This window comes from Jaculus jaculus, chromosome 14 (genome assembly GCF_020740685.1).
Source record: "Jaculus jaculus isolate mJacJac1 chromosome 14, mJacJac1.mat.Y.cur, whole genome shotgun sequence".
Classification (NCBI taxonomy): domain Eukaryota; kingdom Metazoa; phylum Chordata; class Mammalia; order Rodentia; family Dipodidae; genus Jaculus; species Jaculus jaculus.
Genome location: NC_059115.1, coordinates 63,559,061 through 63,847,418, shown reverse-complemented (window position 1 = coordinate 63,847,418; position 288,358 = coordinate 63,559,061). Strand labels below are relative to the sequence as shown.

Below are 288,358 nucleotides of genomic sequence, written 5' to 3'. Positions count from 1 at the left end.
TGATTTGTACCAGGGTGAATGGGTAGATGATTCATAGATTGAGAATAAATGAAAAATAAATGAATATATGTTTCTCTGTTTCAAGGTTTGATTATCAACTTAATTTATATTATTCCTTTTCTGGAGGATAAAATGAAAGGTTGCCTAATAATTACAATTTGTAGAAAAATTGTTCTAAGGAGTTGGTTACTATATTGTATTGAATTGGCTATTTGCCCTAAAATATTTAATTTCAATATTTTATCTAGGCCTTAAGAAATTAAAAAGTAATCCTACCATCTGTTTTGAATCCTTAGCATTAGTGAGCTAGCTACAAGTACATTTAATTTAGGGGATATCAGAATTGTACCTAATCACTTATGACCCTTTGAGAGTTGACACCTTACCTTTAAAATGCTTCGCATAGTTTGTTATACCAAAGACCAGCAGAATTGGGTCAGTAGATTTCAGAGGTAAATATTAAATTAAACCTAAAATCAAGTTCCATGGCATAACTAAGCTTATGGGAAAAAAAGAGTAATAAAACAGTAACAGGGTCTTTAGTTTTTTTTTTCTTCTAAATTACACATAATTCTGTAACAAACTATGGTGGTTTGGACCAGATGTCTCCCTAAACTCATGTGTTTTGTGCACTTGTTCCTCGTCTGGTAGCAATTTGTGGGGGTTTAGGGTTGCTGGATGAGGTATGTATTTGGGCCAGATTTAAGGGTCTTACTGCCAGTTTCCCCTTGCCAGAGATCAGCTCGCTCCCCTGCTGCTTTATTCCACCTGCTGTGACAGATATGATGCCAAGCTTCTGCTCATGCCATGCTTTCCCCTGTCATCATTTTTTTTGTTTATTTTTATGCATTTATTTGATAACGACAGACAGCTAGAGAAAGAGGCAGGGAGAGAGAGAGAATGGGTGTGCCAGGGCCTCCAACCACTGCAAACGAACTCCAGATGCGTGCACCCCCTTGTGCATCTGGCTAACGTGGGTCCTGGGGAATCGAGCCTCGAACTGGGGTCCTTAGGCTTCACAGGCAAGTGCTTAACCGCTAAGCCATCTCTCCAGCCCGCCTGTCATCATTTTTGACACTGTAAGCCAAAATAAAATATTTTGCAGCTGGGCGTGGTGGCGCACGCCTTTAATCCCAGCACTCGGGAGGCAGAGGTAGGAGGATCACTGGGAGTTCAAGGCCAACCTGAGACTACATAGTGAATTCCAGGTCAGCCTAGGCTAGACTGAGACCCTACTTCAAAAACAAAACAGAATTTTGCTACCATTATCTGCTTTCAGTTGGATGGTTTGTCCAAGCAAGGCATGGGTCACTGCCACAGAAACCAGCATGCAAAGTACAGGCTTTTGCTCTTAGTTCAATTTCATTGTATATAAAATAAAGATTCTTTGTTTATTTCCTTAAATATTAGGAAAGATTGGGGCAATGATTGCTTAGATTGTTCCTTTGTAAGCAAGCTTCTCCTTAGGTCAGTGAGCATAGGGAGGAGAAGGGTGCAGTCATTTATTCATTTTTCGTAGAGACCCACTGGAGACCTCTACACATGAGCCATGCCAGGTGCTACCAGGAATGTAGAAAGCAGAGAATCGGCTGTCATGCTTTGCAAGCAACAACCTTTAACTGATGAGCCATTCTTATGTCAGATCTTTTTTTTTTTTTTTTTTTTTTTACTTGCACCAATCTGAAGATTTGTTTGAAGTTTATTTTATTTAAACTCCTAGGCAGAATACCTAACACGGGGCCCTTAAGTAGGTGCACAGTTTATTCACGTTATAACTATTTGAGACTTTGTAAATTTGTTAGAAATGCACTTCTACTTTCACTTTTAATGTTCTTTGGCTTGGATTTTCAAGTTCTTGCTCTGCCATTTACTAGATGTGGCACATTCCAGCTCCCGTAAGTTCTCTGAGCCGCCCTTCTTCAACTTGAAAGGGGAAACTTTGATAGTAACTTACGAAGTAACAGGCAGTCTACTAAAACATGGGGATGCAGTGATGTTTTGTGTTCTGCTAAGTGCAGTACCTATTATATCTATTGATCCTGAGAGAAGGGAAATCTACATCTCACCATGGATTATAACCTCGTGCCATCCATTCCTACTTATATCAGTGAATCCAGCGGCTACATCTGGTGGGTAGGTGAAATGAACAAACAAGACATCTTAGGAACCCACAGTGAGAGAAGTGGCTCTGGCTTTCTTGGCCCCCCTCCCCCCCCCCCCCAGGGAGTAGCACCATTGAAAAGCTGATTCACAGGAGAAGAGCTGCCTCAGCTCTCTTAGCACCGCCTGGCATCAGTTTCTGGCACCCTCTCCACTCTTCCTGCTGCTGGCTCTTCGTACAGGCTGTCCAGGCATTTTTTAGTTTGGCAACTAGTGCAATGAATTGTTTCTTCTTAAAATAACTCAAATCACTGGATTTGGCTTACCCCTAAGCCTTTTCTCCCTGGATTCATCCTGCTGGAAGAGGAGAAAAGATAAATGTCCACATGGACTAAGCCTTGTTCCCTCTTCCCCTGTCCTGTACAGCCCCCCATATGGTCAACAACTCAAGTGCTGCCCTTTTCCAGAACAACTGACCCTGCCCAAAATTCTTAGCACTAATGCCTAAAGCCTTCTAAGGACTGAATGGAACCCCTGGAAAATTTATATTTGTGGAGGCATGAAAACTATGCTCATGCGAATTCCTGTAGGGGCTAAGCCCTAATGATTGAGGAAGATATAAAATGGAAAAAATCAGACATAACTGGAGATGACTGCTCTTGAAACTATTTCCTAGCAACCACCCAGTTTTCCAGGCAATGTTTATTTTATGTGGTACTTTTCAAAACGATGCCTTTAATGTTATTGCTATGTAGCATAGCTAATTTTCTAAGTAACATATGTAGCCCACGGAAGATCTATGCTAGGGCTGGAAAACACAACTTGTCAGTAATTGCAAAGGTCCTGGTTAAGCTAGAATTTTAAGCTAGAAATGTGTTTTTCCTTCATTTTCTGTACTGCTATTATATTTATAAGCTACCCTGCCTCTCTGGAGTCTTGTTTTGATTTCTGTAGAAAAAAAAAAAAAAAACGGATGTGAACATGAGTTTCTATATTATTTTCCTCTGTTCCTTTACCTTTCACTGACGATGGTCCCATTGATTTAGCTTCGTCATTCAAACATGTATTCTAAATGTCAGTGGAATCTTCATTTCTCCTGCCAGGCCCATTGAATGTCATTACTTTGTAGAAAACTAGATCGTCCTAAAGCCAGGCATGTTTGTGCATACCTTTAATCTCAGCGCTCAGAAGGCAGAGAGGTAGGAGGATTGCCATGAGTTCGAGGCTAGCCTGAGACTACATTGTAAATCCAGGTCATCCTGGACTATAATGCGACCATACCTTAAAAACCAAAATGAAAAAAAAAAAAAAACAAGAGAGAGGGAAAGAAAAACTAGGTCTTTCTATTCACAAGGGAACCTTTCCAAGGCCTTCAAGCATTCTAAGATGATTAGCGTCAAGGAAATTTACCTCTCTCCAAACGAGTTAACAATAGCTGCACAAATTCACTGAATTCTCCAGACTCCTAATAATCCTATAAACATAAGTTCATCACATATATATATGTATATATATATATAATCATATATATATATATATATGTTCATTATATATAGATATATGTTATATTATATATATATATATGATGAGCTTAAGTCATTTGTATGCATATAACTTTAAAAATCCACCACTAAGCTAAGATCAAGCCTATATTTCATTGTATGCTTTTGTTTGGAGTTTAAATCAGCAAAAGTGCTACAGTGAGGATCAAGTAGGCCAACATGAAGAAAAAGACAAAGATGATGATGGAATGTTCGCCAACAGAAACACAAAGTTCAGACTAAGCACGTCTGACCCTAAGATTTGGACCTGCCTGTGAGGGAATCACAGGACATGGCCTGCCTTCTGCCTCTTGGGATTCTAAATCTGTTTCCTTCTGGAACATGCCCAAATGCAAAGCATCTTTCTTTAATCTCACTATTCCCTCTCTTCAGCCCTGAACACAGCTTGTACAGCTCCTCTCTTAATGTCACACGTATTTCTTCAAATATTTCCTAATTTACCCATAAAAGGTTGTTCCAATAGTCTCACTTGTTGCTTCATGGAAATTAATGATGTGGGATTTTAGAGTCCATGGGGTTCTCCAAAGCCTATGTACCCCAACTTTGAGGTTCTTATGCATTAGAACGAAGAATTGAGAAAACAGACTTGGGGAAGGGTAAAGTATGAAGTATGAAGTTTATTTAGGGAAAATTGGTATCCAGTGGAAGGCCAAAAGACTCAAGCCAGAAGGGAATTCCCCTCCTTGCTTGGTTGGAAAAGGAGACAGGAGAATGGGGAGACAGGGACATCTACAGGGGAAAAGCCCATGGAAAGGATAGGGAAGGAAAAACATGGGAGCCTAGGCCAAAAGATTCAGAAGAGCTGAAGAGATAGCTCAGCAGTTAAAGCACTTGCCTATGAGGACTGAGGACCCAGGTTCAATTCTCCAGTACTCACATAGGCCAGATATACAAGGTGGCGCATGTGTCTGGAGTTCATTTCAGTGCCTAGAGGCCATGATCCCTGATGCACCCATTCTGTCTCTCTCTCTCAAATAAATAAATAAAATACAAGAAGTTTATAAAAAGATTCTGAAGAAACACACCTAGTAAAGCATGAAAGCACAAGTTCTTCACCTTTACGTAGAAGAAAGCTAAGAGATTGCTCAGTGAAGTGCCCAGGGTTTAGAGGAAAATCACACATGTGTCGAAACACAGAAGCATCTGGAAACAAAATACATGTTAAAAACATGCAGAAATGAGGATTCCCCTGCCTCTTTTCCAGGCCAGGCTGGGAAGCAGGAGAGGGTCTTACATACTGGTGTTCAGGGGACAAACCATTGGACAGAGCAAGCCAAGATGGGAGAAGGGGGACCATACACATGTGGTAAGCCCTTTTATGTGGAACAGATATCTAATTAGGATGAGCCTAGTCACCAGATTCAGGAGTGTGAGGGAGAAACCTGAGGAATTGTTTGTTTACATCTTTGGTGAGACTGGCTCAGATGTGAGTGATGGTTTTGCCAGAGCAGGTGAGATGGCATCTTGTTTTCCCATGGCCCTGTCCCTGGCAGATGGCCTACAAAAAGCTATATTGCTCCTGGTTCTCTTCCAACATGAGTACAGCTTCTTCCAAAGTTGCCTTTGAGTTGAATGGTGTTGTTTTTCAGATGACCATGGGTGATAGTATTGTCAACTTGACACAATCTAGGATCACCAAGGAGACAAATCACTGGGCATGTCTCTGAGGGAGGTTCTAACTTAGGTTATCATAATTAGATATTGCAATATTCTGTCTGTGCTTTATGGACATGAACAATGTGAGGAAACTCCCTCCTAATTATGCTTTACAAATTTTTTTTTTAAATTTTTATTTATTTGAGAGCGACAGACACAGAGAGAAAGACAGATAGTGGGAGAGAGAGAGAATGGGCGTGCCAGGGCTTCCAGCCTCTGCAAACGAACTCCAGACGCGTGTGCCCCCTTGTGCATCTGGCTAACGTGGGACCTGGGGAACTGAGCCTCGAACCGGCGTCCTTAGGCTTCACAGGCAAGCGCTTAACCGCTAAGCCATCTCTCCAGCCCTGCTTTACAAAATTTGATAAACTTTACTTCTAAACAGTTTTAGGGTTATAGGGGGAAAAAAAGATAGGTAGGAAATGCAAAGTTCCTTTACAGCCATTTGCCTTCTGCAAACATTCTCTTTTGAACATCCTGCACAGGTGTGAAACCTTTGTTGAAGTGATGAACCAATACTGCTACATTGTTAAGCAGAGTCCGTAATACACATTAGAATTCTCCAGGTGTTGTGCCCCTCAGTGTCTGTTGAGAAGCACATGCTGTTATAGACACACGATTACAGTGTCACCAAGAAGAGTTCGCTGCTCCCAAAGTGCTATGCACTTCTCTTACTCATCTTTCCCTTCATACTTCCTTCTCCTGGGCCTCTGGAAACAATTTATCTTTTTGCTCTCTCTGTAATTTAGCCATTTTTAATAGAAATGTTCACTCTCCCAACTTTTATTTTTTTACTCTTTAGCTAAGACTCAAACCTCTGACATGTTATTTTCTCTTCATTTTCAGCGCTGAACTAGGAGATTTTCTTTTGAAGAATATGATCTTTTCCACCAGAGTTATTATTGTTCAGGCAGCCAAAGCATAGAACAATAATAGCTGCTCTAAAGTGTAGGTGTTCAGAGACAGCCTAGGCCCACTCACTTGCTAAGTGACTCCCTCTTGCTTTGAAGCATAAGATTCAAAATTATTCCTTTACAAAAGGATAAATTGCTACAAGGCCTGGACTTTCAGGCACTTTTGGAGATCCTCAAAGCTATTAGCATTAAATCCACAAGGGCCAAAAATGAACTGAAGTCAGTGCATTTAAGCATGAAACTGAGGCAGGTTTTCCAGCAAGACCAGGAAGCTTTGATAGCTGTCCTGCTCATTCACAACATTGACAGGGTGCTACAATCAATAGAATTGAAAGGGACCAGCTACTCCAACATGACTATCTTAAAATAGAAGCAAATAAGAATCACTATCTTTATAATAATGTCTCATAGTTCCAAATCATCCTTGCTCCAAGAAGACTTGAACACCCCACATTCTCCTGACCTTCTGTTTGTTGTGTTGTATGCTGCAGTTAATTCAAGCAAATCTTACTAGTTGCTGGCACCAAGGTTTAGGTTCAAATGTAGGGTGATATTTATGTTAGGGTTATCAAAAAGACATGTTGAGCACATACCACAAAATACTACTGATATAGGTAGCTTAATACTGTATTACCCATGGAGGAAGACACAATATTTTCTTTTCTTTACATGTCACCTGTGTGTTTGGAATAGGATAGGGACATTTTCATTACTTGTTATTCATATTCATGTTTCTTTGTTGTTTTTAATGCCTAGTGGCCTTTATAAACTAGAATATTTTATGTTATTTTCACCTCTCATGAAATAAACAATATTGTATAAACATAGACTGCAATATTTATTACCCCCATCACTGTACATTCAGAACAAGATTTTATTTTCTATATTTTGTTTGCTTAACATTAGTGAGATATTGACTGCTGAGAAGATGTGTTCTTGAAATAAAGTAATGTTCACATACTTATTAAGTTTAAATCTAGGAAGATGTAATTGAAACATATGAGGAACATCTAGGAATTCCCTGGACCCTTGATAGCAACTTTCTAGGGAGTCACTGTTAGCACATTCAAATCCTGGAAACAAATTATCTATGACTCAGGTACATAGCATAAGAAAGCTCGTATGAATTGAATCGGGTATTATGCTAAAGGTAAAAGTTAAGGTAAAAGATGGGCCAGACTTTATAGTTAGGAAACTGGGAGGCTCTGGCAGTGCTAAAAGATGCTCTGATGCTCCGCAAACTCCTCCAACAGCTTGGCGCCTTTAGTAATCCATTTCAGCATCACTTCAGCCTGCCACAAGCCCCCACAGTGGAGCTACCTAAGAGATCATAAGACACATATCAAGTATAGCGAATGCCATGCAGAATTTTAGGTCTGGATTATTATTATTTATTTATATAAGTCAAATTATATATACGTGACACAAAGAGGCAAAGCTACTCCTTTAGAATCAGACGTCACACGAGCCTCTTCCTACCTGCTAAAGAGGTACATAAGATACCGCTGAGGGAACATGTGATGTCATGAAACAAGATTTATAAACTACTAGGCTATTTAATACCTTTGATTCACAGATTCCAAATCCAGGTCCAGAGAGGCCAGGCAATGACTCACGATTGTCCTGCTGGGAGCACTACGCCTATAAATCTGCCATTGAGCCTGTTTCCAGTGGGAAGCATGACTTGGATGGTTCTTGTTCTCTTGCTATCCATATGGAACCCTGAACTCCTCAGGAAGTTTACTGTGTGTTATGTTTGCATGAATTAGAAATATATCTCTAAATATATCATGTTAAAAAGCATCTGTTTAAATACCCGATACATGTCATTCTATACTCCACACATTTAGAACACACTACAATGAAGTTGGAATATTAAGGCATATGTGTGTGGCTCACACATGAGTGTGTGTGGTTACAGCCCAGCCACACACTACCCCCACCCACACACACACATGAAGGGAAGGAGCAGTTCAAGGCATGCTTTGAAACACTGCAGCAATCTAGTAAATTTTCATGAAATAAAGGACAGATTTTGAACTCATCATGAAATCCTTTGACACGGGGTGATATCTTTTGAATGTCTTTTCACATTTTTCCCCCCACTTTCCCTGAATTTCTTCATCTCTTTTCTTCATGAACCTTGGTCTGTCCTTTGCTGCTCACATAACTTCCTGGTTTTTAGCCATAGGCCTTGAGATCTTGCAGAACTATAAGAAAATAGACTGTAGAAATCTGGACGTTTATTGATTTGACATTTCCCTCTTGGAAGCTATCTGTACTGTATCTCAATGCTATCTTAAATGATGCACATTTTACAAAGTTCACATCATCTGGCCTCTGGTTCTTATTAGGAGGTATTTTTCAATGCATTTTCAGTTATGCAATCACACTTCAAGGTAATTCTGGCTTCGGAGACTGCAGATCCTTAAAATCTTTGAAATAGCTCCTGTTGTTTCTAATATTCCTTATTTGCAATATGCAACAGTAGCCAAAATCACTCAGGGCTGTGGAGCTCAACTCTGTTGTTTTTGTTAAGCTTTTGAGCATACAATAGTGAGTATCATGGCAACATTTTTATACATACATATCATTTTACAGATCTGCCTACACATTAGCATTGCTCCCTTGCAACACTCTACTGGTCTTCCTTCCCTCAAATGGTTCCTCTTCTGACTTCACATCTGTGTATATATGAATGTTGATTTAATTGTATAAATACATAGACAATGGAGGTAAAAAGGCTATTACATATTTTCTCATGTAGCATCTAGATTTAACTATTATCCTCTCTAATCCTCCCTTACCTCTCACTAGAGACTTTCTCCTACAAAATCCCCTTTCTACTTTTATGTCATATGTATAAATATTTAAAGCTGTATTTCATATATGAGGGAAAATGTGTTGTTTCTCTTTAGGATTCTATTTATTTTATTTTGCTTAATATAATGACCTTCATGTCCACCCACTTTCCCATAAATTACAGTTTATTTCTTTATTATGGATGAATGAAACATGTATCACTTTTTTTTTCATCCATTCACTTGTCACCTGTGTATACCTCAGGTGGTTCCATGTCATGGCTATTGTGAATAGCTCCTCAGTAAACATGGATGGGCAAGTATCTCTGTGACATGCTGATTTGGATTCCTTTAGGTATAAACCCATGAGTGGTTTATCTGCATCATATGGTAGTACTAATTTTAGTTGTTTTTTTTTTTTTTTTTTTTTTTTTTTTTTGGTTTTAAAAGGTAGGGTCTCACTCTGGTCCAGGCTGACCTGGAATTAAACTATGTAGTCTCAGGGTGGCCTCAAACTCATGGCGATCCTCCTACCTCTGCCTCCCAACCTAGTGCTGGGATTAAAGGCATGCGCCACCACCCCTGGCTTTAATTTTAGTTTTTTTGAGAACCTCCATACTGTTTCCATAGAGACTGCACTGGTTTACATTCACCCTCAGTGTAGAAGACTTCTTTCTCATCATATCCTCAGTAGGATTTGTTGTCATTTGTGTTCTTGATGATCCATTCTTACTCGGGTGAAAAGAAGTCTCAAAATAGCTGTAGCTTTAATTTGTACTTCCTTGATGCCTGAAGATGTTAAGCACTTTTTTGTGCGTCTATTGACATTTTTTAACTTATTCTTTTGAGAACTGTCTATACAAATTATTTGCTCATTCATTGGTCAGATGGTTTGACATGTTGGTGTTTGAATATTTTTAGTGCTTTATAGGCTATAGGTTTGCCATATCTAGCCTTTACTATATTGAAACTGGTTTTTCTATTTCTAGTTTCTTTAAGGTTTTTTTTTTTCAGTAATTCAATAATTTATTCCTCTAAAAAAGTGTGTAAAAGTATATAGCTCTCATCCACAAGGTAAATATGAATGACATTTAAAATGGAGGCCTTTCCTTATTGTTTCTTTTTATCAAAGTCTTTAGTGCACTGTTCCAGCGCTATACTGTAGTTTTGAATGAACCTCACATACTTTTGTATTCTTTCAAATTGTTTGCTATATATAAAAGAAGCTCACTGCAAAATGCTTGAAGGAAAAAGAAACAAAAGAAATTCAGAACTTCCCAGAAATGTACAGCTTTTACATTTAAAAAAGGTTCTGAAATATACATACAAGCATGCCGGACAATCCCTCCTTCTCCCCTCCCCGCCTCTCCCTTTTAGTTCAAACCATGGTTAAGAGTTCTGATTTCTGCAGAATTTCCAAAATTAAAAATTAAAAAAAAAATAAAATAACTTCTCACTCTGTAGCAAATCCAGGGCTTGTACATTTCAGATTAATTCTGTAAAAAACTCACAAGTAAAATAATGCATATTTAAGGGAAATATCATACGGGCTTTTCACACAGAAGTACATAATGGGATTTTTTAAAAATCTATTGCCATTCATTTTCTTTAAGGTTTTTAACAAAAGGGGATGTTACTCTTTGTCATGTGCCTTTACTGCATCTATTTAGATGATCGTGTGATTTCTGTCCCTGAGCTTATTCATGTGTGCTATATTAAATATTGATAGATGTACGTTAAACTATCCTGGTATCCCTGGAATGAAACTGACTTGACCATGGTATATGCACTATTAAATGCGCTGTAAGAATATTATTGAGAATGTTTGCATCTATGTTCATCACATACATTTGTCTAGAGTTTTCTTTGATATTATTGTGTCTTTGATTTTTTTTTGTATCAAGGTAATATTGGTTTTACTGAATGCCTTTGGTAGTCTTCCTTCCTGTTCTGTTTTATGGAGTAGTTCAAGGAGCATTGACTCTTTCCTTTCATTAATTTTTTTAGGTTAGCATACATACAATTGGTTTCATCCTGGTATCTTCATACTTATATATTATTATACTTTGTTATCATTCTTCTTTAAAGATCTGATAAAAGTTGGCATTGAATTTGTTCTCTTGTGAGCTCTTTTGGGGATCTGGAAGAGAGAGACTGTCAATACAGTTCCAATTTTATTGAATATTATAGATGTGTTTGTTGTTTTTATTCTATAGATTGTTATTGTAAGCCTTTTGTATTTAATAATTTATTCATTTCTTTGAGACTTTCCATATTTGGGGATATAGGTTTTATTGTTATCTGTTATCATATCCCCATGTTAATTTGGATTTTCTCTTTTGTGGTTTCTGTTGCTTAGTTTGTCTAACTTAGTTGTCGCTTCAAAATTATTTCAAAGAACCAACTCTTTGTCTCTATTTTATTAATTTCTGCCCTGGTCTCTATCCATCTAAGGACTTTGGGTTTGGTTTATTCTTGTTTTATTAAGGCTTTTCAGTCCAAAAGTAAGTTAAAATTGAAGATTATTGTCTTTAGGCTGTTGCTGAACTCGGGTTTGTCAAATGTCAGATTTTTTCAGGGCTGTCTTTCCAGAAGCCTTTGCTGGTTTCACTTAACTGTGCAGTATGTGAGTTGGACGCATTCTCCCATGCTCCTGAGACTCCACAGATGTTACTACTGGAGTGGAAAATGTTCCAGCCAGTGAGTGTTTCCTGAGTGCACTGGGAGCAGAGGAAGCCAACATAGCACTGAGACCTGTAGATGCAGATCATTCTGCATGCTTTCAAATCTTGTCCAGAATTGAACACCCCATTCGAGGGATGAAGCTATAGTGTCAAGTATTCCTCTCTAGCATGGGAGGTCTTTCCAGCTTCATCAGTCCCCCTTGATTTCTTTCTTGAGTTTTTTTTTTTGTTTGTTTTGTTTTGTTTTCATAGTATAGGTCTTTCACATCCTTGGTTAGTGTTATTCCAAAGTGTTTAACTTTTTGTTGCTGTTGCTATTGAAAATGGGACAGCTTCACTGATTTCTGTATAGGTAACCTTTGCATATAGAAAACTACTGATTTTTGTGCATTGGTTTTGTAACCTTTAACTTTGCAGAAGGAATTTATTACCTTTAGAAGTTTTGAGATAGAGACTTTTGGGTCACTTACATATAGGATCATGCCATCTGCAAATAGGGCTAACTTGACTACTTTCTTTCCCATTTGAATTTCTTTAATTTCTTTCTCCTGTCTTATTGCTTGGGCTAGTACTTCTAGTATTATGTTGAAGAGCAGTGGTGAGAGTGGGCACCCCTCACTTGTTCCTGATCTCAGTGGGCACTCATCGAGTTTTTCCCCATTAAATATTATTTGGGCTTTAGGATATTTATATATAGCCTTTGTTGTGTTGAGGTATAAACCCTCCATGCTTATTCTTCCCAGTGTTTTGATCAGAAAATGGTGTTGTGCTTTGTCAAAGTCCTTCTCTGCATCAATTGAGATGATTATGTGGTTCTTATGGTCAAGTTTATTTATATGGTGAATTATGTTGACCGATTTCCATATGTTAAACCATCCCTGCATCCCTGGGATGAAGCCTACTTGTTCAAGGTAGATAATGCTTTTGACGTGTTATTGAATTCAGTTTGCAAGAATTTTGTTCAGGATCTTTGCATCTAAGTTCATTAGGGAGATAGGCCTTTAGTTTCTTTCCTTTTTGCATCTCTGTCTGGTTTTGGTATTAGGGTGATTCTTGTTTTGGTATTAGGATGATGCTAGCTTCATAAAAGGAGTCAGAGATGATTCCCTGGTTTCCAATTATGCAAAAAAAAAATAGAGAAAAATTGGTTTTAGATCTTCAATGAAGGCTTGGTAGAATTCAGCTGAGAAGCCATGTAGTCCTGGACTTTTCTTTTTTGGGGAAGTTTTTGATTACCTTTTCAATCTCCATGGATGTGATTTTAGGAGATTAACCTGCTCTGAGTTTAGTTTTGGTAGGTGGTATATGTCTAGGAATTCATCCATTTCTTCCAGATTATTCAGTTTTGTGGGGTAGAAGTTTTGGAAGTTTGTCCTGATTATTCCTACAATTTCATTGGTGTCTATTGTGATCTCTCCCTTTTCACTTCTGATTTTGTTAATTTGACTTTTTTTTTTTTTTGCTTGATCAAATTGGCCAAGGGTTTGTCAGTTTTGTTTACTTTTTCAAAGAACCACCTCTTTGTTTCATTGATTTTTAAAATTGTTTTCTTAGTTTCCAGTTCATTAATTTCTGCTGTACTCTTGATTATTTCTTTCCATCTGGAGCTCTTTGGGTTGAATTCTTCCTGTTTTTTCCAATGCCATTAGATGGACAGTCAGGTGATTAATTTGGCATCTCTCTGTATTTTTAATGAAGGCATTTAGAACTGCTTTCATTGTGTCCCATAAGTTTTGGTAGGCCATGTTTTATTATCATTCAATTCTAGGAATTTTACATTTTTCTTTTTTTATTTCTTCCATGACACATTTGTTGTTTAAAAGTGTGTTGTTTAGTCTCCAGGAGGTGGAGTTCTTGATGTGTCTTTGGTTGTTAATTTCTAGCTTTAAAGAATTGTGATCTGACATGATGCAGGATGTTACTTCAATTTTCCTAACTTTATGAAGGAATATTTTATAGCCTAATATGTGTGCATACATGTGGAGGCCAGAAAACAACCTAACGTTGAACATTGTTCCTCATGTATGCTTTCTAGTTCTTCTTGAGACTGGGTCTCTCATTGGCCTGGAGGTCACCAGCCATGGCTATCAGTGAGCCCCAGAGATCTTTCTTTCTCTGTGGCCCCAGCACAGGGATTACAGGTACATGCCATTACACTGGTCTTCATGCCAGTTAAGCTGTCTCTCCAGCCCCCTCCAGCCCTTTCACCATTCTCTTTCCCTTATTGCATCTGGATGTTATCTTAAGCAGATCCTTATTTTTTTTTAACCCAGTACTATTGAGCATTACATTATCAAGTGTTAAAAATAATTCAGTCCAATTTATATAGGATGTTATAAAACATCAGTCAATCCCATGCTTCCTCCTTTTCCACATTTGCCCAGCTACGGACTTCTTAGCTAGGGTTGGAGATGGTGTGGTGTATGGTATGCTCATCTCCATCCTGCTGTACTTCCTTTTCCACTTAGAAAAGAAAGAAAAGAGCTACTTTGGACTTTTATGTTTTGCTGGTGTTCTTTCTCATCTCTCTTAACTGTCAAGTAGTCTCTGTCATACATGTCATGTAGAGCACTGAAATACTAACTCTATGCACACACACACACACACACACACACACCACATATACACAGCACACATTCTATTTACATATGCATGTATTTATTTCTGTCTGTGTTAGTATGGGCACACCAGTACCTCTTGCCACTGCAAATTTATACCAGATGATTCTACCACCTTTTGTGTTCAGCTTGCATAATGTGGCTTAGAAATTGAACCTAGGCAGGTAGAATTTGCAAGCAAATGCCTTTAACTGTTTAGCCATCTTCCCAGTTCTAAAACATTAGCACTTAGTAAAGCTTACCATATGGTATACCCCAACTACAATGACCCCACATCACCAATTTTCTAGTGGGATAAGACTGGCTCTGGACAGGCTTTGAATGATCCTGCCCAGCTCCTCTTGTCCCAGTTTGTGTGTCTTTCTGTTGTCCCAGAGAGAGGTGCTTTCAGTGTGGTTTAAACATAGATGCCCTCTTAGCCTTGAGTTGACTGCTGAAAAGTTCTGGCTTTTCTAAATTATGGAAGTGCAATTTGCTACTCTTGTCTTACTTCCTCATTTTATACCAGAATTTTTTTTTTTCTGAACGTTTCCTGCCAAGACCTTTATTATTTTCATCTTCCCTGTAGTAGCATAAGATAAGTCTTCTTATTTCTCTAGCTTGGAACTGATGAATATGGTATGGGAGTGAATGAAGTCTGGTCTTCCTCTTGTAGGAAGATTTCTGCTGTCTATGAGTAACTTTCCTGGGCCCTCATCCCCTTGACTTGGTGGCAGGAAACTGGAAGCATAGGAAGGAAAGGTAGATGTTACAGTAATTATAACAATGAAACTTCCTCAGTGAAGTTTCCTCTCTATACTGGATCTTTTGTCTTCTCTTATGTTACTTAGGTATAATGGTCACTGGACATTTTATAAAAACCTGTGGAGAGGTATTTAATTTCTTTCTTCATGCAGCCAGGCATGGTGGTACACTCTTCTCAGTGCTTGGGAGGATCACCATGAGTTCAAGGCCAACCTGGGCTACATAGTTTCAGGTCTGCCTGGGCTAGAGTAAGATCCTGCCTCAAAAGAAAAAAACAAAAAAGCACACAAGTAATTACTCCCTTACATCACTTATCAATTAACATAACTGGAAGCTAATGATATAGAGTTGCTTAAACAAAGACAGATACAGAGAGAGAAAGAGAGAGAGAGAGAGGGAGACCGATTGTCTTGGTATCATTTTTAATTTTAATGGTCTTTCAACTAAAACCCAGGAATTTTCTGAATATGGTTTTCAAATTCTTAGAAGTTTGATGCTAGAACCAGATAGAGATCAAAATTTCATATAGCCATATCAAGTAGTTTTACAAACGAAGATATCGGTTATAGTTCAAAGGCTATAAACAGAGTATTGGTGTGTGTAGGCGCTCTTTTCATTAAGCTTGCGGGTATGCTGTGCTCCTGGACACGGTTCCAGGACAGCCGAGTACTTTTATAGACACTGTAGAAAAGCGTGTGCCAAGGAGTAGGAGTAGAGAGCCTGCTCTGCAGAAAGTGTTGTTAGTTGTTTGAGAGGCTGAATATAACTTTGCATTTGATGGTATTATGCTTAAACACAGGACTGCTTCTCTAAAGCAAATCAATGCTTAGAGTAGGCAATGAACTCCCTTCTCCGCTTACATTAGGATTACTCAATTACAAAGCTAACACCAACAGAAAGATATTCCTTAGGAAGCTGTAAAGCAAGGGAGTTAAGAACATGGATTGTGGAGTCATATGTACTGGTTTTGAATTTGTCTCTGAGAAATAAATAAATAAAAATATTCTTAAAAAAGTAAATGAGATGCAGGGTACAGCAAACAAAATCCGACATAGAAAATATCAAAAGAATTGAGAACTTACTTTAGTGGAAATATGAATGTTAAAGACGTCGTTGTGGATAGCTCACAGAAATGAGAAACTTGTTATTCTAAACTGAAGAGAAAGGGATCCTTGGTAAATGTAGCAGAAAACGGAATTGTGCATTACTATAATGTGGAACACAGATGTGCTATATGATAAAGTCACTTAATTGAAGTCTACGGAGTCTTGAAGGCCCAGACTGGCTTCTTAACTACCGACAGTAAGATGCCAGAAGAAAGAAAATGAAACCAAGATGTGATGACTCTGGAAATTCTCGGTGTTAGAAGAATAGCTTTGTTTCTTCTCACTTATAATAAACATAAGAAGAGAGCTAAAAGTTGAAGGAATACAAAGTACCAGAAGTGATACAGGATATTTTCGGTCTGCCAGATTATAAAAGACATTAAAATTCCGAAGCTCTCCATAAAATTTGTGTTCTATAGAAAAAGTTGAGGGTTTGGATGTTCAACAATGTGCTGGTATTTCAGAAAATATTCAGAGTAAGAATGTTCACTCATATAAAAGGGCTCCTGGAAGGCATGGTCATTAGGATAACGAGAGCAGCATTATCTAGGAGGCTTAAGAGCCTGGACCTTCGGCCATTTTTTCAAATGCCGAAAAATGGCCTAAGAAAGGCTGGTGGGAGAGCTTCTCATCTAACTGAGTGAGCCCCTGTGACACAGGCAGTCTTGGGCCATCTGCTAGGATTCCATCTTGTTTTGAAAGAGCTAGATAGAAAGCAGGGCTCGTGGAGTTCTAGATGTGTGCATTGGAATCCCTAACTTGTTCTGTACTTGCAGGAGAGAGGGCATATAGAAACTCTCAGGAGCCTAGCATGACGGTGCACACCAGTAATTTCAGTGCTTGAGAGGTGGAGATAGGAGGATAGGTTGTTCATCTATCTACTTGGTGACTTCAGGGCCACCCTGGGCTACACGGCACTCTGTATCAACAAAGAAAGAGAAGAGAAGAATGGAGCAGAGGGACGTTTCAGCAGTTAACGGCTCTTGCTTGCAAAGCCTGCTGGCCTGGGTTTGATGTCCCAGTATCCATGTAAAGCCAGATACCATGCACCTGGAGTTCATTTGCAGTGGTAAGAGGCTCTGCTGTGCCACTCCTTTCTTTCCTCTCTCCAGTATCTATGTCTCTCTCTCTCTCTCTCTCTCTCTCTCTCTCTCTCTCTCTCTCTCTCTCTCTCTTCCCACTCCTTGCAAGTAAATAAAGAAAAAGAAGGAAGAAAGATTTAAGGAGACTTGTGGTTCCTGACATCTGTCAGGTCTTGAGAGTACAGTGGATTCTGACTTGGGACAGAGAGAAGGTGCTGGTTAAGGCTAAAAGGAATGTGAGGCAGGCAAGAGGTCCTCTCCTGCTCCATCTGGCACCTCCTATCACATGCTTTCAAAAGGTTCAAGAAGTTCTTTCTCTCTCTAACACACAGACTTGAGGTAGGCCGAAAGTATATTTTACTACTAATATCTCACATTTTCCTTGAGCCCAAGAGAAAATAATTCTTAGCTTTGACAGTGTTGAGAAGTAGATACATGGTTTCAGGGTTTACCCTGTAGAAGAAATTGAAACAATGTTTTGGTGGGTATCCAAACATCACTGGTTTTAGTGTCCCTCATTTGCTTTGCCTGAAGTAGATGTTTAAGCATTGATTTTATTCAGGTGGGTGTATTCGAGAGCAGAGGGCCACAGTTTTCCAGAAGCAAGGTGGCCATCACTTCATAATGGGATTTGGGAAAACACTTCATTGCAATGTCTTTGGGTGTGTTAGCAAAGACATTAGAATTGCAATACTTCAAAGCCTGGATAGAATTACAGTCTGTCATGAAAACTCTTTGGGTTGTTTTTCACTGTTGTAAAAGTTGAGGAATAGCTTGTCTTCACAGGACACATGAGACTCAGAAATCTAAGATTATGTAAAATAATAAAATCTAGATGAAACTGAATTTGAGAATCAAATAGGCCTGGGTTACTACCACTGCTATTGAGGTGTCTCCGTTTCTTCAGCCTTACAGTGCTGGCTTTCATTGTCATGACATTAGAATTTCTAAAATGCAATATACAGAAGGTCAGAATTGCATTCAATAAAGTTTATGAGGGCTGGAGAGATGGCTCAACAGTTAAGGCGCTTGCCTGCAAAGCCAAAGGGCTCAGGTTTGATTCCCCAGAACCCATGTGAGCCAGGTGCCTAAGGTGCCACACATGTCTGAAGTTTGTTAGCAGTGGCTAGAGGCCCTGTCATGCCTATTCTCTCTCTCTTTCTCTCTCTCTGTCTGTCTCTCATTATCTTCCCCCCTCTCTCAGATAAATCAATAAAAATAAAAATAAAAATGCTTTTTAAAAGTTTTAAAAAAGAGGTAGTTTTCTGTTATCGGTGGTAAGTCCTTCATCATTGTCATTCAAGTCATTTCTATCTGTGTTTCTGTTCTGGTGTTACATCACATTTTGGACCAAGGATGAGGCAGAACTTAGGCTAAGACATCTTTTCTATTCACTTCCACATAGAGTATTCACCTAGTGTGGCTTACTAAATATTAGAGATAATATAAAAATGTAATAAAGACATGGCAAGCCACCAATATTCAGTATTAATTCTAAAAGAATTCTCTTTTAGAAATATTAGTACCTGAGACAGCCAATATATTTGCAGATTTCTGGCCCCACTTCACCAGAAAACCTATTAATTGAAGAGGAAAATGACATTTAATATAGATATAGATCTTGAGGACTAAGGGCACATTAAGAAATACAGTGTACTCTATCAAGGCTCATTCTGATTTCTGCGGGAACACTTGGAACCTTTTAGTCTACACAACTGTCAATGTAACAGCCCATTTGTGGGTGGCTTTTAGCCTTTTGGTGAGTCCCTGGTCTAACCCCAGTCTAATCATGCGGTATACCATTACTACAATTTATGTGCCAAGTACTGATGAATCAATCCCTGTGACTACTCTGGGTCATGCTGGGTAGGTCTTTTAATGGCTATCATCTGTCATACTCCAGAGTTTAACACAGATTTTATAGCAGCCACACATACCATGAGAATAGACTTTGTGGAGGATGGGAGCAGCCAGGAAACTCATGAAGCCATGAAGTCGTGAGAAAAGAGAAGGTGTAGGTAGAACTCTGCCCTTTCCACCTTCCCTGTCCTTCCATCTACACTTTCATTCCCATTGCTATGGGCAGACATGTGTGCAACTTTGTCAGTGAGAGAGAAAATATCTTAGTAACAAGAACTCAGTTTGAATGACAAATTTTTTTAATTATTTTATTTTTGAGAGAGAGAGAAAGAAAGAATGTGTGCACCAGGGCTTTTCAGCCAGTGTGAACAAACCCTAGATGCCTGTGCCCCCCCCACCCAAGTGCGACATTGTGCACTTATGACACTGTGCATCTGGTTACACGGGACCTGGGGATTTGAACGAGTTCTTGGGCTTTGCAGGCAAGCACCTTAACCACTGAGCAATCTCTCCAGCCCTCAGGAATGACTTTTTACAGGTATCTTCTAGGAGCCCACTTGCCCAGTGCCTGCTCATTGTGAGGCTCAGGGGACAGACACTGCATCTGTCCTCTGTAAGGAAGAGTCCACTTACTTTTCTTATAAGCAACCAGCTTTGAAGCACCCCTTCCTAGAAAGAGAAACTTACCTCCCATGACTCAGCTCAGTTTGATCATTTAGGCAACTGCAAATGAAAATCAAGGGTCACTTTCAGAAAGTGCCCATCGCTGCTCTCACACAGCTGGTCCTAGGATAGTGTGTACCTAAACACATTAGTTAATGTTTCTTCCAGCTGGCAAAAAAGGAGTGCATGTTTCTGCCTTATACGATCCTTACTTATGTTCCTGCTACCCTCTTGGCAGTCATGGTTGCCCTCGTCATTCCTTTCTTAGAGTGTTGTAATAGCCTCACAATCCTCCTACCTGTATTTTCTTTCCTATATTACCAACTCATTTACAGTTTTGCTACAGCCCAAATTCCACTCATGACTGTCCTCTTTGGTGGATACAAATATCATCCTTGAATGACCATGGCACATCAACTTCCAGCCCCCTGCCAAGTCCAGCACCTTCAGGCATTGTTAATTTCCATTTCTCCTCCTTATACTCTTCTCTCTTGGCCCCTGTGTACTACACTTTACTTGCTGAGCACAGTGGGTCCTGCTGCTGCTGCAGTGGCGTCAGCGTCGTTGGCGTCGGCGTCCAGTCTTAGGGTTGCTACCATTCTGTCACTGCTCTGCTGGGCCCAGTCCTCTGCAGGCCACAACCCTGAACCCCCAGTGTGAGCACCATCTTCTGCTGTGGATTGCAGCTGAGAAGAAACAGATGTTTTCCCCAAGGTTATGTTCTACTCTCTTGAGTGCCAAGGCAGCAGAATGTTACAATGTTTTGAAATAGTCCATTAGATCCAAGTGAGAGTATTCCTTCTTCTACGACTATCTGGCTTGCATTTAGCACCCTGGAAGAGAACTGAATTTTAGTCTGAGCTATAATGCTAATGATGCACTCAGAATCCTCTCCAACTAAGTGTTTGTTGTTGTAAGCCTATTGTGTCTGTATCACAACGTTTCTGGGATGAGTACTATCACTCATAACATACACACACGTGTGTGCATGTAGCCACACACGGAAAATCCCATAAATCCACACTTTTTCAATTTATGCCTCATTCCCAAATCCTGCTTTGAATTCCCAACAATGCCCAGGGTTAACCTAGATGTCCATTACATTTCTCAAAGCTAAACTGTGTGAACTTCCTAAGGCTTTTTTTAAAAATATATATTGCAGTGCACAGGCCCTAGAATGGAGCTGTGATCCTATATAAAATTCTTTTTTGCTTCATTTCCTTCTACCATTCATTCAGTACCCTAGAAAATAGTCTTATTCACAGGAGTGTCCAACCTATGAACCTACACTCACCATTCCTTATTTAGAAAGTTCCAACAGTTTCATAAACAATCTTTGCATCTATATCTCCTCTATATTACCAGCATGAAGTCAAGAATAGCTATGAATGCTGCTCAACACAAAATCATAAACTTTCTGTTGGAGTTTGAATATAACATGCCCTCCATATTCTAATACTTGCATACTTAATTCCAGTTGGTGCTGCTGTTTGGGAAAGTTGCTTTGCTAGAGGATGTGTGTCATTGAAGGCAGGCCTTAAGGTTTTAAAGTCCAGCCCTGCTTGCTGTGCTCTCTCTCTCTCTCTCTCTCTCTCTCTCTCTCTCTCTCTCTCTCTCTCTCTCCTTTCTCATTACTAGCATGCTGGAGTGACATGGGGTTTCTCTTCCTTCATATTTTCCCAACCATGATGGGCTTTACCATCTGGAACTATAAGCCAAAATAAACTCTTTCCTAAATCTCTTCCAACTGTGTAATTTGTCTCAGCAATACAAAAGTAGCTGATACACTTATTTAAAATATTAGGAGACATTTTTTACAATTATTTTTAATATTACTTGAATATGCAGTTCTGGAATGGAAACTTTGTAGATCATAACCCTCATGTCTCAATACCAAAAAGTTGAACATTCCTAGATAGACAACTTTGTCATTTTATTTCTCCTTACATCGTTAGTCCTCTACAAAAGTGGCCCTCTTTTCTGGGGCACACCTCCCTGAATCTATTTAACAAATTCTGTCTCAACCCCTAGAGTGTAGCTCAAAAGCCACTTTACAAAAGGTTCTTCAGAGCCTGCAGTTTCTTCCTCCTCTTGCTCCTGAGGTCAGTAGAGGACTTAGTACTTCTCCCTATGTGGTGATTATCTGCGAGCAGAACCTTTCTCATTAAACTACAGCTCCCTGCCAAATAGCATGACCTTGGTTTACTCGATTTTCTATCTCAGTTGAATGCAGACAGTATTAACTTGTGTTCAGTTTTCATCAAGCGAGTGGCAAAGTGTGAAGACTATGAATGCACTCGCATCTTCATCTTCACCGGAATAACTCCTCACTACGTTCCTGATACTCCGCTGGCATTCTGTCAGTAGTGGAAGTGCCACAGAGCCCAGAGGAAGCTTAGTAACTCTTCCGCTGGGCCTGAAGGACTAGTCATCTCTAGACATAAACAAATCATAAGCAAGGTAGAATTCTGAGTCATGGAGAACAACCAAAGGTAAATATGGAGGAAAAAAAAAATTAAAAGTGAATGAAGAAAACATTTAAGAGAAACAAAGAGTCAGAAACTCAGTTTGGAAGCATTAAGAAGAAAGATTAGTGGGTGAGGTAGAAGGGGAAGCCACGGGAAAGTGATGGGAACTGAGCCACTTCATTAACGCAGTGATCTCCCCTAGTATTGTAGAGAAGGCAGTGAGTCACGGGGTAAGGCCACATGACGTCCACAGAATCATGTTGGCATTTTATTATCAAGACTTTAGAGAATAAGCTTCAACAACGTGACTTCCACTAATATAAAAATTTGTGCTAGTACAAGGAAATGTGATAAAATGCGACTTTATGCTCGAGGCAGAATTTACTATGAAAATTCATAGTACACATAATTATTCCACTTAAGAAAACCAATTGCTTTCAAGTATCCTCAAGTACTTTTGGAGGACTGATTACATAAAAACAATGGTTAGTTATCTACTTTAACAAGTGACCAAGCAGCCGGTTGTGATAGCTCATGCCTGCAATCCTAGCGCTTAATAGGTGGAGGCAGAAGGCCATCCTTGGTTACATAACAAGTTTGAGTCCAGTGTGAGATAAATGAGACACTGTCTCAAAATAACAAAATACATAGTGACCAAATTTATTCCCTAAAAATATCTATCAGTGTATTTCTGGTCAACTTACTTTAAATTATAAATGTATCTGTAAATAACAGCATTGAAGTTCTTAACAAATATTTATTTTTCCCTTAAATGCAGAATGGCCTATTTGGATAACACCCACTGGCAAATTTAGCTTTTCATATATCTTGAGATTGAGTACCTGCTCAACTGAAAGATACGTGTTTCTAGCCAGAGTTATCAGGAAAAGGTGAAATTCTTTCCTCAAGTTGCTAAAAATTATCTGAAAGTTTTAATATATGCAATGATATTGAGTAACTACCAAGAAGGGGATATGAGCTGTTTCAGAGTACAAAGGAAACACATTACACTAATTTATTTATTATTTTAATTCTGAGATTTAATTTTATGTGCAATATATTTTCTGTCCCCCCAAAAGTTTCTAATCAGGGGCAGCGTTGAGAAGAGACTGAGCGGGATAACAGAGACAGACTGGGAAGCTTCGTGGAGTAGGAGACACTGCATGTGTGTGTGTGTATGTGTGTGTGTGTGTGTGTGTGTGAAAGAGAAAGAGAGAGAGAAAGAGAGAGAGAGGGAGAGAGAGAGAGAGAGAAAGAGAGAGAGAGAGAGAGAGAGAGAGAGAGACTGGTACTAACACAGAATGCTGATGTCTTGCTGTCTCTACAGCATGGGCCAATCTTCCCAGTAGCAACCTGCCATGACTGGGGAGATACGTAACTGGTCAGATAAAGAAGTACACTTTTTTTTCTTATTTAAAAAGTTCACTTTTTTCTTATTTTAAAAATATTTTATTTATTTATTAGAGAGAGAGAATGTATTGGCATGCCAGGACCTGCAGCACTGCAAGTGAACTCCAGACTCATGTGCCATTTTGTACATCTACATCTGGCTTTATGTGTGTACTGGGGAATAGAAACTGGGTCCTTAGGCTTTGCATGCAAGCACCTTAACTGCTAAAGCACCTCTCCAGCCCCTACTTTGTGTTATTTTTTCCAATCAAGTCTGAGAAAGCCAAGACATTGAGGGGCTTCTGCCCAACTACTTGAGGTATAGAACTATTTGGTGGTATTGGTAACCAGTCAGAGTCTCAGGTTTTTGGAGACTTAGATAATTGAAGATCCAGGCACAAGCAGTTGACAAGAAAAGTTTAAATTCAAAGAAGAAACAACCCCCCCAAGCCATCAACAGGCAGGTTACACTGCCAGCTAGCAGCTTGCTCACAAGCCCTGACTTCGGTTCCTTTTAGGAGTCTAGAAGGAAGGAGTCAATTGCCAGGAGAGGAGAGTTGGGTGTATTCTCACCCTCACTGTAGATTGGCTGTTCTGTAACTTTGCAAGATCTGCACATGTGTGGGATTGTATGCCCCATAAATTTAAGAGTATGTACAAACCTCATCATCATACATACACACAAAGTGGTAAATACAGGACTCTTCCTGACAGATCACGTCAAGAATAGAATGCCCTTCAGGATACTTATGCCCAGTACCAATCTAAGCTGGCCTTTCTAATTCTCCTGAGATGTAGCTATATAAATTACACACAGGAGGGGAGGTGCTGAGTGTTGCCTTGCTAGGAAACAGTAGTAAATATTTTGTCAAGGGGAGGTGCTCCAGATCCTGGAGCTGACCCTATCTTACCTGCTTTCACCAGTTTTTCTTGTTACCAAAGTTGTTGGTTGCTTCTATAGTCTTTGTTGTGAGTTTGGGGGTCAAGGACATCGTCTGAGAATGGAGATGGGCAGCTAATGCCAGTTTTAGCTGCCATTATATACTGAAGTAAAATCCACAGACCCATGGATCCATTCACTTCTACCTTTCTTTTTTTAAAATTTGGTTTAATCATTTTTATTTATTTATTTGAGAGTGACAGACAGAGAAAGAGGCAGATAGAAAGAAAGAGAGAGAATGGGTACACCAGGGCCTCCAGCCACTGCAAACAAATTCCAGGCATGAGTGCTGCCTTGTGCATCTGGCTAACGTGGGTCCTGGGGAATCGAGCCTTGAACCCCAGTCCTTAGGCTTCACAGGCAAGCACTTAACCACTAAGCCGTCTCTCCAGCCCTCTTCTACATTTCTTTTTGCACAGTTGGTTGTTACTCCTGACTGCCTGTTCTCACTGGGGTTTACATCAAATATGAATTAAGAAAAAGAGTTTTCCATGTCAGCTAACTCCTCCTTGGGGAAATTCCATTCCTTCATGCTTGGACTTTTATGAAACGCCTAGTCCTATGTTGCAGGGAAGAACACCTTGTTAACTTTAGTGGATACTTTCATACCTATAAAAGTCCTGTTTATTTGGCAAAATGTAGTGAATCATGCCCTCTACAGTTTATAGTCTAAAAGTAAAAAAAAAAAAAAAAAAAAAAAAAAAAAATGCTGATTTGACTAAGAATACAGAAAACACCTGAAGAAATCGTAATTTTTTGTGTACTTGCTTGCTTCAAACTCAGTAGGGGTAAGGGAAAAGAATGGGAGAGGAAGAGGAAGCTAAGAGCATAAAAGAAAAATCTGGCAAAACTGCCACTGAAGGCAAGCAAGAATATTAAAAAGTTCAGAGAGATCAGGATTGACGCTAACATTAAGGGTCTTCTTTTATTTTTTTTAAAAACTTTTGTTTATTTAATTTATTTATTTGAGAGTGACAGAGAGAGAAAGAGGCAGATAGAGAAAGAGAGAGAATGGGTGCGCCAGGGCCTCCAGCTATTGCAAACGAACTCCAGACTCATGCGTCCCCTTGCGCATCTGGCTAACGTGGGTCCTAGGGAATCAAGCCTCGAACCAGGGTCCTTAGGCTTCACAGGCAAGCACTTCACTGCTAATCCATCTCTCCAGCCCATTAAGGGGCTTTCTTATTGTTTTGTTTCTGCTTTGAATTCTATTCTGAAATGTTCTGTCTTGTTTATATTGAAGGTTGTCATCAACCAATATTTCCTTTTCAAAATAACATTCCTTGTCAACATGAAAAACATAAGTATCCTTTTTTTAAATTCTGATCAGTCTATCATGCATAAGCAGAGTCCATTTAGCTCTGTTGTCATGGGGCTGGATGTCAGGAGAAAAGGGGGTGCTGGCTTCTAAGAATTTGAATCTACTAAAAATTAAATAGTCTCATGAAAGCAACTGTTCTGATTTTGTAGAGTATATTTAGATTTATGTTTACAAATACTTATCACTGTAAGGGCTTTAAGGAAAACGACATTAAAATTATAGCTTAAGTAAATCAATATAATTTTAAATTCAAAAAACTATTTTTTCTGTACCTGAACAGTTCCCTTGCATATGATTCATGCGCTTAGCCTCAGGATCTTACCCAGCACTGCTCCAACTCTCTCTCTCTCTCTCTCTCTCTCTCTCTCTCTCTCTCTCTCTCTCATTCTGTCTCTCTCAAGCTGACCATACTTGTTCCCTCCAAAAGCTTGTTCCCCTTCCTATTTTTTCAAAGATGACCCTAATTTTATAAATTGGATTTCTAATTGATGTCACTCATCCTCTTTCAGATGGGCTGTCAATGGGCTACTCGACTTTTCTTTAAATGTTTTGTGGATTCATTTCTTTCCACTTCTCAAAGTTTGTCATATTTAAAAAGAAAATAAAACTTTTCACTACTTAATTTACACCTTAATTAGGAAGTGATCTGCTAATGCTGATTGTCCTCTTCCTAGCCCATGATAGATTAGTTACTATGTTATAATTTCCTTCTTGAACTGAGAAATTTCACCTTCTGACCCACTGTACAAAATCTAATCCATGCTGTCTGTGTATCATGACTTTCATCTTAACATCAGAAGTCTAATTGACTCCAGTTTAACCTTGGTTTCATGGTTAATCTGTAGGTTTTTCTAATAGTGCTAATTTTTTTTTACATGTTACAAGCTTTAACAAAAATCAAGTAGAGAAGTTTTCATGACCTTCACACTGAAGTACTAATACTGCACACTTGATAAGTATATTAACATAATTCTAAATGTTATCAAATGGGTAAAAATCCACCTACATATTTAAGAATAATTTAACTTGTGAATGACATAAGGTTGATGTAGTAGCTTCCTGAGATGGGAATTTTGATTGCTTCATGAGCCTTGTAAGTTTCATTTGTTTCCTGACCCATGTATGTTTAATTTACTTCCCAAATGTGAAGAACTCCATACCCCCTCTGGGAAAAAATGTTTCACTGCAGGTAAATAACTGCAACACCTTCGAAATTCTTTATCTTTTTTTTCTGTATCTTTCCTGACGGCTTTAGCCTCCAATTAGTGCCATCTTCTGGGTTGTGCGTTCTCCATGTGCCACTGTCTGAACCAGCCATCTCAAGATTGCACACAGTCCTGTCCTGGTGTGGCTGACACGTGCCCACTGGGTGCTAATGAGATCAGAAGAGGAAGATCGCTTGAACTGAGGAGTTCGAAGCCAGGCACAACAACCCAGTGAGACTTCATCAAAAAAGAAGTACAACACTGCAAGCCGGGCGTGGTGGCACACACCTTTAACCCAACACTGGGAGGCAGAGGTAGGAGGCTTGCCATGAGTTCAAGGCCAACCTGAGACTCAATAGTGAATTCATGGTCAGCCTGGGCTAGAGTGAGACCCTACCTTGAAAAATTAAAAAAAAAAAAAAAAAAAAAAAGTACAGCACTGAAAAAAAAAAAAAAAGTTCTGAGACAGGTGTGGTCTCCATGCTATGGAGATGAAGCTTTTTTCCATGGAAAGTAATGACTGTAGAAATGAAGAGAGGAGATAGCAGAGCATCGACTGTTGCCAAAGTTAAGGGGTGAAGAGAAGAAGGTAAAAAGAAGAATTAGGAAACGTGTCAAGGTCCAGCGCTGTGGCCAGCACTGCTGGATTCGGGTTCTAGAAGCAATGCATAGGAAAAGAAACTCACAACACTCAATTCGACAGAGAGAAGTGGGGAAGTCAGGGTGCTTCCTGTCCCAGCTGGGATCAGAGGCGTTGAATTGTGGCCCATGGTGTTTTTATTCTTAGGCTTATGCATATATCACAAATAGTTTACTTAGGCATCACATATAATGACTTTGATATCATACTTACTGCTGTGAGAGAAGTTCCTTGATTTTTGCAGCACACGGTTTTAGCGTGACGGTCTTGTCTGCTAGGCCGGTGTCTGGCTATGGCACACGGAGAGCATGGGGCCCTGTGGCTTGCATTTAACTTATTTTATCTACGTTGAGGTGGGAACAGCCATACTCTTCAACTGACACCGGCATGCAGGTTTACTTCTGTTCAGTTATGCCGTGAGCAACATTCAGACATGACAGTGATCTCCAACAGTCCAGACTCTCACAGAATCAGGACAACCAAGAAGGAAAAGATCTGCAAGAAACGGAGGATGGTTGCTTCTCAGCCTTTTGGCTAAGATCAAATGAAGAAATGGAGGAAGACAAATTGTGGGGAAATCATGGGAAACAACGAATAAGTCTTTAAAACTGAACCCAGCTGAGCACTTGTCTTCATACAGGACACATTCATAGTACTATTGTTAGATATTCTCTTAAAAACTAAATAACTGAAAGGTGACCTACTGAAGACACTTTAAAGTAATCAATTGATATTGTTTAAGGATGAAGGATGGTCATAGTAGTCTGTGAACATATACACAAAATGATCAGCTGTTTACCCTAGTATGCATGAGGAAAGTAAATTTCTAAAGCATACTTACATAAAATAATCATTAACTACAAAGATTAAAATCCTGAGATCAGGTGAAATATTTGACTATATATATATATATATATATATATATATATATATATATATATATATGTATATATATACATATATATATGTATGTATGTATGTATATATATATATATACATATATATATGTATGTATGTGTATATATATATATAATTTTAAAAACTTTTTGTGTATTACTTATTTATTTGCGAGTGACAGAGAGAGAAAGAGGCAGAGGGGGGAGCAAGAGATAGATAGATAGAGAGAGAGAATGGGCACCAGGGCCTCCAGCCACTGCAAATGAACTCCAGATGCATGCACCCCGTTGTGCATCTGGCTAACATGGGTCCTGGAGAATTTTGCCTCAAGTGATTCCCCAGGCTTCACAGGCAAGTGCTTAACTGCTAAGCCATCTCTCCAGCTCAACTTTAGATATTTTTAATAAGATCATAGGACACATTATATATATATATTATATATAATGTATCCTATGATCTTATTATATATTTATATTATATATGTGTGTGTGTGTGTGTGTGTGTGTGTATATATATACTCGAAATCTACTTAGGATTGATTATTTTAAAAAGATCTTGTTATGGATTCTTACTTATAAAGGAATTGTATAATGAACTTAGGTGCCAACTAGACTTCCCAGAAAATGAAGCATACTCAGTTAATTTTAGCCATCTTTCTTTAATATTAGCCACTGCCAGGCATGGTGGCGCACACATTTAATCCCAGCACTCTGGAGGCAGAAGTAGGAGGATCACCATGAGTTCGAGGCCACCTGAGACTACATAGTGAATTCCTGGTCAATCTGAGCTAGAGTGAAGCCCTACCTCGAAAACCCAAATAATAATAATAATATTAGCCATTACCTCTAGATGTCCAATCATTCATTACAAAGTTTGTATGTGCACACTATATCTAGTAGTAAGGGTGAATCATTGGTGAAACAATTTACCAACACTCATAAACATTCTTGGCTTAGAGAGACATGAAAATCATACATATTAATAATATGATTGTTCTTTATTAATTGTCATAAAGAAAACAAGTAAGGAAAAATGGTGTACAGCACCTGAATGGAGACAGTTGTTGCTTCAATCAGGTCTCTAAGAATGCCTTCTGTTACTTTTTAATTAAAAAAAAAAGAGAGAGAGAGGGAGAGAGAGAGAGAGAGGCACACTAGGGCCTCCAACCACTGCAATTGAACTACAGACACATGTGCCACCTTGTGTGCACGTGTGACCTTGTGTGCTTGCATCACCTTGTGCATCTGGCTTGTATGGGATCTGAAGAGTTGAACATGAGTCTTTGCAGTCAAGCACCTTAACCACTAAGCCATTTCTCTAGGCCTAAGAATGTCTTTTTTGAGAATGCGACATAAAAATCAAGATTAAGAAGAGATGAAGTAGATGCCACTTTTTTTTTTTTTTGAAGAAATGCTGTTGGTAAAAAGGAAACCACCTGCTCAAGGATCCTGAGTCTAGCACAAAACTGAAATGTTAAGGCGCCACTGCTGTGAATTGTTCTAGGGCCATAGGAAGAGACTCAGGGGCCAGAGTATGGAGGATTTTTTTTTTTTTTTTGAGCCATGTTGTGGATTTTGGGACTTCTAAAGCATTCTAAGAGTTCTGAGATAGGAAGCCGTGGAAAGGCTTTAGATAATAGACTGACAGGATCTGATTGTTGGTGTTTTCAAAGAGCACTTGCCTTCTACACAGGGAATGCATTGAAGAAGGGCATGAATGGAAGCATGAAACTTAATTAAGAAGCTATTGGTGTGATCAAGAGGAGACAGAATGGACTTTGGGTCAAAGATGGCACTTGAGAAAGAGCTTTATGCCAGAGGCAACTAGTTATCTTAATCAGACAAAGGAAATTCAGGAGATAGTTCAAGTCTTAAGTGAGGTAGTACTTGAACTTACTAAGGTTGAGGTACTTAGAAGATATTGCAGGGGGGATATCAAAACAATTTTGTCCTGTGAAATTAGAAAGCATTTACTTGTACTACTAATACAACCCCCAATTACTTGTAGTAAACAACTGCCATAAAATCCTGGACATTGTGTAGTTAATCATTGGCAGGATACATAGTGGCTCCTTTGAACAAAAATCAAAGGTAATCATCTGGCCAGTGGTCTTGCTGTCATGAAGTTAACTGATTTGTAAAGGTTTCAAGCTGCTATTATTGAATGACCACAGTTAACAGTGCTTTCACTGAAGTGGGGGAAAAAAAAAGCCACACGACTTGTGTTACATACATTACTTTAGCCCAAATGGACTTTTCTTTCTGGGACAAATAATTCACCTATTAATTTTTTTAACCTTTGGCTTGGCTTTACTCATTAGACAGAAAAATTAAGTCTACATGTCTGAACTGCACCTTTGATTAATCCAGTCACAAGGAATAAAAGATTGAATGCATTAAATTTGCCACAGCTAGAAAGGCTGGCTATGTTTTCATTTTTTTCAAAAGCTTTAAAGTCATTTTCTTAAACAAAATCAGTCAGCTATGTGCAATGCGTACCTTTCATAGTACCTTTTTATAGGTAGTTTTTAAAGGTCCATTAAGCCAGCTTTGTGCTTTTACATCTTTACCTTATATTGTGCTTTTTTTATTTTTATGAACAATTTGCCAAGTTTTCACAAATCACTCCAATGCTTCTTCCATCTTAACTGTTTTTTTTGTTTTGTTTTTTTGAGGTAGGGTCTTACTCTAGCCCAGGCTGGCCTGGAATTCACTATGGAGTCTCAGGGTGGCCTAGAACTCATGGCAATCCTCCTACCTCTGCCTCCCAAGTGCTGGGATTAAAGGCGTGCGCCACCACGCCCGGCTTCATCTTAACTCTTAATGCTGAAAACTTGTGGGAAATTAAGGGACTTTTGTGAATTAGTAAGTAAGCACAAGGAGAGAGGATAAAGTTGATATAAAACTCCCAGTGAAATCTTCTATGTATGCATGCATACTTAGGGACAAGGAAACACAATATTCTTGTATTTATAAGAGGATTTGAATAGTTCAAGCCATGTCTACCTTGTCGTTTAATGGTTCTTGTATTACCACTTAGCACATAGCAAATGTGAGTCATTCACATGACACCCAAAGAAGCAGACCTATCTTCATGTTCTAGATAAAAATATTGAGACTATGAACGACTAAATAACCTTCCCTGAAACTGGAGCAGCATTTCAATCCAGAGTCCGTAGAGAAGGCAAATGATGGGAAGGTTGAGGAACAGTATTACAATTACTAATTTGGGAGATCTACTAGTATTCTTGGGTATAGGATTTCTCTGTGGGAATAATAGCTGGCAAAAGTACAACAGAAAATGTGAATTCCAGGAGATAAAGAAGGTCTCAATGGCTTTGAAACATTAAAGAACACTTGGACTTTTGTGGCCAAGTTTTGATGGCACGCTCTACTGTTGATGCATGCTTAAGATCTTTGGTCACTAAGAGAGTTTCACTTCCACCGGTGGGTGGTTCTCTGTCAGAGCCAATGAAGGGGTTTCATAAATGTCTGCCCCCCACCACAGAAATGCAATTCTTGCTATGGTTCCTGGTGGTCACCCAGACAGCCAAGTCGTGATACAGTCTTACCACACTTTAGTATTGTTTTTGTAAAACAACCAATACCTCCATTTCCAAACCTGAAAACCTGTTGCCTACCTTCTGGATAAGACTGAGTTTGACATACAATCCTACATTCCTCTTGCAGGGAGAAAGAAAACAGCTTAAAAATTAATGTCTCCTGCATCTGTCATGTACAGTAGGAAAACCTTAATTAGAAAAGATGAAAAGCTTGCTTGTGAATAGGTGACTTCAGGATTTGAATCCTGAAGTCCAAATGATTTCCATTACACACTGAAAAAATTGTGTTATGAAATGAAATGGAAATCAACATGTTTTTTTTTCAAAAAGTGTCTTATTGATTCTATCACTCAGTAGTTTTCACATATGAAAAAAATTCAGATGATCATTTGCTAAAAGTTGAACAAAGTATCATTGTTTAATTGTAGTTTATTTAAACTTACCCAATCAATTACAATATATTTAAAAATATTTGAATTGTACAGCCAGTTATATACCAAATAACCATGATTAAGAGATTTCCATGTATATCTGATAAGTTTTGCCCTATGGTTAATTTGCTTTCTTAAGCAGCAGTTACATTTTATTAAACTGGCCAAATATACACACTGAAATAAAAACTGAATACATTTAAAGTATATAACATGAATTCATATAGATATACATACTGTGAAATAGTTAATACAATCATGCTACCTATTTTTTACTTTTTATTTGAAAAAGAGAGAGAGAAAGAGGCAGATAGAGAATGTTGTGCTAGGGCCTTTGGCCACTGCAAACAAACTCCATATGCATGCACCCCCTTGTGCATCTGACTTACATGGGTCCTGGGGAATTGAACTAGGGTCCTTTGGTTTTGCCGGCAAGTGCCTTAACCACTAAACCATCACTCCAATCCTTTTCCCAGATATCATCCTTATCCCCTGTCTTGGGCAGAAGACTCTGTCCTGTTAGGTTGCCCAGTGACTTTGTGGTACCAACCCCTTGCAGGGCATGTGCAGCCTAGCATCTCTGTTCAGGACCCTGGTGGCCCTGGCATGCTGGTCTTCCATGCTTGGCCTTCTCAACCATGCAATGTAGCTTCTTCTGAGAGCAAATTGCTGTTCTGCTGCTTTGCACCAGCTGTATCTCATGGGCATGGTGACCATTCGTCAGACCAAAACATTGCCTGTGTGTTTTCCCAGAGGCTGGAGGACAAACGTAAGATCAGGATAGTTCTGGAAAATCTAGGATGTCTGATCCTAGAGTAGTGTCAGGGGAATGAGATTTAGACCAAAAGCACCACTGCAGTAGGGGTCACTGTGGGCTTGCGTAACCTGCTCCAGGGACATCGGGATTTTACTGAACTTGACTGTCAAGGTCATGGCTAGCTGTCCCACCTGACCAGGACTGCCTCAGAGAAGGCCTAGTGATGTCCAGCTTGATGGGAGGAGCACATTCCCTTTTGACCCTCAAAAAGAAAAAAGAAAGAAAGAAAGAAAAAGAAAAGAAAAAGAAAGCCCGTGGGCTTTCTGACCTTTGTGACCATGCAAATTCCTGCAGAGACCAGCAGTGACCAGAGGCTCTCTGAATGCTGCTGGGACAATGGCAGGGAGGGGCTTCTTGCAAAGCCTGTTCCCTGGAGTGGTGGATCTACCTGGAGCACTGGACGCCCACGTCTTCAGTTCAGCCTGGCTGTTTCACTCAAAACGCAGGCTGGTTCCCCAGCTTGCTTGGCTTTGCCTCTGTGTTCGCAGAGCTTGCTGTGTAGTGAGTGGTACACAGTCTGCTTTAAGATTGGAAACCTGCAGCCCTCATGGCATATGCCTTTAATCCTGACATTCTGGAGGCAGAGGTGAAAGGATCGCCATGAGTTTGAGGCCACCCTGAGACTACAGAGTGAATTCCAGTTCAGCCTGGGCTAGAGTGAAACCCTACCTCCCAAAAACAATGGAAAGTTTTGAAACTTAATCCTGACTTCCTCTCCCACCTTCCATAAATGCTGATTTATGGCTTGATGTTGCTGCTCAGTTCATGACTTGTTGTTGCTCAGTTTGGGCCCTGAGCAGCCCTGCCTGGTCCCTGTATCAGTTTTATTTCACTTCGCACAGTGTCCTTCAATTTCACCCATGTTATTGTTGTTGAGAAGATTACCTTTCATTTCAAGATTGGATAATATTTCCTGTTCTATAGGTGTCTACTCCATTTTCTTTATTTATTCAACAACAGAGACATTGTTACTAAATATTATTCTATTGGAATAGTGGCTCGTTAAGTATGGAAGAAAATCTTTGTGGTTAAAGAAAGAATAAGGGTGATGCATACTAGTATAATAAAAGTTAACTATAAATATCTAACTTGTGGAATGTTATCCATATAGATATAAAAGTTGTGTGCTATCCATAAGGGAAACTATTACATAGATGCTAGTTTGATGTAGGAAGATGAATGTGCCTCTAGGGTTCAGTTTTGCAAGTAAATGTGGAGTTATAAAAAGGACTACAAAGAAAGTATGTAGGAGATAAAAATAAAATGAGGATGAATGGGTATGAATGCTGGATATGGAATTATAAATTAAATTTTGCTGCTGTTGGATTACTTGCTTAGTATATCACAACCAGATCTTCACTAATCCCTGGTTTTGTATCATTGTAATTGGCATAGAAGTCTAGCATAGTTCAGAAAGATATTTACTCCAAAATCAAAACTTCAGGATGTGACCTCAGCATCTCAGAGCAATTAGAAAAGAAAATATCCCTGGTTATAACATAAAATGCTATTGAAATTTTTTTCAATAATTTCTCTAAAATTATGTCATTAGTCATAGAGATTTTACTCATAAGATAATAATGATAAGATTTATACTTTCCTATTCTTAGATCCAGTTTTATGGCCAAATTAAGGAAGCCTTAGGAACTTTTAATCTATTCAATTTTAGCTGATAATGACGCAAACCTGCTGTTCATTAAAAAGGGGTACGAAGCAGAAACTGAAAAGTTTTCCTAATATTTTATTAAAATGATATGACCAGAATTTTGTTTTTCAAGTCCTCTTGCTCACGTCTTCTTGGCCGTGGCGCTGTGAGAGGCGTGGAAAGCAAGTTCAGCAGAGGCACTCCTTATGGTATCCGCTGAGCGTCAATAGCAATGGTGCCCCACACGAAAACGCTATGTCTCACGCCACTTGTCTGAGCTCTCATGACAGCGGCCACAGGTGGGTGATGATCATTTGTGGAATGGAGAGCAGAGATCGCCTCCAGACAGATTTCTTCACAGACCTTAGGTCACCAACATAAGTGGCCTGAAAGTCCCATCTCCACAGAAAGCCCTAACAAACTCAACAACGACAAATGCTTGGACTTCTACAATTACTAATAGAAATATCTGAATTGTGAGAATAAACTTATGACCACAGGATTTTTGTTTGAATATTTGTGAAGGTAATACTCTTAAAATGTGCCATATACACGTTTTCTTTATTAAATAGACGTAATTTAAAATATTTTTTCTTTCTTAATTCTTACTTTTTTTTTTTTTTTCCAAATAGAGTTTCACAATGTAGCCCTGGCTGCTCTGGAACTTACTATGCAGCTCAAGCTGACCCTCAAACTTATGACAACCCTCTTGCCTTAATCTCCTAAGGATTTATAGATATGAGTCACACATCTGGCTAATTTAAGGTTTTCTTGGTTACTCATGATTACCATGGAAACATGCGTTACCTTCATCATGAACTCAGGTATGGCACTGGAGTCTAATCAGGTGTGAAAGACCATTTGCCTCCAATTGCATTCTGAGTTCTGATGTTGCATAAATCTGAATTTTATTTACAAATGCAGTTAGTTTCTCAGGTAATCATATCTCCGTTTCTCACTGTTTTTCCTTTATCAGTCTCAGTAAATCTTTCTTCTTGGTTTTGTTTTAAGCCTTTGATATATGGTGGGTCAGAAAATCAATCAGGATTACTGAAAGTCTATGGCTCATTTAGGAACAACTACAGCCTTCTTGACATTGATTTAGACTCCTAAGGGTTATAGTTTATTCTTAGTATTTGGCTAAATTCTAGAAATATAAGTTATTTATAAGAGAGTGCTATCTCACTGAATTCTTGGGTGGCCTTGGTTACTGAAATACAACATTACCCCAGTTATAATAAACATTAAAGCATAAGTGTGCCTAGGTAGAAATGAATAAGAGACAGTTTATAACCTAAATGCATATTTCAACAGGGAGGCAGCTAAAACAATATATGCAGCGTTTGAAGGGGCTCTCATACTTAAGAAGATACTGGATTTTCATAGGGGAGAGTAGGTGTACTGTTTCATGGTCTACTCACTTACTGGTTAAAAGTTGAGAGAGGGCTGGGGGGATGAAGGAACTGGCATGAGTAACATAGATTCTCCTACCTCATGGGAGAATCTAAGGGATTAGAGGGCCCCTTGCAGGAGCCAGGGGAGAAAGGACAGACCCTTCATTGGACATAGTAGTTGTATTTTTTTTTTTTTTTTTTTTTTGGTTTGTTGAAGTAGGGTCTTACTAGCTCAGGCTGACCTGGAAGTCACTATGTATTCTCAGGGTAGCCTCCAACTCATGCTGATCCTCATACCTCTGCCTCCCAAGTGCTGGGATTAAAGACATGCACTACCACACCTGGCCAAAATCAGTATTTTTTTAAACTACCCATGAAGGAACCCATATTATGAATTGCCAAAGAGATTTGATTAATTTAGGAAGGAAAGTAAAGATAATCAGTTAGGACACATAGCACTTATTTAGGTAGAACCAGTCAAGGAGAGACAGCATATGCAAGCAGGAGAGAATGGGAATGGATTCTGAATCCTCAAATGCTATAACAGAGATGTCCAAATTTTCAGTTTCTCTGGATCACATGAGACAAAGAATTGTCATAAGCCACACAACCTATGTGCAAGCAGTATTGGTGGTAGTTACTTATATTACTTAGTTAAAGCTTTTTCTTAGTCCTCCTTAATCTTAAAAAATAAAGCTCTCTTCACTAATATTTATTTTAAACTTGTAACTCCATTTTGACATTCAGTGGTATTAAAAATTTTTTTTTGCTTAGTTTTAAGTTAACACTCTTAATATAAACTTCTATATCATATAACCAATCCATTTAGTGTAAAGATCAGACGTTTTTGGTATATCTACATATATGTGGTACAATAAATTTAAAAATATTTTCACCAAACCCCAAAGAAACACTGCCTATAAGTAATGACTGATTTGGAGCCTCTCTCTCCTAGCCCTCAATATTATGCTTTTGCCTATTCTAGACATTTCCTATAGAGGGAGCCATATAGCATGCAGTCTTTTGACTTGTTTCATACATTTTCAAGGTTCAGCCATGTGTACCACATATTGGCACTGTTTTTCTTTTTCTTTTCTTTTCTTTTGCTGATGAATAAGATTCTATATTACATATTGTTATTATACATTTGATAACTAATGGATAAGTCAAATGTTTCCACTTTGGGCTATGATAAATTATGTAGCTATGAACATTTATTTAAAAGTTTTATATATGTATATATTTTATTTTGAGTGCATACCTTTTATTGGAATATCTGAGTAATATAGTAATTTTGTTTAATATTTTGAGAAACTTCTGAACCATTTCTCAAAGCACCTGCACTATTTTACTTTTTTTTCCCAGCAGCATTTGGTAATGGCTCATATTTCACCATATCCTCATAACATCTGTTTTTACTTAACCTTTGTGATCAAAAGCTGCTTCTGGATATGGAGTGGCATCTAGTGGTGGTCAGGATCTGTATTCCCTAGTGACCAATAAAGCCATGCCTTCTTTCTCACATGATCCTTGGCCATTCTTAAATCTTCTTTGACAAAATGTCTTTTAGGGACTTTGAATTGGGATTATTTCTTATTATTGCTGATTTTTTAAGAGTTATTTTACATTTTTAAAAATTATTTATTTATTATTTATTTATGAGAGGGGGTTAGCAGGGAGAGAATGGGCACATCAGATCCTCTAGCCACTGCAGATGAACTCCAGATGCATGAGTTGCCATGTGCATTTGGCTTACCAGGGTTCTGGGGAGATTTGAACCTGGGTCCTTAAGCTTCACAGGTAACAGCCTTAATTGCTAAGTCATCTCTCCAACCCAAGTCATTTATGTGGTCTTGATACACGTCTTTTTGATACCTATGACTTGCAAATATTTTCTGCCATTCTACTAGTAATCTTTTTACTTTTCTGATGGTATTCCTTGCAGTTCAAAGGTTTTAGATTTTGCTAAAGTCCATTGCCCATTTTTCTTTATTTTAAAATATTTTATTAATTTATTTTGAGAGAAAGAGGCAGATAGAGAAAGAGAATGGGCATGCCGGGACCTCTAGCCACTGCAAACAAACCCCAGCCACATGCACCACCTTTTTCTTCTGGCATTATGTGGGTACTAGGGAATCAAACCTGGGTCATTATGTTTTGCAGGCAAGCACCTTAACCAGTATGCAATCTCTCCACCCCCTTCTTTTTATTTTCCCCCTGAAGCAAGCCCAACAGACTGATTTCTTTTATGTGAGAGAGTGAGAGAGAGAATTGGTATACCAGGGCCTCCAGCCAATGTAACTGAACTCCAGACATGAGCGCCCCTTGTGTGCTTGTGTAACTGTGTGCCTGGCTTATGTTGGACCTGGAGAGTAGAACACGAGTCCTTAGGCTTTGCAGGCAAGCGCTATAACCACTGAGCAATCTCTCCATACCCCCTTCTTTTTTATTTTATGTTTTTAGTGTTATGCTCAGAAACTCAACACAAGATCACAGTAACTCACTCATGCTTTTTTCTTTTTTTCTTTTTTGTTTAGTTTTTTTATTTATTTGAAAGCAAGAGACAGTGAGAAAGAGGCAGATAGAGAGAGAGAGACAGAATGGGCATGCCAGGGCCTCCAGCCACTGCAAACGAACTCCAGAAGCGGGCGCCCCCTTGTGCATCTGGCTAACGTGGGTCCTGGAGAATTGAGCCGCGAACTGGGATCCTTAGGTTTCACAGGCAAGCGCTTAACTGCTAAGCCATCTCTCCAGCCTTTTTTTTTGGGGGGGGGGGGAGAGAAAGAGACAGAGAGGAAGAGGCAGAGAGAGACACACACACAGAAAGAGAGATAATGGGCGCCAGAGCCTTTCGGCAGCTCTGAAGGAACTCCGGACACATGCATCCCCTTGTGGGCATGCAACAAGGCATTGTTGCATCACTGGTGCATCTAGCTACCTGCGATCTAGAGGATTCAAACAGGAGTTCATAGGCTTCACAGGCAAGTGCCTTAATCACGAAGCCATCTTGCCAGCCCACATTCATGCTTTTGTTGAAAGTTTTAGTATTTTGTTATTACACTTAAGCGTTTCATTTTTAATTTTTCTTAAATAATATAAGTAAGGAAGGGGGTGCTTGCTCATGTTCTTATAATAGAGTGGTTATTTTCCTGGCACCAATTGTCAAAATGACTAACATGAGGGGGTTGGGGAGATGGCTCAATGGCTTAAAGTCCTTGCTTACAAAGCTTGCCACCCCAAGTTTGATTCCCAAGTCACCCATGAAAAGCTGGAACCAAAGAATGGTGCAAGTATCTGGCATTCATTTGTAGGGGCAAGAGACTTTGATGTGACTACACACACGTGTGTGTGCATGCACACAAATAAATAGAAATAAATAAAGCCAAACAAAATGACTGTCATATCATCTCCATTAAATTATACTGACCCACTTATCAAAACTCAGTTGACCGTAAGTGTAAAGGTTTATTTCTAGATCCCCAGTTCTGTCCTGTTGATCTCTGTACCTATGCTTAAGCCAGCACTCTCTTGTCTTGATTACTGTCACCTTATAACAAATTTCCGTTTAGCAAGTGCCATCTTCACATTTCATTATTTTAAAAGATGCTTTGCCTGTTCTGGGCTTTTATCATTTTCATATGACTTTTAAGATTAACTTTTCAGTGTCAGATGTCAACTACAATGTGTGTGTGTGTGTGTGTGTGTGTGTGCACGCACACACACGTGGTATGTGTGGTGTGATTGGTGGTGTGTGTGTGTGGAGGTGTGTGCATAGGAAGGTATGTGCTAATGTGGTGCTCTCACTTATGGCATCTGGTGGGTTTGTCCCACTGTTAGGTATCCTCCTTGATCATTTCCCTGCCTGTTTTCACTTTTCCTTGTGACAAAGTCTCTTGCTGATTCCAGAGCTTTCCCTTTCCAAGTCCCAGCAATTCTCCAGTCTCCACTCCCCATAAGACTGGGGTTACTGATGTTTATGGCCACACAGAGCTGTTTGTGTGGATACTGGAAATTCAAGGAAATAAGTCTTTTAAAAAAGATTTTATTTATTTATTTATTTATTTGACACAGAGAGGGAGAGAATGTGTGTGCCAGGGCCTCCAGCCCCTGCAAAGGAACTCCAGATGCATGTGCCACCTTATGCATCTGGCTTACATGGGTACTGGGGAATCAAACATGGGTCCATAGGTTTTACAGGCAAGCACCTTAACCACTAAGCGATCTCCCCAGCCCCAGATTCTGGAAATTCAAACTCAGACAGTCTCATCCCTCATCATACTCCTATGTTTGCACAGGAAATGAGCTTGACTACTGAGCCATCTCTCTAACCCTCAGCGGGGATTTTGATGGAGAGTTGATGTGCTCTATAGGTGAATTTAAGAAGTATTACCATTTTGTAAACATTGCTTTCTTCTTTGGAAGAATGGACTGTTTCTTCATTAATTTATGTTCTTAATGCCTTTCTCATGTTTTAAGCTTTATTGTGCAAGTTGTATGACTTTTGCTGTTACATAAATAATGATTTTACTCTTTCTGATATTGCACTTGGAATTCCTTTTCAATTTGGTTTTTAAATTGTTCCTTGCTAGAGTATATAAATACAATTGATTTTTACATATTGACCTAGTAATGTACAAATCTTCTAAGCCTATATTTTAGATCAAGCACAATTTTAGTAAAATCTTTAGGATTTTCTATAAATACCATTATGTTAAGGCTCAGAGGTTAAAGGTTTTCCCTTAAACTAATGTTTCATGTGTCAAATAAGCCTCACTTGGTCATAATAAATTGCAAATAGTTCTGTATTTGGATCAATTCCATTTTTGGAAGATTTTTTTGCATCTACATTCATATGTGATATCCATCTGTACTTTTCTTGTAATATCTTTAGTTTTAGATTCAGTATTTGTTTCATTAAATGACTTGGGGAAGTATTATTTTTTAGAAGATTTTATGGGGAATTATGTTAACTGCTTTTAAAAAAAAAAAAACTTCTTTATGAGGTAAAAGAGAGAGCATGAGTGAGCCAGAGAAATGAGAGAGCCAGGGCCTTCTGCTGTTGCAAATGATCTCCAGATGTGTGTGCCACTCTGCATCTGGCTTTAAGTGGAAACTGGGAAATCAAACCTGAGCCTTTAGGCTTTTCAAGCAAGTGCCTTAACCTTTGAGCCATCTCGCTAGCCCTTAACTACTATTTATTCATTTATTTAACAGAGAGAAGGGGGGGGGGTTGAGAGAGACAGAATGGGTGTGCCAGGGCCTCCAGCCATGGCAAGTGAACTCCAGATGCATGTGCCACTGTGTACATCTGGCTAACGTGGGTCTTGGGAAATCAAACCTGGGTTCTTTGGCTTTGCAGGCAAATGCCTTAACTGCTAAGCTATCCTTCCAGCCCTTAACTATTTTTTAAACATACTGGGCATTTATAGTTAAAGCTATCTGGACCTGGTCCTTGCCTCACAGGAAGATTTAAAATGACTAATCCCATCTTTTTACTTTTCACAGGCCCATTCAAGTTTTTATCTAATTTTGAGTCAGTTTTAGTACTTTGTGACTTTTTAGGACCTGTTTATTTCATCTAAGTTATCAGATTGTTGGCATATATCTATAGAAGTCTTCTATAATCCTTCTGGTTTCTGTAAGGTCACTATCTGTAATGTCCTCAATCTATTTTTTACTATTTTTCTTTTCCTGGTTAGCCTACATAAACATATGTTAATTTTATTGATGCTTTAAAAGAACTGTGGTTTCATTGCCTGTTTATTTCTGTTCTCTGTTCCATGAATTATTCCTCTCATACCTTCCTTTTACTGTGGGATGTGGTACATACACGGATATGAGTGTAGATGTGTGTGTGTGTGTGTGTGTGTGTGTGTGTAGGCCTACAAGGGTCATTTGTGCTGCTAAAAGACAAGTTACCTTGAGGATTGAGACAGTAGTACATAAACAGGAGGATTATGTTCTAAAAAAAATCCGTGGAATATGAATCACTTGTTAGTAGAATTTGATTTGTGATAGAAAGCATACAACAGTTTTAACTAATTAGAACATTTTTGTTACTTTTGCCCTAAGAAACAAGGGCCAACACCATGTTAAATAATGAAATTTTAAATTATACTTATCTATCATCTATCTTTCTTCCCTGATGTACAATATGATACTTTGCACCAAATAGGAAATTATTTACATTAATAACTAAGAAAGAACAAAAGACAAATGGATATTCAGCTGTAAAACTGTAGCAACACTCAATAAGAGTCATTTCTAAGAAAACATGGCTCCATAGAGATATTAGTGACTTTTCTCATTGCTATGACAAAACACCTGATGAAAAGTCCTTGAGGGAGGATATAGTTTGCCTTAGCATTCCAGGGACGCAATTCATTCTGGTGTGGGAAGCATAGCAGGGAGAAGGTGGCTGGTTAAATAGGACTATTGCTAAACATGTATAAGGCTATAATCAAAAGGCTGATTCAGGCTACTTCATAATCATAATAAAGAAACATAATGGTCATGAGAGATGGCTTAGTGATTAAGGCATTTGCCTGCAAAGCCTAACAACCCAAGTTCCATTCACCAGTACCTATGTAAAGCCAGGTGCACAAAGTGCCACACACGTCTGGAGTTCATTTGCAGAAGCCGGAGGCTCTAGTGAACCCATTCTCTGTCTCTCTTCTATCTCTCTCTGCTTGTAAATAAATAAATTTACAAAGAAGTATAAATACATATAATCATTGTTTAATGTCTTTTTCAAATATAGTATATTTATATGACATCAGGAAAATATATGATTTATAGGTAATGGTGTTTGAGGGGAAGACTTTGAATTGTTATGTTTCAGAAAGTGTGGTATAATTATTGCAGTGCTAAGGAAACAATTGATATGGTCCTGCTTCTCCTCTTGGATTTAGTGCTAAGGAAAATAAATGCAAAGAGGCAGTATCTTTTTTTTTTTAATTTATTTATTTGAGAGTGACAGACACAGAGAGAAAGACAGATAGAGGGAGAGAGAGAGAATGGGCGAGCCAGGGCTTCCAGCCTCTGCAAACGAACTCCAGACGCTTGCGCCCCCTTGTGCATTTGGCTAACGTGGGACCTGGGGAACCGAGCCTCGAACTGGGGTCCTTAGGCTTCACAGGCAAGTACTTAACCGCTAAGCCATCTTTCCAGCCCCAAGAGGCAGTATCTTATCACAACCTATAGGTTCAGTACCATCAAATAAGGAAAACACACACACACACACACACACAGACATCTCAGAAATACATTTATTTTCTAGGTCAGAGTTTTTCTCAGACCACTCAATGTGGGAAACAAATGCCATGAACCCAAGGTTTGACTGTCTTGGAAATAATCCCAATATATCAAGTTCAAGAAAGTTTTGTCCTTGAAGGCACAATGAGTGAGGGGGGGGGGGAGGGAGAGAGAGGTGGTGGGGAGAGGCGAGAAATCATACAATTCCTATATTATAAACATTTCCATGATATTAGTCTGAATAAAAGAGTTTGGAGTACAAACAACCCAAAGCTTTCCATTTTATTTTTATATTTTAGTTATTTATTTGAACAAGAGGGAGCGAGAGGGAGAGGGAGAGAGAGAGAGAGAAAGAGAATTGGTGCACTAGCCACTGCAAAGGAACTCCAGATACATAGGCCACCTTGTGCATGTGGTTTTCAGGGGTACAGAGTCCTTACGCTTCACAGGCTAGCGCCTTAAATGCTAAGCCATCTTTCCAGGCCCCTTTTAGGACCTTGTCCCCCATGGTTGTGAAACCTACCGTAAGATAGTATGTATGTATTTAGGGGTTGTTTGTATGTATGTGTGTACATACTTGACATACACTAAAATTTGAGAAAGCCACTGTTGTGAGCATTAAGAAAAAAATGGAAAGTTTTAGAAAAAAATCATGTTGAAAATAGAACAATTTAATTTATTAGATTTCAGATGCATTTTATGGATGACTATGACCTCTGGTGTTAATCTAGGGAAATTTCAGCACTTACATTCCTTAATGGAAGAAAGAGAGGGAAATGTAATTTTCTGAAAGCTTATCTGTGGAAATCAGGGATCTTTGTTTTCATGCTTTTTCTTTCTCTTCTCTGCCCTTTCCTACTCACTCACACACTTACAAGTATCTGTTATATGCAAAACACTATCTACATTGAAAAATAATGTCTTTGTTGCTGTAATTGCTATATTTTATGTTAGTCAAAGGGCTGAGAAGTGATCTAATTGCTAACTTGACTTAATATGTATGCACATATATTAATCAGAGTGATTACTTTAATGATCCTACAAAGTGACATTATCCATACTTTAAAATTTGGCATATAATTTTAAATATCTGTTGATTTTTTTTTTATATATAAAGAGAGAGAGAGAGATGTTGAAAATAAGAACTGGAGAGATGGCTTAGCAGTTAAGGCACTTGCCTGTAAGGCCAAAGGACCTCGGTTCAATTCCCCAGGACCTATGAAAGCCACATGCACAAGGTGGTACATGCATCTGGAGCTTGTTTGCAGTGGCTGGAGGCCCTGGTGTACGCATTCTCTCCCTCCCTCCCTCCCTTTCTCTCTGCCTCTCTTTCTCAAATAAATAAATAAAAATAAAATATATTTTAAAAAAGAAATTAAGAACTTATTTTTTTGGTTTTTCAAGGTAGGGTCTCACTCTGGCCCAGGCTGACCTGGAATTCACTATGGAGTCTCAGGGTGGCCTCAAACTCACGGCGATCTTCCTACCTCTGCCTCCCAGTGCTGGGATTAATGGTGTGTGCCACCATGCCCAGCGAAAATAAGAACATTTGACATGTTCCTTCATGACCTACGGCATAGTCTAAAATGCCTCAGACAAATAGTTGATTCATACAGAGAGTGTTTTAGTCTGAAATCTAGTTTTTCATCAGCATTGTTATAGATGTTAATCATAGTCTTAAAACATCAAAAGATGTTAGCAAGGTGATGTATTCAAGGTGTGACAGTTGACTAATGAAAAGGCAGTAAATAACTGACTCGCTCCTTCTCTAGTCCCAGTGAGTCTCACATTATTATTTTGTGTGAACTCTTTCAAGATACTGGCTATGCTGGCATATCACGATCTTAGTTTGGGTGTTCTGACAGTTCCTAATGTTATGGACCAGATTCCAATTTGTTTCCCTAACTTGTGCGCCGTCCTTGAGAGGCCCTATAGCTTTTCCTTAAACCTCAGTGAGTACTCTGTTTCTACAAAATTTATACTGTAACCCAAAATAAGGTAATTTCCCCCCCTATTTCACTTGTGGAGTATAGTTTGAAGTTGGAAGCTGGTATTTGAGAAATTCAGTTTAATGCAAGGGGATGTAACTTTTGTTTTCCTTATGGCATTTTAGTAATTCTAGCACCTTACATAATTATGTAATGCTGGTAACAACTTTTAATATTTGCGGGAAGTATGTGTAGTTTCCATCCAAATTTATAATAGGCGATGAACAGTCATTTACCATACATGTCTTTGAAGTAATTTGACTTATAAGGCTTAGTCAAAACTTTCACTCAGTCAGTTATGAAGAGTAACTAAGAAGGCTATGTGATTTGTTGATAAGAGTTCTAATAAATATTTGATGGATTTGGTGCTTGAATTACTTTTTCTTTTATCACATAAGAAGATGAATAGCTTGTCATTTGGAAGTCTTTATTTTTAAGTTCTATGTACTCATTTGAATCAATTATTATTTTTATTTATTTGAGAGTGACAAAGAGAGAAAGGCAGATAGACAGAGAATGGGCGCACCAGGGCCTAAGGCCGCTGAAAACGAACTCCAGACACGTGCGTCTCCTTGTGCATCTGGCTAAGGTGGGTCCTGGGGAGTCAAGCCTCGAACCAGGGTCCTTAGGCTTCACAGGCAAGCGCTTTACTGCTAAGTCATTTCTCCAGCCCTGAATCAATTATTTTTAAGACAGGATCATACTGAATAGTATTGGCTAACTTGAAACCTGCTATGTAGACTGGGCTGGCATTGAACTTGTGGGAACTTTTGTCTCCTGAACTCTGCAATTAGAAGGCATGTGCCACCATGCCCGCCCCCACCTTTTTTTTTTTTTTTCTTTGCCTTTTGAGACAGGGTTCCAGGTAGCCCATTCTGACTTCAAACTCACTAGGAAACTGAGGATGACTTTAAACTCCAAGGCATCAGGCCTCTTCTCCCAGTGTATGATTATGGGTGTCCACCTTCAGGCCTGTCTTTCATCCAAACTATATTTTTCAATTTTTATTGTTTATTTAATAGATCAAACTCTCCCTACCTCCAAGTGGAATTTCATCTTATTGCCATGTTGAGTTGTGAACTCGAATTATTCTAAGAGTCCTGCTCCTCAGGCATTCTATGCTGATCAGCTGCCCCCCAAACTTCGATAAATTTCATTATCACAAATATTTTATTTCTTTCCACTCTGGAGATTAAAAATATTGTAATAGATTATAGGAATACTGTGTCCTATTTTTTTCACCACTAAAATTCTATTCTTTACCAAGGTCATGAAGAAATTCAAGCCCTGACAGTATTTGTTATCTCACATCGTGGACTGCGGTTCTAAAGGCAGCCCCTTTTGCTTGCTGAATCTATTTACTTGCATGTACGAAAATTTAAAATTGTTGAACACATATTCAAGGAACATCCTGAAATAAATTATTCACTCAGCGGCATCTAGCACACGCTGGCACACACGCTTTTACAAGCAGATACCAGGTAAGCAACGTTAGGGCAGCTGCTGAGTAGCATATCGAGAAATCGGATCCAGCCGAGAATTCCAATTACCTAATGAGAGTGATCAGCTTTCAGTCTTAATTTCTTGGTTTAATTTGTTATATTGCAGTCTCTATCATAAAAAATTATGCTTTGAAATCATGATGTCAAATTGAAACACACTCAACTGGCCAGTTTATTATTATTTTTTTTCTTTTTAGTAAGATGAGATTTTTTTTTTTTCAATTCAAAAGAAATACAGGCTTAAGGTGGGGCAATGACAACTCTCAAAAGCACGCCTGCCTTTTCGTGACTGTGTGTCTTAAGAGAACAACACATCACCACACGTTTCAAAGTCTTTCAAAAAAAATTGTTTTTATTGGCTTGTTAGAGAGTAAATTATCATTATACCCAAGCCCAGCGAAACTCGCTGTCCAAGGCGGCCATTAATCATCCCAAGTCATCATTACAGTGTCCATCGTTCCCAGTCCCGCTGTCACTGGGCACACGCTAGGCCCCTCTCTTCATTCAGGCCGGGCACCGAGGAATGCTCTGTTCGCTTATCGGTGACCCGCCTTTGCTTTGCGTCTGTGCTGCAGGTGTGGAGGCCGAGGAAGCTGGAGGCGCTGGAGGCGCTGGAGGGCATCGGTGGCTGGGCGTCCCCCAGACCCTGGCGCGAGCCGAGCAGCCTGGAGCGGCGCACGAGTAGCCCTCGGACACCTCCCCACCCCGGCTGCAGAAGGGCCTGAGCTCCGCAGCGCAGCACCCGGCGGCCGGGGCGCCAGCCCCTCATGTTCCGGAGAACGCGCAAATGTGAGCGGGCGGGAGTGGGGGAAGCCCTCCGCCCCCGCCAGGGGGACCCGGGAAGCCCGAGCGAGCTCCACCCGCGGACGGCGGGGATCCCCTCCTCCGGCCCCGCCCCCCGTCCCCTCCCCGGGCCCCCGGCGACGCGCGCTTGGTTAACCCTTCCCGCGCCGCAGCGCACTCGGCAGAGCGAGAGCGAGAACCGCAGAATCCGAGTCTTGACGCCGGGACTCTGGACCTAAGGCAGACAGGGACAAGATCCTCCCCCGCCCCCCAGCTCGGGGTCGGTGGTGATCCCACACAGGAGCTGCTGGGGTTCTAGAGGCTCCCAGTCCCGGAATGTGCCCCAAAACATTCATACCCTGGCCAAGCTAGTCACTAAACTGGTTTCTCTCCAAAGCCCATGCCACCTACGGTTGCCCGGCCGGTAGCCCTGCAGCATCCCACACTGTCCGCGAGACGATGGGGGCAGAGGTGGGCGTGGGGGCGAGCGGGTGCTGCCTTGACACCCTAGGCTGCCCAAGGGCAGGTGAGCGGCTGGGATTTCCAACTGTCCCAGCGCCTGCCCCGTGATCCCGGGTGGCCCCGACGGGCTGCAGTGCCACAGACAGGTCATTCGGGCACTACGTCCCGCGCCAGTCGGGGGAGGTGGGGGAGGGAGCGGCGGCCCAGGAGGGAAAGGCGCCCTCCTTTTAGCCCCCCCCCTACCCCAGGCCCGCTACGGGGGTCATGGGGGAGCTCTGCATCCTGGCAGTGCCCCGGGGCGCGCGCGGAAGCAGCAGGTGGTGTCCCCCGCCACCGAATGCCCAGGTCCTGGCCCTAGCTGGACCTGGTCCGCGCCCTCCCACCGGAGGGGCTTCATTCTGCAGATTTCCCCTCCCCATCTTTCTCTCTCTCTCTCACACACACACTGCTCCCCTGAGCCGCGCGCGCCGCAAACTCCGTCTCGGTCCCCGCAGGTGATGTCATGCCCATTGCTTTGGTGCACCCAACCAATCGGACTCGTCGCCTGGATTCTACCGGAGCCGGCATGGGCCCTTCCTCGCACCAGCAGCAGGAGTCCCCGCTCCCGACCATAACGCATTGCGCAGGGTGCACCACCGCCTGGTCTCCCTGCAGCTTTAACAACCCTGACATGGAAACCCCATTGCAGTTCCAGCGCGGCTTCTTCCCGGAGCAGCCGCCGCCGCCGCAGCCGCCGCCGCCGCCGCCGCCGCTGGCGCGCTCCTCGCACCTGCATTGCCAGCCGCCGCCGCCGCCGAGCCAGGACAAGCCCTGCCCGCCCTTCGCGCCCCTCCCGCACCCTCACCCTCACCCTCATCCTCATCACCCGCACCTCGCTCACCAGCAGCCCGGCAGCGGCGGCAGCAGCCCATGCCTCCGGTGCAACAGCTGCGCCTCCTCCGGTGCCCCGGCGGCGGGGGCGGGGGCGGGGGATAACCTGTCCCTGCTGCTCCGCACCTCCTCGCCCGGCGGCGCCTTCCGGACCCGCACCTCCTCTCCTCTGTCTGGCTCTTCGTGCTGCTGCTGCTGCTGCTGCTGCTCGTCGCGCCGGGGCAGCCAGCTCAATGTGAGCGAGCTGACGCCGTCCAGCCATGCCAGTGCGCTCCGGCAGCAGTACGCGCAGCAGCCCGCGTCCGCCTCCCAGTACCACCAGTGCCACAGCCTGCAACCGGCCGCCAGTCCCACGGGGAGCCTGGGCAGCCTGGGCTCGGGGCCTCCGCTCTCGCATCAACAACAGCAGCAGCAGCACCATCACCACCACCACCCGCACCACCAGCACCACCAGCCGCCCCAGGCGCGCCGCGAGAGCAACCCCTTCACCGAAATAGCCATGAGCAGCTGCAGGTACAACGGGGGCGTCATGCGCCCGCTCAGCAACTTGAGCGCGTCCCGCCGGAACCTGCACGAGATGGACTCGGAGGCTCAGCCCCTGCAGCCCCCCGCGTCCCTGGTGGGAGGTGGCGGCGGCGGCGGCGCGTCCTCCCCGTCGGCCACCGCTGCCGCCGCCTCGTCCTCGGCTCCGGAGATCGTGGTGTCCAAGCCCGAGCACAACAATTCCAACAACCTGGCGCTCTATGGAACCGGCGGCGGAGGCAGCACCGGTGGCGGCGGAGGTGGCGGCGGCGGCGGCAGCGGGCACGGCAGCAGCAGCGGTACCAAGTCCAGCAAGAAGAAGAATCAGAACATCGGCTACAAGCTGGGCCACCGGCGCGCCCTGTTCGAGAAGCGCAAGCGGCTCAGCGACTACGCGCTCATCTTCGGCATGTTCGGCATCGTGGTCATGGTCATCGAGACCGAGCTGTCTTGGGGCGCCTACGACAAGGTACAGGCTCCCCTAGATTTCGCCCACCCTCGGGGGTGGGGGGAGAGGTTGGGATGGGCTCTGGCTCGGGGAATCCCCTACCGTACAGGAGCTCGCAGCCTCTCCGGGGGCATTCTGGAGTGCCTGGGAGCGAAGGGCGCTGCCAGGGCGCGCGCCGCTAGGCAACTCGGAGAGGAAAGCGAGGAGCGTGCATCCAAAGTTCTCCGGGCACCTAGAGACCGACTGGGCGCTCTCTCCGGCACCACCGGGTTCCCGGGGAACCAATGGGGAAAGCATGCGGATTTTATCCCCTGGTGCTCGGGGATGGGAGGCACGTTCCCACCGGCAGCGCTGAAACTCGGGAGGAACTTCCCCTCGGGGTCGGCGAGTCACACGCTGCAGTCCACTGGTGGAGCGGACCCGACAGCCGAGCCAAGAGCCATCCCTTCCGTGGCTCCTCTCACTTGATGTTGAGGCTCAGCAATTTACATCCTAGGGCCAGGATAGGTTGTCCCCCCGCCCCCAACCCGCATCCAGTGTCTAGAGTTCAGGTCCATTGGAGCGAGTCTGACTTTACCTTGGGGTCCAGAAAGTGGGTAAAGGTGCTTGTTTCTTAAGTCTCCCGTCTGACTGTGTTTGCAGGCATCGCTGTATTCTTTAGCTCTGAAATGCCTTATCAGTCTCTCCACGATCATCCTGCTGGGTCTGATCATCGTGTACCACGCCAGGGAAATACAGGTAACTTTTATGAATGATCCAAAGCCATGCAGACAGCCTGGGGGGTGGGGGGTAGAGGAAGCAAGGCAACAGGGGGCTTTTCCCAAGCTCGTGTGTCCTTGCTTGAGGTTACAGAAGACACGGAGTGTTTTCTCATATCAACCCCTGACCTGTCCTTTCAGGAAGTTAAGAAAATAAGTGCAGTGCCTGTGTAAACATGCAGCCACTTCGAGATTTAGATTTAGATTTAGATTCTCCCTGTCTGCTTTAGGTAGACCCATTCTCCAGTCAATCATGTATTCCATACACTAGCTTGAATTCACACAGTAAACCTGCATTCTTAGAGACACCTTTCCTTAAATCATTATGGGAGGCCTTGCCCATACCTGTACTGTCTTCTGCAATACCGCAAAAGGAGAAAGTTGAGTTCATGAGGTAGCTAGTTAACTTACATCAACATGAGAAAAGTACTGCCCCTTTCCTATAACACCAACATTTTAAAATGTTTATTAGCATTAGTATTATTATTAGTATGGATACATCATGTATTGGTACCCTCTTTTCCCTAGTCCCTGGTCCCATTCCGAATGCCAACATTGTTTTTTTTTTTAACCACAGTTCATTTAGCTTACACATTTTGGATATTTACTAGTTGTATGGATTTATTGGCTCCAGTCATTAACGTGTTTTTAAAATATCATTTGAAAGTTGAGGCTGCTGCCCTCATGAGCTGCCTTGACAGGAAAACAGTTGTTTTGTTCAGATGCGGCCCTGCTGTTGACTTGGCTGCTACCGACAATATCAGCTACTCTAAAAGGTTCCTGGGTCATCAGTCCGTTGGTGGCTTTGCGGTAGCCCACAGTCATGTATGAGTTATAGTCTGAGAGCTAAAATCACTAGAGTTTTTCAAAGATTAGATTTGGATTATTTTCAAGTTTAGAAATTACACAGATAAGTGTTTCCTTGTTAGGCATTTGATGGGATTAGGAAATTTAAGACTTAGACTGTTTTTTTTTTAATTTAAAATATTGTATGGGTTTGTCATACAATGTCCTAACAATTTAAGTTAAATTAATGATTAGCCAGGACACACTAAAGAGAGAAGAAACTAATGTTAGTGATTGCCCAAAGTACATAAAGATGCAAATAACTGCAAATTGGGGGAGGGGGGAGAGAAATTGCCTCACTTTACTTGTATGCTTGCTAGAACATTGAGAAATGTGATTTGAAGGGCTGAGGTTAGAGTATGGGAATTGGAAAAACTGAAAGTATTTGAAATCAGTAACAACACCACAAGCACATTTAAATATTTTCACTTTAAGAAACTTCCACACATTCTGTGTCCTTGTGATGCTCGGTTTTTTGAGAACTTCAAGTGGTTTAAAGCAATCCTCTGGGGTGACTTAAATGTCAGTCGCTTTGACCTGAGGAATAGACACTGATAGTTGGAAGATACAAAATGGTTCCTCGACTCAGTTTATAGACAGGAACAGTCAAAGGAGGTGAAGAGCTGTGCGGTGTTCGCAGTAGATGGTGCAAGGTGAGAACAGGCCCGGCGTTCCCAGCCTCCAGGGTCCAGTGTCCAGTGCTTCCTGCTGCTCTCTCCACTGTTTATCCAAAGCCTGACACACAGAAACTGAAGTTTCTCTTTAGAAAGTTTCATATATGAATAGGGTTAAGCTCATAATATTACTCTAGAATGTTTTATATGACTAAGAATTGAGTAACCTTAAAGCTGTTTTGTAAGGAAACTAGAGTGGTTTTATTTAATCCACCCCGGAATGAGAGTCTTTGTCAACTTTATTTTTTGTTGTTATTAAACAACATAAACTTTCCTAGTATTGACTGTTCTTTCTAAAGAACACACAGCTTAACAGGCATTCATATGTATTATCTTCAGAAATAAAGTGTCTTCTTGAAAACATGGACTTTTAAGGAATTACAGGGAGATTTTGTTTTAAAATAACAACCCAGGAACTGACAAATGTTATTTGTCCTAAAAAATTAATATGGTATTAGAATTAGAAGGGATGATTAAGAATAATAAGTGTACAGAAAAAACATTCTTTGTTGGTTATTTTAAGTTTGAAAACATTACAAACTTGTGTTATTTCTGTCCTTCAAATGCCTGGATATGTGCTGCCTGGGTGAGACAGTGAGAAGACTGGGGATCTTTGGTCAGTAAACACAGTGAGCTTCTCCACCGTTGCCTAATGTAGACCTCACAGAAGACCAGGTTCCCCAAGGAGGTTTATTTGTGGGGTCCATGCCTCTGTTACACCCGTCATACTCAGAATTTCAATTTGAGGTTTGCATATTAATTAGCATTTAGGTATTCCAGATGTAGCTTTTACACTCAATATATCTAGAGGGATTTCTCCCCTAAGATGAAACTCCAGACTGTCATCTGAGATGCTTGCTAAAAAGAAATAAAATAGCCAGACGTGATGGCACATGCCTTTAATCCCAGCATTTAGGAGGCATGGGTAGGAGGGTCTCTGTGAGTTCAAGGCCAGCCTGAGACTACATAGTGAATTCCAGGTCAACCCTGGGCCGGAGCAAGACACTACCTCAGAAAAATAATAATAAGAAGAAAGGACCAAATGTGAAGACCTGATTTGGAAGTCAAGAACTGGAAACAAGTAGGAATGTTCTCATGTGTCCAAAGAAGTGATCAAAGCAGCCATAACCCCTTGATCTGAAGGCCAGGCCTGTAGATATTCATGGAAATTCATGTTATTGATGCCACTGTGGAGGATGTAAGTTTCTTCATAAAACTGAACAGCTAATATGAACTTCTCAGTTCACTATCAAAAATCCCAAATATATTGACTTAGCTCTAAGATAAGAAAGCAGATTCAAGAGCCATGATGCCTTCAGAGAATGTCTTTGGATGTAGAATAAATCTCACATGACAGCTTTTATGTTTATTTTTAGCATAGCAGCATGGTGATTGGGTAGTGACAGATAGTAGGATGAGTTTGGGGTACATGATACAATTTCCCACTCCATTCAGGTGAAGTAAGTGCGTTATCTTCTCTTCTGACTTTCTTTCCACTGGAATCGCTTAACCAAGCTGAGGATGCCTTGACATTGCCACAGGGCACCTTGGAAAGCAAGTCAGTGTGACCTTTTATAGGATTTTTATACACAGTGTGGCAAAATAAAATGGTTCAGGTGAGTCATGGGTGGAAGCGCTTGGATTAGAAGAGTGTGGTGAGGAGACTTTATAAAGAGTGTGGCTCAGTAAATTTCAGCTTTGGTTTCATTTTTTCAGTACCACAGACAGCTCAATGCACAGATTTTATATAGATTTTTATTTCACTGATTACTCCTCCTCAACCAAAAATGAGGTGATTTCTTTTTGTCAGCATGCTTATATAAAATCCAATGCAGCATATTTTGAGCTAAGTGAAAATTAGGCTTTTTCAAATATGTATTTGGCCTTGCTTTCTTTCTCATCAATAAAGCACCCCCATCAAAAAAGAGAAAGTAGGGCTGGAGAGATGGTTTAGATTAAGGTGTTTGCCTGCAAAGCCAAAGGACCCAGGTTTGACTCTCCAGGACCCACATAAACCAGATGCGCAAGGGGGTGCATACGTCTGGAGTTCGTTTGCAGTGGCTTGAAGCCCTGGCACACCCATTCTCTCCCTCTCCTCAAATAAATAAATACAATAAAATGGAGAAAGAAATGAGAGGAGGAATGAATGCATGTATAAACAAAATTTAGTGCCTATGTATCACTATCGCCTGCTGTCAAGGGCAAAATACCATAGGACTTTTTTTATACTTGATAATAAATACCTTCCCACTTTATTTCTCAAGGTCAAATAATAGGAGAAACAGAAGCACAGTTTCCACTTGCTTTTCTTTCTGTCTGGGGCTGGAGACATTTCTCTGGCAGAATAAGTATATAGAGTTTGGATACTCCTTAAGGAGGTTTGAGTGTAGATTTCATTTTACCTTTTCAACTTTATTGCACAACTATTTTTTTTATTATGGCAGCAATTTAAAAAAAATTAGTATTTCTAAATTTGCAAAAGATTTCGAAGTGGGAACAAATTCACCTGGGACTGGTCACTGATCACTCTGGTTCTTGTAGAACTCAGAAAAATAACAGGTAGTATACGTGAAGTTGGAAAGGATTTCTGTTTGTTCTTGTTTTAGTAATATAATTCTATGATAAATAGCATTAGGGAAAACACTGATAATTTTTTGGTGGTTTTTTTTTTTTTTGTAATGGAATTCTTGTGTGTTTCTTTTAATTTAGTTTTTCAGAGATGGACTGCATAGATCTTTAGCTAGAAGAATAGAAATTAAGATTTCTTTTCAATTGTGCATCAAGACCACACTGGAGGAAGCAGTGAGTGAGGGTAGGGGCTCTAGCTGCCTTTTACATCTCCTCAGTAGTTAGTGTGACCTGTGGTTTGCCCTGAAGAGTCTAGAAACAGTGTTTGCTTTCCTGGCATAGGTAGCAAGCCAGTGCTTTTAGAACATGCAGCAAATTCCGCATGTAACCATTAGTCTCTTTTAAAAATAACAAGTTTACATGGTAAAAGTAATTCAAGCAGGACAGAAGAGTGTAAAATAGTGTAAGTCACATTCTGCATACTCTCAATTCTATTTCTTATGCATGTATCCCAGAATTTCTACAATAAATATTTAGAAGCATTTATATACATACACACCTTGTTCTTCTTCCTTAATGTCTCCTGGAGGTTCTCCCTTATCAGCACTGACAGACTTGGCTCATTCCTGTCCACCAGCTACGTTTTATCCTGTCTTATGGATATGCTGTGGATTGATTTGTCAGCCGTATGATGAGAGTAGGTAGACAATCTGGAGTGTTCTAGTCTTTTGCTACTGCAAGCCACACTAAAATAAGCATTATGGACTGATGCTAATCTACAAACCATATGATACATGTGATAAATTTCCAAGACTGTCGGATCAATATGAGGTGCAGGGGTGCGGCTCAGTGCTAGAGCACTTACCTGCACAGCATAGGGAAGACTGAGTCGGAGCTGCAGCACCAAACACCCTTCAGGAAGATCAGCATTTCTATTCTTGCCTTTCCACCCTCTTGGACAGTCCAAGAAGAAATTTTCATTTTTTCCCTGGCTTCTCAAAGTCTAAAAAGGTAATAATCTTTCTGTTAAACGTGGGTTTTTTTTTTTTTGAGAAAATGTATCTAACACATATTTGTTTTAAAAGTTTTAAAGGAGGTTAGGAAAGATGAAGAAAGCTGAAAATTAGAAGAAAGTATCTTAGATGGGCCATCATTCTCTGCTGTATCTGTGAAGTAGGTAAACGATACAGCTCCAGGGTGACTGTCAGATTCTACCAGATGGTGGATGGGAAGCTCACGTGTACCGTTTTATCATGTGGTGGTGGGCTCAATTGCTTGCAACCCCAACAGGAGCAGGAGTGAGACTCTTAAGCCTTTTGAGTTTGGGCATACACTGTCGTAACAAAATCACTCAGGACTAATTTTCTCCACTGCCGTTGCGTGTAAAGATCCCTGCATTATTCATGGTGTGACACTAAATAAAGTGATCCCAGGGTGTTTACAGCACAGCCTCACAAGTGAATGAAGAGTGGAACTTTATGCTTGGTTACTGCAAGTGGCCTTGCTTGAGCTTCCATCCCATTTCTGGGCCCCATTTTGTGCAGCTGGAAAACAAGGACACATCCCAGACCACACTTGGTAGGGTAGATGGAGGAAACCTGCATTGATTTAGTGGTAGGGAAGTTTACATTTGGTCAAGATATAACGGAATTTGGTAGTTTTGTTTTAGAAATGACTTTACCTCGTTAGGAAATAATTTGATAATTTGTTACTTTGAAAATGAATTGCAACCTGAAATTCCTTAAGAGTTCTCTGTATAAGTCTAGAAATTGCACAGAAGGGACTTAATCATCTTTTGGTCTACTGTCTCACCCAGCTTAAGAACACCCTTCATGTCATCTTAGATAAAGGCTGCTTGACCCTCTTCCTGTAAGGCTGTCTGTTCCATTATAATAAGTTTGGAGGAGGTTGGGAGGATTTTCTTTATAATGAGGAGAGGTGAAGTCTGGCTTTACTCATTGCGTCATCAAAATTTTAAAGGTTTTTCCACTGGGCATGGTGGTGCACGTCTATTTAATATCAGTACTCAGGCTACTGGGATATGAGAATTGCTGTTAAATTTGAAGCCAGCTTGGGGGCGGTGAAAGGATTCATGGTGAATTCAAGGCCAATCTGGGGTATATAGTGATACCCTGTATCAAGAAACCAAACAAACCAAACATCTCAAAAATGATGACAAGAAAACATGAGGAACAAGATGGCAAGGTCATTTTCACTCTTAGTACTGACACTCCAAGGATGTGAGTTAAGGAGAAAAACCAATACTAAATAAAGAAATGAAGTCTTTGGAAGTATGATAAATGCCATGCTGGGTATAAGGGAGTGAGATAAGAAAACTGGAGATTAAGGGTTGGACATAATAAGCAGGAAGATCAGGGAAGAACTCTCTAAGAAGTGTCATTTAAACTGATACACAAAAGAAAGACATAGCCAGAATCCCCAGGCTGTGAGAGCAACCTGTGCAAAGGCCTGGTGACTAGATGGAGTTTCCTATGCTTAAACACACTACAAAGATGAGGGCAAGTCAGTGTGGTCCAAGCAGCAGTAAAATGGTACAGTACAGAGGTGAAGGTGAAGGGAGGCAGGGGCCTAGGAAGGAACCCTCACCAGACCATGGTAAGGGTTTTCAGAGCAGCTGGGAAGTCACTGAAGAGTTTAAAGTAGGGGGGAGAGAGAGAGAGAGTGTGAGGAAGAGAGAGATCTAGTGATCCAACTCAAAGAAATTAAGCACACAGGAACTGTTCAAATCTGTGAGAGAGAACAGTAATATGAGAAGGCTGAGAGTTGATTAGATCATCATCTGACATCTGGAGGTTAAGTAAAGGAGGAATTAGGAAAAAAAAAAAAAGTAGAGAAGGAATTAGAACCAGTTGCCCCTGGGGTGGAGGCGAGCGGCATGGGAGTGCTTTAAGGAAGAGAGCATTGCACTCTGTATCGAATGTCGCCCAGGTCTGTTAATTGGGGCGCAGAAGTGCTTTTTGGATTTGGCAAGTTGAAGGTCACTGCTGACCTTGCTGAGCAGTTACCATGGAAGGGTATAGAAGGAAGACAAACTGTAATTTTCAGTATAACACAATAAATTGATTCTTTCACAGGCTCATGGGGTACACATTTAAACATCGGTGAGGTCCCTTTAAATGCCCTCATAGTTAAGTATCCTTCACTTGATTCTTGGAGCATCCCTGATGAGACTCTGAATGTCCTTGAACACGTTCTTCTGGATCATCTTTCAAAGAGAAGATCTGAAAGGAAGCAGTGCATTCAGACAGGATCTGCCTGTGGGGTTATTTCCCTTCATCCAAAACTGCTTTCTTCAGATTGGCTCCTGTTGATCTGAAGTGGTCTTGGCTTCGCAGGAACTGATACTTACAATCATTACTGAACTAAATAGATGGCTGCACATTTACAGATCCCATTTAGTAGCATTTTGGTTTCAGTCCAGTGTCTCAACCTGTCAGAATTGTTTGAATCATAATTCTGACGCTTCTTTGATCCATGCTTTCTCAGGTCTGGAAAGTCCTGTGTGTGGACAGTGTATGGAACTGGCAAGGTCCCAGTGTTTATATCAGTGCTCTGTTCTGTCCTTAGAAATAGGGTCTGTCTCACTTTTCTTGACCAGATCTCACACCTGCCACTGACACATGTGACTCTGTTTCCTTAGTTCTATGTTGGTTGTACGCTTATAAATTGTGCTTCAGAACTCATGCCCATGGCATGAGCCCGGCAGAGTTAGAGCTTTGAATTTAAACCTGTTTTTTTTTTTTTTTTTTCTGTTCAACATCTGCTCATCAGGGATGTTTGGTACAGTTTTTCAAGTAGTAATGACTATGAGCTCTGATTATTAATCAGCCTTCCCAGGACTGTCTGTTCTTATAATACCATATATTTTCAGTGAGTTGCAATGTCATGATCTCCTAGACTACTAGTGATGCCCAAGGACATGGGCTGACTTACTCATAATTCTAAGCATTACCATCTGGGTGTCTTTTCTCTTAAAATTTTTGATTTCTTCCTCCAGGTTATAAAATTAATTATACATGTTAGAAAATTTAGAAATCTCAGGGAAGTAGACAAACAGGCGACAAATCTAATCTCAGTCACCCAGAAGGAATGATGTTTGTGTTACAGTGTGCTTATTTGGAATAAGTAGACATACATTGGCTATGTATCTATAAAGAGATTTTGAGGCTGGAGAGATGACTTAGCTGTTAAGGTATTTGCCTGTGAAGCCAAAGGACACAGGTTCAATTCCCCAGCACTCACGTAAGCCAGATGCATATGGTGGCACATCTGTCTGGAGTTGCTAAAGGCCCTGACACACCCACTCTCTCTCTCTCCCTCTGCCTCTTTCCATGTCTTTGTCAAATAAATAAAATAAAATAATACAAAAATTTTAAAAAGAAATTAAAAGAAGAAACTTTGTATCCTTTTCATGAATTTTCAGTTGCTTTTCCTAAGCCACTATATGATATTAACAGCCAAGATTTCCTATCATATAGATCATCCACAACTGAATTCTTTGCCTTAGTTTTGCATATTAAAGACAAATTAGAAATAATTTTGCCTTTTTTTAATAGAACACCTGAGACAAACTTGTTCTGAGTATCCCTAGTGATTCTTAAGGATAAACTACCAAGAGAGAAATTATTGAGTTAAAAGATATTATTGAAAACAATTGCAGTTTGTACAATTAGCCACTCAAAAGTTGATATCCCTCCTTTCATTACTAGTTATCACTTTCTTAAACAGTGATATATTATTTTTCTGTAGTGTCTAGGTCCAATGTACCAGCTAGAGAGGGTCTTGAGTATTGTTCTGTGCTAATCTGAGGAATTGCTTTTCTGCAGTATAGAAACTACCATTTATCCATGATCTTGCATATTGAGTGACAATTTGGGAAAAAGGTATCACTGTTTAATAATTGTCTTTCACACAGAAACAATACAAAAGCGCCAGGTGTGGTGATGCATGACTTTAATCCCAACCCTCATGAGGTCAAGGTAGGTGGATGGCCATGAGTTTGAGGCTGTAGCCTCGGCTATAGAGTAAGTTCTGGGTAAGTCTGAGCTAGAGTGAGACCCTGCTGCAAAAACAAAACAAAACAACAAAGTCGGGTGTGGTGGTGCATGCCTTTAATCCCGGCACTCGGGAGGCAGAGGTAGGAGGATCACCATGAGTTTGAGGCCACCCTGAGACTACATAGTGAATTCCAGGTCAGCCTGGGCTAGAGTGTGACCCTACCTCGAAAAACAGAGAAAACAAAACAAAACAAAACAAAAAAACTAAAGGATATGAACATATTGAAGATATGCCTGGCCCAAATTAAAATTATAATTTCTGAACTTTATAACCTTTGCTGCTTCACAGAGTGATCAGATTCTCCTTTGGTTGTTTGCTGTTTTTGCAACATTATCTTGTGGCTTTGGGCGCTGTCTCTGGAGCCAGTTTGTCTGGACTCCTTCCCAGTTCTGTCACTAATTAGCTGTGTGACCTTGGACAGTTACTTAATCTCTCTGAATTTGAGTGTCCTTGTCTGTGAAATGGGCGTAGAGTACCTGTCTCTGTGGGCTCTGATGAACACTAACTGACTACTTGTGATGACCTTTCAACGCTACCTGACCTGTCAGCTGCTGGTGGTGGTGTGCTGTTTTAGCTTTGTTGGGTTGGAGACAGTAGAATTGGAACCCATTAATTCTTGGCTATTTGGGAGATATTTTTTTTTTCTTACTCAGTTTAGTAGAAGGTACAGAAAAAGAAAAGGGCACTTAAACAGTACTCATTAGTTTATCTAAATGCAAGCTCTTAATGTCTGTTAAAGACTTGTCTGTTTAAGCAGAATTCATTCAGATTCTGTCTGTGAAGAAACTGTCTATCTTAGGAAGCGAGCAGCACCTTGTTTTTGTGTCGGAGTTTCTGATGCATAAATGAATGTTCAAGTTCTGAGATTTCCTGGCAAAAAGTTTTCACCCACCTCTGGCCTGGCTTTCTGCTGGAAGCTCAGCTTTTTCTGAGTGAGTTAACTCCTTCAGGCCGCACAGCTGCCTGCATCTCCTCACCACTAATTAGGACCCTAGTGACTTAAAGGAGTTAAGCAGGCACTTTGAAAACAAGCATAGGGAATAATTTGGATTATGGAAAATTCTGGCGTGAAACGCCTGCTGGAAAGAGAGAGGTAGAAAACAGCCCAAGGCAAACATGTAAACTAGTATGGCAATTGGCAACACTTTGCCTGTGTTTACTGTAGGTTTACAGGTTATTTAAATACTTTCCCCCACCCCACGTCCTTCCACCCTATTTTTTTCTTAATTTTATTTATTTATTTGCAAGCAGAGAGTTAGACAGAGAGAAAGAGAGAGAGAAAGAATTGGTATCAAGGGCTTCTAGCCACTGCATACAAACTCCAGATGCTTGCACCCAATTTGTGCATCTGGCTTTACATGAGTACTGGGGAATCAAACTTGTGTCATTAGACTTTGCAGGCAAACACCTTATCCTCTGAGCCATCACTCTAACCCTCCACCTTATTTTTTGAGACCAAGTTTCAATCTGAACCTACAGTTTACAGATTCAGTTCAGCTAGACCACTGAGCCAGTGAAACTCAGGTCTTCCTTGGCTGGGCCTCTCCTTATCACTGGAGTTATAGGCACGCATTACTACCTCAGGTGTTGTACTTAGGTCCTGGGGATCCAAACCCAGGTTCTTGTGCTTCAGTGACAAGCTACCCACCCACTGGGCCATTTCCCCAGCCCATTTGTGTTTTTATGCAATATATTACTGTTGGTTGATTTTTTTTCATTTTGCCTGTGTGTATGGTAAAGTAGGTGTGATGTATGCATGTGTATTGTCCTTGAAGCACCTCATGGACTTGCATGGGGAAGGGGGTGCCTGCCTGCAGTAGTGGCTGGAGCTGAATGTCAGATGTCCCCTTCTACTCATTCTTACTTGAGCCATGGTTTCTTTGCTGACACCAGAGTTTCCTGTTTCTCAGTAAGCCCAGGGGGTTCCCTGGTCTCTGCTCTCTTTGGTTGGATTAGGGTTACAGGGGTGCTTGGCCAGCTGTTTGTGTGGGATGTGGACATTCCAGGGCCGACATTCTAGGGTCTTCATGCCCCCCTTGGGCTCTCTTGCTTATTTAGGACATGCACATAACCACTGAGCCATCTCTCCAGCCCTGCTGGTTAAATTTTGGACTTTATTTTTGAAGTCATGGGACACATTTGGGAGTTAGACATTAAAAATTTTGAACTTTATCATGTAGACAAGTTCAGTAACTTTTCCTTTTCTTCCTTGAATGGGCCGAGAATTTTTTACTCAATTTGTATCTTTTTCTGTAATAACTGTTCTACACTAAGATGAGGTTGTTTTTTAATAATTTGAGTATTCTGGGTACGTGCCTTTGATTGTTTGGCTAAGACATTCATCTTCTCTCAGGAAGCTTTCAAGCCCCAACAAAATTCTAGCAGAGCCGGGCATGGTGCCGTGTGCCTTTAATCCTGGCAGTCGGGAGGCAGAGGTAGGAGGATCGCCATGAGGTCAAGGCCACCCTGACACTACATAGTGAATTCCTGGTCAGCCTGGGCTAGAGTGAAACCCTATCTCGAAAACCCAAATAAAAAAATTTCTAGCATATCTTTGTATAATAGTTTTAATTCAAGTTTGTGGAACTTCTAGAAGAAAGCATAAAGCCATATAATATGTTTATCATGGTTTTGACCATGAAAAGTGTCTATTGTCATGTTGGTTAAAAACTACTTGAATACTAATCCTTAAGCTATTTAGTTCTTTACTGAGTGAGTGAAGGACATTACATTGAAGGACATTACAATAAATCCCAACATTGGGTTTATTTCTTTTAGAACTTATTTATTTTAAAATATTTATATATTTGAGAGAGAGAGAGAGAGAGAATGGGCACACAAGGACCTCCAGCCACTGCATACAAACTCCAGATGCATGTATTACTTTGTGCATCTGGATTTATACGGTGGTGTAATCAGCTGGGACAAACATCTAACCAGACACAGTTTATGAGAGGAATGAGTTTATTTCAGCTTGCACATCCAGAGGAAGTTCCTATAGCCAGCAAATACCAAAAGCAAGCAAGCACAGATTTCCAGAACTCACAACTTCGCTTTCCACAACTTTGGGCTGGAATCAGATCTATTCCCAGTGACACACCCTCTCCAGCAGGCTGCTAGAGACTTTAGCAGGGAGTTTAACCTTAATTAAAAATACCTGAGGCTATGATGGACATACATTTGCATTTAAATCACCATACACAGATAGTGGGGAATCAAACGCAGGCAACCAGGCTTTGTAAGCAAGCACCTTTAACAGTTGAGCCATCTCTCCAGCCCTTCCTGGATATATTTTTAATAGTCATAGATTATTTCAGATGTTTGAAAATAGTTATTAGGTTATTTATTGAAGTTGTAGGTACAAGTAGAAAATGCAGAAGTCATGACCAAGGGATTTGTAATAAATATATTTTAGTTGTCAGTGTACAGTACTGCTAGTTATGTACCTAAGCAAAGCTGCTGATGGAAAAGTTACTTTCATTTCATGCGAAATTAGCTATAAATTTTTGAGAGTGAAGTGTTTTACAGCTTGCCATAGGATGGATACTTCCTATATAGGAAAGGCACCCCATAACTTAACAGAAGTTCTTATACCAAAGGATAAGAATTACTGCCTTTTGAGAAAGGAAAATCTGAATATATGCCTATTATACATATATCTATTGAATTAGATATGTCATTGGTTTAAACTTTACCAAAATGCTTGAGTAAATTGTGGATTTTAATGCTGTAGTTGAAAATGTTTTTGAATTAAGATTTTATTTCCTTCTCAGTATTTTAGTCAAGAACTTAACTGTTTATCTTCATAGCAGCATCAAAGAGGATATTTTAATGAATATGTGATTGAGCAGACTATCAAAATTTCAACAGGAGTGATATAAAGAGAAGTATCTGATAAGCTTTTTTTTTTTTTTTTTTTTTTTTTGAGGTAGGGTCTCACTCTAGCCCAGGCTGACCTGGAATTCATTATGCAGTCTCAGGCTGGCCTTGAAGTCATGGTGATCCTCCTATCTCTGCCTCCCAAGTGCTGGGATGAAAGCCATGGGCCCTCTTGCCTGGCTTTTAGCTCATTTTCTTTTACAAAACACACACACACACACACACACACACACACACACACACACACACAAAACATTGTATTCATGGATGAAATGTACTTTTTTCATTTTTATTGAACTGATCTCTATGTGTTTGGCTAGAAATTTTATACCATTTTAAAGAGGCAGTCTTCTGCATTTGTTTCTTATTTTCCTTCAAGATATTTGTTTGACAATCTCTTTCATCCTTTTGTTTTGTCCATTTTAGCTGTTGAGTTTTGGTCACCTTCTGCCTAACATCCAGGGAAGTGGCCCTTGGGTGTTTCTTGCACTGGAGACCAGCTGTCATGTTCATCGTCTTACTTACTATGATGTGGGGTACATGCACTGCTTCCGTAGAAGCTTTTTAGAAGTAATTTATCTGTCAAGTGCTTCTCATTATGGTTTTATAGAACTAACCACAGAGGGAAAATGGACGTGGATTTCAGATTTGGACCCTGGCGTCCCCTCCATGTTCCATCAGCCAGTACAGGGGGTCACAGGAAGCCATTAATAGACTAGCCTGTGCTCTGCAGCTTTCATTCAGCAGCAAGCAGCCTTGTTTGAAAGGCCCACTAGATACAGAGATGTACTTTACTGAAGGAGAGAGAAGAAGCCCATCTTTTAGGATCTGCGCTATAACCTGATACCACGTGGGAACAAAGCTCAGCAAATGAGAAGCAGTAGGATGAGGATGCTGGTGGGATTAAAATGGTGGGTGTGGATTCCGGTGTGATATACACTCTGGCTTCATTGACATAACTGAATGTTCATTGTCCCCATCTCATCTCTTGTTGGCATGAATTATGACCTGTGCATTTCCAGTTGATGATTTTTTTTAATCCTTTTCATTAAATACAGTGAAATGCTACAAATCTAGTCCTTGTGACCAAAAACACAAAAAGAAACCGGTTTAAGATGGGGCCAGCTGATACAATCCTGTAATCCCCTCAGCCACTTGGAAGGCTGAGGCAGGAAGTTTGGAGACTCAAAAATCTGCCTTGGGTACATAGTGAATTCAAAGCCCATCTCGGAAATTTAGTAATCTCTGTGTCAAATAAAAAAGGGGGAAAAAAAGAGAGAACAGAGGACATAGTTCAGTAGTATTGCACTTTTCTAGAATGTGAGAGGCCCTAGAATCAACCCCAGTAACACACACACACACACACACACACACACACACACACACACACACACACGTTTTTCGGGTGTTTGTAAACAGCATCCCTGCTCTGCAGCCTCAGCTTGGTATGTTCACATAACATAACCCAATTGCTTGTGTTCAGTCTCCAGCCTTGTTTTCATTTGGGAATATTCTGGGGAAACACATGTTGTGTTTTGAGACTACCAGCCACGTCAGGATTCCCCATCTGCCTTTGGTTCTCAGTGGACTTGTTGAGGACGTGTGGCAATCTGTGATCTCAAATACTCCTGAGTATGTCACCAGCATTGCAGGGTAGGAAAAGAGGAATACACATAGCATTTTCCAGTCATAGTGGATCATATATCACTTGTACTGTGACTGTTAAAAGTTCCTGGGACCCATGGCTTGCAAGTGATAGATGGTACCTGCCTGGCTTGTCACTGTCCACTAAGGGGTGAGTAGCAACACTAAAAGTAGAGACTCCCAGGGGACCGCTGGATGAGGAGACCAGATAGATAGCTCTACAAAGATGGTCACATGTGTTTCTTGGCAGGGATGATGGGGAATTCAGCCCAGGCCACAGGGAGGACTATGGCTCTGAGTCCACACGTTTGGCTTAGAACTTTGCTTCACTCTGTGTGACTAGGAAAAGGAAATGTTCACCTCATTTTCTTTATCCATAGAGTGGAAATGATTATAGTTCTTATTACATTGTGTTGAGGATTTAGAGAGACACTGATTATAAAGAAAATTAGCATGACACCCAGAATATTCATTATATTCTTCCATAATTTTTATTACTAAGCAAAGACTTTAGCCCTGTTAGAGAAGCAGAACCAAGAGTCCAGTTCTCACAGGGGTGCGGCTAGGGGTAATAATGTGATATGTTTTAAGGGCAAGGACAACTTCTGAGAGACAAGGACATTGAGCAGAAAAGGCATAATGCTTGATTAATTGGCAGGCTACACTCAATGCAGACAAATTCTGGCTTTCCTGTGTTTACAAATAAAGTTTTATTCATATAGTCCTGAAACATTTGAGGAGTATTATATAATGCTGCTTTTTTTTTTTTTTTTTTTTTTGCTTTGATAGAAGAGTACAATAACAACCACATGACAAACAAAATAAAAAGCCTTTACTCTCTCTGGTCCTTTGCAAAACAACAACAAAAACAAAACCACACACACACATACACACACACACACAAACCCACGTTTGCCAACCCCCAAGATAGAGAAGAGAATGGCTGATCAAAAGCAAGGAGAAACATGATCGTGTTTCTTTCGCCTTTGCACACAGCTGTTTACTCGCTGCTCTGGTCTTGCTCACTAGAATGTGTAGTGGATAGGATTCCAAGTGGAGGCAGCCTACGAAGTGCAGATCCCTAGATATAATAAAGCCTCTGTAGATTGTCATCATGACATGTGGGTAGAATGACTGTGGTAGAGGCTTCTGGAACTTTGGAGTCTTTCTCAGGGAGACCTGTGTGGAGAGACCAGTCTGGTCCTGTCCTTTCCTTCACAGTATATATAACTCCATCTCAGAAAACAGGAGTGTTTCAGGCTGTGTTTATTGTTTCCTGACTCTGTTGGTGTAAGTGATTATCATTTGCTTCTATTTTGAGGAAAATATTTTATAGCTGTCTGTTTTCTAACAGTACAGTACTTTATTGTTAAAATTATTAATTAAGTTGAGAAGTAGTAAAGTGTGTTTTGTTTATTTCCTTAAGGCCTGGAACTCTGCCAGCATATGTAATTGATTAGTATGCTTGCTGATTTCCATTCTCGTGATTAAAGGTCTTTTCTATGTAGATAATCTCTTCTGTCATCTGTCTGCTGAACAACTCCCCTTGGGGTCCCCTGGGTCCCAGCTCACCACATCCTAGCTAGCCTCTTCATTCCCCCAGGTTTCCTTCTTTTTTTTTTTTTTTTTTAATTTGATTTATTAGTTTTCTTTTCATCAAATACAGGCAGTTTGGTACCATTGTTTAGGCTCATCTATGATCTACCCCCTCCCATTAGACCCTCCTTGTTGATGTAAATGTGTCGTGCATTGTGGAGTTAGTCCCCAGTTATTGGTATGCTAAATGTCTCTGCAAATCATGACCCAACATGTGACTCTGACATTCTTTCCACCCCCTCTTCTGAAAAATTTCCCTGAGCTATGTTGGGTTCATTTTTGGTCTGCTTCAGTGCTGAGGTGTTGGGGGCCTCTGAGGCTCTGGCTCTCTGATTTGGTAGGAGTTGATTTTTCACTGCGTTGGTCTCCTTCCCCTTTGTGCTGGTATCCGGTTCACAGGAAAACATCACCCTTGCTTGTTTCACCAATTGTCCTTAGTTTCAGTTGGGCCCCTTTTGAGGTATGTTGGTGCAGCTCTCTCCATAGGATCTGCATCTGTCTTTTTCTCCCTGGTATCTGGAGTGCAGCTAGGCGGTCGCCATCTTGGCCGGAAGTGGTCCCAGGTTTCGTTCTTGCAGCATCTCTCTCAAGGAGGGCCTCAGGGAGAATGTTGCTTTTCTTCTCTCCCACTGAGTCATCTCCCTGCCCTCCATTCCCACCCTTCGTCACATTGCTGACTTTTATGGCTCATCATGCCACTGGTGGTGTCCTTGTCATTCCCTCTGCTTTGTGCAAACATGCAACACTTCTGTTCTGACTTCCCAACTTTGATTTCTTCAATTCTCTCACAGTCTCTACTATATTTAATGTGTTTATATTTGTACTAGTTATATGGCATACTATATATGTATTTTATAATGCATAGTATATAACATATATAATATATAAAATATCCATAATATATTATACATAATATGAAAACTATATGTATATGTAATATAAAAAAGATAGCATGTATTATATGTCATATATTTTAGTGTTCATCTATCTCTAGCTTTTTTTTGTTTGGTTTTGAGGTAGGTTCTCACTCTATCTCAGACTGACCTGAAATTCACTATGTAGTTTCAGGGAGGCCTCAAACTCACAGCAATCCTCCTACCTCTGCCTCCTGAGTGCTGGAATTGAAGCTATGGACCACCATGCCTGGCTCATCTATCATTTTTATAGTAGCCTAGTATTTTTCTTTTTTAATATTTTTTGTTTATTTATTTATTTGAGAGTGACAGACAGAGAGAAAGAGACAGAGAGAGAGAGAGAGACAGAGAGAGAGAGAATGGGTGTGCCGGGGCCTCCAGCCACCACAGATCAACTCCATATGCATGCACCCCCTTGTACATCTGGCTAATGTGGGTACTGGGGAATTGAGCCTCAAACTGGGGTCCTTAGGCTTCACAGGCAAGCATTTAACTGCTAAGCCAACCCTCCAGCCCTAGTATTTTTCTTTAAACCAACTTTGTGTGTGTGTGTGTGTATGTGTATATGTGTGTGTTTGTATAGTATAAGTGGTGTCTGTGATGTGATATGTGCATGGTAAACACACATATGTGTACAGCTACATATGCCCAACGTATGTAATATGTGTGGTGTGTGCACATGCATGTACAGATGCATACACCCTGGGCACATGTGCGGAGGTCTGAGAACATCAGGCGTTATCTTCTTTTGTTTGTGCCTCATCATTTCCTTGAGATGGACTTTTTCAACCTGGAACTGCAGTTTTCATGATCCCACTGGTTCTCCAGTCTCCACACCCCACATGACTAGGGTTCCCAACATGTGTGGCCACACTCAGATGTTCACATGGACACTGAAGAATCAAACTTAGGTCCTCTCAGGCCGTCATTATTGCAGCAAGTGCTGTTAACTGATAAGCTGTCTCCCCAGCCCCCCCCCCCAACTTTCTTCTTTTAGCCTCATCATAAGTAATTACACCATGTGATGATAAATTATAGTGTAAATACTTGTGTTTTCTAACACGTAACGTAATAAACCTATCCAGGAACAACATACAGGCTGGCCTCATTTCAAAGGAGTATGTACAACTTCTGGGAGCTTTGTTTTGATTGTCGCTCTCAGTTTTCACCTGGATTATCATAGTCTCTGCACGTGAACGCTCTGGTCTTTACTCCCCTGCTTCACTACTGCTGCTGCTGGGAAGTATGTGCCCCAGACATGATGTCGCAACTGTTAATAGTGACTTCATGGATCTCTTGTTTCTTGGTAACAGGTTATAATGTAGATTCCTCTCAAGACCTTATACAATGACCTCTGTCATCCCTGTTCTTCTCTCCCAGACACACCACTGAATTGTAATACTAAATTGCTTACAGTTCCCAAAGGGTGTCACACCATTCCCTGCTCTCTAACTCTGGAAGGCATCTCTTCCTTGATTTCCTCAAGTCTTGCTGCTGAATAAAAGTTTATCTCAAGGACTATTCCTCTCATGAAACCGTCTCTGCCTAACCCTGCGACTCAGTGGTTTAGCTCTCCTCAAGACAGCCATAAAAGCATAAAACAGCTGCTCCTACCATTTATACACAGGTTCCAAAGTGCAGTGGAACATAATTCAAGCACACATTTTCCTGACTTTGCATCAATGATTTCTGATAGCCTGTTAACACATTTCAGCTTCAGTTTCAACTCTGTGAAGTAGGGGTGCATATGGCTTAACTCACAGAGCTCTCAAACAACTTGGGAATCTGTATTCCACTTCACCTAGGGCTGGGCTCAGCATCTGCTCAAGGTGCCACATTTGTATAGTCTTCAGCATTGTTGATCACAATCATTGTCATCTTTGTTTCTTTCTTAGATGTGACTGAGGATAAGGCATTGCGGGTTGTGGGCATGAATGCCTGGTGGATTTGGGGGGCAATCAGCATGGGAGAGAGGAATGAAGTAGCTGGTACAACAGGTGGCCATCAGGTTCTACTAATGGAGGCTGCTATTATAACAGCACTTCCCAGATTCTGTCCCACCACAGCTGTCAGCTCCCTGAAGACAGGTGTTACCTTCGATTCTGCTGAGCATTCTCAGGGCTACTTCCCTGTTCCCTGCACATTGCTACATAGTAGCTATACACAGGGTCTCTGTGGCTTCATCTGTGAAGAAGAGGCAGCTGTCTCATCCCTGATTCTCCTTCTCAGTGCACCAAAGGCTGGTTGAGGATGTGTGGTCAGTACATTATTTCAGAGGTGATATGACAATCTAACTTACTAGTAATAGCTTAATGAATGCGCCCTTTCTTTTTCTTTCTTTCTTTTTTTTTTTTTTTTGGTTTTTCGAGGCAGGGTCTTGCTCTAGCTCAGGCTGACCTGGAATTCACTATGTAGTCTCAGGGTGGCCTTGAACTCATGGCGATCCTCCTACCTCTGCTGGGAGTGCTGGGATTAAAGGCGTGAACCACCACACCCAGCGAATGTGCCCTTTCTTAGCCATGTTCTCCTGCCTGTAATGACCTATTTGAAGTTTAGTTTGAATTGAAATTTTTAAGATGAATGGAATTAGAGTTAGATATTATTGATTGAAATTGCAGCTATGCATTTGTTTTTATTCTTTATTTCTTTATCAAAAGAGACAAATTTTGTAGCTTGGATATAAGACTTGGCTGAAAGCAAAATGAAATAGATTTTTCTGCATGCAGTAATGCTGTGCTTATGATGAATACAAACTGGATAGATGCTGCCTCTGAACCTTGGATAGATGTCCACCTCTGAAAACTGGATAGATAAAAAATGACATATGACCACCTCTGAACACTGGATACATGTCCACCTCTGAACACTGGATAGATGTTCACAATTGGACGCTGGATAGATGTTCACCATTGCACATTGGATAGATGTCCACCTCTGAACACTGAATAGATGTCCACCTCTGAACATTGGATAGATGTTCACCACTGAACACTGGTCAGATGTTCACCTCTGAACACTGGATAGAGGTCCACCTCTGAACACTGGATAGATGTTCACCACTGGACACTGGATAGATGGTCACCATTGGACACTGAATAGATGTTCAACTTTGGAGACTGAATAGATGTCCACCTCTGAACACTGGATAGATGTCCACCACTGAACGCTGGTCCTATGTTCACCACTGAACACTGGATAGATGTCCACCTCTGAACACTGGATAGATGTCCACCTGTGAACACTGGGTAGACGTCCACCTGTGAATACTGGATAGATGGCCACCACTGAACACTGGATAGATGTCCATCATTGAACACTGGATAGAATTCCACCACTGAACGCTGGATAGATGCCTAACTGTGAACACTGGATTGATGTCCACCTATGAACACTGGATAGTTGTCCACCTTTGAACACTGTATAGATGTCCACTTCTGAACACTGGGTGGATGTCCACCTTTGAACACTGTACAGATGTCCACCTCTGAAAACTGTATTATGTTCACCTCTGAAAACTGAGTAGATGGGGCCAGGTGTGGTGGTTTATGCCTTTAATCCCAGCACTTGGGAGGCAGAGATAGGAGGATCACTGTGAGGTTGAGGCCTGCCTTGAGCTATAGAGTGAGTTCCTGGTCAGCCTAGGCTAGAGTGAGACCATACCTCTAAAAGAAAAGAAACAACAGTGGATAGATGTCCACCTCTGAACACTGGATATATGTCTACCTCTGACAGCTGGCCTCTCCAAAACTTAGCTCACTTTGTTATGTCCATGTAATTAGGCTTTCACATCTCAGAGTTTCACCCTGAACAATTGTGTTTAATACCATAAACTTATTTTATAAAACAGTTTCAGCAAACTTATTGTTCATGTGTGAACCTTCTTGAGTATAGTCAGTGAGTATAGAGTAAATGGGGTCTTAGCATGTACTTTCCAATTTTTTTCAGGTGCAAAGCTTTAACACTTTAGCTGTGTCCTTTAGCAGAGGAACAATTTGGATAGATTTTTGCAGCTGTTTGAAGGGGTCACATACATTTTTCTTAGTCTCTCTTTTCTTTCAATATGACCCTTTTTCCTGAAATGCAGTCTATACATGTGGATGCTATTTCCTTTACTAATTAATACTTTAAGTAAACATATAAAATAGTGAGTTACTTCATGAGGTTTTGATATACATATATTATTGTATTTTGTGCATATTTTCACCCCATCACCCTCCTTGTGCCCTTATCTAGCCCCTCCACTCTTGATGGTTTTATTTCTCCCCACAAATAATCCCCTTTCTGCTTTCATGTGTATGTGTGTATAGTGTATATAGATGCCCTAAATCTAGGTTCCTCAATAGTCTACTAGTTTACATTCCCATCAGCAATGAATAAGGGTTTCTGTTTCCATACATATGCGCCAGCATTTGCTGTGAGTTCTTTCCTTAATGATAGCCATTCTTATTGGGATAAGATAGAATCACAGTGTAATTTTAATCTGGGGGTAGTGGTGATATATTTTAGTTTAATAGAGTCTGAATCTTTTCCATACTAGATGTTTAGTTAAATATTTTCTCCCGGTTTGTAGGCTGTTTCTTCACTCTGATAATTGTCTCCTTTTATGGGAAAAAGATTTTTAATTTTATGTAATCCTAATTTTTTTCGATTCTTGCAGTTACTTTCTGCACTATTGGATCATTTTCAGGAATTCTTGTTACATGCCCGTATCTTGAAGTGCTTTCCCTTACAAGCTTCTGATCCTACCTTAAAGTCTTTGATCACTTTAGATTGATGTCTGAGTAGGCTGACAAGTGTGGGTTTGGCTCCATTCTTCCACAGTTGAATATCCAGCTTTCACGGCACCATGTTGAAGAGGCTCTTTTCTTCGCTCTGTGTTTTCAGCACCCTTGTTGAAAATCCGCTGGTTATACGATTATTCTTGGGTCTTTTATTCTATTCCATTGGCCTACGTGTCTATTTTGTGCCAGCCATATTGTTACTGTTTTTTTTTTTTTAAGTTGAAATAGTATTATATTTACAGCATCACTTTTTTCTGTTGAGGATTGCTTTGGATATTCAAGGTCTTTTGTGCTGCCATATGAATTTTAGGATATTTTAAAATGTCTTTGCAGAATGTCATTGGAATCTTGAAGAACAATGCACTGAAACTGTAGCTCACCTTCAATAAAATAGCCACTTCACAATTTTATATATATATATATAATTATATATAATATATTATATATTATGTATGTAATATATATATAATTACTTATATATATTATAGAATTATATGTAATTCTATATATTATAATTAGGTATAATTATATAATATATTATATATTATAATTATATAATATGTATATCATATATGTATATTATATATGTATAATTATATATAATATATATAAAATATCACTATATATGTATGTATATGTATATAGTGATATTTTAATGTTGATTATTTTTCTAGTGGAAATTTATGTCTTGCAAGCATAGGATCATGTCATATGCATGTAATAATAACTTGATTTATTTCTTTCCTGTTTATATATATTTTTATATATATTTTATGTCTTTGTGTTGCCTTATTGTTCTAGCTCAGACTGCAAGAACTATATTGAATAAGAGTGTAGAGTGGACACTCCTGTGTCATTCCTGACTTTAGGATAAGTGCTTTCAATTTTTTACTATTTAAAGTAATGTTGGGTATAGATCTGTTGTGAATAACTTTAAAGTGTTCCTTTGATATTTAGTTTCCTCAGGACTTTTATAATGAAAGGATATTGAACTTCACAAAGGCTTTTCCTGAATCTAATGACTCTGTTCCTGAGTCAATTTATGTGATATATTGTACTTACTGATTTGTTTGGGGAGAACCATTCTTGCATACCTGGGATTAAAGGTGTTTGCCCTCATGCCTGGCTCATATCTTTCAAATGGGTTACTAGTTTTGTTTGCAAGAATGTTATTGAGAATTTGTGTGTCTATGTTCATCAGAAATCTTGGTCTGTACACTCTTGTTGCAACCTAAATGGCTCTGGTATCAGGGTAATACTAGCTTGCACTTAATGAATTTGGTAGCAGAGATGGTTTATTCTCCCCTTCCTAAATGATAGACTTCAGCAGTGAACCAGGGACTTTTCTTCTTAGAAGACCCATGACCCATGTTTTTTAAAAACTGTTTCAGTCTTATATGTCGATTAGGCTGTCGATAGTCTATGGATTTAATTGTGTTAGGTCCTAAATGTCTAGTGATGTATCAGTTTCTTCTAGATTTTCTGTGTTTTTGAATATATACTTTCAGATTTCCCAAATGATTCGCCAGACTTTATTGTTTGTTGAAGCATCTCCTTTGTAATCTCAAATTTTATCCTCTCATTCTTTTGGTTGATTTTTCTAAGGGATGATCTGTTTTGCCACCTAGGAGTCTCTTACACCCAACAGGATTTAGACCCTACATGTTCTTATTGCTTTCTCATTTGTACAGCATTTGGTGAGTCTTGCAAATGTTATATGTGGTCCCAATAATGATAAAAAGAGAATGATACTACTTTAAAAATATGTTAAAGCACTGACTATGTGAGGGAGACATATGAACTGAAATGGGAAAGTGAAGCAAGAGAGAATGTTGGAAGACTCACCTCTGCCCTATTAATGCTTTTCAGTTGATGTATTGTAGGGACAGTTAACCACCAACGTGACTAATGTAGAAAATCAATGATCAAGATTTGTTGTCTCTAGGTTTTATTAGTGAAGTAATTGACACATATCATAATAATTAATATGTAATGTGCCTTCTGTGAACATGCACCATGTTAGGTATATTACACTATTTCATTTGATCTAAATTGTAATTCTGTTTAGCTGGATAGTAGCACAGCTGCAAATAATCAAATTCAGATCTTCAGATCTGTAACTTCAAAGGTTACCTTTTGCAACATGGTTATATATAATTTTCAATTGGATACAATTTTATCTGGAACATAAAAGAATTATTATACCATCTTAATTTTGGTTATTACCATTAAAATGAAGTACTCCTCTCTTGGAAACTTACATGTGTTAAAATAGCAGTTTATTTTAAGATAGATGAAGGAAACAGTTTCCTTTAAATTTTATGTTACCTTCAGCTCACCACAGTTGATTCAAGGAGACTGTGGTAGAATAATCTTTATCCATAATTAATTGTTCCATAAAATATGTCTTATTTAGTCTCTTTCATCTGTCTCTAGGGATGAGCCACAGTGATGGGATGGAAGCCAACACTCAATTATCCATGAAAGTGAAGTAGAGGATAGGAAAGAATTCTGATGACTGTCATAAAATCTGGGTGAATATAAGTCCATGTTGTTGTAATGGTGCTCCACTCTGGAATGCCCATCCTACTTTCCTAGTTCAGTTCTGACAGCTTTTCCTTTGTCATCCTTGCCTAATGTAGCCATATCCCCACCTGAATTAAGTGGGATAATGGTCCAGTGAAAAACATTTATAACATTAAATGCATTGTTCTAGTTGAAAATGGCTAGTAAGCTTTCTCTCACCCATCACTTGATATCTATCCTCTCATTGTACCTGTGTGGACTGAAATGATTCATAGGCCACAGAAGGGATGAACTAGTAAGGATTTGATTGATTAATAATGTCTGCCATGACTGTAGATGGGAGCAGAAAGAAGCAATTTGTGCCTCTGCCATCCCTTTTCTGCTATTCCCCCACATCTGCTGAGGAGCAAAGTTCAGGGTCTTGTACATGCAAGGGAAGTTCTATATCACTATGCTACATCCTATATATTTATTTATTTATGAGAGAGAGGAAGAAGCAGAGAGAATGGGTATGCCAGGGCCTCCAGCCACTGCAAATGAACTCCAGACGCTTGCACCCTCTTGTGCATCTGGCTTACGTGGATCCTGGAGAATCCAACCAGGGTCCTGAGGTTTTGCAGGCAAACACCTTAATCACTAAGCCATTTCCCCAGCCCAGCCCTTGGTTTCCTGAGATGTGCACTTCATTATCTACTTCAGGGTAGCTTCAAAGTTGCTCTGCTGTACACATAGTCCTCAAGCTTGTGAATCATCTGCCTCTGCCTCCCAAGTGTTAATTACAGGCACTTATAGCCATGCTGAATCCCTTTCTGCTGTCTGAAATGTGCAACTTGTGTCCACTACTCTGCAGAAAATTCATAAATCCTTACATGAAGAGACTCACTTTCAAAAATAATCATGACCGAAATGATCTTAAATATGTTCTTCTACCTACAGATCTGCTGTTATCACAGTTTATTTTAATAAATAATGAAAATTTGGTGTGGTGAAATGTTTTGTCTTATAGCATCAAAGGTGTGCAAATGTGTTACCCCATGTTGTTGTTATTAAAATTGGTACATCTGAAGTTTTAATGAGCCATCAGGTCATCTTCTCTCCTTCCTGCCTATAGACGCTTTCTTCTTTCATTTTCTTCCATCTTCTTTTCACTGTTCTTTCTTCCTTCTCTCAGTTTTAATTTCTTCCCTTCCCTTGAATCCTTCCTTTATAACACTGAACAGAAGTTAGTATTTGATCACTGAAATCTTAATGTTTTATTCTACAGTTACATATTTGGCATTTGCAAATACACATTTCATGTGATTTGTGTCATTGATTTCAACCATGGGGGTCATTGTTAATGCCTAGAGCAATGAATATGGAAGGTCAGCCAACTTACATCCTGTGTCCTAGGTGGTTCTCTTTGATCTCAGTTCTCTCCTTCCTTTGGCCTTAGTGTTCATAGACAGCATGTGTAGGTGTATGCATGTTTTTGGAGTTATATTTAAGGGTCTAGAGATTAAAATACATTCCATACTTCGAGCTTTTTGTCCCTTTGTGCAGGCTGTATCTTGAACCTGAAATATACTGCTATTCCCCATTAGCTTTTACTCTCAGCTCAAGTCTGTCCTTGGCAAGCCTTTCCTGACCCCTTGCAGTACATTTATATTAGACCAGTTGACAATCCTGCAATACTTCCTGGATATCTCATCCCTTATAATGTGAGGATAGAAAAATGGAACCTAATGTATGCTCTAAAGAAAACTAAACTTCTTTGTGACCACTCCAAACGTCTCTTTAATGAAGCACTGAAAAACAGCATTTTTTAATCTAAAAAATATAAATTAGTAACACTTATTAAAGATCCTCAACATCAGCCCTGACTGGTCCTTCTACCATGTGAGTATTCAGAACTAGTTCCAAGGCTTGGATGTAATTACAAATTTTTGAAAGAATATTAACATTAACAGTCATAGCAGTCATTAAAGAATGAAGTATAATGTTTTTAAATGGAAGTTTTGGGAAATAAATATTAACTAAAATTGAGTGTATTTTGCTAATACCAAACAGGGGTTAACTGCTGCATAATGTTTTATTCTAATGAATTTCAATGGCTTAGCTTTGGGGGGGGGGAATTAAAAAACAGCAAAAATTTTCTTGGTTTGCTCTCAGAACTTTGGGCCCTTGGATTCCATACTTTTTGAATGTGTTCCCAGTTGCCAAGACTCTGATCATTTGAGTCTGAGAGTCATGGTGGGCTTCTCAGTGGTTTCAGCTCCAGCAGAGCTCTGTTGTAATGAGGAAGAAAAGAAGAAAGACCTGACAGCCAGTAGCTGCAAGGGAGACTCTGCGCCTAGACTCCCGGACCTTTCAGAAGTTGTTGCTCTTACAGGCTGCTGAGCTTTTTGCCTCTTAGCATAGACATCTTTCATCTCTTTCCCTCCTAGGCTTCATTATCAGAGGAGAAAAAGAATAATATAGCCAAAGTTGAAATGCTTTCCATTTTCTTCTGAGTCTCATTATACACCTTCTGGTAGAGGAGACAACTATTATTGCATTTTTTTTTTGTTTTCTTCTGTCCCATACTTTAAAAAAATTGTTTATTTTTTATTTATTTATTTGTGAGCAACAGACAGAGAAATAGGGGGAGAGAGAGAGAGAGAGAGAGAGAGAAGGAGAGAATGGGCGTGCCAGGACATCCAGCCACTGCAAACAAACTCCAGATGCATGCGCCACCTTGTACATCTGGCTAACATGGGTCCTGGGGAATTGAGCCTCAAACCTGGGTCCTCAGGCTTCACAGGCAAGCGCTTAACCACTAAGCCATCTCTCCAGCCCTGTCCTATACTTTTATATGGTCATTTCATTCTGTGATAGTTTAGATGTTCCACAACGTATAGTCACTCCTTTAGTGAATACTCAGTTTTTAAGAAATACCTATATTTAACAATTTTTAATGTTAACGGGAGTTTTTCATTCAGATTTCTCAGCCCTCTTATATCCTTCCATCTTTATTATTGATATCCAGTATTTTATTGATATGTTTTTAGCCTCCTCCACATTAGTCATTCTGCATATGATGATTACAACTAGTTTTTATTTTGAGTTGCTAGATTTTTTTTTCTTGTTCATCTAATCTTTCTGATTTCTGTTTGAATCTTATTGCAGCAATTCTTTCCTTTGTTTACATTATTCTTCCATCTTTTTGTTTGTTTGTTTTTTGAGGGAGGGCCTTGCTCTAGCCCAGACTGACCTGGAATTTACTATTTAATCTCAGGCTGGCCTCAAACTCACAGTGATCCTTTTACCTCAGTCTTCAGAGTACTGGGATTAAAGGCGTGTACCACTACGCCAGGCTCTTCTTCCATCTTTATGTGTTGAAGTTATTTTTACCCTCTTATGCTATGTGACTTCTCCTGGGAAGACAAGAACAACCATCTCTTCACCCTAGATAAAGCAACAGATAGACAAAAGAAATGGTTTTACCTAAGTATAGCTAAGTGAGCATTGGAGTTTATTGGAGTCACTTAGAGAAGTATGGGTGACATAAAATGTATCTGCATCACCCAGGGTGACTGTGCCTCAGCAAGAAGCCTATCCCAGCATGTGTGCATCCTGAGTTCCATGCCCAATTTACAGTTAACTACACCAAGGAGTCTCTTCCCAGACATTGCTCGTGTTGAACTGGAATTAGTCTCAGACTGGCCTCAAACTCACAGTGATCCTCCTACCTCTGCCTTCCCGGTGCTGGGATTAAAGATGTGTACCAGCACACCAGGGAGGGAGGGAGGGAGAGAGGAAGGGAAAGGGAGAGAGAACGAGAACGAGAGAGAGAGAGAGAGAGAGAGAGAGAGAGAGAGAGGAAAAATGAGTGAGTCAGGGCCTCTAGCTGCTGCAGACGAACTCCAGATGCATGCACCACTTTGTGCATCTTGCTTTACTTAGGTACTGGCAAATCAAATTCTCATTGTACACTTTGCAGGCAAGTGCCTTAACTGCTGAGCTACCTCTCCAGCCCTGTTTACAGCATTTTCAATGGTTGGCAGAAGGTGGAGGGCTTATGAATTTTTCAACTTTCTGAGCTTCCTGAACCTAACAAATTTCATGAGCTTCCCCAGCCTTTCAAAGTGTCATTTGCTTCCTTTGTGGGGGAAATGTTTCATGTCCTAGCAAGTAGCCATATAAGATCCCTTGCCCAAAACATAGTTTGCTATTACAAAAATGTATAGGCCTCCAGGCTAGTATTTTCTGTTAGCACTTTGATGAGCATAATTATTCTGGGGTGGAGAGATGGCTCAGTGCTTAAATTTGCTTTCTTGCAAAGCCTGATGGTCTGGGTTCAGTTTTCCAGTACCCACACAATTCCAGATGCCCAAGATGACACATGCATCTGGAGTGGCAAGAAGCCCTGTCCTCACTCTGTGTTTACCTCTTTCCGTTTCTCACACAAATAAATAAATGAAAATGTTTTTATGTAAAACAGTAAAAATATGTTTAAAATAAGTATTCATATTACTTTGTAGTTTTAAAAGCTGGATGAAATATTTCTCAGTTCTACACATAGGTATGAGAGTTCTTCATATCTATGACTTCAAACAAGGGCTCAGTTAAGTCTCATAGTCTTTGTTGAGGTCAGTGCTGTTCTTTTGCACTTGAGACCACTCACTGTGTTGTGTTGATATAGTGATGTCCTGCAGTGAAGGTAGGATGCAGGGTTGTTTGGTGTTTCATTAAATGAGTTCATATGCCTAGGTTTCAGAGGCCTCTGTCTACTTTATTGTGAATGAGTGTGTGCACAGTTATGTGTGTGACCCTGTGTGTGCATGTGTATGTGTTTTCGCTGTCAATAGTCCCTGCTAGAGCTGACTTACTTAGATGGAATAGGTCTCTTCCTTAAATCGGCTGTTTCCTTCCCCTCTGAATATTTTTTATTTCTCCCTTTCCAACAGCTAAGGCTGTAGGTAAATAAACTAGGCAAGAATATATAGCTTCATTAATTTTTATCACTGGACACGATTCTTTGCTATACCTAAAATTACTTTATAGCTGCTTAAATTTGTGACAAGTAGCAGTCTCTTGCTGCAGATGTGGGTTCTGTTGACAGACTGCTTGTGTCCATAACTCATCACTACATGCCACTCCGTGTAACTCTGACCAGTTCCTTAACTCTGAACCCTCAGTTTCTTTATTTTTAAAATGACAACAATGATAGTGTACATCTTTTTGAGTGATTATATGATTGTAATGACTTTATTAGTATATATTAATTATACACAATGGATTCCATTTTATTTTTATATGCATGTAATGTATTTTGATAATATTCACCCCCTCTTCTTACACCCTCTGCTCTTACCATCTCTCTTTTTTTTTTTGCATTTTTTAAAATTAGTTTTCTATTCAGCAAATACAGGCAGTTTGGTACCATTATTAGGCTCATCCGTGACCTGCCCCCCCCCATTGGCCCCTCCTTGTTGAGGTATATGGGTCATGTATTGTGGAGTTAGCCCACAGTTATTGGTACGATAAATGTCTCTGCATATCTTGACCCAACATATGGCTCTGACATTCTTTCCGCCCCCTCTTCTGCAAAATTTCCCTGAGCCATGTTGGGTTCATTTCTGGTCTGCTTCAGTAATGAGGTGTTGGGGCCTCTGAGGCTCTGGCTCTCTGATTTGGTAGGAGTTGATTTTTCTCTGTGTTGGTCTCCTTCCCCCTTGTGCTGGTATCTGGTTCATCAGGAAAACAGCACCCTTGTTTGTTTCGCCAGTTTTCCTTAGTTTCAGCCAGGGACCTTTTGAGGTATGATGGGTTGGCTCTCTTCTTAGGATCTGCATCTATCTTTCTTTCCCTGGGATTTGCAGCGCAGCTAGGTAGTCGCCATCTTGGCCAGAAGTCTCTTACCATCTCTTGTTCCCTTCCCATTCCTCTTCCAAACTAGTTCCCATTCCATTTTCTTGTATTTTTGTTGTTGTTGCTGTTGCTTGTTTGTTTGTCTTGATCCAATGAGCTTAATTAAGATGGCTTACAGGAATGTGGGGGAGGGATTGTTTACAGGAGCATGGGTATCTTTACCAGTGGCTATTCCACAGAAGAAAATGTTTCTGCATCCCCCATTAACCATGAGCTGTAAAGATCCTCAGGGAGGGATGAGGCCCTATGAAGCTCCTTCCTCCTCCATGCAAGGACATTTACAAGCCCAGTCTTGTGCTATATGCTCATGTGTGCAACGGCCATGACATGCCTGGTAGTCAGTGATCGACACCACTCCTCGTCTTTCTGTGGATCTCACATTCTTTCCTGTGCCCTCTTTCATGCTATTCTCAGACCTTTGTAAGGGGCAATATACATACCCATTTTATGGCTCAATGTCCATCTATCAATTGTGCTCACACTAATTCTTATTATTTTGACCAGTAATAAGTAGCTATGGTGACTGTTACACACTATAAAAGAGAAAGTTCTTTGACCAAAGCTGACCACAGCAAAAATCTGTGAACATAAATGTAGTTATTAAGAAGGCAATTTAGCCAGGCAGGGTGGCCATGCCTTTAATATCAGAATTGGGGAGACTCAGGTAGGAGGATCTCTGTGAGTTTGAGGTCATAGAGTGAGTTCCAGGTCAGCCTAGGTGGGCGTGAGACCCTGCAAAACACAAAGCCAAAATTAAAAAAAAAAAAAAAATGAAGAAGGCAATTTGATTGCCACATCATGCCTATTTAGCCAAACAACAATAGTTTCTTTTCTAGGACCTGTGACTTCTCTGGCCATGAGATTTTGACCAGGGTTATAGTACCAAATGTGAATTCCCTTCTATAGAGCAGGTCTCAAATTTAATCATAAAGTGGTTAGTGATGAATAATATTCTTGCCATGATTGCACCAGTAGGGACATCATGTCTCACTGGTCAATAGGGCTGCATGACTACGTAACATTTCTAGCACTATCAAGCTTGCTGATAGAAGGTGCATCCAGCTTGCTTCTAGCTTGATTTACCCGTGGCCTATAACCAGAGTGTTTTGTGTCTTCAGCAGTAAGGTCTTACCATGTAGTTCTAGTGGGAATCCACAGCAGTGGCAGTTGCTTGTGTTGTTTTGGGAGCCTTGAGTAGTGTGCCCTTGGCATGGGGATATTCATTGAATAATGTATGACTTCTGTGTGGCTTCATCCATCCACACTGGGTACTTTGATTTACACTCTGTTTTTAATTTAAAACTTTATTTTTAACTCACTTATCAAGTGTTAGATTTCTTTATCACGTTTTCATACATTTTAGTTTTGTTTGACCCTCCTCAGTACCCTCTTCTCTCCCCACCTCTTGCCTCCTTTTCCATTATACACCCAGTAAATCCCTTCTACTTTCAAATCACCTACATTGTACTATCCTTGTGCTGCCAGCCTCAAAGCCTCTTTTCCCCTCTCTCATGGTGGTGATATACACACACACACACACGCACACGCACACGCACACGCACACACACCAACAAGGAGTAGAACAGTTTCTGGCAGAGTTAATGAGGTAAGTTAAGGACACTTTGAAAGGAGCTTTCACATTTCATCTCGAACCTTGTGTAGAATGTGAGGTTCTATACAACGGGAACCAGGAGCAAACAAGTTTTTAGGATGAATAAGATGTAACTTGGAAAAAGCCAAGACAAGAATAGGGTCTATTTCTGTCCCTCAGGGCAGTGCATGCAACATGAAAGGTTATTTCAACATTTGTCTCTACCAGAGAATCACAGGTTGTCTAAGAGCATCAGGGAGTCAGACGTGACATTGCACAAATCGTAATGTAAATTAGTGGGTAGGCATTTGTTTGCTTTATAAATTTTTGATTTTCTCACCTCTTCAGTAATCCTTTATGCTCTCATCAAATCATGTGAATGCTGGGAGACCTGAACTTTGCCTTCAGGGTTTTCATTAACTCATGGGGTGACCATGACCAAATTCTTTCAACTGCTTGTACTTTAATTAGACTCTTAGAAGGGCAAATGTCCTAATAAGTATGAATTGGCCCTTAGATAGATTTAAGTACTTCAAGTAATGAAAATGGTGATAATATACATTAGCTATGAAGTACCTACCAAATGCTTCAAATGGAAATGCATAAATTTTCATCATTGCAGACTAGACTGTTGGAATCAAATGAATTTGCTGTTATTTAATTTTGGCTTTGAGACTTTCTATGCCTACTAATTGATTCCTTACATACTTCTGAACATAATTTGAAGATGCTCACCAAAATTTATAAATAATTAAGAATACCAAAGAATTAGTAAATTATGGTTATGGAAATAATTTTGAATTGCTATTTCTTTTAATAACTGATTTTTATCCATTAGAGTGGCCACAATTAGTGACATTGGTCTCTGTGTCCTTTTCTTCTGAGTCCATGTTTGGTTACTAGTGTTGATACTTTCAAACCATTGGCATAGCACTGAAGTGAAATGTGATGAAATACTTGTTGTACACAATGGCACTCTGTCCTCTCTCAGTACAGTGAGAGAAGCATTCTTCCTAGGCCTACTTATATGTCAGCTGGTAACACCGAGGATGAGACAGTCTAGCAATGTTTCTCCCTTCATGGAGCTAATCAACGGTGGCAAGTCAAAACAAACTCTACATCTACTTGATTCTAGGTTATAGAACATGGATGCATAAGCCATATACTCCAGTATCTTCTGTGATATATTATTAAGCCAGGAAACCATTATTTGATCTTTCTAGAAAAGTTTTCAAGTGCTTTTGCAAGTTTTGAGAGCACTTTCTTGGCACTGGAAAGACAATTTGGAGGTTAAAGCATTGGACTCTGTGCAGTCACTAAAATTCTCCAAGCCACTGTATTGTATTTGTATTGTGATACAGAGAGAATGATAAGTGGACACACAGCAGAAGGGCAAGTTAAGGAAGGGTTTATCAGAAAATCAAGTGAACATAAAGTAGAAAAGCTCTGAGCTTGGCAGGGTCCTGGGCAGGTAGTTGCATAATGGCTTGGATCTCAGCTTTTTTTTCTTTTTCTTTCTTTCTTTCTTTTTTTTTTTATTAGTTGTTTGGTTTTTTGAGGTAGGGTCTCACTCTAGCCCAGGCTGGCCTGGAATTCACTATGGAGTCTCAGAGTGGCCTCAAACTCACGGCAGTCCTCTTACCTCTGACTCCCGTGTGCTTGGATTAAAGGTGTGCACCACCATGCCCAGCAGATCTCAGCTTTTTAATAACCTTAAAGATATAAACTAAGGATCAAGTCTTGGATTGGTTACTGTGAATGTATGGTGAGGGCTTTTGATAGGCTGATGAGTTAGACAAAGGACTGGTTTATTTGGATGTGTGGACCATCTGGCCTCCTGGTAAGCTAGTATGAGTCAGGGCTTTTGACCTTTACTTGCGTCAAGGGCTTTTTGGATTTCAGTACACTAACCCTGTTCTCTTAAAAAAACAAAAACCTGTGTTCATCTGCTCTGACAGGACAAATAGATTATCTCTTTATTCCCTTTGGGCTTGTATCCCTGACTAGCTGCCTACAAAGTGGGGTTACTTTGCACCTAATCCCTGTCTTTGCCTATCATGACATCTCAAATAAATTCTAATGCAATGTGAGAATAATAATTGAATGGTTTTTCTATGCCTGTAGGGTTGTAAGAAACTTGTCAAAAGAGTTAAGATTTGATGTTAATTATGTCTTAATAACAGTAGAACCTGAATTTGTGATAACCTTAATTCTCTCTGGATCTCAGTGGATAACTCTAAGATTTTAGTCTGTAGACAAAGCCCTTGCTTAGGTCAAGGGAGGAGAAGCTCAGAAACCTGCTGTCTTAGCAATTGATAAGAACCCCATCAGAAGTAAATATCAGTCCTTTCTAGAGCTCCTCCCAATATTGACTTATTGATTTTATCCTGTGTTTGCTTACCAACTTCCTTTCCTCTTCATCTTCCATGGCTAATTTTTCCACTTTCACAGCACAAATTACCATTTAATTCATAGACTTCCTCCTCTTGAGAGTTCATGGAATACTATTCTACATTCATGGGTTCCTTTTTACTAGCATCTGCAGAGTGGGTATTACCTCACAATAATCTTGAAGGTTGATAAGTTTTGCTTATTGTTATACCTGTGCATGCTTAATTAAGTTTTGGATGGATTTTGCCCCAAACTACTCAACTAGTAAGTGATCAAGCTATGTTTTAAAACCATGTCTTTCTCCAAGAAGTGTGTATGTTTCCTCTGACCCACACTAGTGGATATTCAAGGAAGTTAGTTCCTATTTGAAAGTCAGGAACAAAAGCTGCTCACCCAGGAAGAACACCACCACTCAGCAGTTGTTGTATTTCAAACTTCAATATTTGGTATGCATTCCTTTTGATTCTTGACTTTTCTACCCATACAGTGTTTTAGTTAATAAGCACTTTATCATTTATAGATAGTTACACAGAATTTAATGTTTTAATTAAATATAGGGATATATTTCTTCTATTCAAATAATAGAAAATCCAACTGACAGTGGCTTAAACGAATAGTAAACATGGCTGCTGGCTCGATGGGTATGATGTTGCTTATTCCTGGGATTCCTTTTGATTTTTTTTTTTTTTTTTTTTGGTTAGCAGATCCAAATCTCATTTTTATTTATTGACAGAGGAAGGGAAGGACAAGAGCTGTGTCGTCCATATCTGTTATTTTTTAATCTAAAAATAGAACAAAGACATCCTATTTAGCCCTCTAGCAAACATGTATTTATGTCTGGGCATCAAAACTGCATCATGGGAAAAGTAGAGGGAAAGACAGAAAATAAAGGTAGTATACAACTGCAAAGGAGTCTGGGAAAGTAGATACTTATATAGTGGAGTAAAGGATGTGAGTGGTGTCTGGTCAGCCATTTAATAGCATTGCCACAGCATAAAATTCATTGAATTTCTCATTTCATCCTTACCAGCACTTTAGACACAGTGGAGAGCATTGCCCCATTTTACACATGGTAGAAAAATAAGATCAACAAGGTTTCGATGAGTTCCCAAGGTCATGTAGGTGACAACTTTGTAGCATTTCTGAGATCCAAACCTTAGTATCCTGAATTCTAGTAAGGCTCCCCCACCAATCACTGTTATTTCTTTCAGAGAGGAGTTGGCATTTCCACAATTAACACTTCACTGCTTTCAGTTTGAAATCTCCTTGTAGGATTCAGAGTAATTTCAGAGCAGTATGAAATGATGAAAGAGTGGACAGGCTACAGAATGGCTGGTGAGGGTAAGACAAGCATTAAGTTTGATGCTTTCCTCTTTGTTTTGCTCAGGAGAGTTAGATTCTAAGCATTTTGGTGCCCCACCCCTTTTGTGGTTCTGAGCTGTGGGTCTTGTGGGTGAAAACCCTTCTCTCTCTGGCTGTGTTTCCTTTGACCTTGTCTGTGACTTGTGATTGTGGTCTAACTTCTCGTTGGCTGAGTCTTGGCAATGGTGAAGGAAAACCTCATTAATTATGTTGCCTCTTGTAGGAGGCTTTTAAATCAATAAAATTCACAATGTAGTTTTAAGGAAGGAAATTATTTTGGGTTTTGTTGTTATTTTATTAACATTTGTGCTGTTTTATGGTGGGGAGGTGATTATCTCCCAAGTGCCTTAAAACTGAACTTGGAAGTTCACAGAAATGAGTCGCATGAATATCTCAGAAAGCCAGTGTGGAAGGTAGGTTAGGCACTGTGTAGTATTCTAAAATGTGGCCTTCTCACCTTCCTCTCTATTTCCACAGTATCTTTCTTTGGATGGCACTTTCCCCAGGCATTCAAATATAAATATAAATGTCTCTTTTATAATACTCTTTCTCATCAAACACTGGGAAGCTTTCTAATCTTTGTATCCACAGAACCACGCAGATAGGAGCATTCAATCAGCAAATTAAAAACAAGAGCTTGGTTTTATTGAATACTGGTTTAAAGGTTAACTAAGAAATCTTATTTATTTTTGTTCATGCTGTTCAAAACAGTTATGCAATGTAATGGTCCAAGGTTTTGCCTTGGTAAGCAGAATATTTGAGCAATAAATTGGATTTATGTGTTTGATTCTGTATTCTATCATTCATAATAGCTGTTAGTACTTTCCGGTTTGTACATAGAATATTTGCTAAGAAGGATTTGGATGTCTAATGACAATGCACATTCTCATTTTTCTGTCTTCTTTACAAACAATGCTTCATTAGTTTTTATTAATCTTATTCATATGATTTCAAAATTAAAAGTATTTAAGATCGTTTATCTTGCTATCTCTCTTAAGATTTCCAGTCCCCAGGCCCACAGATCATCTCCCTAAGTAGCTCTTCCCATTAATTTCCTGGTTTTCTTTGATACACATAAAATAAACATGTATGTTTTCCCTTTTAACAAAATTTACAAATTGTAACATTACTTTAAAAAATTAGGGTTTGAAGAGATTGCTCAGAAGTTAAAGGCGCTTGCTTGCAAAGCTTGCTTGCCCAGGTTTGATTCTCTAGTATCCATGAAAAAGCAGAAACACAAAAGCAGAAAGTGGTACATGCGTGTGGACTTCCTTAGCAGCTGCAAGAGGCTCTGATGTGCCCATTCAATTCATATGCTCTCACTCTTACATAAATAATATATTTTTAAAACCTTAGTGTTTCCTAGACTGCTCTCTCTTTACTAATATATGATAGGTTTCATCATCTTTTATTCAATGGCATCCTGTTTTGTTTTGAGGGTAGCCATAACTTCTTTAACTCATTTGTGTATCAGATTACCCAGCCCTTTACACATATGAAAGCAGTGCTGCCACGAGTAATCACATATGTTCCCTGTTGTTCACACATGCAAATGATTGGTGAAATGGAATTGCATGACCAATGAAGATGTGTGTGTATGTGCAATTTGATGAATGTTCCTCTTCCCGGGTTGGCTGAATTTACAATTCCACCTTCCGTATGTGTTAGTTTCCCTACTGTTTCCCTGCTTCTTCACTGGCACAGCATATTTTTGTTCTAGTACTAGGAATTGAACCAGGGATTTCTGTGTACTAGGCAAGTGTGCGACGACTGAGCTATACCCCCAGACCTGTTTTTACTCCTACTGCTAGTGTCTTAATGTAACTTCTTTTTTGCATGTATATGCATATAGTGTATGCCCCATATGTATATGCATGTCTGTATGTATGAACATGCAAGTGGAGGAGGCCAGAGGTTGATTTCGTTGTGAGGAGTCTTTCTTAGTTACTCTTCCCCTCATTCTTTTGAGACAGGGTCTGATGCTGTCATGTTTACATGGTTTTAGTTTTTAATTTATTTTAGACTTGAATGTGGCTACTTCTCCCTTACTACTCTTCCTTTTCAGAATTTCTTAATGAACAAATGACCGAGTGAGTATTATTTAGGTCCCACTTTTGTACTAAGTAGTGCCCTGGATTATTTTCCAAAAAGGAAGCACAGAAAATTCAAGACAGGACCACAGAGTTTGTTTGCAGCAGCTAGAGACCCTTGCGTGCCCATTCTCTCTCTCTCTCTTTCTCTGCTGATCATTGTTGGCTTGAGACCAGCTTGATACTGCATCGTGAATTCTAGGTTAGCCTGGGCTCTAGAGTAAGACCATACCTTAGGAGAAAAAAGAAAGTGCAAGGGACTATTCCTGAACCCAGCATAGGAAACACATGAAAGAGGCAAGTAGAGTCTCTGTAGCTGATCCCCTTTCGGTCCCAGCAGGTCACCTGGTCCCATACTCAGGCCCTTCTGTACTCCAGACCCTCTTCCACTGTGGACTTCACTATCAATAAATCTTAGACAGTGAACTTGAAATATATTATGCTTTGGCTATCTGAACAAATACAAATGTTATCCTGGAGAATTAAAGCCTGATGTGGGATAAATTCATTTTTTCCAAGTCAGCTACATCTTCATTAAGATATATTTTAATTATCCAGTAGAAGTGTCCATATGACTTTTTTATACATCCTTAGTTTTGAGTCATCCTGCCCCACCTTCATCCTCACATAAACCTTATCCCTCCCAGTACCATCCCTTTACTTTTTAAAATTGAAGTAACCTGAGGATCTGCCTCTATCTGAAAAAGAGAAGCAGATTCTCCAATGGAGAGTAAAGTTAGCACCAGACAAATGGGATAACCCTTTTTTTTTTTTAATAGAAAATTTAATAGGTGTAGGCCCTCTTGTAGCCCACAATTACTGGTAGCTTGATAATGGAGCAGGCTCATGTTTGGATATGGTTCTGACTTGTTTCCCAGCTCCAGCTATGGGTCCCGTTCCACTGAGCAGATCAGTTAGCCAAATCAAGAGCAGTTGGTTTCCCACCTTGGCTGTGCACCACTATTGCACTTGTGTGAGCATCACGACAGGTTATTTTCTGCTAAGTAGGTTAGACCATGAGTTGCTTGGACAGATATTGCTCATTTTCCCCCAGTCGCCCATGTAGCACCTTCTGGCACTAGAAGCACTGTCTAGTGACTGACCACCCCCATCATACCTCAGAAGGGTCCCAGCTGAAAGTAAGAATAATTGGCCAAACAAGCAAGTGTGCTGTTTTCTTGGTGAACTGGGTACCAACACAAGGGTGAAGGAGATAAACACAGAGAACAATCAACTCCTACCAAATCAGATATCCAGAGACACAGAGGCTCCCAACATCTCATCACTGAAGCAGACCAAAAATGAACCCAACATGGCTCAGGGTAATTTTGCAGAAGAGGGGGCAGAAAGAATGTCAGAGCCACATGTTGGGTCATGATATGCAGAGACATTTCTCCAACCCATAACTGTAGGCTAACTCCACAATGCATGACCCATGTACCTCAACAAAGAGGGCTCAGGAGGAGGAGGTAGGACATGGACGAGCCTAACAATGGTACCAACTGGACTGTATTCACTCAGTACAAAACTAATTAATAACAAAATAAATTAATTATAAATATATAAATAAGTTGAAGTAACCTAACATAAAAGTAGCTAAAGTGAGCAATGAGGACATATTCTGTTTCAGGTGTGCAAGTTACTTTAGACATATGGTAAAGGCCACTATCTGCAGCCCTAGAATTAAAGTTAAACCACTGTGTTTCCCTAAAATATTCCTTATGTTAAGAATATCAGAATTAAAAACTGAACATATAGGGCTGGAGAGATGGCTTAGCAGTTGAGTGCTTGCCTGTGAAGCCTATGGACCCTGGTTCAATTCCCCAGGACCCATGTTAGCCAGATGCACAAGGGGGTACATGCATCTGGAGTTTGTCTGCAGTGGCTGGAGGCCCTGGTGCACCCATTCTCTCTCTCTCTCTCTCTGCCTATTTCTCTGTCTGTTGCTCTCAAATAAATAAATAAAAATAAACAAAAAAATTTACAAAAACTGAACATATAGCTAGGTATGGTGGCACACACCTTTAATCTCAGCACCCAGGAGGCAGAGGTAGGAGGATCACTGTAAGTTCGAGGGTACCCTGAGAGTACATAGTGAATTCTAGGTCAGCCTGGGCCAGAGTGAGACCTTACCTCAAAAAAAAAAAAAAACAAATATATATCCCTACCTGTGAATTTAAACAGGTCATATAGATATATCTTCAGTTTACTTTTAATATTTTACTTGGAATGAGTAGTTATAGGACTCTCAATGTTTACAATGCTTTTGTCTTCTGTAGAGATTAGTATATACATTAACAGTACTATGAAAATACTATTACATAATTTGTAATTGATAGCCTGTGACTGAGTCTTAGGATGACAGCTTTTCCTCACTGCTTCACAGACTGCCTATGGCTTAACTTTCTAGGTGGCCTCCACTTTTGGGGGTCTTCAGAACTTGGCCTTGAGTACCGTCCTGTCTTATTCTCTATTTTTCCTGATGTTTTTCTTTAATTGATACGCCTCTTAAATACTGATGTCTTTCAAATTTATTTTAACAGTCCAGACTTCTCAGTGTGTCTTGCATATCTTACTATGGACATGGCATCCATACATGAATGTGCATGGCTAAAATAGAACCTTTCATTTCTTACTTCCCATCAGGGCACAGGAAACGTTTTTAGAAAGTGGTTTCACCATTCACTCTGTTTTTTCTTTTTCTTCACTCAGTAGCCATCTATGAATCTTTCTCTTTGTGTTATTGGCCCTGCATTCAGCCAGTCAGCAAATGGTAGGACGATCCCAAGCATTCTGCACTACTGTACCATCTCCATTTCCATGACAGCCTGTGGTTCAGGTCACAGGGATGTTGCAGTGCCTCAAATGCAGTCATATTTCTTGCTCTTTTGTATCTGTCCTTCCACACACTTGGCTCTTTTAGCAAGAGGTCTTCATAGCTGTGAGGATAAGCTCTATAAGCTGTAATTCCCACTGGGTTACCCCCTTTGCTAATACGTATAGTGGGTTCATGCCACTGCACTTGGAATGAAATCTAATCCAATGTCATTTCCAACATTGGTCCTATTTTGTACCTTCAAAGTCATCCTCCTATACTCTGTCCTCTTGGCCATTAAATTTCAGTCATTCTGACTCCTGCTTTATTTCCTGAAACATGCTAGACTTTGGTAAGGCCCAGGGTCTTTACACATGTTATTTTCCTTGGCAAGAATGTTCTTTACGTGGCTGCTTCTCTCTTACCTGTTACTTGCTCAATGTGGAGCATCCGTAGATAATCACAACTGCTCTCATTTCTCATCTATTGTTCTCTGTTCCATCCCTTCCTTGCTTCTTTCACAACAATATCCAAGAACATAATTGGTTTATTAAATTTATTTTAGTCTGCCTTTTGATATTGTTTTCCTTTTCTAGGAAAGTCAATGGGCAGATGTTGTGTCTACGGTAAATTGTATGGCATGCCTAGGGTGCGACGCTTACTCTGAGTGCTTAGCATTCTGGTATTCTATGAAATAAATGAAAAAAAAAATGCAATGTAGAGAGTAGAATTGTATGGCGAGAAGTAGAAAGTTTCTTCCTCAACTTAGAATTTAAATGTAATGCCATAAAATAAACCAAAAAAAAAAAATTGGTTTGAGTGTTGAGGTCCCTGGTAATAAAATGAAACTATGAAATAGAATATTTCCCCCCCTAGGAAATATACTAAAGAAGAAAGCTATCTGTACTTTCTGTATAATCACAAAATTACATAGTTACAAGGATTTATCACTTAGTAGGATGTGTTCTCTATAAATGTGAAAAATGTTGTGGGCTTTGCTTGTGTTTTTCTTTAGTGAACATCAGGACCTCTGTGGTAATCAGGGTAGCCATCACTGAGTGAGAAACATCAAAGACTTTCCTGTAGCGAGCATTAAAGACGAGAATGTCTCACGGACCCTCAGAGGCAGAAAGGAGTGATAGTCCTATAATGAACTCCTTGTCCTCTGATAGCATCAATAAGAGGTACATATAGGGAAGAGTGTAGAACCAAGTAGTAAAGTTTTGGATTTGCATGGGGCATGGACCATTCAGTGATGGGAACCCTCATCTTGAGTGAATAAGAATTCAGTAGGTGGAAACTTGTGAGGGCTAGAATCTAGGGGGGAAATGTGGAAAGAAAGAACGTAGAAGTCACATAAGGGGTGAAGGAAGTATGTTCTAGAATATACGGCCATAAGGAAGCGTAAGGAGAGTAGTAGGCACTGAAGTGAGAGAGAGGCAAAACCAGTTTGAAAAATGCCTTTTCTGCTGTGGATGTAGATTAGATGTGGCCATCAGACAGTAGAGAGAGATTTTGAATGGTTTTGATCTTAGTAGTTTTAAGACAGTCATGGGACAAAGAGGATGGTTTACAAAAAGAGGAATCTGGTAAAGGATGAGATCACCCTGGAAGATTCACTCAGCGAGAGTTAGAGATGGATCCAAGGAGACAGCACCCCAGAGTTGGGGAGGAGGCTAAAGTCACCGAGAGGGGCAGAGATGAAAAGGAGATGTCACAGGAGCCTGGAAAAGTAGTCTTTTCCCAGAAAGGAAACAATGACAGGATAAGTAAGATAAAAATAAAGCTGGAAAAATTATAATGGAACTGTCTTTAATGACCTTCACAAGAGTGGCAGCAAAATCCACCTGGCAGTGTGTGGAGGAACTGAAGTAGACTGGGGCAGTTGCCTGGGCTGCTTAGTATCTTTTGTTTTACTGTTAGTAAATGGTGACGATTTCAACTCAGTTGTGTATTCCACTTAAGCGATCATGAGCACGAGAACTAGGCTTTCAAGCAGCGGAACTGGACTCTGGTCTAACATTTGCTTTAGTCACACAGAGCCGCAGGAGACAGGAAGTAGGGAGGAAGGATGCAGATGTAGGTATGTTTATTGCTGAACTATAAAATAGAAGGTAGGCATGTATTCCAAGAGTGGAAATAGAGGTGGCATTTGAAGATTCTCAAAGATCGCTGGGATCGTGGTGATTGTGAGCCCCTTTGAAGGTAGAGTTCAGATTTACAAACTGCTAGGTCATTCAGAGCCAAGTTTGGCAAATGAAGAATACAGTCTCAATTCTGTTACACAGTTGGGAAGAGTGTCTCTGCATTTTTCCCACCTCCTTTGAGGTACCAGAAGAGAAAGACAAATTTTCACCCGAATTTCCAGTTTTGCAAAGCAACACCCAGGCAGTGACCAGTCTGATCCATATTTTGGTAAATAATCAAGCAGGAATAGGGATCCATCACGATCTCTGTGTGCGTGTGTTCAGATGTGGGGGGGGGGGAGTCCTGCCTGTAGACGAGCGCACAGGATGCGGTGTGTGGAAACCTGCTCCTCCCGTCCCCACAGTCACGCACCAGAGAAGGCAGAGTTCTCCTTCGGGATGTTTTCATCCGATGCTTCCTACTTAAGCTGGCTACTTAACAGAAGGCAGAGAATCTGAAGCCTTCCTCTGGGGGGCGGGCAATATGGGCATCTAGGCAGACAGACCTTCCTGGTGTGTGGGACTTCCGCATCACAGTGTGGTTGGCATCTGCAGCTTCCTGCACCTCAGTGCCAGCAACTCCCACAGATCATCAGCCGGAAAAGTGACCACACATTTCCAAATGCCTCTGGCTGCTCCTGGGCTGTCAGGACCCTGGCATATTTGTTGACAAACAGCGAGGGAAGAGAGAAAGGCATCCTTTTCTGTCCGTGCATGCATATGCTTCCTTTTGTTAGGCTCTGATTTTCTTTAATGGTGATACGAAAATTAGGGAAAAAAGAATATTTACTAGAGAAAAGTCGAGAGCAAATTAATAATTCAAGTAAGATAGAAAAATAGTAGTGAGGAAACTGGAAGAAATATCTCTACCACATTTATCTGTGGTTTCTTATGAATTTCTCTGAGGCCAAGGATATGATTTCCTATAAGCATGCTCAAGTGTTGTTGCAGTATAGGATCTAATGATTGCAGAGGTACCACCAAATAGATTTAACCCTAAATAGTTGTAAATGTGTCCTCCTAAAAAGGAGAGTAACTTTTTATAAGGCAAATCTATTTTTACTTCAAGTGGGGGTCATTCCAACAGGCTGGAAGCCCTTTGTTTTTAAATAATGCTATTCACATGATTGTCCAGTGCCATGGACTCCAAGATCATTTTAGCTCCTATGTAGCAAGCATTTCATTTTTGCAGAATGCAATCATCCTTTGGTACCAATACCCCATTCTATACACAGTATGTCTGGATAGGATTTAAATTCTATAAGCATTAGCTTGCTCAGTTGCTACGAGTCACCTGACATGTCTTTTTTTTTTTTTTTTAAGATCTGCACTAACGTTTGTGGACCATTCATGCCATACTGAAGCTGATTTTCTACTTTATTTTTTCAGTTATTCATGGTGGACAATGGAGCAGATGACTGGAGAATAGCCATGACTTATGAGCGTATTTTCTTCATCTGCTTGGAAATACTGGTGTGTGCTATTCACCCCATACCTGGGAATTATACGTTCACATGGACGGCCCGGCTTGCCTTCTCCTATGCCCCATCCACAACCACCGCTGATGTGGACATTATTTTATCTATACCAATGTTCTTAAGACTCTATCTGATTGCCAGAGTCATGCTTTTACATAGCAAACTTTTCACTGATGCCTCCTCTAGAAGCATTGGAGCACTTAATAAGATAAACTTCAATACACGTTTTGTTATGAAGACTTTAATGACTATATGCCCAGGAACTGTGCTCTTGGTTTTTAGTATCTCATTATGGATAATTGCTGCATGGACTGTCCGAGCTTGTGAAAGGTAAGTTTGTTTCTTTTCCTGAGAAAATAATTTGCCATATGGTACCATCAAAAGTGAGAGAAAGAACATGATGTGCCTTACTTCTGAAAATTTTGGATTCTCTGACTGGCTTCTTTTGCATAGCGGTGACAAAGCTTTTCTGAAGACTAATGCATAGAGCAAATGCCTTCACGACTATTCCTTTCCTTTCAACCGTGATCGGTTCTTAATAGAGGGTTGGCTTTATAATCTGTCAAAATTTGGAGACCAAGTATTTTGTTTTGTGGCAATTCCTGTTGGAATCACTTTAATGAGCTCTTTCTGTTTTAAGCACGTGCTGTCCGTAGAAAAAATGCCGAAGCAACATGGTTAACTTTAGGGTATATATTGTATGTATGTATGTATGTATGTATGTATGTATGTATGTATGTATATGAGTGTGTGTGCATGCATACACATTTGGTGGTGTGTAGTGCCTATTTAAAACAGGGTTTGTACTATATTGATTCCCTATCAGTATTTTTTGGATGAATGCACTGGTTTTATTGACTGTCATGAACTAGCTGAAAGAGGAAGTGTGTGATTGTTTCGTATGAAGATCTCTAATAGTCTAGAGTCTGCCATGCTGTTGGGGTCAGAGGCTGTTGGCAGAATCTGAATTACAGTTACAGCATCTATAATGCTCACTGTGTCAGGTAGCAAATGAAATGCATTTATGCATCACTTAAGTAGAAAGATCTATATAACACTAAGTGAAGAGTGCCCTTTATATGACCTTACCTAGGAAAATCTAAAATGAAATGAACACAGAAGAGATATGAATGATTTAGAACTTTCTAGGACTGTTCATGTTCAGATGTAGGCCATTGTAGAAATTAATCTTTTTTATTTAGTTTTTAAAAGATTTATTTATTTATTTATTTATTTATTTATTTATTTATTTATTTATTTGAGACAGAGAGACAATGGGCATGCCAGGACCTCTAGCCACTGCAAACAAACTCCAGGAGCATGTGCCATCATGTGCATCTGGTTTATATAGACCTGGAGAATCAAACCTGGGTGCTTAGGCTTTGCACGCATGCACCTTAACCACTGAGAAATCTCTCCAGCCCTTTATTTAGTTTTGGTTTTTAAGAATCAAAATTATATACTTAAATAGATTAAAAGAAATCTGTATCTGAGTTGCTACAATAAATAAGAAGTATTCTTTCACACCACCCACTGCATTGCTGCTTTTCCAAAAACAAATGCTTTAAATTGTTTTAGACATTCCTTAGGTTACTGACTTTTATATTTGTAAGGAATATACCTCCTATTATTACATCTACATTTTGTGTTTTAGAGCTACCTGTTCATGGAAATCAGGGTTTTAATTTCCTTTCCTGTACATACCCTTTCACAACTTCACTACCCCAAATGATTTCTGTCCACAAATCTTCCAATTAATTATAACCCAGAATCTCTATAGCCCATGTTTACATACTTATATTGCTATGACTGTGTAAGGTACATTTTTATTTCCTCTAGAATTAGGCAGCCTGTCTTCCTTCCTCCTCCATCCCTTTTTCCCTCCTTCCACTCCTTCATTCCTTCTCTTTCTCTCTTCTTTCCTTCTTCTTTTCTCTTTCTTTCATTGTTTCTTTTCTTCTTTTACATAGCTTAATGTATACTTCCCACTAAATTGTTGTGTAAATATTCTTTTTCTCTATTCAAATACATTGTATAGGAAGATAAATTTCAATATGCATTTTGTTTTGAAGACTGTAATGACTATATTTAACCCAGGTGATCAATGGGGTGACAGTTGTCACAGCCAGATCACCCTCACATCCTAATGACTATATTCAAGTACATGAAGCAGTTTGTTATTTTGATCTTGAAGCAATGACTTTTAGGACCTTTTGTTTGCTTCTTCATATTGAATGTTTCCTTCCCTTGCTTATATATAGAACCCCTCTCTATCGTGAACACTCTTCTCTCTTTCTTTACTTACTTTGGTAGTGTGTCCATCTTTCAGTAATTTCTAAGAAAAGGTAGAGTGTGTGAGAGTGAACTTGTCTCTATTCTTTTGTCACATAATTAATATTCTGGCTGGATAGAACATTCCAGATTGGGAATCACTTGTCTTTAGAATATTGAAGGCTGTATTTTCCTCTATGCCTGGAGTTCTACAATTTGATACTATTTTTGTCTGAACCTTTCAGGTTTTTTTCTTTTGTGTTTGTTTGATAACTATCCTAGTGATTGGCATTGTAAAATCACACAGGGATGTATGCTGGTATGAGTCTGTTTTAATCCATGCTACCTGGAATTTATTGGACCCATTCAACTTAGGAATTTATGTTCTTTGGTTCTTGTTCCTGGATTTTGTTGTGTGAATAATGGTCTCCTATATTAATTTTTAGTTCTATTATATTCTTTTTCTATTATTTTCTACCTCTGTTTTGCTGACTGTATTAGAAAATTTTTGTAAATACATAAATAGTATATAAAGAAATAATCAGGTATAAGTTTTGTTGCAATTTAATGTCTTCTGTCCCATATATTAATTTCTAGTGTCTAATTTTTGATTCTTGGATGTGTATTTGTTTTGGTGACATGACGCTTTTTTTTGTGGTTATGTACTATTTCCTTTCTCTGTGGGTATTAACTTTAAACATTTTTTTCTCTTTGTATTTTGTTTATTTCCCAACAATGTATTTTTCCTCTTTGCTTTGACTTCTGTTTTTCTGTTTTAGAAGCTAAGGCCTAGGTGTCCTTGGCTGCATGCTTACAATGAGTCGTGGGGCACTAAGGATCTCTCTGCAAGCTCTCTGTCCATATCCAGAACTTGCCAGCTGTGAGGCTTCCCTAGCTGTGACTTGAGGGGTGAGCAAGGGGCACTGTATCTTCTCTTTCCTGTGAAAACCTGACCAGCCCATGACCAGTCTTTGTGGTTACTATGCCATGTAGGCCAAAAAAAAAAAAAAAAAAAGCGCATAATCATTTTGTGGGAATTTCTGAGGAAGCAGGACAAAATAGAGGTCTGAACAGTTAATATGCAGGTGTTTATTTATCCCCTGGTTCCAGTGAGCAGTCTTGCTCCCTCCAGTGCTGGATGCCTCCAGTCAGTCTGCAGACCAGATTGCCCTCTGCAGACAGTATACCTACTTCCAGACTCTTGCTCTGCCGGCGAAGAGCAGTTAGCATTTCCTCAGAGTGGAAGAGGGAGTCTAGGTGCCTAGATTGATTGAATCTGTCCTTCCATGTGAGGCTCTGTCATTGTTCTCACCTGAGACAGACAATGAGTGAGTCATGGGAGTGTGGGTCCCCAGTGCCCTTAGTATGCCTCTTCTTGAATTTCCAACACTGTTGCGCTAGAATTATGCTTTCTTAAATATGTTGAGCTAGAATTATGACTTCGTGAGTCAGCTTTCTTGTTCCTTTCCATACTGTATTGTCACTCATTCATTTTGCCCTTTTGTATTTATACTTTGTATGAAAAGTTGAAGGATTATTTGGGCTAGAGAGAGAGCTCAACAGTTAAAGGCACTTTCTTACAAAGCCTGTTGGCCTGGCTCTTCCCTAGATGCACAAAGTGGTGCATGTGTCTGGATTTTATATGCAGTGTCAGGAGGCCCTGGTGTGTCCTTTGTTCCCCCTTCAAATAAATAAACAAAAAATAAATAAAAATGGAAGAATTATTTGTAGTCATTTTGGAGGGGGGATAAGTGAAGGGGTTATAGCTAGTATGTCAGTTTATTCTCCCTGCTTTTGCCAAAAGTGTTTTTTTTTTTTTTTGTGGCTAGATTTTTTAATATCATGCATCTTAACCTTTGTAGATGTTTCCACATAAATATGGCATTTAAAGGATTAAAGTGTTCTTTTTAAAGAAAAATAGACTCCTTATGGTAATGCTTTGTTACCTAGCAATCATGGTATTTACAGGCTTATGGTATTTTCTGGAGCAGATGTACTCACAAAGTTTGAAGATTAAAATGTAGGAAACTTAGCTGACATACCTACTCCATTTATAAAAACAAGCCTTCAATAAAATATATGCCCAATGGTGTAGAGTGGGGGAGCATAGTTTAACAACAATATTTGTATACATAAGGGTGGTCTCTGTTTTGTCTGTTCCCAAGATCAACTAAAATAACCTTCCGATTGTACATATGCCATGCATTTTTACAAAGTGGTTCATGTTAGTTGTTTTTACCCCACAACTGAAAGTCAGAGGCAAGCTGTGCCAACTTTTAGCAGCCCAAAGGATGTGTGCTTTTAGCATGCTCAGGTTGTTAGATGATGGCTATCCCTGTATTCATGTCAAGAAGCAATAAAAATGCAAATATTAGCCCTGTCATAGTGAGGATGCATCTGTAACCAGCAGTGTAGCATAAGGGAATAAATCCATACATCCATGGTGCTGTGGGAAAGGAATGAGAAGCAGACTTAGATTTGAAACCACATGATTAAATCACAGTTTTGTGGTGTAGAGAGTGGGTGGCCCCAGCCTAGCTAAGTCACATTGTCTTTCTTTCTTTTTTTTTTTTAAATTATTTATTTATTTATTTGAGAGCGACAGATACAGAGAGAAAGACAGATAGAGGGGGAGAGAGAATGGGCGCGCCAGGGCTTCCAGCCTCTGCAAACGAACTCCAGACACGTGCGCCCCCTTGTGCATCTGGCTAACGTGGGACCTGTGGAACCGAGCCTCGAACCGGGGTCCTTAGGCTTCACAGGCAAGTGCTTAACCACTAAGCCATCTCTCCAGCCCCACATTGTCTTTCTTAATTGTCATCATTTGTGAACCAAATGGCTTGATCAGCCATCAGCTAGCTTATCATTTTATAATTACACAAATGTGAAAAGAAATAAAACCATTACTCAACATTTTGATAGGTCTTCCACATTTGAGTTGTCAGTGAATTTTCCATTTTGCTGGAGAACATCACCAGATTGTACTTTTAGGAGACACATATATGTACAGGTAGTATTTTTCTACAACATGTTGATTTTGAACATGATACCAGCATCTAATACTTCCTTGAATGTCTCATTGCCCTGCCTGCCTCTCTTTCACTCTCCTGTCTTTATGTAGAGAGATTCTCTCCAATAGAAAATCTCTTTCTAGTTCATTAGAATAATTCAAACAGTATTTTAAAAATATTTATTTGTGCAGAGAGAGAAAGAGAGAGAGAGAGAGATGCAGAGAGAAAGAGTGTGCTCCTCCAGCCACTGCACATGGACTCCAGATGCATGTATCCCTTGTGTATCTGGCTTACATGGGTAGTGGGGATTTGAACCTGTTTCCTTAGGCTTTGTAGGCAAACACCTTAACCGCTTAGCCATCCCTCTAGCCCTCAAACAGTATTTTAAACATGAAAGGCAGTCAGACAATTATTTGAAGGCTGTGTTGCAAACCTACTTCTGTCGTACAAAGTACAAAGTTTCTAGAGGTTTCTGGAAAAATTCTCTACTGATGGGGGAAGCTTTCTATATGAGGTGTCTATTCTTTGTGGTGTTTTTTTTTTCTCTTAGTGCATGATGTACCCTTATTTACCTCCTTGTGGGTAATATGTATGTGTGTATAAAATGTGTATATAATTTTATATAAATGTAAAATTATAATTCTGTATTTTATACAGATAAACACATATGTGTTTGTGTATTTCTTTATTTGGTGAATGACAGGAAGAGACAGATGAGGCAGGGGTCTAGCTTGATTTCTGTGGCTTTCATGTGTTAGGGGGCAGCTACCCGTGACCTCACCACAGTGGTCACACTCTCTGGTTCTGGTGTAACCTCATGTTGAGGTGGATATCTTATCTGAAGCAACCTGAGAAGACTGGCTTGGTGCTGCTCAATGACCATAAATCCAAGAGGGCCCAGAGGGGGGCATTTAATCAGGATGCATTAGAAAATATTTTGGGGGTATTTATGACTTAGAAGAAACCTGAACTCCAGAGCTTGAGGTCCTGGAATTTGGGGATTATCTGATCCTGACTTGTGCTTCTTAAGGCTTCTCTGGTTTTGTCAAGGTCACCTAGATAGTTGTCAACCTAAGATTTGTCAGTGGATACTGTTGAGGACATTAGCAGCTGTTTTTATAAGGGTTTGGGCTATATATGGCTGGCTTGTGCAGTTTCACACAAAGAAAAGCACCTTGCTCTTCCTTTCTTTTGTTTCTTTTGCACTAGGAGCCTGGAGAGCATTCAATAAGGGAATGTACATTAGGAATTTCCAAGAGGTAAAAGTGATATTTATTTGCATATATCTTCTGGACACATTCTTGGCATTTGCTAATACAGGAGAGAGAGACGGGGAGAGAGAGAGAGAGAGAGAGAGAGAGAGAGAGAGAGAGAGAGAGAGAGAGAGGGAGGGAGGGAGGGAGGGAGGGAGGGAGGGAGGGAGGGAGGGAGGGAGGGAGAGAGAGAGAGGGAGGGAGGGAGGGGGAGGGAGAGAGAGAGGAAGGGAGAGAGATTGCAACTTTCTGCAGAGCTTAGAAATTAAGAAAAAAAGTTTCTATGGTTAACATATTCTTTTCTTATTTGGTCAGAGTTTTGTAATTTGGAGGAGAAAGCTCAATTGGGCATGAAGAAAAGGGAGGGAAAATGTGAGCAAGTGAATCCTGTGAATTCTGTAAATGTGAACAAGTGAATTCAAATGTGAATTCTGGTGGCACTAATAAATTAAAGGTGTCAGGTAGTGCTTCTGTAACTGGAAAAAAAAGCACGTTATTTTAGCTAAGATATTAATGGTTAAATAAACCTACTGTTTTGCTTTATCCCATTGTCTGATTGATAAGTGCATGTTAACATTTTTAACTATTAAGCATTAGTTGAAAATATTTTTGGAAAATAAATTTAAAATGTTGGATTTTTGAAAATAAGGGAGTTCCAAAAACAACCAATGGACTTTGTTTGAAATAGTTTCTACCTCTTAAAGATGCATATTAAATTAAGTCTAAACTCCATTACTAAAATTTAATAGATGAAAATTCATGTGGTATCTATCTTTTAAGTCATCAAAGATAACCTGAGGACCAGAGAGGTATGTTTAGAATTTCCTGTTCAGTCTGATGAAAGTACGTTTCTTGTCATTCACTGGAGCAATTCAGATAGGGTCCTCTCTGGTTTTAACTGACACTCTTACACTGTGTTTCCAAAGTTTTGTTTTCGATTTCCTGGGTGTAATTTCTGAAATACATTTGAAACATACTTTAATCTTGTATGATATGTTGCAAAATATCATCATCAAATCATGCCTCATGGTAGAACTACTTGTGTGTGATATAAGTTTCACATAAAATAACCACTTTCAGCACAAGGCTCTATTATGTCTTCTAACACCTGAGTTTTAAATGGACTGCAAAGGAAAACTCCTATGGAATAAGAATATCCTGTTCTGTAAGTAGTGAGTTTTCATTTTTTGGTACCAATTCAGATGGGACATATGATTTGGGGTTATACTTTTTATGGATTATGGGTTCTGAGTATCATGCGACTTTTATAGATTAAAATGAACACATTTCCAAGTACCCCCATAATAGTTATTTATATCTAATGAATTAATTTAGCATTGCTATAATACATTTTTTCTCAAACCATAGTGGTCCATTCAGTTAAGACCATGTTTATCACTTTCTCTAGGTAGATTCATGTTGAAAATAACACTGACTTTTAGATTTGAGTATGTAATAAAATCCATTTGGAGGGTTTTAATGAGCTGGGTACTAATTTTCACTTTTTCAAACAAATTTTAGCTTTTCCTTTTCCTGTTGGTCTTTATATATTACAGGTAACATTTCAAGCAGGAAAGGAAAAATGACATGTGAATATCTTCCTTGTTCTATCTATGGTTTTCATTATTGATTTAGAATTACATGTAGCAGAATCTGAAATGGTGAGCTGCACTTTAAAATGCTGCCTTGTTTTATGAATCTATGATTGTGATCTATGATCTATGTTTTATGAAGCTATGATTTTATTTAATATTTTTAGGAGACTAACCCAGAGGTCAGTTCCTTTTTAACCACTGACTATTAGGGGTGCCAGCTTCCTACCTCTTACACAAATTTTCAAAATGTTACTTGTGATTGAATTTCTTCAGTATTTGCAAAAGTAATTGTAAAACATGCATTGTGATGCTAGACAAGGTCCTGTTGCCACTAGCATTTATTTCAGGATGCTGGATAATTGCATTACATTATTTCTTACCTCTTCAACTTTCAGCTGTTGCTAAGTCAACTCTAAGCATTTCATCAATGGATTTGTAATTTGTGGTTGATGGGAATGTAACACTTTGTAAACTTATACTTCCAAGGTCTGATTCACACATACAGATATAGGGATATAGCATTTTCAGGCTCATAAATGAGTCACAACTTTAAAACGGGCCCTTTCAAGTTATAAAAGTCTGCAGTTTGGAAGCATGCATCATGCATCTGTGACTTGCAAAGCCCCAATGCTTAGTGTTATGTTTCTCAAATAAATTGGTCATTACAGTCTTATGAAAAGAAAAGCCAGCATTCTCTCAAGCTCTGTCTTTGCTTTGTTCCTATGTAGATGTGATTTGTTTTATTGGTCTTTGTCTAAGGGAACAATGAGAAGTGATAATTGGAGCAATGGTCTTTGGTATCCTGATTAGAAAAAAAACAAAACAAAAAAAAAAAAAACGCAGGTTGAAAGTGTCATCAGAGGTTATTAAAGCAGAGAAAATTAAAAGTTGAACAGCTTAGAAATCCAACCTCAGTAGAATTTCAAGCTCATATCATAGTTCATGATAAGCTACCCATTCTGAGATCCAGCTGAAATCCAGTTTTTATGAAGAATCTCAAGTATCTTGCAGCTTTGGGAAATCCCTGGAACTGCCCACATACACTATCAGCTAGATTGTGTGCAGAAGACCTCTGGTGTGTGTGTGTGTGTGTGTGTGTGTGTGTGTGTGTGTGTGACCTTGGGTGTATGTGCACAGGACCTCGAGTATATGCATGAGAGCTTGGGCAGCAGATTCGTAGAATTCAGCTTCAGAACCACTGTGCCAGGCAAAAAAATGCCTTTAAGACAATTTTACCTTTAAGAAAATTAATAAGCATACTTCTTGAACTCAAATAGGATTCCTACTTGCCCACAAGATTGTCCACTTTTTTGTTTGTGCTTTTTAAAGTACTAGCATCAAAGTCAGAGCTTTGATCATGTTAGGCAGTACTCTACTTCTGAGCAATATCTCTAGTCTTCCATTCTCTTTCTTCTCAAATTTAATTTGTTTTTTAAAAATGTTTTCTTAATTCAAAGTGATACTAAAATAAAGAAACAGTCCAGGATGAAATGTGCCTTTCATGTAAAAACATGTACACATTTTGGATAGTCACTGAGTTTAGACAAATCAGACTTTTATTCTAATTTTAAACTTTTATAGTGTTGCTTTATGAAATGGGCTTGCTTAGTGTTACCAGAGGTAGATACGAATGAAGTGACCTTAGCATTATATGCCAGAGCTAGGAGCAGGGAAAACAGTACTCACTGTTTGTCAGAGGCCTGCCTACCTTGATTCCTTTGGGAGGAATGACTCAAGCTTCTACACTAGCAAAGCAATGTCTTATTTGTGGAAGGTTCCTGATGTCCCAAGAAGGGTAGAGTCAGCCCTTGAACTTCCTCACCCTGCCAGTTTTCAACACTAATGGGCTCCTGAATCAAAACCTCATAGAATTAATAAACAATCTATCTGCTCACCTCAAAATTCCTAGAGATACTAAAAAAGACCCAGTCATGAGATATTTCAATTTAGATATGGTGCTAAATTCAAAGTCATTTTGATTTAATGGCTATTATTCAATAAATGCTTAGAGAATAAATATAGGAATGATAAAAATAAAATTGTATCACCAAGTGTTCACCATGATTTTTGACAAAAGTGTATTGAAAAAGAAGATTGCTAATGTTATTATTTTAAAAAAACATCCCTGAGGCAGAATTAATATGTCATAAAATCTACCAGTTTGAAATGTATAGTGTACTTAAGTGGTGTAGCCATCACCACAAAACATTTTTTTAAAACACTTTTCTCACCCTAAAAAAGATTCCTTCTACTCATGCATGTTAGTCCCTTGTTCCCTCATCTAGTACTAGCGACAGTAATATGCTACCTGTCTCCATGGATTTGCTTTTTGGTGATTTTTGTTGTTTTTTGAAGGCAAGGCCTCACTTTAGCCCAGGCTGACCTGGAATTCACTCTGTAGTTTCAAGCTGGCACCAGACTCATGGTGCTCTTCCTAACTCAGCCTTCTGAGTATTATGACTGATGGCATTATCACACCTGCTCTGAAGCCTGTGTATAAATGCAGAAAAGAAATACAGTGACCTCCCATCTTCAGGTTCCTCCACCTGAATATATATGTTGCTTTCAAACTTAAGGTAAAGGTGACTGTGACTTGCCTATTTGATGTAATAGTATTACATCATGATATATATTATTTTTGGTTTCTTTTGACTGACCCTCAGCTGTCTTCAAAGGCATAGGTGCCTGGTGCACTTTAGGTATTTAGATAGGCATTGTGAACAACCAAATTCCTCGTCACTAACTCAATGGCCATTATTTAAAAATTCTTAATTTGCTGTGTATTATAGTGACAGAATGTGGGCATACAACTTACAGGATGTGACATATATGACTTTGGTATATGGTATTTTTTAGTTCCACATTGTTTTATGAGGCAAAAGATATTTAGGTGACTGCTGTCTGATTTCTATGTTTTTAGGTCTCCTCTTAGGAAATAGTTTACAAATATTCTCTGTTACATAAAATGTGCCATTCTAGTCTACTGAATCATTTTCAATTTTTAATAATAAGTTTTAAATGAGTTTCAGTATCTAATTTGTAGCTTTAGGACTTCAAGTGAAATTTCATGTATCATGGTTAGTAAATTTGAAAGCCAAAAAGTAAGTCATAGAGTATCCAGAGCCATTTTGCTTAGCAGGTATCTTCTATGTCAGTGATAATGGTGAAGACATACCTCTAGTGACTTTCTTGCTGTAAAGAAAACCTCCCAGTATTTCATAGGATTGTGCATGTCTGTGTTTGAACAAAACTGAGGTTGTGCTGGACATCTATGGAGAGTCATTCTGAAATTCTCGTTGGTGTTATTTTGGCTCAGTAGTGAACCAAAAAGGGGTTTCAAGTAGAGTTAGGCCAGAAGTACCCATAGAAGTTCTGGCCTGCTGTATTTCTGAAAGTGGGTGATGTTCACTAGTGTTACAATGAATGTCTGACTACTGTACTTTCCACTGTTTGTTAATTAGTATTTTAACTATACATGCTTATGGGATATAGCTTAATACATTATGCATAATGGATCATGGTCAAATCAGGATAATTTGCATTTCCATTTCCTTAAAAATATTTTCTAAGTTTTTATTAACACATAATTGTACATATTTATGAGATAGTGTGGTATTCTTAATACATGTATATAATACTATATATAGTATATATAGTTATAATAATATAATGCAAATCAAACAATGAATACTTCTAGCTCTTGTGGCAGGGGAGATGGTAAGCTTCTGGGATCAGTAGTGAGAGACTTGGCTCAAATAATGGGCAGAAGAGCAATGGAGCAGGACACCTGATGTTCTGTTCCTACCTTAGGCAAGTGCATGGATGCCACAAGAGCACATACATGGGCCTACCACCACCACACACACAGGCAGCAAAACAGAAGTTCACATTTCTATTTCCGTAACAATTCTCTATTTTTATGATATCATATGACAGCTTTCGTTTCTCTTCTCATCCACCATGCACTTTATCATTGGGGTAATGTTTTTTTCAGCCACACCAAGGTCATTGGCTTTTATCTTGATGAGACAAGCATTTAGGAAGGTGTGTGATGATGGATGGTTGGATAGTAAAGAGAATGAAGGTGCTATGATAGGAAGGTTTGACATGGTCTGTTGAACAAGGAAGGCTGTTATAATAAGTAGTCAATAGTATATGCTCAACGCTTATTGATACAGATTGACTTGTGTGATGAGGTCAGTTTAATGGGTTTTTTTTTTTTTTTTTGAGTGCCCATGGTTTACTACACCTTGTGAAAATAGAGGTAAACATTCATCAAGCTCCTTGGTGGTAACAGCTCCTTAATATCTTGGGCAGATAAAACCCTACATGTAATTTATCAGACTACGTACAAGACCAGTTAGCATAGTTGTGAGGCAGATGCTTCTGCACAAATGTGCCCCCATCAGGTAGAAAAATAGCAGGCTGGTTATTCACAGTGAGTGACTTCATGCGTTTTTAACTCTGCAAGGATTGTTACATACAGAATATGTATAATCTTATTATTATCCTCTAAAACTAGCTCATTCGTAAGTAATTAGTTTTATTATTTAGTCAGTCATGGGTTAATGAGGAGCTGTGTGTTAATTTAAAATTTCTGGAAAATTTAGGGGTGAATATTTGAAGACTGTAGAAGCACTGGTTTGGAAATCTGGAACCTCCCTTAGGTGCTAGGCAGCAAAGGGCCTCAGAAATGTGGCAGGCAGGGTATAGCACGGCTCGAAACCTTTCCATCTTCAGCCTGGAAGTACTTCCATTTACTGTGCTGGAGCGCACAAACTTCACATAAAGTTCCTTGCCCTTTGATGTGGGCTGTTGCTTCAAGGGCTCTCAGCAATGGCGTGGCTAGGATTTGCAAAGGGAAGGCATCGGGGACCCTGTTCTAAAGAGGCATTAGTGACTGAGTCCTAAAGTACCGAGAAATGTACAGATGAGGTGAGAGCCCCCGAGTCAGGGATCCATCTTTCCTCTCATGAGATTGCCTGGGTTGTGAGAATGGTGCTGTTGTTGAGCCTCCTGTGCACTAATTCATGGGTACATCCTGAAAAATCTCATTAATTGTAATAGATGGTCCAGCATGCCTTTTGTTAGAAGCACACAGGGCACATGCTGCTCATGTGGTTCACAGAAATTCTGAGAATCTCCAGCTGGGCATGCTGGCACATGCCTATAATCCCAATGCTCTGAAAGCTGAGGCAGAAGGTAACCCTGAAATGCATATGGAGTTCTAGGCCAGCCTTGGCTATATAGAGAGACACTGTCTCAAGAACAACAAAACATTTATATTAAAAAAAAAATCTGAGAATTTCCACCATAGCCTCTGGGAAGAAAAGCATCATGAGTTTTAAACCACCTGGTTTAATTATTATTATTATTATTTTTTTTTTTTTTGAGGTAGAGTCTCACTCTTGCTTAGGCTGACCTGCAATTCGCCAGGTAATGTCTGGTCTCGAACCAAGGGTGATCCTCCTACCTCTGCCTCTCGAGTGCTGGGGTTAAAGGCATGCACCACCACACCTGGCTAGGTTTAACTTCTTCATACAAGTATATCTTGAAGTTACCACATCACTGAAGAAGTCAAAGTAGAAATTTGAAAGATAACAAATATAACAAAATATAACAAATACATGGTTCTTTGTCTGGATTTACATTTGAAGAGATTTTTGTTGAGCTTGGTCTTTATATTAATTAGTTCTTCTGAAAGATTTTTTTTTTTTTTTTTGAGGGACAAGTAGCAAAACCTGAAGAAACAGGATAACAAGATCTTTAGTTTCAGGGTACTCAGCCATCTCAGGCAGATAGACTAACTAAATCCCATGGGTCAAATCTGGACCACAATCTGATTTCAAAAAGTCCTCAAGCTAAGGATAGTTTTTACATTCAAACATTGTTGTTTCAGGAGAAAAGAATATATGACAGAAAACACACGTGGTCTATAATACCTAAAATGTTTATTAGCTAGATTTTTGTGGTGTAAGTTTGCTGAGTGCTATCTATATTATTTCATTGGTGTCAAACATTACAAAGTGCTTTATAATTTTCCTTTGGGGCTAGGCAGTGGCTTTATATTTTGTCACAGCTTAAATCAGTAGGTATGCCCCCCCATCTGTATTATCTCTTTCTCTAGAATTAAATATGTTTAGTAACTAACGATCACTGACCTTGGAATAAGTAATGATAGGTGCAAGTAACCTATTGATGTTAATCAGAACCCTAAGCCATTCTTAGAGACAAGTACTAGACAGATGCTGTAGAATTAATTTTTATGTATGTGAAACAAATATATCTCCTGTGTCTACCTAAAGAAAATGCATCAAGTTATGAAATACTTGCTTGAACTCATGAGGAATCTAGTATCCTAGATTAAAAAGATATATATTTGCAAGGAGAGAGAGGGAAGACTAAGCCTCTTGCCACTGAAAATGAACTCCAGATGCATGTGCCACTTTGTGCACCTAGCTTTCCAGGGTGCTGGGGAACCAAACCCTGGCCTTCAAGCTTTGCAAGCAAGTATCTTAACTGCTGAGTCATCTTTCCACTCCTCTAGTCTCCTAGGTTTTTATCTTTCACTGGCCTTGGCTTTCAGGACAAATGCTTGAATTATTAAGGAATCTAATTAGGACATTGTGGAGGAGCAGGTCTTGTAACTGAAGCATCCACACACAGTCGATGAACATGGTCAAATGCTTCCCCCTAAGAGGGAAATACATGCCAAACCTTGCAAGATCGCTCTGCAATATGTAACTGAGCTATCTGTGTGAAGCAGTGGCTCCTTGCTTAGTAATTAGGCTAAGATAATTTGCATTGCTGTTATATAGTGAAATGTTGTGATACCAAACCACAATTGCCTTGGACACATGGTATCAACTTCCAGATAAAAGACTTCCCCCAAGACCTCATCACTGAAGTAGACCTAAAACGGATCCAACATGGCTCAGGGAAATTCGTAGAAGAGGGACGGAAAGATTGCTAGAGCCACACGTTGGGACATTAGGCAGAGATACTGCCTCCTCCCCATAACTGATGGCTAACCCCACAATGCATTCCCCAATGAGGTGGGCCCCTTTGGAGGGGGGGAGGACAGGGCCAATGATGGTACCAATATGGTACCAACATGGCTGTGTATACATAATTAATAATAATAATTAAAAAAAACTTCTACCAAGTGACTCCCATGTTACTTAACCTAGGAAAAACTGATGAGATTAAAATGATCCATTTAATGTTTTTATAAAAATTTCTGCAATGATTTTTTTTGTGAGATTTGTTGTGATTTCTGTTAAGTATTACCACCTCTTCCATAAGCATATTTTTTTTCTTAGAAGAATAGAAAAGGAGAACTGTGGCTCAGCAAAGGTACCAGATGTCTGGGATAGTGCCATTGTTATGATGACATGTTTGTATTGAATTAAGAAAGTACAACAGATTTTATTGGAGATTCAGAATTTTAATAAGAATTTCAAACTATGATCTAGTTGTAGCTTCACGCTCCTCCTCCTTCATTCCTATCTTGTACTTCAGACAGGCTAATCTTGACTGGCTCCAAATAATTTTATTTCATACAAGCTTTTTGCTGCCTTCCCAGTGGCTTCACCACTGAAGAAATCCTCCACCAGCAACTGTTAATTCTAGCAGATCCTCAGAGGTTGAGGTCTCGTGATCCTTCCCTATCCATGATGGAATGTTGGTGGGCCTAATCTTGTACAGGTGTTGTGCAGATAACCACAACTGTTGTGAGTTTATGATGCAATGGTCATGTGGTCATGCCATGCCCCCTAGTGCCCCATAGAACCCCTCCCCATTCTCCAGCTCTTACATTTTTTTTCTGTCCCTCTCTTCCATGAGGTTCCCTGATCTTTGGAGGAAGGAGATGACATAGATATCCCATTGAGGACTGAGTATTCAAGAGTAGCTTATTCTCAGCACCTTGACCAGTCATTAGTCTCTGTAGTAACCACCACCTGCTGCAAATAAAAGCAATCCTCTGACCAAAACTGAAAGCAGCACTAATCTATGGGCATAAACATAAATATGTAGGAAGCAGTTTGACTGGAACATGACCATTTAGCAAAACAACAGCATAGCTTCCCCCTTGTAACTATGACCTCCTCAGGAACAAATTTTGAGTAAGTTTATGATAACAAACATGAAGTAACTGTGGAGTGGGCCTCAAATCCAATCAGCAGGTGGTTGGTGATCCCATAATGGCCAAGCCACTATTGCATGAGTAGGCACATCTTGCCTGGCAGTGTTGCAATACACAGGGTCCACAGCTCTGTAAGTCTGTTGTTGCCTGTACTCCTCCAGCAGCCTGTGTAAGCATCCTACATCACACCTTCAGCTCGGTGAAAGCTAGTAGGTTGGAAGAAAGCTTCCAGCTCAGTTTTAAATTAATTTCTCCATCCTGAAACCACAGCATGTGGTATCTTTCATGATTAGGTCATATGTCTAGTTCTGACTGGCAACTAAAAGTAGTGGCCAGGAACTGCATTGTTTTGGAGGCTTCAGGAGCCTTACTTATCAACAACTTACAGGGAATACCACAGAAAAATTTCAGTGCCAAAGGTGGGATACTTCATAGAAGCTGTTAATCTGGGAAATAATGATGTGCCCCTTTCTTTTTTAATATTTATTTAAGAGAGAGAGGAAGAGAAAGAGAGGTTATGAACAGGCATGCCAGGGCCTCTAGCCACTGCATATGAACTCCAGATGCATGTGCCACCTTGTGCATCCAGCATTGTGTGGATACTGGGGAATTGAACCTCTCTCCTTTACCTTTGCCAGTAAGCCCCTTAACTGGTAAGCCATCTTTCCAGCCCTTCTCATTGTTTTTATTTATTTGAGAGATAGGAAGAGGCAATGAGAGAGAGAGAGAGAGAGAGAGAGAGAGAGAGAGAGAGAGAGAGAGAGAGCACTCATGTGTATCAGGGCCTCCAGCTGCCTCAAAGGAACTCCAGGCACATTAACTGCTTTGTGTATCAGCTTTACATGGGCACTGGGAAATGGAACTTGGGTCCTTTTGCTTTGCCGGCAAGCCCCTTAATTGCTAAGCCATCTCTCCAGCCCTCCTCATTGTTTTTTATAAACATGTTTTTGCTACTCAATATAGTTTAGAATAGAAAACTGCAACTGTGTTTCCTTTTTAAAACTGCTGATATTTTGTTTCTTTTTAAACTTTATTTATTTGCAAGCAGAGAGATGGAGAGGAAAGATACAGACAGATAGAGAATGGGCATTGATAGGGCCTCCATCCACCTCAAAGGAATTCCAGAAGCATGTGCTACTTTGTACATCCGGCTTTATGTGGATCCTGGGGAATTGAACCTAGGCTTTGCAGGCAAATGCCTTAGCTGTTAAGCTATCTTTCCAGCCCTGATTTTTTAAACTTAAAAAAACAAACAAACATTATCTCAGAGAGAGACAGAGAGAGAGAGAAAGGCATAGAAAGAGAGAGAAAGAGAGAGCATGGGCACACCAGGGTCTCTAGCCACTGCAAATTAACTCAAGACATGTGCCATCATGTGTATCAGGTTTATGTGGGTACTGGAGAATTAAACCCTTGTTCCTTAAGCTTCACAGGCAAGTGCCTTGACCTCTGAGCCATCTTTGCATCCTTCCCCCTAAAAAAAGATTTAATTTGCTTTTATTTTTCTATCTTTTTTTGAGGTAGGGTCTCACTCTAGCCCAGGATGACCTGGAATTCTCCATGTATTTTTAGGGTGGCCTCGAACTAACAGTGATCCTCCTACCTCTACTTCCTGAGTATTGGGACTAAAGGCGTGAGCCACCACGCCCGGCTTTGCTTTTTTTTTTTAAGCAGTTTTTGAACCACCATTGTTACCTAGATTCTTATTATCCACTCACTGGCGTGCTCCCAAAACATTTGTCCTAATTATTGTTTGTATTGTTTAATCACAAGAAGACTGTGTGGTCAAGCCTACTATAAGGGAGAATTTAAAACTTTCTGAAAGAGAACTTGTGCTGCAAGGAGACACATCTCCAAATCACAGGGGTTATTTAGACAAGTCTTGCTACAGTCAACTAAGTGTTTATGGCCCTCGAAGATTCTGAGGTTAAAACCTGATCTCTAGTGTGGTGGCATTGGGAGCCGGGGCTTTTAAGAAGTGATGAGATCATGAGGATGAGGTTCTCTCCAATGGCATTAACATCGTGGTCAAAGAGACTCAAGGGACTGCCTCAGCCCCTTCTACCTTGTGAGGAAACAGAGAAGATACTGTCTCTGAACCAGGAAGCAGATCTTACCAGAAACCAAATCTGCTCCCACCTTGATCTGGGATTTCCTAGGAACAATACTTGTCTGTATTTTTTTTTATATGGGTTCTTTAGCTGAGTGTCAGCAACAAGATGGCATTGAAGAAGGCAAGTTGAGGGCTGGAGAGATGGCTTAGCGGTTAAGGTGTTTGCCTGCAAGGCCAAAGGAACCAGGTTCTATTCCCCAGGACCCACATTAGCCAGATGCACAAGGGGGCGCACACGTCTGGAGTTCATTTGCAGTGGCTGGAGGCCCTGGTGTGTCCATTCTTTCTCTCTCACTCTCTCTCCCTCTTTCTCTGTCAAATAAATAAATAAATAAAACTAAAAAAAATATTTTAAAACATTAAAAAAGAAGGCACATTGAGGAACTTCACATCAGGTAACCCTGGAGCTCACGCCGTTGAGGATGAAGCCATGTACTGTCACAGGCTTGGTGATGACATGACGACGCTTCTTAACTAATGCATGAGAAGTATAATAATCTGTTCTAGCTAAAGTCATGGTATTAATGAGGGGCTTATCCATCATGTTTTAAAGTAGTACAGATGCCGTATAAATCTAAAAGTATTGCAACTTCAGATTCAAATGGCTTATTAGGAAAATTCCTCCATTAATAAGCTGTAGCCCCATGCATTTCTGAAGAAACCTACCTTCCTAATTTCATATGACCTTGACCAACAGTGATTAAATGAGCATTTTTCTGTGGTAGTCCCAAGATTTTAGAGGTTGAGGAACAGGAGGGCTTTTCAAGTTTTCTTTACCCAGCTGTTACTTTAGTTTTTGAAACCTGTCATTCATGCAACGGGTAATTGAGCTGTGACTGAAACTTGTGAGTATGCTCTTACTAACTCCCCAAAAATGCTACTGCAGCTTGAGCCCAGCTCATCTTTGCAAATGTATTCAGATCCCTCCCCCCACGCCAGTAAATTGAAAATAATATTATTGCTTTTACTAGGTGGCTAAATTTGAGGGTTTTTAATTTTTATTTATTTATTTATTTATTTATTTATTTATTTTGCTTACCTGTATCCTCCATCTCTGAGTCTTAGACAAGCATCATGTTGACAAGTAAATGACATCAGAGTTTACTTGATATAAATGTGGGGTTCCTTCTGTTTGGTGTTTTGGAGTAGTTTAATTGTTTGAAGTGAAAGACTGAACACAGATTTTATTTTTTAATATTTTATTTTTATTAATTTAGTTGAAAGTCATAGGCAGGGAGAGAGAAAGAGAAAGAGAGAGAGGGAGAGGAAGAGGATGGGTTTGCTAGGGCCTCTAACTGCTGCAAACAAACTCCAGATGCATGTGCCACCATGTGCATCTGGCTTATGTGGGTCCTAGGGAATCAAACCTGGGTCCTTTGGCTTTGTAGGCAAGCACCCTCACTGCTAAGGGATCCCTCTAGCCCTGAACACAGATTTTTAAGAGGCAGTGTGCTTCTCTCTGTGAAGCTTCAAAAACATTCCTCTCTAACATAGGCGTCTGTCTTCACTGTTCACCTGTAATCATATTACTGTGGTTATTTCAGTTGGATTAACTCATTAGCTCCTCGTGCCACGCTCAGTTTTGGTTCCTGCCTTGCCTCACTTCTCCATCCATCAATGGAAGACTCAGAGGATGTCTGATGCTGCATTCTACTGCAGGTTCTAGAGGGAACAGTGGCAGGTTACTTGCGTCCTTCTGTCCCTCTGTGCACAAGCCAGTGTCATGAACACTGCAACTGCTCCATGAACAGCTGGAGAATTCCTGAAGTATGTTGTCAAATAGGGATTTGAGCATGCTAACTCTTTGCTGCCCTGCGAGAAGGCAGATGCTGAAGCCTAAATTTATCTCTCTAACCACAAAGGATTTTAGGTTGGGCATGCATAACAACAAACAGAGATGCAAAGACTATACCCTGTTCCTAGCCCAGATAAGTGAGCGCAACAGAGGCGACAGGAGAGTTGGATAAAGGGACACTTGATGATGGCCTCCCCTTTTTTTTTCCATCCTTCCCAAGAGTCAGCAGCCCTTTCAGGCTAGTCTGATCAGAGTTATTTCTGCCTGTGGGAAATTTACCAAAAAGGCAAATGAGAAATATTTGAAGGAACATCTAGACACGGGGGCACTAGTTATTGAACTTCGTTCAGTGTCTCTCTTCCTCACATGACATTTGGAAAACAACCACACATGTGTATCAATCCTGAAGTGACCTGTCACATGCTTGTTACTTCTTTCTGTCCCTGCTGCTCACATGCCATAGGCGGTAGTCACTTATAGGGAGGGATTGCATTTTCTCTGTACCAGTAGTGTAACAGTGTGCAAAGGGTCTGAGAAAGTCCTTGAACCCCAAACCCTAGGTTCATTCCTAATTTTAACCAAAGAATTGAATAAAAAAGAAAGCTGAGAAGGATAATTATTAAATCATTGTATTTATTGAGAGAAGTAGAGCCCAGGAAAGGCATCTATGTGGCTAGAGATTCCCGGTAGAGGGCCTGGAGAAAAAAAGGTGTGGAATGAGAAAGAAAAGTTCAAGGAGCTCCTGCCACGTGGAGAGCTGGAGGGGATGAAGAGTCCATGCGGAGGGTAAGGACTAGAGGCCCACCTGGCTAGGGCTGAGCCAGCCCAGGCCCAGCTGAAGGGAAGAATTCACCCATAGCTAGAAGTTCCCAAGTGATCAGAGAGCCTGCCCTCCCCTTGCAAAGGTATTTACAACCTTAGGGTGGTGGGCTGTCTTCTGGCTCAGGTGAACCAGAGGGCCAGCTGGTTGGTTAGGGCTGGGGACTGTCTCAGGAAGATACTAGCTCTGGCACCACGTTCTGGGGACTGAACTTGACCAACCACAGTGTTTAAATCCCATGAAAGACCTCCCTCCCAGGAAGGGCCTGACTGTTTGTGGAAAAATAGGACTGGGGCACTAGACGAGAGATAATAAGTCAGGCCGTCTTGGACTTCTAGCAAGTACATAGTTTCCCTGCGCTTTTCACCGTCACGGGTCCAGTCACCCCAACTCTACCCCCCTCTCAGTAGGACCTGCCTAAGCCTTAAACAGGGTTCCTTTCCTGCTCTGGGCTACCTTGTCGCCATCCTAGAGTGGAGAGTTCTGGTTTTCAGCTCCCTGGGGCATGATTTTGCTTTATTTTTCCTAAGGGGGAAAATACTTGCAATGCTTTGAAAATGATTCTTCTCTGTATTTGTATTCAGGCTAGGTCAAAATATATAAAGAAATGACTTACTTCTAAAAAATACCTTGGAAGCAAGGATTTGAATATTATCAGTTAAGGAGAAAAATCTTGAGCTTTATAGGGGAAAGAGAAAGTTCTGTGGAATGAGTGCATATGAGTCTGTCTGTGCTTTCACTTTTTTAGATGCTGCAATTCCATACCTTCACTGAAAAGTTAAGAAACAAAGGAAAACATAAAACGAAATTGGGTAGTTTTCTAGATATTGCTAGATGTTCAAACTTATTTTACCTGGAATACAATGTGAGACTCTGTCTCAAAAAAAAAAAACAAAAAAAAAAAAAAACCACTAATGATCCTCTTTTAAAAACTTTATATTTTTTTCTTCTTTTATTTTTATTTTTAAAAAAGAGACTTGCTATGTACCCTAAGCTGCCCTTTCTGTAAACATCTGAGTGCTTGGATTAAAGGCATGCATCACAACCCTTGAAAAAAAAGTAATTAAGACATAAAACAGTAAGGTAAAGTACTTTGGGTTTGCCTTCATTAAAGTTTCAAGATACAAAGACTTTTTTGATGCATTTATCTGAAAATCTTGTAATTAATATCTTGACTATACTCATAGCTCCTACAAGTGTCTTTCTTGAGAAATTAAGTCAAAAACATGTATGTAATGACCCTCTCTCTGTGTCTCCCTCTCTTTCTCTGTCTCAAAATGAGACCTGGCTTGCTACCTTGCAAAATGAAAGAGGCCATTAAGAAAGCCAATCTTCCTTGGCTCAGATTCCCATGATTTCATCATTCCATGATTTGGAAGCTCTGAAAAGCAATGCTAGAGGAATATGCCTATTACAATAGTCAACTTTTGTTGATCCGTGGATGCTATTCCGCACCATTGAGTCATGTGTAGCATAGTCAAGCCTGGCAATAAACGATAATGGTATAAATGAGTACTAGTCAGTTTCTTCTACTTCTAGCAAAATACTTGAGATAATCAATATAAAAGAAGAAAGGTTTATTTTTGTTCCCAGTTTGGAGGTGGCAAGTCAGTCAATTGGCTGGGTTGGTAGGGCTTGTTGTGAGGTAGAAAGAACATCATGAGAACAGCATGTGGTAGGTCAAGATACTGACCTCATGGAAACTAGGAAGGAGGGAGAGAGAGACACCAGGGACTCTATGTCACCTTCAAGAGCACAGACCTAATAACCTTAGTCCTCTCACTGTCACTAGCCCTGACGCCCTGACTTTGAAAGTCCCCATCACCTCATGCAACACCAGCCTGAGGACTAAACCTTTAATACATGGGACTTTGGGGGACATTTAAGATCCAGTAGCATGTTCCTGTGGATATGTGTGCATTTGCATAAACCCTGCAGCGTTAGCTCCATGGGAGGAAACATCTCTGCTGTGTCCCATGCTCACTACCTCTCTCCGGAACTACCCTAAAAACTGGCCATAATTATTTCATGCACCATTAACACTTATCACTTCCAAGTGCACCAACAGTGACTTATAGGGTAGTAGTGGACACGTTTTATGCTTCATGTATAAGTAGACATAAAATACAACATTAGATCCACAGGACCCTCTGGCACCGAAATATAGTATGATTAGGAAATAAAAAAATGTCTGAAAGGCCTCTTAAGGGGGTGGAATTGTATTGATGTTTGGGAAATGCAGATTACCCTGCTTCAGCTACAGAATTCGAGGTTCAGAGGGTTAAGTTATCTGCGCTTGGGTTATCTGGCTGAATTCTTACTGGATTGATGCATCACTGCACCGGTTCTTGTTGTGGACAGGTATTTAAGCTGGTAGCGATGGGTTCTAAGTGCCATGCCACGGTGTGGGGTACTTCATGTAGACTTAGCCAGAACCTCTGAATTCTCTTTCCTGATCACGACCCACAAACAGCTCAGCTTCTGGGTACTTGTTCTCAAGAAAGAGGGGGATTTCCCTCTTTCCTGACACTAAAGATGCTGTCATCATACATCTTCAGATGTCCTTGGCCACTGATTTCCCCCAAGAAAGAATTTGGTGGCCAATTCCAGCTAGTACATTATGGATTTTGGACGGAGTCTCTTGAATGCAATGATTCATTCAAGCACAGGAAGTTTCTAGAATGTGAAAGGGGAAAAAGAAAATTGTGAGGAAAGTATGCTGGAATGGAATGGGTCTCAAGTTTCAGAGCCCACTGGACTGGTCTGCATTGGACTGACTGCAAAAGGAAAACAGGCTTCAGTTGCAACAGGGAAGCCTCAGATTGTGAGGAAGGGCATGCTGGCAGTTGGAAAGTATGCAGATTAGAACCAGTTCTGAATGGTAGCAATGATGTGGTCTGCCCTAAGATTTTATAAATTTAATACTGACCTGCTGTCTGTGTGCAGGAAATTTGATGTCAGAGCGCCTTTAGAACAAACACAAGTTGCCCAAGGTTCCTTATGGCCATGAATTGCTGAGAATAAAAACTTTTATTCTTCTACCTGTTATTTGTTTTACAAAGCATCTTTTACATATTGGGCAGAAGAGAGGCAGCCAGTCGTTTTAACACTGATCTTGTCCCAGGATGATGGCCTTGCTGTGGAGCTGGCTCTGTTCTCCTTTGTGGGTTATGGCCTAATTTAACTTTATGAATCTATTTATTCATCTGCAAAGTGAGTATAAAGAAAAGGCTACTTTGAATGGTGCTTTCAGGATTCTGTAAGATATGTGTGTGTGTGTGTGTGTATATATATGTTTGGTTAAAACAGGGTCTCACTATACAGCCAAGGCTGCCTTCAAGCCTCCCATCCTCCTGCCTCAGACTCCTGACTGCTGCACTTATCAGTACACACCTCCACACCCAACTTACAGTTAGCTAATATTTTTAATGCGATAGATGTGAGTTTATTAAAATACGGTCTTTTAAAGGCATTATGTAAAGACTTTTCACTTAGCAGCTTAAAAACTGTCTTTGAAGTTGTATTCATCTACTGAGTCTATCTGTAAGAGAATGATTTAAATAAACTCCTGCATGCCGCTAAAGATTCATGTATTTGCAACCCTAAGAAACAAAACCTGCCCCCTATAATGTGTTTTGCTGCCTTGACAGCCTTGGGTCAGATGGGGTGTTAGTGTTACAGGCTGTAACCCACACTGGCTGCCTTTGAGGACACTGCTTTTCCAGAAGCTTTCTCAGGTGGCAGCTCTTTTCACCCCACACACCTCAGTTACCTCTGCGCTGTGGGTTTCTGCTCCGAGACTCATTGTTTTCTCTTCCTACTTTGCAAAAGTCTCCAGCCCCTTTGCAATGATGCGCTTCTGCAACTCCTCCTCATGGCAATTTTCTGCCTTCCTCCAGGCTGCTCTGCTGCACACCTGGTACAGTCGCCATCATCTCCCCAGCAGTGCGGTCATCAGTGGAGGTGCTGTCAGTGCCCACATAGATAGCACATCTACCCTCTTGACTGCAGCTCCTTGGTCTTTCTGTCTGGGTCCTCTGTGCCACCTTGGTCACCAGTGCTCTGCTGATAAACTAGGCCTGTGCTCCACACCTATGCTGTGCATAGAGATCACCCGGGGTGCTTGTTAAATTGCAGTTTCAGTTCAGAAAGTCTGGTATGGAGTCCCGAGACTCTGCATTTCCTGCAGCTCCTGCGTTATCTTGATGTGCTGCTGGCCCCAAGACGGAAGCTGACTAGTAAACCTAGGTTGTCAGGGTCTCTATCCCTGGATGCTGAAACCCTGGTGGGCCCTTCCTGTTCTTCTCTTTCCCAGCTGAGTTTCCATGGGGTCCATGGTGATAATTCCTCCCTTCTCTCACTTGTCATCATCTTGACCAGTATAAACCCAAGCCTCACTTAAACCAAACTCTCCTTCTGTACCTCTATCTATACCCAAACCTGGTCATGGCTAGAAAACATGCAAGCATGCCACTGGGCTCATTTTTGGTTTCTTTCCTCCGTCAGCCCCATTGTGTCTTCTTGCAAAAATGGTGCTGAAAAGAAGTAACAGTGGGGTGCTCAGTGCTGCAATATCTCTGTCACACCTTCCAAGGCTCAGGGTCCATTGTGGAAGAGGTAGTGGAAAGAATGGAAGAGCCAAAGGACGGGTAGGACTCCTAACAACGTGCTCCTCCAGACACAAAATGGCCTGGATATCCATGACCTCACAGTGCTTGACACTACCTACACAAGACCATCATAAGAGGAGGAAAAGATGATGACATCAAAATACAAGAAGGACTGATTGAGACAGGGAGGGGATATGACAGAGTGGAGTTTCAAAGGGGAGAGTGGGGGGAAGGAGGGTATTACCATGGGAGATTGTTTATAATTATGGAAGTTGTCAATTAAAAAAAAGAAAAAGTACATTGTGAATCCATGTGCTTCCTAGTAAGTACCCTGGTTGCCATTCTTGTCCCCAGGTGCCACTGTTTGTCATTCTTAAGGGACAACAGGATGCGAAAGCTGTTCTGTAAATTGCCTTCTACCTGGACTGGCAGTGGTCCGTCTTGCTCTGCCGCACAGGTTAGGTTTCTAATCAAAACCATCTGGTGACTTCTTTTTTACATTTCTTAGCAGAGACAAAGGTCATAACTAGATCTGTCTTCGGGTTACTCCCTCGTGCTTATCTTCTCCTCTTCCCACCCATCAAGACTGTTTTAGCCTCCTAGCCTTGCACCTCTTTCTGCTTGAAATGCTAACCTCAGTTCTCACTCAAATGCCTCTTTCCCCAGAAGACAGGGCCTATCGGTATGATTTAAAAGTTATTTTCGTGTCCTAGAAGCTTCCTTCTTTCTTTACCCTGCTATATTTCCCTTCATAGAATGCATTACCCGACATTTTCTATAACAATTTACTTGCAATTTTCTGTGTGCCACCCTTTGTTTAAGTGCTTTGCAAATGTTAATTTTGTTAACTTTATAAGTAACACCATGGTAGAGCTCTGTTATTAGCTCTATCTTTACAAATGAAAAGCTTGATGCTCCAGGAGGCTAAGTCACTTGTGAAGATCACACAGCTGTTAGGTACATGTGGGAGCTAGAAATTCAACTCAGCCAACTGGCTTCCAAATCTGTGCCCTAAATCACTATGCTATTCTGCTCCTTACCCCTCTATGTGATACCCATACATATTTTTAGAACTATTACATAATGTATGTTTGTTTGTTCTACCAGTATGAAAACTCCACAAGGGCAGGGACTTTATTTCTTCTAGTAACTTCCATGGCTCTCCCACCTAAAATACTGTTTGGCATTCAACACACTCCAGAATGTTTAATCAGTGAACAGAATGAGTTCTGCTATCTTATTCCGTATTTAAATGCATCATATTGTTGTTTAAAGAGATTTATGTTAAGATTAGTATTTTCATGAAAGTCTGAAAGGGGCTTTTTTTTTTTACATAAGAGTATATTTCACTGAGGTTGTGAATTTATATACATATATATACAGACATATATGGTGTTTTAAATCTAGCTTCCCATAAGAAATTAAGTTTAACTTTAAAATAGCAATACAGGGGCAGGAGAGATGGCTCAGCAGTTAAGGCACTTGCCTACAAAGCCTAAAGATGCAGGTTTGATTTCCCAGTACCCACCTAAAGCCAGATGCACAAGTGGTGCATGTGTCTGGAGTTCATTTTCAGTGGCTGGAAGCCCCGGTGTGCCCACTTTCTTCCTCTCTCTCCTCCTCTTTCTCTGTTTCTCAAATAAAGTATTAAAAGAAGAAATGTTAAAATAGCAATCCACACTTTATAAATATTGCAAAAGTAACATACTGTTTAGTTTATTAATGGTTGATTAATTCAAATATATCAGACTAAATTCTTAAACAGTCTCTCATTTGCAGACCCGGTTAATTAAATTGCCTCCAATAGATAACTTATGTTATAATTAAGGAATTCATTTTCTTTTGAAGCATTTTAAATGCCTGGTAAGAAGCATTTACAATCCAAATAAGCCAAATGCTCAAACACTTAAGTTGTTTACATTAATCTAAAATGAAGTCTATAACAAATCAAATTCACTCCAACATTGTAACAGTGTTCTACAAACTTGACCAAGTTATTTAGCATAGGTTTAAATCACATTTTAGAAACAATGGATTATTTCCAAACTTCACATTATAAACATCTCCTACAAAAGTCTGTTCTGCTGGTGACAATTACTATGTGTTGAGCCTAATTAATACTGAAGCTGCATAGGTTTTATTTCTGCGCTGTTGCTGTCCAGTTATGTCCTTGTGCCAGGTATCCCAGAACCATTTTTTAAATTTTATTTTTATTATATATGGACATATTGAGTATGTAAACAACACATGTTGCTACCATCCTTTTCCTCCTTTTTGCAAGCAAACCCCATGGGGGTTGTGGGTCGTGCATTATGGGGGCAGCAGTCAGTTATGGGGGAGAGACAATGTCTCCGTGCACAATGTCCCAACTTGTGACTCTAACAATCTTTTCACCTCCTGTTTGGCAAAATTCCCTGTGACATGTTGGTTCATTTCTGTCAGGTCCAGCTCCCATCTGAAAGAGAGAAGAGGATTCTCCAATTGAGAGTGAAGTCAGAACTGGTTAAATGGGATAACCATTATTAATTTAGAGAGAATTTAAAGGATGTAGACCCTCTTATAGCCCAAGATTAGTGGGAGCTTGACAACAGAAAGCAGAATCATTATATGTGTAAATTCATAATAAGACTGAATTGAAACTTTTAAGTTAATGCTACTAGTTTATCTATTATGAATAGATAAATCTACGATTGATTGACTCTGTTACAATGTCATGCTAAGAATACCAAAAGGAGTTAATAAAATAATAAACAGAATAAAACAATGTCCAAAAGTTGTTATTTAACTCTCTCACCTCATAAATAAGCATTCTAAATCAATTTTCAAAAAGAGGTTCCAAGGCAGAGACTTCCTTTAACTGCAGAAAACCCCATTTACTGAAAGCTACAAAGTAACATTCCACACAGGTGGAATTACACACAGGTGAGGAATATGTTCTACCATTCTTTTCATTACCAACTGGAATAAAAACTTCAGAGTGTACTGAGTGCAGATGTTACAGTTTATGATCAACATTATTGTTATTTTGAATTTGATAAAAATGAACGGGATGAGTTTGATTGGAATTTAGAAGCCAGAAAATAGTTGAATGGCTACTTAGACTGCTCTTGTCATTTGTAATCCACTAGGCTTAAACCATGGAGTTATCCCTACAGTGGTCAGCCTGCTCCACTTCCTCATAGCCCTAGTTACTCGCTTTCCTTTTTGCTCCCTTACAGTGTGAACGCTCCTATTGTACAGTCATGCCAAATACTTTTGATTACTGCTGACTGAAAAATATTTCAAAGAAATGGCCAGAGTGTCTGTGTACCTGGAAGTCAAGAAATTCCCAGGCTCCTTGCTCTCTGATGGGGAAGGGGTACAAGGTGAGAAGGGAATTAACAGGAAACACAGGGTGTGCAGAGTTGAGGCAGAGATGACTTAGGCACATCGTTTATTGGTTCCTTGAGAAATAATCATGTAAAAGTTTCAAATTGCATAATGAACAAGTTTTTCCTGTACTCTGTGAAATGTGAAACTTTCCTTTCCTCTAAATTCTCATATGCTTAATCCCATGAAATTATGTAGAAAGTAATTTCTTGGGCTTCCATCAGAAAATCTGCCAAGAAAAAGGAAAGGTAAAATGACAACCTCAAAAAGCACCTCACTGAATGTGATGTGCTATTAAGAGGTGATTCTATCTCCTCTCTGATGTGATGTACTCAGTATACATGCCAAGAACCTTTTCTGAATACTCTTCCACCTCTTGTAATAGCAGCTAAAAACTATTGTTCTGAAATCAGTTAAAATCAATGAACATGTCAATTGAATACAGATGCTTAAGATATTCATATCCATTCAGCTGTGTAATTGCAGTGGGACTTGAGACCATTAATATTCAGAGTAATTACTGGAAAGGTATGTATTATTTCATATCCTTGTGTTGCAGTGTAGTGTTTAGGGGTTCCCTTTTCCTCTCTTGCTTGACTATTACTCAGTCATGGTTTGCTTTTCCCTGTGGATTCATGGATTTGTCTGTCTGTTTTTCTAGTCCAGAGAAGTTCTTCAGCTATCTTCTGTAAAGTTTGTTTAGTGGTCATCAATTCATTGAGCCTGTTTTGAACATGGAATATTCTCCCTTTTCCTTCAATGATGGACAGCTTTGTTGGCTACAGTAACCTTGGCTGGAAGTTTTATTTCAGAACTTGAAATACATCATATCAATCCCTCTGTGTACACATTGAGATTTTCTGATTCCAATTCTTCTTCCTTGTCTCCCAACTCAGATATTACATCCTCTTCTTGATTCATTCTATTGCTAGGGTTTTACACAGAGCTTTGAAATTTACTAATTATGCTTTTCATTTCTAGTATTTTAGTCTGGCTTTCCTTTTCAGTATTTCTACCTCTTTATTGAACTCTTCTTTCATATTTTATAACTCCTTCCTTATCTCAATAAACTGCTTTTTTTATATTCACATGGGATATATTCTTTGGCCTAGAGGATTAATGTTTGCTGCTTCTAACTCTAGATGACATTATAGGAATTGGCATAATTTATTCATCAAACTTTGGGGAGAATTCAACAGTTTACTTATCTGAACATGGTACTTTATGTTTTGGAAGGTTTTAGTGACTTACTGAATTCCTTTAATAACTGTAGGCCTATTAAAGATATTTTTCCTTGGGCTGAGGACCCAGCTCAGTTGGCAGAGTGCTTGCTTTGAGTGTGATCTTCATATCCATGTCAACAAACAAACAAACAAACAAACAAACAAACAAACAAACAAACAAACACATGCCAGGCATATTTGCATGGGTGTCATGTGCTTGTAATACCAGGGCTGTGGAGATGGGAATAGGAGGATCTCTGGTCTAGCCTACTGGGTGAGCACCAGGACAAAGAAAGACCCTCCTCCAAAAAAAAAATGACAGACATTTCCTGAGGTTTTCCAAGGTTACCCTTTGGCCTCCCCACTCATTTGCATGGAAGTGCATGCACACTCCCACACATATGTGCTCCAAAGAATATTTGCTCTTGTGTGAGTTCTGGAAGACTACATTTTTCAAAGAATGGCATTTTTATCATTTTTATCAAATTTGTGGGCACAGTGATGTTCATAACTCACCTGTTTTAATAACTATGGAATCGGAAATAATGACTTCTTTTTATTTCTGATGTTTGAATTTTGCTTTCTTTACTTCATTTGCCCAGCATGAAATTTATCAATTTTGCTTATGTTTCTTCGGGGGGAGGGGGTGTTAGGCCTTGTTTATTTTCTCTATTGTTTTTATTTATTTTAATTTCATCTCTAATGTTCAAAATTATTTATTTCTTTCCTCTTGCTTTGAATTTAACTTGCTCTTATGTCTGTGGTTTTCTAAATTGGGAGGTTAGATGACTGATTCCAGAGCTTGCTTCTAATAGATGCATTCAGTGCTATTTTTTTCTTCTAAGCACCGTTTTTCACAAATTTTGATAAGCTGCTTGCATTTTCATTTAATTCAAAATATTTTTAAAGTTCTCTTGAGACTCATTCAAAAATCCATGTGTTACTTTGAAGTTTGTTTAATCCCCAAGGAGTTGGATTTTCCAGCTATTTTGGGGTGCTTTAATGGGAAGCTTTATTCCATTGTAATCTGAACACCTACATTGGATGAGGTCTATGTTTAAGTTTCTTCGGGTGTGTGTTTAATGGCCCAGAATGTGGTCTGTCTTGATGAATGTTCTAGGTGAGCTTGAGAATAAAGTGTGTTCTGCTACTGCTGTGTAAAGTATTCTATAAATGTCAATTAGATCCCATTGATTGATGGCGCTGTTCACTTCAACTATGTCCTTGCTGATTTTTCTGCCTGCTGGGTCTGCCAATTAATAGAGTGCCTTGTGGTCTTCAACTGTAACAGAAGCTTTATCCACTGTTCCTTGCATTTTCATCAGTTTTCACCTGACATATTTTGATGCTCTGTTGTGATGCCTGCCTACACTAAGGAATACATGTCTTGTTGGCACATTGGCCCTCTTATTAACATTACTTACCCTTTTTACCCCTGATGAATTTTTTTCATTCCAAGGTTTCCTCTCCCCTAATTCAATTTCCTTTTGATTAGTGTTAACACCACAGTGGATCTTTTTCCATTCTTTTACATTTAAAAAAATATATTTATTTATTACAGAAATAGATAGGAGTGAGAGAGAAAGAGAGAGAGAGAGAGAATGGGCACACCAGGGCCTCCAGCCACTGCAAATGAAATCCAGACTCATGTGCCACCTTGTGCATATGGATTTTGTGGGTACTGGGGGAATTGAAACTGGGTCCTTTGGCTTTGTAGGCAAGTGCCATCACCCCGGCCCTCCATGACTTGTCTGTTACCTTCAAAGTATAATTTTGCTGGACAAGACTTCCAGGTTACATGCATGTGTGTGTGTGTGTTTGTGTGGTATGCATGTACGTTATGTACGTGGACACATGTTTTTATAGCGGTAGATGTTCACATTGTGTATCTTCCTCTAGTACATGCCATCTTCTTTTTTTTTTTTTTAAGCAGGTTTCCTCATTATAGATAGAATTCAAAGATTCTGGTAGATAGTGCAGCCAGTAATCCCAGGAATCTGCCTGTCTCTGCTGTACCACTGTGCCTGTCACTCACTTGGATACTGGTGGCTACTGGGGGTCTCGACTCATGCTGGTTCACCATGTGCTTAATCTACTGGAGCCACAGCCTGGTGCTTTTCTTGTTTGTCTCTCACTGTAATTTCATACTACTAAATAGGAGCCCCATTGATGTGGTGGCCAAAGTGGGAGGCAAGAAAATATTCTGAAGTCCTGTGCTCTCCCTCTCTATGTGAAACTGGAAGACTAGAGGATGCTGGAGTTCATATATATATATATATATATATATATATATATATACACATACATATATATATATATATACATACATATATATATATATATATATATATATGATTGCCTTCTGCCAGGTGGAATCGTTTGAGGGTGCCTGGTATCTGTCTGTTTGCTTAGACTCTGGTTTAACCCAAGATGCTAAGACAGTGGTAGGGTGCTTTCCTAGGAAAGCAGGCTTCTGTTAATGAGAACAAAATATCCTGGCCTTATTGTTACTTATCCCTTCTTGCTGTAGTCAAGGAACTTTCTCCCAAAGCTGAGGCAGAGGTAATAAAAGTATGCTGGCAGTCCTCATCCTATTTGCTGGCCTCTAGAGCATTTCCTTTCTCTCCAATGACTTTGTCCTTAGACTATGGGGTTCATCAGTTATGTCTTCAGAACACTGCCTCTGCTGACTTTTGAGATGGCTTTTGATGGTTTTTACTCCAGGTGAACCATGCTTGTTGATATCTATCTGTCCCTAATTTTGAGGTAGGGAATTGTCTTGTGCTCTCGGCACTCTTCTAGACCTAAAAATAGTTGTTGATTTCCAGTTTTACGTATTTCACCTCACTGTGAGAATGGGAGTGATTATTTCCTAATTCCTTACATGTTCCTACAGAAGCTAGATGTCTAGAAGTGTTGTTTTCAATTTCTACATAGTATTCTACCAGTTATATCTGTTTTTTATAATATTTATTTTCTGGGGAGAGATCGCACACACACACACACACACACACACACACACACACACACACAAACACAGAGAGAGAGAGAGAGAGAGAGAGAGAGAGAGAGAGAGGGAATGAGAATGGGTGTACCATGGCCTCTTGTCACTTTCAAAAAATCTCCAGATATTTTTTCCATCTAATTTTACATGGGTACTTGGGAATTGAACTCCGGTTGGCATACTTTGCAAGACAGCACCTTTAACCACATAGCAAGAAGGAAGAAAATTTAGAATCAAGTAAAACATTAACAGAATTTCCTGCCTTAAAAAAGAAAAAACAAAAACAAAAACTTCCTCAAACCCACATTATTTGAGACACTGATCATTTTATTTAGTTATAGATTCTTAGCTTCTCACTGAAGCCTTCCCTTCCATACTTTCAGGTGTAAATATTCATATAAATGTTACTGGGTATCTCATGTAATCTTTCTAAGGATTTTTTAATTTAAATGAGTTGAAGTTCAGTCATTCTTTCTACTAGACAATTACATTTGTTTTTGGGGTTGTCTGCTGGGTGGCACTGTGTATCAGCCAATGAGCACTGACTGGGCTTGTGCCATCGTGGTAGGGTTTCTCCATAAAGATGGTCTTAGAGTCAACTAATCCCAGTTTTTCTCATAGCCTGAGCTCTTCTCTCTGGAGACCTCGAGATCCTTAGTGGGCAGCTCATCTGTCCTGATCTGCTTGCCGTTGCTGTGCAAAGCCGTACTTCACACTTCCTCCTGTAAGGGAGCAGTCAAGGTCATCTCATTATACTGGAAATATTAAATGACATCCTGCAGCTCATCAGCCTCTAGAGCTGAGAGAGTGACCTTAAGAAGAGCTCTGTCAGCTCTCAGCATGGCTGTAGTACCTACTGTATCTCAGCCTTTGAAGTAGCGCTGGGTTATAGTTCCTTCATGGCATAGTAGATTTAAGAATCTTTTTTATAACCCTTGAGATCATCTCTGCCATACTATTTGGGACTTTTGTTGTATATTCATGTCATAATAAATGTCACGTACTTCTCTTTTCTTCTTAAGGAACCATTAAATTATTGTAAAATTAGAGCAGAGAATGCCTTAAATTGAACAGTCTTGACAGTGCTATATGTAATGTGGTTCGCTGGCTAAGATTTTCAACCCCAGTGAAGTAAACATTGCATATTCTGACTGTGGCCTATGCTGCTTATTCTGAAACCCCACTGGATGTACAAAGGCCTGAGGGTTTATTCTTTTTATTTTTAGACTGAATGAAGCTTGTTTCTCCATCTTTATTGACTATATCTAATATTGACATTTAGTGGAAAGTATGCCTATTAAAGGCAGGTAATCATGAAAGGGAAAAAAACGAAGTATTCATGTACTGTGGCTAGCATTTCCCCCCAAATCTATAGCTGCTTCAGAGTGGTGATTTCTAACAGACTGTCTTCAGTAATGGCAGTCCAATCAGATTGGGACTAGTCATTGCAGTCTTGAGCTTGTTATGCCCAGTTCTCGGCACCCCTAGTGACCACCAAAGAGAACCAAACACATACGCAAGGGCAAGGAGCTTTATTTCGGGCTTAAGCTCAGTCTCTTGACTTCACCAACGCAGTGGATCCGTACAAGAGCCCTGAGTAGTGGGAGGGTAGGGATTTTATAGGGATCTGAACATAGAAGAAGGGGATGGGTACATGATTGGTTGATTTAAACAGTAACTGCACTTGTACTCTTCTGGTTGGCTTAGGATTTTGGCGGGCAAAGTTGGCAGGCTGTGTCTAGGGGAATTGAACTTATCCATGACTATAGGAATGTATGGTGTACTCAGTTTACAGTAACTGTTAAACCCACCCTTACCAAAAAATAAAAACTTAGATCTTTCCAGAAAACAAAAACATAGGCCTACTGAGGACTCTGAAGCCTATCATGGTGTCCATCTGGTTCCTGAGTCCTTCAAGCTTTTGAAATGATAATACCTAAGTTTTCATTTCACTGAATGTTACTTAGCTATCACTACTTTCAGTTAGAAGCTACCATATTAGCACATATATGGAGTATTTTGCTGATTGCAATTTTTACATCTGAAAATTTTTGGGTGTGTGTGTGTGTGTGTGTGTGTGTGTGTGTGTGTGTGTATTTGTGTATGATAAGGTCAGCTAAAATCAAGGCATGGTGGTGCACAATTTCATTTCTAGTGCTTTGGAGGCAGAGGTAGGAGGACTGCTGAGAGTTTGAAGCCAGCCTGAGGACTACAGAGTGATTTCCAAGTCAGCTTGGGATACAGTGATACCCTACCTTGAAAATACAAACAAACAAAGACAGTGAAAGATTTACCACAGTTGTTTTATTCAAGGAAGTCAAGGAGAAAAATGGGAAGGAAACAATAGAATTTTGATTATTTAGATATAGATAATGTCTAGGAAGTGAGAGCAGTGTTAGCTGCAGAAAAGGTGGGAAAAAGACGTGTGTGTGTATGTGGGGGGCGGGTGGCAAAATAGAACTGGAAAAGACATCCAGGTATGGTGGCAAACACCTTTAATTCTAGCATTTGGGAAGCAGAGGTAGGAGGAATGCTGTGAGTTCAAGGCCAGCCTGGGAGCACAGAGTGAATGCCAGGTCATCCTGGGCTAGAGTAAGACCCTACCTTGAAAAGAACTGGAAGAGAGCATATGATAGACATGAGAGTCATTCAGTGAAGTTTTAGAAATTCTAACTGATGTAATGTTATGGTATGCTCTCTACTTCAATGAGGGAATGGGCTCATTTAAAGTAACTGCTTTCCATAGTGAAGGTGCCTGAGTTACAGTGAAGTAAATAATGCCTGCAAAATCTGCTTATTCCATCCAAATAGTTAACCTTTCATATCCGAGATGGAGAGAACTGAGGGTAGAATATACGTACTAGCAAGAGAGAGAGAATGTGGCATGCCAGGGTCTCAGACACGGCAATCAAACTCCAGATTCTTGCATTATCTGTGACCTTCACTTGCCTCACCTTTGTGCATGTCTGGCTTACATGGGATCTAGAGAGTCAATTACAGTTCCTTAGGCTTTGTAGCCAAGCACTTTGAGTGCTAAGCTGTCTCTCCAGCCCAGAATTTTTTTATTCCCTGAGGTAGTGTTTCACTCTAGCCCAGGCTGACCTGAAATTCACTATTTAGTCTCAGGGTGGCCTTGAGCTCATGGCAATCCTCCTCCCTCTGCCTCCCAAGTGCTGGGATTAAAGGCGTGTGCCACCATGCCCAGGATCAGAATATTTTTTTCTTTAAGAGGACTCAATTTATGGGTGTTGGGAGCATTCAGAATATTACATCATTCCATTATTTCTTACAAACTTGGAGGATTTTTCTAATGGGATGTAGTCCTATAATATAGTTTGAAATGAAACAACCAGCTTTCCTGTAGGAATCTGTGTAAGAGTACCTCCATCCCACTGAGATGGTGGCAGATCATGGGTCTGGGGGAGGGGGCCATCAGGAAGCAGCTAGATGCATGTTTGCTTGGCTGGTGCTAGCTCTCTAGCGTCATTAGAAGTTTGGTTCTCCTGATCTTTGTTTCTGGGTTGCTTTTCCTTTCCTTTAGGTATGTTGCTCTTGCTTTTCATCTGTTCCAAAGGACTACCATCTGTTCTAGCAGCATAATTATATACTTAAATGTCTTGACCAGTTAATAAAACTCAAAGCCTCTCTGTCCTCAGCCAACTTGTTAATATATTTCCTATCACCTTTGCCTTCTTAGTCTTCCTGAAGCATCTGTGCAGCTGTGTACCTGCCAGCAGCCTGCCAGACGCGAGTTCTGTGGTCCTTGTTGACTTGACAAGTCCAGTAGAATGGACAGGCTGCCTTCACAGTCGGACATGTAGGGCAGCCACAGTGGCAACATCAAAGGGGGTTGAAAGACTTGCCTGAGAGCATTAGTACCAGCCCTGTTTGGACGAACTGCTATATGGACTTATTCCCACCATTGCATGCGTCTGGGTGGACATTTGACCGGGTCAGTGGCATTTAAGAGGATTAAGATAGGAGAAAGTGTAGAATTCCAGAGGTAAGACATGACAGCAATAGAAAAGAATGTATTTCTGATGCACCTTTGATGTGTTGGAGACAGGATGGAGAGAGGACTTAACAGTTAGAATCCTTAATCTCACTGCTCGCTTTAAAAATATTTATCTAGAAGATTGTTGGGAAAGTGCTCTGGTCTTCTCATGCCTTGTTTAGCCACACCAGCCACAACAAAAACTACAAGCCTGGTTTCTATGATGCCTCTTGTGCTAAGTTAATGATAGATGTGGCCATGTCACTGTGCTTCCGATGTGCCCCTGGCATCTTGTGAGTGTAATAACCAGCCACCTTACCTTAGGACTTGGTCACAAAGAACCTGCCTTGGCTTCTCTTTATGGATTCTGGTTACTTTCTTGTACTTCTCCCTCTGGAAACTTCTGTGGCTCTCACGAAATGTGCAACCATGTCCACTGAGCTCCGATCCTAAAGACCCCTTCTGCAGATATGTTCAGCAGCACCCATGCTGTCCCTTTCTGCAGTGTCATTGTAGAACATGTTAACGTCAACAGAGTGTAATTCCAACATATGGTAGCTGTAAACTTGGACACTAGGCATGCTTTTCAATGAAATTCAAAGAAAACAGAAGTATGTGAAGAAATCTAAAATCCCATTTTCAACAATTTTGTGTACTGGATATAACCTGATGGCCTCTTATGAAACCCCTTTAAAAATAAAAAGAGAACCAGGCAATTACATGTGTGTTTCTAGCCCTGGGAAGATGGAGGCATCCAGGGCATCTTAGGCTGTGTAATGAGACTGCCTCCAAAATTAACATAAAATAAAATTACCTATGTTTCCTGACAAGATGGCATTGCTGAACATCCCAGAACAGGAGCATCCACGTACAAAGGCGTGTGCGTGTGCATGTGGCAGCAGGGGTGTAAGCAGTAACTGGCTCTTGGGCTTCTGCTGAGCTGTTCTGAGAGAAGTTTTTAATCTTGCTAACCAAGGAGCTTCACAGCTTAGGTCCTGTGTTTCAAGGCAAAATCATAATACAAGCAATCTAATCTATGTAGGAGCATGATCTGTGGTCCCACAGACCACTGAGTAGCCGGTTTGGTGGCAGTGTGACAGTCCATACTGAGGAGCTGTGCTCTCACAGCTTTCCTTTTACTGGTTTACCTTCCATTTTGCTGCATAATGTACTGGTGGTTCTCAATCTTGCCTGCTTACCCGCTCACCTGAGACACACTAAAATACACTTGGCTGTGTGCCACCTTCCATGATTCTGATTTAATTGGACTTGCATTGTAACCCTGGAATCAGGATTTTTTTTTTTAAAGTCTCTGGCTGAGTGTGATGGTGCATGCCTGTAATCTTAGCCTTCAGGAGGCTGAGGCAGAAGTGTGAGCTTGAGGTTACCTTGAGCTGCATAGTCTGTTCCCTTCTAGGCTGGGCTGTAAAGACATGCTTAAGCCTAAGAAAGCCAAAAGGGAAGGGAGAGAGGGAGGAAAGGAGGGGAAGGGAAGAAAGGGGAAGGGAGGAGGGAGGAAGGGCAAAATAGTAAATATGCCATGATGACACTAATGCAGAGCCAGCGTTGATACCAGAGCACTTTGCTGATCTCAGTGTGTGTTAATGGGAATCACCAGCAATCTGAATATACATAAGAGGATATACCTCCAACATTAAGCTGGCCACAAGTAGGCCAAGCAGAAACCATACCTGCCTGCTCTCCTGGGTGGAGCATGTTTTCAAAGGTGTTGGAAGGACAGAGTATCTGCTACCCAAAGGCCTACTCCAGCATGGTTTTGAATATGCTAGACCACAAGTTGAGAAATCGACATTTGAATCACATGGCAGAAACAAACACAAAACTGTTGAGGGACACACCTTAGCCTAGATTCAGGAGGACAATGTCTGCATATAAAACAAGCTCCCCCCCCCCACACCCAGTAGCCAGCCAAGGCCCCAGAGCTCATGAACATTCAAATCACTCGAGAATAACTAGGAATAACAAACAGAAAATTTGAATAGCATGACCCATGGTGCTTCAAATAGATGAAAGAGGGAAAAGTGCATTTTTTTAACCAACTGAAGAAAGATCAAGCAAAAGCACAAAACTGAGAAATATTAAAGGAACCAAAGAGAAACCATGGTAAATAGACAGGCTAGGCAGCAGCTGAGACACAGCTCCTTCATAGGGCAGTGAAGTGGCAGCTGAGTCGAAAGAAATACTCACTGAATGTTACATATCCTTACCTCCTAAGCATGTGGAAAAATGGAGACACGTGTGTAAAATGAGATTACTTCAGTATCTGCAATTAAGACTTCTAGAAGGAGAAAATAATAAAACTGGCAATATGGCTTAGAGATTTATTTTTAAATTGGAGGGCTAGAAATCTAATTAATCTAATTCTTTAAGCCTGGTATATCCTAAGCAATGCAAAAAGAAAAAATAAAAGAAAAAGAAGGAAGTCTATATGTAGACATAGGAAAGAGAGATAAGTTTAAAAAATATTACTTTTAGTATATGTGTGTAGAGTATGCATGGTGGGGTGTGAATGACATGTAATGCTTGCATGTGTGTGTGCACATGTGTGTACTCCATGCATGTGAGCCAAGAGGCCAGAGGAGAACATCAGGTGTCCTCTCATTGCTCATCTGTATATTCCCTTGAGGCAAGGTCTCTTCCTCAACCTGGAGCTGCTGTCTGTCGGCAAGCCCCAGAGACTCTGAGAGGCCTTTCTTGCTACCCCATCTCACCATCCCAAGCAATGAAGCATACATGTTTGTCCATGACCAGCTTTTCACTTGTGGGACCTGGGGAGTTGAACTTGATAGTCTCTGGCCCAAGAGACCCTCATGCTTAAGTAGCAAGCACTTTTAACTGCCCAATCACCTCCCCAGCCCCCTCAGAATTCTATTTTTATTGAAGTAGACATCTTAATATTTAAAAATATATAAAAATAAAAGTGAAATGTAGTGGCAGATTTTTTATGTGTGTGGAGTGTATGTGTGTGCATGGTATGCATGCATGCGCATATATATGAGGTCATAGATTTATGTCAGATATCTTCCTGGTTCACTTTCCACCCTACTTATTGAGACCACATCTCTCACTTGCTCTCAAAGCTCATCAATTTGGATAAGCCAGCCTGCCCTAGGGATGATGTCTCCACCTCCTGAGTGCTGGGATTACTGGAGGGCCACCAAGGCCACCAGACGTTGCATGGGTGCTGGGGATCCAAATGGAAATCTTTACACTTGCATGGACATGCTTTACTAACTAAGCCACATTTTCAGCCCCTGTAGTGGCAAATCTCTATATTGCTGAGAGAAGTTAGCATCTACCTAGAATTCTATACCTGCCTAAGTTTTATTTTAACGCAAACGTAAAATAAAGGCACTAGATAGTAAAAAGCAAGAGGTTTTATAGCTACTAGATCTTTAGCAAAGGCCTTCCTTTAGAGGGAAGAATGAGATCCAACATTGATTGTGATATTTACTGTATGAGGAGTGAAGCTGAAAGAAAAGTAGCCATATAGAAAATGTGCACAAACACTGACCAAGTTGTACAAAACTGTAGAAATGAGTGCTTCAGCATGTGAAGAAACACTAACTAATGTGTTGGGTAACAGATAGGAACCTTGATTAGATTTAAGACCTTACTCTAAGGGAAAGGGTATATAAGTCACTTTTCTCTTTGCTGTGACAAAGCACCTGACATAAGCAACTAAAGGAAGGGCTTGAGGGTGCGGTCAATCATGGCAGGGAAGGTGTGCAGCAGGGGCTGTTTGCATCTATCCACATTCAGAAGGCAGAGAAAGATGAATACCGGTGCTCAGTTCACACTCTTCCTCTTTATTCAGTCTAGGACTCCCAGTCCATGGAATGGTGTTGCCCACATTTAGGGTCTACCTTCTCACCTCAACTACACCACTCTAGAAACTCTCTTACAGATATGCTCAGAGGTTTTCTCCTACGTGACTCTAGATCCTGTCCAGTTGACAGGATCATGAGGGGCTACTGAATTTTAAATCACGTATATCTCTTATTGCAAGTCTAAATATTAAGGCATTAATAAAGTAACTTGAATGAATAGCATCAAAGTAGTTTAAAGGTAGATAGAACAATGTGTGGTATGGTGTAAACATATTACCAATGAGATACAAGGAATTAAAAAATATAATAAAAAACACCTACAGGAACAAGTGATTCTAAACATTTGATATTAAGTTCTACCTATGGAAAGTTTTTAAGACATATGCATTATACATATATACATATATATGTAATGCATATCATATATATGTATATGAGAATATACACATACATATGAGAATATGCAGACCTGAATGAATTGGAAATAAAATATTGGGAAATGGTAAAACAAGTCAATATAAATCAAAAGTGGTTGATGTCACAATATTTATATCATATAAAAGTGGCCTTTTAAAATTTTTTGTTTATTTTATTTATTTATTTGAGAGTGACAGACAGAAAGAGAAAGAGGCAGATAGAGAGAGAGAGAATGAGCATGCCAGGACCTTCAGCCACTGCAAAAGAATTCCAGATGCGTGCGCCCCCTTGTGCATCTGGCTAACATGGGTCCTGGGGAATCGAGCCTTGAACCGGGGTCCTTTGGCTTCTCAGGCAAGCACTTAACCACTAAGCCATCTCTCCAGCCCAAAAGTGTCCTTTTAAAGCAAAGACTTTATTAAGAATAAGAAAGGGGGCTGCAGAGATGCATAGTGGCTAAAGTTGCTTTCTTGCAAAGCCTGATAGCCTGCATTCAATTCCCCAGTCCCCACATAAAGTCTGGATACACAAAGTGGTTCATGCATTTGGAGTTTGTTTGCAGTGGAAGGAGGCCCTGGTGTGCCCATACTTACTCTCTCTTGGTCTGCTTCTTTCTTCCTTAAATAAGTAAATGAATGAATAATAAAAAAGAATAAGATAGATTATTAAATCTTGTAAAAATGCAACTCATGAAGAAGATATAATCCAAAACTCATTTACATATGGAGTTTTGTAGCCTTAAGTTTTATATCATAAAACAATGAGCATATTCAAAAAGAAATGGGCACAATCCACAACCATAATTAGAGATTAATATAATCCATCCATAATTAGAAATAATAAAATTCATCATCTATGGGTCATGCAGACAAAAAAATGTTATCAGGGTTATGGAGGTCCATGATCTAGTATTAATGTAATAAACCCAGTAGACAGCAGTTAGTGAATATACCTTCCTTTAAGTATGCATGCACTAAACCCAGTGGACGGAATTTAGTGAATATACCTTCATTTCTAATTATGTGGGCTTTTTTGTGGGGTAATTGCCATATGCATGTCATAAAATATGTCCCAGGATTTTCATAGAATTAACATCAGCATAGTCAGTATTCTCAGACCAGTACAGTGAAAGTTACAAACAAAATACCAGAGGTAGCTTAATTTAAACTAAAAACATCCTGTTGCCCTCTTTTCTACTTCCTATTAATAACCACTATGTTCCTCGGAAGACTCCATAACATGGGGCTGATGTCCTTCCCAACTATGTACCAGTATAGAAAAAAAGTTCAAAAGTAGACTTGTTTGGTGATTGTATCATTCTATGTTTTTCTTTATTTCACTAATGATCACCAATATATTGCTTTATAGTATGTCCCTCTGTCATAAGTTTCCAATGTAACCACATCTCTAAAACAAGAGCTTCAGAAAATAGGCAGTTGGCCTTGGGTCACCTCAGTTCACACCCACAGATCTTTTAGCAAAGCCTGTCCCTGTAGAATTCAACCAAGAAAGAATCAAAACTGAGTGAACAGTCAGAAATACCAGTTTTAAAGCTGATCTGGTTTGTTCATAGAAAAATAAATTATTTGTGGTCTCAGGAAGACCTTTCTGCCTCATATTAGAAAGTATTGTAGCACAGCTCAGGATCCTATTTCTCAAAAAGTTGTTAATTTAAAAGGGAGGGAAGCTGCTGGAGTGAGGGTAACAGCAATTCCTGACAATCTGACAATAGGAAACACAATAGTAAGCAAGTGACTTCATTAGAAAGTAGTCTACAGCTATTCCATAGGGGTAAATGTCCACCCAGCACACCAGTATTACAGCAGAACAAGGTGTGTACATGCACGTGTGTGTGTGTGTGTGTGTGTATGTAGAAAAAGTTATATCCACTCGATGAAGTTATGGAACATTTACAATATTGAATTTTAGAGAAAAATTTAAAAAATAATAAAAGCAATAAAAACCAAAGAATGGTTTGGTGTATACAGTTACCTAGTTATTTGGTTTTCAATTGCTAGGAATTTACTTATGCCCGTTGAACTTTAGAAAATCCTTTTACCAGTCCGGAACTAAGTTTCTCAGTAACCAAGGTCACGCTCCTGCTTCTGTGCTGGGATACAGTTGTCTCTCCCATGCCCTAGTGCAGTCCATCACCATGAGCATCTGGTCTTAGACAGGTGCCTTACCACATGCTGTTGGGACTTAAGAATAGAAGATTGTGGGCTAGAGAGATGGCTTAGCAGTTGAGGCACTTGCCTACAAAGCCTAAGGACCCAGGTTCGGTTCTCCAGGTCCCACGTAAGCCAGATGCACAAGGTAGCGCATGTGTGTGGAATTAGTTTGCAGTGGCTGGTGGCCCTGGAGTGCCCATTCTCTTGCCCTGTCTCAAATAAAAATAAATAAATAATAATAAAAAGAACAGAAGATTGTGAAAGACCTAGATTTTGGACCCACCTCTAGGGTTTTTAGTCTAGAGGGGAAGATGAGAGATATATGCTAATAAGGGCCATGCAGGTGAGAAAGAGATGTTGGAAGGAGAAAGAAAAGGTGGTGGTAGTTTTTGAACTGTGTTTTCTGAGCTATAACTTAACAAAGAAAACTCTTGTGACCCAAGGAAGAGACAAGAAGACTGAAGGGAGGACACTCCATGATTTTGCTTGGGAGTATAGCACGTGGACACAAGGACATAAAGGTAAATCCAAATTTGAGAGGTCCAAGTGCCAGCTTAAGGGACTTGAAGGCATTTTTGATAAGGGAATAACTCACTATTTAAATGCTTGAGAACATGGAGGGTCTTTAATGTAGTACGAACAGGCTATTTAAAATGTTTCTGCTTCAGTGGAAATCTTGTCGGCTATTTTCAGCTTCTGATCACATAATGTGCATTGTTCTCATGAAGAAAGAACTTTAGAATCATTAGGAGCTCCTTCATCAGGAATATTATATAAGGGATGTCTTGCTTCCTGAGTCTAAATCAGATGGAAGAGTTAAAAAATAAAAAGAACACAAGGATCTCAAATTATCCATTGCATAAAATATTTAATTTCCTCTGAATAAATGGATTTTACTAAAATTATTTTTCTGCCCTTAAGGACTCTTAAGAAAGCATTTTAATGAAGGGTGCTGATTTTAGAATCTTTTACAATTTATAGTTGAAATGACCCATGAAAGCACATGAGATAGATCCACATGAGGCCAGTAAGGAAATCTGGATGTCAATTGGTGATTCTAAGGGTGCACAAAGCCTCTGCTTGTGTTAGGAAATGAGGAAGCCTGGGTTTGAATTCTTGTCTGATGACTTTAGGCAATTAGCTCATGATTCTAAGTCTCAGTTTATCTAGCTATTAAATAGTAAGGTTGAACTGGACAGTGTCAAAGATCCATTCATCATTCCTAATTGTTAGGATATACACAATGAATATTTAGAAAAAAATATCTTAGTGAATTCTAAGAAAAAGAAATTCTGGAAGAGGAAATGTAAGTTGTTACTAGTGTCTTCTTATTTTCTCTCTCTCAACTGAAAGTGACGTAAAGAGCTATTGAGTTAACTTGGGTTAACTTCTTTGTTTATTTCGATGTCATTCCATGTTATAGCTTCATCTTATAAGAACATTGGTTTTATTTAAATTGATTATTTTGTTGATTGCCATTAAAAACCAGGCAACTGGGCTAGAGCACTTGCCTATGAAGCCTATGGACCCCGGTTCAAGGCTTGATTCTCCAGGACCCACATCAGCTAGATGCACAAGGGGGCACACGCATCTGGAATTTGTATTTGCAGTGGCCGGAGGCCCTGGCATGCCCATTCTCTCTCTCTCTCTCTCTCTCTCTTTCTCTTTCTGCCTGTCGCTCTCAAATAAATAAAAATTTAAAAAAATTTAAAAAAACAGACAACTATGTAATTACATCTTCACTCTCTATAGAATCTCACGTTACCTTTATTCTTGTATATGTAATTATTAGAACCTTTAGAGTGAGACATGTCCCTGGTTATTATCATGAATGCCACAGAGAAGTTTGTTTATATTTCAAGTAAGCACCTTAACCACTGACCTGCTCCCAGATTTGTTTATATTTCAATCTGGGTTTTCATAGGCTGCTCCTAGTACTTTATCACATAATTTTAATTGTCACCTATATCTAGAGTCATTACACACTACTATGTTTGCATTGTATAAGGAATATTCTCTTTTATAGACAAGATCATATTTGTAATTTATAAAAAAGAATAAGAATCACAACTTAACAAATGCTTAAAATATAATATGCCATAATTTAGGACCTTACTCTATTTTGAGAGGGGGGAAATAATTATCTCAAACCAATATGATAGGTTTGTGTTGAACTAAAATGGATATAAAATCCAAGTACTCTTGAATCTGTTAATTTGTCCTAATGGAGACCCATATAAACAATCAACAAACACATGAAAAAAAATAAATTCCACAAATAAGAACATTACCATGAATATTCTGTTACATTTTTATCTTTCTATTCAGTTGCAAGATAAAAGTGCAGCTCTGATACATTTGATTTATACTGTTTTTATGTTTCCACTTAAAGCAATTATTTTCTAGAAGTGTAGTTCATTTATTCTTCAGCTCATAAGATTTGACCTCTCCTAATTCAATATACAAACTTTTATTGGGCTCCTACTGGGAATCTAGCATTGAGCCAATCAGTGGGATTCTTTGGGTGCTCAATGACTAGGGGAAGAGACAAACACATTTAAAATAAAATTACACTTGAGCACACGTTCTGTGAAATACAACAGGACTGCTGCCTAAGGAAACAGGGACAAGTTCTCAGAAGGAAATAGTGCTAAAGATGGAGCCATCAAGTAAGGACAGCTAGATGCCAAGGGCAAAAGTGGCAGAGTTGGGCAAGTGGCTGGTGCTAGGAGAAAAGGCAGGAAAAGTAGGTTACAATCAATTTATTAATAGCCCTGGATGTTATTTTATTGAGTTTGGACTTTTCTTTCTAAGAAATAGTGTCCCACCAAAGGTTATGAGGCAAAGTAACAAAGTTGTGTTTCAGAAAGGTAACAATGAAAAGGTGGATCTAAGGAGACAGTCAGAGGAAGGGAGACTGGTAGACTGGTTAGATGTCTGTGGTGAGCCATGCCTGGTGGTATGTGCATTTAATCACAGCCCATGGGAAGCTGAGAGATTAATTCCATATACCATGAGGCTAATACCACAGGGTCCCTAAACAATTAGAAGGAGGAGAGCTAGAAATGTTAAGCGAATCTGAAGGTGGAATACAGAGGACCAAAGACAGGCTAAAAAGTGGTTTATGTTATGAAAGAAGGAGGCAACATGAGAGCCTCCTTGGAGTAGCACCAACATATATCTTATGAACGGAAAATCCTTCAGTTGGAGCTCAGGATGCAAAGAATCAAAACTGAAGAAGCACAGAGAGCAAAGGCAGGAATTGTTGAATTTGGAAGCATTTGAAGGTAAATCCTCCAGACCACATGACCCTTTTATCTCAGGAATGAGGCACAAGTGAAGACAATTCCAGCTAGTGTGATTTGTGGCAAGCTTGATGTCTGGAGGTAGTAACCCAGGCGATGGGAAGATGGGAAGGAAAGACAGCTGTGTCCGTGAGAGACATGAGAGGCAACACCTACCAGTATCTTGCCACCATGCCTCAGCTCAAGCCCTGTGTGCCTATCTCCCTGTCCTGGTGGGCCTAGTCTCTCCAAATGAGCCAGGAGACCAGACATCCTAGAAAAGCCCTCTGTTCTGCTCAGCCACCCTCAAGAGCCTCTTGAACCAATGATATTAACATACAGAGCTGAGTCAAAAGCTAAGTCATTTCTTTACAGTAGTTGAATTCCTCACCCAAGAAGCCTACCAACAAACTAAGCAATCGAATAAGAAGCAAGCGTAGACCATTGTGTCAAGTGCATCTGTATTTTGTATCTGACGCCTGGGTTGTGTTTCTATATTTCTCCTTGGCAGAGAGGGAGTTCACAAGGTCTGAATTGTTAGTTGTGTCAAGGTATGATGACATATGCTCTTTTCCTCTCTGGCACACTTTGGACCCCCAAACCCTCACTGTCCAGGATGGTAGTCAGCGATCCCACATGGCTACTAAAGTTAAATTTAAGTTCATCAAAATAAAGTAAAATTGTAAATTTGGTTCTTCATTTGCCATAGTCATGTTTCAAATGCTTAGTAGCTATGTGTACTAGAGCTTAATTTCAGTATTGGACCTTTTCATTACTTTTTGAGAAAGTTCTTTCGGGCAGTGTTAATATGCAATTCATACATTCTATTCTGATTTTTATGTTTCTAGGTCAGGTATTTCCTATAAGCTGCCTTAAATTCTATGTGGAGCACACACCACTACTTAGCTACAGCCTTGAGAGTGTCCCCGTGGTTACCAGGCTGTGCACATAGCAAATTTCAGTCTGATTTGGTGTTCTAGAGGAGACAGCTTCACATGTTGGTCCTCTGGACTTTGACCTGCACACCTAATCCTTCACTGTCTAAGTTCACCGCAAAGAGGATTCCGTGCTTTTAGACACAGCTGGTGCATTTGGCTAAGTGTTTGATGACCATCACCTTGATTCCTTGATTTTTATAGAAAAAATGTCTATAGGCTGTCAGGTTCACATTTGCTGAGTATAGATGAATAGGAGTAGAAATGAACAGGACAGATTATTGCCAAGCACTGCTTGCATTGAACAGTTGACCTGCAGTATTGCGCAACTGAGAATCAGCTCATAGATTCATTCCTTTGATTTCCATATTACTCCTTTCTGGCCTTTGCTTAACCTTTTGCAGGTTAGCCAAAGTGCAGTGGCCGTTCTCCACCCAGGCTTCCTTTTGCAGTGTCACTTGGCATCAGTTCCTGAACTTCCCGAGTATAAAAGATTTAATCTCCCCAAGTAGACAAGTCAGACTTGTGATTCTCTTTGAGAAATGTGTGCTGGGTTTGGAATAGGCAGTTATCTACAGTGTCTGTGGTAAACCGACTGTGTGGCCTTCTCACCACGCATGCTCTCCCCCACCTTGCTTCCGCAGAGAGTCTCGAACCAAAATGTCATTTTTCAACCATTAGCTATTCAAAGCTGAAGTCAAATGAGAGGAAATTGAATTTCCCCCACCCTCGCTCTCTTTTGAATAGTTGGAAACTAGCAGGAAGTAATAGAAACCACATGATATATCTGCGCATGGTGCTGGAATATGAAACTGACTCTTAAGTAATTAGTAGGCTGGCTAGATTCAAAGGGTGTTTTTTTGAGTTTTATGATCTTGTAATAGTCTTTCTGCAACCATTTATGCATTATGTAGAGTACTTTCCAATGCTATTTTCTTCCTAACTTCTGCCTCATCTCCTTTCCTTTTTTGCTATCCTGCTCTATTCCCCTTCTCTCTTATGTTTTTTTTTTTTTTTACCAATATAATATAAATATATCTTTTCTGGATTCCATAAAACATATTGCTTTAAATTCATATTTCTGAAAGAGTGTTTTTGGAACTTTATGGTGGTGCAGAGGCTCGGTGGGTCTTTAACTGTAGTTATGATGATTTGAGGAGCTTCACCTAGTCTCTCTTTCATAAACCTAGCCAGGACAGTTGGCATTGCAGTCTTTATTTTAGCTGTCCATGCCGAGTCAAACTGGATGCCATTTATAGGCACTCTAAGATTAATATGTAGAATTGAAGTGGGAAAAATGACCTGAGGAAATCTGTGATGCTTCCTCTCACATTTGCTGGAGTGTGTCTCTGAGAACTCGCTTTGCACCGTGGGTTCGGTGGCTCCATATTCTGATCGTGCTCCTTAACTGTCTCTGAGGAATAGAGCAACTGATGGATGTTCTGCTCCCCTGGGAGCATAAACTGATGCTGCGAAGTGCTGGGGCTGAAATGTCTTATCATTATATGGTCAACATTGGTATTTCATTTGCTGTGTTGGGAATATTAAAACTTAAGGATCATTTCATGGTGACTACTGCTTACCATAACTGTTGCCCCTTATGACTGGTTAGATTGGAGTCAGTCTGGCTTAAGCTTTTCTGTTCACTGAGCATCCTACACAGAAATCCTATCAAACATTTCTCAGAGATTCAGGTTCATGTTAGACCCTTCCCCTGCAATGTACTTCTCCCTTTCCTTGCAGATGTGAAGACAGAAGCCAAGTGTTAGTAGAGGAGGTAACTGAGGAGAGAAGAATGGAAAGACACAGAAACTTTGTTTTGTTTTCAATACATTAAAAACCTGTTTATTTATTTATTTATTTATACCTTCTTTTATTTATTCTGGTGGGGGTGTGTATATGTGCACATGGGAGAGTGCCACGGTGCACGTGTGAAGGTCAGAGAACAATTTCCAGGCATGGGTCCTGCCTTCCACCTCATTTAAAGTTGAGTCTCTCATTCACATTGTTTTTCCCCACTGCATTTGCTAGGCTAGCTGGTCTGTGTGTTTCTGGGAAATGCTCTTGTCTCTGCTTCCCTCATTGCCTGCCACTTTGGCTTTCATATGGGGTCTGGGATCCAAACTCAAGTGTTCAATCTTGTGTGGAAAAGGCTTTATCCAAGGAGCCATCTCCTCGGCCCTCGTGTGGTTTTCCTATTGACCATCTCTCCTCCCAGTCTCCTTTTCCATGTGTCTGATCTGCCCTTGTCCCCTGTTGCTTTTGCTCCTGACACACCTCTTCTCTTTCCCTAGCCCTCTGTTGGCTTCTCTGGGTGTTAGTACTTCTAGTCACTGTGCTTTGGGACAGTGACAGCAAAACACACAGGAGTGTAGAAAGGAACAAAACCCAAAGATACTTACGTCTCGCCTTACCTGAGTGTAAGAAAGTGTGCTCCCAGCAGCAATGCCTGTCCTCATGTCTGCTTTCACAGAACCAGGAAGGCCTTGTCAGGATAGAGTACACTCTCTGCAGACTGCACGTTATCCGATTGCTCATGGACATGCCCACTAGGCAAATGTTTGATTCCCACCTTAGAGGAAAGTGAGGTTCAGGGGCTGAATGATTATTCTGGGTCACACAGAGCCAAGAGTTGGGGCAGTACCTCTCAGTTTACTGAGTTCTCTTCTTACTCAATGTCACGCCTTTTCTGTATTCAAATACTGGTTCACTTTCAGCATCACCGATTCTGAAACATCCAGAGGGATTTTCATTTATTATAGGTGGGTAATTCGAATCTGTTCATCCCAGGTGAGTGAGATGTGGAGCTATATGGCAACCCCACATCTACCTTAGACAAGCTCTAGAATGGACCAGCATCCAGACGGATAATTTGCCCCACCTCCAAACATACACACTTAAGAGCCTCTCAAACCATGACACCCCAGGACTGCTAGGTATGGGAGTAGCCTAGCTTTTTTTTTTTTTTTTTTAATTTCTGCTGTGGTTGTGGTTTCCCTTGTGGAAAAAAAAAAATCACTTGCTTACAGAGTGTCTGTCCAAGAGAAGGAAGATGGATTTCAGTGAAGGGCCACCCCAGCATCCCCTCACAGTCCTGGCACTGGTCAGGCAAACTGCACAGTGAAGGTGAGGATAATCTGGGGAGGCACTGCCACCTAGTGACTGCACTTTACCTCCAAGAAGTGCAGCACGTCACTGGCTGGCTGGCTTCAAACACCAGTGTCTTGACTTCCCGCCAGTCCATAGGCGCTCTCTCTGCCAGAGTGGAGCCTGTCCACGGGGCAGTTGAAGGCTGGACTTTGAGGAAGATAATCTGTCCCAGCCGAGTATGGCTCCATCTTTACTGTGGCCACCTTCCCTTCCCTTAGAGGAGTTCGCAGAACAGCAGGGTGTCTGACATAAGGCAAAAGCTGAATGAATGGCGGTCGCCCCAGAAAATTGAAACAAGCATTCTTTGGAGATTAGGGAAGAAACAAGAGGGAAGAGAAATTTGCTAAAAAATTGTTAGTCAGTCCTAGTTCAACTTTGTTCTGAATTTTCTATTCCCTTGAGTGCTTACTGAGTACCAGGGCCCTGAGGATATCATTCCTCTCAGGCACGTGTAACACACCCCAGGGTCCCCCCCCCCCCCGTGATAGTTTAGATTTTGTTCCTTTTTTGTTGTTTTGTTTTTGCTGGATCTGTCCATCAAGATATGCATGTGATATAACTATGCTGCAAACTGTTTTGCATATCCCATCTGGCCTTAGAAGAACATGTTGGGTATCTTCCACACACAAAAACTTCTTTGTAAGTTTTTTTTTTTTGTTTTGTTTTACCTTGAAACTAAATCCATTTTAAATATGAACATGAAATAATGTGGCTCAGTTGACATTTACTTTTTATTTTATTATTTATTTATTTGAGAGAGAGAGAGAGAAAGAGAGGCAGGCAGATAGAGAATGGGTATGCCAGGACCTTCAGCTGCTACAGATGGAACACCAGACATATGCACTACCTTGTAAATCTGGCTTACATGGGTACTGGGGAATTGAACTTGAGTCCTTTGGCTGCAGGTAAGCACCTTAACTGTTAAGTCCTCTCTCCAGCCTGACAATTACTTTCTTTTTTGAAGTAAGCCCCACAGACTTTCACCATCATTATTATTAATTATTATTGTTATTACGTGAGAGATCAAGAGTGAGAGAGAGAAAGAGAGAAAATTGTCATGCCAGGGCCTCTAGCCACTCCAATCAACTCCAGATGTGTGCACCACCTTGTGCGCATGTGCAACCTTGTGCTTGCGTCACCTTGTGCATCTGGCTTATGTGGGACCTGGAGAAGAGTCAAACATGGGTCCTTAGGCTTTATAGGCAAGCACCTTAACCATTAAGCCATCTCTCCAGCCCCCAACATTTACTTTTTAAATAGTGTTCCTGACTTATAAGGAGAAAATTGGCATTTGCTTTATTTAGTATTAGATCTGAAGTTTTCCAAAAACCAAATCGCATCATCTATGACAGCTGCCCCTGGACCTTGTGACTTGCCGGAACAACATGGTCACAAGTCGAGTTGCATCTGAGTGTCCACACCTGCAGGGGCAAGCTACAGATGGCGTCTCAGATGGTTAGTCTTACTGGAATATCCAGATATTGAAAGCCTTATTAGAAATTGCTTCTGTTTTTCTACTTCACATTACTACGAAAATATCATATTGATTTTTTTTGTTGTTGTTTTGTAAAACCTGTGAAAAGATAAGTTGTACTTTTTAAATTTCCTTAGCTCCACAGGGTTTGAGCACCACTGGTGTCCTTATTACAGAAGCATCTCTTGTGATGGTTATGTACAACTTGGAGTCTTGTGTCTTCATTTTAGGAACAAAGCTTTATCACATGGCTCTCAGCCTCTAAGTTCTCTTCAAGGACTGTGCAAATGTCCCTAATCACCTTCTTCAAAGAGAATCTGAAGGACAGTGTGTCTTTTCTTCATCTTTTCAGATGTTAAGAAGATTTTAATTCGATGCCATCTGTGCCACTGAAAGTTTTTGTAAAGCAAAGATTATCAAATAATCATATAGATATCAGATCTAAGACTGAACTTGCTGACTGAAGAAACATTGCTGAAGTCATTATTCTAATACAAATTAAAATGCAGAAAAGAATAACAAAGTTGGACAACAGACTGTCTTTGCCCTCTTTTCAAGAAAACAGTGTCATAGTGTATTTCTTCAAGCTTGCAAACCTGAATGTATTCTATCCCCCCCCCTCTTTATTTATTTATTTATTTTTATTTTTTGAGGTGGGTCTCACTCTAGCTCAAGCTCATGCTGACTTGGAATTCACTATGCAGTCTCAGTGTGCCCTCAAACTCACAGGGATCCTCCTACCTCTGTCACCGAGTGTGGAGATTAAAGGTGTGCGCCACCACGCCCAACTTCATCTCTCTCTGTCTGTTTAGGGAATTTAAGCTTGATTTTAAGCTCAGCTTATCCTTTTAAAATATATCTACTGATGGTCTCTTTTCAAAGGCAAAGTTTCTATATCCAAAGTATGAATGAAAATCATTTTTTTTTTTTTTTTAGGGTAAGATCTCATTCTGGCCCATGCTGACCTGGAATTAACTATATAATCACAGGATGGCCTCAAACTCATGGCAATCCTCCTACCTCTGCCTCCCAAGTGCTGGGATTAAAGGTGTGTGACACCACGCCCAGCTGCATGAAACTCTTATTAGCTAAGAAATCATACATTTGTAGAACCATTCCAACACACACAATACACACACGAACACACATACACATGGAGAGAAAGATTAGAGGTTAGCATTTTAACATTTTTTCTCTAATTTGGAGAGGAAAATTTCCCAAATATGTAAAGTCAAATAAACAAAATGAAATTAGATAAAAAATTGAGGATATAGTCTGGAGAAATGGCTTAGCAGTTAAGGCATTTGTCCATGAAGCCAAAGGACCCAGGTTCGATTCTCCAGGATCCACATTAGCCAGATGCAGAAGGTGGTGCATGTGTCTGGAGTTTGTTTGAAGTGGCTGGAGGCCCTGGTGCACCCATTCTGTCTCTGTCTGATTCTCTTCTCTCTCTCTCCTTGCAAACAAATAAATAAAATTAAAAATCTGAGGATAAATCAATAAAGACTTGTGGGCTGGAAAGATGGCTTAACAGTTAAGACACTCGTCTGTGAAGCCTAAGGACCCAAGTTCAATTCCCCAGTACCACATAAGCCAGATTCACAATGCAGTGTATGTGTCTGGAGCTTCAGTTTGTGTGCAGTGGCTGGAGTCTCTAACATGCCCATTCTCTCTCTCTCATTCTGTCTTTATCTGTCTCAAATAAACAAATAAATAAAATACTTAAAAAAAGACTTGGATAACTCTTTATTGGATAACACTAGCTCAAGTCCAAATTAAATTTGGGCTTTAGAAGCAACCTTATGCTGTCCCTACCTGCCTTTTGTTTTTGTTAACTTAAAGGAAGTCTCTGTGGAGACCTTCAAGGCCCTAAAAGCCATGTTTGTTTCATGAGTCAGTGATGCACAGAAAAGGAAGAATGTAAGGAAGGCACTGTGTTAAAGGCATGTGGATTAGAGCAGCTCACCCTCTGTGCTCTGAAATAAACTTTCTGTAAACTATTCCCAATCATTACTGATAACTTTACATACAATGATAGCATTCAGAGTTTAGAGAACCCTCAGGTTTTTACTAAAGTATTCAGATTTACTAGATTCTAGATTTTATTTAAATTTAAAACTATGATTTCATGCATCATCGTTATATTATTCACATCATTACTTTCAGTCTACTCCATTGGTATGTTTTTCAATATGACTTTTTAAAAATTTATTTGAGAGATATAGGCATGCTCTGGCCTCTTGCCACTAAAAACAAACTCCAGACACCTGTGCCATTTTGTGTTTCTGGCTTTACATGGGCACTGGGGAATTGAACTGTAGCAAACAGGCTTTGCAAGTAAGCACATTTTACTGCTGAATGTCTACAGCCCCAGGTGTTTACATTTAGTAAAAGCTGGATATTAGCTTCTTACTCCTTTACTGGATTATAAGCTTCTCATATACACTATTTCTTATTCTTCTATACATTCTCAGTACCTCCAAAGTTTTCTTTATATATGTAGATATTCAACATATTATTGTATGTGACTCCTCTTAAAAAAAAAAATACTAAGTGATTCTTTTGAAACTTAATATCACATTTAAATCACTTTGGAAGCTTTCAAAAAGAATAAAATAGCCCTATGCCATATCCTCCCTCTACAAATTTGGACTTAGCTGGTTGAGGCTGTGGATGATATTTTCTTTCTTTCTTTTTTTTTTTTTTTTTTTTTTTTTTTTTTTTGGTTTTTTGAGGTAGAGTTTCACTGTAGCCCAAGCTTACCTGGAATTTACTATGGAGTCTCAGGGTGGCCTTGAACTCACAGTGATCTTCCTACCTCTGCCTCCCAAGTGCTGGGATTAAAGGCATATGCCACCATGTCCGGCGATATTTTCTTCTTTAAAAAATATTTCTTTTTACTTATTTGAGAGAGACAGAGAGAGAGAAAGAGGCAGATATAGAGAGAGAATGGGCACACCAGGGCCTCCAGCCACTGCAAACAAACTCCAGATTGCATGTGCCACCTTGTGCATCTGGGTTATGTGGGTGCTGGGGAATCAAGCCTCGAACCGGGGTCCATAGGCTTCACAGGCAAGCACTCAACCACTAAGCCACCTCTGTAGCCCAGTGATATTTTCTTTATTTTTCCCAGAAATTTTATTTTATTTTCTAGAAGAGAGCAAAATATATTTTCTTAAACTGATACCTTTATTTTTAATTTTATAGTGATCTGGTCCTGGCAACACATGAGTACAGGTAACCCAAAAGCTACTTACACCTAAAGATAACATTTTAATTCAGGTGCTCTTTTCAATTTAAGATTAAATTACATTTTGTAGTTTTTTTATTAGTTATGTACACAGCGTGTATACAGCCATGTTGGTACCATCATTAGTCTCCTCCCTGTCCTCCCCCATCTGAAGAGACCCTCCTCGTTGGGGATTGTGGGTCGTGCACTGTGGGGTTAGCCATCAGTTATGGGGAAGAGGCAATGTCTCTGTGCATATTGTCCCAACATGTGGCTCTGACAATCTTCCCATTCTTAATGGATTCCAGGTGAACTTGGTTGATATCGGGCAGTGGCAAGTGAGAGACACATTTTCTGTCCATTTGCAGCCATCAGCATTCATCTTTCTTTGAACTCACATCTGTCTCCCTTCTTTTGACTTCTTTGTATCCTCCCTTGGTATTGTCTTAGCTTTCACTTTAACTGAAGTCTATGTGCACCTCGTTGCAGTTTGGAAGCCAATTACTTATGTTCTTCTCACCTCTCTGGATCTGCAGCTGGTGGGCATGGAATTTCACTACTGACAATCCAAACTGGACATCATCACTTGAGCTGCAGTGAAAGGACTGCCTGGCATTCTCGTGATTCACCATGGAATCGGAAGGAATCATAGACTCACCTCATCCCATAGACTCACACTCATCCTAGGCAAGCTGGCCACTCAGAGAACCACATAAAGCAGAGTGGGGGGGGGCTGTTCAATTCTTTCTCCGTCTACATCCTGCATCTGTCCCCTCTACAAAACCAGGAGAAACAGTTTGCCCCTTTCACAATCCCCACATACTGGTTAAAACAAATAATGTTCAAACCAACCATTTTCAGTGTTTATTTCTAGTCTACTTTTCCCAACTTTAAAAAATGTTAACAACTTTTCATTAGTCTTAGTATTAAATTTTTACAGTGATATCCCCTGGCTTGGTTATAATGTTCTTATTCAATATGCAGGTTCTCATAAAATCTTTCCTGTAGAGAAGATATCTGAATTCTCGTTTTTCTGTCAAGGAATAAGAGAACATGTTCACCCCTTCCACTTTGTGTGTTTTCTTTTAAGGAAGACAGTTGTTAAGTGCTCTATGTTGACTGTCTGAGAATGCACCATTTTGGGCTCACACCCTTCTTATCTTGTTGTTCTATGTTCTGGGAGATTTCTGCCAGTTTAATTTGAATTTATTACAATTATGATTGCACTATAATTTGAATTTTATTCCTAGTTTTATTAACATGATGTTCCTTTAGATCTCCCATAATATAGCTTACAAATCTTAGGTGCTCCACCAATCTCTCTTTATTGCCTTAATTTTCTTCCTTTTCCTCCCTCTTTCTTTTATCTGTTATTTTCTTCAGGAAGCATAAAAATGGGTGCTAACCATTAGTTACTATTTTATATTTAAGGATGGGAATTGGGGCCCATTGGAATCTCTATATAAGAAAAGAGATTTTTGTCTGATAAAACTCAATGTGGGTAAAAACTAAGACTTTTATTAGGTAATTGTCCACTCCTTGAATATATTTACCCTTTTTCTGAAGCAAGAAAAAAAAAAAATCTACTAGCAAGTTATTATATTAAGATCAGGGACAGGGAAGAAAGGTAAAAATGCTGCTTCATGTATAGACTTGAACTCACACTCCATTTCTCCAGCGGCAAACATTTCTTCTTCCCCTGGGTTTATCCCCTGGGTCCCTGAGTGTCAAGTTTATACCCAGGGGATAAACTTCTACATTTCTGTTACTTGAAGGTACCAGGCCAAACAGACACTCAAGGATTGATCATTCTATTTATTTAAGCCAGATCAGATCCTCTGTCATTACCTATGTCCCATTTCCATCCACTGTGTGACTGATAACTGTACACCTGGAGAGTTTGGGGCCCTTCATGTTAATGCGATTAAAGAAATGCTTGGGCAAATCTGCTCTACAGCTATTTGTGCTTTCTTCATCCCGTCTGTCCTCTCTTCCTTCCCTCTCCACCCCACCCTGAAATTTCTGCCTTCTTTGGAATTGTGTACTTTTAAATGACATGTCCTTTATTTGAGTTACGTATGTAGCAGGCCTATACACTTAAGTCTACTATGCCTTGGTTATCTGTCTTCAAGTGGTACTATATTGTTTTCTGAGAAGCACATCCACCTCTCTAGCTTTGAGTAGTTTAAGATTTTAAAATACTGATTTCTTTGCATGTATGTGTGTGTGAGTGTATGTGTGAATGGAGGGGGGGAATGCTGGGATTTCTTGCTGCTGCAACTGAATGCCTGTTGGGTTTTATATGGGTGTCTGGGGAATTGAACCCAGACTGGCAGGCTTTACAAGCAAGTGCCTTTAACCACTGAGCCCTCTCCCCAGGCCCTGGGTAGTTTTATATGCAGGTTCTGTAGTGCTTGGTGGAGTGTTCCAGGAGCTCTCTTTTCAGATCTCTTGAATCTTTTTTTCTCATTACTAACAAAAATTTAATACAAACCTGAAAATTTTCATTAGAGTGAAATACATCAGACAAGAATCAAGAAAAGCATACCAAGCAGAAAATTTGTAGCAGAGGAAAGGAAACCAGTACATAAAGCAAAATATTCAACCTCGGATTCCAAAAAGCTGGCCAAAACAGCAATTAAGTAGCATTTTATAGCTGCTTCATCAGAAATATTAAAATTAGTAATTAGCACTGATTAACCTGTAAGCGAACTATATGGGTAACTGTGTGGATATAACTATTTTTGCTCACTAGTTTGCAAACCATTGAAAGGAAACAAATGCTGTATAGTTCTGCTCACAGTGAATTATGCTGTCTATAGCTTAGCATTTATAACTTGGGCTCTCTTCTCCCCTTCAGTACACAGAACTAATTCCTCATGAAATCCTCTCTAATCTATCCCAGAAATATATGTGTGTGGCAAATGAAGAATGTGGAACGTCAAAGCCAGGGCCGGGCAGAACCAGAATGTATCAGTGGAAGGAAAATACCAACAAACTAAGACTCAAGCAACAGGAAGGGAAATGAAGCCAAAGTAACATATGCAAGATCAGATGAGATCACATCACAGCTTTTAGCATTCAGAGTGTGGAGGTGTTTAAGTGGCAATATCCCTACAGATAATAAGAACTGTAGGCTGCATTTATATGGTGTGTGATAGCTTCATCTCTGGGATTCTAAAGGGAATTTCATCCCTCTGGGCTGGAAAGCAGAAGGCACTAAGGAGTTACTTTGGGAGAACAGGGATCTATTTATTTATCAGACGGGTCCTATATCCACATTCGCTAGAAGGTTGGATTAGGCAAAGGCTGATAAAAATCTTTTCAAAATATTCTGTCTCATAAACTCACACTTCTCCCCAAACTTCCATTGAATCTTTTTTTTTATATATATAGATCAACCTGCTCTGGTTTTCAGCCCCACAAATTCTTGGCTTTCTTAGAGTTTCCGCTTGTCCTTCAAGACAGGGAGACCTGTTGGCTCTGCCTGCTTTCTGTCTCTGAATTACATGCTGTAGGTTCTTTTTAGGCATTAAAACTGAGACAGTTGCTGGGCTCACTTTTATTCTCTTCCATCTTTTACGAATAATTGTGATTTCTTGTTAGATGTCCACTATCTTATGAACCATTATTACAAATTTTTAATGTTTTATTTTTATTTACTTATTTATTTGAGACAGAGAAAGAGGCAGAGAGAGGAGAGGGGGGTGGAGAGAATGGGTATGCCAGGGTATCCAGCCTCTGCAAACGAATTCCAGGCCCATGTGCTACCTTTTGCATCTGGCTTATGTGGTTCCTAGATAATCAAACCTGGGTCCTTTGGCTTTGCAGACAAATGCCTTAACTGCTAAGCCATTTCTCCAGCCCAGTTATTACAAATTTTGTATTGTATTTTAAAAAAATGTTTTAGGAAAAAGTATACATCTAATCTGCTAGTGTTCCATCTTTGACGAAAGAAAAATAAATTTTCTGTTACATAAAACTGTGTGCTCATCCTCTGGTGCCGCTTTGACTTTCTCTCTGTTGCTACAGGTTTCTCTTTATTTTCTTTCTATGACTTTGATGATGTTTCAAGTGAGATACGAGTTCAAGAGAGAAGTGGAGTCATATTGATCACACGTATTTAAATTGATGAAATACTTTTCATTTTATAATGAAATCTTAAATTTGAGTCAAGGGCAGACATTTAAAATACTTCTATCATTTCAAGAGTTAATAAAAAGTTTAATGGAAGTCATGAATATAGTTTGTCAGCTGTTAACCTCCATGATTGAATTATTTTTATATAGCTATAAAATATAAGTTATATAAAGATCTTGGGCTATAACATGGCAAATATAATTCACATTGAAGAGCAAGAATCATTTGCCTATTCTTTTCAGTGTCTCTATGTGATTTTTAAAAGCCTAGCACATGGCCCAGGTGTTAAGATTGAAATCACATTTCATAGTGTCACACTAACTTAATAAATTAACTTAATAAAGTAATAAATGTGTTTCCTACTTTCTTCTAAGAATTGCATGATAATGGAACATTAAATAAGGTATAGTCTTCAACTTCAGATCATCTATAATTTTGACTCTACAGGCATGGTAGATGAGCAAAGTATACATCGCATGTCTTGTGACCAAATTAGCATCTATTGAATGTACTAGAGGGATGTGCAAGATGCTCTGTAGATACAGAGAAAGGATGAGCCTGGAATACCACAGCGCCCTAAAGCCATGTATAGTTTGGAGAAAGAGAACAATGAAAGAGGCAGCATAACCGCCAGGCACAGAGGTGCTTAGGGGATGCAGGAGTGCTGGGAATCTCTGTAAATTAAGCTGTCATGTTTGTTACTTAAGACACAATGCAAGACTCCCCCGCCCCAGTAGCAATGAATGAAGAAATGGATAATAGAAACTAAGAAAAGAATCTTCCTTTTAAAAGCCTCAAAGCTGATCTCACAGTCTATAAGTCTACAGTATGGAGTGCGGGGAGTATTGTATAGTGGCTCAGGTGTCTTCCTGAAATCATCCCAGAGTGTTTATCTTAAAAGTTCGAAGCTGGGTGTGGTGGCGCACGCCTTTAATCCCAACACTTGGGAGGCAGAGGTAGGAGGATCGCCATGAGTTCAAGGCCACTCTGAGACTCCATAGTGAATTCCAGGTCAGCCTGGGCTAGAGCAAGACCCTACCTTGAAAAACAAAAACAAAGAAACAAATAAATAGCTTGAGATCATGAGGTATTCTTTGTTCCAGTTTTAATGTTTAATTGGTGTATTTTTCATTCAGTTAACATTTATATTAATCAGAATGTGAAATCTAGCAAATGAGGTCTGTCTGCATGGCTTTCTCAGAACAGTTTTCTTGGTGAAGAAGAGTGGAATTGTCTGAGTAAGTCTGTGAAATAAACTTCTATTAAAGAAATGTACCAGGGCTGGAGAGATGGCTTAGCAGTTAAGCGCTTGCCTGTGAAGCCTAAGGACCCCGGTTCGAGGCTCGGTTCCCCAGGTCCCACGTTAGCCAGATGCACAAGGGGGCGCACGCGTCTGGAGTTCGTTTGCAGAGGCTGGAAGCCCTGGCACGCCCATCCTCTCTCTCTCTCCCTCTATCTGTCTTTCTCTCTGTGTCTGTCACTCTCAAATAAATAAATTAAAAAATTAAAAAAAAATCTTTAAGAAGAAATGTACCAATTTCTTTAGTAAATTTCACCCATTAACCATTCCTGTTGGCATGAATCTGGCATTGATTCAAAACTGAGGGAAGTTCTAAGTGATAGCGTCATCATGTTGATAAGTCTAACGTAATATTTGTTCCAGAATTGCCAAGAAGGAAACCAGGTGACTATCCTAATAGTGTCTAATTCATTCTTGATTTCATCTTGACTGTTCAAGACTAAGTCAGTCTGCATACAACATAAACTTTAGTATTTCCATCCTAAGCTTTTTTTCAGACAGGTTTACCATTTCATAAATAAAAAAGAATAATTTATCATTGAATTCTAAACCCTAAGGCACCAATTTCTAGAAACATATTTGTTTTTTAGTTAAGCCCTTAACTAAATGCAAGCTTACAGTCTCAGACCCAGTGTAACATGCACAGCACATGACAAACATTCACTGAATAATAGAGTGGCATAATGCTGCCTTGGTGAGGAGTCATAGGAAAATGGGAGACATTTATTTATACATTTATTTATTTGTACATTTTGGATGTGTACTTATCACAGATTAGCAAACTGAATAGTTTCCAGTGAATACTTCAAAATGCCAACGTTAGTAATTCACTTTTCCAAAATGTGAAATCCAAGTAAAAAATGTTTAAAAAAACAAAAAAACAACAAATGAGATGGCCATGTTGAGGTTGAAATTTCCTTGGAGGCAACAGTCAAGAAACAGTCACCTGAAGTCCCTGGCCTGAGGTATTAACTCTTGGTCTCTTCTTTGCCCGTGGGTGCTCTAGTTTGATAGTGGCAGTGTGGAAGAAATTCAAAATGAAGATTTCTTTCAGCATACTCCCAAGTGCCTAGAAAGTAAAAGTATCTAGGACATCTGTTTGCTGATATAGGGAGGGGAAAGAGTGGTTTCAGCCAAAGGTGGTCCATGTAATAATATACACGTTAAATGGAAAAAAATTCAAATCAAGTGCTAAGCACTGACTGCCCTTAAAAAATATGTACACTAGATTCCTGAACTCTTGCTTATATATGAGCTGGGTATAAGTCATGTTTTCTCAAGGAGAAATTTCATTTCACAAATAAAATTTGAGTGGAAATGAACTCTTTTTCATCCCCCCTCCCCTCTCCTGTATCCAAGTCAGTGACAGTAAAAGGGTGATATAGTCCATGTATAAGGCTGTGTGGTGAGGGAGTCTTATCAGAACACATCATTATCATGGATAGGTACTGATTCAAAGCTGACCTCTCAGGTTCATGCTGTGAAACAGTAGTCCATAGGCGTGATCTTGCTGACCACAGTACCAGTTACATGTCATTATATTATCGGATGTATTGTGCCACACAGATACGCAGTACACATGCACTAGCCTGTTTCCATGGCATGCTAGGAATACTTCTAGGACTCTTTGGTTAGGGACAGCCTCTTCATCCAGACATTGTATGAATGAGGACTTTACAGCTACAATAAAGTGGATGTTTCTGGTGTTGTCAAGGTTTCTGCCCCTTTCCTTTCTTTAGAAAATAAAGTGGTCACCCTCACTTCTCGTCATGCTGGGCTTCTAATCCTTCCAACAGATGGCATCTTTTTCTAGTACAGGTAGCATCAAAAAATGATTCTTAGTTTCTTTTATTTTTGTTTTGTTTTGTCTTTAGAAGAAGGCAGAACAAAGAATGAGGGCAGTAAAGGCCCCTCATATGGCATGTCTGAGAGATGGGAAGTAAATGTGGTGCTTAGAGGAAGACGGGGAAAGAGCAAGAGCCTCCACTAGTTTGGAATATGACTGCGGTCAAGACCAAAGATGAGGGGAGGGTATGCCCTCCACAGCAGAGACCAATGTGTGAAGGGTGGCAACTTACATGGCCAGTCTGTCGTATGTGCTTCTGGTAGACTGTGTGGCTGCAGGATTCCACTTGAGTTTGTTTTAATGAGGAGTTGGGCAATACTGGGACAGCAAAGGTAGCAAACACTGTTCAAGTAAAAGGAACAGCATGATTTCTCTTGTCACATAGGCATGGTATGAAATTCATTGTCTCAAAGGCCTGGTCCATTATCAAGGAGTGCTGGAGAACCGTCAAGAGACAGGAGTCTACAGAGATCAATATGCGCATCTCATCTCACACCAGTGAGAAAGTCAGTTTTCATATAGTATAAGTACTCTCACAGGTTATTTTTAAAGTTGAGGTACTCTCTGATATTTTCCGATATTGCTTAGGTAGACTCTTAGCTTTATTGAAAATGTCTAAATTGAATCATTTACAGGGAATTCATCAAACGAATGAATGAAATTTCACTCAGCTGCCATACTATAGATTAATCATAAAGTACTGGCTTTGTTTGCTATTTTTCAGGTATCATGATCAGCAGGATGTAACTAGCAACTTCCTCGGAGCAATGTGGTTGATATCCATAACTTTTCTCTCCATTGGTTATGGTGACATGGTACCTAACACATACTGTGGGAAAGGAGTCTGTTTGCTTACTGGAATCATGGTAAGTGTCCTTCCCCTTCACATGTCTTTTATTTACGCTCAAGAAGGCACTGAAGCAAGTCCATGTGTATAAATAATTATAAGCTATTCTTTTTTCCAACAGTAGGACAGCAGTAAAAATAAATCACTTTTGTGTGGTAAAGGAGACGCTATCAGAATATCAGCAGGTTTATTATTTTTATTTTTTGCAATAGAGTTTTGCTGTGTCGACCTGACTGGCCTCAAACTTGTGATCATTCTGTTTTTACTGGTATTACTGGTGTGGGCTACCATGTCCGGCTAGTAGATTTCATCTTAATTCTCCCCAAGGTTTCAATGAAGACAGAGCAGCTGGGTTGTTCTTCATTGATTTTTAACCACCATTGTCTTAGAGCTTTGGCCTCAGAGACAGGAAGTGCCTTAAGTCTGGGTTCTGCAACTTGCTGTAAAAATTTGAGTCATTTTATATGACCTTTATTTTTCTAGTTTGGAAAATATGGACCATAGCAACCATCTTAAAATGTGTGAAGATCAGTATTACAGTATATAAGTATATTTTATTCTTTTACCAAATATTTGTTGAGTGAAAGGCATTTATCTAGAGACCTGTACTGGGAATATTAGACACAGACTGTCTCTGCCTTGCTTTCATAAAACTTTCAGGGAAGTTCTGTGTTTTGAGGGGGAGGGGTTGTGGGTTTTTTTGTTTGTTTGTTCGTTTGATTTTTGGAGGCAGAGTCTCACTCTAGGCCAGGCTGACCTTGCATTCATTCTATAGCCTAGGATGGCCTTGAATTCCATCACACATAGCTAAACTCTATGTTTAAAAAGTAATAGACAGCTTCCGGTCAAGATGGCGACCGCCTAGCTGCACTACAAACAACGAGGGAAAAAAAGATAGATGCAGATCCTAAGAAGAGAGCTGCCCCAACATACCTCAGAAGGGGCCCAACTGAAACTAAGGACAACTGGCGAAATAAGCAAGGGTGATGTTTTCCTGTGAACTGGATACCAGCACAAAGGGGAAGGAGATCAATGCAGAGAAAAATCAACTCCTACCAAATCAGAGAGCCAGAGCCTCAGAGGCCCCCAACACCTCAGCACTGAAGCAGACCAAAAATGAACCCAACATGGCTCAGGGAAATCTTGCGGAAGAGGGGGCGGAAAGAATGTCAGAGTTACATGTTGGGTCATGATTTTCAGAGACATTTATCATACTAATAACTGGGGGCTAACTCCACAATGCACGACCCATTTTCAATAATAAGGAGGGTCTAATGGGAGGGGACAGATCACAGATGAGCCTAAATAATGGTACCAAACTGCCTGTATTTACTGAAAAGAAAACTAATAAATTAAATTAAAAAAAAAAAAATGAACAAAAAGGGCTGGAGAGATGGCTTAGCGGTTAAGCGCTTGCCTGTGAAGCCTAAGGGCCCCAGTTCGAGGCTCGGTTCCCCAGGTCCCACGTTAGCCAGATGCACAAGGGGGCGCACGCGTCTGGAGTTCGTTTGCAGAGGCTGGAAGCCCTGGCGCGCCCATTCTCTCTCTCTCCCTCTATCTGTCTTTCTCTCTGTGTGTCTGTCTCTCTCAAATAAATAAATAAATAAAATTTTTTTAAAAAATGAAAAAAAAAAAAAGTAATAGACAGGGCTGGAAAACAGTTAAGGTGCTTGCCCGCCAAGCCAAAGGATCCAGGTTTGATTCCCCAAGACCCACATAAAGCCAGTTGTACAAGGTGGCACATGCATCTGCAGCAGTTGGAGGCCCCCTCTCTCTGTTTACCTCTTTGTCTCTCTCTTTCAAATAAATAAATAAAAGAATAATTGTTAATTATACTTGCAACAACTATAACAAGAAGCAATAAATTCTGAACTATGTAGGGGCATGGGGAATAGGAGGGAGGTCTTGTCACAGAAGCCGTCTCTGAATAATTAACTTTGAAGCTTAAGTGAGAGGAGAAAGTGGCCAGAAAGGAGAAACATTCTATAAAAAAGGAAATTATTTCTTTTAAGACAATGAGGCAAAGAGTTCAGTTCCTTTGAGAAGGTCTGTGAATAAGAGCAAAGCAGGAAATGTAATGACATGAGGTAGGAAAAGTTGGATATGGAGGATTATTGCAATGGTAGGTGATGGGTCAATTTTTTTCCAAAGATGCCTAACAAACTAAGACATTTTTTTAAAATTTTTATTGATTTATTTGAGAGCGACAGACACAGAGAAAAAGACAGATAGAGGGAGAGAGAGAGAATGGGCACGCCAGGGCCTCCAGCCACTGCAAACAAACTCCAGATGTGTGCGCCCCCTTGTGCATCTGGCTAACGTGGGACCTGGGGAGCCGAGCCTCGAACCGGGGTCCTTAGGCTTCATAGGCAAGCGCTTAACCGCTAAGCCATCTCTCCAGTCCCCTAAGACATTTAAAAAAAAATTGTTTATTTATTTGAGAGAAACAGAAAGAGGGGGAGAGAGAGAGAGAATGGGCACACCATGGCTTCTAGCCATGGCAAATGAACTCCAGATGCATGCGCCCCCTTGGGCATGTGGCTTACATGGGTCCTGGGGAATTGAGCCCCTAACCAGGGTCCTTAGGCTTCACAGGCAAGCACTTAACCGCTAAGCCATCTCTCTAGCTCCTTTTTTTTTTTTTTTTTTTTTTTTTTTTTTTACCCTGTCACGTTGGTTTAGTCAGAAATGCTTCTCTCCATTGGTTTATTTATGGGCACACTGGCAAGCCACCTCTATCCTTGAGTAAGGTGGCTAAGGTTAGGAGCTATTCCTGGCGAAGAACTTATGGAGACCAGAGGAAAGGTAAGCAAGCGTTTAATGAAGCAAAAATACACTCTCCAAGGAAAAGCAATGGAGGAAGAGAACTGGCTAACCCAGCCGCGAGTCCATTGCAAGTTTTGTTGGTGATTAAGATGGAGTTGGGGTGAGAGGGGCCCTTGGGGCACATGCATAAGCACTGGCAGGGGAAATATTGCCAGGAAGGGGAGTAATGCCTGCGTGGGTAGGACATCATTGTCGGGCACATGACATGGCATGCACCTGGACATGGAACATCACTTTTGGGAGTCTGAAGAGTGATCCTTTGTGCCTGATAAGGTAGCAAGACACATGTATGACTCAAGAACCAGGCTGTGTGCCCCAAAGTAGCCACAGGTAAGTTCATTGAGCTTTAAACATTGCGCTCCATGATACTCCCATGTACTGCCAGACTGTCTGCTGCTTAAGAGGCCTTACTTTAGAATCTGTTCCCTGTTTTCTCTAATTCTCTCATTTCCTGCCTACCCCTAATAGTTTCAGGCATATGGAATTAGAGCATAGTAAGTAGTTGTTAGAGTGTGCCCTGAGCTTCTCTAAATATTTAAGTCAAAGGTGGTTTAACATTCCTGGAAGTATTACTTTCAGTGACCTAGGTTTGTCTTTATTTTTTATCTGCAGTTGCAATTTGGTTCCAATAACAAGTATTAGATTAGTGCTTGCTTAGTTCCTCCTGGTGTTAAAATATAAGACCATGGAACTGCCCAGAATTTCTCAATTCTAAAGAGAGGAAGATCTGTTTGACACTTCTGCGATGTCTATGTACTGGTTAACAGGAGAGAGTGCAGGTCTGCCATCTTCTGTCCTTTGGAAGCAATCACTTGCAGCATATTCCATGGGAGATAGTTCCAAGAGTTTTCTAGTCAGAAGGACTGAATGCCCACAGCGTGGGTAAAGTGGGCACTACCTGTGATAATACTCAATGGGGATAAGGAGGCTATATGTGAACATAAAATCCAGCACCAACTTTAAGGCCAACATCAGTAGCTAGATGATCATTTCAAGCCTCAATTGTGAAAATAATAATTTGGGATCATAATTTAACATTTCCTTGTAAAAGAAAAATACAGTTTTGTGCATTATAGTGAATGCTTCCCTCATTATTCTTGTTCTAGCCCATTATATGTTCACTCTTGGAATGCTTTTCCATTCTTTTCTCAAATGGTAGCATTTTATTGTATGGTATAAAACTTTGAGAAATAAAATGTGTGTAGGTGAATTTTGGAAGGCCCCATAACAAGCCCACAAGGGACATGGATGATGTGAGGTGTAAAACCAGAACTGGTAATTGCAGTCTTGTTCCTTAGTGCTTATTAGAAACAACTTACTTGGTGTTTCTTAATATCCAAACGTACCCACTTTTTATTCTTTTATAATGTGTACTTAGGGTCAAATGAATAGGCTTATTTGCCTGTGGATCAAAGGCAAATTGAAATTTAACTCTGTCTGGATATAGTAACCTTGTGATAGATACTCTATTCTCAATATATCTTTAATTCTAATATCTCCATAACTGCTCTTTCAAAATCTCATCTACCAACACATCTGTCTCTTGTTTTGGCAGGGATATATGTGCATGTGTGTGAATGAGTGTTCCTATACGTATGATCACACATATGCATGTGGGTATACATACATGTGTGCATGTGCATATGGAGGAGAGAAGTAGACAGTGGGTGTCTTCTTTGATCTCTGTCCACTTTTAATCTTTAAAAAGTGACCTCTTTCTTCTCTCTCTCTCATAAAAAATAAGTAAAATTATTATTTTTTTTTAGTCAGGCATAGGGGCACACGCCTTTAATCCCATCACTCAGGAGGCAGAGGTAGGAGGATCACCATGAATTTGAATCTACCCTGAGACTTCATAGTGAATTCCAGGTCAGCCTGGGCTAGATATATATACATTCTTCATATATATATATATATATATATATATATATATATATATATATATATACATTCTTCATATATATATATATATATATATATATATATATATATATATATATATATATATATATATATATATAAAGGACCTCTTGCTGAATCTAGAGCTCACAAATTCAGTTAGACTAGCTAGGTAGTGAGCCTCCAGGATTTCTCATCTCCACCTCCACAGCACTGTGATTACACCCAGCTTTTCCACGGGTGCTAGGGATCCAAACTCAGGTGATCCTCCTTCTGCAGCAGGACCTTATGTACCGAACCATCTTCCTGGCTGCAAGCAGCACGTGTCTTTCATGTGCCTCTCCCCAGCTTCCTTGCTTAGTGTTTACTATTGGCCTCACATTGTTTTTGTGAAGAAATCCTAAACATCATTTAATCTATATAGACACAGAGAGTTCTATGTAATGAAATTGGCAATGATTTCATTGCTCCTCTACAAGCTCTCTTCATTGTCACACTGAAGAGCTCCATCATCACCGCCTTATAAGAAACAAACATACTTTTTTAAATTAACCTGATCAAAAATTTACATAGGAAAATTCTCTAATCTTTGAGTAATGTTTGTAGATGTGCCTTTGTTGAGGTGCATTCTCCCTCTTGGCCTCTCTCTCTTTCTCTGACTTTTTGTCAGACAAATTCACATGAAGTTAGGTTACTGAGCAAACTTCTGAGGTGACTTTTTAGGAGTTGATCAAATCTTCTGACAACTCCCTAGAGTTTGAGAGCAATGCATGGAGAATAGCTAGAAGCAAACATAGAAAATATTTGGATAACGACATGGATTCCTAAAAGAAGAAAAGTTTATTAGAAGGGTAGTTTCCTTAAGATGAAATGTGTTTGTTTTGATAGAAACAAACTGTTTCCATTAATTTGGGGAAATGTAAGTTAATTTCAGGTTATCTGTGCCAGAAATGATTTGTTATTTTCTGTTACATGCTGTACCTGTTTCTTGAACATTTGCAAAAATATTTAAGTAAAATATGTATTTCCAGAGTTCCCATGAGTCATTTGTGCCTACCTCTCTCCCCCTCCTCATCTGTGGCCTTTAATAAATTGTAAAAAAGAAATGTGATTTCCAGCACTACTGAGAGAACCAGGTCATCTCTGCATCATCTTGAATATTATATCTGAACTCTTATGCCTTTTTGGTCTCTTAACATTTGAATTTTCTTCTTGTCTTTATGATATTTTCATACATACACTTTGGTGTGGTTTGATTTTATTTTGAATTCTAGTTGATCTAAATGCCAACACTTATAAATACTTTCTGTTTCAAAAAGTGCATATAAGGGCTCGGAAGATGGCTTAGCAGTTAAGGCACTTGCCTGCAAAGCCAAAGTATGCAGGTTCAATTCCCCAGAACCCACATGAGCCAAATACACAAAGTGGTAATGTGTCTGGAGTTCGTTTGCAGTGGCTGGATGCCCTGGTGTACCCATTCTCTCTCCCCCTTTGTAAGCCTCTTTCTCTCTCAAATAAATAAGTAAAAGTGAAAATATTTAAAAGAAGTGCATATAAGGAAATTAGCAGTGCTTTTTTATTTATTTTTTTTCCAGGTAGGGTCTCATGCTATCTGAGGCTGACCTAGAATTTAGTATGTAGTCTCAATCTGGCCTCAAACTCACAGCAATCTTCTTTCCTCTTCCTCCTGAGTTCTGAGATTAAAGGTGTGCACCACCATGCCCAGCAGCACTATTTTTTTTCCCTAAAGCTCATAGAAACCAATGAACCATTCCATGCCATCATCCTAGATATTCACATTAGTCAAACCTCAAAATTAGGATGTAATTTAGAAGTTTTTAAATAGCCGAATTTGTGCCATAGGTCATATTTTTAAGAGCCAAGGACATTAGAGTATATACAATTTGTATTAAACCATGAGATAGTTTCTATAATAATTCTAACAGAAAAATAAACAATCATATAAAAAATAACCTTTTCTTCTGAAATGTTCATTGTGAGCCCAAGTGCAAAGCCTTTCTTGTAATGTTTGGGCTGTGTGTAAAATATTCGACATATATAATTATGTAATGGCTAAAATATATTGAGTTTGGATAGTGATACTTTTTAGTAAGAAATTAAGTGCAAGACTGAGGATCCACCTGAGAGATAGAGCTCTTACCTAGTATGTTGAAGGTCTTGGGTATATTCACCATACAACAAAAAATGTGACAGATCAAAGGAATAAAAAATAAATCCCCTATATACCAAGATGTATTTAAAAATTAGAGCTTCTTTTTTTGTGGACATTATTTATAAAACACAAAGTCATGCATGGACTTGCCTAGTAAGAAAAAAAAATGTTACATCCATTCCTCTTCAAGAGAAAGCCATTAAGATGATAATGACATATTCTCCCTGTTTTCTTCTACCCTTTCTCTATTTGATGAAGTCCTATGGACGTGAGGAGTTCCTGTTGTGGATGTCATGGTAACCAATGGAAAGTACCCTAATTGGCTTCCTTCTTTTGGTTCAAGGTGGTCAGTAAATAACATTGTTAGATTTTAGTGCCTCAGGTTTTTGTCAGCACCTGCTAGTTTCTAAGCTTCTCCAAGTTTACAATAGTAAAAATAATTGTTTTACTTAACGTTTGTCCTGCCATTTCCTATTACACTGGCAGATGTGGCATATCCTGATAGCTATGCATTAATGTGTATGATTATTTCCAAAGGAATTATATTGATAAAGGTACCCTTTTTCTTTCACTAGAAAGATCACTCATTTATAGATTTTGCTTTTCTATTCCTGTAAGATATCAACTCTTGTTGGCTCTTTGAATCTTTAGAATATGGTTGACTGGCACAATTATCTCTTTTACATTTTTATGAATTTTTAAAATAATTATCTTTAAATATAGTGTAATAGCTACCCATTCCTAGGGTTCAGGTAATAGGTAAGGTTCTTTACGAATAATTTATAAAACCATTGACTTTGATAAAATAACAAAAGTCAGGCTACTTCAGATAACGTATGATTTAAATTTCTTTTGCCTCAGCAGTAATTCTATGTAAGCCAAAGCATTATATAAAGATTTCCCAGTTCATAACAATTTGAAAATTACCATAGTAAGTAACATTTTTAAATTTTATTGAAGTAAAAAGAAATGTTAGCTCCAGACAAAAGCCTTTATACCACCTTGCCTTTTTCTCAAGACCACTAAATAATAATTCCATCAGTATCAAATTTGTTGAATGCCTTGTAAACTGTCCATTAAGTAACCACACTGTGAACAGTCCTGAGGTGCTCTTGAACAGGACAATGAACCAGCTCCAGGTCACATTGAATCTTATCAGATACGGCCCATGAAAGAGAGTGTATCTTTAAATTCTTACTGTAGTCTATTTTATGAGGAACAGGAAGAGGGGATTAGTGACTTTTTCGGTCCTAAAACTAAATTCCCGATGAAGTTCCTAATGAGAGCTTTAATGCTCCCTGAGATTATTTTATAAGAAATGAGATGGCTGTTTTCTTAAAGCTACAGGCAAGGAGAGCTAGAAGTTACTATGACCTTTTAGCATGCAGTTTCCTGACTCCACAACTCTGTCTTATTTCTCTTAACCATCAGCATTTTTAGTTTGCACAGCTGCCCTTACTAAGTACCTGGGCTCACACTGGCACTGTTTCCAACAAGGAGTTTTAAACTGTGGAAGGACTCAGTGTTGGCCAGTTTTATTATGTCGTATTTCCTTCTTTCTATCCCCAAGGTACAAGAATGAGCTGACCCAGCAAATCAGAGATGAGCCTTGTAGCTCCATAGGCATCATCACTGTACTAAAACCTCACACTTTCCCCCCTATTTCTTTAGGAAGGGGTATTTGAAATTGATTTGTACCCTCTAGCAGTAAATATCAACTTGCATTTGAAGAAAATCAAAGGAAGGACATTTTTGATAGAGGAAATTATTTTCATGAGCTGAGGAGACCTTGTGATACTGTAATGGGTTATATTATTAAACCTGAGTGTTTTATAGAACTTTATTTGCCAGAATTGATCTTTTTAGATATTTCCTGTGAAAGTCTAACTTTTGTAAGTCAGGGAAGTACAGTAAAAATGTAGTTGGTTATTCTAAATATTGAGTCAGACAACCCCAGGGACAGAAAAGTAGGTGATGTTTTCAGATATTTATTTTGTTGCTGTTCTTTTTCTTTATTTTTGAGGACAAGATACCTTAAATTGAAAGTTAACCTTAGTACAGTTTTATTTATTTTAGGTATAAAACATGATGTTTCAGAAGTATGTCTTGATAAATTTTAATTACCATCTAATAAATACTTTAAATTAATTGGCTATAAAGTGCAATTTGAACTTCTCGTAGCCCACAGGAGGCTATTCTAAGCCTGGAGTATTTTTATCATTAGTGTTGCTTTTAAATCAGACAATTCTTCATAGTGAGTATTCTGAAGCTGAAAACTCATGAATTTCATTACTTTGTTGGATCTGTGGAAGATTCCTTTTTTTATAAGGAAATAGTCCAAACTTTTCCATCATGTCCATAAGTTATTACATCTTGATTTCAAGTGACCTTTTGAAATAATTCTTGGAAGTGTTTGCAAATTCCATCACAAGTAGGCAAGTTGGAGTAAAAACATATGTCATCATAATGCATTTTTAAAACATCAAGTAATACATGATTTTGGGAAACAGACTTCTCAACTTCTTTTACATTCTAGGCATCAGCATAGCTTCCAAGCTTTGTGCTGTCATGGAGGCAAGTGTAGACAATCATTCTCACATGGAATCAGCAAAGACCTCACAGGCCTTGGGAATGAACAAGAGCTCACACTCTCATTTTATTTTGTTTGGTTGCATCTGGTTTGGCATAAGAAGTAGCTGTGGCTGTCACTGAGGCAAGCAGTCTCTCCTTTCTTCCCCTCCTCCTTCACTTTTTCCTTTTCTCACTCCTTTAATATCTACTCTATTAGGAGGAAAGATGATAAATTAGGTAAATGAAACTCTGCTTTTCATATATGGGGTCATAAACACATTTTTCTTCACTTGACTTTAGGTGCCCAAGAGGCAGGTTCAGTGATTTGCTTCTTCTTCTTTTTCCCCCCTCTTAAAACAAAAATGAAACAGGAGAAAAGTAGCCAGGATTTATATTCTAACTTTGGTGAGAGGAATATGACTCATCTTATTAAAGGCACACGAGAATCTTAATTCCAGAGAGGAACATATGTTCTTCCCAACTGTTTCTACATGGCTTGTGGTGGTGACAAGTTTTGGAGAAAATGTTGTAAAAGTGCACTTTCTTTCATTCTCACTCACTTTATGAAACAGAATGGCCCTTGAAATAGACACTGAATAGACAGTAACACTATGCCATTACTTCAATTACTATAACCACTAATGTGTTGGCAGGAATTTACCTTGAGCCTAGAAAGCTTTTGGCAGTAAGCCACTTTTGTTTTTTGTATAACTCTAAAAAATTAGAAAAGTTATTCTTTGAAACATAATTTTAAATTTATCAGGTCCCCTTACTATATACTAAGAACCTGGAGTGATACCACTTTATAATTTCATTTATTAAAAGGATATTTAAGGATAAATTTTAAAAAAGGTTTTGTGTTTGGACAAAAGTATTTTACTTTGAGACAGTTTCTTATATAGACCCAGGCCATCCTGGAACTCACTATGTAGCAGAGAATGACCTTGAACTTCTAACCCTCCAGTCTTCACTTCCCAAGTGCTGAGATTAGAAATGTATGCTACCCTATCTGACCTGAACCAAAGCATCTCTAACTGCCTCTGGAGGTACAACTTAAAGGCATGCAGTTAGGTATGTCTGTGTAATCATTTGGATGATTACTAAATGGCTGGATTGCCTTCTCTACTAAACACCAAAGGTGCTCATTTTAATGTGCAAGAATTTTGGTGGGTGAGAGAACACTCAGCAAGAAATGGCCCAGCAACAAGGAAGAATGGAGCCCAAGAAGGAGCACAAATAAATCTACTTCCAAAGGCCTTTGATGCCAGTGTTTTTCCACTGAGGATTTTGATTTCTTTCCACAAGGATCTCAGTGGTGGCCACCAGCCAGGAGGGAACAATGTGCATCTTCCTGTGCCAGCTGCCCCCTCTCTAGCGGTCAGGAGCCCCTCAGGGTTTCACAGTCTCTGCTGATTGAAGAAGCATTGCAGCCCCTCTCTGAGGAGCATCTGGGAGAGATCAACAGAAAGTGTGCTTTGGAGCTAAACTATGCAGAGGTGGGTACAGATGGTTACAGTGGTCAGCCACAGATTCAGTCTACCCCTCACTGGTCTGCCACAGCTAGGTAGACTCGTGAAAGATGTTGAAAAGTCAACAAAATGGGCACACCTGTTTCCAATGGCTGTCCTTTCTTTTTACAAGGATCCGGCTCTGCAACTGTCTTCTTTAATACTGGGTGGTTTATGGAGTTTATCTTCCACTTCATCTACAGAGGTGATAGTTGGAAGTGTCTTTGGAGCTTTGAGAATTTCGATGCTTGGGTTTTGGTTCTGGAGAGGAAGCTTTGCTAGGTTGGCCACAGAGTCTTAACCATAGGTAGGATTTGTAAAAAACCTCCAAGTGAAGGTAGGTCATGGTCAAGGTTGTTAACTCCTGATTTAAAGCTTACATCAGTTATTTTAAAAAGGAACATGTTGATTTTATTTTGATAATTAGCAATACAATTCAGTGTTTAAACATTCATACTTTTAAAGAGTCTATCTTATAAAACTAGGTGACTTGACATCTCTTTTTTGTTTGTTTGTTTTTTGTTTATTTGAGGTAGGGTCTCACTCTACCTCAGGCTGACCTGGAATTCACTATGTAGTATCAGGGTGGCCTTGAACTCATGAAATCCTCCTACCTCTGCCTCCCAAGTGCTGGGATTAAAGGCATGCATGACCACTTCCGGCTTTGACATTTCTTTTGTTTTGAAATATCATGTATCCTGTGCAGATGACCATACATAAGAAAATATGTGATGCTAAACATAAATAGCATGAGTGGGGTAGAAGACAGGAACTGATGTCACACTGAATAATCACTTCTGCTTTAGTTGTCTCTAAAACTCAAGGGTAAGATTAGATTATAGCTAAATATCTTCTCATGCCTTCCTCTAATCATGTGATTAATTTCACTTCATTTCTGAGGATATTATTTTGTTCATAATAACTGAATAGAAGGAGATCATACTGTACTCAAAATATTTAAATAGTATCTGCTCATCAAGGTCATATATATCTCCATGATTATAATTATGAGGCTATAGCAAGTAGAACAATATGTTTATATTATTTCCCCCCACTTTGTTCCCTCCTGCCAGATTTGTTGCAGCAACTCATTCTCAATGAGTCTCACAACTTATTCTTAGATCTATAACTTAGTAGCTAAATAACACTTATTAGTTTAGTTAACAAGAAAATATTCTATAATTAACTATAAGAAGCTAATGGGATTAATGAGAGATGCTTTCTCCTAGGTTTAGTTTTTTTCTAAGGTTAATATAAATATTTGTAACAGGATTGTCCCTAAACCTCACATTGTTGTCACTTTTGAAATGTATCAATATCTATATAAATCATGTATTGGCTATAGATGTGGACTCCAGGGAGAACAAAGAAGAAAATAAGTCACTAACATTCCAGCTACTTAGAGATAATCTCCTTGCGGAAGTGGGCTTCTTTCTAGTTATTATTTTCTTTCCCATTGTGGTCCACTTTACAAAAAAAATTAAAGTAAGACCATATTGTGTGTACACTTCTTTAACATACCTTTTATAACATTTCATTGTCTCTCAAACTATTTTACAAATAAAATTTTAAAACATTCATGATTGTTTATGAGTACGTAGCAAGTTACAAACATTATTACTCAGTGTTAGATATTTCAAATGATGACCACTACATCTTTGAAGATACAGAGTTGTTTTTTTAACTTGTAATTTTTTGTAGGCCTGTTGATAATCAGATAAATTATATTACCTTGTGGGAATTTGACACTCTAATTTGGATGTCTACCTATGATCACTTCACCCTTTGCCTGATGTCAAGGAGATGCTACTGAAAAGTAGCTATGGGAGATTCAAGTCTATCCACAGCTACCATAACATCCCTCTGTTTACGCTGCTCTCATGAGGACTCCTGCCTTCCCCTGCCCTTTATCTTGAGTAACCTGTCCACTGAGACTGGCGTGGTCATCTTTCTGCTCTACTGCCTCTCAGGACTGAGATTCTTGTGGGAGTTGTGGCTTCTCTGCCACAGGCCACAGCTACAGCTCCTCCATTGGTACCTTTCCAACAGTGGTTTTGCTGAGCCTCAGACTGATGAGGAGGCTATGGCAAGATGGCCTTGGATGAAGTCCTCCTCTGTTTCAAAAAAGACTTCCACCCATTGCAACTCAGAATGAATATACACCATGATTGTGGGAAGAGAGTCCTAGAGTCTTCAGGGTACCACTCTGTCTGTCATGTGTCTTCTAGTGAATCAACAAAACAACCTGCAATTTAAAAGGGAGCTACGTTGCTTTCTCTAAATGCATGTGACCCATGTGATTCCTACTGCTAGTTAACCCTGTCAAACATTAGGATGGCTGTTCCTCGCTTTCAGCACATCACTTATTGGTGCCAGGCTCCCAACACTACATTCTTCTTGTGATCCCTTTTGTTACATGCATGCTAGACTCTGCCATTGTGCATGTGCCGAGGTCGTCTGCCTCTCTGGTTCCTGGTACATGTCAGTTGGTATGCCTGAAAGTTTATTAGTCTCATCTCAAGAGAAGATTATAGATTGTTAATTCCTTACAGAAAAAAAAATAAATCTTTATTTCTAATCCATGCACTGATGTTAACTTATTTTTTATACTTAGGTAATGATAGGAATATAATGGATTTACTGTATTTTTAGAAGTAACTGAAAAATTCAGCAAGTTGACTTTCTGCTGCTTATTTATTATGATGGGAATGTTTTATTCAGCATAATGCTTTCATTCTTAAAACAAGTGAACTTATTTTAAATTTGTTTATTTTTTATTTATTTATTTGAGAGTGACAGGGAGAGAGAGAGAGAGAGAGAGAGAGAGGGGCAGAATGGGTGCACCAGGGCCTCCAGCCACTGTAAACGAACTCCAGATGCATGCACCCCCTTATGCATCTGGCTAATGTGGGTCCTGGGGAATGAAGCCTCGAACTGGGGTCCTTAGGCTTCACAGGTAAGCGCTTAACTGCTAAGCCATCTCTCCAGCCCAAGTGAACTGATTTTAAAGGAACAGTATTTAAAACTGTAAACTCTACCTTTCTCTGTACTACTTATGGAAGACACTTTTTTTTTTTTGTCTTGGAAAACAGTGCATTTGATGTGAAACAATTTTTAATGTGGCTTAAACTTAAAAAGAAATAACTCTCCATGTTCCATTCTTTCCTTGCTTTCAGGGTGCAGGTTGCACAGCCCTGGTGGTGGCTGTAGTGGCAAGAAAGCTAGAACTTACCAAAGCAGAAAAGCATGTGCACAATTTCATGATGGACACTCAGCTGACCAAAAGAGTAAGTTGATACCTTTGCATCCTGCGTTTATTTGAGCACTGGGAAATACCCTGTATATTTTGTCACTGAACGCTGAAATGCCATGTCTTGAAATTGAGGCATTCTTGGAATTGTTTCCACTTTTTCACAAGTTGAGAAGAGATCGTACTTAACTTTAGGCCAATTAGTTAATAATTGTATAACTTCAATATTTGGATGAAAGTAGATCACACAGGGCAGCAAATACAAGAGAAACCCAAAAAACACATCGGCATGGCAATGCAAAGAGAAAGTCCAGGACTTACCACTAGAAGAGTTATGTCTATCACACCTGCTAGGCCTCAGAGAACATTACAGAGGAAGTTGCAGATTTAATATGAGTGCTGCTCTCACTGCTAACAAGAAAACTATCTCTATGGAGATGCTGGTAGAAACTGAAGTGACTGAAAACTCATCAAAGTAGAAAACAGTAAACTATGAAGACTTCAACACTAAATTAGACTTCTAACATGCCCTCCAAGGCTCAGGGAACATTACAGAAGAGGGAGCATAAAGAATGTCAGAGCCACAGGACACATAGGCACACAGTGTCCTCCCAACATGAACTGACTGGTACATTCATGACCCCACAAGGGTTACTGATACCTTCACAAGACCAGCCTGGTTCTGAGCTCATCAACATTTTGACACAGAGGCCAATGGAGGACGAAAGGAACAAGACAACAAAACATAGGAAGGACTTCCTTGGAAGAGGAGAGTCCTCAGGGGAGGCAAGCTGGGGGAAAGGGGACAAAGGAATGGATAAAGGGATAGGAACACAATCAAATTACTGTATGTTCATATAGTAAAAATTTTAATAAAAAGTTAAAAGTAGATCACAAAACTAAACAAACATATGTAACATTTAAGAGCAATATGCAAGTAATAACTATTGCTAGAGTGGATCAAAAAGAACAAATTACCATAGAAAATAGGAATTCTATAAGATAATTGAAGGACATTGTACTGAGCTTGTTTGAGCAAGTCAATAAAGAAAGGAGTTTCAAATACAGATAAGAAATAGCCTGTAAATTTAGAAGCCCAAGGTAGGAGCAGAAATAGACTTTTCTTGTAACATAAAGTTCACCACAGATATGCTGAAATGGCACAGTATCTGTATGGAAGATAAGTGTTCAAGGATTAGTAGACAAAACAGCAGTCATATTTACAAGGATAGGGGTTATTCCCAGCATGGCATGACTCCAAATGTGCCTGTCTTGGTATAAAAGTGATCTTTGGCTGGGCAAAGTGGCACATATATATAGTTCCTAGGATTTTTAGAGCAAGATGATTAATTGAGTCCAGCTTTGCCAACATAGTAAGATCCTGTCAATAAGTACATAAATAAAAATAGTGATCTTGACAAATATTCCCACTAGAGTAATTATTCAAAAGTAAATGCTTATTTATGCAGATTGTATTCATGAAAGGCAAACCTGAATTCCAGTTGTCTTGATAATGCTTTATAAGTCTCACCTATCAGATCCTGATGTGAGACTTCATTTCTGGGTTCTAGAGGATCAAAATCTCAATTGAAGATGTCACATTTTGGGGCTGGATTTGCATGTTCAAAATATCTTTTTTTTCCCCTCCACAATCCCTATAATTTCCTCTCAACTCCTGTTTGTATTATCAGAACTCATACACATTTCTAAATGGAAAACTTGAAGAAGAGAGGTAAATGAGGAGCTAAATGGCAGGTTGGGCCTTTTCTTTTCAAACATCTAGGAAATGAAAATACATACATGTAAGATCACTAGTCCATATGTCATCCAGAAGTTCTTACACATGTTTTGCACACTTCATGTGCTTGGACAATAGTGTTCTGTCCTGTACAGTTTACATGTAAGAGTCACAAGTTGTGACATTTCAAAAGAATAATTTGATGAAGTCCTTATTTTATAAAGTCTTATATAATCCTTGTTGTTTTACTGTGAAGATTATATTTGTCTCTGGAATTAACTTCATGTAATATTATAAGTACCTGGGCTGGGAGACTCACATTGCTTGTCCAGAGCTTTTTCAGTAATAGGCACTGTTCGATTTTCAAAAAGCTTACATTCTAATGGTTCCAGTTGTTCTTCAATAATTCTCTTATTTCTATTTCTTAACAATGAAACTACTATTTCAGGAGCCTCTCCAGCAAGCAGGCTTACAGCTGGTCTAGTTTAGTACGCAGGCTGTAGCTAAGCAGAAGTATAAGTGTTTAAAATTGACACTATAGTAAAATATAAATTTCTGCTTTATTGAACCTATTCGATTATCTTACCATATATGAAAAAAGCCCTCTTATATTCCTCTCTTCATTATTTTATACAAACTCATAAATTTAATGAATACTGTCTACTTGAAACTTGATTCCATTTGGTTTTTGATGAAAATTCCAAATGGACTTATCTACAGTTTTTTAAAATAAGAGTTATAAAATACTCAGTGACCATCTATGAATGATTTCTATGGGAAATTTTGAAGTAAATGAGGACCTGCAAGCTATATATTGTTGCTAATATGAGACTAAAATGCAAATTTGGGCTGGAAATATGGCTTAAGCAGTTAAGGTGCTTGCCTGCGAGGCCTAAGAACTCATGTTCAACTCTCCAGGTCTCACATAAGTCAGGCGCACAGTGATGTAAGTGTACAATGTCATACATGTGCACAAGGGGGCACATATGTCTGGAGTTCAACTACAATGGCTGGAGGCCTTGGTGCGCCAATTCTCTTTTTTTCCTCTCCGTTGCTCTCTCTATTTTTCTGTCATGCATGCACACATAAAAAAGGGCAGTCTATTGGGCTTGCCTCAACAAATGCAAATTCAAGAGTACATATATATATGTATTTAGAAAAATACAAGTATTTCCTAAGGCAGTTCATAAGAGAAATATTTTTCCCCCCAGTGGCTAATGGGGATAATGGTCACAGATGTTCTGAAACCTGATTGTGACTAAAGAAAAACAATTTGAATGTTAAAGAATAGTGTATTCACCCAGGAACATGTCACTCTTCAAATCTTCTGTTGTATGTCTTTACTGAAGCACACAACTTCCATAAAAATATTATTCACCATGTAAAAATGTCCAGGGGAACAATTTTGTGCAAAAATCATTTCCTTGCATGACTTTACTAACTGTCAAAACACTATTTGAAAGTAAAGCATACTATTCCTTGTGAGCCACCATGAGGGAGCTTGTTCTGTGAAAATTTACATGATGCTGCATTTCACAAGTGGCCCATAGGTACATATTTCTAGATTAAATATTTCAAATAAAAGCATGCTGAAACCTGTCACCTTGTTTAGAAATACAAGACCTACGTGTGCTACGTGTGTGTGTGTGTGTGTGTGTGTGTGTGTGTGTGTATGGGACATGGTACTATTCATTCAGGAATGTGCTAAGAGGAAATTTTAGAGTTTATTTAGAATAAACTTTGTGTTTGAAAGAATCTTGAGAAGAGGCAATTCTGAGACTTCTGACAGAATTTCTAAAGGTGCTAGATGTACCATGAAGGGCATTTACTAACATCTACTGAGGGTATTCCAGTCCTGTTCCTATCAGTAAGGTCTATAATATCATAATTCTGCAGTAACATTATTGTGTTTTCTGCATCACTCTTAACAAAGCCTAGATCACTTTGTCTGTGTAGCTCTTACATTGGCCTTGACCATATAGCTCAGTGGATGAAAACACTACAGGAATGGAGCATTTGGCTTTGTATGTTTCACAGGCACAACATTTCCTCCAGGTGCCAGCTCTAAAGAACTGGGAGTGGGGTCTAAAGTTAGTCCTTCCTCATTCCAGAAAAAGGCTTTTGGTGACTTCCCCTTGAACTTGCTAAGATGACAAGTGTTGCATGAAGAAAAGGACTAACTATACAGAAGGAAACTAGCTTGAGAAGGAAAGACCAGCAAGGGAAAATAATGAATGAGAATAAAGTATAACGACATGAATGTATGAGGATGCCATAATGAAATCTACTACTTTGTATGGTAACCTAAATAAAAGAAATGAAAAAAATTTTAAAGGTCTCTGAGGAGAGAGCAAAAGGCAGAAGGAAACAGATCAATCAAGTTGAAAATCAAGGCACAAAGTAGTAAAAAGCAAATAAACATAAAAAGATGGCTTTAAACCATGTAAACTATACAGATTTATATACAAAACAAAGTTTCTGTTGAAGGTTTGTCTCGAGTGCTTTGGTGGCTTCAAAAGTACTGTGATACTTAAAAATAATTTGTCTTACTATTTATAGTTTTCCTTTATAATTATTTATGAAGCCAACAACATTTGGTGACCTTTACCTCTATGACAGTCATTTTAAGACATCCGGGACAGTAATGTTGCTATTATTTATTTTAAGGCCTTTATTCGCTCAATTATAAAGTACCTAATTATAAGTGGACCTTTCAATATGTTTTCAATAAAACATTTTAATTAGACATGAACATCAGAAAGGCAGAGCAAATGGTCTTATTTTCCTTTTGTGTGGTGTGTATTGGGGTGAAGTGCGGATGGTCAGTTAGATGTAAACACAGGGCTCTGCTGACAAAGGTCCAAAAGCGCTTCTCCTTGCTCTCCTTGTTTTATTCATCATTATCTATCTTCCTACTTTTTTTCTTCCAGTTCCGGGGATCTAACCTAGAGTCTGGTGTAGGCAAGCAAGCACTCTACTACTGAACTATTCTCCAGCTCTTTCTGTTTGAAAAATATGAAGTCAGTTTTATCTCATGGAGATCTGGACCTTTTAATTAGCTCTAGACTTACAAGATTTCCTTTCAGTAAACACACAGCTTGCCAAGTACATTGGATCTTCACTGCATCTTTCAGGATATCTGTGACTCCCTCATACCCATCATCGTGGTGACTAGCAGGTGGTAGAAATCCAGTATGTTAATTGAGTTCACAAATGGAAATCCATGACCTATTTAGACCTTAGATTTTTTTTTTTTTCTAGGTCTCTGTACTTCTTATCGCATGAGTCCCTTGGTCTGTGTGCATGTGTGTGTGCAGTTAATGATCAAATATTTTCATGCATAAACTACATCCTATGATAAGAAATGAACACCAGGGATATCTTTTGAACAGCAGCTGTGCCCAAAGTACTACACTGATTAGTGACATGATCCTTGTCTTCTGGGAGTTTTCCAAAGGCCCAGGAAAGAGGACAAGGGGCCGAGAGGTTACATAATTAGGCAATTGTATGGCACAGTTCTTACATGAGGAAACAAAGGAAATTCCTTTCAAACCAACTTCTCATTCAGTAAAGATCAAGAATGTGGAGTCTTGCTCTTCTTCCAGTTTTTTAGGAACTTCCCATGTCATTTTTGAATAAAAGTTCCTCATTTTTCAATCCTGTAAAATATCAGGGTGCTTTCAACCCTGTCTGTGTACTGTTCTGTCATCTCAACCCTAAGACAGACTGAGGTCTACCATTTTAAGCATAGCTAGTAACAGGCAGAGAATTGTGTTTTTTGTTGTTGATTTGTTTTTAATTCTGGTACATTCTAGTCTTGTGGCTTTCATGTTAAATATGTTTTAAAGAATTTATTCTTGTGTTTGCAAACATACCATGGAATTAGAAACTGAATGTTTCACAATCAGTCCACATATTTCAAGGTTTTTGTGCTTCATTTTCATTCATGCCTATCATCCACAGGGAGTGCTTAGGGAATGCAGACCCTTCAAAGGAAGACTACCACATCACACTCTGGTTCTCCACTCTCCTTCAGCCCTTCCTCCATCATACCAAAGAAAAACAACCATTTGAAATGTATCTAAGATAAGCAGTGACTCAACTTTTTCAGAGCTTATGAACTTTAAAAGTAATCTGGGATTTGCTTTTTTAGATTTATCCAATTAAATCAATTGCTATGTTCAGTGCTGTGTTCCTGTCCCATTGTTTTTTTTACCTGTTTTCCCACCAGTCTGAGACACAGGGTCCTCTGTTACAGTCACTTGTCATGGTAAAACCAGGGAGGATATATCCATCAAGACCAAAATTATCCATCTTCCAGGGTTCCATAGTTATTCACAGCCATTCAAAGAACTGAAAGGTCTTGTTCTTCAATAAGGAAGAAGAGACCGCTGGCCAGTCTTGCTCCATAAAAGCAAGGTGGTCAAACCTCCCCTCACACTTCACTCATTTCTTTACATTGCAAGAAAGAAACGAAGTCATTTAGAAGAATCTTCTAAAAGGTGACTCTCGCTGCTATCTGGGAGAGTGTCTCTACATCTTGAAGATGGAGCAAGCTTTGGCTCCAAGTCCTTTTCATGCCACTGGGAGGAGATGCGTTACTTTTCTGCAGTGCTGGTGCTTAGCATCTTTCCACTGTTGTTCTGTGAGCTTTGGGAAGCATTCCAGGAAGTCCAATAGGTATTCAAAAGAAATACATAGTGAGCCAGATTTACCCATAAAAGCTGTTATTCTGAAAGAAACCACTCATTTTCTTAAAATGGTTTTTAGAAAACTTGTCAGTGCTAAGGAGATGGCTTAGTGCTTAAAGAAACATGCTCACAAAGCCTTTTAGTTTGGGTTCAATGCCCCAGGACTCATGCAAAGCCAGATACACAAACTGATGTATACATTCTGGAATTCATCCACAATGTCAAGAGGTTCTGGTGTGCCCATACTTACTTTCTCTCAGCCACTTCTCTCTGTCAAATAATTTTTTTTTCTAAAAAAGAAATCTTTCAGGCTGAAGAGATGACTTAGAGGTTAAGGTGCTTGCCTGCCAAACCTAAGGACCCATGTTTGATCTCTCTCCAGATCCCACATAAGCCAGATGCACAAAGGTGAGGTAAGCGCAAGGCCACACATGCCCACTAGGTGGCACAAGCATCTGGAGTACAAATGCAATGGCTGAAGCCCTGGTGTGGCAATTCTCTCTCTAAAAACAGAAAGGAAAAAAGAACACTTTCTAGGGGCTGAATAAGTGGCTTAGCAATTAAGGACACTTGCTTACAAGGCCAGACAGCCAGATGCACAGAGTGGTGCATGCATCTGGAGTTTGGTTGTAGTGGCAAGAGGCCTTATGATATACCCATTTCTCTCTTCCTCCCTCTCTGTCCCTTGCTGTCCCCTTGCAAATAAATAATAATTGCATTTTTAAAAGGCAAATTTTCTAATAGTACTGGTCATAAAATCCATTGTTTTCTTTGCAGAAGCGAAAAATTATAAAGTTGGTATCATAATTATAGTGCAATTCTACAATAATTTCTTACTGTAAACCTAAGGAAAATAGGACATTAGTGATCATTGTCTCTGACTTTCTCATTTTAGACAAAACTGAATTCTTAGACTACCCTGCCCCTTGTCCTTTACTTTGTTAGTGCAAACACAAGAATGTGAGACCTATTTCTCAATCTCAGCTCATACTGTAGTCTTACTTAGGACAAACCCTGTCCCAGAAGGTAGTCTTTCTCTATCCAACATCCCAGAAGCCTTGGTGTTCTTTGTGGAAATAGCCTTTATCCCTTACCATGGAACAAGTTCTTCAGAAAAGCAACTAATGACAAGCTGAAGAGAAAGCCCTGAGTTCTTACCTCCTTAGTGATGCAAGGAAGAGGACTAAATCTGCCTGCCAAGGCCTTCATAATCTTGCAGAATATTTTTTTGAAGATTTTAATTGAGGAAAAAAACAAGTGATTGGACAAAGTGGTCAAACCTTCCATCTGTTATAGTTATATTAGGTCTCAGCAATATTACTGCAATATTTTTAATTCTTCAAATTTGTCTCATCCATTTAAAGCATAGTATATTTAATTCTCCAACAAAGTCATGATCCCATTCTGTATTAAAGTGAAACAAGAATTGTAATCTTCCAAGTCATTCTGAGAGGCTACACGCTTGGGATGTCCTCATGTATTCCACAGTAGAAACACGCTTCATGTGCACACCACTGGAGAGACTCAGTGAGCCTGAAAAGGACAAGGTTAACCTTGGCCTTAGACATTTTGCCTTTCTCCAGGGAATGGAAAGAACAGTTACAATATGGAAAGAATAGTTACTGGAGAGATCAGCATCTGTGAATTATAAAGCAAATAAAAAGAGAAGTTTGCCAATACAGTAAGGTAGAATTTACTAACACAAAGATCAGTAGTGTCTACTAATATTTTATTTAAATGTTCTCAGGCAACAACAGATATTCTACAAGGGCCCTCTCACTGCAATTCTTGGAAATCTGCTGTGGAATTTACCAACTGCGTTTTTATTTGCTTTGTTTTCTAAACAGGTGAAAAATGCAGCTGCCAATGTACTCAGGGAAACATGGCTAATCTACAAAAATACAAAGCTAGTGAAAAAGATAGATCATGCAAAAGTAAGAAAACATCAACGAAAATTCTTGCAAGCTATTCATCAGTAAGTACAAGTTTTCATTTCCATTTTGCTTTTTCTAACCTTGGCTTTGGATTATTGTTCTTACTGATTCTTCTTTCTTGGAGGAAAAGAAAAAGACATTGTCCTGTTTACTCCCAGAAGACATCATCTGAAAATTTAATTAACCTCACCAATGGAATCCTGGGAAAATTTAATTTCCTTTTAAGATTAAAATCCAGTTATTTGTCATTGAGAAATAAAATGTCTCCTCAGTTTCTATCATTTGAATCAATGTTTGCTGAAGTTACATTTGTTAACTTAGTAAGTTCATATACTTTTCTGTAAAATATTTAGCTTACATCTACTACAGAATCTTAAAAATATTAGCATTAACTGATCTATCTCATTTTTTGCATACCATTTAATGGTCTTAGTACTTAAATATTTAATGAATTCTTAATCAGAAGTATGGGGATTATCTACTTGCTACATGTTCATTGTAGATTTTAGAGTTCCTGTTCTTCTATTTCTTCTGTTATTCTGAGATCATCTGGGCTACCATTATTCAAGTTATTTAAGTTCTTCATGTCACTTCATTGTTATAGGCTTATTATAGTCTGTTATGATAACAATCTGCACCTCATAAGATTCAGTGATAACTTGGAAACAGATCTTTTTCTCCAGGCTGACAGCTTCTTCACTGTAAGTGTTATTCATGTGGTTATCAATTATGATGCCATGCAGACTTGCTTTTAATGTATTTGTTTTTCCTGCATGATCACATTTGTGGCTCAGAAAAGTGGGTTTCTTTAATGAGATCTACTAGGGTAATAATGAAAAGGTGGGTAATTAGCAGGTCTTTGCCTATACAATGAGACTTTTCCTTCCCAACTAGTACAATGGACAAGAAAATTGTGAGGCTGGAATTTTTATTTTACACACTGAACTAATTCCTGAACAATGTGTCACTGACATTCTGTGAGGCATCACTATATTTCATCTAACCTTTCACCTATGAATCCACTGTCTTGCTTAAATATGTATCCCTGAAAAGTCCAGATATGCCTGCCAACTTTATGCTATGTAATTCAAAGCACTTAATGAAAATAGAAACCAAGCAGCACCAAGGGCTGAGAGTATAGGAAACTGCACATGTGTTAAAATAGCAGGTCATTACAGTTCACAGCTACTTAGGTTCCTAAGAAGGGGATGACGTTTCTCCTTCAACTCAGTGACTTTAGAAACACAGTGCCCACCCACTGTAAAGAAAAGAGAGGACCAGAAGTTCTAAGATTACTTTTAATATCGTAGAAGAGCACAGAGAACTCTATGAGAGCTGTCTCACAAAGAGGGAGCTTGCCCTTTCGAGCTCATTTACTTTCCTGACCCAAGGCCACCACCCAGGAGCACCAGCCCAGTTGCTTTTATTCCTTCCTTGAATTCTCCACCTAAGAGAGCAAGACCCTAAGAAAGACTTAATTCTTCAGGTCTATTTAGACAGAACTCCAACCCTATTTAGGTGTCCCCTAAAGACAACACAGTTATACAACATTCCTTTAAAGGGGAAAAGGCAAACCATGGAGAAATCATCTTTATACATTTAATAGTTTAATACTCCTTTTTTTTTAGCATGATGAAGAAAAAAAAAAAACAACTTCCTTTTGTGGGTGTGAGATTTATGTATCCAAGAGTGAAGGTTGTGAGATAAAGTGGAAATATGTGTGGTTGACCCATTTGTTAAGTGACTATACATCCTGTTTCCTCGAGGATTTTATTTTTATTTCTATTAGTGTAACCTCTTTATGTTGATTTGCCTTTTGATAAATATTTCAAATGATAACAAATGCAACACGTGTTATGGCAAATTTTTCAATGTAGCTCTGTAGGTGTGTGGAAATGGTGGCTGTAGGTACATTTGTTTTCTGTCACATTCAGCCTTTCTATAAGTTTCTCTTATAACACAATATTATTTTTAAAAAAATCTTTAGGGAAGCTTATTTTAAGAATTGTCTCAAAGGAAGCATCAAGTGCCCTACAAGGCATTTTGACTTGATCTCAAGTATCCCATTAGGGAGCTCATGTGGAGCCCTTTAGTAGCTGCTCTGGACAGAGTGACAGAGGAAACCCCTAAGACTCTTTCACCTCCATTGGAAATTCCTCATTCTGTTTCCTTTGAAGCCATGTGCATACCTAAAGCTGCTGAACTTCAAGCCACCGAATTTGTTCAAAATAGTTTTATGAATTAGTTCTTGATGGTTGCTCACTTTTCATTGCTTTGGGAGACACTTAACGTTTACAGACAAGAACAGCAAAAGTATGTTTGTTGATGTGGGCTGGGCCTGGCTAGGTTATTCAAATCATGCATAATTACCTTTCATATTAACTTAGAGTTGGGACTTGGGGAGTGAAGTCATGAAGAATAGCACACAGGGCTCGATTCTTCAGGACAAGGCCCTCCCTGCTCACTGTTCATATCCAGTAATACCTCCAACTTCATCTGCTAGCACTGGATGAACCAGACCTCCCAGTTGAAGAAAAAAAAAAACCATAATTCATTTATTTTATGAAGCACTCTTGGTCTCTGCTAATCTCTCATTTTTCCTGAGAATGTTTTTAGCAGATACCTCCTCTCTGCCTGCCTTCCTCTTTTCTCTTTTCCAAACTTTATATTTCTTCCCAACATGTGACCTCTGTACTCTCTGATGGTGCTGAACTCCTTAAGCCAGTACCCTCTGTTCAGTTATGTAGATCTGTCTTTTTGGATTGTCACTCACTTAATGCCATGAAGTGTTTTCTCTCTGTCTAACTTTCTGGTAGCAGTTTTAACTTTGTCATTCTTTTATCTCAACACATCAATCAATATGAACTTATCTCAGAGCCAAGAATCTAATATACATAAAGTGTATTAGAGGTGATTCTAAATAGCTCCATTTTGGAAAATATATTCTCCCTTCCTCAAAAACAAAAAAGGTTTCTACATTATCATTTTAGAGGAAAACTATTACTTACTTCAGCACCAAGTATGAAGAGGTCAACTTGACCTTATACCTGTTCTTCCTTCTAAACTCTGGCTCAAGAGGAAGCCAAGAGCTTTCAGGTGGGCAAAGTAGTAGCAATAGAGAGGATGGTGATATTATTGAATAGTGTTTCTCTTTGGCCAATAAATATGTCAAAATCCTGCAGGATTATAACAAGATCTTCCAGTTCATGAATCGAGCCCCCTGTGCACAACTGAACACCACATTATATTATTTTGTTCCAGATATTTTACAGTTGCTTTTCTTTTGTTTTGTCTTTTTTATTTCTACAAAATGAAAATAGAGCTCGGAAGTAAGTTGTGTGAGCTGCTCCTTTCAACATTTGCAGAATTTTCTACTGGCTGCATGCACCCAGCGGATCCTTTATTTGTGAATTTTAATAGTCTGATTGCTGCTATGGAAATGTGATCCAAAACCATGATATTTTCCTGTGATAAGTGAAGTTCACAAGGAAGAAATCAACATATGTTTCTTATTCTTCTTTTTGTGGGGAAAACGTGTTGTAACACACATGTGCATGTTACCTTTTATTCCGGCAGCTTAAGCAGGCTTTTTTATTTTTTTTAATTTTTAAATCTGCTCTCCTACACAACAGGTTATAGGAGGGCAAGACAACACAAATTAAGTTCATGGAGCTAAAGGAAGTCTAGACTACTCAATGTCAGCTTTCTGGATTAATAACCAATAAAATGGGCAAAATTCTACTGTCAGATATAACCTAGAATCCCAGAGGACATTAGGCTCCATCGCTTTAAGACAAAGTGCCCACCATAGTGAAGGAACTAGACCCACCCTTACACCTGATAGGCAAAGGTCAAGACTGTTCTCTCAAATTGGTAGAGGCACCTGGCCCAGTGTGCCAAACTCTAGTCAGTAATAAATATTAGAAAATAAAAAACCTTGATATAAATCCTGTCATAAAAATGATCATTTACAGGGAGGAGAGAGAAAGGTATCATCAACTGGCAGTTGAAATATTGACGTTGATTTCTAGTGATAGAGTTTGAGCTGAGATTCTGCCCTTCCTTTGACAGAAGAGAAAATAGCAGACATCAGGAGATAGATTGGGCTGGATTTGCCTGATATGTTTTTATTTTTCTTACAATGATCCAAACTTTGATGATAGTTAAAGGGAATAACTATCTTCCCCTCTGTTATAGTGTTAATATCATTGAGTGTCACTTAAAATGATCCTAATCTAACACTTTTTCCATACATGACCAAGATGAAGGTCAAATCGGAACCATTGAGGATGGCGTCCTCAGCCCACATTGCAGCTTTCTCTACTGTCTTTCTCTGCAATGACCCACCAATGGTCGAAGTGTGTCTGTTTGCTTTCTGCTGGTTTTGAAAGGTATAATTCAAGAGCCCTTGTCAGTATTTAGACAAACATATTTCAACAATATATTGTATTTAATATGTATTTGTGAATTTCCTTCAGTTTAGAAACTATTCCTTCTCGATGATAACATAGAAAGGAGCCAGTTAATATTGTTCCAAGTCTTCTAATAAATGTATAGTCACAATGAAGAGTTTTAAATTTGAGCTTTTTTTTTTAGCTTGTTAAGGATTGTATTGTAGGTGGGTCTCAGCTGAACTCTAGCTGGCAGAAAGAACCACATTTTCACAATAGAACATATTTGATAACATGCTGAGTATCCTAGTTTCAGAACAAAATCTCTGAGCACAATAAACATGTGTTACAAAAATACTTCTGGCAGTAAAATCTTGCCCTGTGAGTTTTTGTGTTTTTTTATGTAGTTATGCATAGTTTAAATTAAAAAAAAATAGTAAAATACCCTTTCTTTCATTAAACCTGTTCTTTATGAAGTGATTCATTACTGAAGCAAAATAAGGTTAGCATGGGTTTCTTTTGTCCCTTTTTATATTAAGTAGCTCAGAAATACCAATTTCTTTTCATGGAACATGGCTTTAAACTGTTGGCTTACAAAATAATAAGATACCTTAAAAAGTATTAATTTCTTGAGCATAATAAGCATGAAATAAATATGTGTACAAATAATATAACAAATAAGCCACACAATATAAGTTCATTCTGAAAAATATTTTTTTAGAAAGGCCTTGTGACCATCAATCAAGTAATATACTTTAATGTAAACAAAAGTTACCTTACAAACAGAAATTCTATCTAACAATACATTGCCTTCTTGTTTTTATCTACAATAAAATTAAGAGATTCTGTCATAGAAATGGTCTGGCCTCCCTTCAAATTCAATGTCAGTTAAAGGTAAAAGTCAAGTGAAATACATCACACTAAAGAATAAAAAAGAGTTGTGTGTTTTGAGTTATCTTGCTGCTGGTTGAATAAAAGTATTGTTTTGTTAATAAGAATCTCACTTATCACTGTGTTTTCATCAGGTTCAAAACCCTAACCCAATTCATTTCAGACTGAACAGGGTTAATACCTGTATCTAGTCACGTAGGCATAGGAAGGTGCTCATTGCTCCAACATGATGAAATCCTAGTTGCTTTGCATATTTCTTCCTATGTCTATTTGTCATGATACTGGGGCTTTAAGGAATGTTTTGGCTTTCTCTCATATGGTTAAACCCTATGAGCCTTTCTGAATTCAACTTAACTGGTAAATAGTTGTCCTAAGGACATCTCATCTCTTGCTCTCCTTTCTTTTTTGCTGTGTTGGGGAAGCATGCTTCTCATTGTACCAGACACATAACCAGTACGGACTTTACCCGCAGTGTTCAAGGCATTTTCCATGCAGTTATTTGCCCTTGTCAATTTTGTGCATGCTCTTGGAACACGATAAAAGTATCCAGAGAAAGAAGAGAACTTTTCTGACTTTAGATTCTGTCTTTTAGATTAAGAAGTGTAAAAATGGAGCAGAGGAAACTGAACGACCAAGCAAACACCTTGGTGGATCTGGCAAAGGTAATTCTGAGGGCTCGGCTCTCATGTGAACACCCATTAGGATTCACCATGGTACAGTCATGGGCAGTACTTTAGCACAAGCTAGCAGACCTAAAAAGCCACCCTAAAATGATGACCCCTCTTAGAAGCATTTTTCTCAGACTCTTACCTCAGATGCTTTCACCATATACATGCACCCCCCATGCTATAAATTTCCCCCACAGAAGCACATTGAAAATGGTATATTTGATGAGGTCTTTGGAATTGTAGAATCTCATCCCTATGAGAACAGAGCTATACCATGGATGTAGTTGTGAGGCTTTCTGTGCTAAATAAGACTACTATTTTTTTAAACAGCAATCTTAGAGCAATGTAAAACTGAAATTAAAAAAAATCACCCCAGAGATTATATCATAAAATAAAAGTTGTATTCCAAAAAGCAGGCTCCTTTTGATTGTTCTTTCTCCATCAAATTATTTAATAATCCTGTTACTTTAAAAAACATAAACTAATATTCCACTAGTTTTTCTGTTACGCTTACCTGATTTTTAATGGTTTCTCCATAAGTAAAATCCACTCTCAAAATATAAATGTTCATCAAACATCCAAATATTGCATCCTCTTCAGGTAGTTCTAAGAGGAAGAGTAGTAGGCATGGGGGTATTTTCAGACGTTTTGTTATAGATGCTCTGGCAGAGGCGACCCTCAGCTAGATATATACATCTATTCTACATTTCACAAAGCAGCTTATGCTTTTGCTAAAGCCTCAAGTATAATCTGTGGCAATGATACATTTGCCCTAGTCTTGTTAAATAATGCATCCAAATTCTGTTCATGTTTATGCATATCAGTAACATATCAGTAACTTGAAAAAACACATGTTGGAGATGGGGGAAGTATTTATGGTTCACCTGAGGAATGCATGCATCACTCACTTAAGCCAAGCAGTGCACATGTACATTGCATGAAAATATCCTCCATTTACTTGGTATAGGTTTCCATATTTCCCCTAGGTTAAGTGTTAAAAAAATATTGGTAATTAAGTCAAATAAAAGAGACCACTTGAAAATAGGATGTAAATAAATAATTTTACTTCAATAATACACCTAGCAGCTAGAACACGGCAGTGTTTGACCTACCATACATGAAGTCCTGGCTTTGATCCCCAGAACCACACACAAAATATATCTATGATATAGAATTTATTTATTTCTAATATTTCTTTATTATTATCCTTACTATGACTACATGTCCATAAAGGTTCAGTGAGGATTTTTTTTTTGAATGAATGGATATTGTTCACATATCCTCAAGTCTATATAGTGAAAAATGAAATTACTGCACTGTGTGTCCAGGCACAGCTGAAAGATGGGTCTGTATCTGAATAACTCCCTCAATAATTAATTTTCACCTTTAAGAGTTAAGTATGAAAAGATATAGGGGGCATGAAGTAGAAGGAAGACTGAGACAAAAGGAGTTTCAGACTTGAGGAAAGTGGCACTTTGCTAAGTTCACATTCCTGCCATTCCTCTAGACCTTTGTCCACTTCTGGATATGAGCTCATTAGCCCTGGAGTCCCCTCTCCCAGTTTATTGGCTATTTCAGGACCCTGTAATCAACACACTTTCAGCTTCCTGAACACGAAAAGCATTTCATGTTCCTGTCTCAAACTCCTGAGTTCTGATTAAGCCACATCAGAAGTTGGACCCGCAACGTTTCACTTGCATTGTGCACAGGGTGCAAACCCAGGTCTTCTGCCTGTTAGGCAAGTGCTTTACAACTGAGATACACCCTCTGCTATGGACTATTAACTTCAGTATGTCTTCCAACTCTCATCCTTATTGAAAATATGTTTCTGTTTGTTTTACATTTATTGTGAATTTTTTTCATTCAGCAAGTATTTATTGAACACCTACTCTGTGCCCACCACTGCACTAGGAGCTATGGTAAAAGAAGTATAAAGAGATGGTGTTGCCCTCCAGGCAGAAATTAAGATACACGTGATGCAGGCAGCCCATGACACACACATGTACAAATCAGCGCACAAATCTGCTATTTGTTTATTTGGTTTTTGGAAGTAATCATATGTATTGTAATGATTTTAGTTTTTAAATTTTTTATGTTGCTTGGGATTTTGGGGTGTTTTTTGGGGGGGGTTGTTTGTGTAGTGATGGGAAGTAAACCTAGGTACTCATACATACTAGTAAAGCTGAGTTATTGTGAAAATTTTTATTCTTTCCATTGAAGACATCTATGATTTGGAATAGAAGACAATAAAAGATAGGCAAGATATTTGCTTTAAATTACTAAATTACTTGATGAAAACAGAAACTTATTCAAAATTTGTCCTCAACTTTTTTTCATCTTACCAGCATCTGTACTATGACTTTTGTCCTTTAAGTTTACTCATTGTTTTAAAAATTGGTCGGGGGCTGGAGAGACGGGCTTAGCAGTTAAGGCACATGCCTGGGAAGCCTAAGTACCCAAGTTCGATTCTCCATGTCCCATGTAAGCCAGAGGCACATGGTGGCACATGGGTCTGGAGTTCATTTGTAGTGGCTAGAGGCCCTGGTGTGCCCATTCTCACTCTCTGTTTCTCTCTCTCTCCCTCTCTCTCTAATAAAATATAAAAATAAATCTTTAAAAATATTTTTTAAATGATCAGCCTTAGTATTATATGTTTCAAAATTCATTTGATGTGCTAACTTATATAAGAATCTTTAAAACTCACACAAAGTTAAATAGAAACATTTTCATCCACCTTTATATAATCTACAATACTTAGATATATCACCAGCAATAATTTCACCCAGTTTTCTGAAGTGTAACCAAATTATTGCCTAAGATTATACATTCCTATATCCTAGCACTGAGCAGACACTGCCATCGCTTTGCTATTTATTCAGCTGATGCCCCTGTTACACCGGCTGCCACCAGCAGGAGGCCAGGGTGGAAGCACAACCAGTTGACAGTTTGCTTCTGAGGCAAGTCTAACTCAGCCTCTCACTTTGCTTTGTTGACCCGCTTCTCAATCTTCTGTTCCAGACCCAGAATATCATGTACGACATGATTTCCGACTTAAATGAAAGAAGTGAAGACTTTGAGAAGAGGATTGTTACCCTAGAAACAAAATTAGAGACTTTGATTGGTAGCATTCATGCCCTCCCTGGGCTCATCAGCCAGACCATCAGACAGCAGCAGAGGGACTTCATTGAGGCTCAGATGGAGAACTACGACAAACACGTCGCCTACAATGCTGAGCGGTCCCGGTCCTCGTCCAGGAGGCGGCGGTCCTCCTCTACAGCGCCACCAACTTCATCAGAGAGTAGCTAGAAGAGAATAAGTTAACCACAAAATAAGACTTTTTGCCATCATATGGTCAATATTTTAGCTTTTATTGTAAAGCCCCTATGGTTCTACTCAGCGTTATCCGGGTTCTGATGTCAGAATCTTGGGAACCTGAACACTAAGTTTTAGGCCAAAATATGAGTGAAAACTCTTTTTTTTTTTTCTTTCAGATGCACAGGGAATGCACCTATTATTGCTGTATAGATTATTCCTCCTGTAATTTCACTAACTTTTTATTCATGCACTCAAACTTTACTACTACATTATATGATATATAATAAAAAAGTTAATTTCTGCACAAACTTGTGTGGTCAATTGACATCTCTGCAGCTCCACATCTCCTGGTCTTTGCAAGGCAAAGTGACCTGTTTGTCATCAGATACATGCATGCACATGCCAATAGTCCTGATTTTCAAAAGTTTAGCTGGTGTGGAAAAACAAACATGACCAAAATTCCTCCATGCCCTATATATATGAAACTTTTCATTCATTATGAAACATTAGCTGCACGATTGTTTGAACTTACCCACCTGACTATTTTCACCATGTCTTATTGTTAGTTTCCAAAAAATGTGGGAAGTCACACTATTTTATCAAAACATACAAATAAGGGCACAGATATGTTGAAGGATGGTTTTATTCTAGAGCTGGGGATGTTTGCTGCATAAGTATGATGTACAGAAACCAGATCCCCAGCATCCATGCAATTTCTGGGGGTGCATGCTGTGCTACCTGTGATACCAACATTTGGGAGGCAGAGATAGGGAATCCCTAGGGCAGGCAGGCTGCCTACACTAGCCAAATCAGTGACCTCTGGGTTCAAATGAGAGATCCTCAGTAAACAAAGTAGAAAGAAGTCACTAAACATCACCTTTTGGCCTGTGCACCATGCTGCAGTAATGACCACATAGATTTCCATCACAAAGAGTTGATCCCCAGAGTTCATGAGAAAAACTGATAGATAACTGGGATACTTAATCATGAAAGTAAGGCTTCATTTAGCCAACTCTGCTTGCAGTGGCCTACTTCTGAAAAGCATACTTGTCATGTTAAGAAGGCGTACGTCTTCCTCGTTTTACCCTACACCCTTTGGTGTCCAACGTAGATCAATGTTGAGATTCTAACATTATTATTTTCTCCTTTATCACAAACTACAGTGGTATAGTTGATCCACCTTGCACATTTCAATGGCAAAAGATCCAGTTCACATCAATTCTCCATAATTGTAACAAAATCAACCATCTTCTAGAATCAAGTATGATTGTTTTAAGATTACATGAGAACTGTTCACTATTTACTAACTATCCAGAGAAGCCAGAACTAATATTTGTTCATTCAGTTTTTTTTAATTGTTTTTGGTTTATTTTTATTTATTTATTTGAGAGTAACAGAGAGAAAGAGAAAAAGAGGCAGATAGAAAGAGAGAGAATGGGCACACCAGGGTCTCTAACCACTGCAAACAAACTCCAGATGCATGCACCCCCTTGTGCATCTGGCTAACGTGGGTCCTGGGGAATTGAACCTCGAACCAGGGTCCTTAGGCTTCATAGGCAAGTGCTTAACAGCTAAGCCATCTCTCCAGCCCACCATTCATTATTCTTATATACGTCTATGCTACATGATAATGAAGACTGGAAACATTTTTTAATAATAAAAACTTCACAGGCTTGAGAGATGGCAAAGTGGTTAAGGCACTTCCCTGTGCAGCCTAAGGACTCATGTTTGACTTTCTGGATCCCACAAAAGCCAGACACACAGTGACGCAAGTGCACAAGGTCGCACATGCACAAGGTCTCACATGCACAAGGTCGCACTTGCACAAGGTCGCACATGCACAAGGGACACATGCTTCTCGAGTTTGATTGCAGTGGCTGGAGGCTCTAGCACACCAATTTTCTCTCTCACTTTTCTCTCTTTCTCTCTCTCTCTCTCTCTCTCTCTCTCTCTATCACACACACACACACACACACACACACACACACACACTTGCATTTAAAAAAGGCAGTCTGTTGGCCTTGCCTCAAAAAAAAAAAAATCACAACACTACTATGCATATATAGTGGTATTAAAAGAATGTCACAATCCTGCTTCATCTTTCTGCTTTGCAGTTGAAATTAAAATTTCCTTTTACATATTTTGGATCACATATAAGAACATATCAAATATTTGGTATAAACACTGAAGATAAGGAGAACATTTTTTAAAAGATGATTTATTCTTATCATTGATGTAGTTAATTCTTATATATTCTAACTCTGTTGTGACTAAAAGCAAAAGTAGAGATAATTAGGCTTAATTACCACCTTACTGATCAGTTGGAAATCTCCCTGCAGAATACAAAGACACTAAGAAGGAATAATGTATTGCTACTCTTGTAGAGGAAGAGAGAAGACAGGATGTGTTTTAATTTAGATTTCATTATCACATTTTCATTCTCTTAACTAAAGCTCATTTGGATACATTATTCTTTTGTCTTTCAAAATTAATCTCAATTTTTCTGTTCCATACCAACTATATTAAGACTAGTAAATACATTGTAATCTGAAAGAGGTGGGATGGACTCACTCATTTCAAGCTTTTATACCCATGATTTGTTAATAAATATCAAGTCTCCTTTCAAGTGGCTTCAATATTTAGCAGACTCCTTTGAGCGCAAGTTAGTTAGATGACTGCCCTGTTTTGATTCTCTGTAGCTAGTGTAAACCATTAGGTTTCAACAAGTAAAATCACAATGGTACCATCTTCCTCCATAACTTTATTTACTTGTGTATGCATAATGTCAAGGTCAGCCACTAGAAAGAAGACCTCATACTCTTAATGACATGAAGATGAGCCAAATAAATAACAGGTGTTAAATTTGTAATTTCACGTACCTTTCTATTTTGTCATCTCTCTTTGTGCATGTTTTCCAAGAGATTCTTCCCCAGAGTATCTGTAATCAAGTCATTATATTTGTGAACAGGATGTGGGGATTGGGAGAAAAAGCTATTAACTTGAACCTCAAGGGATGGATTAAAATTCTACATCCCTCGAAAAAATTTAGACACCTCTCCTATTTTTTAAACTTTGTCCAGTCTTGATAAACCACATGATAAAGTGAAAAGACTCTGTCCAAGGTTCAGAATTTCACTCTGCCTCTTCCTAGTTCTGTGCCCTTGGACAGTGCAAATTATTCAGTGGCTCCTCCTACCCATCTGTAAAATGAGCATAAAAACACAGATATTAGTGGAGTTCTGCAAAGCCTGGTATATACCTCATCTAAAGAAGAGAATTACTTTTTTTTTTTTTTTCGAGGTAGGGTTTCACTCAAGTCCAGGTTGACATGGAATTCACTATGGAGTCTCAGGGTGGCCTTGAACTCATAGCAATCCTCCTACCTCTGCCTCCTGAGTGCTGGGATTAAAGGTGTGCACCACCACGCCCGGCGAGAATTACCTTTTATTAGTATATTCAGTATAAGAAAGCAAGCATTGAATGCTTCCATTATCTGCCTACCTCCGGATAACTCCTGACACCTAGGAATGTAGCTTACAAGGTCTCACCCTCACCTATCTAAAACAAGGTACTAGAGTGCAGATTATCTATTCATTTCCCAATCCTCTCATTGCTGTTGAATGTGACCCAGACTGTCAACTGGGATGACGCCTTATCTCTGTGATTCGAACGTGCCTCTACTCTGCTCACCAGTATAATTCCAAAATGTTGTAAAGGTCATATAAGAGTGGGACCAAAGGATTCAAACCCATCTCTGTGGGTCCTGGGCTTTAACTTCTCCCGGTCTGTGTAAAATGAAGTCTTGCAATTTGTGTGTTTCAATGGAATTATTCATCCACTAAGGAAAAAAACATTCAACTATCATTGACAACACACTAATCAATGCTATATGACTGGAGTGCCCAGGGACAAGGAGATGGATTGAGGAACTTCTCTGCATCCCATTGTCACTACCTCTGGAGTTCCTGATGAACAATTATCTTTTTAGTTTGTTAGGCTAGGAAGACAAATACATATCCCTGTCAAAGATGCTTTCTAGTACTGAGGTTAAATATGCCATGAGTAGATGTTTCCTAGTTGACTTATTAGACATACTTCCCTCCCCACCCCCAAGAAAATGCCCCTCTCACTAGTTAAGATTTCCTCTGCCCCAAGGTCCAAACTCTCTGGATGGCAGTGTGTGGATGAAAGAAGTGCAGCCTAAATGACCAGAAGTGACTAGAGTTGTTCTTGTTGGCAAAGTATTAAATGGCTGCTCATCATGGGACTTAGCTAAACACTGAACATGGAGGAGGTAATAGGCAGCGAGCTTGCCAAGGCAGAAAGGTGAACAGCAGATATTTCCTGACTGTTGCTCACCTTCCCCAGACTCCTGCTGGTCCCAGGAGAGCCCTGCCTATCTATGTCCATACTCTTCTCAAATATGTTACAGACAAGTCTTACCAGCCCATTCAACAGCATGGCTTTATATCTGTTTCACAGATAAAGAAGCTGAAGTGAGTGCCCAGCTATTTGTAATGTATGCATGTTGGAAATAACTTGCCTTCTCATAAAATCATTCAGTTTTCCTTATGTCTCCTGCTCTGCCTGACCCAAAATGTAAGCCTAAAAACCAGATTTTATTTACTGTTTAGTGTCTTGAGGAAGGTTCATAGTATGAAACTCTAAGCTGGACTTTAAACTCATGGTCCTTCTGCTTCTTGGTTTCCAAGTACTAGACTTATGGTGTCCCACTACTATAGTCAGCCATAAGCTAATTACTTTTCACTCAGTTTTATCATTTAAAAGGTGTTGAGCGCAATCGAAATATACTACCCACAACTAAAGTTAAGGAAAACATTCAAAAGAGCTAGAAAGATGGCTCAGCAGTTAAGATACTTGCTTGAAAAGTCTAATGACCCAGGTTCAGTTCCCCAGTACCCATATAAAGCCAGATGTACAAAGTAGTATATATATCTAGAATTTGTTTTTTGAGGTTAGAGGTCCTGGCGCACCTATATTAATAATCATTCTCTCTCTCCCTCTCTCTCTCTCCTCACAAATAAATAAATAGAGACATTAAAAAATTTAAATGACGACAGAAAGAAATAACAGGGTTACAAACTGGAAAGGAAGAAGTCAAACTAATCTATTTGCAGATGAGATGACATAAGAAAATCGAAAAATCCCACCCAAGACTCCTAGAAGTGATAAATGCTTTCGGCAAAGTGTCAGGATATAAAATCAAAACACAAAACACTAGCCTTTGAATATATTGATAACAACAGCATAGACAAAGAAACCAGGGAAGCTGTCCTGTTTACAATAGCCACCAAAATAATCAAATACCTTAAAGTAACTCTAACCAAGGAAGTAAAAAACTTATAGAATGAAAACATAAAAACATTAAAGAAAAAATTCAGAGAAGACATGGGAGGATGGAATGACCTCCCTTGCCCATGTATAGGAAGAATTAATAGTTAAAATGGCCATCCTGCTGAAAGCACTATAAAGATTCACTGCAATTCCAATCAAAATCCCAGCAACATTCTTTACAGAGTTAGAAAAAGCTGTCTCTAAATTCCTATGGAGGTCTCTAAATTCATTTTGGCCATGAATAGCCAAAAATGGTGCTGGAGAAACTGGATAGCTACATGTAGAAAAGTAAAGTTGGATTCCCTCCTCTCATCTTGCACAAAAAATCAACTCCAAATGGATCAAGGATCTCAATAAAAGACCTGAAATTCTAAATCAATTAGAAGAAAAAGTAGGGAGAATGATACAAGATATAGACATAGGAAAAGACTTTCTGAAAATGACTCCAGCAGCCCATATAATCAGGCAAACACTCAACAACTGGGACCTCATGAAAATAAAATTCTATTATACAGATAAGCAAACCAACAATAGGGTGAATAGATAGCCTACTCAATGGAGGGGAAAAAAAAAAAAAAAACTTTACCAGTTATACTGCCAAAAAGGCTTAATATCTAGAACTCAAAAACTTCAACAATAAAAAATCTCAAGGAACCCATGCAAAAAAAAAAAAAAAAAAAAAAAAAAATAGGGCAGGGAATTGAACAGAGGGTTCCCAGAGGAATAAATACAAATGGTAATTAAACACCTAAAGAGATGTTCAATATCTCTACTCATCAGGGAAATACAAATTAAAACAACTAAGGGATTCCATCTCATTCTAGTCAGAATGGTAACTATCAAAAAAAAAAAAAAAGAGCATCCAGAGCCTGCACAGGCGGGAACAGCGGCTCCGGCTCCGGGGCGGCTCAGCTACCCGCCGCAACCGCGGAGCGGCAGAAAACCGCCGGACTCTCGGCTCGAGCCGCAGGACAAGCCAGGTGCGGGATTTTCCCCTCACACCGCGCTCTCCGCAACTCGGGAAACGTGAGGGGAGAGCGGCAGCGAGCAACGGAGGGAGGAGCAGACCGCGAGGTAAAAGCACACGATACAACCAGAACAGCCGCGGCTCCCTCCCCTCCCCTGCCGCCTGAACCCAGCTCCAGCGAACACAGCAGCAGCCCGGGACCCGGCCACGCCAACTTGGGCTGACGGCGGGACCCAAGCAGGAGCAGAATTTGGCAGCAACTTCAGCGGCTCCAGCACCGGTACCAGTGGCCCCAGCAGCAGCGGACCCAGGAGAGCAGCGGCTTCGGGGTGAGCAGCAGCGGTGGACACGACAACGGCAGCTTCAGCAGTGGTGGGGGCTCCGGCGGTGGCACCTACAACATCTGCAGAGGCGGCGGCAGCGGCTCAGTTTGCCCCGTAGGAAAAGCAAGTGCCCAGCTCCAGAAATCAGAACAGCAGCCCGACGACCCAGGCAGCAACTTGACTGAGACCACAATCACCCAAGGTAACTGGGATTGCACCAGGGAAGGGTCTCACCTGGTCACAAGCTGACTTGGATACCTCAACAGACCAGAAATCTAAACCTCTTTGTTGATAGAGGATCTGGTCATTATAATAACTACTCTTGCATACATACTCGGGGCTGTTTTTGATGGAATGGGTACAGTGTTTAGCTAAATTTTAGAATCTACCAGTATATTATTCCACTCAGCCTGCTTGAATACTCCTATAGCAGGGAAACTCAACCCCTAAGAACATCTTTGTAGATACTCTGAGAGTCTTAAGAGCCACACCTAATACCTTAAGATCCTACCCTGAAAATATTTTACACCAAATCAATTGATACAGCTAAGAATACACAGCTAGCTAGAAAATCCAAGCATTAACTTAATCCAAGATGCAAAAATATATACATTATAACACAAGAAACACTAAAAAGCAAGACGATATAAATCCACCTAAAAGTATTAATGCATCAGAAATGTCCTCCAGTGAGAAAGAGTTAGAGGAAATGCCTGAGAAAGAGTTCAAAAGAATAATTATAAATATGTTCAAAGAGGTCAAAGAACACATGAAAACAATCAAAGAAGAAATCAAAGAGGAAATCAAAGAGGAAATCAAAGGAATCAAAGAAGAGGCAGGACACCAATTTAATGAAATAAAGAAGGCAATACAAGACATAAATAGAGAAATAGAAATAATAAAGAAAAACCAGTCAGAATTACTAGCAATGAAGAACACAGTTAATGAAATAAAAAACTCTGTAGAAAATCTCACCAGTAGGATGGATGAGGGAGAGGACAGAATATCTAAGCTAGAAGATCAGGTGGCAGACCTAATGCAGTCCAACAAAGAGAAAGACAAACTTATAGAAAAGTATGAGTGGGAATTTCAAGATATTCGGGACACTATGAAAAGATCCAATATAAGAATTCAGGGCATAGTAGAAGGAGAAGAATTCCACTCCAGAGGCATAGTAGGCATCTTCAACAAAATCATAGAGGAAAATTTTCCCCAAATTGGGAAAGAGGTGCCAATACAGATACAAGAAGCCTTTAGAACCCCAGCCAGACAAAACCCAGAAAGAAACTCTCCTCGCCACATTATACTCAAACTTCCAAACACACAAACCAAAGAAAAAATATTGAAAGCAGTTAGAGAGAAAAATCAAGTTACCTACAAAAGCAAGCCCATCAGGATTACAGCAGATTATTCAACACAAACTTTTAAAGCCAGAAGGGCCTGGAGTGATATATTCCAAGTTCTGAAAGATAACAACTGTCAACCAAGGTTACTTTATCCTGCAAAGTTATCCATCCAAATAGATGGAGAAATAAAGACATTCCATGACAAAAGCAGGTTAAAGGAATATCTGAAGACAAAACCAGCTCTACAGAAAATACTTGATAGAATCCTCCATGCTGAACAAAAGGAAAAGCACACATATAAGGAACCTAGAAAAAACCAGCCATACTCAAATACCAGTTAACAGAAGAGAGCACAGGTAGAACCAGTAACACACACACACACACACAAAAATGGCAAACATAAATACACACCTTTCAATAATATCTCTTAATATCAACGGTCTCAATGCCCCAACGAAAAGACATAGATTTGCAGACTGGGTTAAAAAGCAGGATCCTACAATTTGTTGTCTTCAAGAAACTCACCTTTCTACAAAGGATAGACATTATCTTAGGGTGAAAGGTTGGAAGACGGTGTTTCAAGCAAATGGGCCTAGAAAACAAGCAGGGGTTGCTATCCTAATATCAGACAGGGTGGACTTTAGTCCGAAGTTAGTCAAAAAAGATAAGGAAGGTCACTTTATATTGATTAAGGGCACACTCCAACAGGAGGACATTACAATCCTAAACATATATGCACCTAACATGGGGGCTCCCAAATTCGTCAAACAAACACTATTAGAACTAAGGTCACAGATAACACCAAACACGGTGGTGGTGGGTGACTTTAACACCCCACTCTCATCAATTGACAGGTCATCCAGGGAAAGAATAAACAGAGAGGCATCTGGACTAAATGAGGTCATAGAAGATATGGACCTAACAGATATATACAGGACATTTCATCCAAAGGCTGCAGAATATACATTCTTTTCAGCAGCACATGGAACATTCTCTAAAATAGACCATATATTAGGACACAAAGCAAATCTTAACAAAAAAAAAAAAAATCAAATGACAGTACATGCTGGAGGGGATGTGGGAAAAGAGGAAACCTTATGCACTACTGGTGGCAGTGCAAACTTGTACACCAGTTATAGAAATAAGTATGGGGCTGGAGAGATGGCTTAGCGGTTAAGCGCTTGCCTGTGAAGCCTAAGGACCCTGGTTCGAGCCTCGGTTCCCCAGGTCCCACGTTAGCCAGATGCACAAGGGGGCGCACGCGTCTGGAGTTCGTTTGCAGAGGCTGGAAGCCCTAGCGCGCCCATTCTCTCTCTCTCCCTCTATCCGTCTTTCTCTCTGTCTCTGTCGCTCTCAAATAAATAAATTAAAAAAAAAAAAAGAAAGAAGTATGGAGACTCCTTAAAAGGCTAAAAATAGCACTACCATTAGATCCAACTATACATTTTCTTTTTTAAAAAGGTTGTATTTTTTATTTATTAGAGACAGAAGAAGAGAAAGAGTGAGAATGGGTGTGTCAGGGCCTCCAGCCACAGCAAACACACTCCAGACGCATGTGCCCCCTTTTGCATCTGGCTAATATGGGACCTGGAGAATTGAACCGGGGTCCTTAGGCTTTGCAGGCATGTACCTTAATCACTAGGCCATCTCTCCAGCCCCCAACTATACATTTTCTGTGAATATTTCCCAAAGACTCTACTATATACCACAGCAACACATTTCTGACCATTTTTATTAGTGCTGTATACACAATAGCCAGGAACTGGGATCAATCAAGATGTCCATTAATAAATGAATGGATAATAAAGATGTGTTACATATATACAATTGAATTCTACTCAGCAGTAAGGGAAAAATAAAATAATGAAATTTGAGAGAAATGGAGAGACTTAGAAAGAAATCATTGCAGCAAGGTCACATAGGCTCAGAAAGATAAATGCCACATGTACTCTCTCGAATCTGTGGGTCCTGGTTGGGATTAACTGGAGATTGGTGCAAACTGTAGTAAGCGCCAGGAATATGGGCATAACACTAGAGTTAGACCAGTACAGAGAAGAAGAAATGGGGAGAGAGGAGAGAAATTACCTGATAGCTCAGGGAAGGGACAACATACTGGGGGCAATAGGGGCTTGGAGAGGTAGAGGACAGGAAGGAAATTGCATAAAAGTTAAGACAACATGAATCAGTTCCATAGGCACCTTCATTCTGACTAGAACTCTACAAGATATAGCTACCAATAAAGGGAATAGTCTGGACAGGAGGTGAACTCATATCAGGTACTGGAAACCATCAGAATTCCATGGTCAGAAAACTCAGACACTGGTCTGAAGAAGAAGAGTGGGCTTGCACACCAAAAATATCTCTCAAATAACTTAGTATACACCTTTAACTCAAGCTATTCTTGCTCTTGGTTGGCGAAGCTGTCTTATCTTACAGATGGCAGAAAAAACAGAAGAGAGCCAAGATCCTTCAGCAAGATGCGAAGATAACCAACCTCCCACTACAGACTTCCCACCTCTACCACATCTGTCAGAGCCCAGGAGAAATTGCAGAGGAAGAGGTATCATGAATACTGCTCTTACTGCCAGTTTGACAACCAACTTCAGGATGATAGTGCAGACATGGTGATCAATCAAAACCTATTAAAGCAGAAATCCAGAGGCTACAGAGATCTCAACACTAATTCAGACTGCTAGAAAGCCTGGTATGGCTCAAGGAATGTTGTAGAAAAGTGGGGAGAAAGATTGAAAGAGCTACAGAGTGGGTAGAAATACCTTGAGACACACTCTATTCTCCCTAACTTTCCCACAGTGACTGGGGCCTTCATGCCTCATCGTGAATACCATAACATCACTGAGGAGGGTCTTCAGGGTAATAGGAGCCTGGGCAAGGGGATAAAACAGTATAACCTGTTATATTTTGTATAAAATAAAATTTTAAAGCAAAATGAAAGCATTTGAGGACTGTGACTTAGTTTTATGCAAGGGACCACATGTATGTGATATTGATGATGTGCATGTGGGTCACAGCCTTACAGACTACAGAATTCATGGGTGCCACTACATCATGAGCTCATGCCACCTTTTACCCACCCCGAATGAAGCCCAGTAGCCTTCTAGGCCAGTGCTCAGGTCACTATGGTTACCCACAAGTCAGTCAAGAGTAGATGGACAATGATGAGAGAGACAGAAACTAAGGAGCCTCCTGTACTGTCACCACAGAGGAAGACTCTAAATGATCAAAATTGATTCTGTGAAAGACATTTAATGCACACCAAAACTCCTGCAAGCCTTAAGATTCCAAATCTGCATCATTCTATCTAAAAGCCAAATTTCAGCCAAGGCTACAGCTTAGTAAGTACAGTGCTTCCCTAGAATACGCAAAGCTCTGGTGTCAATCCTCTGCACCACATAAACTGGTCATCGTATTAAGAAACCCATCACCCAGGAAGCAGAGGCAAGAGAATCAGAAGTTCAAGTTAATCCTTAGTTACATGGAGAGTCTAAGGCCAGCCACATGACACCTTACCTCAAAAAAATAAATAAAAAGCTAATTTTCTCTTGTGCTACCTATTGTCCCTTCATGATGGGCTACAGAAGCTACATGCCTATCCCTCTGAGTTCTTCACATATAAAGTGATTGTTTACAATTTTGAGTCAGACTCCATCCAATGCTCTCATCTCATTTACTCCCGCTTTTGTTTTGATGCTTATAAATGGGTTTATTATGTTGAACGTTCATGTTTTAGAGAGATTTAGGAATGCAAGTGAAAAAAATAAAACTATTTTCTATTAAATGAAATCACAGTGCCTTAGGGAGGAAACTAACAGTGAAATAATTTAAGGGCTTTTACATGAGCCAATATTTTTGAGTTTGTAGAAGAAAATGTACATTATAAAGAAATATTGGCATGCTTCATGCTTGACTGCAATAGGGCACTTTTAATACCATTTTTCTAATAATTTAATTTTATTCTACTTCTATATGTTCTAAGACATATTTTCAGGAGCTCAAAGGATTATAAGTCACTTCGACAAAGCTCTGGTGTGCATAAGGCAGATCACTGCAGGGATAAATCACTAGGCAAGGCTTCCCTACCTGACTGGAGAAACAGCCAATGTGGGAAATCCTTAGCATGCTCATGAGATTCCTGTCTCCTCTTCCAGAAAGAGCTACATTAAAGAGCATTTCTTTTGTACAAATAATAGACTAGAAAAAATAGCAAAAAGTATAATACTGTCTTAAAAGTTAGATTGCATTTTTAGAGGAAAAAGTTCTTAATAAAATCATCGAATAAACTTGCTTGTATTTAAGGAAAGTAATAGAGGCAATTGTGTTCTTTTAATCTTGACTTGAGTTATTATAAATATAAAAGTAAAAATGACTTTTGGAAACCAAAAACATGTCAAGAAAGAATAAAACTAAATGTACCTGATGCATAAAGTGGTGCATACATCTGGAATTCATTTACAGCGCTAGAGGCCCTGGTACACCCATTTCTTTCTCTCTCTTCTCTCTCTCTGTCTTTGCAAATAAATAAAATTTAAAACTAGTAAATATGAATGCACAGAACAGAAAGTCCAAAATAACAGAGAATTAATAGCCCAACAAGAAGTTATAGTATGGGAATTTAACTTCACAAAAGGTGGAAGATCTAAGATTAAGGAAAATATATAATACATCCATGTGCTTTTTACAAAAGATATAAAATAAATAATAGGACAAGTTAAAATTCAAATTACAAAGTATAATGCAGGTTGGTACAAAGGGGCACAATGAATATCAGACTTAAGTAATTCAGGGGGAAAAGGAAATTGGAGAAAGGTGTTTGTGTCAGAGTGATAAAAGCTCAATTGAAAGGTAAGGCAGGTGCATAGATTATATGAACTTAATATCAAACACATAAATTATAACTTTAAGAAATCACATAATGTCACAGGAGACTGTAAGACCTCTTCAGCTTAGATCAATAGGGTTTTTTTTAAAAAGAAACATTCCTATATTGGCCTAATAGCTAGCATGAATGGAAAAATAATCACAAAATAAACATAAATGTACTAAAAAGAACCTAACAATAAAAAATTGTTCAAACTGAATGCATGTATAAAAATATTTAATTTTTATCTTATATAGTCTCTCTCTGAGTATTAAAATATTATAGAGTTAACTATATCATATTAAGAATATAATTCTAGAACCTAATGAGGCAAGTAAAGCTTAAGAAGTGAAAGTCACATGGTGATCAACATGCAAAGTTACATACATAAATCTTCAATATGATAATAGAAAGCATATTAAAATAATAATGTGGTAGTATGCTAAAGATGATACATCATGACTAAGAAAGTATAGTAATGATTACCAAACAATAAACTCTCACTGTCACAAACATATGACAAAATAAAGACAAATAACCATATCATTACATCCGTCAGTACCAAAGATATATGTAATAAAATCTAAAAATCAAGGGAAAATGATGGAAAACTAACAAGAGAAACTTATCTAGCAAAGTGTATCTACTAGACACCTAGTAAGCAAGACACACAAGATACATTTTCACTAAAGACAAAACAAGGGTGGCCAGCATCATGATTATTGTTTGGTGATGTATCAGAGCCACAGGCCAGCACAGCATTACACTGTTCAATGTCACACTGTTGTTACATCTCCCACAGATCAAGATTCAAGCACAACACAGATATGGACAATCTAGGAAAAGGTTTTCATGACTCTGAAGTATAGCCACACTTCCTATAGAAGACCACAAATAAAGCAAGGATGCCAACAAACACAGAGAGATAATATTAGACCTTGCATTTAGAAAAGATCATGAGAGGCATAATAGTCTGAATAAAAAGTTAAAATATTTGTCTACTTTCAAACAATGTTATAGAATACTTGGAGAATTCCATGGGATCAGGAATCATAACTATCTAAAATAATGTAAGCTTCAATTTGCATCCTAAACGTTGTGTTTGAAAATTCCATAATAATATCCACAACTCTGTATGATAAATAAAAGATAAAAGAAAACTAGAAAAACAATAATATGTAAGCATCAATATTTTTCATATAATAAGCACTAATAAATTTGAAATATAATATGGTACAAACCTCCCAAATTACAATTAAAAATGATCATAGCTAATAATTAACAATAAGAATTGGGTATAAATATTCAAAAACCATATGAGAAACAGTTTAAAATATCCCTAAAGACATAAAAGTAACTTTCAAATTTGGGAAAATATATCTTTCACTTCGGTTAGAAAAATCAATACCAGATAGATATCAGTCTTCTTAGTTAATTTATTAATTTAATATGATTCAAATTTTAAAAAACATTTGAAAATAGAACTAGGCAGGTGGAAACTACAGTTGTATATGGAAAAATAACAATAAAATATTTTGCCAGTATAAATTAAATATGATATAAAACCTTTATAATGAAAATAATGGTATTGACACAGTGATATACAATAAGACCAGTGGACTAGAGTAAAATGTTGAGAAAGAAAACCAAGAACATTTGGAAAGTTATACTATGATAAGGGTGACATGTCACATATTTGGGACAAAAGTGTACATTTTTAATAAGTGGCCTAGGAGAACTGAATAGTAATTTGAAAAGAGAGTAAATTAGATCCATACTTCACTTCATATAAAAAATTAAGATCTAAATGGATCAGATAGTTAAATATAGAAACCAAAAGCACGCCAGTGATGGAAGATAGCTTGGATGAAATTCTCTAAACTCCAGGTACAGGGAAAGGCATTTCTCAATACAGAGACAAGTGAAGACTGATGGATTTGAGTCCACGAAAACAAGTTACTATGTGAAATACCAGGACAAAACGCAAAGCTATATAATTATGAACTGCTATATGTTACAGACAGATGACCCAAGTCCCTAACTCATTGATGAAGTTGAAAGAGAAATTCTAAAACTGATACAAAGCTTATTCAAAGTAACTACTTTGCTGAGGCTTATGCTCTGGAGGGATTGATGCTGGTCATGTAAAATGAGATGGTTTTCACAAGATTGGCTTGCAAAAGAATTAGCCTTCTGTCTCATAATGTGATCTTTCCCTCTTGCTCGAGCTTTCCCCACTGAGATGACATCTTCAGTGAGATTCCCATCCAAGCCAAGTAAATGCCAGTGTTCCTGGAACTTCTGAATAATCTTCTGGGAATGGACTGGAAATGGACTTGTGCCATTGCTTCAGCATCTTCCTCCCCTGTTTCCACCGAGGGACTAACTATTGACTAACTATGAGACATATGTTTATCAAATACAGTGACATCAATAACTTAATATATTGAATTAAGTAACATTTGACATGTGTATATTTAATAAATGTTAATAGTTATAATAAATATAACTGCTGCTATATTGAATATGATTTCATAGTTAACAAGGTGAATATTTAAATCATTTTGAAAGATCTCATGATACATTTTTGCCTATTACAAATGCTTAATTGTAATTGCTTTGCAAAAGGGGCAACAAAAATCTCCTGAACCCAACCTTAACCAAGGACACAAACTAACACTGCCAGGAACAGCACAGGACAATGTCACTTGACTCTTGGTAAGAAGGAAACATCAAGTGATATTTCACCAACCCTCACTCAAATAATCCAAATCTAATGAGTAAGTATGAGACAATCCAACCTATATACCAAGAAAAGGCAGTTGACTTAAAAACATAGCATATATTCTTCAAAATATCTATCAGATGATAGGGGACTGAAAGTCACACAAGTAAAATCAAGTCACCTTCCTCGATTAGACCTAGGCCAGGTGAAAAACAACTCTAAAGGGGCAACAGGAGAAATATGTAACTGTGAATTAGGTAATAGTTTCATATCAGTCTTAAATTTTCTTACTTTTACTTAATAGAGTGATTATAAATGATAAGATTTGTCTTTAAGAAAGACATATCCAAGAAGTTATTGTGAAAGACCATAATGCCTTCAATTTGTCCTCAAATAACTCAGGAAAAGCCACACGGTTGTGAGAGGAAGACAGAGTGCTAAAGGAGGGAAGAAGGGAGGAAGAGAGACTAATAAAGAAATGTGGGTAAAGGTTAACATCAGTGAATACATTAAGTACTCAGAATTACTTGCATTATTCCTACAACATTTCTGTAAATTTGAAATTATGTAAAAACCAAAAGATACCAAAAAAGGTAAAGGACTATTTAATAAGATTTCAATGAAGATATGAATAATGGGGGAAATATACTTATAGTCGTGGAAAGCACTGAAATGTGCAATGTTATAGTTTTCATTCTAAGAAATGCTGGGAAATAACTCTACTGTGTAACTCACACAACTACACATTTGTCTGACTTGAATATGTGCAAACGCACATTTTGACAGAATATATGAAAAACAATGTAACATTTGTAACCACTGGACAGAAGTGAAAATGTAGTCAGAGTAGCCAAGGAAGAGTTCTCTGCTTTATCATTTGGTTTTCAAAGGAAAAATATTCATATTTACATTAATGAAACAAATGAAAAAGGGAAATTTAAACATACTAGAAAGTAAAAGAGACTACTGATAAAATGGGAGAAAGTGAGGAAGGGTGACTGACCTCAAAACTGCTAATGAAAAAAAATAGCCTAAGGGAAAGAAATTTTTTACTTTCATCTCCAGAAAAGACTCTACAGTTAGATATAAGAAAAGGTGTGCTTGCAGGTGTGGGTAAGGGAAGGTATTATTTAATATCCAACAACCTCTGTCTCTTTTATTTTCATTTTTATTTTCACATGTGATGTGTGTGGGTCTGTGTAGGGGGTGGGACACTTACCAGTACTTAGGCCAATTTTTTCTTCCAGCTTACATGGGTATCTTGGGAATTGAACTTGGGCTGGCAAACTTTGCAAGCCAATTCCTTTAACCATTGAGCAATCTTCTTCCTAGCCTGTTTGTTGAAGAAGTAGGATGTCAGGACAATTACTAGATAAGTTGCAGGGGACACTTTTAGTGTGAACTTCATCTGAAAGCAGGTGAGTGGGAAACAATCACTATCTTCAAATCCTTGGCAGGTTCTTGTAGAGGAAAGAATGGGTTCACTTGATGTGGATAAAACACCATCAGATGAAGATGTGAAAAAGGCAGATAGATGGGTGACGCAAATCATGGCTTTCCAACAACAGAATGGGCTTCTGGGACAGGTCCTGAGAATCATTTAGGTAGTGGATGTGGATATTGATATTATATCCTGTGTGCACGGGAGACTTTATGAAAACTGTAATATACACACACACCACATTATCTCACTTATGCACATTCTAGAATAAGCACAATAATCTTTCTCTGTTGTCAAAATAATGGCTATTTGGAAAGGAGGAGAGGTAACAGTGCATGAAGTGGTTATGTCTGAGAAGTCTGTGGCCCTGGTAAAATGAAATGAATTATGTGACTACTCTTTGTTTCAGATTTTGGAATGTTTCCAGATATGTCATATATTGAGAGGAGAACACAATCTGAACACAGAATTTATTTATGTTTTATATGTGTCATATACACATAGCATGAAGGTAACTTCGTACAAGAGTTTTAATTTAGTAACTTCTGTATTTTCTGGACATTTCCATTGTTTCTTTTTATTTTGCTAAATACTGGTGTGTGTATGTGTGATATTTGTGGTGTAGTATGTGTGGACACATGTGTATGCAATGTGTGTAAAGGCCACATGAGAGCACTGAAAGTTCTTCTCTATTGACATTCAACCTCATTACTTGAGGGAGTCTCTCATGGAACCTGTTGCTTCATTGTTTTTTTTTTTTGTTGTTGTTCTGTTTTCTTTTTTTGATTGGACTTGCTGACCAGTAAACCCCAGTGATCCTCCTGTCTCTATCTATGCCCCCTCAGGGATAGAGTTACAGGTGTGTAAGGCCATATCTGACTTGTTACATGGGTTCTGGAGATCAATCTCAGGTATTCACACTTGCACAGCAAGCACCCTTACCCACCAGAAAATTTTCATGGCAATAAATACTGTTTTTGAGTATTCCATTTCTCCCTTAAACTTCCCTCAACTATATTCTTTTCTAACATGTCTATTCCTTGTTATGTTTATATGTCCTGGGCTAGATGGCTCAGTGATTAAAGGCAATTGTTTGCATATGTTCTCTTTCTAGACACATAAAATTAGGCTCTTATATCAATTTTCAAGGAGATATTTTCTATAAAAACTAATTTAATGCTTATCAGTTTTTTATTAAACTCTTTTGAGGATATATATGTATATATATGTGTGTGTGTATACATATATATATATATATAGAGAGAGAGAGATATGAGTACATAACTCACAATATATTCAGCATATTTTATCATATATACATAGATAGATAGAGAGAGAGAGAGAAAGAAAGAAAGAGAGAGAGAGAGAGAGAGAGACAAAGAGATGGGTATAAAAGTCATAATATATTCAACATGCTTTATCATGACACCAGACCTCCCCAATATGACAACATCACACACTATTATGTCTCCTCCTCCCCAAAGCAACAATTATTTTGTTACATTACATTAGCTTATTTTGAAATTTATATAAGGAAAATTGTGTGGTATGTATTTAGGTTGTTTTAAATGTTTCACTACGGTTGAAAAGATGGTTTAGCAGTTAAGGAAATTGCCTGTGAAGCATAAGGACCCAGGTTTATAACTCCCCAGTGCCCACATAAGCCAGACACACAAGTTAACACATGTGCACAAGGTCATGGATGTGCACAAGCTGGCACACACATCTGGAGTTCTGTTTTTAGAGACTACAGGCCCTGGCACACCAATTCTCTCTCTTTCTCTCTCTCTCTGTCTCTCATTCTCTTGCTTGCTTACTCTCACTCATAAAAAATTAAATAAAGTAATAAAAAGTGTTTGACTAATAAAAATAATGTGACTAAAAATGATGTGGCCATGCACATTCAATACGTGATATTTTACAGAAAATACACATATACTTCTGTTAGCTAGTCAGATAGAAGTAAAATTGTTGAGTCATACAACATGTGAGTACATTAAAAGTTAGAGTTTAATGTAATTATTGCAAACTCATTCCCCAATGCAGTCATATCTACTTGTCTTCTAACATGTAGCATATGAGAGTTTTCACTTCTCTACACTATCAGCAGCACTTGGTATAGCTGACCTTGCTGGTATTAGCTTCTGGTGGAAGAACAGTCCTAACTTGGTGTAGTTTTCATGTATTCTTTGGCACTGTTCTCATGCAACCATTCATTTTCATGTTATTGAGGGAATTCTTTTATACATCCTGAATAAAAGTATACTATTCTCTTGTCTCAAATTGTTATGATTAGGAGGCAATTTTCCATGTGTTTTAAAGAGATGGCTTTTATTTATTTTACTTTCTCACTAATTTTGAATTGTATATCTAAAACAGCATACAATTTAATTGTAATTTATATATTATAGTATTGTTGCCAAGCTCAAAAGGAAAAAAAAAAAAAGTACTTTCTGAATCTGATGAAGAGTCTAACCTTGCAGGAGAGATCCCATGAACAAGAATTTACATAAGTCCTATACAGGTTAGTGCTCCTGCTCCAAAATACTGTGGCCTGACGTGCTTTGAATTTGAGACTTTCTTTTTCAGATTTCGTTATATTTTCCCATATATAATATCCTGTGAATAGGACCCAAGCCTAAACACCACAAAATTTATTTATCTCATATATATCACATACAAATAGAATTAATGTAACTTTACACATATATCATGTACAAATAGAATGAATGTAACTTTACATGGCATTTTTTAATCATTCCTACATTGTTAGTGTGCATGGGTGTGTGTGCGTTCGTGTGTGTGTGTGTGTGTGTGTGTTGTTTGCATGCAATTTTCTACTTATGGTGTAATTTTGGCACTCCAAAGGTTTTTGGATTTTGGAACATTTAAAACTTAAGGATTCTTATAAAGTCAGATGCACCGAGTGGCACATGTGTCTGGAATTAGTGTGTGGTGGCAGTTGGTCCTGGTGTGCCCATTCTCATTTATCCCCCCTCTCTCTCTCCATGAAAATTAATAAATAAAATTGCTTTTAAAAGATTTGGTGCTTTCAGATAAAGACACTCAACCTGTAGTAAGTATCTTATTTAAGATATATTTTGGAAATTTTATCCTCTTTAAATCTGAAGAGGACAAGGACGTACCTGTTGTCACATCCAATAAATATTTTTCTCTAGATGTTTTAGATCAGGTGTTTCCAGCCTGTGGCGTGTGGGCCACAAGTGGTCAAGGACAACGACGTATTATATACAGAAAATATGATTATGTACATCTTTAAATATGGATTCTAACACCAATAAAAGGGACACACGTTCATTGGCTAATTAGAAATGCAATTGTATGCTACATATTGGCAAAAAAATAACAAATTTAAAATGTTTAAAAGATAACTTGTACTATCACTAAATATATGTAATATAAATTTAATGCAAGATGGAAAAGCCTTTCATGCAGAACATTATCATCAACATTTTAAAAGTCCAAAAGAGAGGGCTATATCATGTTCATAGATTGGATGATTCAATATTGTAAAGACATTTTTCTTATCTAGTTGATCAAGGAACAATATGATCTCGTCCAACATCACATCAAGGAACTTGAAAAGATAATTTAAACATTTTTATCATTATAGTTATTTGTTTAATTTCTAATGGATTATACTGTTTCCCTGGCGCCCACCTGTGGGGTTATGGGATTTACTGTTGGGTCATGAAAGCCTCTTTCAGTCACAGTGGGATAGTGGGGGAAACCATGCCTCAAGGTATTCACACCCACTCTGTGGCTCTAATGATTTTTAAGGTCAGCAGGAATTGGACATGATGTGGGAACTGAAATTAAGAAATATAGTTTACCACCTTACAAATCCAATAAGAAAAAGACTTTTCTTACTAGTTTCTTGCTGGATTCATTGAATAATATTTATATCCTTTCCTGTGTCAACTTACTTAAATGAATTAGAATAAAAATTTTAAGTCCCCTGTAGGATTCTTAAAGGAAGAATTATATGAAAACAAGGAGACATTAGACATTCATATTTACTTAAGAAAGAGCCTTATAATCTGCTACTTCTCCAGGCCATGTCAGGGGAAAGATGGCAACCACAGGGAGGTGTAGGGATTGAATAAAATGAGTATGTGTCCCAACACATAGGAAATTCTCAGGGGAATGGTAAATCTCAAGAATTATCCACATCTGTCACAGTTTAGGAAGAGACAAAATGTTAGTGTGTATGTCTAAGCATATAGTCTGACATACTCTCAGTGTTCTTCACACCATCCTTTGACAATGATCTATGTGCCAGATCCAAGCAATGCTTCCCAAACCCAGATTCATGTCAAAATAGTGGAATTGTTTTTCCCATAAGACAGAGACATTGACAGGGGCCCAAAGTGTGCAAGTCTTGAGGTTGTAACTTAGAAAGTAAACAGAGAACTCCATTTAGAATAATAACTGAAAATCAGGGAAGGGACTGGGGAGATAGCTCAGCTGTTAAAAGTACTGGATGGAGGGCTGAAGAGATGGCTTAGCGGTTAAGTTGCTTGCCTACGAAGCCTAAGCACCCAGGTTCAATGCTCCAGGTCTCACGTAAGCCAGATGCACATGGTGGCACCTGCATCTGGAGTTCTTTTGCAGTGCCTAGAGGCCCTGGCATGCCTATTCTCACTCACTCGTTATCTCTCCCTCTCTCAGTCTCTAATAAATAAATAAATAAAAATAAGTCTTTTAAAAAAATCGACAAAAGGTATTGGCTGGAGAAACAGAACTTAATGTTTATGTCACTGAATATCAATCTTGCATTGGTTTGCTCTTCCCTTGCTCTCCTCCAAATGTTCTTTATGGAATTAGAATATTTATTCTGTGTCATTGTATACTGGGAGTATATAACTTTCTCTAGGATTTTAGAGGGGCTCACCTCTAAGAGTTTACCTGGAGTCTTAGAAGTATGTTTGGATAGTTGAATGGTATTAAAGTGGTTAAGTCTATGAGGAACTCTTCAAATCAGATAAATGCATGTGGTGCTATGAGAAGAATTTTTGGCTGGATGTGGGGCAGAATATAACGGCTTGAATCTGAAATGAAATGTCCCTGGCAGGCTCATGCTTTTAATCCCCAGTCTTCAGCTTGTGGTGTTATGGTTGGGGACCTTCATGAAGTGAGGCATGGCTGGTGGAAGTGGATGACTGGAGGAGGGTCTTTGAAGGTTCCAGTCTAGCTTTTTGTATCCTGCCTGCCACTAAATGAACAAACTGTTGCCTCACGTTCCTGTCACCAAGGATGGAGATGCTGTGCGTTGCCTTCCCTCCCATAGTGAGCTAACATAATCTGACACGGTGAGCAAAAGAACACCTTTCATCACTTAAGTTGTTTCTCTCAGGTATTTTGTTACAATCCTAAGAACAGTAAGTAATAGTGTTTTAATTTTTTTTCTTTGGTAAAATATGCTACAGCATGATACTGTTTTTCTGATTTAGCCATTCAGTTGTTGGAGTTCTTAATACTATTTATGTAACATCGTTTTATGAACAGACCCAAATATAACTAAATTATCTTTGTGTTTGTTTGTGCAAAGAAAGACGTAAGAAGACTAAATATAAATACAAATGTGTAGCTCATTATTTTTTACTGTTAAATCTAATGCTGGTGAAACAATGTTGGCACCATTCATGTAGATAGATAGATAGATTTACATATATATATATATATATATATATATATATATATATATATATACACACTAAGTATATCTTCAAATCTGCAAAATATTGTGGTAGAACACTAACACAGCACAGATTTTTCCAAAGCTGCCCTTATATCACAAAGAAGTTCAATTATTAAAATATCAGAATGATTTTATTTTGTATTATTTAAAGAAACTCATTACGTTTGTCCACATACTAGTGTGCATCTAGCTTACATGGGTACTTGGGTACTAGGGAACCAAACCTGGGTCTTTAGGCATTGTAGGCAAGCACCTTAACCGCCAAGCCATTTCTCCAGCCCCTCAAGGAAAATAACTGTAAACTGTGTTAAATAGATTGCCACACTTAATCCATGAGCTAAGTCTAAAATATAGATACTATTCACTCCCTTTTACAGATTAGAAGACATGTTTACCTTCTGAATCCCTTAGGGACCCAGACAGGATCACATCTAGCTGATCTGAAGCCTAGCTGTATTTTCTTGACCATTTTTTTTTTTTTTTGGCCAAAATTTCTACTTCTTTTTTCTCTTACCAATGTTTGATCAACCAGTTAAGCTTTGTAATATACGTCTTCAACAAAAGGACGGGTTCCCGTTGCTGCATCTACCTTTTCCCAACAGTCTAAAAATAGCCTAGCCTAGGTCATTTTGTTTTTCAGGGTCTTCTCCAAAATTCTCTTTTCTCTTCAACACATTCCATTATCTGCTTATCTCCAGATACTCTGCTCAAGCCCCAGCCTCATCAGAACAGGTGTGTGACAGAATGCACCTTGACCGACTACCTATAGAAACCACTGTCAACTCACAGCTGAAAACATCCCTTGTACTTCATCACATTGAAGCGATGCATATAGTTGCCCAGTTTTATGCAATTTCCCATGGAATGGCTTCAGTGTCTAAACCATTTCCTTTCAGGGATCCTTCCCTAGCCTCCTAGTGCTCTTGGATTATGAGACAGAGAGAAAAAGACAGACAGAAAGAGAAAGAGAATGAGCATACTAAGGATTCCTGCCACCACAAATGAACTCTAGACACATGCACCACTTTGTGCATTGAGCTGTATGTGGGTACTGGGGAATCAAACGTAGGCCCTCAGGCTTTGCAAACAAGTATCTTTAATCACTGGGCCATTTCTCCAGTCCCCTTAATGTTCTTGCTCTAATTTATGCATTCTCTGGATTTCCCTTTATCTCCCATCACTCTGCTGTGAGACCCCCTGCTTCTCCTCTAGATCTCAATTCCAGTGCCTCTTTCTCTATAGCCTTTGCATCTACTCCCAGCGGAAGATAAAGGCTCTTTCCTCAGGCTCTCAGATTGTGTCCATGGCATTCTTAATGAGAGCTTAAGACATGCTACCGTCTTCAGCTGAGAACACACAGACCTCAGAATCTGGGAAGTCTCAAATCATTAAAGCACATTCTCTACCTTTGAACATGTCTTAGCTGAACAGAAATCTATGAGCTTTTAAGGGTACTTTTCACCAAGGATTTTTATTCCTGATTAGAAGAAAAATACCCATAATCTTATAACAACTTCTGCTTTGAGTTCTTAATGTTCTCAATGCATTGTCTTGGGCAGTCATTGATCTGAAACGACACTTCCTGATATCAAGGGCCCGCTGTTTGCAACCTGCTAGCTGGTTGAATGTAGCTAAACCTCACCATGGCCAATCTTCACAGATATTTGCTTTCAAGCATTTAACATTTGCTTTGCATTACCCTTTTATTAGGAAGATTAAAACTGAAAGGGAAGCAAGTAAAGCAATAGCTTTCTTCATTTCTTGCTGCAGGAACAGCTTGTTTCCATGGCATTTATACAGTGAGCTTTTTCTAAATGACAAGCAGATTGTTAGAAGATGTTATTTTCTGTCTTTTTTGCTTTGGATCCTCACTTAGTGGGTGTAATGTAAGGGAGACAGCATCACTAGGAGAGTGACTGTCAGGTATATGAGTTTGGGAGGAAATCGGATGGAAGGTTTGTGAATTTGTCCTTTTGGAGTTGCTATAGCAGCAAGCTAACAGATTCTGGCTAGAAGTTGTTAGATGTATTAGTGGGTTTTTTTTTTTCTCACATGGAGTAACATTTCTACAGATAGAAGTGTCTTCTCTTTTTAGTTTTCTCTTGTAAAGAAAATGAATACTCACAGAGGACACCACCTATGTGGCTGCAAAAGCCCAGAGGAATGTCGGGGTTCAGCTTGGATCATAGTCTGTTCTTGGAAAAGTCAGTCTGTGAAGGCTCTCACTACGTGGTGGATTCCTGAGATGGCTGACCAAGGGGCTGTGACAATGTAAGGGAGAGGGAACACAAGAATCTCCAGCACAAGCCCCAGCCAAAGTAGACAGAACCTCACATCTACCTGTACTGCAAAATGTGAAACGTGTCCATCTCCATTGCCTCTCTGACAAAACCTTGGTGAAATGAGCTTCATTTCACATCAACTGACATTTTTTGTTTGTTTGTTTGTTTTAAACCATGCTCCCTACTGATCTCTACCTTTACTCTCTTGGTTTAAGACTCATTGCATTGTCATGGAGATCTGTCTTTCATCATGTCTCCAGGTTCATGATATTAAAACCATTTTCTTTGTGCACTCCTGGGGGACAAATTACACTGCAAATAAACATTATTATGTCACTTTCACCTATGTGAAAAGTTCAAGATAAACTCCAGCCTTTGAATACTATCACAGAAGGCCCTTCACATATAACTATAGAAGTCCTTTCTCCCTTAGCTTCCACTACCAGAGTCAGTTGCCTCATACCTCACCCTAAACTTCTTTCCAAGGGGTTTCTCCTTGTTGTCAAACACACTGCAAGGCATGCTGTAAGAAGATGAAAGTAAAAACTTTTTCTACAAAATGAGTTTTGTGTATTTGGACAGAAGAGCTTTAAAAATATTATTCTGAGCTTGTGTGGCTTTAAACAGGCTCACTCTCAAATTTGCCACAGGCTTGTTTAATATTCCACCCACATCCTCCATTTTGCACATTTATATCACTTTTCTACCCCTAAAGGCATTTGAATTTATGCCTTCTGAACAGGAACTGCATTTCCTTCCTGGTAATTACATCTGCACCTTTCGTGATCTAGGAGAAAAAAAAAAATCACTACCAATTCAAAATACCTCATGGCCTATCCAAGAAGGGTACATAGCTCTGTTTGCTCGTCTCCCACACTGTTCTTCCCTTTACAAACAGCACTGATGAAACCACTATGTCCTTCTAGCAGGTCCTTCTACTCAGCCATATTACTTAGCATCCTCAGAAGACATTCTTACAAATTTCTGTGAGTGCACTATCAACCAAAGTGCTGGGTAAAGTAAAAATGTGTTTGATAAGTGACAGACATGTTATAGGGGACAAAGCCAGGCTTCTAGCTGGGTGAGCTTGTCCAGTGGCACAATCGTCATAAGAGGTAACAGCTCAAGTGGAATTCTGCTTTTCTAACTCTAAGGATAGGTTTTTTCACAGGTTCTCAGATCACCACAGTGTCAAACTCGAAAGGGTCATTATGCATTTGTTCTGGTCAACTATCAGTAATCTTTATATAACATTGGAGGCAGAGAGAATAGCAGCAAAATATAAATGTTTGCTTTTTGCTTTCTAAGTAGGAACCTATGAGTGGCCTGGTTTATCATTATACTTCTAAAGGCATCAGAGAGAAACTAATGAAGAAGCAACTCCAAAGAAGGAGTAGATCATTCTCAAAAACATTAAGGAGGGGGCTGGAGAGATGGCTTAGCGGTTAAGCGCTTGCCTGTGAAGCCTAAGGACCCCGGTTCGAGGCTCGGTTCCCCAGGTCCCACATTAGCCAGATGCACAAGGGAGCGCACGCGTCTGGAGTTCGTTTGCAGTGGCTGAAAGCCCTGGAGCGCCCATTCTCTCTCTCTCCCTCTATCTATCTGTCTTTCTCTCTGTCTGTCGCTCTCAAATAAATAAATAAATAAAAAACATTAAGGAGGAAAACTTCAGGAGTAAAGAAATGCAAAGGGATCTGGAGAGATGGCTTAGTGGTTAAGGTGCTTTCCTACAAAGCAAAAGGACCCAGGTTCAATTCCCCAGAGTCCATGTAAGCAAGATGCACAAGGTAGTACATGTGTATGGAGTTCATCTGCAGTGGCTAGAAGCTCTGATGCACCCATACACACACATACTCTCTCTCTCTCCCACACATTAGTCTCTCCTTGCAAATAAATTTTAAAAAAATAAAAAAAGAAATGAAAAGATATAAAGAGGGAAGGACAGAGAAAGTGAACTTGCTGAGTCTCATGGCCCACAAGAATTTTAAAGAAAATTTTCTGGATATGTAGTTAATTTTGTCTCACCTCTTCCCTGAATAAACCTTATAGAGGACTTCATGGATATCATTAATCCTGTGTTTGCATGAAGTATGTCACAGTGTTATCTGTGTCAAGTAATTGCATGATGGACCAGGGCAATGTAGTATTATATTTACTTATTTTCATATTTAAAATAATCAATTTAATGATATTAAATCAAAAGCCATGTTTGTTGAGATGCTTTTTATGTCAGAGAAGTCACATACTTTCCAAGGTTTTTTTTTTCTATTTTATTCTTTGAATAAACACGTGTATTTAGTTTTTGTTAATCCTCTCCATACCCCTCCTTGTCCCATCTCCCTACCTGCCTTTCACATCCTTTAAGATGAACTGCTATCCCTACCCTTCTCCCTTGAAGCCTCAGTTTTTGTCCTTTCATGGACTCCTTTTTACTTCCCTAACATCTACATACTCTCTCAAGCACATGTATACAGAGGATCTAAGCTAGGATCTACATGTGAGAGATAACACACAGTGTCTTTTTACACCTGAGTTATCTCAGTTAATATATTTTACAGCTCCACCCATTATCCAGATCATTTCACAATTTCATTTCTCTTCATGGCAGGAGAGAATTCTGTTGTATATATGGACCACATCTTCTTTATACATTCCCCAGGCGATGGACATCTCAGCCAATTCTACTTCCTTGCTGTCATGAAGGGTACAGCATTGAAGATTGATAGACAAGTGCATCTGTGGTATAGTGTAGAGACAGACCTTTGGGAAAATGCCTAGGAGCATTACACTTGGGTCCTATGGCAGTTCTATTTTTTTTTTCACCTTTTTGAGAAATTTCCATGGTAGCTGATCCAGTTTATAGTTCCATCAATAATAAGTAAGTGTTCCTCTTACTTCACACCCTTGTTAGCATTGGTTATTCTTTGTTTTCTTGATGAAAGTTATTCTGCCTGGGGTAAGATTATATTTCAGAGTATTTTAGTTTGCATCTTTCTGATAGCTAAGGAGGCTGAAAGCATAATATTTATTGGTCATTTGTATTTTTTCTTTTAAGAACTTTATGTTTAGTTCTTTACTCTATTCTTGTATTTAAATCGATGGGAAGATCATTCATGCTGATAGACTGAAAAAATTAATATAGTGAAAATGCTATCTTACCAAAAGCAATTTACAAGATTCAATTCCATCCCTTTGAAAATTCCAATGCCATTTTTTACAGAGATAGAAAATACAGTCTTAAAAATCATTTGGAGTCACAAAAGAGCTCATATAACCAAAGCAATCTTTAGGGGTAAAATCACCACATTTTACATTCAAACCACCACATTTCATTCCTGGTCCCCATAGACTCAAGGTCATCTCAAGCTGCATCCAGTCCAACTTTAAACTTCTTATGGTCTGCTGATCTCAGTATTGTTCAAAAGTCCAAAGTCTTAGTTGAGAATTCAATAGTCTCTTAACTGTGTAAAGTATAAAATTTTTTAAAAAGTTACATGCTTCCAGCACATAATGACATAGAGTAAAAATTCCTATTCCAAATGAAGACGAGAGAAAGGGGGCTGGAGAGATGGCTTAGTGGTGAAGCGCTTGCCTGTGAAGCCTAAGGACCCCGGTTCAAGGCTCGATTCTCCAGGACCCACGTTAGCCAGATGCACAAGGGTGCACACACGTCAGGAGTTTGTTTGCAATAGCTGGAGGCCCTGGTGCATCCATTCTCTCTCTTTCTCCCTCTCTCTCTCTCTCTCTCTCTCTGCCTCTTTGTCTGTTGCCCTCAAATAAATAAAAAAAAATGAACAAAAATTTAAAAAAAGAGGAGAGAAAGAAGGGTATAACAAGGAAAGACTAGACAAATGCAAGAGTAAAAAAAGCAACTGAGAAAACATAAAATCCTGCAGATCCATATCTGGCACTTGGGAGTTGTGATGAAATCATCTGGGCTCCAAAAGGTGTAAGGAGCTTCTACTTTTTCACCATGCCACTTGCATCCACTCTATTGGACAGGCTCTACCCCAAGCCAACTTCCCTTAGTGAACTGACATCTACAAAATTCTGGAGTCTCTATTATAAACTATGGTTCATCTTCCTTCTTTCACCGTGCCTCTTACTACCTAGACTTAATGGCTTCCTGAAACCATTATGTACTCCATGACCCTGTATTTTCTGTATGTTCATTTCCAAAATCAGTACCAGGTAAGCAAGGTTGCTAATTTTATTTTATTTTTTTTATCCAGTGGAGGTGAGGCCTGACTTTGATGAGCAGGAAACTGAAGAAGGAAGAAGTTTGTTATTCTGTATTATGGGATTTGTAATCCATGCTTTCTCATTCTCCTGTATCCCAAACCTTGATTAAAAAGAGGAGCTCATGAAACAATGCCTTGAAACCCAGCCTGTGTAACAACATTCTGCACTAATGTACAAAACCATTCCTTAATTTCACACTGTCTCAACTACATCCATTCTCTGATTAAAGTAAGATCGTAACAAAGACATTCTGATACTGATGTTTCCCCAGGACTTTTGTTTGGAAACTTTTCTTCCTCTAGAAATCAGATAGGATGGTTACATGAAAAAACTATTTTCATTGAAAAAAAAATGTGTCTTATTAGTGGTTCAAGAAAATGGGGAGCAATGCTCTGAAGAAGAAAAAGGACCTCTGGAGGGAAGGAAATAACCAAATATTCCATTAGACATGAACAAGTTGAATGCACAATCTGGCTCATTCAGAGTTAAGGATTTTGGTTGGGGGAATCAGTAGTGTATGAGTCATTTTATATGCTTGTTTTCCTTTACCTCTGCCATCAACTGACTGTATGCTCTGGCCAGACAATCTTTGTGAGTCGCTAATTTTTCAAATATACTGTTCATGAAGTGGAAGGCACAATATTGTGTGAAGGTGCTGCCTGTTCCTGAATTAACACCAAAATCTACTGATATGCCATTAAAATCCCAGCAAATATTTCTGAAGAAATTGATAACTTTATTTAAAACAAACATATGGAAATTTAATGAGTTTCCAACTGATACTGAAAAAGGAATTAAAGTACCTGATTTTATGTGTATTGGAAATCACCATAATATGTGAAAAACTATGTGAAATAAAAAAAAAACTAGAGTCAAAAATCATAGATGAATATTGGATATACATAAAATGTATAATATTCAGAGCACACATATATATGTATATACCATATGTATAACAATAAGTAGGTTTCCATGTTGCTTATTCATATTATCTTTAGTTTTGGTTAACCCTTCCCCCATCCTTTCCTCTCTGCTAACACCCTCCCCAAGCTCTTTTACTTTTAAAAAATAAAATTGCTTCTTATTTCATATCAAATATAATATTTAACTGGAGATTGGTAATACATCCAAACATAAGAAATAAAGCTCTAGATTCATGAGGAGGATACAGTATAACATTTTTCTAACTTAGGGCAAGGACTTCCCAGAGAGCACATGAAAGGCAAAATCCATCAATCAGAAAAGCAATAAGCTGCTCATCATCAGAGCTTACTACACTCAAGAAACATTAGTTTTTTTTTAAATTTATTTATTTATTTATTTATTTATTTATTTATTTATTTGAGAGCGACAGACACAGAGAGAAAGACAGGTAGAGGGAGAGAGAGAATGGGCGCGCCAGGGCTTCCAGCCTCTGCAAACGAACTCCAGACGCGTGCGCCCCCTTGTGCATCTGGCTAATGTGGGACCTGGGGAACTGAGCCTCGAACCGGGGTCCTTAGGCTTCACAGGCGAGCGCTTAACCGCTAAGCCATCTCTCCAGCCCTCAAGAAACATTATTAATAAAAGTAAAAAGACAAGTGACAGATTAGATGAAAAATATGTGCATTTACAAATACAATCACTTTGGGAAATATCCTGGTGTTTTCTCTAATTCTAGCACTCGGGAGGCAGAGGTAGGAGGATTGCCATGAGTTCAAGGCCACCCTGAGATTACAGAGTTAATTCCAGGTCAGCCTGGACCAGAGTGAGACCCTACCTCAAAAAACAAAAAAAAAAAAAAAAAAAAAAAAAAAAAGCTGAGCAACAAAAGACAACCACAAAGAGTAGATAAGATGGCTCCATAAGCAAGAAGAAAAATTAATCCGTGGTAACAAAGCTAGATCAATGGTTGCCTAATACAGGAAGGTAGGAGAGAAACTTACTACAAATGTGTGGAAAACTGTTCAGTTGTAGAAATTAACTATCTCTTGACTGGTGTGGTGGCTGCATGATTATATGCAATGTGGGACTTCCTTATACAATAGTATGCTTAATAGATGTGTCTTATACAGAAGTTATACTTTATTGAATTTTGTGTTTATAAATGTAGCCACATTTAGGCTCAATTCAAAAATATAGCTGAGGAAACAATCCTGTCTCTACAAGAGTTCTATCTCAAAGATGAAATGATATCTTTTCTGTCCTGGAACTTGCACTTAGTATTACTCAATGAAATTCGTTACATGAGCCAGACTCATGCTGAACTCAAAATAAATGTAGATTAGAGCAGCTGTTCTTTACTTCTATGGTGTTAAATGACAAGACAACTGTCTTGTTTTTATCTCTCACAATGCTGTAGGGTTTGTTGGTCCAAGTTTCCCCCACTATGTTACTCCTGTTCCTTAGTGGGTGAAAGAAGTCTGATAAAAGTAAACCACACTACTCTAGTATTGGGTCATCCAGTTGCATTATTAGAGAACATATATTGTCGCTAAAAGTATCAGTGGAGATTTCACGTTTATGCTACATACATTTTATACATAAAGACAAAGAAAAATGTCATTTTTACTTAGAGAAAATGCTTTACAATTTCATGGACTCTGATTCTTAAACCCTTATTTGCCATTGGTATGTTCCTTTGTTGTATTTTTTTCTTAGCAGTAGTAAAGTGCTTTAGGAGTGTTTGGTTTTTAATGTTATTTTTGTTGTCTTCATAAAACTAGTAAGTTTGGATGCTTTGCCACCCAGACAAGCTGATAGCTACTAGCAAGGAGGATTGGATTAAGAAATGTTATACTTGCCGGGCGTGGTGGCACACGCCTTTAATCCCAGCACTCAGGAGGTAGAGGCAGGAGGATCACTGTGAGTTTGAGGCCACCCTGAGACTACATAGAGAATTCCAGGTCAGCCTGAGCTAAAGTGAGATGCTATCTCAAAAAGCCAAAAAATAAAAAAAAAATATTATACTTAGTATAGTTACAAATGAACTGAGCAGTTTTCTTTTGCTAAATGACCATTCCAAAGTTGTGGTTAAATGTTGAAGTTATTATTTTCTTTGCTGCTATAGCCTATCCAGAAAAAAAAAAAGTCAAAAATCCTCAGGGAATAGTTCATTGGTTTGCTAATTTCTATGTAAGATGATGAGATAGGCTTTTCCCTTTTGGTTGCAATCACTGGCCTCTGCTTTTCTGTTGGAAGTCACCTCAAGAACTGCGCAAGATATGGCCCCACACAGGAACTATACCCGAGTTTGCGCAGAATTGAGATGAAATGCAGCTGAGCGATATTAGATACATCCCTATGATGTGCAATCCATAAAGAAACTTTAGAATTAGGTTAATTTTACAACTGCTCCAGTTCCTATTCAGGCAGTCACAGTGATTTTGATCCGAAAAAGAATTGAAATGAGAGTCAGATAACGTCAGCAGTTATTTATATCAACTACTTGAGACATTATATATCCAGCCTTCTGGACAGAATGTGGGACCTTCTCATGAATGCTGCATCATTGTTCTCACTGCACGTGACCTCTGAGTGGTATACAGGAAGCAGTAACTGACATTGTTGAAGCAGTGGGTACTAGGTTTTTGTTTTTTTTTTTTTTAAGTGTTGGATCTTAATCTTTTCTGATTCAGAGACTTGCGTTGAATGAAAGCTCTACCTTAATGAGAGATAAATGAATGTAATATAGTATTATACATGTTATTTCAAGGGATACCCTGAAGCCTATCTTATATATTGGGAATTTCAACTTAGAAATTTTAAAAACTTGCCATCTATCTTTTCTGTCAGAAAACTAATAATCTGATAACTAGCATTCTAATTCATATATTCAAAGTGGAATTTAACTTAAGTCTACTAGTACGTCTGTCTTCTGTTGGGATTAAAAAAAAAAAACTGCTCTAAAGATTAGCATCCAAAATGATACTGGCTACATTGCCAGTTCTGCCACTAGACAGCTGTGTGACTTTTGAGAAGTCCCGTGGGTAATCTGGGCTCTGGTTCCAGACCAGTAAATTAAGAAGGTTGAAGTAACATGATTTCCAAAGTTCCTTATGGCTCTGAAATTCTCAGTTCCAAAGCACTGGAGGTTCCCAGATGAAAAAATCGAGACGTGCAATGTAAATAGTGACTTGACAATCTGGCATGAGGGGGAGGCACTAAGCACCAAATTTAATGAATTTTTTGAAAAACATAACAAGTAAATTCTTCCAAATATCTGCAGGAGTCTAAGATTCAGAAATAGCTCAAGCACATACCACTTTCCAGGGCCTTCTGTGTAAGTAAACAACATTTCCCAGTGAGCACAAGCTTTCCTTTATTGTCTGTTTCTTTATATTTTTGATTTGTTTCCTTTTTTAAAAAAAAAAAAGATTTTTATCTATATTTGTTTATTAGAGACAGAGAGTGGAAGAAAAAGAGACAGAGAAACAGAGGGAGAGAGAGAGAATGGATGCACCAGGGCCTCTAGCCATTGCCTATGAACTCCAGACCCATGTACATCTGGCTTATATGGGACCTGGAGAATCAAAACTGAGTCCTCGGGCTTCACAGGCATGCACCTTAACCACATAAGTCATCATCTCTTCAGCCCTGGTTTCTTTTTAATTAGCGTACAAAGTCATGGGATTCACTCTGGCATTTCCACATACACTTAGCCTTTAATGATCCTTCTCTTTCATTACTCTCCTCCATACCCCAATACACTCCTACTTAGATCTTTCATCCCCCAGTATTCCCTTTCCACGTTCATGTTACTTGGATACCGTTAGCTCCACTTTTAAAAATTCTTTTTCCTCTTCCTTAAGACCCTTGCCAGTCCCAAGATCTATACTTGCACCTACTCACACATATGTGAGACCCAAACCTGAGCGAGAACTTTAGTGTTTTTCTTTCTGAGTCCAAATCACCTTAGTTATTTGCAGATCCATCTGTTTTCCTAGAAACTGCATGGTTTCGTCTTTGTCTATGTGTGAATAAAAGCCCCTAGAAGGCATATATCACATTTTCATGATCCGTTCACTTGTTGAACATTTAGGCTGGTTCCATTTCCTTGGTATTGTGAATAATGCACTGATAAACACGAGTATGCAACTAGTTCTGTGGTGAGAGGCTTGAGTCCTCTCCCAGGAGTAGTATAGATTATAGTCATCATTATTATGTGTGTTTCTATGTTTTGTGTATGTCTTTCTCTGTCTCTCTCTCTCTCTCTCTCTCTCTCTCTCTCTCTCTATATATATATATATATATATATATATATATATATATATATATATATATATATATATATGAGTTTAAACAAAGGTACCCCACACAGGTGGATAAAGCTATACCCAGAATCCACAGGCTATTAAAATCCAAGTTCCAGCAATAAAATATATTCCAGTGAGTTGTTGGCCTTAAAACAATATCAGCTATTGCCAGTTTCCTTGGATGCTCACCAACACTAGGTGTTAAGGACCTATTGCTGAAGATACCACATAGTTTGGTTGCAGAACATAGAGAAATCATGCTGGAAATGAGCCAAAATCTTCTTCCCTGGTGGCAAACTTACTTAGTGCTGGAAGGTACTATGCAAACTGCTGGGGAGGAAAAGTCAGCAACAGTCCACCCTTGTGTGCTCCATAATGGAAGTGAACTGCCAGGCAAGATTCACCTGCTGGTGCAATAGTTATAGGAGTAACCAACCACTTTCTGAATTGACTGGAGGCCCATTCCACAGGAGAGAATTTATATCCTATGTTGGCCCTGAGGGGCCAGGGGAACTTACTATTATTACGATGTTAAATGGACATGTCATACTGTCTTCTAAATATTTATATCTGTAACCCATTGTTTAGTGTGTTTCCAAACTTTTTCTGCAAAAAGACAGAGGTGAATGCAGAGATGCATAGCCGACAAAATTACTGTGTAAAAGAGACTACTGTGTGCTCAACATTAAACAGGACATATAAGCTACCTCCTACAAAAACACAGGGAACCTTGTGGAAGAGAGGGAAAAAGGAATGTAAGAGCCAGAAGATGGGATGAGGGCTGTGAAATGCTGCTCTAGGGACATGATATGGCTTTTATAGTCATCGATTCATAGCAGCTATGGTTTCCCGCACAAGACTGGACCTGTCAACATTTCATCATGGATGGGGAAAGGGCTTCTATCTACTCCTCCCACTGTAGATACTGGTAGTTGCTCAGAAAGGAGTCTTCAGTGGTATATCCCTTGGTGATCTGCCCATATTCCAGTAAATAATCTCCCACCAATTCTCATGTAAGCAAACCTAATTTAACCCAGTAAGTCATATATATACATACAGGCACACACACATGCACACAAATAATTCATGAAAGTGGGAGCTTTCCCACTTTGACTTGGAAGCAAAAGCATTTTAGTGAGAGTAGGAGGGATATAATAGACAATGATCACAGGTGAATAAGATGTATCTATCTATCTATCTATCTATCTATATCTATCTATCTATCTATCTATATCTATATATATCAAAACTAAAAGTAAATTAGAATATTTATCAGTCATTTGTATTTCTTCTTTTGAGAGCGATTTGTTCAGTTCATTGGCCCATTTACTGACTGACATTTCTAGGGTTTTTTGGTGTTTTATTTTTATAGTTCTTTGGATCTGAGACATTTAACTTGATTTAGGGTAAATCATAGCACGTAGGTAAAGGTATGAATATGTAACTAGATAGTTGTTGTACTTGTTGGTTGAATTATTATTTGTTCTTTCCTTTCTCCCTTATTAGTATTAATAGTTTTTTGTTTATTTTGATGTTCCTGGTGCATTCCTTCCTCCAGACGCCTACGCCCCTTGTGGGAATGTGTGGTATTGCACACTAGCATCACTTGTGTCTGGCTATAGGTTAGATCTGAAGGATTCCAAAAGGTGTTCTTAGGCTTCGAAGGCAAGCGCCTTAACCACTAAGCCATCTCTCTATCCCCCCAAATTAAGTTTTAACAAATACAAAAGAATCAAAATAATTCTTGTGGGGCTTGACAGATGGCTGAGTAGTTAAGGCACTAAGGACCCAGGTTCAATTCTCCAATACCCATGTAAGCCAGACAGATGCACAACGTGGCAGGAATGTCTAGAGTTCATTTACAGTGGCTGAAGGCCCTGGCATGCCTATTCTCTCTCTCATTAATAAATATATAATAAATTGAGCAAAAAAGCTTTAAAAAATAATATTTTTGTATATTCTTAGATCCTATGCCAGAAAACTAGAAATCAATAGCAAGAAAAACACAGAAGCTACAAACTATATGGAGAATGAACAACACATTCTTGAATTGCCAGTGGGTCACTAAAGAAATCAGTCAGAAAACTGAAAAAAAAAAAAACAAAAACACCTATAATGCAATTAAAATGAAGGCACAATTTATGAGCACCTTTAGAACATTTCTAAATCAGTACTAAGAGCAAAGTTCATAGCTATGGGTGTTTATACTAAGAAGCCAAAAAGATATCAAATTAACTAATGATGTGCCTTTAAGTCTTAGGAAAACAAGAACAATTGAAATTGAAAAGCAATAGGTGGCAAGAAATAATAAAGATCAGGGCAAAAATTAATGAAATGGGTACTCAAAGATCCATACATAATATCAAACAGAGTTGCTGTTTTGAAAGACTAAACAAGAATGGCAAATCCCTTATCAAATCAACCAAAAGAAAGGAAAGACTCAAATTAATAAAAATAGAGGTGAAATAGCAGAAGCTACTATAGATCCCAACAAACTCCTGAGAATCATTAGGGAGCATTTTGAAAACCTACATTCCAAAATTCCAAAAACTCCATATGAGACAAATAAATCCTAGACACATGTGATTTATTGTAGCAGTTACCCTTCCAATGCTGGGACAAATCCAGCCAAAAGCAACATATGGGAGGAAAGAGTTTCATTTCAGCGTAAAGTCTCAAGTGGAGGTTTCATCCTGGTTGGGAAAGTGTGGTGGAGCACAGGCTGGGCATCGCGTCTTGTCAATGTAGCTAGGAGGTGGCAGCAAGAGCAAATGAGCTTGCTAAGATCCAGTATGGCTGGGCTCATAAACGTCAAGGTCCACCCCTAGTGACACACCTCCCAAAGGCTCCACCAGTTAGAGTACTCGAAACATACTCCAAATGCATGAGACTATGGGGGACATTTTATTCAAACCACCACATCTACCAGAATTAATTCAAGAGGATGAAACGAACAAACAAACAAGACCAGGACGAGAAGAATTCTACTGTCTTTAAAGGCAAGTTAATAGTAATGATACTCAAACTGTTCTATAAAATAAAAATGGAGGGAACACTGGCAAACTCATTCTTTGAAACAAGAATAACAATGATACTAAAATTGGGAAAGAACAGATGCATGTGTACTTGCATGCATACACACACATGCACACACACATATGCACGCACATGGAACTATGGACTAATCTCTCAGATGAAATAGATAAAAAATTCTCAATAAAATTATTGCAATTGTTATTTAAGACAGCATTAAATAGTTCATGCATCATGATTTCATTCCACAGGATCAAAGTTGGTTAGACATACATAAGTCAACATGTGTAATATTAAATACAAATAGACTTAAGGACAAAAATGGTATGATCATTTCACTCCATTCAGCAAAGGCATGTAATAAAGATGAACATCCCTTCCCAGATAAAAGCTCTGAACAAAGTAGGAGCAGAAGGAACACAGCCCAACATAATAAAAAGCCATTATGACAGAGCTATAGCCAAGATGACACTAAATGAGAAACAACTAAAAATATTTGCTTTAAAATCTGGAATAAAACAAAAGTCCCTACTTTCTCCTCTCTTATTCAATATAGTGTTACAAGTCTTTCCTTGAACAATAAGACAAGAGAAAAAAAATCTAAGTGTTATAAATAGGAAAGGAAGACACCAAGTTATCCCCATTTGCAGACAAGAATATCCTATACTTAAATGCCTCTAATACAGTACCAGAAACCTGATAAAAGTAGCATATGAGGTCTGGAGAGATGGCTTAGCAGTTAAGCGCTTGCCTGTGAAGCCTAAGGACCCCGTTCGAGGCTCAGTTCCCCAGGTCCCACGTTAGCCAGATGCACAAGGGGGTGCACGCATCTGGAGTTCGTGTGCAGAGGCTAGAAGCCCTGGCGCGCCCATTCTCTCTCTCTCCCTCTATCTGTCTTTCTCTCTGTGTCTGTCGCTCTCAAATAAATAAATAAATAATTTTTAAAAAAAGTAGCATATGAAGTTCAGTGGGTTTGTTTATCATGTGACCATAACAAACTTTCCAACCAGTTAGAGGGAAAAATTTCATTCGCAATGCCCAAACAAGAGTTCAGCAACATTAACTATCAGGGAAATAAAAATTTTAAAATGTTTAGAGATTTCATCTAACTGCAGGCAAAATGGCAATCATCAAGAACATAAATAAAAACTGATGCTGGAGAGGTGTGGGCAAAGAGGAACTCTTTTATGCTGCTAGGGAAATGGAAACCTATGCAGCTCTTACAGATACCAATATATAAATTTCTCAAAAAACAAAAAATGAGCCTACATGCCCATCAACAGAGGCATGGATAAAGAAAATATGGAATTTAATTCAGCCATGAACAAAAGTATAATCATGACCTTTATAGGAAAATGGGTGGTACTGGAATTCATTATATCAAGTAAAATAACTATATTCAGAAAGACACATACCACATGTTTCCTCTCAGATGTGGAAACTAGATTTAAAACACACACACACACACACACACTATATATATATATATATATATATATATATATATATATATATATATATATATATAGTCACTAAACAATACCATCATATAGAACTACTGTATTCTATTATATGCAGTCTATTGTTGACTAAAATATTATGTAGCACATGACTTAATATGAAATTATGATTTTTATATGTATGTTTTTACTAGTTGACACTAAAATCAATAAAATTCTAGTAAGCATAGATACTATGTTCTACACATTTCAAGAAAAGACTTGGGGGCTAGAAATATGGCTGAGTGGTTAAAGGAACTTGCTTGCAAAGCCTGAATGCTTGGGTTCAATTCCCAAGTACCCATGTAAAGATAGATGCACAAAGTGGTGCATGTACTTGGACTTTGTTTAAAGTGGTAGGAGGGCTTGGCACACCCCCACACCCTGTCTGCATCTCTCTTACACATAAATAAAAAATATTTTAAAGATAAATAAATAAAAATAATTTTAAAAAGAAAAAACTTTGAGTGTTTCATCATAAAAAATAATGTTTTGGAGAAGTATGTTCAACCCGATTAAACATACAATGGGTACACAGATTAAAATACTTTAGATCCAATAAATGTGGGTTTTACATTTGCAAACATTAATATTGGTTAATAGTATATTATTTATAGTCAATGGATTTAGATAAAGGAAAGAAAAAGAGAATAATTTAGATCCCTTACCACTCTCAGAAGTACTAATATAAATGGAAAAATGAAAAATAATAATAAAATAGCAGGCACACTAGTAGCACATTTTTTAACCAAAAAAACCCGAAATTCTATTTTTTAAATTTAAGCCTGAGTGAGTAAAATAATGATAAATGATACAAACTTGTTTATCTCAAGAAAAAGGATTATCTCAAGGAAAAGCATGGAAGGTTATTTAATTTTTTCATACATAGTTACTATTATCTTGTAGAATGACCATATATTTATTTTGGAACAAATTAGCAGAAGAATAATTTTATGCTCAATAGTAAGAATTAATCTAGTATTATTTTAAAGTATGCCATACTATCTTCTATTTGTTAGTAAAAAAACAAATCTAGAGTGGCAAAGTTTATTTTCTGTTATTCAAACATATGTATTTAACACTTAATGTGTACCATTTAATGTGTGCACATTATTTGCATTAAGAGCTATGACTTGCACCTGTTCAAGGACAGGTGACAGAACTTCCCAAGAAATGCAAGTGCATACTCAGATTTGGAACGCAGTTTTGGAGGAGAGCCAAGGACACTGCCCGCGGATTCACTGCCCCACGGCCCTGCTCACTGACTCCTCATCAAGTCTGTCTTCTGCGTCTAATTAAGTGAATCACAGCACTACCTGTAATGAGCCCAAGAGGCCTTCATCGTGTTCTGCGAACCAGCTTTAAAAAGGGAAAGCCAAGGCTGAACTGGATCTGTTTACAACCATGGCAAAAGCCAGTTCCATTTATGGCCTTTGGTTAGGGGATGGATGGTTGCTCTGGAAAGGTGAAAAATGAGTAGGATGAAAAACAGCTGAAACTGGAAGCTCTCAGAGGCACAGCAATCTGCAAAAGCATGCATGCAGAAACACGCAAAGGAGGAAGTATGGGGAAGAGGACATACATTCTGAGTGCTAAGAAAAACTAGGCTCTTTTATTTCATCTGAAAACCCCTTGAAAGTACAATATGTTCTCTCGTCTATTTATTCTACAGACCTTTTGTTTAAATTTCATATTCCATTGTCAAAGTCCGTACTGTCTCTAAGGATAAGCAAAGAAAAATATCAGCCTCTCATCAGAATTAATGCCATTTTTTAGGAAACAAAAAGCGTTGCTTTCCCCAGAGATGCTTCATTGCTACCCACTTGGAATATGTGAGAAACACACAGATCTATGAGGACGGAAAGTGTGAATGATTACTCCGCATTGCACAGTTCCTAAGGCATACTAGGTCCTGGGGAATGGGAACATAGCAATGTAACAATAACGGACGTGTCATTTCATCACAATGGGTGCTTACTTCAGAGCCACACACCAGGTGCTAGGGTGCCCAGTGGAGCTCAGTATGACAGTCTGGAAAATGTGTTTTTGAAGAGATGACAACTGAACTGTTTGGGGGCCTACTTTCCCAATTTTAATATGCATTTATCTAAATATGAAAAACAGGCAGATCACTGACAGACTCAGGCGAGGTTTCTGAAGAGGGTTTGACACAGGGATAGGTAAATGTGGCAAAAAGTTCTATCCCACGAAGTTATTTCCTCCAGCATCCAGAAAAAGTCCCAGCCACTCCTTCCTTCTCTAACAAATCTAGGAATTGTGGAAGTTACTAAATGGAGGGGTCTCTTATCTGTATGTTAGGACCACACCCTTTGGGAAGGACAGAATAGAAGGGGATAGGCCGAAAAGCACAGAGTGGAATACTTTGTGTTTCTGGCAAGAGAAAAATGCAACCGTACTTGAGTCTAATGAAAACGTCCTCTATTGTTCAAAGTGTGTTGAGAACACAGAAATTAATGGCATTCACAGAGATAGTTGGTGGGGGCAAGGAGAGAGAGACAACAAAGAGAATTACTCTAAAAGAAGACTACAAACAACTTCCCTAGCATTATCCAAATCAAACATTTTCTTAGTATCAAAACTCTATAGTTCAGAAGCTGAAGAAAAAAATTTGCACATTTTTTTTCTCATGCTTTCCCACTTAGGAGCATTAAAAAAAAATATAGTCCCAACCTTAATACATAATTCATTTATTTTTTCTGTTCAGCATCCCATACATCACCAAGAAGAAAGAGAAGCAATCACCTTGCATGGTCAGCACCAAGCACATTTGAACAGGACTCCCTTCACTCTAGTTTCTACGGATCTGAATCTTACCAGGAACTAAGGGGAGAAGAAAAAACAAACAAACAAACAAACTGAGGGTCCAGGGAAGAAGCACAGTCAACTTGTCATAGTACAGTTTTTGTAAGGACTCAAAAGTGTTGGATTCAAAGTGCATGAGAATTGGCCAAGTAAGTGAAATAAAAATTGGGTACTTATGAAACTGAACGTGAAATACTAATGCAGAACATAGTTTATTTACAAGCCTGGCACTAGCAGGAGTGTGTTTTCCTCCCTGTAAAATCACACACCCACCTCTCTCTGGCTACTGCCACGATGATGCTATTTTTAATATCATTTTTTCCCATTTTACTAAAATAATACTATATCTTAGTAATTGTTTTAAGTGGTGATTCAGAACTGAGCTGCTAGGCGAATGTGAGGCAAGGGCCACAGCTTGTTCTTCCCACATTCATGCTGGAGTTGAATCCCTGCTCAAGGTGCTAAGTGGGTCAAAACTTAATGCAGTTATGGTGTCTAGAGGTGGGGGCTTTGGGAAGTGACGGGGATGAGATACGGAGATCAGGAATGAGTCCCATTATTCCAGAAGGCATCATGGAGCTGGGAAGAAGTGACAGGAGTGATCAGCCCTGCAATATCTCCATCACACCTTCCAAGGCTCAGGGTCCATTGCATAAGAGGTGGCAGAAAGAATGTAAGACCCAAAGGAAGGGTAGGACTCCTTGCAATGTGCTCCCTTCAGACACAAAATGGCCTGGATATCCATGACCACACAGTGCCTGATACTACCTACCCAAGACCATCATAATAGGAGGAAAAGATCATGACATCAAAATAAAAGAGAGACTGATTGAGGATTGTGCTCCCTCCAGACACAAAATGGCCTGGATATCCATGACCACACAGTGCCTGACACTACCTACCCAAGACCATCATAAGAGGAGGAAAAGATCATGACATCAAAATAAAAGAGAGACTGATTGAGAGGAGGAAGGGATATGATGGGGAATGGAGTTTTCAAAGGGGAAAGTGGAGAGGAGAGAGGGAATTACTATGGGATATTGTTTATATTCATGGAAGTTGCTAATAAAAAAATAAATTAAAAAAAGGATGAGTCCCATTATTCAATACTTGTAGTGTTACAAGGAGGAAAGTGTCCACAGACATGTTCACCCATCTGCATGTTCTCTGCTGTGGGCTGCCCAGGGACTCTGCCAATGGAGTAACCACTCCAGAACATGTGACCTCCCCACCTTACAGCAGAAACAGGGATCAGGTCCATGAGTCAGAATCAAAGCCTATTCTTTATTGAATTACCCATATTCAGAGAGTTTGCTCTAGCAATAATATATGTACAAAACACTAATATACTTAATATACTTTATAACGAGTAGGTTGTTGGCCAACTTTTTCTCTGTGAAGTAGGTTAGCACTTCCATACAGTCTTCTGTTTCTCTTGATTCTGTAATGCACTGCAACCTGTTCACCCAGAGATGGACATTCAGATTAAGGAGGACATTTATCTAAGACTGTTCTGTAGATTTATTTATTTTTTATTTTATTTTATTTTTGTTTTTCTGAGGTAGGGTCTCATTCTAGCCCAGGCTGACCTGGAATCCACTATGTACTCAGGGTAGTTGTTGAAATCACAGAGATTCTCCTACCTCTGCCTCCTGTGTGCTGGGATTAATGGTATGTGCCACTACGCTCCACTTGTAGATTTATTTCGATAAGCAAATTTGGCCATTTTTGCTAACTGTGACATCTTTCATTATTCCTGGGAGAAGACTATGGTAATGTTCACAAAAAACTGAATTACCTGACCATGTGTGTGGGGGGTGGGGCGGGGGAACGGACAGACTCTGAAGTCCCAAGGAACACAAAGGACTTACACTGCGGACGCAAGCATGGTCAAGGCTCACCGTGGATGGAATGGCAAGACTTGCCCATAGCTGAAGTCCTAAAAGTTATCCTTATATACCATTTGGAATCACCCGAAAGAGTGGGATGATCTTGAACAGAATACCTCCTTCCCAGTTTGGTTACAGTCCATAAATCCTGAATAACTAGAACACCCTCAATCCTATAATACAGGAGTTACTGTCACAGACCTTAAATGCCTGCCTGAGTATCCTCACCCTGCCATGGGTCTATTTATTTCATCTATCATCTATTATCTATCTATCTATCTATCTACCTATCTATCTATCTATCTATCTATCTATCTATCTATCTATCTATCTATCTATCTATCTATCTATCATCTAATCATCTATCATGCGATCTTCCTCTGTCTTCTCTCACTTTCCACTCTCTCCACTGCTTCTCTACTCTCTTCTCCCATCTTAGCTTTCCTTCCTTTCCTCCCCCCTTCCATCCAGTCTGGCTGACTATGAACATACCAACAATAAACTTCCCCAACTTCAAGCCTCAAGTGTGATTTGTACGGCGAGAGCAGCAAACATATCTCACCTTGGGGTCAGAAAGGGCTATACTAATACACTTCCAACTTTGGAATAATCAGTATAGGGCTTTCAAACTCGATACTGTACCATGGCCACCAAGGTGTTAACAAAACAGATTTACTACCATGCTTTGGATCAAGAGGTGAAGAATGAGGTGTCCCCAGAAGAGGTGTGTATGCCTTAATCTAGCGTTTCCCACTGTAGAAATACAGTTGTTGTCTTTCTTTTAAAATAGGTAGATCTAGGCCTTGGGAACATAAGTGAAATAAAAATCCCATCATTGAGTGTGGGGATTTTGAGAAATTGATCCTAACTTAAAAGCTTTAATTAATTGGCTTACATCAGGTAGCAATGGATTAATGCTTTTGTTCCTGGCACCACTACCTTTATAAAAAATACATGGGTGGAAAATGTGAAGAAATGAAAGAGAATGATAAATGTGCTCACATTTAAAGATGGAAAGGAGAGAACATTTTTAAAATACCATGAGGGAGAAGAACTTAGCATCTTTCCCACTCAGGGTGTGCATATCACATGGCCTGCCCATTTGCTCAGCTGTGTTTGCATTTTAGTTTTCAATAAGACTTACAACAAATCAATTTGGAATAAAGATACAAGCAAGGTTTCTAATGATCACTACAACCTTCATAATTGATTTTTCTCCATTTTAAAAAATAACCTAATAATGCAACCTGGCCCAGTGGTACACATTAAGGTCTCTTTTTCTTAACATAGAAACTTTAGAGCAGTTTCAAGTTTACAACAAAGTTAAGCTAAAAGTACAGAGAATTCACATAGACCTATTGCCTCTCTCTAAGCTCCTCCTGCATGAACAGCCCTTTAGCAGATAAACCTACCTAACATATCTTTAGTATATCAAGTCCATAGTTTCCATAAGATTACTCACTTATGTCGTACATTCTATGGGTTTAGGCAAATGTATAGTATCATTTATCTACAACATTACTCTATAGAATAGTTTCACTGCTCTAAATATCCTCAGACATTTCCCCTTAACCCCTTTTTCCCTTTCTTCCTCCCTTCCCCCAGGCCTTCTTTCCTCCCTCCATTCTGTTCTTTCTGTCCCTGCTAATCAGTGATCTTTTTACTTTCTCCATAGGCTTACCTTTGCTGCAATGTGATATTTTCAGACGTTTCTTTCACTTAGTGACGTGCATTTAAAGTGGGGCTAAGATTTTCATGGCTTGATAGTGCATTCCTTTGGAATACTGAAAACTATTATATTACCTAAATGTCCCATAGTTTATCTATCAATTTGCCTGCTGAGAGACATCTTCTGTGCATATAAATTTCACAAATCATAACTAAAGTTTCTACAAACATCTGTGTGCATATCTCTCCAGGTTCTTATGTAGGTATACTTTTTTTAATGTTTTGGGCAAATTTCAAAGAGAGCACTTGCTGTATTAAATAGTGAATGTAGCTTTTCAAGAAACCTGCTGAATGATCTTGCTGTGTGCCACTGTGCATTTCCACCAGCACTGAAAGAGAATCCCTGTTGTCCCACATCCTGGGGAGCTTTTGGGGTTATCAGTGCTTCAGAGTTTGGCTATTCTAAGAAGAATGTAGAGTCAGGTCATTGTTTTCATTTGCATTTCCCCAATGACATAGGATGCTACATGCATTTTTATGCACTTATTCGCCATCATACAATTTCTTTGATAAAGGATCTATTTAGGTCTTTTGCCCATTATTAACTGGGTTGTTCGTGCCCTCATTGTTGATTCATAAATTTTTTTATTTCATATATAAGCTACATGACTCAGCTCTCCATCACCACCACTGCTGACATAATTAATATATTAATAAAGAAGGCATTTGGGGGCTCATAGTTTTGGAGGTTCTAGTCAATAATCAGTTTTCTCTGTCGATCTGGGCCTGTGGTGAGATAACATATCATGGTGGGAGCACATAGTGGAGCAAAAACCTCAAAATTCCTAATGCCAGGAGACAGAGAGGGACAAAAAAAGAGGTTGGAGATCCAGAATTTACCTCAAACATAGGCTCCCAGTGATCTGAAAAACTCACCAGCAGGTACCACCTCCTAAATACTTCATCACTTCTCAATCTTGCCACCTCAGAAACCAAACCCTCAACACATGACCTTGAGGTGATGATACTTAATATCTAAAGGAGGGCAGATGTCTCTTATCAGAAGTACCTTTTACAGAATTTTCTCCTGGTATTTGGCATCTCTTATTTTATTCTGGACACATTATTTCTTATAGGCAAAGGTGTTTGTTCTAGAAAATAGCATATTTCTTTGACAGTCTGTCTCTTGAAGTCATGCCACAGATCTGCAATTTACAATTCTAGAAGTAAGTAATATTTTCGAGATCCTCCCACAATACAGATGGCAGATATTTTATCTAATCTGTAATTATTCAGTTTACAGATTAAATATAATTTCTTCTACCTCTCTTCTATTACTTGATCATTGCATGCTTTCTTTTCCTTTTCTTTTCAAAAATGAATACATTTTTGTGAGCAAGCACCTGTTACCATTGAACCACCTTCCCAGCCCAAAAATGTCCATATATATTTTTTATTCAACTGATGACTGCCTGTAAAGAATGGGATAGGAAAACTAAACTGGAAAGGGAATTTCTCCATATACTTTCACAAGGGATTGTGTTACCCCCAGCTACCTGGCTATGTTGACATTTGGCCAACATACTTTGAGGGTTTAATTCAGAACCAGCCATAAAATTACTACTTTAGCATAAAAGATATGCACTCTGGAGAGCAAAGCATAACTCTGATGGAGAATAGAACAGGAAGTAATTCCTTTCCTACTATGCCTCATTAGTGCATGGGAGACAGTTTGACAAAGATCAATGGTATGGACCATGAGAAGGAACACAATTAATAAAGATTAATACACCAGAATTCCTAGGCCTAGGCAAATTAGGATGGGAGATAATCTCATATTAGTTTTCCTAGAATGAAAATCAATTACATATCTTTGCAAAATACTCAGATTTCAGAGCAAAAATGCCTCATTTCAGAATTAAGCAAACAAAATGCAAGGTTTATCCTCAGAAAAAGCAGCTGAGAGTGGCTTAGGAAGCATTTCCATCAGGCTTGAGATGTTTAAAATGAAATCTTGTTCTAAGACAAAGAAGGCTGATCCTTATGACCAAGCCTGTCTTTCTTGGCAAGAGGTATGATTGCTTCAAGGTTATGACTGCAATAGAACACAGAGTATTTAAAAAGGGATTGTTTTGCCTTACAAAGAACTACCAAAACATTATACTCAAGACCCTTAAGAATCAAAGGATCATTCCTTGCCGACTCCTCCAAATCAACATTGCATAATGATTTTGTTGACAAGACACACATGCATAAACATACATACACACCCAACACATATACATATACATACATACACACACATACACATACACACATACATGTACACATATATAGACATTCACACACACATACATACACATATACCATCTTGCTCAGGTTTGCACATGCAGACTGTATTAGGAACTTAGAGGGAGAAATTGGGAAGGAACAATGATCAAGAAGCGATACATGCCTCTGGTTAGAAACCACAAAAGTCTAGAGCTCATCCTATTTAAATTATCACATGGGGTATAGATGCCCCCATAATAAAAGTAGACAATTGCCATGAAAATCCCAAACTGGGTCCATATCATCTTTTATAGGAAAAAAAAAAAATCTGAAAATATGCCTTTCATATCACCATTAAACTTCCTTAAGGGAAATAAGTCAGAAATCTGTTATCAAACCTGACCTACAGTAATGTGCTATTTGGTGTCATAAAATGCAGAAAAATTCAAGATATTTCATTTAAAATAATCCAGTTGTCTTGCTTCTTTTGATAAATTGAGAAATCTGGAAATATTTGGTTCCCACTCCCAAATGGAGGCCAATGTACCAGATGCAAGGAGTGCCCCCTCCCTGACGTTGACTTGTTCTCACAAGCACTCCCTAGTTGTGCCTCACAAGTGCACTAGTTCCATTTGGACTGCCAAGTGGATCCTGCTATAAGAATCACAGACTCAGTGGAGCTACAGACATCCTAAGAAGGGAGTCATATGGTTAAGGCAAAAATGGAACTGATAAGATGTCTGGAATGGTGGAAATGGGATGGGATCTCTATAAATTCAATCTTTCTCTATGACATGAAAATACTTATAAATTAATCAAAATAAGCTTTTCTGGAACTCTAGAATAAACCAACAATTTCAAAGGGTCAAAGAACACGTCAATAAAACATCACATTTTTCGGGGAAAAAGCTGACAAGTTTTATTGCATTTTAACTTGGCCTATAACTCTTGCCAGTTTTAGCCTCAAATATTACCACCCTCCTGACAACTACAGCTGCAAACACCAACAACCTGGTTGCCGACAGAGGAGGATAAAGTAGGACTGGTGAACCTTGAAATGCTCCCGGGTTACAGCATTGTCACTAATAGGTCCCAGTGATAACTGGAAATCTCTATCAGGAGGACTTGAACCTTACCCATCTGCAGGGCTTTTGTAAGAAAAATAAATAAAGAAAGAAAATAGAACTATGACTGCACAGCAGTGTAGTTTCCAACAGTTGAAATTTCAGTTGGGCAATGAGAGGTGGTAAAAGATAATATAGAGCATGATGTACTGAAAGAGGCTTTAAGCAGCATGACCTATTCCTGGAGATCTAGAAAGCACAGAAGTATTCTTAGGGAGTCCTGAGAGGGTGCTCAGTCATTTTACTAATAGGAAAGCTTGGACAAATGGGGCTGATCTAAACCAGCAAGCTGTCTTAGTGTTGAAGACATACCCCAAAATACACACAGAGCCCTAAGAGAGAACAGAAAGACTTGGTAGTTTGGAGAATTTAACAAAAACCTCTGTTCAATCATTAGTGCACCATTCAACTAACAGACCAGGGCTTAGCAGGTAAGGTCCTTGTTTGAAAAGCCTAAGGACCCAGGTTTGATCCCCTAGAACCCATGTAAGCCAGATGCACAAAGTGGCACATGCATCTGGAGTTTGTTTGCTGTGGGTGGAGGCCCTGGAGAGCTCTCCCTTCCTCTCTCTCTCTCTCAAATAAATGAATAAATTTAAAAAAAAACTAACAGAGTGGAGAGTCAGCAGCCTCACACTACAGGACACAAAGACTTTATAGAAAGACTCTCATTTAGAATTATGTGCTCCCTTCTGAGAATAAAGTTTGACTTAGGTTTTTTTGTTTTTTTTTTTTGTTTTTTTTTTTTTTTTTTTTAATTCGGACAGGATAGAAAGACAGGGGGAATTAAGGGAACATGGGCAGGGGAAGAGGCTTCTTACTCTCGATTCTAGTTACATTTCCTGCTGACAAAGTGAGAAACTTTTACCACAACTCATGAAATCAAGATTATCCATAGGGATAACGTTCTTTTCCCAATACACAGCCAACTTAAGAGTGTTGAAATCAGTGAGAGAACTATGCTTACTTAAGGCCAGGGATTCTAAGTTGAGTCATATCAACATTCCCCTCACATCCCTAAACCTGGACAAAGAGCCTCAGAAGATGACCTTATAATTTCATTTACAAAAGGAAGTTCTGTAAGATAATGAAAGTAGACCAGCTTCTATTTTATACTTAATTTTTTTAAGGTTTGCTTAATTTTTAATCTTTGCTAAAAATTTTATTATTTGAACAAAGTAATCCCCAAAGCTACATAATCATCTCTCTCCATGTTTATATGATTTAATAAGACATTTAAAATGCAATTATATTGATCGTTCAACACCCTGTCACGAGTGTATACTATTGTCCTTTCCCTAAAGTTCTATCTCTCTCACTTTCTCTGTCTCCACACTCTCTGCCTTCCTCCCCCATCTCTTTCTCCTCTCTCCTTCTTAAACTTAAAGCATACATTATCTTATTTTTCCCTCATAAGTGCATTGAGTTTGATTCACTCTGATCTGATTCAATCTGAAATGCCTTTCTTTTACATAGTTAATGACTGATTCTACCTGACTGTGGGTCCCCAAGTAGGGGGAATTTCCAAGCTCCTAGCTGTACTGTTCGGTTGCATCTCCTAATTGATTCTGACACATGTATGAACACATAGGTCCTTTTTTTATGTATTGTGATTCCTTTTAACTGCTTGCTGTGATTCATGTCAGGAATCTAAAGATATTCACTGCAGCTTTACTTATGTTAGAGATTTAAAGATAATTTAGGTATTTGTCATGGGAGGATTTGTAAGTACACTACATGAAAGCCTTCCGTGAAATACCATGCAGCAATTTAAAATTCTAGTATCATAAACACTCAAAACTACCTAGTAAAGTAAAGCAGACTGATTATTATAAGACCCTACACATGCTAACAAAGTAGCAGGTCTATTTTGGAAAAGTTTAAACAAGTAGAGGATATACAGAGAACACTGAAAGACGTTGGCTGTACAGAACCAATCCAAAACCAAAGTGGAGAATAGGAAAATTCTCATAGATATACGAAAGTGAGGAGTTTGAGACATCTGGTTGACCCAACCTGCAGTTGAAGAAGGGAGACAAAGAAGAAGAATAGATGAGTCCAAAAAAAAAAAAAAAAATGGGAAGGGCCGGAGAGATAGCTTAGCAGTTAAGGCACTTGCCTGTGAAGCCTAAGGACTCATGTTCGACTCTCCAAGTGCCACGTAAGCCAGATGCAGAGTGACTCAAGCATGCCATGTCACACACACACCCACACACACAAGGGGGTACACATGACTTCAGTTCAATTGAAGTGGCTGGAGGCCCTGGCATGCCAATTCTCTCTCTTTTTCTCTCCCTTTCTCCCTCACATAAAAAGGTAAGTCTATTAGGCTTGCCTCAAAAAAAAAGGAGAAAGGGAGGGAGAAAAAGTTTGAGAAAGAGAGTGAAAACTGCCAAAGGAAAACAAAACTCAATTCAGAAAATAGTATCTGCCTAGCAGGCCATAAGAATTATCTTTTGAGTCCAGGGGATGTGGCTTAAGCTTACCCTGTGCAAAGCCATGAATTAAATCCCCAACACCAATAAGAGAGAGGGAAGAAAGTGAAAAAAGGAGGAAAGCAAATAAACATTTGTGACAGAAAACTTATACAAAAAGTATTAAACTTGTAAGATTTTTAAAAAATGATGAGATGTGTACTACTTGAGTGATGAAGTCTTTGGAAATCTGGAGAACTAGAGACAAAGGTTTTATTCAGGGGTACCTGGACAAGGGTTCTGGGTTTATTATTGTCTCTTCTCCTAACCAGAGATGAACCTCCACCCTTCATGGCATTCCATATTATTCAAGAACTGGAAAAGTGCCATCCATGAAACAGCCTCTTCAATAGGACTGCATACTTCTTAGTATAATTGTTTGTGAAAATGGTAATGCAATCATGTGTGCAAAAAGGCAATAGTCTAACAATAATTTTGGGTTTTTTTTTCATCACCCTAGCAGGGCTTTCCCTCCATGTAATACCCCACAGGGAAAGTCATATGAGATTAAAATTCATAATGGTGAAATTCATCATTGCTTTCATTCTAAATGCTGTCTTTTCAAAAGCTCTCCTATCTCAAAATTATTAAAATGCCTATAACACAGAAAATTGCTAACATGTAATAGTCATTGGTGTGCTAATCACTTATAAATTATAGTGTGAACACTTTATAAGCAACAATATAGGAAAATTGGGGTCAAGTTTGGCTCATATAATTGAGTTTGGCTATAATGTCACTAATTATTATCAGAATGAGTTTGGGCCTTTAGAAGTACTTATGCCTTTCTGAGAATGAGGATTAAGCTGGGCCTCATTATGGAAACTTGTGTTATACAGAGGTCCTTTTCACGCATCAGTATTCCACACAACTACTCTGACTCATGCCGTCTTGTGGCAGAGAATTCATTTCTCTCTACTTATCCACATAAATATGAAACTTCAGGAACATTCCCTCTTGCCCCTACTCACTATCGTAAGTAAATTTCTAAGAATATACAAGAAGTATCTATAGTCACACCTGTTTTTGTCTGATCTTGGTAGCTAAGCAGGGTCAGGCCTGCTTAGTACTTGGGTGGGAGAATATACAAGAGCTGCTACAGTAATAATGTTATGAAAATCAACGACTAATTAGATTCTGCGTTTTATATTACAGGTAGATACCATGTACTCGGGAGCAAACAGGAAGAGATGTGAGGCAAAAGGAAAAGTGAATATGGCAGAGTAAGAAAGCTACAAGGGTGTCCTTATAGATGAAGTGGTGGAATAGTCTTGTCAGGGCATAAGCAACAGTGCTCTAAAGTAAAGGCACAGCAAACACATCTTAGGAATAGAAATTGCTTTAAACATAAGACAAGATAAAGTGATGATGACTATGAGATGAATTAAAAAATCAATAAGTAGCAAAAAGACTCAAGCAGTCACAGATGCCACAGGGAAAAGTAAATAGGATTTTTAAGATTCTTGGAAATTCTTGGAGTAGGCAATTCAGGTGAAAGTATAGATTATGGATTAAGTGAAATATAGGAACATAAAGTCCATGAAAGAGTTGATTATACTCAGTGACAAACAAAAAGCACTTACTTACTAAGGACTTAGGAGCTATGAAATATCATAGCAGCTTATTCATGTTTTCCAGTCAGCATTTGGTTTGGTATTTTCTTTCTATATTGAAGCTTGTACTCTTGAGGAGGACTTTTGTCTTTATAGTTGGCAAAATGTCTGTAGCATCCACTAACAGTTCCACGTGTGCTGCATATATTACTATATCGGTACTGTTTGAGTTCAAGATTTATTACATTTTATTACATTAAATTCTCTGTGCTAAATATTTAATACTTTTCCTAGGCCAAGGCCATTTTTAGTCTCATAAAACAGAACACAATGACTCTATGTGTCCTCAAGCAAGTATCAAAGACTTTTCAAACCAGCAGAAATAAAAATGTCTCACATAACAAGACATATTCTAAATTCTATGTCTTCTTCTCAACCCCACTGTGTTCTTCATTGCCAAGCTATAAAAAGCATTCTAATTCAATGTGTGTTTGTGAGGGGAAAAATCATTTCTGAATCATGATGTTACTTTACAAAATAGAAGCTCAATAAATTCTATGTGAGATGAAATAGATGTACTATGAATTTCCAATTGAGAACATGCATTTTATAAATGTGTGCAGGCATATGCACACATGGAGGAAGAGATTGATACTGTGCCTGTTCTGGATTTAACCATGAACTTAGGAAAATAAATACTGAAGAAGAACCTGCGAAGTCTACATTTTGACCTTCAAGGTGACGCAGGTTGTCTGAGTGTGGACAAACTCAGCGGTACTGGGAGCAAGCACACGTGGTACTGTTACTTAGATGAAAGGAGTAACCCCTAGTCCCTGAGATGACTCAGTGTTGTAGAAGTATACATAGAAAGGGAAAAAAAAGAAAGGATGTCACACACACACACACACACACACACACACACACACACACAACGGAGTCTACCTTGTCTGCAAGAACAGCAATTCTAAATGATGCTTTTGCTGAAAAGCTTTTCAAGTGTACTCATCATCTTCTCTCAACTAATGACCTGAGTTGTGTACATGTACAAAAGGAAGGAAATGTGGTGGAACGGCAAAGACTGATGACAGGGAGCTTTGCCTCTAATCAGTGCCCTACCACAAAGATACGGGAAATCACACACAGCACGGAAGAGGGAAACGACTGAACTTTAACTCGTGAGGGACTAGTTTGAAAGAACAGGTTTAGCGGAAGGAGAAGGGGGAGTATAAGAAAAAATGGGAGTGGTTCTGATCAAAATACATTATGTACACATATGGATGATGTCAACAAAAAGTTTTAAAAAGAATTAATTCTCTAAGTGTACTTAGGGGCTGGAGGGATGGCTTAGCGGTTAAGGCGTTTGCCTGCAAAGGCAAAGACCCAGGTTCGATTCCCCAGGACCTGCATAAGCAAGCCAGATGCACAAGGGGCACAAGCATCTGGAGTTCATTTGCAGTGGCTGGAAGCCCTGGCGTGCCCATTCTCTTTCTCTCTCATTCTGTTTCAAATAATGAAAAAATATTTAAACAAAATTGAGGGTAATGTTTATGTTAGAAAATAAGGAAGAAATGCTAAACGCATCTTCCTCTGGTTGACAAATGTCTTGCACATATGACCCAGTATAAGAACAAAATAACATTTGAATTGTTCCATTACAAACTCCAGAATGGCTATTTTATGGATACAAATTTCACTGCTAGGCTATACACACTGAAAAAGTTGTGACACCCCAGGCCAGAACTACTGCTCTGTGTTGTACTTTCCCTCCAGACCTCCACACACATTAGTTCTGGTCATCAAGCTGTCACAACAGCTGGCAAAATGGTATTCAGCACAGACATCTCTAGACAAGGAAATTAATCGTGTGGTGTAATTCAAAGCACCTCTTGAAACTTAATGAACATCTTATCCATTTGAACAAATGAAGGCTTAAATTAGGTCGCTCTGGATCTCAATGTTAAATATGTGTACAATTCAATTGACTCACCAGCATTGTTCCCCATACCTTTTTTTACTCCCTTCTTAAAAAAAAAAAAACTGAACTGCAGACAAATGAGGTAATAATGGAATGTTGCGTGCGTTTTAGGTGAAGCAGTTAGTCAGCAGATCAGAAGGAGAGATCACAGAAGGTCAGAAGAAAACCTCTTTGCTGTCTGAGGGTGACAGCTGCCTCTAAGGACCTCCATGAAACCTGAACCAGTGGAGTTTCACATTAAAACTGGAAAGTGAAAACCCCAGAGTTGCTCCTGCAGCTCAGAAATAACACTGTGGAACCCTAGTTCCTGTGACCCGCCCCCCACCCAGCTTCATGTTACTGTACTTTTGCACTATCTATTTTTGAAAGATCTGAAAAATAAATGGTTCTTTCAGGGAATTTCAAGCACAGGGATGCATGGAGAATGGTATTAACACATGATACTGAAAAAAAAAAAAAAAAGGAAAAGAAAAACTTGCGCTCTTCTAATACCAAAAGCATAAAAGCCAAACGTACTTCTTGGCTTAAATCATTTGAATAAGTGCTTGAGTTTGTTTCGTTACCTAATAGTACAAATCAATTGCATTAAATTCAGCTGAACCAATAAATAAATAAATAAGTAAATTCAGTATCCCTGTCTGACTCTGAGATGTCAATGCTTGTCCTTCACTTGGAATAATAAAGCTGTTAGTTATCAAAATGTAATAGGCTTGGCAGAGGGTCCAATATCTTCATGCATTGCCTGCAAGCTAACTTTAATGGAGGCAGATAGTGGCCATTTCTAAGAGTAGAATTTGGGTGAAAGAGCAAGTGGACAAGTCCTTCCTTTGGAGTTGGAAGTAGTGTTAGTCACATACTTAAAATTATTCATGTAACAGAGACATAATAGTAAAGAGTGAGAAGCGGGCTGGAGAGATGGCTTAGTGGTTAAGTGCTTGCCTGTGAAGCCTAAGGACCCCAGTTCAAGGCTCAGTTCCCCAGGTTCCACGTTAGCCAGATGCACAAGGGGGCGCATGCATCTGGAGTTCATTTGCAGAGGCTGGAAGCCCTGGCGCGCCCATTCTCTCTCTCTCCCTCTACCTGTCTTTCTCTCTGTGTCTGTCACTCTCAAATAAATAAATAAATAAATAAATAAATAAATAAATAAATAATTTAAAAAAAAATAAAAGGGTGAGAATAACACTGGATTTTGACTCCAGAAAAGAGATTTTGTGCCACTGCGTCACAACTACCATCGAGTCATGTAAACTAGGTCCTAGTCCCTTACTGTGTAAAATTAAACAATTCATGATTTTTAGTTCTGTTTAGGAATTGAGGCTGAAAGCTCTACTTCACTTACTTTTTCTTTTCCATTCATTTGTTTTTTAAATTTATTTACTTTACTTATCTGAGAGAGAGAGGGAAAGAGAGAGAGAGAATGGGCATGCCAGGGCCTTCAACCACTACAAGCAAACTCCAGATGCATGTACCACCTTGGGCAACTGGTTTACATGGATCCTGGGGAATCGAACCTGGGTCCTCTGGCTTTGTAGGCAAGCACCTTAACCACTAAGCAATCTCTCCAGCCCCCTTTCACTTATTTTTGTCTTTAAAAGATATCAAATTAAATGAGAAAAGCAGTTGATATAGCACATTCATGACGAAGTGAAATCCTGAGTTGTGATGAAAATATCACTACACACACACACACACACACACAAAAGATCTTCAGATTTCAGTTTGGATGAATTTAGCCTCCAGAAGTAAGAACCATCAACTCAGCCAAATTAGAGAGGATTCTTTTTTCCCCATCATTAAAAGATTTTTTCATGAGTCGCATGACTGAACAATATTCTTCAAGATGAGGGCCTCTACATGGTCATTTCATGACACTGTCACCCGTGACAATGGGCCTTTCTCTCCAATTAGCTCTTATCATGTCTGTCAGCTTCTGCAGCAGCTCTGGGACTCACAGAATCTTGACACCGGCCAGTACAGAAGCAGGAACCAGGCTCTCCCTGATCTGTGTTTCACTGTATGAGCAGTAAAATATTATTGAAAAATTCTCAACCAGGTGTCAGACTGAATTTTGAATTATGCTTATACCTATACCAACCATCTGAATTTGTTTTTGTTTTTAAAAAGGGACATACGAATTGGCTTTACTCAATTTAAACCAGGTCCTGGCTTCGGAAATGTGGCTGACTCACATTCATGACAGTGGAGGAAATGGATACTTATGGAAGTGTAAGGACTATTGAGAAGAAAGCAAAAACTGATAACACTAAAGAACTTCCAATGGCACATTATGTTAAAAGAATTCACTGCCGGGTGTGGTGGCTCATGCCTTTAATCCCAGCACTTGGGATGCAGAGGTAGGAAGATCGCTGTGAATTTGAGGCCACCCTGAGAGTACATAGTGAATTCCAGGTCAGCCTGGGATAAAATGAAACCCTATCTTGAAACCCCCCCCCCAAATTCACTAGATCCATAATCCATTATTATAAAAATGGATACTGCTCAAAGTTGTCATTTAGGTAAAAAGGTATGCTTAGCAAATTAAGTCTAATACTAAGAAAGAATAATGTCTCTTTATGGTCTGTGATGGGTTGGTAGGAAAAAATATTTTTTTAAAATTCTGATTGAAAATATATTTTATTAATTTCAAAATCAAAAATGTTCTTTCACATAAAGATGTGTGTGTGTGTGTGTGTGTGTGTAATTAGTAGTCTAAAACATGACAAATTTGGCAAATATTCATAAGAGCCCATCACACAATATATTCAAGAAATAAAAATTATGTCTGTATTAATTCTTTGGAATTGATTCTAGTATTTTTAAAAATATTTTTTATTAGAGCGCAAGAGAGGTAGAGGGAGGGAGGGAGGGAGAGAGAATAGGTGCACCAGGGCCTCTATCTACTGCAAATGAACTCCAGATACCACCTTGTGCATCTGGTTTATTTGGATACTGGAGAGTCAAACCTAGGTCCTTAGGCTTTGCAGGCAAGTGCCATATATCTATATGGGGTTTCACTCTGTAGCCCAGTCTCTCCTCACATTTGCCTCAGTCTCTAGTACTAGTATAATAGATAATTTTTGAATTTCTGTTTTTATTTCTTTATTTAGTAGAGGCATGGGCTACCTGCATGTTTGCATATGTGGAGGCCAGAGGACCACCTCAGGTGTCATCCTCAGGTACATCAACCACCTCATCTGAAACAGCATCTCTCATAGGTCTGGAGCTCTCCAATCAGAGTGGACTAACTAACCTGCAAGGTTAGTGATCTGCCAGCCTCCAGTGCTAGAATTTCAGGCACACACTACCATGTACAGTGTTTTTCATGGGCGCTTGGGATAAAACTCAAGTCCTCCTGCTTGCAATGCAAGCACTTTACTAATGAGCTATCACCCCATCCTTAAATTTTTAAAAATAATGTGTAGCAGAAATTAACCTAAGACATGAAGAGAACAAACAGAAGTTAACCTGTCATGAGGTTAAATAATAGCACAGGCTAGAAGTGTTGAGAATCTGAGTGCAGGTAACTACAGAAAGGAACAAGAAGAAAGGGGGAATATGAGACATGTTTGACATATAGAATTGGCAACTACTGTTGATTGATTAGATGCAGGTGGTAAAAAAGGGAGCAGAAAATGAGAAATTAAACCAGATGGTTTCATCAACTGGAAAAAGACACCAGAGGTAAGACTCTCCTCTCTATAGAGGAGACCCCTCTATTATTAAGCATCCCCTTATCAAGGAGATAAATTCCTAGATGTGTATTTCTCACCTGAATATTGTACCATCTTCTTCTGAGGATATATCCTCATGGACTTCAGAAAGGCTGAGTGATGCTCATCTTCATTTACATCACAACTAAGTTTCCAAAATAACAACTGAAATTCCATCTGACAGCATTTCTAATATTTATTTATTTATTTATTTATTTGAGAAAGAGGAACAGGCAAAGGGAGAGAGAGAGAGAGAGAATGGGCATGCCAGGGCCTCCAGCCGCTGCAAATTAACTCCAGATGCACGTGCCCCCTTGTGCATCTGGCTTACATGGGTCCTGGAGAATCAAACTGGGATCCTTTGGCTTTTGTCTCAACCACTAAGCCATCTCTCCAGCCCTCCCCCCTTTTTAGTTTATTTAGCTCTCATTTTTATATATTTCTTGAGCCCATTTATATTTTGTGATTTAAAAATTTGTCTCATATTGGTAATTTTCTTTAATATATTTTCCTAAGTGATAGAAATAATGCTGATCTTGTTTCAGTACAAATTATAAAGTTGAAAACGAAGATGATATTTAAAGGAGAGAAGAATTCAAGGTGATGAGGGGAGAGAAAGGAGAACAAAAGAGAAGAAAAGGAACATTTCCATATTAGGAATGAGAAACGACAATAGATTTGAGTTTGTTGATAATTTTAAGATACCAGTGCAAGTGTTGGAAGTTGAGGTTGGAAGCCTCCCTGGAGTAACTATCCATTTGTGCAGAGAATATAAAATGAAAAGAGAAAAGTAATGCTAAGGACAAATCTCCGAGGAAGACCAGCACTTAAGGAGTGAACAATGGAAGAGAATCTAAAAGGCAGTTGTTCAGAGAGAGATTAGAAATGGGAATTCTGCTGTGACCATTAAAAACATTAAGAAATATTTAAATAAAAGTAGTGTTACTAAGTAAAACAAGGTTCCAAAGTGATTGTATGGGCTAATATTATGTTTAAGCCTGATTAATGATTTCTAGGTTTTTAGATACAGAAGCAAGATTAGCATGGATAAAGAGGTAAAGACTAGGCATTGGAGTAGCAGAAGAAAAAAAAAAATAGAATTCGTGAACATTTTGTTCTAAGGGGAAAAAAGACCCAAGCATACACAAGAGCTGAGCAGAGGCACCCGTTACAGCCAAAAAAAAAAAATAAATAAATAAAAAAATAAAAAAAGGTTAGTGCCACCAGGTAAAGAGATAATTATCACATTTAATTATATAATAAACCCTTTAAGATAGAGCTAACAGATTTATTAATTCAACAAATTCCTTTTTTTTACTGCTTATTATTATAGGAGATAAAGGAAAGAATCAGCAAACAATAATTTTCTAGTAAAACATCACAGAGACTCAAATCAAGTAAGAAACTGACAACAAATCTTTTATTTGCAGTTTTAGAAATTGTGAGTCTTGCTGGAAAAATGTGGGCAAACTTGGGCATTATGGATGGAGAAGAATCTAGAATTCAAAACTTATCCATGTAGCCCTTTGGAGCATCTTGTTCATGGTACCATTCCCCAAGGCAAGAGCACTGCTCTTGGCCTCATTCTTAAGTTCAGTGGAATGTTGGGTACTCTTAAAACAAGCAGAGGAGAAATCAGAATGTGACTGGATGGCAAAGTTCAGTAGACCTGACCTATGCCTGCTTACTCTATGCTTTTCCAAAAGGCAGAGACGACTTGTTATAATAGAAGCTACAATGTCATTGGCTACAATCAGCACAGGCCTCACACCACATGACTAATGACTTTAGACTAGGTATCTTGGGCAGCCATGCAACAGCTGATGTCATTATTTCATTCTCTACTTCATGAGGTTCACCCTAAATGCAGGGATGTGAGCCCCTCTGCCAGTCTGATTCCTTTCCTCTCAGCCTCTGCTACTCTGATCGCTTTCACCTGCCCTCTCCAACAGACTTCAACAGACCCAGTCTATTCTGAAAGATTCTTTTCATCACAGTTCTTCAAACTCGAAAATCCACCACTTCCCTACAGGTATGGCTGTTTGGTTCCCTTTACCTATCCCAGGCCTAATGTATGTGTGCAATACTCTATTTCCAGAAAACCACAGAGCTCACCCTGACACTTTACCCTTTTTTCTAATGTAAGTCTTCTTTTCCGAAAAGTCTAATCTTCCTACATATAGCACTGATTTTAGTGGTTGGTGAGGGTATGGAAGCTTATAGTTATGGAGAATTAGAAAAGGTAGACCATCCCTCTAATATCTTGGTAAGGTTTTAAAGAGACAATACAGGGAGGAAAATAATGAAATCTCATCCCATCAAGGCAGAAAAACTGACATTTTAGCTTTGATGCACATTTAGTATAGTTTGCCTATTTAAATCAGTTGTTAGGTTTAACATTTTGTTATTTCTTATTTTTTTAAAGTCTTAGTACCTTTAAACAAAGCTGAACTCATGCATATGTACTCATGACGGTTTTCTTGTGTTTGTATATTGCTCAATAGGATTTCAGATTTGTCCTATACTTTTCTCCACCCAGTCTATTATTTTGAGTTACTCAACTCATATTTCCCCTTTCTTTACAAATTCTTTTCCATATATTTCATGTTTATCCACCTTTCCTTATTCTCCATAGCTATAAGCTTCCATACCCTCACCAACCTCTAAAATCAGTGGAACCTAATAATATCCAAATTTTTCTCTTCCAGAGACTATTGCCATTTCCATCTCTTTTACATTAACACTTGTCCCCATACTAACTGACAATATATCCCTCCCAAACTTAAGTAACCAAAATCCGAGCATATTCTATATTAGTATTACTCATTTATCTAACGACAGTTATAGAAATCAAAGGCACCATTTTTTTTTTGTGTACTAATACAACATTCACATAGAAGCTTTGGGCATTCCTACTGTTAATATTCTACTCTGAGAGCAATATGAGGACACATCAGACATCTTGAGCTCCTAAAACGAAGATGCTGCTTTTGAAGTACGTGTCTAAGAATGTAGCTGTAAAACAAACAGAAAATCCAAGCAATGAAATAACCAGGAGTCATGGTCCTAGCATCTGACAGGATAGCTTTCAAACCAATCCTAGAAGACATAAAGAAGGTATATTGATAAGGGGAACAATCCTACCAGGAGGAGTTACAACTGGTGAGGCTTCTCCCAGCACCTCCCTCTCCCCCAATCCTGACACAAGTGAAGGTCATCTAGAGCCAGTCCTGCCCAGTACAACCAGGTTCCCAGGAGCTTGCCTCTCTTCCTTCCTAACTAAATTATGAGTAGACCATCTAGAGCAGTCCTGGCCTAGGCCACTCTATGTTTCCTAGTGCTGCCACTATTACTATGTCCTCAGCAAGACAAAGGAATTATCTCTTCATGGGCAAACACCAACGCCCAACAAGTAGTACAAGAAACCAGGGCAAGATATCCCCACCAAGAATATCTAGTCCTGCACGACTGCTTAGAGGAAATTCCAGACAACAAATTCCAAAACCCAATGATATATCAAACTTCAAGAGGACGTGAACAAATTGTCCGAATGAAATCCAACAGAGTTGAAACAGTCAGCTAAAAGAACTCAACACACATAAATGGACATTGAACAGAATGCATTGAAAGAGGACATAAACAAAGACACTAAGAAAGTCAAACTAAGGACACTAAGAAAGTGAACCCAAGAAATGAAAAGGAAACTTAATAAAGAGACAGAGGTGCTGAGAAACCAAATGAAAATAAAATAATTAAAAAGCAAACATGAAATAACTCAGCTAGAAATCTTCCAGAAAAGTCATGCCAATAGAATAGAGCATGTGGAGGACCGGATGTGAGAACTTGAGGATAAAGCAGAGGAAATAGATCAGGAGGCCAAAATCAACTCCAAGTTAAAGAAAAATATGAGCAGAACATAAGAGAAAATGTGAAACACCTTAAACACACCAGATGTTATAACTATAGGCATACAAGGACAAGAACTTGTGTGTTCCGTAAGAGTATAGAAGAAAATATTCCAAATCTTATGATGAAAGAGTGGCCCACTCAGATACAAAAGCTATATATAACACCATGCAGAGAGTGCCAGGAAGTGAATTCCCCACATTACATTATAGTTAAAACACTAAACACACAAAACAAAGAGCACTAAAAGCTACAAGAGAGAACAAGCTCATCAATTATAAAGGTAAGCCCTTCATAATAAAAGGAAATTTTATTTCCATGGAAATTCTAAAAGCCAGAAGGACTTGGAATGGAGTATTTCAAATGCTGAAAGAATATGGAAGCCAATCCAAACTAACACACTCAGTTAAATTAGCCCTCATACTAGGAGGAGAAAGGAAAATGTTCCATGATAAAATATGGCTATTTGGAGAGGTGCAGGCATATTTGGAGCTTGTGTACTCAGATCTGGAGAGCTGCTGGCTCCCTTGGGTCCTGTGCACTCAGAATGGGTGAGGGGCCAGCATGTTTGTTGCCTGTGGGCTCAGGGCCCCTGAGGTGCAAGTGTGTTTGGGGCCTGTGTACTAGGACTGAGTGAGGTGCTACCTTGATGGGAGCCTGTGAACTCAGATGGAGGAGGTCTGCCAGAGTGTTTGGGGCCTGGTTCAAGGTGGATGAGAAAGTGATGACTAAGTGACTTCATACAAAGAGGTTCCAAAAACTTTCCTATACTTCCTGCACTCAGATAGGGTACCAACCTACTAAGTGGGAATACAAAATGCAAGAGCCAGAACCCACACTTCTGCACCATCCTGACACACTGACAGGTCCCCCAGCCCCATGCCACCCACATGTATCCTAGGGGTCCCTCAAACCTCCTACTGTGTTGGTCCCCACACCCCAAAGCACAACCCATCATCTCCACCCCTTGCTTCCAGCCTCAGCAGATAATTCTTCCCTGGTTCACCTCTTCTGGTTCCTGGCTGCCTCCACACACCAATATCCCAACAGTTGCCAACCATGCAGACCTGAATATGGCCTGACCCATGAAGCTTGGTGATCCCTGCTACCCCCTGACCACCCCTCCTCTCCAAATGACTACTTGGGGCATTGCTTCTGCCCCCAGACAGGAATATCTAGCAATAACCTGCCAGGGGGAACCAGTCAGTCCTCCACAACCAGCTCTGCCAGTTATAGTAGAGGACCAGGGCCAAATGCTACTGCCCTTGAGCCCCACAGCTGTGATCAGAAGCCAAAGTGATTCCTGATCTCCAACCGCAGATTTTGTATCAGCCATCAGCCCAGACCTGCTGGCACACTTGATACCTCCACAACAAGTGCATCATGGATACAATATCATCCCGTTCCAGTCAGATTCAAGATTCAAAACAGAACACACACTGAAGATCCTGCAATAGCAAATACTTGCTTCCCCTTTAATAACATAAGACTTTTACCCTGAGATGGATAGATACCAATGCAAAAAAAATAAATAAATAAAAAAAAGACAACAGACTGAGAGATATGTATCAAGGTTGCCTAGTTCCACAATGGAAGTCTCCACTTAAAACACAGTGGAGACAACAGAAATAGAATCCCAAAATTAAAGCCCAATAAGCTATGTGACCCTGACTAAGCAAAACACTGAACTGGAATCAAATCATCAAAAAACCAACAATTTTAAACATGAAATGCAGTAGCATCATTTCTTATAGCACACAGCTTTCATCACTAGACTTAACTTAATTGAGGAAAGTCAGAAAGACCTCAAAAGAGAGACAAATGTAGGTGTATCAAATAGAAGTTCTCAATAACCAGTTGATTAAGCTTAATGAAGAGATGATCTAAAACAAAAGTGACTTACAAAAAGCATCAAGAAAATTAAGCCTCAACCTGAAATTGAAATTCAACTAAGGGATAGGTATGATAGAGAAAAATGCAACAGTAAACAAGAATCAAATAGAGCTTGTAAAAAACCTTTGTAGAAACCCTCACACAGAGGTAATCATGTGGAGTGCAGTACCTCAGATCAGGAAGACAAGACATAAGAAATCATTCAGGAGTCCAAAATCTTGGATACGTTCAAGAAAATCCTATAAAAAGAATATGAGGCATTTTTTGGAATACCATAAAATGAACAAACATACAGATCATGGGTATACCAGAGGAGAAGAAATTCAGGCCAAAGGCATAGACAACAAATTCAACAAATTTATTTAAGAAAACTTTACAACACTCTCAAAAGACACATTCTAATAGAATAAGCTCACAGATCATGAACCAGTCTGGACCAAATAAGAAACTCTCCAAGGCTCATTATAGTTAAAACTCTAAATAATAATACAGGGAGTACTGAAAGCAGAACGAGAGAAATAACTCATTACATACAAAGGCAATCCTATCAGAATTACCTCAGATTTTTCAGTGTAAGCCTAAAAGCCAGAAGGGCTTGGAATTGGGAACTTCAAAGTCTAAAAATTATGGCTTCCAACCCAAACTACTGTACCCAGCAAAGACATACCTCATACAGATGGTACAAGAAAAAACTTTTCTAGCTGTATGAGCATATAAATACATATCTAAACCTGTAGAGAATACTTCAGGGAATATGTCACGTATAAGAGTTGAATAACCAACCTCAAGAGGCTATAAGAAGAACACAATAACCAAAACAAAAGAAGGAATAAAACATATCAAGCACAAAACCCAACAATGCCTCCAATGTGGCAGAGATTAAATTGAACTTCAGTTATAACCTTAAATACTAATAGTCTTAACTCACCCATCAAAAGATGCAACAGGGTAGATCAGAAAAATGGACCCTTCTACTTTCTGTCTTTAAGAAACCTACCTTGCCACTAAGGGTAGATGCCTCCTCAAGTTCAAAGGATGGAAGATGAAGTTCCAAGAAAAGCAAAATAAGAAACAAGCAGGCATGGCTACATTAATATCTGATAAAATAGATTTCAAACCAAAAGTAACCAAAAAGGATAAATAAGGTCACTTTTTGCTCATCAAGGGAAGGATCCAACAAGAGGACATCACAATCATGAATCTACATGCACCAAACACAGATGCACCGCATTTTATAAAACAAAGCCTACTTGACAACAAACCAGGAATTAATCCCAACACCATCATAACAGGGGGCTTCAGTACTGCAATATTATCAATAGACAGATCATCTACTCAGCAAATCAACAGGGAAATAATAGGGCTTAACAATACCATAGATCAACTAGACCTAAGAAACATCTGTAGAACATCCACCTCTCTTATATAGAATACACATCCTTCTCAGCAGTCCATGGAACCTTCTCCAAAATAGATCATATGTTAAGGCATAGAGTATCCCTCCATAAATTCAGGAATATTGATATACTTCCTGTATCATATTAGATCACAATGAGTTAAAGCTAGAAATTAGCAAGCAAAACAACAGAAATTACATCAGCTCCTGGAAACTGAACAACAGCCTATGAAATAATGAATGGGTCATGGAAGAAATAAGAAAGGAAATTGCAAAATTTTTAGAACTGAATGCTAATGAAAACACAACATACCCAAAAACTTTTGGGACACAATGAATTCGGTTTTAATGGGAAAATTCCTAGCAATAAATGTCTTCATAACAAAGACAGAGAAATCAAATTAATAATCAAACCATTCACAAAGACTTTGGAAAAACAAGAACAATTCAACTTTAAGGTTCCAGATGGAAAGAAATAACTGAGATCAGAGCAGAAGTTAATGAATTAAAAACTAAGAAAAACTGCAAAATGAAGAGCTAGTTCTTTGTTAAACAAGATTCATAAACCCAGGACAATTTGATCAAACAAAAAAAAGAGAAGTCTTAATTTAAAAAATAAAAATGAAAAGAGAGAGGTCATAACTGACATCAATGAAATTGGAAGAATCATCAGGACATATTTCCAAAACCTCTACTCCACAAAATTGGATAATCTGGAAGAAATAGATGGATTTCTAGACACATACCACCTACCAAAACTAAATCCAGATCAGATAAATCTCCAAAATAAATCTTTTATATCCATTAAGATTGAAAATGTAATCAAAAACCCCACTAAAAACAAAAGTCCGAGACTGAATGGATTCTCAGCTGAATTCTACCAAACCTTCATGAAAGAACTGAAACCACCTTTTCTCCAAGCTTTTTCACGTAATCAGAAAATCACATAATACTTCCCAACTCCTTCTATGAAGCTAGAATTACCCTAATACCAGAAAACCACCTCAACCAAGCAGGCTTTATATCAGGGATGCAAGGGATGGGTGAACATATCAAAGTCAAGTAACATAATACACCTCATAAATAAGCTTAAACACAAAAATCACATGATAATTTCAATAGATGCAGAGAAGGACTTTGACAAAATATACCATCACATCATTGTCAAAACATTGGAGAGACTAGGCCTGCAGTGTTTATAGCTCAGCATAATAAAGGCTATATACAAAGTACCTAAAGCCCAAATCATACTTAATGGGAAACAATGCAAGGAGTTCTCATTAAGACTGGAAACAAAACAGAAGAGCCCACTCTCACCACCGCTCTACAATGTAGTAATACAAGTTCTAGCCCAAGCAATAAGATAGGAGAAAAAATATAAAAGAAATACAAACTAGAAAGGAATATGTCAAACTAGCCCTATATGTAGATAGCATGATCCTATACACAAATGGCCCAAAACTTCTAAAGGAGATAAATTCCGTCAGCAAAGGACAAAGTTACAAAATCAATACACACAAATTAGTAGCCTTCTTATACACAAAAGGTAAATTTACAGGGAAAATAATAAGCATGGTTATCACATTTTCAACAGCCACAAAAAAATATCACACATCTTGGAATGACACTAACCAAGGAAGTGAAAGAACTATATAATGAAAGAACTGTATAATGAAAACATAAAAACACTCAAGAAAGAAATTGAGGAGGACATGAGAAGATGGAAAGACCTCCCATTCTCCTGATTAGGGAGACTTAATATTGTGAAAATGGCAATTCTACCAAGAGCAATATACAGATTCAATACAATACCAGCAAAAACCACAGCATCATTTTTCACAGAGATAGAAAAAATGATTGCAAAAATTCATATGAAATAAAAATATGGAATAAATCAACAAGGAAATAAAAAAATCCTAGAACTAAATAAAAATTAAAAACTACACTCTGTATCAGGTGTGGTGGCACATGTCTTTAATACTCAGAAAGCAGAGGTAGGAAAATCACCATGCGTTCAAGGCCACCAGACTACATAGTGCATTCCAGATCAGCCTGGGATAGAGCAAGATCCTACATCCAATAAATAAATAAATAAATAATAAACCTCAAAGTATCTATGGGATACAATGAAAGCAGTTATAAGAAGGAAGCTTATAATTATGCATACCCATAACAATAGATTTCAAATAGATAATTTAATGATCCATTTAAGGCTTTGAGAAAACAAGAACAATCTAAACTAAGAAGTATCAGATGAAAAGAAATAAGAACAGGGCACAAGCCAATGACTTAGAAATGAAGAAACTAAATTTTTAAAAATTAAGAAATAAAGAGTTCTTTGAAAAGATAACCAAGATTGATAAACCCCTAGCCAGATTAACTACAAAGGAGGACCCTAATCAATAAGATTAGAGGTTAAACAGGAAATATTACAACACAAAGCAATGAAACTGAGAAAATCAAAAGGACCTAATTCAAAAGCTTACATTCCACCAAACTGGAAAAATTGGAAAAATTAATGAATTTCTTGACTCATATGAACTACCAAAATTAAACCTAGATGAGATAAATAATTTAAATAGAACTATAACACGTAACAAGATTGAAGCAGTAACTAAAAATGTCCCAACCAAAACAGTACAGGCCCAGATGGCTTCACTAATGAATTCTACTAGACCTTTAAAGAAGAATTGAAATCACTGCTTCTAAAGTTGTTTCATAATATTAAAAAGGAGGAAATGTTCTCTAACTCTGTCTATGAAGCCAGCATTACACTAATAGCAAAACCAGACAGACATACAACAATAAAAGAAAAATTATAGACCCAAATTCCTAATGAACTTAGACACGAAAAAGTCATTAAAACTTTTTGCAACTCAAATTCAAGAACATATTAAAAATATCATCCAGGATGCAGGGATGATTCAACATATAGAAATCAATAAATGTAATACTCCATATTAATATACTTAAGGATGGAAATCACAGGATCATCTCAATAGATGAAGAAAAGATCTCTGACTATGGATGGAGGGATGATGTCTTAACATAATAAGACTGCATATATATATATATATATATATATATGGTTTGTGACTTTACATCTAGTAGTATTTGTTTAATAGAATTGTGTGTACATGTGTTTGGTACAAATGTGTTTAGAATTGAAACATCTTTGTTTTTTTTTTAAATTGAGAAAAATTAGTGTATGAACATATTATAACTTGACCATCTTTCTGTATATTTATTTATCCCTGCTCCTTGGCCATAAGTCTACTGAGGGCCCTCCTCTTTCTAGATAGTCCTTCTGTTTTGTTTTCTCTTGTCATTTCTCATGCTCTTTCCTCCATGCTAAAATGTTGATGGGCTTCTCGGGAGTGCAGTCCTCACAGGAGTCTCACTAACCACTCTAAGGTCATGAAAGCACCAGTGGACTCCTGTGGACACGAGGACAGTCGCCCACAATATACCTTTCCACCCTATGCTTCTTACATTCTTTTTACCCCCCACCCTTCCACAAAATTAAAGCTTTGATACCCACCAGAAATATACTGTAAGACCTTATAGCTGAAGAAACCACAGGCGGTGGTCAAAAAAAAACATTGAGAAACCAAGCTAGAAAGGAGATGCGAGGCAACTGCTGCTGGAGAGCGGTCATAGTGCTTAACACTGGACAAGTCCTCGCTACCACATCAGCTAGGGCCCAGGCTCATTTCAGAGCAAGTGATGGAATAAATGAGTGCTGATCTCATTGCTGGCCAGATAGGCTTCTCTGTGGAGGTGGTGGTAGACACGGAGGTGACTTAAAACTCTTTAAAGTAAAAAATAAGAGGCTGTAGAGATCTCAACACTAAACGAGTTTCTATCATGCCCTTCAAGACTCAGGGGACATTGAACAAGAGAATCCAGCCAGGTAGTTCCACCCAATCTCTCTCTTTCATTTTTTTTTTTAAAGTATGTTTTAACAGGCTAACAAAGAAGTTGGTTTCTACAGTAATTACTTATACTGCCTTTGGGTTTGTATATTGTTCCCTCTCCCCTCCTTCCCTTTATCTTGGCCCTTAGATCTTCCCACTCCCTGTAGTCCGTCCTTCCAATTGTCTGTTTCCCATCCATTCATCTAATACCTCCCTGCTTCTCCTCTTTCCAAGCCTTATTCTAGTTCCCTGGCCACTACTACTGATGCTTACAACAGCATGCAAACAAACCTTATGATTCCAAGCTAGGATCTCGAAGCTGAGGCACAGGCGATGCCAAGCATCTGGCTAACCATCCTTTTCCCTGCCATCATGAAGCTTCCCCTGAAGACCACAAGCTGAAATAAACTCTTTGCTCATATCAGCTGATTTTGGTTGGGTGGTTTGTCTCAGCAACATGAAGGAAACAGCAACAAAATCCATCATGTATGTATACCAGATCTTCCTTATCCATTCACCAGTAGGTGAGCATCTAGGTAGATTCCATTTCCTAGATTTGAGTGTATAGCAGCAACAAAAATGGCTGAGCAAGTACCTCTGCAGTGAAGAGCCTTTAGGGTACATGACCAGGTCTAGAATAACTGGGGCAGGTAGCTAAATGTATCTACTTTTAAGTTTTTGAGGAAACTTCTTACTAATTGTCACTGTGACTATGCCAGCTTACATTCCCAACAACAGTGGATAAGGATTCCTCTTCCACACCCCTCGCCAGCATTTGTCATTTTATTTTTTGATAGCCATTTTGACTACAGTGAGATTTCAAAGTAGGTTTAATTTGCATTTCATTATGGCTGGGAGGGTCACAAACCCCAGGAGGGTATCAGCAGTCTTAACCAGCAATGGACCCTGCACATTACACAATTAGCCAGGCAAGCAAGATGTACCAGATAGTGCAATGATGGCATGTTTATTATGGGGGTAGCCAACTGCCCTGTGATTAGATTTGAAGCACACTCCATGGGAAGGAACTCATGCTAATATGGAAAACCTTGTTAAAAACTTATGGCTGGGGATGTCATAAGTCCTAGTGATTAAGCTACTCTGTTGTTTGCCTAAATGAATTTATTATTCCTTCCAAAATATCCAAATGCTTGTGTGCATGACCATATGTCAATGGTACTCTCACTTTTGGTTAGAAAGGTTTGTCTTTTCAGATGGTGGTGACTACTGGGGAACCCCAAAACTCATCAAAGTGCTGAGATAAAGTGACAGTGCACTAAACGAGACAGCTCTATCATGCCATCTGAAGCTTGGGAGCTGCTGCAGAAAAGGTGGTGGAGAAAAATATAAGCACAACAGGAATGAAAGGTTTTCTTTGGAACGCTGTCTTCTAGACAGCAAGTAGAAGGTTCATTATGTCTTCACAGTGGTGTTGCTACTTGCACAAGACCTGCAGAATACTGGTACTATTAATATGTTGACATGGATGATGGAGAAAGCCAGAAAAAAAGTGGCATCAAAATGGAAGAGGAAGTATTTGGAAATAAGAGGTTTGGTGCAGAGGGGATGGAGAGGTTTAGAAAAGAATTTTCCAACTTTAAAAAAGTTCCAAGGACCAGATGGAGTCACTGGTTAATTTTGCCAGACCTTCAAAGAAGAACAAACACCAATACTTTTCGAATTGTTTCATAAAATAGAAAAGAAGGAATGTTACAAAATTCCTTTCATGAAGCCAGTATCACCCTGATACCAAAACCAGGTTAAGACACCCAAAAAGTGAAAATTACAGACTAATCTCTTAAGAACATAGATGCAAAAATGCTCAGCAACATACTTGCAAACAGAACAGAGGAACACATAAAAAAAAAATCATTCACCCTGATCAGGTTAGTTTTATGCCAGAGATACAGGTATGTTTCAACAGGTTCAAATCTTAAAATATAATACATTATACAAAAGGACTCAAAGACCAAAATCACATGATCATCTCAATAGATTTAGGAAAGGCATTGGACAAAATCCAACATTTCTTCTTGACAAAAGTCCCAAAGAAACTGAAAATATAAGGAACATACAGCAACATAGTAAAAGCTGTTCATGACAAGCCTATAGCTGACATTATACTCAATGGGGAAAAACTTGAAGCATTTCCTCTAAAATCAGGACTAAGACAAGGGGTCCACTACCTTTATTCTTGCTCACTATAGTACTGGAAGTTTTATCTACAACAATAAGACAAGAGACACAAAGATAAAGAGTATATAGGGCCTGGAGATATGGCTCAGCACTTGACTACAAAGTTTAAGAACCCAGGTTTGATATCCCAGTACCCATGTAAAGCCATATGCACTAGGTGGTACATGCATCTAGAGTTCATTTGTAGTGACTGGAGGCTCTGGTGTGCTCATATTCTCTCTCTCTCTTCCCCTCTCTTTATCCTTCTCTCTTTTCTCTTTCTCTGCCTCTTTCTATCTCTCTATCTCAAATAAATTTTTAAAAAAGGGTAAAATTAGGAGAAAAAGAAGCTATTGTCTTTATTTGCTAATGATAGGATTTTATGCATAAGAACCCTTAAACCTCATCAGAAAACTTCTAGAGCAGATAAACATGTTTAATCAGATAGCAGGATATATAAAATTAATACACATAAATCGGTAGCCTTCATATATGCCAATAATAAACAATTTAATAATAGATCGGGGGGGGGGTTCCCATTCACAATCAACTCTAAGAATATTTTAGGATAAATCTAACCAAGGAAGTCAGATTTATCAAGAGACAAATCAAAGAAGATCCTAGGAAACTGAAAGACATCCCATGTTCATGGATTGAAAGAATCAATAGTGTGAAAATATGAAGTCAGCCTACAGATTTAATGTAATTCCCATCAAAATTCTACTGCCATTTTTACAAAAATAGAAAAAAAATCTAAATTTATTCAGAAGTACAGAAGACCTTGACAAGACAGAACAACAAAAATAAAGCTGGAAGTACTATTATACATACTTTCAAGATATACTATAGAGCCATAATAATAAAAACACATGACACTGGAACAAAAACAGACATGAGAATTAATTGAACAGAACAGAAGAATCAGATGTGAACTTAGACAATTATAGCCATCTGAGTTTTGATAAAAATGTTGAAAATAGTCACTGAAGTAAAGATAGCTTCTTGAATAAATGGTTCTGGATAGTTGAATATCTAAATGTAGAAGAATGAAATTAGGCACCACCTCTCTTCATATACAAGAATTAACTCCAATTGAATCAAATACTTTAATGTAAGACATGAAACTCTGAAATTTATACAGGAAAAAGTAGGTGAAACACTTCAACATGTATGTTTAAGTAAGGACATTTTGAATAGAACTCCAGTTTCTCTGGAAATAAAGCAATAATTAACCAATGGGAACTCATCAAATTAAAAATGCCATTTAACAGCAAAAGAAATTGTTAAATGAGAAAGGAGGGTGCCTACAGAGTAGGAGAAATTTTTTGCCAGCTATACAACTGCCAGAAGATTAATATCTAGGATATACAAAGAACTCAGAAAACTAAACAAAAAGAAATCAAAAACCTCAATCAAATAATGGGCTCTATAACTGAACAGTTCTGAACAGAAGAAATACAAATAAGCTGGGTGTGGTGGTGCACGCCTTTAATCCTAGCACTTAGGAGGCAAAGGTAGGAGGATCGCCATGAGTTCAAGGCCACCCCGAGACTACATAGTGAATTCTAGGTCAGCCTGAGCCAGAGTGAGACCCTACCTCAAAAAACCAAAAGAAGAAGAAGAAGAAATACAAATAAATGGCCAATAAATATTTTTAAATGTGTTCAATATCGTTAGCCATTGGGGAAATGCAAATTAAATCTACTTTGAGTTTCTAGCGCACTCGAGTGAGAATGGCTTTCATCAAGAAATGAAATGAGAAGAAATGTGAGAGGGCAAACTTGAACAGCCACTTTGTCAATCAGTATGGAGGCTCCTCAGAAACCTAAAATTAGATCTACCAAATGACCCAGCTATTTCACACCTGATTATATATCCTAAGGACTCTAAATTTACTTTAGAGATACTTTCTCTAAGTTTTTTTTTTTTTTTTTTTTTTTTGCCCACCAAGCAGTGAATGGACAATAAAGATGGTGCCTATACAGCCTATACACAATGGATTGCTATTCAGCTGTAAGGAAAATAAAATTATGAAAATTTCAGGAAAATGGATGGATCTGGAAAATATATCAAGTGAGGGAATTCAGGCTCAGAAAGATAAACCCTGTATGTTCTATCTCATATGATGATCCTAATTGCAAAGTTTTAAATTTATATATAAATTGGAGTAAGAGTCAGTAAAAGCCAGGAAGCAAGACAGGGTCTGTGAAAAAGGAGACGTGGGGGAGGTCTTAAAGGGAAGGTGTAGTAGATATTTAAGTGGGGTGGGGGGCAATGGAATACTGGGGATGGAAAGGTTCAAGTGGAGTCAGCAGAGGGAGATAGAGAGGAAGAGCTAGGGGAGGGCTAACCAAAACTAAAGATGTAATGCAAAAGCCATATGGAAATGTACTTCTTTGCTAGCAGATTAACAAATATGATTAAGAAAAAGAAAAGCTTGGCCAGAAGTACCCTTATATGCTGGATAATGCTGTGCCCAGACCCAGAAGCCACAGAGTGTCACAGGAAAATTCCAATACCATGGAGAGTATACCTGCCAGTTAGTCATCGGTCAGACAGGCCACTAAGTTACTTAAAACAGTTCAGACTACTGCAAATTCCCTTGGTTGCCCTCCAGAACTAGACAGTGAAACTCTATTACTGAAGAAACCACCTAAAGTTGTAGGACAACTGAGAAATCAAGCTTGAACTGAGCTAGAAGACTCTTCCCTACTGTCTGGCTGCCCTAGGGGATGTAAAGTGTCTGACACTGAGAAACTAGTCCGAAGCCTGTGTCTGAGGTCATAGAGCCTACGGGAAAGCTGCTAGTGCTCTTTGGCTAAATGCATATGTTGTGGCCATCAGTTTGCCCTCTACATCTCTGTGTTTATGCCTACAGGTTTGTGCTGCTCTCTTCTTTTGTTAGAGAAGCTTCTTTTTGCAAGTGGAGGTGAGTACTGAAGACTCAACGTGCATCAAAATGACAAGAATAAGTGACTTTTGAGTGCTCAGCACTAAAGGAGGCATCCTCTTCACCCCGCAAAGGCTCAGGGAACACTGAAGAGGAGGTGGGAAAAGAGTAAGATCCAGAGGATTGGGAGGAGTGCTTTGAAACACTGTCTTCACGATGTGAAGTGGCCATTGCCTTCACAACGTCAAAGGAGCTGTTGTCACCACCAAAACAAAACAAACAAACAAAAACAAACAAACAAACAAACAAAAAACCTGTCCAATATCGGGCCCATAAACAGTCTATAACATATGATGTAGAAGACAAAAACAAACAAGAAATCAAAACACAGAAATGACTCATTTAAAGAAGAATAGATTCCACTGAAAGTGGGGTGGGGAATAAGTGGGAGAGGAGAAAAATTAAAAGGGAGAAAAAAGAAAATGGGGAAAAAATAAAGAAAAAGAATCAGAAATATAACATGGTGATCTAGTCATCTATTCTAAAAACACGAATTTCCATGATAGCAATGAGAAAACTGGCAATATGGTAAGTCAACTTCTTTAGAAATCTGGAAATTAACCAAAGTCCTGCAAAAAAAAAAAAAAAATTACCAAAGAGCATTTATTCCACAGAAATGAATGAACCCCAGGAAAGCCAGAAGCTCAAGGTACTCTCCCCTCTTGACTTGAAAACCAATAGCTTCACATATCTGGTATCTGAGAAAACGCAGGACCATCTTCACCAACTACACAGAAAAGATTAGTCAGGATTCACCCAATGCACTTAGTTCACGAATCCTCACCCAAGTCCACCCAGATCTCACTAATTTAAAACTACCTTAAATCAAACAAACCCAGGTCTCTCTCTTCACTTTGCTACACATCTATGAGAATGTTCCCCGAGTCCCCTTGGATGACAGCACTGAGTCTCTTTCAAGGACGTGTTCCCTCCCCCTCGGTTAGCAAGTTTAATAACCCAGCTCCATATGTCCATATGTGCAGCGGTCAAACCTGCTGGTCATGACAGGACCTTGGACGTGACCCTCTCATTCTCACTAGCCTGTAAGTCGGAGGCTAACTCTTATTTTCTCTGATATCAAGTTGTACACAAATGTCAGGGTATGCTAGGCAATCAGAGAGCAATTGAGTCTGTGAAGGAAAGTTCCTAGATTTAGCACCCAGGGGTTAATTTACACTCTGTTTTACTGTGAAGTTAATATCTGAGCACATATTTCTCAGTCTACGGAAGAACAGATACAAAGGCACAAAGAGCAGGAACAGAATAAGATGCCAAGAAGGTTTTCTTTAAGGATAAGCACTGCACAATAGGAAAGCTGTCAAGCCAGACTGCCTCAGTAGGGCAGAGGGGACCACAGTAAACTTCCTCCTAAGGACTGGCTCATAGGATTCTTTTACTCTTCACAATGACATTGCATATATCTAAAATGCACTAAATGGAAATGACATATTTAGTATACTTATATCATTGTGTGTTTTTCTTTTCTTTTTAGGAGAACATTAGAAAAATTATGACATTAGTGGAGCAGAGGGCAACTTGAATAGCTTTTAGAGTGCCACACTCATGTGCCTTCTCTTTCACCTTTCGTTTTTTAATGCAAATTTGATGACGTATGCCTTATGCCTACTCTTTTTATAGGTACCTGGGTAGAGAACAGGGCTTCTCCATGCACAACACTAAGCTGCACCCCAGAAGAAGCTGAGAGGAGGCCCGGGCCTGGGCGCCAGGGGGGAAGCGGAGATTACCTGAGCTGGACGTGCTTTGCACTGCTGGGATGTAGGCATCACAGCCAAACAAAATCTGGGGCTACCATACATCATCTCCGGTTCCAAAGAGAATTTGAATAATGCAGTATTTCAGTTTTGGTTTGCATTTGCTGGAGAAAAAGGAACAAGCAATTAAAAAGAGAGGAAACAAGGGCTGGAGAGTTGGCTTTGCAGTTAAGGCACTTAACTTGTGAAGCCCAAGGACCCATGTTCAACTCTTCGGATCCCACATAATCCAAATGCACAAAGTGATGCAAGCGCACAGGTCACACATGTACACAAGGTGGCACGTGCATCTGGAGTTGGATTACAGAGGCTGGAGGCCATTGTGTGCCAATTCTCATTCTCTCTCTCTCTCTCTCTCTCTCTCTCTCTCTCTCTCTCTCTGTGTGTGTGTGTGTGTGTTTTGTTCTCACTTTTGTTCTCTCTCATTTAAAAAAAAAAAAAAAAGGCCAGGGCTGGAGAGATAGCTTAGCAGTTAAGACGCTTGCCTGCAAAGCCAAAGGACCCAGGTCCGACTCCCCAGGACCCACACAAGCCAGATGCACAAGAGAGTGCTCACATTTGGAGTTCATTTGCATGGCCGGAGGCCATGATGTGCCCATTCTCTCTCTCTCTCTACCTGCTTATTTTGTATCTTTTTCTCAAATAAATAAATGATTAAAGATATTTTTTTTTTAAAAAAGGCCAGTCTGTTGGGTTTGCCTCAAGACAGTGTGCAAGCTAAATAAAATGTGATGGGAAAACTCCAGTTTACACTTTTGCTGTGGTCAACCTATCATTTTCACTGGTGTGGAAATTTCACCAAAACAGAAAATATGATTGGTCAGTATTGAAAACTTATCCAGGAAGTTGATGCCTTGAACTCTCTTCTTAACACATCTTCTTAGTCTTGCTTTGCATATAGTCATAATCCCATTCACACAAACATCTTCTTATAGCTTTTACATCCTGTACCTTGGGGCTTTAGAGATGGCTCAGAGATTAAAGGCACACGCTTGCAGAGCCTGACAGCCTGGGTCTGATTCCCCAGTGCCCATGTAAAGCCAGCGTACAAAGTGGTATATGCATCTGAAATTCATTTGCAGTGGCAAGAGGAGCTGGAGTGCCCATTCCCATTCACTCCTAATCTCTCTTTCTCTTTCTAAATTTGCTTGCAAATAAATAATTAGTTAAGGGCTGGACAGATGGCTTAGCAGTTAAGCGCTTGCCTGTGAAGCCTAAGGACCCCGGTTCGAGGCTCGGTTCCCCAGGTCCCCCGTTAGCCAGATGCACAAGGGGGCGCATGCGTCTGGAGTTCGTTTGCAGAGGCTGGAAGCCCTGGCGCGCCCATTCTCTCTCTCCCTCTATCTGTCTTTCTCCCTGTGTCTGACGCTCTCAAATAAATAAATAAAAAATGAAGCAAAATTTAAAAAAATAATTAGTTAATAAAATGTCTCCTGAAAATGCACTGTTCTGACATATGCTCTGTAATCTAATACAAAGACAAAGAAGAGAAGGTGAGGGCACATTCAACCACCAGAAAGTATTTTTGGGAACTTTGGCTTCTAAAAGATCCACTCCTGTAATCCCTTACCAGATGACTCGAGGGGTGAGACGCAGCGCTGACAGGAATCAGTTTTTATTACTCCAACCAGCCTGCAGAATCAGTCTGGTGTGGTAGTTTCCTGTTAGACTCTGGAAGCGTTTTGGAAATACACATCATCTGGGAGTATGTTAAGAGTACAAATCCAGGGTTGGAGAGATGGCTTAGGGGTTGAGGCTTTTGCTTGTGAAGTCTACCTACTCAGGTTTGATTCTCCAGTTCCCACACAAGCCAGATGCACTTGGAGGAGCCTGCATCTGACATTTGCTTGCAGTGGCTGGAGGCCCTAATGTGCCCATTCTCTCTCTATCATCTATCTACCTATTTCTATCTACCTATTTCTATCTATTTATCTATCATCTATCTTTCCATCATCTATCTACCATATATCCATCGTGTGTGTGTGTGTGTATATATATATGTATATGTATGTATGTATGTATATCTGCTTCTCTATCAATTGGGTAAATAAAATATTTTTTAAAGTACAAATTCATGGCTTACTTCAAAGCACCTGATTCAGCATGTTCACTAGGTGAGTGTGTATGTAGAGATTGAGAGCAAAAGCCAGGGAAAAGCTTCCCATTCTAAGGGGGAAAATAGATTGGGATTTTCATAGGGTGACTCAGTTTAAGAGATCAGAAAGGGTATGCTTTGAGTGAACAGTGCAAAAAGTAGATGAATTAGAGTAATTTAGGACACCGGTCCAGATTATCACCCAAAAAACCCCCAGCAATTTCAGTTGAAGTCTTAGTAAATAAAGTGACTTCCCCATGCCACTGATTTTCAGGTAACTGCTCCACTGATCAAGACATTTAATCCTTCTGACATGTATAAAATGATTGTAAAGGAAAAGATTATCTGTCCTCAAAACTCCTATGCTCTCTACATGGCCCTGAAAGTATCTTTCACAATTAAGATCTGAGCAACAAACTTTAAAACAAAACAGATTGGAGTTAATATTATAGAACATTTGATCATGCATACAGAGTTTTAAAAATAAATGGAAAAGAGTTGACAAAAAAAGGTGAACTAAAATTGGAAAACAAAACATGCCCTTATCATTTTAAACCCCAGTTACATGAAAAGTTATATTTTATTTTCTTTTTTAATTTTTGGTTTTTTTAATTTATTTATTTGAGAGCGACAGACAGAGAAAGAGGCAGAGAGAGAGACAGAGAGAGAATGGGCGCACCAGGGCTTCCAGCCAATGCAGATGAATTCCAGATGCATGCGCCCCCTTGTGCATCTGGCTAACGTGGGCCCTGGGATATTGAGCCTCGAACTGGTGTCTTTAGGCTTCACAGGCAAGCTCTTAACCGCTAAGCCATCTCTCCAGCCCAAAAAGTTATAGTTAATTTTCAATAGGCTTATATTGAAAGAGAACTGTGCAAAGAGAAAACTGTACTTATTCTATTTTCAGGCTTCCTTTTGGCCTTCATAAGCTCCATAAGATCTAGCAATTTCTTACCCTTGCCATAAATTGATAGCATGAATCAATTCCCATCATCTAGGCTCCAACACAGAGTCATCCAAATTTTCTAGAAGAGCCTTTTTCTGTGATACAGTTATTTGTGCAGGGAGATTATTTTATGAATGGTTCTTGTAATACTAAGTTTGGTAAATGTATTTCAAGCATCTCAGGCAGACCACCATGGAAGGGTACAATGATACCTCAGAAGACATGGTTGTGTCCAGCCAGAAGAGAAGGGAGGGAGGGGCAGGAAGGTCACTGCCTTTATAGGAGCAGATTCAGGTATGTAAGGGGAGAAGACCTCATTGGCTAGTAAATTTGGAGGATGAGCCTGAGGGTCAGCGCACCCAGGCAATGCAGTTGACTGTGGGCAGCAGGCGGCGCTTTAGATCAGTCTCATTAGACACTAGTTCCATTTTTGTGAAGAGTTCCTTTCTTGTTGAGGTTGAGCCCCAATCTCTAACTGAAACTGCTTTAAAAAATTAGCTTTCTTCCTATCCTCCTTCATCAGCGCTTTAAAAAATTACAAATTATTAAAATGTCTTTATAATAAGTGCATATAAGTCTGCCTTTTTAGTGGACGATGGATGTGTTGGTTTCAGTTTTAAAACACAATCTACATATTTTGGACAATCCTATATATTTAATCTTTCAAAATAAGGTAAAACATTTTATATGCTAACAGAGTATATGTGTTAATACACTATACCCCAGAAGCATATATAAGATTGACAGCTACTATTGTTTAACATTTTTAAGTCACAAGAAACTATAGATTTTGATTACTTCCAAATTGTTAAAATCATGCATTGCTTATTTTAGCACTTATTTTTTGTACTTATTAAAAGATATTTTGAAGGTCCAAGAGAGAGAGAATGATATATAAGCCCCTTGATATTATGTTGTATTGAAGAGCATAGTTATTTTTTTTATCTGTTCTGATGAAATGTGACAAGAATGCTTCATTTTTTTAAGTGACAAGCACTTTAGTCTATTCCCAAGGTTTTAGATAATTTGAGATGAGTTTAGAGACTTTTAATAAAAAGGTAATTTTTTGAAAAATTTAAAACATTAACCACAAGAAAAATATTATATCTCTACAGTTGCATCTTGCATACTAGCAACACATTGCATATGTTGATATTTTATTTATTTTGAAATTATTTATTTATTCATTTGAGAGAGAGGCAGATAGGGATAGAGAAAGAGAATGGGCACACCAGGGCCTCCAGCCATTAAAAGTGAACTCCAGATGCATGTGCCACATTGTACATCTGGCTTACATGGGTACTGGGGAATTGAACCTTGGTCTTTAGACTTCACCTTAACCACTAAGCCATCCCTCTATCCCATGTTAACCTTTTATAAAAAAAAATAGATAAACTTTTAAAACCCTAATCATGCCCTTAAGTAAATCTATTGAAATTTAAAAAAATAATTGGGAATCCCAAAGTGAGCTTTGTTGCCCATCAATCAGTCCGTGTTTAGGCTATGGTTGAAGGTCAGGTGATTGAGGCCTGAATTCTGTCCTCCGTTATTAAATGAGGTTTAAGGCTCTGAGAGGAAGTGAACACTTTTGCTTTAAGTTCCCTGACTTTGCAGGAGTATGGAGTAATTTCAGGAATATACTTTCAGGCATTTTTAAAATAAATACAGACAACATAGAAAAAATATTTAAAATTGCTCCTTGGGATTTATGAATTTCTTAATAGCTGTGACTATTCGCAGGGGTACACTGGAGATGGGAAGGCTACTGGCAAGTTTTGAACAAATATATACTCTGCAAGTATATTACATGGCAACATCCTATATTAATACTTCAAATGTGAAGAAAGAGAGGCTTAAGGAATTTAAGTTTTCTGTACATGTCTGAAGAATGTAACATAAATCTATGAAACCTAACTCCAGACCACATTTTAATAAAAATACAATTTAGAGGTAAGTTAGATAAAATACATCATTATCCTGAATCCCCTGTGCCTAACAAGAGTTTGAAAAAGGGAGAAGGAAACCTGAACTAAAATTTGGGAAAGTAAGAGAAATCTATACATGCTGCTCAGAAATTCATCTATCAACAAAAATAAAAATAAAATGACAGATGTAGAAATGACAATTTATGAGCCTGACATTTTAAATATTTGGTAATATGTGTTCTTATTATTGGGGGTGGTGGTAGTTATGATGTCATTTGTGGTACTTGTGATTGGACTCAGGGCTGTGTGCATGATAGGCAAGCACTCTGCCACTGAGTTACACATTCAGCTGCTATTGCATGTTCTTGAAACTACCTGAAAGTACATTCCATTTTACAGACAGTAGATACTGGAGCATCTTTTCAATTTTATAGTTGGTGATTTTGTGATCCATTTCCAGAACGTAGCGTGTAGTGGCTAAGGCTTACAACAACAAATTGATATCAGCTAGAGAAGACAACATGGAGTAATCTAGGAAAATCCAAGCATGAGCAACTTTGTGTTCTCTTCATTCAAGACACTAAGAACTGAAAAGGGATAGGAAGAATCACCCTCAAAATAATTCTAGCAGTTATTTTTATGAAATATCTACAAACTGATTCAAAGGTTTACATGGAAAAAGGTACAACAATAGAAGATCCAACACAATATTGAAGAATAGCAATGTGAGAGACTGGCACTGTACTACCCAATGCCAGGGCTTACTATAAAACTATAGTAATCAATAGTATGATACTGATTTTTTTAAAAGGGCAAATAGATTGATATGACCTATTATAAAGCCTAGAAACAGGTCTATGTAAGTACATTCAACTAACCTTTAACAAAGGAACAAAGGCAAGACTGCAGAGATAAAGAAAGTCTTTTAAACAAATGGTACTGGAGCAAGAGACCTGTGGTGGTTTCAGTGTGCAATGTCTCAGATAGCCTCTTGAGTTGGTGATGAAGCCTTGTTGTAGTTATTGTCCTTGCTGGGACAAAACGCCTGATCAGAAGCAACTTATGAGGGGAACAGATTTATTTCTGGCTTACTCTTCTGAGGGGAAGCTTCATCATGGCAGAAAATAGTTTTGCAGCTGACTCACAATTTCACATACCTACAGGAGAGAGAGAGCAGAGGGAGAGAGAAAGTAGCAAGAGTGAACTGGCTCTGAACACACTGTGAGCTGGACTAGTCAATCCCAAGCTCTCTCCCCAATGATAAACCTCCTTCAGCAACATTCCGTCTCTCAAAGACTCACCTTCTGGAAACCCTGAACATCATTAGTACTTATCATATGGTATGGGCTTCTTAATTCACAAAAGAAGCAAGAGCTTCTTGGGGAATAGCCAATACCAAGTCTAAGGGAGGAAAGAGACAGGATGATCTTGGAGCATCTTGCCATTCCAAACAGTGAGTGTGCACTTAAAGAAAATCCAAATTTATTCAAAAGACTGAGGAGCTATCTTGCAGGGACTTCTGCTAGTTAATATGAGAAAATCTGAGCATCAGTAACAGTAGTATTTATGATGGATTAAAACCTACCAGTTGTATTTACATTTACAAGCACCAAACATTAGTTTTTATATTTTATGTATTTTTTTATTTTTTATTTATTTGAGAGATACTGAAAGAGAATAAGAGGCAGGGAAAGAGAGAAAGAGAGGGAAAATGGGTTGTGCTGCTGCAAACGAACTCCAGATGTGTGTGCCACCTTTTGAATATGGCTTTACATTAGTTGTTTGGAATTGCACTAGGATCCTTAGCCTTTGCAAGCAATGGCCTTAACTGCTGAGTCATGTCTCCATCCCCATGATAGTGGATTTTAAAAAAAATTTGGGCTTTTTTTCTTGTTTATTCAAGGTGGGGTCTTGATCTAGCCCAGGCTAACCTGGAATTCACTATGTAGTCTCAGGCTCGCATTGAACTCACAGCGATCCTCCTAACTTAGCCTCTCAAGTGCTGGGAATAAAGGCATGTGTCACCACATCTGGCTACACCAAACATTATTAAAATAAACCAGTTGGTGGCCTCCAGATGATAGTAGAAAGGCAATCTGTTAAACTAGTAAATATAATGAAAATAAAATTGTCTTTGTTAACCAAATAATAGCATCACCTAGTAACTAGTCTTCAGCTCTGCCTACTTTGGTAAGTGATTATCCTACACACTTGACTCTTCCTTTCAACTGTTATGTGTTCCATACTGAATATTTCCAGCTTAAAAAAAAAAATGCAGCTCATTCCTTAGTCTCATGTGGCTTACAGCTTCATTTATCTCTTGAAGATACTTAGTACAGTTATTTTCAATTCATGTTCTGCATATTCCAATCATTCTGCTTCAGGTTGTGTTTCTCAGTTTATTTTTCTCTGAGGTCAGCAGACATGTTTTCAGGAAAAGGCCAGTGAGTAACTTTGGTTTGGAGGACAGATGGTCTCTCTTCACCACGCAACCCTGCCACGGTGGTGTGAGGCAGCTGAAGGCGCACGTAAAGGAACGAGCAAGCATGCGCGACAGCGAAGACCGTGGGCACTGAAATGTGAATTTCATATCATTTGAACATGACACAAGATAGTTATTTTGTTTCTTTGAGCCACCTAAAATCTAAAAGCCAACTAAACTTGTGGACCATATGGAAGCAGGGAAGGGCTGGATTTTTGTCCCCTGGCTGTCCTTTGCCAACTGTTATGCTGAGAAGTTGCACTCCTCATCTATCTGGCAATTTCACTGTCTAAGCATATGATTTTCTGAGCATTTTAAGCTGACATAATTTCCTGTTTTTTTGCCAGCACACATTTAAATAAGTAGTGGCTTAGGCATTAACATTGGGTTTAAATAATTTCTACTTTAATTTTCAAGAGTCCAGTTGTCTGCTGGGCACAGTGTAGAAATTCTAAAAGGACTTCAAGTTTGAAATGGCCAAACCTGTGTCCCATGTTCTGTAGTTGATAATAATGGACCTCAAGGGTCTGATATAATCATCTGAGTCCATCATTTCTAATAATTTGATTTGTTAGGAATGTTAAGAAGACAAATTTCTCTGCTCTTCTTGGCTATGAAGAAATCTTTTGTGTGCATGTATGTATAATGTAGTGTGGTGTGTGTGTTTGTGTGTGGAGAGTATGCATGTGCATGTATTCATGGGTGCCCCATGAGCTTGTGTTCAACTGGGTGCACTCACCTATGATAACCAGAGGGAATATCAGGTATCTCCTTCAAAGCTATTTCACTTGTTCTTGCTTCAGCCAGAGTACCTTACTGATCCAGGAGTTTGCTTTATTTTTCCCAAGCCCTAACAATTCTCTGGTCTATGGTCCATCCCCACAGGACTGAGGTTACAGACATGTGTGGCCACATTCAACTGTTTATGTGGATCCCAGGGATAAAAATGGAACAGTTTCTCAGGCCTCTTCAGGCCAGCATCCTTACACAGGAAGTGCTCTTAACTGCCATGCCATCTCTGCAGTCCATAGTTGTGAGGAAATCTTAAGTTTGGGTCAAGTTTAATTGAGGATCATCATGTTTATAGTCTTCCCTAAAAAAAAAAAAAAAAAAAAAAAATCTGGAAGAAGCACAAAGTGATCAGTACTAGATGGGTTGTGTTCATTTTGAGTCCACTGATGATGTTGTTCTCTGTTGACAAGATCTTGTCCTGAGCCCTTTGAAGTGAGAGACGCAGGGATGGCACTAGAACAGAAAGCTTGGATAGAGACCTATGAAATCTCCACCCTTGAAGATGACTTACTGAGTGCCTCATTAGATTTCATAAAGCTATAGTAATTGTTACTGTAATGCCCTCTCCTGTTCTATACTAACTCCTTGCTTATGTCATAAACCCAGCCACATTACAGTAAGCAAGAAAATCACTATGAAGCAAGCAGCCACAGCCACCTTTGCCCCCATGTCCTCCGCCAACACCAGTCAACTCCTAACACTTTCCAACTCGAAATTCTTCCAATGCAGTAGAGATGATAAAGAGAAGAGAAAGATAAAGATAAGATAAAGCAAACAGGAAAGTGCTGGAGAGATTGCTTAGTGGTTAAGCGCTTGTCTGTGAAGCCTAAGGACCCCAGTTCAAGGCTCGATTCTCCAGGACCCACGTAAGCCAGATGCACAGGGTGACACATGCATCTGGAGCTCGTGTGCAATGGCTGGAAGCCCTGGTGTGCCCATTCTCTCTCTCTCTCTCTGCCTCTTTCTCTCTTTGTCTGTCTGTTGGTCTGAAACAAAGAAAGAAGAAAGAAAGAAAGAAAAAAAGAAAGTAAGTAAGTAAGAAAGACAGGAAAGGTGAGAGGATGTAGACAGACACCATATACATATGTACATGGGCTGTAACCAGCATCTGAGGGGGAAATCAAAGGTAGTTCTAGCTCAAACTCAGTCCTCCTAAAACCACACCATAGGACTTCCACTGCAATGAAGAATCTTGTCATAACCATTACCATGTGGTGTATCTCACCATTTTCAGAAGAGCAAACCTCCGTAGCACAAGCATCTAGAAGTGGTATAGCCTGCAGCTGGTTGAACTTCAACCAACCTCTTAACTCACCATGTTTTGGGTTTTGTGGAAATATTCAACTGTCCAACTTGCTTTTTCCTGTTTTCCCACAAACTTCAGCCTGGGCAAGTGCCTTTAAAATCTCTGATTTCATGCGTTTCACTTTAATTTCATATGATCCACAGTTAGCTACAATATAAGCTTTTATCATATGCCTGTTTTCACCAAGCACTCATGCTAAATAATTAAAATGTTATTTTCTACACAGCATCCAGAACTTCTTCTCATATATTCCCTAAACACATGTACACAATGTTTTCATGAGCAAACATGTTTTTCTCATATATCACCTTTTACATTTTTGAATTCTTAATATATATCACATTCCAGGTCACCTCATGTCAATCAGATGATTAATTTAATTTAAGTCTCAATTTAGCTTTATAAAAATAGATGAGTTCTTTTTAATATATGCTTATTTTGAAGTTTATTCATTATATTTAAAATATTTAGGGAAAAAGTAATAATCTGAAGTGGAATTTGGAGGATGAATTTGTAATTAAAACAATTTTATCAAAACCCTAATATAAGATGCCATTAATAGCAATACTAATATGGTTCTAATGAACTGGAGACATTCCAAGTCCATGCCTTTCCATAATCTAGTTTCTTCAGTTCTTTCCTGTTGTTGAGCCTACATGCACTGTATTCCTATACATTATTGAGTTTTATGGACTGTTCCATGTCTTTTGCTTCAGATCCCAAAGGTTTTAACTTTCTCTTCCTATTATTTACTTACTTGTGTTTTCAGATTGTTATCTAAGGTCTGAGGTAATAAGTGACCTTTGCTTATAAGAAATAGAGATTTGAATTAAAAGCAATGGTATATTAAAAGATTGAATTTGGGCTGAAGAGATGGCTTAGCAGTTAAGCGCTTGCCTGTGAAACCTAAGGACCCTGGTTCAAGGCTCGATTCCCCAGGACCCACATTAGCCAGATGCACAAGGGGGCGCACACATCTGGAATTCATCTGCAGTGGCTGGAAGCCCTGGCGCACCCATTCTCTCTCTCTCTCTCTCACTCTCTTTCTCTCTCTACCTCTTTCTCTGTCTGTCGCTTTCAAATAAATAAATAAAAATAAACCAAAAAAAATTTTTAAGATTGAATCTAAAGTGATGGAGACAGTCAAAAGGAACAAGAGCTATGTAGTCAAGTCCCAGGAGAATTCTGAACATTCCCATCAGACATGGCTCAAAAGAAAAGGAGCAATAGTGTGCCCCATAAATGGCTTACATTTACTATGTCATCCCCTAAAACTTACTCCCCCTGATTCTTCCTACCTCAGCTAATGATAATTGCAAATATCTAACGGCCAAATCTGATCTTTTCATTTCTCTTTTCCAACATTTTGTCTTGAGAAAGTCGTATTAGCACTGTTTATAAAGTGTATACTAAATCAATTTATTACTCTCCCTTCAATGCTATATTATTGGTTCAACCCATAAGATTTTTCACTGTAAAACACAATATGCCTTTTGAAGTACTTCCATCATCCTTCTCCTACAATATTGTTGCATACCCAGCAGCCATATAAATGCCTGGTGGGCACAAAAGCTGCATGGAATCCCAGTGTGAAAGAGAAGGAGACAGGAGATCTCTGGGGCCAGCTGGTTCACCCAAACTAGCTGAGTCACTGAGCTCTGGGTTCAACAAGAGACCCTGTTTCAGTAAATAAGATGTAGAGTAATCGAGGAAGACACCTGACATTAGTCCTTGTCCTCCACATCAAAACATGCATGTATACACACACACACACACACACACACACACAAAACAAAAAATAAAGAATGTCTCTTAAGAGGTAGATTTGGAAACAGTAGGAAGGAGGTGCTACTTCTTAATAAACAATCACAAAAGTATAATTTCACTGGTAGCAGCCTAATAACTAAAGCTCTTCAAAGATGAAAACCGCCACTATCTGCTAAATGGCTCTTCTTGCTTGAGAGTTGGTAACATACCAATATACCATTTCACAGCATCCTTGAATTCCAAACTTGTACCATACCTAAGATTAATAATAAAGAATTGTCTTTCTATACATATACCAAGATCAGATTTCAAATACCATGAAGCATTCAATGCATAGGACAAAATGGACCCAGACCAAAAGTTGAATCTAGCTGGCCCAAGTCACCAACTCTACTACATTATATGAACTTGGTTATATCATCTTCTTTCTAGGATTTAAATGTTTCATGTTCACAGAGAAGACAATATTAAAATTGTTAGAGACTTACACTCAGTTATAGCTAATGAAATGTTCAAGAAAAATCAATGAAACACCATTTTGGTCTGAGAAAGGTTCATTGATAAACATGGGAATAAATTTGGATAAGGGGGGATTATCAGGAAGCATTATGATAGTTTTCCAATGAAAGGCTTAGAATTAAGGCAGTATTAACCCCTCAATCCTACCTGCCTTGGTCTTGTTTACACTGGGGACTGTTATTCTCCTTTCAACTTGGGTTGGTTATGCATGTAGCTATTTTTCACACACTATAAGATACAAGCAACATGGATTCCAATGTATTTCTTCACAATACATGGGAAGCTAAAAGCCAGGAAGCTCTGATATGACTGCTCACAAAACCACCAGAGCTATTGTGTTGGCAGAAGGCTTCCAAGTGACCATCAATAGAAGTAAACAGAAGAACATACCCTTTAATCTCGACATCCCTACATTTGATCACAGAAGTTCTACTGGTTCCCCTTATTTCCACATACATGTCATCAAACCAACCACTTTCTGTTTCTTGAAAATGCTATCCATTTCAGGAGACACTTGGTCTCCTTTCTTGGAAAGGCTGTCTAAATGTTCATGGCTGTTTCATTAAATAGCAACCTCTTGTCTTTTTCAAAAGAATGTTTCCATTGAGCATGAAATAGCCTTTATGAATTTTTTAACTGGCATTCTTTTTGACTTGTTCTCTCACTAAAATGGAAAATGGATTTCTCAGGGAGCTTTCCTGAGCCTCAGAAATTTTTAAAGAGTATGTTTCTCTTTTTTTCCATTTCTAAGCTTAGCACCGCCAGAATGAGTCTAATTACCTCATGCTCTAATCACTACAAGATGTACATTTCTAAAACCACCACTAAAACAGTGCAGACTTCCTAAGAAAAGCAGCTCTTCTGTGGCCCAATGCTATTCAGGGTTAATGATGTAAAATGATTTTGCACAGGATTAGTTCTCTTGGGGGTGCTCTGGTTCTCTTGATACCATGTTCTGCCTGACGCCAGATGCTCAGGGGTCTCATGCTGCTACCACATACTCCAGATTTTCAACAGGAAGGAAAGAGAATGAAGGAAAGAAAGAGAAAGAAAGAAAGAAAGAAAGAAAGAAAGAAAGAAAGAAAGAAAGAAAGAAAGAAAGAAAGAAAGAAAGAAAGAAATAAGGAAGGAAAGAAAGAAAGAAAGAGTAGGAGGGAGGGAGGATAAAAAGAAAGAAATCTCTCCTCTATGAGCCCTACTCCATGGCACCTGATTCTCAGGGAGCTGTGAAGAATACAAGTTGGACCAATTGAATTCACCATTTGACTCTGCTGTAGGAGCTGTCACTTCTCCCTCATAGGGGTGGGTGCTTTTATCCTTAAAGTCCTCCAGTGACCCAAAGGGAGAGGTTAGACTCGGCAACACTCCAGAGGTAGTGCCTAGGTCTATGTCAATAAGTTATCATGTGCATGGATGACAATAAAATGAAAACACTCTGAGTGCCAACAATAATTTGGGATGAGGTAGGAGTATGTTTATGATTCTCAGTAGCAGGCCCACGTCCCATGTTCAGTTTAGCAAACATTAACCATTCTCTTCATTGCATTTTTTCCTGAACATTCTACCTGCTAACCACGCTTGTGGTTTCAGCTCTTTGTCTCTTGGCCATGTGCTTAGGCAGAATCTCAGAGAGCTAGGAGTCTGTGGTAGAATAGAGCTGTTTACTTCACAGATAACCAGGAAGCTGAACAGTGCCAACAACTGGGCAGCAGACACTCAAAACGTGAGCCTGTGGCAAACATTTTAGAATCAAACCATAACAGGTAGGAAAGAAGTCATGTCCTGAGATTTCTACTTGTCAAAAGCAAGCAGACACAGAGCTCATGCATAAAGTCAAATCAGCTGACACCTGGATGGGGACAGCAGGAAATGGACAAAAGCCAAATTGAGCTATTTGATATAAAAGAGGAATCTTGTATAGGTACAGAGTAGTCACAGAAATGAAAAAAAAAGATCACATGAAGGACAGGAACCAGATCAGCTACGAGAAACCATAAGCCAGGAACTAATGGACAGGACTTTTAGATTGCCCAGCATGAGAGAGAGGTAGCCTCAGTAACTTTTTCCCTATTTTTTCATGTTAGTATTAGAGTGACATGCTAGTGAAGACAGAGGCCAGGAGAAGGGTAGTCCCAGGACCAGGAGGCTGTTAGGTCACTCAGGAACTGGTCTCCTGGCAAGAAGGCTCATTTCTTACCTTGTGTGAGGAGATGAGGACGAGAACAAACTTAACTCACTGAAGGGACCCAGCAGTGGCTAATTACCTGCAAATGAAGCTTCTCTGATCCTCAGAAGAGCAGATGCTACTACTCCAGAGCTTCTACCAGTTTTAAGACAGTCTTACAGAATTATGGAAATCTTGTTGTATATGAAAACTTTACAATGTAAGAACATTTGAAAATATAAGCCACTCATTCATTTAGTTTTTAAAATGAGGTTGAAGAATGGAAGGTAAAATTATATCAAAGTTACATAAGCATCTTAAAATATTTGTCTAAACTATTATTTAAAAAAACACCCCAAATCAGTATCAATCTATCATGGCCTACCACTGTAAACTATTTTTTCACACATTCAACTATATGTGTGATAGGGATATGTCAAGTTATCAGGTTTCAATTCCCTTTCATATCACATTTTGACTTTTACCTGCCTTCTCTGCTTTGCCCAGGATTTTTACCCATAAATGATTTATACTCTACCAATAGGTAAGTCTACTCACGGAGGACACTGTTTATACTACCTCACTTTCTGAATTCTTAAAGTGCAAAATAGAAATTCTTTCTCATTCCATGCCAATGTAATCAAAATGAGAAATCAAATAAAACACTTGAGTTTTAAGTACTATATTCATTTTCTAATTCCTTTGTAAAGATTGTAATAAACTTAAATCTGTAACCACAACTCCCATCTCTTAGATCACAGATTCTATAGGACAGACTAAGCAAAGGTTAGTTGGATCTGTTGCTCAACATACCAGAATGCTGAAGTCAAAATGTTGGCCAAAGCAACCGGTCCATTTGAAGCTGGGGGTCTTTTTTTTTAAAAAAAATATATTTTACTTACTTATTTGAAGGAGGGGGAGGAGAGAGAGAGAGAATGGGCATGCCAGGGCCTCCAGCCATTGCAAATGAACTCTAGATGCATGTACCCCTTGTGCATCTTGCTTATGTGGGTCCTAGAGAATTAAACTGGATCCTTTGGCTTTGCAGGCAAATGCCTTAACTGCTAAGAAATCTCTCCAGCCCTAGGGTTCTTTTTCCAACCTAATTTAAGCTGTTGGCAGATTTCAAGTCCTTGCACGATTCAGAGCTTGAGGTCCACTTTGCTCACCAGCTATTGCCCAGCGGCTGCCATCACCTACTACTCGATACCCATAGTTATTTGTTATGTTGCGCTAATATGCAGGTCACAACACAATTGTCTTCTTTGCTTCAAGTCAGAAGGAAATTTTTTTTTTCATGTCTCATATCCCTTAGTTCTAAATTGTCCAAGTCTCACTCAAGGGCTCAATTAACAGTCAGCCCTCTTTCCCCTTTGATTTATTCAAAATCAGCTGTATAGGCTCCTTTAATTTTTTTGACATGTGTGCACATTGAATACATATATGGTGTGTGATGTTTGAATTATGCACATGTGTGCACCTTACACTACATGCCACTTTTTATGTGAGTTCTGGCAAGTTAAACTTGGCAGTCTTTGGTCTTGGGAGGCCTTTATGCTTAAGTGTCAAGCTCTAGTAAGGGCTGAGTCATCTCTCCAGCTCTTAACTTTCCATGCTTAAGTCTGGTTCCAATGTCATAGTATAATTATAAATTTCTTGAATAAAAGCTCCTTAATGATTTTTATAAGAAATGGAGGGATTTAAATTTTTAAAAAATTTTATTAATTTTTTTTTTATTAAAAATACTCTTTGGACAGTGATGTTTCCTTCAAAAAGATTTAAAAGACACACATCTATATGCATGATCACAGGGATGTAATGGTGGCACTTCTGTAAGGGACCTTGTTTCCATTTACAACATGCCTCTGTGATACAATGTAATCTACTTGTTCAGTGGGACTCATGATCACAACTCTCCCCACTCTCAGTGAGATAGAATTTTACAGGTTAATCTTGGAGGCCATTTTGGAATTCTCCTTCCCATAGATTCCTTCCTACACTGATGCTCCAGATCTCCATCTTTTAGAGTCATAAAAGTTTTTATCCTGGGGTTCTTAAAGGTTATGAACTTGAAAGTATAATGTCACATAATGATCAAAATTATCATGTTTTGCAGGATATACTTCCCTTCAAATTCCAAAAAGGGGAAGTAAAGTCATAAAGGAAATAAAGAATGATTATTATCTGTATTCATATGCATGATCTTGCTAACACTTAAATGAAAAGTTAGGAAACATTTTTCGTCCTATAATAATTTACGTAAGAACATAAAGAACTTTTAATCATCTCTTCAGTACAGATAATATGACACAACTATGAAGGAGTTAACCAGAAATACTTCATAATTACTGGAATGTGTATTAAAAACTAAGATATATGATACATGTAGAATATTTTACATTGCAAAGAATGTAAGAACAAAATTTAAATGAAGTCAATGGTCATGTTGCAAGTTTTCATACCATTCATAACAATCGTTGTTTCCAAAAGTTCATTTTTAGTATGCCTAAAATAACAAGTACACAGAACATCTGGTTCTTTCAGTCCATTGTGTGTGATAATTTATGGCAAACAATTCATAACCATCTCATAAGTGTGTACCCTTGCCTTGGTCCAAGAATATCCCTGCACCAAAAATACACAGGCATAAATTCGTTTTGGAATGTACGACAACCTCATGATTTGGGATTTTGTTTCCAACAGCTTATGAACAACAGGATGCTAGAATTAAATTTTATCTGCCACAAAAGGAAGACAACCTTAAAATAGTTAATTGGAATGGTTCAATAAAAATTAAATAACAAATTTAAATTTTAGTCCTAAATAGCTACAGTAATTTTGGCGTGAATATATAATTAACTCTCAAAATTTAATCTGTTGATTTCTTGGTTGAGAAAAGACATTTCTCAGGAGATGGAGGAGCTAAGTGTTTTAAGAGTTTATCTGTATTCATATTAAAGCAGGGACATGGAACCTTTCCTCTGAATTTGAATTTCAGTATAGCCCTAATTGGAAATCATTTTACTCTGCCTCCATTTGTTCTTAAAAGTTTCATTTTAGTTTTATGAGATAAACCTTCTTCTCCACTATCACAATGTTTCAGAACCAGTACTGAAGGATAATAGCCAAAGTTAAAAGTTCTTTGGAGAATGTGCTTTAAAAAAAAAAATCCCCATTGTGTTTCATGAGTTTCCATTTACTAAATACATTCAGGAACACTTCTTTATAAAAGACTGAGAAAAAAAAAAAAAAACAACAAACAAACCTGGTCCTCATTTTCAGTAAACATATTGTGGCACTATTTCTAAACCAAACTTTCAATGCATATTTCTCAGTAGGACCTATCAGGATATAATTTCCTAAATTAGCAAAACATCCTTAGAGGTAAAACTCTAAGTATGACCAGTTGATAAAGAACACAGCAAATGAACTTATAAAACAATTGTGTCATCAAGCATGTAAATGATTTTCCTAGTCTCCTGTGCTACTGTTTAAATACAGACATTTATTAGGAGTGTCTTGTAGACTCATATCAAGAAAAATGCAAGCTAGCATGTTAGGAGTTACTCAAAGATCAGTCAAATAAGAAGTAGTAAGAAATATGTAAAGTGAGAAAGGAAAATTCAATGTATACTTTTGAATTTACATAAATATGTTCTAAGGTCATAACAAAGAATTCTTTTACCAGAAATTAATCAAACAAAAAAGATAACATCTTCTAACACTTAAATACTTAGCAGTTTAGATCTCTCCATCTCAACCATTAACAACATATCTTTTAGCTATAATTTTTGCAGTGTTAGGTGCAGAGGATTAAGGTACATGTTTTATCACTGATCTATAAGTTCAGCCCTATATTCTTGATAAAGTGTGGCTCAAGAACATGTGATTCGACCATATCTTTCCGAGGGAATGAACTATAAGAATGAACTATGGCAAAGAACTGTGGGGACATTTCTTATAGACCTTACCGATAACTTTTCTGAGAACATTGCTGTGATTTATGCTGAATTCCTGATTTGTAACTTGCCCTGACGTCAACCTTACAATCATGTGCTCCGCCCGCTGGAAGCAACGTGATGTGGTTTCCTCTGCCTTGGTAGACCTTTGGCCTGAAGAGTGCAGAGGACCCAAACTGATAAGCAATGGTTAGAGATGCTGACTGTTCTCAAACTACGCTCTTTGACAAATTTCCCCAGTGACCCAATCGCACTCTTGACCCAGAACAAACACTCATGTGTGAGGAGTGCTGGACATAGTCTTGAAGGCAACATGTGCAGTATTCAGTTGCCCACAGAGCTGTTGAAGACAACAGGTGGACTTAGTGTGATTGCATCTGTGAACGAAGTGTGTGCGCGTGTGTGCCGGATCATCAGAGTGCAACAGGTCATGGCCCTAAATCCCTTCCTATAACAGATGCTTAAGGATTATTCAAAGTCAAAAGTTTCTTGCTCTTCATTCATGCAATGTTCAACCTGTTCACATATTACTGTTTCTTTCTTTTCCTTCCTTCCTTCCTTCCTTCCTTCCTTCCTTCCTTCCTTCCTTCCTTCCTTCCTTCCTTCCTTCCTTCTTCTTCTTCTTCTTCTTTCTTTCTTTCTTTCTTTCTTTCTTTCTTTCTTTCTTTCTTTCTTTCTTTCGCTGTTCAATAAAAACAGCAGTGAGTGCTGGCGGGCAGGAGCTACAGCCACAGGGCAGTGGCGACTGTGGACGCAGCAGGTACGCCCTTGGCTTAAGGTCAGTTTTTCTTCTCTCAGGGTCTGCTCTGTCAAGCAGCTAGCTCACTTATGCTCTGCTACCAAAAGCAGTTCGTCCACTCTTGAGCAAACAAACATAGTAGCTACTTTCTATAATTCCAGAGCTGTGTCCCCAGTTGAGCATCTTTCCCTGAAATAATGCACATTTGCCCCTCGCTCCTATGAGTGCCCCTCCCCAGTTATGTACTTTTGAAACAGATACTTTTCTTTACTCCAATCGAGCTCTCCAAATCCAATCATTTTATTTATGCACCAGATGTTTTTTTCATCTTGCTTCTTCCTGAACACCACCCTTTTATCGTATGACCTCCCCTCCTCTTATTTGAAAGGGAATTACATACTCAAATTGGCCAGCCAGGCAAATATTTTTAAAGATAGAGTTTCATGAAGTACTTTTCTGCAAGCACGATAGGATTTATAATACTTCAGGCAGTAGGAAAATCAAACGGTATTGCTAACAGACCAGCAGAACATCCATTCAAACGATACTGTGTCATTCCTGGGGTCTGGAAGTGTGCTTCCGAGCAGGAAGGAAAACATCCCCAGCTCATTTCTCCTACACAAAGCGCACACAATTGATCTTCCCTTTCTCAGTCTTAGGCACCATTCCAGACATGGGTGATGCAATCTGCCAGTCAGGACAGCTAAGGATTTAAACACTTCAAAGTTAGGAAAATACTTTTCTGTGTGTTTATTTGAGGGGCTTCAGAAGTGCTCCTCTACATGCAAGAAAAAGAGAATGCTGCCAAGTCCAGCAACTTAAGTATTTTCCAACTAATCTATCTTATGCTTGTTTGTTCAATAAAATTTGGACTAAACAAAGAGATGTTGATTAGGGTCAGGGCTACTTCTTCAGTAGAAACTTTATATTATATTTCAAAATCCTGCAAATTATTATCAGGATCAGAGCTTAAACTGCTACTGGAGACAATCAGTTTCAAATAGGTAAGGTTTGAGTCTCAGAATAAATAAATCCCTAGTTGATCCACTGATAAAGGATCAAATTATTTATTTATTTATTTATTTATATTTTTATTTTTTTTGAGGTAGGGTCTGACTTTAGCCCAGGCTGTGGAAAAAGAGGAACCCTTCTACACTGCTGGTGGGAATGCAATCTGGTCCAGCCATTGTGGAAAACAGTGTGGAGGTTCCTAAAACAGCTAAAGATTGATCTACCATATGACCCAGCTATAGCACTCCTAGGGATATATCCAAAGGACTCATCTCATTTCCTTAGAAGTACATGCTCTACCATGTCTATTGCTGCTCAATTTATAATAGCTAGGAAATGGAACCAGCCTAGATGTCCCTCAACTGATGAGTGGATAATGAAGATGTGGCACATTTATACAATGGAGTTCTACTCAGCAGTAAAGAAAAATGAAGTTATGAAATTTGCAGAAAAATGGATGGACCTGGAAAGGATTATACTAAGTGAGGTAACCCAGGCCCAGAAAGCCAAGCGCCACATGTTCTCTCTCATATGTGGATCCTAGCTACAGATGATTGGGCTTCTGCGTGAGAAGGAAAATACTTGGTAGCAGAGGCCAGTAAGTTAAAAAAGAGACAAAGGGAAGAGAAAGGAAGGGAGGAGGATACTTAATAGGTTGATATTGTATATATGTAAGTACAATGATTGTAATGGAGAGGTAATATGATGGAGAATGGAATTTCAAAGGGGAAAGTGTGGGGGTGGGGAGGGAGGGAATTACCATGGGATATTTTTTTATAATCATGGAAAATGTTAACAAAAATTTAAAAATAAAAAAAAAAGAATTTTTGGTCTATTCTAGGGGCTTAAATGCTAGTAATTTAGCTATAGCCTAAAAGATACACTGGTAAAAGAATTATAGTGGGGAAAGCTTTAGCCATCAAAGTAGAAATTCAAGTTTCCTTTAGCTAAGTGAAATGTCAATGTATTTAGAGGAATATTTAAATATACACTTTATTTTTGAACTGGCAG

General features: G+C 39.0%; 1 protein-coding gene across 1 annotated transcript; it reads left to right on the top strand.

Annotated features, from left to right (window-relative positions):
• Window positions 1-47,908: 47,908 nt before the first annotated feature.
• Window positions 47,909-191,357, top strand: Kcnn2 (potassium calcium-activated channel subfamily N member 2). The gene is made up of 9 exons (XM_004651572.3): window positions 47,909-48,032; window positions 48,983-50,349; window positions 50,971-51,066; window positions 95,310-95,728; window positions 159,124-159,265; window positions 173,400-173,510; window positions 181,750-181,877; window positions 187,711-187,780; window positions 190,805-191,357. Exons 1-9 carry the CDS (start codon window positions 48,011-48,013, stop codon window positions 191,090-191,092), a joined length of 2,643 nt encoding a protein of 880 aa, XP_004651629.3. The 5' UTR covers window positions 47,909-48,010; the 3' UTR covers window positions 191,093-191,357.
• The last annotated feature ends 97,001 nt before the right edge of the window (window positions 191,358-288,358 follow it).

Bases quoted from the DNA above. Each gene is read 5' to 3' on its own strand.
- Kcnn2 (XM_004651572.3), top strand. From the start codon at position 48,011: ATGTTCCGGAGAACGCGCAAAT. The intron at 50,350-50,970 runs GTACAGGCTCCC...CTGTGTTTGCAG, and splicing joins CTTGGGGCGCCTACGACAAG to GCATCGCTGTATTCTTTAGC. The intron at 173,511-181,749 runs GTAAGTTGATAC...TTTTCTAAACAG, and splicing joins ACACTCAGCTGACCAAAAGA to GTGAAAAATGCAGCTGCCAA.